The sequence below is a fragment of the Ranitomeya variabilis genome, chromosome 6 (assembly GCF_051348905.1).
Source record: "Ranitomeya variabilis isolate aRanVar5 chromosome 6, aRanVar5.hap1, whole genome shotgun sequence".
NCBI lineage: Eukaryota > Metazoa > Chordata > Amphibia > Anura > Dendrobatidae > Ranitomeya > Ranitomeya variabilis.
Genome location: NC_135237.1, coordinates 7,794,298 through 8,045,960, shown reverse-complemented (window position 1 = coordinate 8,045,960; position 251,663 = coordinate 7,794,298). Strand labels below are relative to the sequence as shown.

Sequence of the window (251,663 nt, the reverse complement as noted above, 5' to 3'; positions counted from 1 at the left end):
ACATATCCAAGCCCTTTCCACTTCCTGCTGCCTTCAACTCAAAAATATTTCACAGATCCATACATTCCTAAACCAAGAATCTGCAAAAACCCTAGTCCATGCCCTCATCATCTCCCGCCTCGACTACTGCAACCTCCTGCTCTGTGGCCTCCCCTCGAACACTCTCGCACCCCTCCAATCTATTCTAATCTCTGCTGCCCGACTAATCCACCTGTCCCCCCGCTATTCTCCGGCCTCTCCCCTCTGTCAATCCCTGCACTGGCTCCCCATTACCCAGAGACTCCAGTACAAAACCCTAACCATGACATACAAAGCCATCCACAACCTGTCTCCTCCATACATCTGTGACCTCGTCTCCCGGTACTTTCCTGCACGCAACCTCCGATCCTCACAAGATCTCCTTCTCTACTCACCTGTTATCTCCTCTTCCCACAATCGTATACAAGATTTCTCTCGCGTATCACCCCTACTCTGGAACCCTCTACCACAACACATCAGACTCTCACCTACCATCGAAACCTTCAAAAAGAGCCTGAAGACCCACCTCTTCCGACAAGCCTACAACCTGCAGTAACCACCGATCAACCAACCGCTGCACGACCAGCTCTATCCTCACCTACTGTATCCTCACCCATCCCTTGTAGATTGTGAGCCCTCGCGGGCAGGGTCCTCTCTCCTCCTGTACCAGTTATGACTTGTATTGTTTAAGATTATTGTACTTGTTTTTATTATGTATACCCCTCCTCATATGTAAAGCGCCATGGAATAAATGGAGCTATAATAATAAATAATAATAATAATATACATGAGATACCCAGGTTATAGCAGCTGTACATATATAATTATATACAGGAGATGCCCAGGTTATACCGGCTGTACATATATAATTATATACAGGAGATGCCCAGGTTATACCGGCTGTACATATATAATTATATACATGAGATGCCCAGGTTATACCAGCTGTACATATATAATTATATACATGAGATGCCCAGGTTATACGGGCTGTACATATATAATTATATACATGAGATACCCGGGTTATAGCAGCTGTACATATATAATTATATACATGAGATGCCCAGGTTATACCGGCTGTACATATATAATTATATACATGAGATACCCAAGTTATAGTAGCTGTACATATATAATAATATACATGAGATGCCCAGGTTATACCGGCTGTACATATATAATTATATATAGGAGATGCCCAGGTTATACGGGCTGTACATATATAATTATATACAGGAGATGCCCAGGTTATACCGGCTGTACATATATAATTATATATAGGAGATGCCCAGGTTATACCAGCTGTACATATATAATTATATATAGGAGATGTCCAGGTTATACCAGCTGTACATATATAATTATATACAGGAGATGCCCAGGTTATACCGGCTGTACATACATAATTATATACAGGAGATGCCCAGGTTATACCAGCTGTACATATTTAATTATATACTGGAGATGCCCAGGGTATACCAGCTGTACATATATAACTATATACAGGAGATGCCCAGGTTATACCAGCTGTACATATATAACTATATACTGGAGATGCCCAGGGTATACCGGCTGTACATATATAATTATATACAGGAGATGCCCAGGTTATACCAGCTGTACATATATAATTATATACAGGAGATGTCCGGGTTATACCAGCTGTACATATATAATTATATACATGAGATACCCAAGTTATAGTAGCTGTACATATATAATAATATACATGAGATGCCCAGGTTATACGGGCTGTACATATATAATTATATATAGGCGATGCCCAGGTTATACCAGCTGTACATATATAATTATATATAGGAGATGTCCAGGTTATACCAGCTGTACATATATAATCATATACAGGAGATACCCAGGTTATAACGGCTGTACATATATAATTATATACAGGAGATGCCCAGGTTATACCGGCTGTACACATATAATTATATATAGGAGATGCCCAGGTTATACCAGCTGTACATATATAATTAAATACAGGAGATGCCCAGGTTATACTGGCTGTACATATATAATTATATACAGGAGATGCCCAGGTTATACCAGTTGTATATATATATAATTTTATACAGGAGATACCCAGGTTATACCGGCTGTACATATATAACTAGAGCAGTTCTGCTTGTCGAGCAGAGCCCCATTACTGCGGGGTACATTAGGGCACTTGCTTCTGGGTGATTATAGCCTCACCCCCAGTAATACTTGGTGGTCAGACCCGGCTGCACTTTTATGCCTCTCCAGCCTCTTCCTGCAGGGGGCACTGTGAGCACACACATATTTTATCACATGGGTGGCTGGAAAGAGAACATGAGGTTATAATGATGGCACCGCCACTGGTTCCTCTGCATCAACAGGTGTATGGGAATACCTATCTTCCAGCACCTCTGTACCATCGGCACTGTGCATGCAGTAAGGACTGTACATTACAGCAGCTCAGCTGCCACCTGGCATTGTGCACACTGAGGTGTATGAGCTGCTGCTGCCCATGAAGACGTATTGGATGAAACTCACAGCTCCTGTGCTGACATCACTGCTAGCTCAGATCTCTCCGGGGATGTATCGCACAGAACGGGGGGGATGTGCCGCACAGAACGGGGGGGATGTGCCGCACAGAACGGGGGGGATGTGCCGCACAGGACGGTGGGGTTGTGTCATGTTGGACGCTGTTCAGACCAGGTCGTCCGACAGACAGCGGTAATTCTGCTTTTGACCACTATTTGCTCATTGGCGTCTGCTAGATTTTATCTAGCTGTTCTGGGGTTAATTTACCTAATCCTTGGATTGGAAGCTGGGCCATGCCCATTGCCTTTAAATAGTTCTCCTGATCTTTGGGCGTCGCCGATTATAGCTTCTCTCTTGTGCGTTGTTATCTCGGTCTGGTGAGGAGAGCTGGTGGTTGGAGATTCGTTGCTGGTGGTGTATTTTCCTCTGTCTTATTTACTCCTTCCTATATTTGTATTTATTCTGCCCTGCGCATTTATAGTGTATTCCTGAGTGACTGCGGCGTGGTGTATATTTTCCTTTATCCTTGTCTGTGCTGTGGGTATTGGGGAATAACATCTTCACTGGGTGGTGGGCGGAGGTTTCAGCCTAGGGCTGAGCTCAGGAGACAGGGTGAGGTTCAAGGCCTGGACATGCACACCTTCAGTGTAAACTCCAGGTAGAGGGTCAGTCAGCATTTCCCTAGTCTGAGGGAAACTGCAGGGGCCCGGGTTATTAGCTCTCACTCACCTAGTCTCTCCCTGACATTATAATCGGCCCAACAACACAAAAAAAAAAGAAAAAAGGGGTTTTTTTGTTTTGTTTTGTCATGGATCCCATGACTTCCATAACCCGCCAGTTGGAGGCGCTGTCCCTACAGGTCACGGAGTTGAGGGGGGCAGTACAGCAACAGGGACTAGCAGTGTCTAATGTGCAAGCTGGAGCGACAGGAAGAGTTGCTGAGCCTAAATTTCCTTTGCTTGAAAAATTTGCTGGGGAACGCAGTAAATTTGTTTCTTTTTGTGAAGCGTGCAAACTATATTTCCGTATGCGCCCGATATCTTCAGGTAATGAGGATCAGCGTGTGGGCCTGGTGTTATCATTGTTGAGTAAGGATCCCCAAGCATGGGCGTTTTCTTTGCCATCTGATTCTGCTGCATTTGACTCTGTGGAGAGTTTTTCTTCCTGTCTTGGGAAAATCTACGATGGCTCTAGCAGAATCTAAGATATGCTCTGTTCGCCAGGGGGAGCGAGTTGCAGAGGATTACTGTTCTGAATTTCGTCGCTGGGCGATCGATACACAATGGAATGATCCAGCATTGCGGAGTCAGTTTATACATGGAATTTCTGGAAGGGTTAAAAAAGCCCTTCTGATGTACGAAACTCCTGCTTCTCTAGATTCCGCCATGAGTCTGGTTGTCTGCATTGATCGCCGTTTGCGTCAGGGGGAGCAGGTGACACCACCTACGGGAGGAGGTTTAGGTTCATGTGAGGTTGCTGCAGGTGAGCCCACGGAGCCTATGCAAATCGCAGGGGTGTCACATGTGAAGCATCCAGTCCCTGAGCTCAGGAAGCAGGGAGCCTGTTTTTCTGTGGTAAAACGGGTCATTTTATTAACATCTGTCCTCTGCTGCCTAAGAAAAACGCAACGGCGGAAAACTTTTATGCTCAGAGGGTGTGGAGGAGACCAGTCTGAGCTTATGTATATCCTCCATGGTGGTTTCTCAATGCATGCTCCCTGCTAAGGTTTTTATCGCTGGCAGTGAGCTGCCAATTACTGTTTTTGTGGATAGTGGTTCAGCCACAAATCTCATTGATGAGGAGTTTGCGCGCACAGCAGGTTTTAGGATTGAAAAACTGTCTCATCCTATCCGCGTGGTCACCATCAATCCGGCTCCTCTCTCTCAGGGGGAGATTACTGAATTTGTGGCTGAGGTGAAACTCCACATTGGGGTTCTACATTCAGAGCGGGTTACATGTAAGGTGCTCAGGAATCTTCCTGCTCAGGTGGTTTTGGGTTTTCCTTGGTTGTCTATGCACAACCCGGTAATTGACTGGAAAACTCAGGACATAATTCGGTGGAGCGAGTTCTGCCAGGAGAATTGCCTGGCCACATGTGTGGCTGCGGTGACTTCAAGCGTTCCGGAGTCACTTCAGGATTTTGTGGATGTGTTTTCTGAGAAGGGTTGTTCAGAGTTGCCGCCACATCGTCCTTATGACTGTTCTATCAGGTTTAAACCAGGGGCCAAATTGCCTAAAGCAAGGATGTTTAACATCTCCGGTCCGGAGAGACAAGCGTTAAAAGATTACATTGCTGAAAGCTTGAGCAAAGGGCACATCAGGCCGTCATCCTCGCCGGTGGCAGCAGGGTTCTTCTTCGTGAAGAAAGATGGCGGATTACGCCCGTGTTTGGATTTCAGGGAATTGAACCAGATTACGGTTCGTGATCCATACCCTATGCCACTGATACCAGATTTGTTCAACCAGGTGGCAGGTGCTAAGTGGTTTACCAAGCTTGACCTCAGGGGTGCGTACAACCTTATAAGAGTCCGTCAAGGTGATGAATGGAAGACGGCTTTTAATACCCCTGAGGGCCATTTTGAAAATTTGGTGATGCCATTTAGGTTGACTAACGCACCTGCAGTGTACCAACATTTCATCAATGATGTGTTCTCGCATGTTTTGGGGAAATTCGTTATCGTGTATCTAGATGACATCCTCATATATTCTTGCGACCGTGAAACTCATTTAGATCATGTCAGGCAGGTGTTACAGCTTCTCAGAGAGAATAAGCTGTATGCTAAACTGGAGAAATGTGTATTTTCTGTTCAGGAGTTGCCTTTCTTGGGTTATATTGTGTCTGCTTCTGGTTTTAAAATGGACGCCGCTAAGGTGCAAGCGGTGCTGCATTGGGAACGTCCTGATAACCTGAAAGCACTTCAGCGGTTCCTTGGGTTTTCTAACTGCTATAGGAAATTTATCAAGGATTTTTCCATCATTGCTAAACCGCTAACTGACATGACTAAAAAGGGTACCAATTTCTCCATTTGGCCTGAGGCTGCTGTGCGCGCATTTGAATTTCTTAAGAACAGTTTTGTTTCAGCCCCCATTCTTGTGCAGCCAGACGTATCTAAACCCTTTGTTGTGGAAGTCGATGCGTCTGAGGTAGGTGTGGGGGTGGTACTATCTCAAGGCTCATCTTTGAGTGGTTTACGTCCGTGCGCCTATTTCTCCAAGAAACTGTCGTCCGCCGAACGTAACTACGATATCGGCAACAGGGAGTTGTTGGCAATTAAGTTGGCCTTTGAGGAATGGCGACACTTCTTGGAGGGGTCGGTACATCAGGTAACTGTTATTACCGATCATAAGAATCTGCTGTATTTGGAGTCTGCCAAGCGTCTGTCCCCCAGGCAGGCTCGCTGGGCATTTGTTTTTCACGCGGTTCAATTTTGTGGTCACTTACAGACCGGGGTCTAAAACACTAAGGCGGATGCTCTGTCCAGGTGTTTTCCGGGGGGAGAACCTCGGGAAGATCTAGTACCCATCCTCCACTGGGGTCGTGGCACCATCTTCTGAGTGTGTGGGTAAGGTACTTTTATTATTGTCTGGTCTATATTAGTGTTTAACTGCCGCCAATTTGTGGGCTGGTACTTAGTGATCCGTGTTACAGCGGCTCCTATTTATTACAATTGATGCTAGGTTGATTTGTTTTTACCTACTACCTGCATCCTAGTACTGTTGGTTTGGCCATTACTATTTATATTTAAGATATGGTTTTCTAGTTCCAGGCTTTTGTTTTTTCGATATTGATACACACTCAGAAGGGTGCCACTTATCTTTTTGTTGGCTCACCATTGACACACATATATGGCTACCAGGCGTGTGTTTTTTTCTGTTTTCTGTATTATGTATGTTATGGGGATTATATCCCTTGTTTTTTATTGATAATAAAGATTATTTCATTAATTGTTCAAAATACGCATTTTTCTTTTTATGAGTTCAAATCTTTTGTACCGCTTTGTCGGGACCACACTCAGTCGGAGCAGCCTTTGGAAGTGGGGAATCACCAGAAATAATACACAAGACACGTCTCGTATAGTATATCACTGGGAAGCCTCTGAAGCACGCCTGCTTTCAAGGTGCTATCCCCTCTTTATATAGTTGTACAGGTAGTTTCAGTGGTTATACAAGTTTTGCTTGTTTAAACAAAGAGAGAAAAGAGAAGACAAAAAAACAGTTTCGGCTATGTGATAGTTTCACAACAAACAAAACAGTACAGTTTCGCCTAAGTGGCAGTTTCACAAACAAAAAATAGGATTTCACACTATAGCTAAAATGTCCTTGAATGGACAGGTCAATATTGATCACAAATTCTTTTTGGTTCATTGAGGTAACCATTTTTGTTCCGCTCTTCACAGCTTCATCTCCGCCTAAAGGTTTTGGCGGAGCATCATGATGCTGTCCTGGCTGGTCACCCAGGGGTTAGAGGTACCTTGGAGTTGGTGTCACGTCGGTTTTGGTGGCCCAAGATCCGACAGGACGTGGTCTCATACGTGTCAGCTTGTACCACGTGCGCTAGGGCTAAGACGCCCCGCTCCCGTCCTGTTGGCACACTACTTCCTCTCGAGGTACCTAGTAAGCCATGGCCGGAAATCTCCATGGATTTCATCACTGATTTGCCCTCATCAGCTGGAAACACGGTCATCTTGGTGATTGTTGATCGGTTTTCTAAAATGTCGCACTTTGTGTCTTTGCCTGCGTTGCCTAACGCTAAGACTCTGGCCCAAGTATTTGTGCAGGAGGTGGTCAGACTTCATGGGGTTCTGTCTGACATCGTGTCTGATAGGGGGTCTCAGTTTGTGGCAAAATTTTGGAGAGCGTTTTGCTCATGGCTGGGAATCAAGTTATCTCATTCTTCGGCGTTTCATCCTCAGTCAAATGGTCAGACTGAGCGTATGAACCAAAATTTGGAACAGTACTTACGCTGCTTTGTCTCTGATAACCAGGAGGAGTGGTCTACCTTTCTTCCTTTGGCTGAGTTTGCCATCAATAATCACCGCCAGGAGTCGTCTGGGGAGTCTCCGTTTTTTTGTGTTTACGGGCTACATCCTCAATTTTGTACCTTGAGTCAGAGGGGCTCTTCCGGCGTTCCGGAGGACCAGTTAGGAACACAATTGTCATCAGTCTGGAGGAGAGTTAAACAGCGCCTGTTGAGTGTGGGTGCTAGGTACAAACGTGTGGCTGACAGTAGGCGTGTGCCAGGTCCGGACCTGAGTGTGGATGACTGGGTGTGGTTATCCACAAAAAACATAAGACTCAAGATACCATCCCTTAAATTGGGTCTACGGTTTATTGGTCCATTTAGGGTCACCGCCGTCATTAACCCAGAAGCATACCGATTGGAGCTCCCTACGTTGTATAAGATACACAACGTGTTCCACAGATCTCTTCTAAAGAAGGTGGTGGGTTCTGTGGACGCGGCGCCTATGCCACCTCCAGTCTTGGTGGATGGTAATTTGGAGTTTGAAGTCTCCAAGGTGGTTGACTCTTGTGTAGTGCGTCGCACTTTACAGTACTTGGTACATTGGCGTGGTTATGGGCCTGAGGAGAGGTCCTGGGTACCAGCCTCGGACGTTCATGCTGACCGGCTGGTCAGGTTGTTTCACCGCCGTCATCCGGACAAACCGGGTCCTATTAGCCGTGAGGGCCCTGGGGTCCCTCGTAGGAGGCGGGGTACTGTCATGTCGGACGCTGTTCAGACCAGGTCGTCCGACAGACAGCGGTAATTCCGCTTTTGACCACTATTTGCTCATTGGCGTCTGCTAGATTTTATCTAGCTGTTCCGGGGTTAATTTACCTGATCCTCGGATTGGAAGCTGGGCCATGCCCACTGCCTTTAAATAGTTCTCCTGATCTTTGGGCGTCGCCGATTATAGCTTCTGTCTTGTGCGTTGTTATCTCGGTCTGGTGAGGAGAGCTGGTGGTTGCAGATTCGTTGCTGGTGTATTTTCCTTTGTCTTATTTACTCCTTCCTATATTTGTATTTATTTTGCCCTGCGCATTTATAGTGTATTCCTGAGTGACTGCGGCGTGGTGTATATTTTCCTTTATCCTTGTCTGTGCTGTGGGTATTGGGGAATAACATCTTCACTGGGTGGTGGGCGGAGGTTTCAGCCTAGGACTGAGCTCAGGAGACTGGGTAAGGTTCGAGGCCTGGACATGCACACCTTCACTGTAAACTACAGGTAGAGGGTCAGTCAGGATTTCCCTAGTCTGAGGGAAACTGCAGGGGCCCGGGTTATTAGCTCTCGCTCACCTAGTCTCTCCCTGACAGGTTGTACGACATGGGGGGGGGGGGGGGGGTGTTTGTGCTGCACAGGATGGGAGGATGTACCGCACAGGACAAGGGGGTTGTACCACACAGGACGGGGGGATGTACCGCACAGGACGGGAGGGGGATGTACCGCACAGGACCGGGGGGGGGGGGATGTGCCGCACAGGACCGGGGGGGGGATGTGCCGCACAGGACAGGGGGGGGATGTACAGCACAGGACGGGAGGGGGGATGTACCGCACAGAACAGGGGGGGATATACCGCACAGGACAGGGGGGGATGTACCGCACAGGACAGGGGGGGGGGGATGTACCGCACAGGACAGGGGGGGGGATGTACAGCACTGGATGGGAGGGGGATGTACCGCACAGGACATGGGGAGGGATGTACCGCACAGGACGGGGGGGAAGATGTACCGCACAGGACAGGGGGAATGTACAGCACAGCACAGGACGGAGATGTACTGCACAGGACGGGGGGACGTACTGCACAGGACGGGGGGACGTACCGCACAGGACGGGGGGACGTACCGCACAGGACGGGGGGACGTACCGCACAGGACAGGGGGGGGGGGGATGTACAGCACCGGTCAGGGGGGGATGTACGGCACAGGTCGGGAGGGGGATGTACTGCACAGGACGGGAGGGGGATGTACTGCACAGGACGGGGGGGAAGTACAGGACGGGAGGGGGATGTACCGCACAGGACGGGGGGGGGGGGGGGGGTTTGAACAGCACAGGACGCTGGATATTAATACTCCACATACATCATTTGGTGGCGCGGCTCTGACGACGTCCCGGAGTCATCACTCACTCAGACCTGCGTGACTCCAGGAACTGTCAGGGCTGGCACAGGCGGCCTCCACACTATGACTGTGGCCTGTGTACAGCCGCTCAGGAGGTCCCAGATAGGACCCCGGGCCATGCAGAGTATACGCCTGTGTGCGGGACTGCAGACTCCTGATACTCTGAGACTCAATATTCAGGAGGGGTTCACATACTTTCAGCCACATCTACAGCTTAATAATCATGTCTTAGGCTATGTGCACACGTTGCAGATTTTTCCGCACTGAATCTGCACCTCGGCCAAAAACGCGGGTGCTTTTTTTATGCGGTTTTGAAAGCTTAATAAAGATCTCTTATTGAACAACAAGATTTGTGATGTAATTTCTTGTAAAACCTCCTCTTTTACATTTGTCCAACCCACACTCCATTACACACACCGATAGACAGACAGATATATGGATAGATGTAGATACATATATAATAGCAAGGCCAATGTTCATTAACCCCTTAAGCCCCGAGGGTGGTTTGCACGTTAATGACCCGGCCAATTTTTACAATTCTGACCACTGTCCCTTTATGAGGTTATAACTCTGGAACGCTTCAACGGATCTTGGCGATTCTGACATTGTTTTCTCGTGAGATATTGTACTTCATGTTAGTGGTAAAATTTATTCGATATAACTTGCGTTTATTTGGGAAAAAAAATGGAAATTTGGCGAAAATTGCGCAATTTTCCAACTTTGAATTTTTATGCCCTTAAATCACAGAGATGTCACGCAAAATACTTAAGAAGTAACATTTCCCACATGTCTACTTTACATCAGCACAATTTTGGAACCAAAATTTTTTTTTTTTAAGGGAGTTATAAGGGTTAAAAGTTGACCAGAAATTTCTCATTTTTACAACATTTTTTTTAAGGGACCACATCTCATTTGAAGTCATTTTGAGGGGTCTATATGACAGAAAATACCCAAGTGTGACACTATTCTAAAAACTGCACCCCTCAAGGTGCTCAAAACCACATTCAAGAATTTTATTAACCCTTCAGATGTTTCACAGGAATTTTTGGAATGTTTAAATAAAAATGAACATTTAACTTTTTTTCACACATTTTATTTCAGCTCCAATTTGTTTTATTTTACCAAGGGTAACAGGAGAAAATGGACCCCAAAAGTTGTTGTACAATTTGTCCTGAGTACGCGGATACCCCATATGTGGGGGTAAACCACTGTTTGGGCGCATGGCAGAGCTCGGAAGGAAAGGAGCGCCCTTTGACTTTTCAATGCAAAATTGACTGGAATTGAGATGGGACGCCATGTTGCGTTTGGAGAGCCCCTGATGTGCCTAAACATTGAAACCCCCCACAAGTGACACCATTTTGGAAAGTAGACCCCTTAAGGAACTTATCTAGATGTGTGGTCAGCACTTTGACCCAACAAGTGCTTCACAGAAGTTTATAATGCAGAGCCGTAAAAATAAAAAATCATATTTTTTCACAAAAATGATCTTTTTCGCCCCCAATTTTTTATTTTCCCAAGGGTAAGAGAAGAAATTGGACCCCAAAAGTTGTTGTGCAATTTGTCCTGAATACGCTGATACCCCATATGTGGGGGTAAACGACTGTTTGGGCGCATGACAGAGCTCGGAAGGGAAGGAGCGCCGTTTGACTTTTCAATGCAAAATTGACTGGAATTGAGATGGAACACCATGTCGCGTTTGGAGAGCCCCTGATGTGCCTAAACATTAAAACCCCCCACAAGTGACACCATTTTGGAAAGTAGACCCCCTAAGGAACTTATCTAGATGTGTTTTGAGAGCTTTGAACACCCAAGTGTTTCACTACAGTTTATAACGCAGAGCCGTGAAAATAAAAAAATTTTTTTTTTTCACAAAAATGATTTTTTTAGCCTCCAGTTTTGTATTTTCACAAGGGTAACAGGATAAATTGGACCCTAAAAGTTGTTGTCCAATTTGTCCTGAGTACGCTGATACCCCATATGTGGGGGGGGAACCACTGTTTGGGCGCATGGCAGAGCTCGGAAGGGAAGGAGCGCCATTTGGAATGCAGACTTAGATGGATTGGTCTGCAGGCGTCACATTGCATTTGCAGAGCCCCTGATGTACCCAAACAGTAGAAACCCCCCACAAGTGACCCCATATTGGAAGCTAGACCCCGCAAGGAACTTATCTAGATGTGTTGTGAGAACTTTGAACCCCCAAGTGTTTCACTACAGTTTATAACGCAGAGCCGTGAAAATAATTTTTTTTTTTCAGAAAAATGATTTTTTAGCCCCCAGTTTTTTATTTTCCCAAGGGTAACAGGAGAAATTGGACCCCAAAAGTTGTTGTCCAATTTGTCCTGAGTACACCGATACCCCATATGTGAGAGGGAACCACTGTTTGGGCGCATGGCAGAGCTCGGAAGGGAAGGAGCACTGTTTTACTTTTTCAACGCAGAATTGCCTGGAATTGAGATCGGACGTCATGACGCATTTGGAGAGCCCCTGATGTGCCTGGACAGTGGAAACTCCCCAATTCTACCTGAAACCCTAATCCAAACACACCCCTAACCACACCCCTAACCCTGACACACCCCTAACTCTAATCCCAACCCTAAATGTAATCCAAACCTTAACCCTAACTTTAGCCCCAACCCTAACCCTATCTTTAGCCCCAACCCTAACCCTAACCCTAGCCCTAACCCTAGCCCTAACCCTAGCCCTAGTCCCAACCCTAGCCCTAACCCTAGCCCTAACCCTAACCCTAATGGGAAAATGGAAATAAATACATTTTTTTAATTTTATTATTTTTCCCTAACTAAGGGGGTGATGAAGGGGGGTTTGATTTACCTTTATAGCGTTTTTTATATCGGATTTTTATGATTGGCAGCTGTCACACACTAAAAGACACTTTTTATAGCAAAAAAGTTTTTGCGTCTCCACATTTTGAGACCTATAATTTTTCCGTATTTTGGTCCACAGAGTCATGTGAGGTCTTGTTTTTTGCGGGACGAGTTGACGTTTTTATTGGTAACATTTTCGGACATGTGACAGTTTTTGATCACTTTTTATTCCGATTTTTGTGAGGCAGAATGACCAAAAACCAGCTATTCATGAATTTCTTTTGGGGGAGGCGTTTATACCGTTCCACATTTGGTAAAATTGATAAAGCAGTTTTATTCTTCGGGTCAGTACGATTACAGCGATATCTCATTTTTTAATGTTTTGGCGCTTTTATACTATAAAAAGCTATTTTATAGAAAAAATAATTATTTTGGCATCGCTTTATTCTGAGGACTATAACTTTTTAATTTTTTGGCTTATGATGCTGTATGGTGGCTCGTTTTTTGCGGGACAAGATGACGTTTTCAGCGGTACCATGGTTATTTATATCCGTCTTTTTGATCGCGTGTTATTCCACTTTTTGTTCGGCGGTATGATAATAAAGCGGTTTTTTGGCTTTTTTTTTTTTTCTTACGGTGTTCATTGAAAGGGTTAACTAGTGGGACAGTTTTATAGGTTGGGTCGTTACGGACGCGGCGATACTATATATGTGTACTTTTGTTTTTGGGGGGTTTTTTTTAGATAAAGAAATTTATTTATGGGAATAATATATATATATTTTTTTTTCTTTATTTAAGATTTTTTTTTTTTTTTTAAAACACGTGGAATTTTTTTTTTTTTACTTTGTCCTGGGGGGGACATCACAGATCACTGGTCTGACTTACAGCCGTGCAGGCTTACCAGCGCCTGCTGTGGACCCGGAAGTACTCCCTGCAGGACCCGGATGCAGCCCCGCGGCCATTTTGGATCCGGGGACTGCAGGGAGGAGATGCTCGGTATAAGGTGAGTACATCGCCTTGTACCGATCGTCTCAGGGAAGCACGCAGGGAGCCCCCTCCCTGCGCGATGCTTCCCTGTACCGCAGGTACACTGCGATCATGTTTGATCGCAGTGTGCCGAGCGTTAAAGTGCCGGGGGCGGTCCGTGACCGCTCCTGGCACATAGTGCCAGATGTCAGCTGCGATAGTCAGCTGACACACGGCCGCGCTCCCCCCGTGAGCGCGGCCGATCGCTATGACATACTATCCAGTCGGTGGGAATTAAGGCCCACCCCACCTCGACGGGATAGTATGTCATATGGGATTAAGGGGTTAATGAACAATGTTTAATTTTTGGAAAAAAAAATGGCGTGGGCTCCCGCACAATTTTCTGCCCCAGAGGGGGAAAGCCGACGGCCCGGCGCATTTTATTTGTAGCCTGGGAAGGGGGTAATACTGATGACCCCTTCCAAGACTATGAATATCAGCCCGCAGCTGTCTGCGTAGCCTTAATTGGCTATTAAAATAGGGGGACCCCCAAAAAAAATATGGGGTCCCCCTATATTTTATATCCAGGAAGGCTGATATTCATAGCCTAGAGAGGGGCCATGGATATTGCCCCCCCCACCCCCGGCTACAAATACCAGCTCCCAGCCACCCCACAAATGGCGCATCTGTAGGATGCGCCATTTCCGGCACTTAGCCCCTCTCTTCCCACTCCCGTGTAGCGGTGGGATATGGGGTAATAAGGGGTTAATGTCACCTTGCTATTGTAAGGTGACATTAAGCTGGGTTAATAATGGGAGGCGTCAATAAGACGCCTATCCATTATTATCCTATAGTAGTGAAAGAGTTAAAGAAAAAAAAAAAAGACACAGCCAGATTAAAGTATTTTAATATTCTTAATTTCACCATACTTACCATACTCGATCGGCTGCAAAAAATAAAAATAAACCAACCGTATACTACCTGTCCAATTAATAACGAGTGTCCCACGACGATCTCCCCTATAGAACAGTGACATCGGGTGATGTCACTGCTCTTTAGGACCTCCAGTGACACACTGACAGGAGACAATGGCTCCTGCAGTGCATCACTGAGAGGTTACTGTAGTTCACTGGTCTCACTTTATGGCAAAGCTGCGTGGGAATTGTCCCACACAGCAGTGCCGCAAGTGAGACTAGGAACTATTTGTCACAGAGGCAGAGGGATACAGTGTGGAAGGATACCTTCCTCCCGTCATTGTATTCCTGGAGCCCCTAGAGAGCGGTCGCATCAGCTGATGTGGCTCCTCTCCACGGGACATCGTCGTCGGACTGTTATGATCCTTAGTGGTTGAGGATCACAAATTACTCCAGCAAGATGACGAAACATAGGACAAACTCTAGGGAGGTGGAAAACTGGACTGACCGCAAAACTGAACCTATCCAACCACACTAGAGGTAGCCGGTGAACGTGCCTAAAATCCTAGACGTCTCGAGCCAGCCTGAGGAACTAACTACCCCTAGAGAGAAAGAAAGACCTCTCTTGCCTCCAGAGAAATAATCCCCAAAGATATAGAAGCCCCCAACAGATAATAACGGTGAGGTAAGAGGAAGGCACATACATAGGGGTGAAAGCAGATTCAGCAAAAGAGGCCCACTAATTCTAGATAGCAGAAAATAGATAAAGGGTCTATGCGGTCAGTAAAAAACCCTTACAAAATATCCACACTGAGATTTCAAGAACCCCCGCACCAACTAACGGTGTGGGGGGAGAAATTCAGTCCCCTAGAGCAACCAGCAAGCAAGAAATCACATTTTAGCAAGCTGGACAAAAAAACATGATGAACGCTGATAATTAGAAAATAAACAAACAAGAACTTAGCTTGTCTTGGAGAGACTGAGAGCAAGGTAATCACAAGGACTCTGAAGAGCACTGAATACATTGATAGCAGGCAAGGAACTGAGTATCCAGGTGAGCTAAATAGGAAACCAACCAAGGATAACGAACCAGCTGATGGAGCCAACCTGCAGAAAGACAACACTACACAGTACCGCTTGTGACCACTAGAGGGAGCCCAAAAATAGAGTTCACAACAGTACCCCCCCTTGAGGAGGGGTCACCGAACCCTCATCAAGACCCCCAGGGCAATCAGGATGAGCCGCGTGGAAGGCGCGAACCAAATCGGCCGCATGAACATCAGAGGCGACAACCCAGGAATTATCCCCCTGACCATAGCCCTTCCACTTAACCAGATACTGAAGTCTCTGTCTAGAGATACGAGAATCCAAAATCTTCTCCACCACGTACTCCAATTCGCCCTCGACCAGCACCGGAGCAGGAGGCTCAACAGAAGGAACCACAGGTACCACATACCTCCGCAACAAAGACCTATGGAACACATTATGGATGGCAAACGATGCCGGGAGATCCAAACGAAAAGACACCGGGTTAAGGATTTCCAAGATCTTATAAGGACCGATGAAGCGAGGCTTAAATTTAGGAGATGAGACCTTCATAGGAACATACCGAGAAGACAGCCACACCAAATCCCCAACACGAAGTCGGGACCCACACCGCGGCGGCGGTTGGCAAAGCGCTGAGCCTTCTCCTGTGACAATTTCAGATTGTCCACCACATGGCTCCAAATCTGCTGCAACCTATCCACCACAGAATCCACCCCAGGACAGTCAGAAGACTCAACCTGACCCGAGGAAAAACGAGGATGGAAACCAGAATTGCAGAAAAAAGGCGAAACCAAGGTAGCAGAACTAGCCCGATTATTAAGGGCAAACTCGGCCAATGGCAAAAAAGTCACCCAATCATCCTGATCAGCAGAAACAAAACATCTCAAATAAGTCTCCAACGTCTGATTAGTTCGCTCGGTTTGGCCATTAGTCTGAAGATGGAAGGCCGACGAAAAAGACAAATCAATGCCCATCTTAGCACAAAAAGTTCACCAAAACCTGGACACAAACTGAGATCCTCTATCAGACACAATATTTTCAGGAATGCCGTGCAAGCGAACCACATTCTGAAAAAATAGAGGAACCAAATCGGAGGAGGAAGGCAACTTAGGCAAGGGCACCAAATGGACCATCTTGGAAAAACGATCACACACCACCCAGATGACAGACATTTTCTGAGATACTGGAAGATCCGAAATAAAATCCATGGAAATGTGCGTCCAAGGCCTTTTCGGGACAGGCAAAGGCAAAAGCAAACCGCTGGCATGAGAACAGCAAGGCTTAGCCCGAGCACAAATCCCACAAGACTGCACAAAGGAACGCACATCCCGCGACAAGGAAGGCCACCAGAAGGACCTAGCCACCAAATCTCTGGTACCAAAAATCCCAGGATGACCCGCCAACACCGAAGAATGAACCTCGGAAATAACTCTGCTGGTCCATCTATCCGGGACAAACAGTCTCTCTGGTGGACAACGGTCAGGTCTATCCGCCTGAAATTTCTGCAGCACTCGTCGCAAATCTGGAGAAATGGCAGACAAAATCACTCCCTCTCTGAGAATACCAGCCGGCTCAGAAACTCCTGGAGAGTCAGGCACAAAGCTCCTAGAAAGTGCATCAGCTTTCAAGTTCTTCGAACCCGGCAGGTATGAGACCATGAAGTTGAAACGGGAGAAAAACAACGACCAACGAGCCTGTCTAGGATTCAGGCGCTTGGCAGACTCGAGGTAAATCAGATTTTTGTGATCAGTCAGGGCCACCACACGATGTTTAGCTCCTTCGAGCCAATGTCGCCACTCCTCAAATGCCCACTTCATAGCCAACAACTCCCGATTACCATCATCATAATTTCGCTCGGCAGGCGAAAACTTTCTTGAAAAGAAAGCACACGGCTTCATCACAGAGCCCTCAGAGCTTCTCTGCGACAAAACAGCCCCTGCTCCAATCTCGGAAGCATCAACCTCGACCTGGAAGGGGAGAGAGACATCTGGCTGACATAAGACTGGAGCTGAAGAAAACCGGTGCTTCAGCTCCCGAAAGGCCTCCACGGCCGCAGGAGACCAATTAGTCACATCAGAGCCCTTCTTGGTCAAATCCGTCAAAGGTTTAACCACGCTAGAAAAATTAGCGATGAAACGACGGTAAAAATTAGCAAAACCCAAGAACTTCTGAAGACTTAACAGACGTGGGCTGAGTCCAGTCATGAATAGCCTGGACCTTGACTGGGTCCATCTCCACAGTAGAAGAAGAAAAAATAAAACCCAAAAAGGAGACCTTCTGTACTCCGAAGAGGCATTTTGAGCCCTTCACAAATAAAGCATTAGCACGCAGGACCTGAAACACCATCCTGACCTGCTTCACATGGGACTCCCAATCATCAGAAAAGACCAAAATGTCATCCAGATAAACAATCATAAATTTATCCAGATATTCTCGGAAAATGTCATGCATGAAGGACTGAAACACAGAAGGCGCATTAGAGAGTCCAAAAGGCATCACCAAGTACTCAAAATGGCCTTCGGGCGTATTAAATGCTGTTTTCCATTCATCTCCCTGCTTAATGCGCACAAGATTATACGCACCACGGAGATCTATCTTGGTGAACCAACTGGCACCCTTAATCCGAGCAAACAAATCAGACAATAGTGGCAAAGGATACTGAAATCTGACTGTGATTTTATTCAGAAGACGATAATCTATACAAGGTCTCAAAGAACCGTCCTTCTTGGCCACAAAAAAGAATCCTGCACCAAGAGGGGAAGAGGATGGGCGAATATGTCCCTTCTCCAAAGACTCCTTTATATAACTCCGCATCGCGGCATGCTCTGGTATAGACAAATTAAAAAGTCGTCCCTTGGGGAATTTACTACCAGGAATTAAATTTATAGCACAGTCACAATCCCTATGAGGGGGCAGGGCACCGGACCTGGGCTCATCAAATACATCCTGGTAGTCAGACAAAAACTCAGGGACCTCAGAAGGAGTGGAAGAAGCAATAGACACCAACGGAGTATCGCCATGAATTCCCTGACAACCCCAACTTGACACAGACATAGCTTTCCAATCTAAAACTGGATTATGAGCTTGCAGCCATGGCAGACCCAAAACGACAACATCATGCAAATTATGCAGAACAAGAAAGCGAATCACCTCCTGATGTACGGGAGTCATGCACATGGTCATTTGCGTCCAATACTGAGGCTTATTCTCAGCCAATGGCGTAGCATCAATTCCCCTCAGAGGAATAGGAAATTCCAAAGGCTCCAGGACAAAACCACAGCGCCTGGCAAACGACAAATCCATCAGATTCAGGGCAGCACCCGAATCCACAAAAGCCATAACCGGGTAGGACGACAAAGAACAAATCGAAGTAACAGACAAAATGAATTTAGGCTGTATAGTACCAATGGTGACAGGTTTAGCGACCTTTTTTAAGCGTTTAGAGCATGCTGAGATAACATGAGTAGAATCACCACAGTAAAAGCACAACCCATTTTGACGTCTATGACTTTGTCGCTCAATTCTGGTCAGAGTTCGATCACATTGCATAGACTCAGGTCTCTGTTCAGAAAATACCGCCAAAGGATGAGCAGATTTGCGCTCCCGCAAACGCCGATCAACCTGAATGGCTAAAGCCATAGAATCACTCAGACTTGTAGGGGTGGGAAACCCCACCATAACATTCTTAATGGCTTCAGAAAGACCTTCTCTGAAATTTGCAGCCAGGGCACACTCATTCCATTGAGTAAGCACCGACCATTTCCGAAATTTTTGACAATACACCTCTGCTTCATCCTGCCCTTGAGAGAGGACCATCAACGCTTTTTCTGCCTGATTCTCAAGATTAGGCTCCTCATAAAGCAGTCCAAGAGCCAGAAAAAAACGCATCCACATTAAGCAATGCAGGATCTCCTGGCGCCAGAGAGAAAGCCCAATCCTGAGGGTCGCCACGCAACAAGGAGATAACAATTTTAACTTGCTTAGCGGAATCACCAGAGGAACGAGGTCTCAGAGATAGAAATAACTTACAATTATTCTTAAAATTCTGAAACCTAGATCTATCTCCAGAAAACAACTCAGGAATGGGTATCTTTGGTTCTGACATAGGGCTATGAATAACAAAATCCTGAATACTTTGCACCCGTGCAGTAAGATGATCCACACTAGAATCTGAACATTCATGTCTGCAGCTGAGCTCAAAACCACTCAGAGTTCAAGGGGATGACAGAAGCTAGACAGACTGCAGCAAGGAAAAGCGGGAGGGGAAGGGAAAAAAAAAAATGTACTCAGGTCTTCTTTTAATCCCACTTCTGCGATGCATTAAACACTTTTGTGGCCTGCTATACTGTTATGATCCTTAGTGGTTGAGGATCACAAATTACTCCAGCAAGATGACGAAACATAGGACAAGCTCTAGGGAGGTGGAAAACTGGACTGACCGCAAAACTGAACCTATCCAACCACACTAGAGGTAGCCGGTGAACGTGCCTAAAATCCTAGACGTCTCGAGCCAGCCTGAGGAACTAACTACCCCTAGAGAGAAAGAAAGACCTCTCTTGCCTCCAGAGAAATAATCCCCAAAGATATAGAAGCCCCCAACAGATAATAACGGTGAGGTAAGAGGAAGGCACATACATAGGGGTGAAAGCAGATTCAGCAAATGAGGCCCACTAATTCTAGATAGCAGAAAATAGAAAAGGGATCTATGCGGTCAGTAAAAAACCCTTACAAAATATCCACACAGATTTCAAGAACCCCCGCACCAACTAACGGTGTGGGGGGAGAAATTCAGTCCCCTAGAGCAACCAGCAAGCAAGAAATCACATTTTAGCAAGCTGGACAAAAAAACATGATGAACGCTGATAATCAGAAAATAAACAAACAAGAACTTAGCTTGTCTTGGAGAGACTGAGAGCAAGGTAATCACAAGGACTCTGAAGAGCACTGAATACATTGATAGCAGGCAAGGAACTGAGTATCCAGGTGAGCTAAATAGGAAACCAACCAAGGATAACGAACCAGCTGATGAAGCCAACCTGCAGAAAGACAACACTACACAGTACCGCTTGTGACCACTAGAGGGAGCCCAAAAATAGAGTTCACAACACGGACACTCGTATTAATTGGATTTCTGCGGATCAGGGAGTATATTGTTGGTTTATTATTTTGATGTTTTTTGCAGGTGAGCAATAGCTTTGGGGGTTCAAGGTGATGGTGAATATGTACTGTATGTGTATGTGCATGTTCTGTATATACTGTATGTTGTATGTGTATACTGTCCCATCATCCAGCTACCTGTCACTGTAGCAGGTATTAGTCCATGAGCCAAGAACCAAATTTGACGATATCGGTACCAAGCAGAGTGACTAATTCTCTTTGGTATTTTTAGGTAGATGCATGTCTGTAGTTTATTTTTTGATATGATAGCCCTTACATATACGTAGCTTATTAACCCCTTCAGCCCTAGGCCTATTTGTACCCAAGTGCCTAAGCCAATCTGACCTGTGCCACTTCATGGGCTAATAACTTTGGAACGCTTTCACCTATCCAAGCCATTCTGAGATTGTTTTCTCGTGACATATTGTACTTCACGTCAGTGCTAAATGGGAGTCAATATATTTTACCTTTCTATATAAAAAAATGCTAAATATTCGGAAATTTTGGAAAAATCGGCAATTTTTTAACTTTGAAATTCTCTGCTTTTTACAAAAATACTGATACCCCCCATAATAGTTATTAATTTACACTCCCCACATGTTTACTTCATATTGGCATCATTTTGAAAATGAAACCTTATTGTTTTACGACGTAATAGGGCTTATAGTTTTATGCGCAATTTTTCACATTTACAGCAAAACCCACTTTTCAAAGGACCAAGTCACTTCTGAAGTCACTTTAAGGGGCTTACATAACAGAAACCACCCATAAATTACCCCATTTTGCAAACTACACCCCTCAAGCTGTTCAAAACTCATTTTTAAAAACTGTTAACCCTTTAGGTGTTCCACAGGAATTTTAGCATGAGCCAAGAACCAAATATGACGATATCGGTACCACCCGGAGTGACTAGATGTAGTATTTGTAACAAAATTTAATCCAAGTTATGTAAATACACACTGAACATGTCATGTGCATATATATATATATATATATATATATATATATATATATATATATATATATATATATATATATATATATATATATATATATATATATATATATATATATATATGTTACTCCATAATATCTTCAACATCGGACTCTGAATCTGACTGTTGTTCTACTGGCTCGTCTTCAGTACCCTTGTTCTGGCATGTCTGTAATCTGCACATGTCTGTGCACTTCAGGCCATTGCTGAGGCAAGTACACTGAGGAAGTTCACATGACCGCACACACTTGCAGGACAGTAGCTGTATAATAGCTTCTGGTGCTGGTGCCCCTTGCATCCACTTGACAACAAGCTTTCCGTCGTTATCTATCATCCAACCGCAGTCTGTTGGGTTTGCAACCCATGGCTGGCTCTGCAGACTTCTCCTCCAGATCGCAGCCTGGTAGTTTGCACGCAGTGCATGCATGAAAAGGCAGTCCTGGCAAGGAGGGAGTTGACTTGACTCTACCACTCCACGTCTGGCACAGAACAGCTGATAACGGAGCCTGTTTACCTCAGTTGTTTGGGTAGTTGGCAGGTACATGTGGCAGGTGATTTCCTGTAACTTCTCAAAAAGTTCGGTAGACACTTCCCATGAACGACCAACTTCCTGAAAGGCATCCTGGTATGTCTTGTTCATCTTCAACTGCTTGAGTGTCGTCATCTTCCCACGGCCAGCGAATGCACTGACGGTGTCACAGCCTGTAAATGCATGCATACCAATCAATGAATCACATACGCTGCCTCCCAATGTTCGGCTCAGAGTGGTGATATCCAGGAATCTTGTCCGGTTCTGTGTACCGCATTTCTGGAACAGGTGGGATGGGATTTTGTGGCACATGCCCAGACACAGGACCATGACATCAGTATCCTCCGAAGTGATGATGACCGACTTGTAACCAGATTCTGCTGCATGAAGAGCATGGAGAAGGAGGCGTGTGTCTGCTTCTTCTTGATTTGACTTAAGGTCAGCAGCCTCTTCCCACTGTTCTTTGGTGATCTTAAAGCAGAGCTGCTCACATGTGACATACAGCTCCTTCTCCTCAAGCTTCTCCCTGTGGTGTTTCGCCTTCCATTCTTCTACCAGAAACTTTATGAGACTTGCCTTGTTGGAGGAACTACTTAGAAGCTTTTTCCACTGCTGGATGTTGTGCCCATGTTGAATGTTCTTGAAATGGATCCCTGTGCCTTCATATCTGTTGACTCTTTCTGTATCTTTGATGGATGTCTCCTTGTAGACGTCAAAGACAATATCAATGCGCTTGCTCTTAGCACCCTCATGGATAGCGCGACTCATTGCTGTGCCTGCTAGCTGGCCAAATGTTGCATTGTTTCCCTTCAGTTTCTGAACCAGGCTCATCCCATCAATGATGGTTGCAGAGGGCTCGGGGATCACTTCTGCAGGACGAGCATTCCTCTCCAACTCCCTTGCGAGGGCAGCCTTGTTGGTCTTGCGGATAGACCCATCACCATTGGCAAGTGCCCATGGCAATGGACCCAGGGGATGAGTCAAGACATCACTCATTTGTAGCTTTCTGTTCTCAGCTACAAGTATCATCTGGCCAAATAGGTTTCTGTCAGCCTTCAAAATTACCTCCTTGCCAAGACCTTGTCTGCGTGTCTTCATTTGGATGTTAGAGAACGTTTTAAGTTTGTTCTTCGTCATCTTGTCATGAAACAATGTAGTTGGCTTATCGGTACCCAAACGCTCATCCTTGAATGTTTGATATGCATCCTCTCCTATACTGTATGCCCCTTGAAGGTCTTTGGCTACATCTGGTGGTGCTACAGTCGCTGTTGACAAACTGATAAGTTCACCATTATGCTCTTTGTTGAAGGGGTTCACCCAACCTGTCTCCAGCAGTTGAACGAAAGATTGGACATCGGCTTCATCTCTTCTAATCCTAGACACCTGTAGGTCTGAATGGCTGAAGTCAGTATATTGTTGGCCTACCAGGGCCCTCAGCTGCCTCAAGTACATACTGCGGTACTCTGATGTCAGGTAGAACCTGGAAACAGCTCCAACTTTGAGGCTGAAGCCTTTTGTGCCCCCTGGTGTCTGGGTGTCTTTGTTGATTGTCTCTTCAATGGTCTGGTCCACAGGAATTCGTCCAAAAGGATTCTTGCTACCGATCTGGACCGAAAAGCCACCTTGCATGAAGTATTCATGGACCTCTGGGTGTTCTATGGGCAGCCGAGACATTGTGGCATAGTAATAGGTTAGGTATCGGGCATAGTTGACCTTGTCATAGGCAAAACACCATGGTATCATCTGTCGGATTGCTCCTAGGTGAAGCATCCAGTTGCCTTCTCTTGAAGCTCGAACCAGGGCCAGCATGGTCTCGACCATGTCCAAGTATGACATCCAGAATGCTGAGAGTTGTTCATTTCTGAGGGTCTCAAGATAAACTTGAAAGAGCTTCAGGGTAAGTGTGCAAGATTCATTATCCAAGAGCTTTTCGAAGGATCCCTGCGACACACTGATGCGAAAGTTTGTGATGTTCTTCAGTGTTTCATCCAGATGGTGAAGGTCCCTTGCATGGTTTTCTTCTAGCCATGGAAGGAAGTTTTTCCATGCAAGCCTCATAAGTGCTTCATAGACCAGCTTGTGTAGTCTCACTGCTCTGTTGTACCTCCGGCCGTCCATCACTCCAGACACTGATCCTTCAGCGATTACACCGGATTCAACACACAGATCTCTAAGGCCTGCATCCTGAAATCTGTTCCCTATGATAGAGAGGAGATTACAGATTGTGTGGAAGACACCCATTCTAATTATAATGTTCTTGAACTTCTCCTGTTTCCAGATAACCTCGGCAGCTTTGGCATAGAGTGCTTGATCAAACACACACACAATTCTGTTAAGCTTCAGGGTCTGCATGATGGCATGTGTTTGCTCCAAGACTTCATTCACAGTGGACATGGCTGTTGCAGGAGCATTGATAGTGGGCAGGTAGCTTACAGTGTCCTGGGCCACTACAATGTCGCTGCGGATTTTTATGTTGAACCCAGTCCAACTGCTGGTGGTCTGATCCTCATGGTCTGACATTCTAGCCAGAAGCCAGATATGGTTTTTGGTTTTTGAATCCTGGACCTCCTTGGTAGTGTTAACATTCGAAGTCTCAATCCTGGGTGGCTCTCCCCGCTGCCCAACATTGTATATCGGTAGCATTAATTCTGTCAGAGTTATGCTTCTTTTCTTCGACTTGGTTACATCTGGCAGGACTTTCTTTGTCACAGAGCATGCAACATTGGACTGAACAGCAATGCCATTGACTCTATGAGATGTACCTGCTCCACTTAGTGTCTCCTCAAGTCTGTCAATGTTATCCCAGGCCAGGGTTGTGAACACACCTGGGTAGATACTTGCTGGCATTGGGATGTCATCCTTTGAACATTCCAACTTCTGGATACAAAGGGCTGTATCGATCTCCTCAGCCATTGAATATGACACACAGTGGCCAAGACGATTCAGAGTTCGAATCAGTTCTGTATTGCCGGTCAAAGACTTAACTGCAAAGGATAGCAGTACGTGCTTTGGTGGCTTTGTCTTTCCATTGGTAACAGCAAAAACCAAGTCACTGCCGAAGGATGTGGCAAGACGTTGAGCTCTTTCACAGGTAGTTTGGCACTCACAATCTCCTGTAAGCAGGGTTTGCAGGAATTGAGTGACTAATGCAGGAACGACATTCTGATCTGTATTGGGAGGCCATGGCTGACTCACATCTTGCTTCTTGATCTCATTCCTTAGCTGCATTGCTGCTTTGGTTACGATATCTCCAGAGTTAGCAGCTCTTGCTTCTTGCAGATCTTTTGTCATGCTGTGTACTTGCCGGACAAGGTCGTCCATTGATAGGCTACATGGATAGACTAGAAGCTTACCTTTCTCATCTGAGAGAAAGCGGAGTGATTCCCCAATCTCTGTTTCAAGTTTTCGTCGAACATGTTTCTTTGTCGATGGTTTCAGTTGGATGATACCACGGGATATCATTAATCTCTCAAGCCTAGATGTGAGGTTTATCATAGGCAGTACTTCTGGGTTTGGGAACAATTTAGTCCTTATATACAAGAAGAGTTCTTCAAGGGCCTCTTTCTCTGCCTCTTCGTAGCGTACTTCCTCGCTTTCGACCTGATTTTCAGCTGCACTAGACCTACAGGCCACTTGGGAATCATCTTTTGTGAATAGTTTGTAGCACGACTTGTGGTAGTGCCCCTCTGCAGCAACAAGGTCTCTGCTAAGTAAACCAAGTATTCTCTGTGTGCCTTTCCTTATCGCTGCTCTGCGGATCGTCTCATCTGCTCGTAGCTCAACACACTGGACAATTGGCTCCCTTGTTTGTTTTCCTTTTAGGTACTTGCTTGACTTCTCACAGAAGATACATACTTTGGCATACACCCTGCTATCACTGGGGGCACCCCTCGGTAGCTTCCTCATGGAGATTTTGCTTGCTGTTTCGACATTGACACCCTTGCCAAGGATAGAATCCAGTGACTTCTTCATTGTAAAGATACTACGACATTTACGGTGATATTGTATGTGTGGTATTTCTCCTTCTTCAAGGCCCTTAGCTGCTACCAGGACTGATTCATGCTGCCTGATCTCTGCAGCCCTAAGCAATGTTTTCCAGGAGTCCAAATCCTTAAGGGACGCCAGATCATCGCTGTCATCATTAGAGCAGTGTATGATACAGTCGATCCGTGATTTCTTCCTTGCTGGTACTTCCATCATGCCGTTAGATAGTCAGTAAACACCTGCAAACACAAAGAAAAACATTAAAATTTTATTTACCGTATTTCCTGGCGTATAAGACGACTTTTTAGCCATGAAAAACATGGCTCCAAGAGGGCGGTTGTCTTATACGCCGAATACAGCCGCCGGGGGGAAAGGCCGCCGCGCAGGGAAGGAGGAGGCAGGGGCCCACCTTCATGAGGCGCTCGTTCTTAGAGCTGGGAGCGCTGGTGCTAGGTGACTGTTCCCCCTCTCTCCACAAGTTCCTTACCAGAAGCAGCACACAGTACAGGACTACAGGACCTGTGGTGATGTCACGGCCATGTGATCAGTCACAAGCCTGGGAGGTGTCAGCCTCTACAGAGGGAGATAGGAGCTCTGCAGAGAAGACCGGAGAGTCCTGTTCAGCACAGAACGTGTATGTGTCAGTGTGTGTGCGTGTGTTGGGGCACCTCAGGGTGTCTTCAAATGTGACATAGCCCCCTAGATTTCTTCCAGTAAAATTTGCACTCCAAAAGTCATTTGGCGCTCCTTCCCTTCCGAGGCCTGCCGTTCCCCAATACTGCAGTGTACGACAACATATCGGGTGTTGTTGTGTTCGGGAGAGATTGGTGAACAAATAGTGGGGTGCATTTTTTGCTGGTACACCTCTTAAAAATAAAAAAATGAGCCTAAAATGACACCTTCATGTAAAAAATGCACTTTTTCCATTTTCTCAACCAAGTGTTTCCAACTACTGTGAAACACTGGTTGGGTCAAAGTGGTCACTATACCCCCTAAAAGATTCCTTGGGGGTGTAGTTTCCAAAATAGGGTCACTTTTTGGGGTTTCCACTGTGGGGGTACCTCAGGCAGCCTTCAAATGTGACATGGCCCCCTAGATTTCTTCCAGTGAATCCGCCACCCAAAAACCACATAGCGCTCCTTCCGTGTTGAGCTGTGCTGTGTGCCCATACTTTAGTTTACGAGTACATGTGGGGTGTTTCTATAAACTGCAGAATTAGGGTAACCAAGTTTGGGTTTGCCGTTAACCCTTGCTAGGTTGCAGGTAAAATTGGATTACAATGTAATATCTGGAAAAAAAATGAAATTTTGAAATTTCGCCTTCATTCTGCTAAAATTCCTGTGGAACACCTAAAGGGTTAACAGTTTTTAAAAATGAGTTTTGAACAGCTTGAGGGGTGTAGTTTGCAAAATGGGGTAATTTATGGGTGGTTTCTGTTATGTAAGCCCCTTAAAGTGACTTCAGAAGTGACTTGGTCCTTTGAAAAGTGGGTTTTGCTGTAAATGTGAAAAATTGCGCATAAAACTATAAGCCCTATTACGTCGTAAAACAATAAGGTTTCATTTTCAAAATGATGCCAATATGAAGTAAACATGTGGGGAGTGTAAATTAATAACTATTATGGGGGGTATCAGTATTTTTGTAAAAAGCAGAGAATTTCAAAGTTAAAAAATTGCCGATTTTTCCAAAATTTCCGAATATTTAGCATTTTTTTATATAGAAAGGTAAAATATATTGACTCCCATTTAGCACTGACGTGAAGTACAATATGTCACGAGAAAACAATCTCAGAATGGCTTGGATAGGTGAAAGCGTTCCAAAGTTATTAGCCCATGAAGTGGCACAGGTCAGATTGGCTTAGGCACTTGGGTACAAATAGGCCTAGGGCTGAAGGGGTTAATAAGCTACGTATATGTAAGGGCTATCATATCAAAAAATAAACTACAGACATGCATCTACCTAAAAATACCAAAGAAAATTAGTCACTCCGGGTGGTACCGATATCTGGCCCGGCTCATGGACTATATAGCTGGATGGGACAAGTAGTCCCATTGGACGATCCCTGCCTACATACAGACCTGCACACACACACTGACCCGCAGATGCCCGCACAGCCACGCGACCCCCGCACAGCCACGCGACCCCCGCACAGCCACGCGACCGCCGCACAGCCACGCGACCGCCGCACAGCCACGCGACCGCCGCACAGCCCCGCGATCGCCGCATAGCCCCACACAATCCCTGCACACACACAGCCCCACACAAACACCCGCACATCTTCTCCGCCCACACACTCCTCCCCCTCCCGATCTGCAGCGTTTCTCCCACCTAACTCCGCAGCAAAACCGCAGATCTTTTTTAAACCTGCGGTTTTGCTGCGGATTGGCCTTATACAATGGAAGTCAATGGGTGCAGAAATGCTGCAGATCTGCACAATGAATTGATATGCTGTGGAAAAAATACCGCTACGTTTCTGTGCGTTTTTTTCCGCAGCATGTGCACAGTGGATTTGATTTTCCATAGGTTTACATTGTACTGTACAACGCATGGGAAACTGCTGCAGAGATCCGCGGGCAAATCTGCAACGTGTGCACATGTAGCCTTACTCTGTAGATAATCTGACACATAACCTCTCGCATTTCATGTGCAGAATGACCCTTACACCCCTCTGGAGCTAATCTGCATATGAAGGGTCAGACCCGACAACTGTAAATAAGTCTGACAACTGTCAGATGTGGGAAAGGCTGCATGATGGGAGAACAGGAGCGAACTTTAATGTGGAAACCTCCTGACAGTAATTGAAACTACACAGCGCAGAGGAAGGGCAGAGATATGCTGCTTGGGGGAGGGGAATAAATGCACTGCACAGGGGAGGGGCCTATACACTATAGGGGAGATCGGAGAACATGCATGGGAGGAGCATAGATACACTGAGCGGGGGAGGGGCTTGTACACTATAGGTGAGATCAGGGCATGCATATACTGTGCGGGGGAGGAGCATAGATACACTGAGCGGGGGAGGGGCTTGTACACTATAGGTGAGATCAGGGCATGCATATACTGTGCGGGGGAGGAGCATAGATACACTGAGCGGGGGAGGGGCTTGTACACTATAGATGAGATCGGGGCATGCATATACTGTGCAGGGGAGGCGCATAGATACACTGTGGGGGAGGGGCTTCAACACTATATGTAAGATTGTAAGATCAGGGGGCATACATATACTGTGTGGGAGGAGCATAGACACTGAGCAGGGGAGGGGCTTGTACACTATAGGTGAGATTGGGGCATGCATATACTGTGTGTGGGAGGAGCATAGATACACTGAGCGGGGGAGGGGCTTGTACACTATATGTAAGATTATAAGATCAGGGGGCATACATATACTGTGCGTGGGAGGAGCATAGATACACTATGTGGGGGATGGTCTCACATATTATTGAGAGGGGTCAGGGAAGACGAGATTTATTGATATAAAACAGTATTTACAGTGAAATCAAGAAAAATAAAGCAATATATAGAAAATCCCCACCAATGTCTGCAGGCAGGCTGCGCTCCCAGACGATAGCTGTGGAGCCACTGACCCCACCAGCACATCAGCGATGAGGCCGCGCTGCCCTGAGAGGCACAGAAGGCTCCCCGCAGATCGCCCTGCCACATCAAGCCTCTGAATCTGTGTCATGTCTTCGTTTGGACCCTCGTGGAGACGGTGACCTCCCCCTTCTCGTCTTGGTGGGGGTCCGGGCCAGGCGGCGAGGGGAGCTGTCACTGGAAGAATGGCCTTTGTGGCGATGTGTGCGGCGCCTCTGTTCTGAAGAATGGCTGTCAGCTCTGCCGGCACCAGGGGGAAGAGACGATGATGGACAATGCTTGGAGGGGCCCATTCTCTTCCGCCTACAATAGAGGAGAACAGTCACACAACAGGCACAAAGAGGGGAAAAGGGCCGGGCCGACACCCCGAGAAGGGGCCTAGTGTATACGGCACCATACGCAATACATTGCAGAGCCTTAGGTCAGATTACAGCATGGCATACTAGACAGCAACTTGCAAAAATATTCACCCCCTTAGCTGTTTACCTATTTTGTTACAACATGTGTGTAAATGTTTTTGTAATCAGCAGTAGTCTAAGCTGGTGAAGTGGAGAAAAATATAGGCATAAATTAAATTTATGGGCTCAAATAACTAAAAATTGTCATGTGCATATGTATTCACCCTTTTTGCTATGAAGCCCTAAACATTTCTCGTGCAAGCAATTCCCTTCATAAGTCCCATACTTAGTGACAGAACGTCCCCCACGCGCAATCTAAGTGTCACATGTCTGTCAGTATATATACTTTACCTTTTCTGAAAGACCACAGAAGCTGCAACACAATTAACAAGAGGCTCCACTAACCCAACACCACCATGAAGACCAAGGAGGTCTCCAAACACCACCACGAAGAACAAGGAGGTCTCCAAACACCACCACGAAGGCCAAGGAGGTCTCCAAACACCACCACAAAGGCCAAGGAGGTCTCCAAACACCACCAAAAAGAAAGACCAAGGAGGTCTCCAAACACCACCACGAAGACCAAGGAGGTCTCCAAACCACCACGAAGGCCAAGGAGGTCTCCAAACACCACCACGAAGGCCAAGGAGGTCTCCAAACAACACCACGAAGACCAAGGAGGTCTCCAAACAACGCCACGAAGGCCAAGGAGGTCTCCAAACACCACCACAAAGACCAAGGAGGTCTCCAAACACCACCACGAAGACCAAGGAGGTCTCCAAACACCACCACGAAGGCCAAGGAGGTCTCCAAACACCACCAAAAAGACCAAGGAGGTCTCCAAACACCACCACGAAGGCCAAGGAGGTCTCCAAACACCACCACGAAGGCCAAGGAGGTCTCCAAACAACACCACGAAGACCAAGGAGGTCTCCAAACACCACGAAGGCCAAGGAGGTCTCCAAACAAGTTAGGGACAAAGTTGTTGAGAAACATATTAAACAATATTAAACAGGTACGTCTCATCCATGGTCATTAATGACCTGCCTGTTCCTGGGATCATTCAACAAGGCAAAAATCAAAGTTCACCACCTGTTATAACTCGTATAACACAAGAATTATGCCTGGGTCTGAGCAAATTAAACATGGACAAATCCCCCAGCCCAGATGGCATTCATCCATGGATACTAAGGGAGCTGAGCTCAGTAATTGTCAGACCGCTGTATCTCATATTCTTAGACTCTCTGGTAACAGGATTGGTGCCACAGGATTGGAGGAGGCTCACATGGTATCGATATATAAGGAGGTGGTTCCAGGCAACTACTGTCCGGTAAGTCTGACATCAGTGGTGACATACATGAGGGCGTTATAAGAGATGACCGCAGAGAATAATATAATAACTGACAACCAGACTCATGAAGGATACATCGTGACTGACAACACGTTGGGTTCCTATGAGGAGGTTCGTTCAGATGTGGACATAGGTCATGTGGCTGATGTGATTTATCTGGTCTTTGATCCTATACCACATAACAGCCTTATACTGAAGCTCCAGAAGCCGGGACTGGGGGCAACTATATGCAGATAGGTAAGGAACTGGCAGGAAACAAAGAGTCATCATAAATGGTACGTTCTCTACATGGGATATAGTCAGCAGTGGGGACCGCAGGGATCTGTCACTGGGAGCAGTGGGGACCGCAGGGATCTGTCACCGGGAGCAGTGGGGACCGCAGGGATCTGTCACCGGGAGCAGTGGGGACCGCAGGGATCTGTACTGGGAGCAGTGGGGACCGCAGGGATCTGTACTGGGAGCAGTGGGAACCGCAGGGATCTGTCACCGGGAGCAGTGGGGACCGCAGAGATCTGTGCCGGGAGCAGTGGGGACCGCAGGGATCTGTGCTGGGAGCAGTGGGAACCGCAAGGATCTGTCACCGGGAGCAGTGGGGACCGCAGGGATCTGTCACCGGGAGCAGTGGGGACCGCAGGGATCTGTCACCGGGAGCAGTGGGGACCGCAGGGATCTGTACTGGGAGCAGTGGGGACCGCAGGGATCTGTACTGGGAGCAGTGGGAACCGCAGGGATCTGTCACCGGGAGCAGTGGGGACCGCAGAGATCTGTGCCGGGAGCAGTGGGGACCGCAGGGATCTGTGCTGGGAGCAGTGGGGACCGCAGGGATCTGTACTGGGAGCAGTGGGGACCGCAGGGATCTGTCACCGGGAGCAGTGGGGACCGCAGGGATCTGTGCTGGGAGCAGTGGGGACTGCTGGGATCCGTCACCAGGAATAGTGGGGACCGCAGGGATCTGTGCTGGGACCAAATCTTTTTAACCTCTTTATTAATGACATTGTGGATGGATTGAGAGTAAAGTGTCCGTCTGATTCTTATTCTTTGCTGACAACACCAAACTATGTAGGATATAAAATCTGACCCCGACATTACAAGATTAATGTAATGCTGTAGATAAGCCCCCGATGTATCCTGAAAGATGAGAAAAAGAGGTTAGATTCTACTCACCCAGGGGCGGTCCGGTCCGGGGCCTCCCATCTTCTTACGATGACGTCCTCTTCTGGTCTTCATGCTGCGGCTCCGGCGCAGGTGTACTGATCTGTCCTGTTGAGGACAGTGTAAAGTTCTGCAGTGCGCAGGGAAAGGTCAGAGAGGCCCAGCACCTGCACAATACAGTACTTTGCTCTGCCCTCATCAGGACAGATCAGTACGCCTGCGCCGGAGCCGCAGTGTGAAGACAAGAAGAGGACGTCACCGTAAGAAGATGGGAGGCCCCGGACCGGACTGCCCCTGGGTGAGTAGAATCTGACCTCTTTTTCTCCTCTTTCAGGATACATCAGGGATTATCTTCAGCATTACAGAATGCATTACAGAACGCTGGAGATAAGCCCCTGATGCCGGTGGGCTTAGCTCACCTCCGATTTTGGGGGTGACAGGTTCCCTTTAAAGGCCAATTGCCATTGTTCTGGTGTGACTGTAATATTTAAGTCCTTTTCCCAACTAGACATAAATGAAGTTTTTTCAAATTCTGAGTTGTAGTTTATTAGGTCATAAATATTTTTTTGACATCCAATAAATTTTATTATTGGGATTACATAATAATAAACTAATTCTATTATACAGGATTTGGTTTTTATAAGAGTTTTTTTATTAACGCTAACCAGGTAAAATCTTGACTGCTAGAAGAGTATGACTTAAAACATAACTTTTACTAAATTGTTAAAAATGGACAAACAATGTGTAACATATAAAGGTGCTCACGCCGAAAACTGTGCACAATAAAAAACTGGTTGGATCTCACCGATTGTAGACTCCCTTCCTACATTAGGGATACCATGGATCTTTTGCGTAGACTTGAGGGGATCTCTCTGGAACCAGGGTCATTTTTAGCAAGCATTGATGTTGAATCACTGTATTCCTCGATACCGCACAACTGTGGGATTCAGGGGATACAGTACTTCTTGAGGACAAGAGGTCAACAATTTGTCCCTCATAATGAATTTTTGCTGACCCTCTTGGATTTTGTTCTCAATAATAACTATTTTTTCTTTGACAAAAGGATCCTCCACCAGCTCAGGGGCACAGCAATGGGCAGCCCTTGTGCGCCCAGCTATGCAAACTTGTTCCTGGGCTGGTGGGAGGATAGCACCGTCTTTACTGAGGCCAATGAAGAGTTCACCATCTATATTGACCTTTGGGTCCGTTATATAGACGATGTATTCGTCTTGTGGAAGGGTACCAAAGAAATCTTTTTGAGGTTTATGTCATCATTGAACCAAAACAATCTAGGATTGAGGTTTACCTTCGAAATGGAGGAAAATAGCCTTCCCTTCCTTGACATATTGATCTCCAAAAATGGCCGAGGTGACGGCCTGGACACTACAATCTTCAGAAAACCAACTTCTACCAATTCTGTATTGAGGTGGGATAGTAACCATCCGTATTCCCTCAAAAAAGGTATTCCTAAGGGCCAATACCTTCGTCTCAGAAGAAACTGCTCTGATGATGCAGATTTCAAAATTAAAGCAAGGGACCTTAGATCCAGGTTTTTGGAGAGGGGGTACCCTGATCAGGTGCTGAGGGAGGCGTACCAGCATGCCATTACCCGGGTGAGGAACGACCTTTTGATACCACATAATAGGGAGAGAAATAATTCTAACATCATCCGAATGGTCTGTGCATTTCACAATGGAGCCCCATGGGTTAGAGCTATTTTAAAAAAACATTGGGGCATCCTTGCTATGGATGATGATCTCAAGGAAGTGGTGGGTACTTTGCCCCAAGTCACCTACAGAAAATGTAAAACATTAGGAGAGCGACTGGTGCACAGCCATCTCACTACACCTGCTAACCCCACCTGGCTGCCAAATAGGCCCAGGGGCTGCTACAAGTGCGGTAAATGTGTTGCATGTGAATCAATACAGGTGGGTAAGGAATTCTACTACACCCACACACAAAAGACGTACACCATAAAGGAATTTATTAATTGTAAATCAAAAGGAGTGGTGTATCGAGCGGTATGTACCTGTGGTATCTCTTATATTGGCAAGACTACCCGGGAACTCAGGAGACGGGTAGGGGAACATCTGGGGGACATCCGTAATCGGAGAGATACCCCCATTGCCAGGCATGTTAATACGGACCATGGTGGAGACGTCAGGGCCATGAGTTTCATGGGGATTGACAAGATTACCCCGCCAATTAGGGGAGGTGATTTTGATAAAATCTTGCTACAAAGGGAAGCAAGGTGGATATTTATGCTGGATACCTGTCATCCCCATGGACTCAACGAGCAGCTTAATTTTGGGTGTTTTCTCTAGGTCGTGTTGTACTCTATCTCTCCGCTGCCCCTCCGAGTGGTCTCTCCTCTGATTGTTTAGCCCTCTCCTCGGAGGGCCTCTGTATCTTCCTAATTATTGGCCGTACTGGGTGCAAATATGTATGGCGATGTCTCTACCTGCTGTCCTTTGAATCAGTCATAATAAACAAAACGTTTGCAATACGTGGGCGCAGGATCATTATCTTGTTCTAACATGTCCCTCTTTAGAACAAAACTGGTACCGATGGTTTAAAGTTTTTTGTAACATCGGGTGATTCTCCAGTAATGAGGGACATTTATGTTAATAAGGACATTTTATTATGTACGACAAGTAATAGATTATTCTTGCTGCTGAGTGTTAACTGTTTTCCGCTTAGAAGTAATGGCCGTCCGGTTCTCTAACTGCCCTATGCTAATCATCTTTATTTATCTATGACTTCTACATCTGTATTTACACGTGTATCATGTATATTGGCACCTATTGAAACGTTTGACTCTGGGGACTCCCTATCATATATTTAATGTCTGGACACTTCCAGTTTCATAGATCTTAATTTCTCTGCTGTGTAGCGGGGTAGAAGTTTGTATATTCTTTAGTCTGGACACTTCCAGCTAGATATATCTTGTGCTATATAATGAAAATATCCCTGTAGACTTCCATTTGATCCGTGTCTATATATTTATATTTTCAAAAAGATATGTCTGTATATCTCCGGTTATGGGTGTCGTGATGCCTGTTGCTATATAATAATTAATATTTTTGCTGGTATATTTCTTATCGGTCTGCGTTTGTATATCTATGCAGACAATAAGCTTTTCTGGCTATAGCGATTGTTATTATCGATAATTGGTACACTTAGGACAGAAAGCAGGGTCAACATTTTTTGAGTGAGTACCCTATAATGCCGTCCAGTAATGCCGTTCAATAGTGCCCATGATTGGAGCGTATTATCGCAGTGGTACACTTAAAACCGGCCATTTACTGTGACGCATACATATCCCCTGGTGCCCGGACTAAGCTTGCGGTCCACCTTTGGAGCGCATTATTACAGCGGCGCACCGGAAGTGAGTCTTCCAAGATGGCGCCTTGACTTCCGGTCTTTGCGACACGCTGAGATTGGGCGGTCTCCGGATGGCTGACACGCAGGAGAGCCGGCGTGCGTTCCACGGCAATGGCGCGGTCTGGTAAGACTGAACAGTAATTATGATGGGGGTGGTTATTGATTACCTGACCCCTTTTGGGGCGGGACGGCTTATGTTATAAGCAGGCAGCGGGTGCCACACTCGGCTTTACTCACTGATTGGGGCGGACTGCCACATTGGAGCGTCTATCTTTCTGTATGGTATACAGCCACTGCCTATACCTGGAATGGACATTTGAGCATACTATGTTCATTAATTTTTTGGAACTCCCCTGATGAATCTCTATGACTGGAGAAGAAAGGCGTTGGGAGGCGTTTTACTATTTGACATTTGGTGGGGGTGTCCCTAATAGGGCGCATTCGGGCCTGTCCTCGTAAGGACAGGAGTCATTGCTGGGGCACGACAGGGGAAGTAGTGAACAGATCCCCGTCCCTTACTTACATTGCCCTATCACTATTGGACCCTCCCAGGGACCCCGTTTCACCTACGTGGGTGCCTTCTGTCTACAATCGGTGAGATCCAACCAGTTTTTTATTGTGCACAGTTTTCGGCGTGAGCACCTTTATATGTTACACATTGTTTGTCCATTTTTAACAATTTAGTAAAAGTTATGTTTTAATTCATGGGTCATACTCTTCTAGCTGATAACTACTGTCTACCCTAAGAGTTGTGCAACAGTCTGGTATATCCAAGCTGCAGCTGTCTATTTAAAATCTTGACTGCAAAAATTATTTTTAATTGTTAGAATTTCGTTTGTTGTGAAATCCTTACCATCGTGCATATCATTTATTTTAGTTATTTTCTTATGTTTTCAAGAATCTGGAACGTTCTGATGAGAAATCAGGTTGACAATGTTTATGGATATAGTGTTAACTTGGTCATACCCAAATTCCTTTTTTTTTTTTTGAGTATGTTGAATAGCTAAATGCTTCCAGGCCAATGAAGTAGCTGATAGGGTTCGAAAACAGAAGTTTCTGTTTTAGGAGATATCAAATGATTCATAAATAGGTTTAATAATGAAGTATTATTGTTTACATTGTGTTCGATAACTGTCCAAGCTGGATGATTTCAGTCTTTATCCAATAGTAATAGCCAATTAAATTAGGAAGGGCCAGGCTTCCTTCCAATGTATTTGTTGTCAGAGCTTTACATGTTACCCAGCTCTATTTTGTTCCAAATAAAATTATCTAAGATTTTGCAATTTCCTCACACAATTCAGTGGGTAGATCAAAGGCATAGCCATAAAGATATATAGAATTTTTGGAAGAGAGAAAAGTTTAAAGGTGATAATTCTACCGACCCAAGAAATTTTGTATTTTGAAAAATGATTCAATTCTACTTGTATGTCCTTGATAATCTTGGTTACATTTAGATTGACCGCTTTATTAGAATTTCTAGTAAGTTGAATACCTTAATATGATATAGCCTCTTTTTCCCATTCAAATGAAGAGAAACTCATATTTATATCAGTTATTATCGTGTCGCTTATGGAATAAGTCCTGTGCCGTCCTCTGCACTGACCACACATATATTATACTTGTAAATGAGATCTCCTCTGAGGCGTCTTTTCTAAACAAAACAATTTGTAATTGTCAGTGATGACAGGTTTGGATGAGTGTGGCCCCCAAACTACTGGCCCCTGTATAGTACTATGGGTTCAACACAAGAACATCAGCTTGAAATCCTTCTTTCCAGTTACTTTTTGCTTCATTTTCACAAAAGCCATGACTTTTCTTTTCAAGGGGGATTGATTCATGTGGGGAAAAGACATTTATATTAAAAGGACTGAGGTTCATAACACTAACATTGGAAATCAGCGGCTCTGCCATCACAGCCCCCTCTAGTGGAGAACAGCTGCAATGACAGCCCTCCTTGTATCGGATATCTGGGGTCGACACTGGCCTCTTCTCTCTGTATCTGATATCGAGGGTCGGCACTGGCCTCTCCTCCTCTCGGTATCCGATATCTGGGGTCGGCACTGGCCTCTCCTCCTCTCTGTATCTGATATCGGGGGTCAGCGCTGGCCTCTCCTCCTCTCTGTATCTATTATCAGGGGTCGGCATTGGCAGCTCTTCCTTTCTGTATCTGATATTTGGGGTCAGCGCTGGCCTATTCTGCTCTCTGTATTTGATATCACCTCTCATGATTTCCATCATCTGATGAAGAGTCCGCCCACCGACACTTTTCTTTTTTCAGTTTCTTTTCTTTCTTCCTTTTCTTCTTTTTCTCCTTTTTGGCTTTTTTCCTGCCCTCTGATCTGTAACACAGAAATTTCCAGACAGTTTAAGGGTCACTCCAGTCACGGGGTCTGCACCCATCATTATGTAGTCACTGTGATCATGGTAGCCCTGCTCCACCCAGATCACCTCGCAGGTGTCTCATCTTGGCTTTTGTCCGCTGTCTGTTTCTTGGTTGGAAGGTTCTCCCGCTCTGCGGTTTTCTGATGCTACAGATGGAAGGGAGAGGTTAGCGCGGGGTGATTACCCCCTCTGTATCTGTATAACCGTACACCGTGCTGTATGTCCAACGTATAGAATTGATAAACCAAAACGTCAGCCAACAGGACCGATCACAGCCACAATGACATTTCCAGTCATGTGGCAGACAGAAAGTAAAGGCCCCCCACACCACGGAGCCGTACAGGTCACTGCCCCCAGACATGACCAGGCTCGTGCCGCCAACCCTCACATCACACTTACGGTGAAGATGGAGAAACCCATTTTTGCTGCCTCCTTATCTTCTTTAGAAAGGGTCACCCGGGTGGCGGAGACGCTGCAGGCGACAATCACAACATGGCAAATACAACATGGCGGTGAGTGCATGATGATATGCGCCCCTGTACCCCCAGAAATCCACTACATGACATCTCACCTGGAGGTCCCAAGGCCCAGCACACGGTCCACGCCACGCTCATCCCGCTCCGATCCCTCCCGCTTACAGGCCTCTGCAAATTCCTAATCACACAGGAAGGAACCATCAGCTATGACTGTGTGGGGCTCCGGGGGCTCGTGTGTGGCAGAGACGGAGGAGGGGCTCGTGTGTGGCAGAGACGGAGGAGGGGCTTGTGTGTGGCAGAGACGGGGGAGGGGGATCGTGTGTGGCAGAGACGGGGAGGGGGATCGTGTGTGTGGCAGAGACGGGGGAGGGGCTCGTGTGTGGCAGAGATCGGGGAGGGGCTCGTGTGTGGCAGAGACGGGGGAGGGGCTTGAGAGTCTGGGCCTTGATTCTCGTCAGCGACAAAACTGGTGGAATGTGCAAAGCCGGAATGCAGACCCCCGACCTTCACCCCTGAAATAAGCATCACCTTTCCTGCAGACAGAGGGCGCCCCCATTAGTCAGAGGCGACGGCCCCTACACCAAGCAGCTCACACTGCACTGGGGCAGATAATTCATCATATGACGGAGTATTGGGGGACAGTAACTGGGATCCCGAACATCAACTCAATAGAAAGATCCAACCAATAACTACGTGCAGCCACACAACGTACACAGTGCTACAGAGGATGTAAGGAATGGACGCTGTGATGCTGGGAGCAGTATCGGGGCTGTGATGCTGGGAGCAGCAGTGATCGGGGCTGTGATGATGGGAGCAGTAGTGATCGAGGCTGTGATGCAGGGAGCAGTAGTGATTGAGGCTGTGATGTTGGGAGCAGTAGTGATTGAGGCTGTGATGTTGGGAGCAGTAGTGATTGAGGCTGTGATGTTGGGAGCAGTAGTGATCGGGGCTGTGATGCAGGGAGCAGTAGTGATTGAGGCTGTGATGTTGGGAGCAGTAGTGATTGAGGCTGTGATGTTGGGAGCAGTAGTGATCGGGGCTGTGATGCTGAGAGTAGTAGTGATCGAGGCTGTGATGTTGGGAGCAGTAGTGATCGGGGCTGTGATGCTGGGAGCAGTAGTGATCGGGGCTGTGATGTTGGGAGCAGTAGTGATCAGGGCTGTGATGCTGAGAGTAGTATCGGGGCTGTGATGCTGGGAGTAGTAGTGATCGGGGCTGTGATGCTGGGAGTAGTAGTGATCGGGGCTGTGATGCTGGGAACAGTAGTGATCGGGGCTGTGATGCTGGGAGCAGTAGTGATCGAGGCTGTGATGTTGGGAGCAGTAGTGATTGGGGCTGTGATGCTGGGAGTAGTAGTGATCGGGGCTGTGATGCTGGGAGCAGTGGTGATCGGGGCTGTGATGTTGGGAGCAGTAGTGATCGAGGCTGTGATGTTGGGAGCAGTAGTGATTGGGGCTGTGATGCTGGGAGTAGTATCGGGGCTGTGATGATGGGAGCAGTAGTGATCGGGGTTGTGATGATGAGAGCAGTAGTGATCGAGGCTGTGATGTTGGGAGCAGTAGTGATTGGGGCTGTGATGCTGGGAGTAGTATCGGGGCTGTGATGCTGGGAGCAGTAGTGATCGGGGTTGTGATGATGGGAGCAGTAGTGATCGAGGCTGTGATGTTGGGAGCAGTAGTGATCGGGGCTGTGATGCTGGGAGCAGTAGTGATCGGGGCTGTGATGCTGGGAGTAGTATCGGGGCTGTGATGATGGGAGCAGTAGTGATCGGGGTTGTGATGATGGGAGCAGTAGTGATCGGGGTTGTGATGATGGGAGCAGTAGTGATCGGGGCTGTGATGCTGGGAGCAGTAGTGATCGGGGCTGTGATGATGGGAGCAGTAGTGATCGGGGCTGTGATGATGGGCACAGTAGTTTTGGTATGGGGAGGGGGGACATATTTTGGGGTCTCACCTCTTTGCTGAGCCCTTTGGGTTGTCGCTTCACCGTCTTGTAACCTCTGGAAGAGAGAGAACAGAGTGGTCACTGATCCCGTGTACACGGCTCTGAACAATGTCAGTGATCCCGTGTACACGGCTCTGATCGCCATCAGTGATCCCGTGTACACGGCTCTGATTGCCGTTGGTGTGTGGAGACATTTGGGCTAAAGGTCTGACCTGGTACGGCTGAGGGTTTGTTACAATGTATCAGCCCACGCTGGACACCACTGTGGCAGACCCTCAGCTGTGAGACACGCTAGGTCTGGAGCAGATAAGGAGGTTCTCCGTGCCATAGTCAACACATACAAAAAGGACAGGAGTGGGTACATTTATATAAATACCACCAACATAGGTGGAGACCGTATATAATGCATATCAATGGATCAGTACAACATCATTCTCACCGACTAAAGCACTAAATGAACAAATAACTCCAATACACAATAAAACGTAACATTTACTAATATTAAAGATAAAAATTATAACACGACCTAAAAAAGACTACTGTTTGGCTGAAAAAAGATACAAGGTGCACTCAGTCCCTAATACGTAGGCTGTCTGTGCCCTACCTTGCTGCGGGGGTTGGCACCCTATGAGACCTGCGCAATGGCGCCCCCGCTCAACGTAGGCTAGCCCTGACTCACCCTAAAGTGTAGAATGGGATAGACAGACAGACAAATAGACTTAACCAATAAAGCACATAGAAATGATGCGCACGTGTGCACTTATAGATCAGCAGTAACGCACACTCAGCACATGATTGCACATATCCCCATCTAGCCTATAGCCTTCCTGTGGGATTTCCTCTGTACCTAAATTCGCTCTGCCTGCTTGCGGGGGTTGGCACCCTAAAAATCCTGCGCAGTTGGCGCCCCCGCTCTCGTCGTCTGGCCCTGATATGCCCTAACGCTGCCAGATAGTAACCACTGACAAATTGCAAAAAAGTTGTAATAAACAGGCAGAGCGTACAGAGACTAATAAGTATAAGAATGAACCATAGCACCTAGCCAACAACGTGTTAATTAGAAAACACAAAAAATGTGTAAATCCCCAATATATTACATAGAAATATGTTCATCTCAGTACGCTCATCTCGACGCGTTTCTCCGAGGTCGGTTCATCAGGAGACGTACTAGAAAAATATCACTTATCTGAATGAAGGGTAAGAAGATAAATCGCTTGGAAGCCAACTGCGCAGGATTTTTAGGGTGCCAACCCCCGCAAGCAGGCAGAGCGAATTTAGGTACAGAGGAAATCCCACAGGAAGGCTATAGGCTAGATGGGGATATGTGCAATCATGTGCTGAGTGTGCGTTACTGCTGATCTAGAAGTGCACACGTGCGCATCATTTCTATGTGCTTTATTGGTGAAGTCTATTTGTCTGTCTGTTTGTCTGTCCCATTCTACACTTTAGGGTGAGTCAGGGCTAGCCTACGTTGAGCGGGGGCGCCATTGCGCAGGTCTCATAGGGTGCCAACCTCCGCAGCAAGGTAGGGCACAGACAGCCTACGTATTAGGGACTGAGTGCACCTTGTATCTTTTTTCAGCCAAACAGTAGTCTTTTTTAGGTCGTGTTATAATTTTTATCTTTAATATTAGTAAATGTTACGTTTTATTGTGTATTGGAGTTATTTGTTCATTTAGTGCTTTAGTCGGTGAATTAATTTGTTTTTCTGGGCACTTACATTTTTTGTTTCTGTGATACAACAGGATTCTCAATAATAAGAACAAATAAATCCGATATACATACCGGTCGCTGTGAAGGCACAAGTGTGCAGCCACCCCACACCCGTCCACCCCGACGCGCGTTTCGGCGAATGCCTATCTCAAGGAGTGTGCAGACGTAATCCCGAGTCAGATATATATATAAAAAAGGCCGGAAATAATTGCACATACCTTCCACAACGTCATAATCCGTGATCGGCGATGCGCATGGTCGCACAACACCGGAAATACAGGGGCCCATGTAGTCCAGGGGTGGCAGCACCGCGAAAACCGGAAATGACATATGGAGGGCACGGCGCGGTCAGCATAAAACATCTAGGCATGCACAGATCGTTCTTCGCAGCCATCTTAGTGAAGACCATGCACAGATTAAACCGCGCGGCCATCATATTAGAGACCATATCTGAATGGTATGTATGTATATAGGACAGCGGCCATTTTGGTGGAGACAATCTAATGATTCCGCATAGCATACCACACGAACATCTAACAAGGGGCGTAAGTGCAAAATATAATGAGATGTTGTAAAGTATCCATGCAGAATCCTAACAGAAGAATAAATATGGCTCGCCTCACTGACACCGCGCCCAGATAGGCCCGAACATGACCCAACTGATCTAGAGACTCAGGCCTAATACAGCCGGTGACACGCTCAGAGGTAGGCCCAAAACAATCTATAGCAACCTCTGTCTAAGGGGACATCACAAAGATCCCACAGATCCCAGATTACTGATAATGCGATACCACACAGCCCATACACCGCGATTATACAGAGATGTAACCCTAGAAATAATGTACGAGAGGGGCAAACAACTACCCACATGGCAGCGGATATCACAAGTATACACATAGTTACAGGTATAATCAGTGATGAGAACATATACACAGCCACATATACGCATATATCTATACATCTATGTCTATACACATGCACACATATACATACACAGACATACACATCCCCCACAATAACGCACAATACCCACAGACCAAAGAACGGGGAGCCCAGGTCACATATCCACCATACGTCATCACATATAGCAATGTAGAATCCCATATGCCGACATAGACCTACAGATATATAGCTGCACATCCCCGGAGAGGCAGATATGGCATACAGCACAATGCACATAGTCCGGAGGAATCGCACACAACTTGTGTATCCTCCTATTGAGAACAGTATCATCTTCTGTGGAACTTGACCATAGTCCACAGCAGCTGTGTCTTCTCAGAATTTTCACCAGACAAATCGCCCACCTTCACGTGCCACAAACAATAGGACTAAAAAAAGATTAAAACCCATGAAAATCAAATCAAATCAAAAGCATGCGCAAGTCTGTCCAGAGAACAGTGGACTCCAGATATGGAGCCAAAGATGGATGTTCCTTCAAGCCATCAGGCTGAAGAGTGTGAAGGCGCCATATCCACTGCGTGTCAAGTCTCCCAAGCCTCTTGGACAATTGACCACCCCTAATATTAACCCCTCCACCCCCAGAGCTGTTTTCGTTTTTCACTCCCCTCCTTCCCAGAGCCATAACTTTTTTATTTTCCGTCAATTTGGCCATGTGAGGGCTTATTCTTTGCGGGACGAGTTGTACTTTTGAACGACATCATTGGTTCTACCATGTCGTGTAACAGAAAACAGGAAAAAAAAATCCAAGTGCGAAGAAATTGCAAAAAAAGTGCAATCTCACACGTTTTTTGTTTGGCTTTTTTGCTAGGTTCACTAAATGCTAAAACTGACCTGCCATTATGATTCTCCAGGTCAGTACGAGTTCATAGACACCTAACATGTCTAGGTTCTCTTTTATCTAAGTGGTGAAAAAAAATTCCAAAATTTGCCAAAAATAAAAAAAATTGCGCCATTTTCCGATACCCGTAGCGTCTCCAATTTTCGTAATCTGGGGTTAGGTGAGGGCTTATTTTTTGCGTGCCGAGCTGGCGTTTTTGATGATAGCATTTTGGTGCAGAGACGATCTTTTGATCGCCCGTTATTGCATTTTAATCCAATGTCGCGGTGACCAAAAAAACGTAATTTTGGCGTTTTGAATTTTTTCCTCGCTACGCTGTTTAGCGATCAGGTTAATCCTTTGTTTTTATTGATCGATCGGGCGATTCTGAACGCGGCGATACCAAATATGTGTAGGTTTCATTTTTTTTAATTGTTTTATTTTGATTAAGGCATAAGGGGGGTGATATAAACTTTTATATATTTTTAATTTTTTTTAGATTTTTAAACACTTTTTTTATTTTTTATTTTGGCATGCTTCAATAGCCTCCATAGGAGCATGCACTACACGATCGGCTCTGCTACATAGAGGTGAAGCACAGATCACCTCTATGTAGCAGAAATGCAGGTGTATTTTGAACGCCGACCACAGGGTGGCGCTCAAAACAATCAGCCATCAACAACCATAGAGGTCTCAAGGAGACCTCTGGTTGTTATGGCAATGCACCACTGACCCCCAATCATGTGACGGGGGTCAGCGATGCGAGCACTTCCGGCAGCGTGGCCGGGAGCGCTAGTTAAATGCCGCTGTCAGCGCTTGACGGCGGCATTTAACTAGTTAATGGGCGCGGGCGGATCGCGATTCCGCTCGCGCTCATTGCGCGCACATGTCAGCTGTACAAAACAGCTGACATGTCGCAGCTTTGAGGTGGGCTCACCGCCGGAGTCCTACATCAAAGCGGTGGTTCTGCCAGCTGACGTACTATTCCGTCAGCTGGCAGAAAGGGGTTAATCTTCAAGGCATCTATCCCCCTGACCCTCAGAAGTGCCGCATTGCATCCATGAAAATCCCTGAAATGCCTGGGCAGAGTTTTAAGCATGGATATTGTGCGTTAATGGATGGGGGATGTGTATGTCTATGTATGTATACGTGTGCATGTGTATAGACATATATGTATATATATATACACTGTGTTCCAAATTATTATGCAAATTGGATTTAAGTGTGATAAAGATTTAATTGTTTTGTTTTTCAAATAAACTCGTGGATGGTATTGTGTCTCGGGGCTCAATGTATCACTGAAATCAATCTTAAGGTACCGTCACACTAGGCGAGGTTGCAGCGATATCGCCAGCGATCCGTGACGTTGCAGCATCCTGCATAGCGATATCGCTATGTTTGGCACGCAGCAGCGATCTGGATCCTGCTGGGATATCGCTGGTTGCAGGGAGAGTGGACGAACTTTCTTTCGTCGCAACTCTCCCGCTGACACCGCTGGATCGCCGTGTGTGACGCCGATCCAACGATGTCTTCACTGGTATCCATGGTAAACATCGGGTTACTAAGCGCAGGGCCGCGCTTAGTAACCCGATATTTACCATGGATACCATGGTAAAAGTAAAAAAAAAAACACTACATACTCACCGTCTGTTGTCCGTCACGTCCCTCGGCGCTTGCCGTACTGACTGTCTCAGCGCCGTCCGGCCGTAAAGCAGAGCCCAGCGGTGAACCTGCAGTAACAGCGGTTCACCGCTGGGCACCGCTGTTACGGCCGGCCGGCGCTGAGACACAGTCAGTGCGGCAAGCGCCGAGGGACATGAAGGACGACAGAAGGTGCATATGTAGAGTGTTTTTTTTTTTTGTTTTTTTTACATGGGGACTTCGGCATCGCTGAAGACAGTTTCAGCAATGCCGAAGTCGCTTGGTCGCTGGAGAGAGCTGTCTGTGTGACAGCTCCCCAGCGACCACACAGCAACTTACCAGCGATCACGTCGCTGGTCGCGATCGCTGGTAAGTTGCTTAGTGTAACGGCACCTTTAAACACATGTGAGAATTGGTTTTCCAGGTGATTCTAATTAAAGGAAAACTACTTAAAAATGATGTTCCACATTATTAAACAGGTCACAGTTTTCAAGTAACATGGGAAATAAAAAGGATCTCTCTGCTGCTGAAAAGCATCAAATAGTGCAATGCCTTGGACAAGGGATGAAAACATTAGATGTTTCTTGAAAATTTAAGCGTGATCATCATACTGTTAAGAGATTTGTGGCTGATTCTGAGCACAGATGTGTTTGTGCAGATAAAGGCATAATGAGGAAGGTTTCTGCCAGGTAAGTTCATCGGATTAAGAGAGCAGCTGCTAAAAAGCCATTACAAAGCAGCAAACAGATATGTGAAGCTGCTGGTGCCTCTGAAGTCCCTCGAACCTCAAGGTGTAGGATCCTTCAAAGGCTTGCTGTGGTGCATAAACCTACTATTCGGCCACCCCTAAACAGTGTTCACAAGCAGAAATGGTTGTATTGGGCCCACACATACATGAAGACTAATTTCCAAACAGTCTTGTTTACTGATAAGTGTTGATCAACCCTGGATGGTCCAAATGGATGGAGTAGTGGATGGTTGGTGGATGGCCACCATGTCCCAACAAGGCTGCAACGTCAGCAAGGAGGTGGAGGAGTCATGTTTTGGGCCGGAGTCATGGAGAAACAGCTGGTGGGGCCCTTTAAGGTTCCTGAAGGTGTGAAAATGACCTCTGCAAAGTATATAGAGTTTCTGACTGACAACTTTCCTCCATGGTATAAAAAGCAGAAACGTGCCTTCAGGAACAAAATCATCTTCATGCTGACAATGCCCCATCTCATGCTGCAAAGAAAACCTCTGAGTCATTGGCTGCTATGGGCATAAAAGGAGAAACTCATGGTGTGGCCACCATCTTCCCCTGACCTCAACCCTATAGAGAACCTTTGGAGGATCATCAAGCAAAAGATCTATGAGGGTGGGAGGCCGTTCACATCAAAACAGCAGCTCTGGGAGGGAAAAAATACAAGCAGAAACTCTCCAAAACTCACAAGTTCAATGGATGCAAGAATTGTGAAGGTGACATCAAAGAAGGCTCCTATGTTACATGTAACTTGGCCTGTTAGGAGGTTCTGGAGGTAAATAGCTTTTCTGTTCAGTGAATGTGACCTCCTAATGCTGCAAATTTGCTATGCGGAATCATTAGATTGTCTCCACCAAAATGGCCGCTGTCCTATATACATACATACCATTCAGATATGGTCTCTAATATGATGGCCGCGCGGTTTAATCTGTGCATGGTCTTCACTAAGATGGCTGCGCAGAACGATTTGCGCATGCCTAGATGTTTTATGCTGACCGCGCCGTGCCCTCCATATGTCATTTCCAGTTTTCGCGGTGCTACCGCCCCTGGACTACATGGGCCCCTGTATTTCCGGTGTTGTGCGACCATGCGCATCGCCGATCACGGATTATGACGTTGTGGAGGGTATGTGCAATTATTTCCGGCCTTTTTTATATATATATCTGACCCGGGATTACGTCAGCACACTCCTTGAGATAGGCATTCGCCGAAACGCGCGTCGGGGTGGACGGGTGTGGGGTGGCTGCACACTTGTGCCCTCACAGCGACCGGTATGTATATTGGATTTATTTGTTCTTATTGTTGCGAATGATGTTGTACTGACCCATTGATATGCATTATATACGGTCTCCACCTATGTTGTTGGTATTTATATAAATGTACCCACCCACTCATGACCTTTTTGTATGTGTTGACTATGGCGCGGAGAACCTCCTTGTCTGCTGTGTTTTACCTGTTGTAATTAATAAAGATTTTCTTTCATTTGTACTTATCCGGACTTATGACTGCGTTTTAGGAGTAGGTTGTTCTCAATAAATATAAAGTGTAGACATGAGGTGCAGGACATCTGCCATGTAATGTGACCCCTGAATCACCAGAATGAAGAAGCAGGCAGTGGTCCAGGCTCCGCCCATGCACATGGCTAGCCCTGCCCACGAGGAGACTCACAGTGCAGCCAGCATGGCTTCTTCTTCCGCCTGCCTCACTGCTGCCAGCTCCTGCTCTCGGCTCGGCGCCTCTCCGGACATCTTATTCTTGGCGTACCATGTCAGGTCCCGACCCTTCTGCCAGCGACCAACCGGCGCCATCAGCGAGTTCCCTGTAAAGACGGTCGCCATTATAATGATGTCACCGCACTGCAGCAGGGGGCCCTGGATGAACTCCTCTCTGCACCTCCCCCCAGTGACCCCTCATTACCCAGATAGTTCTCCCGCTGTTTGTCCGTCTTCACATCATCCCAGTTGAACTGGTCCTGGCCCCCGCGGACGCCTCCCCTGGACGAGCCAAACATGGCGGCAGGTTAAGCTGCAAGAGATAAGATGGAGGTGAACGAAGCGGCCGGTCACAGCAACAGGGGAGACGTAAGGACAGAACGCAGCTCAGTCACATGACTGTGGGCAGCCAATAAGAAAAGCTGATGATCAAGAGGAACTGATCAGTGACCCCAGCACAGCGCACTGCACCCCGAGTCTGACTCCCCTCTGGTCTCATCAGAAGCTTCTCCTCCATGCTTTACACTGAAGCTACACTCCAGCAGGACACAGCAGTGATCAGTGACCCCAGCACAGCGCACTGCACCCAGAGTCTGACTCCCCTCTGGTCTCATCAGAAGCTTCTCCTCCATGCTTTACACTGAAGCTACACTCCAGCAGGACACAGCAGTGTCCTGGCTTCTCCCCTTGGTTCCTGGATCACTTTGATACCTGACCCGTCACTTCCAGTCCTGCGATATTCTCACTCCCCATCGATGATACTCTCACTCCCCATCGGCCGCTCATCTTCGGTCTCCAAGCTTCTCTCTCGCCTTTCTCAGTCACTGACTCTCCTACATGAGGACGGGAATGTGCTGGACCTGCTCCTCTCCCAGCTCTGCGCAGTCTACGACGGTGCGGACTCCCCTCTCCGAGCACAACCGTCTCTCCTCCTCGGTCAGTGACTGCCGCCTGCTCAGGACGCCCCACTGATCGCACACAAGAGATCCAGCCATTAATACCCAGCACTGATGAAGCAGCAAAAAGGGCAAATACAATTCTGGGCTGTAGTAACAGAAGCATGCGGTCCAGATCACGTGAAGTCATTATTGCCCTCTGCTCCTCCTCGGTCAGACCTCACCTGGACACTGGGTCCAGTTTTGGGCACATTTTAAAAAAGACATCAACAAACTGGAGCAAGTTCAAAGAGAGACCAGAATGGTGATTGGTCTGCAAACCATGTCCTATGGGGAACGGTTACAGGATCTGGGAATGTTTAGCTGCAAAAAAGAAGACTGAGAGGAGACTTAATAGCCGTCTATAAATATCTGAAGGGCTGTCACAGTGTAGAAGGATCATCTTTATTCTCATTGGCACAAGGAAAGACTAGAAGCAATGGGATGAAACTGAATGGGAGGAGACACAGATTAGATATTAGAAAAAAATATTTGACAGTGAGGATGATCAATGAGTAGAACAGGCGGCCACGAGAGGTGGTGAGTTCTCCTCCAATGGAAGTCTTCAAACAGAGGCTGGACAGACATCTGTCTGGGATGATTTAGAGGATCCTGCATTGAGCATTAAGTTGGACCAGATGACCCAGGAGGTCCCTTCCAACTCTACCATTCTAGAAATCTATGGACAATCTCCTCTCTACGGTCCGGACTCAGCATCGTCACATTATAATAATACATTCCAGAGCGCCCTGGATGAAGACAGACCGGCTACACGGAGAACGAACGACACAGACAACGTCCCTGGACCCTGGCACACACTGCATTCACATCCTCTGCAGAGTGCTGCACCACCCTACATCTCCTCCTCATCTCTATCGACCACCTTATCCTTCCTCTCCACAGTGCTGCACCACCCTACATCTCCTCTACATCTCTATGTACCACCCTATACGTCCTCTCCACAGTGCTGCACCGCCCTACATCTCCTTCTCATCTGTCTTCCACCCTACCCATCCTCTCCAGAGTGCTGCACTGCCCTACATCTCCTCCTCATCTCTGTCTACCACCTATCTGTCCTCTCCAGAGTGCTGCACTGCCCTACATCTCCTCTACATCTCTATGTACCACCCTATACGTCCTCTCCACAGTGCTACACCACCTTACATCTCCTCATCTGTCTACCACCTTACCCGTCCTCTCCACAGTGCTGCACCGCTCTACATGTCCTCCTCATCTGTCTATCACCCTACTAGTCCTCTCCACAGTGCTGCACCGCCCTACATCTACCCCTCATCTATGTCTACCACCTACCTGTCCTCTCCACAGTGCTGCACCGCCCTACATCTCCTTATCTCTGTCAACCACCTACCCGTCCTCTCCACAGTGCTGCTCCACCCTACATCTCCTCCTCATCTGTCTACCACCTTACCCGTCCTCTCCACAGTGCTGCACCGCCCTACATCTCCTTATCTCTGTCAACCACCTACCCGTCCTCTCCACAGTGCTGCACCGCCCTACATCTCCTCCTCATCTGTCTACCACCTTACCCGTCCTCTCCACAGTGCTGCACCGCCCTACATCTCCTCCTCATCTGTCTACCACCCTACCCGTCCTCTCCACAGTGCTGCACCGCCCTACATCTCCTCCTCATCTGTCTACCACCCTACCTGTTCTCTCCACAGTGCTGCACCGCCCTACATCTCCTCCTCATCTGTCTACCGCCCTACCCGTCCTCTCCACAGTGCTGCACCGCCCTACATCTCCTCCTCATCTGTTTACCACCCTACCCGTCCAGATATCTGTAAGGCTATGTTCACACGATCAGGGAAGTAGCACCACTTTGGATGCAGTGTATGTTTTGCTGCATCCAAAACGCTGCATTCTAATCATGCAGGAAAATCTGCATGTATTCACTTTACAATTCGGATTTATCACATCTAATACATTTCTATTGTGGAAATTGACAAGCTGCAGATCGTAATCCCATGTGGTGGACGAGGTTACGCAGCTCCAAACAGAATTCTATAAATCCCATCCACTGTGCTTGTACTGCACAATGTAGAGTTTTGAACACAGAGCAAGTGTGCTGCATCCAAAACGCTGCTAGTCCTGACGGTGGGCACATACCCTTTTGGACTGTAAGTTCTTGTGAGCAGCAGGACCCCTCGCTCCTCCTGCAATTGGTGATCTGTGTGACCTCTATTGCCTGTACATGTCCTCACTTATTGTACAGCGCTGTGAGATATGTCAGCGATATAGAAATAACATTATTCCCTTACCCCCATGATCCTCTGAACCCCCTCCTGTCCTCATCAAAGGCTCACAATGCTCCTCTATCCACCTGCTTTACACTGCAGGTACACTCCATCAGAACACAACAGAGATCAGGGACTCCAGCTCAGCTGGACCGTGCCCCAGAGTCTGATCTGCTGTCTCAAAGGCTCAGACTGCGGTTTTCTCCGCCATTCTTTACACTGCAGCTGAATTACAAAATCCTAGAATGTTAGAGTTGGACGGGATCTCGAGGGTTATAGTGTCCAATGATGTTCAATGCAGGAATCACTAAATCATCCCAGATAAATGTCTATCCAGCCTTTGTTTGAAGACTTCCATTGGAGGAGAACTCACCACCTCTCATGGCCGCCTGTTCCACTCATTGATCACCCTCACTGTCAAAGAGATTTTTCTAATATCTAATCTTTATCTTCTCCCATTCAGTTTCATCCCATTGCTTCTCCTGTTTCCATGTGTAGATGAGAATAATGATGATCCTTCTACACTGTGACAGCCCTTCAGATATTTATAGACAGCTATTAAGTCTCCTCTCAGTCTTTTTGCTAACTAAACAATCCCAAATCCTGTAACCGTTCCTCAGAGGACATGGTTTGCAGACCGGTCACCATTCTGGTCGCTCTTCTCTGAACTTGCTCCAGTTTTTCAATGTCTTTTCTACAATGTGGTGCCCAGAACTGGACCCAGTATTCAAGATGAGGCCTGACCAAGGAGGAGTAGAGGGATATACTTTCAAGACCACACTCGCCACAGCAAAACAAACCTACTTCTCATCTCTCATATCCTCCCTGTCTCACAACCCTAAACAGTTATTCAACACCTTCAACTCTCTCCTACGTCCCCCAGCACCTCCTCCCTCCCCACTTATCTCTGCTGAAGACTTTGCCTCATTTTTCAAGCAGAAGATTGAGAACATCAGAGACAGTTTTAGTCGACTTCTCCACCTTTACAGAAGATCGACTCTCCACTCTACTCTCAAGATCGCATCTCACCACCTGTGCACTTGACCCGATCCCTTCCCACTTCATCCCAAACCTCACCACAGTCTTCATCCCAACCCTAACCCATCTTTTCAACCTGTCACTATCAACTGGTGTTTTCCCCTCAAGCTTTAAACATGCCTCCATCACACCTATCCTCGAAAAGCCCTCTCTTGACCCATCCTCTGTATCTAGCTATCGCTCTATATCACTTCTCCCCTATGCCTCAAAACTACTGGAACAACACGTCTACCTTGAACTGTCCTCCCATCTCTCTTCTTGCTCCCTCTTTGACCACTTACAATCTGGCTTCCGGTCACACCACTCCACTGAAAATGCCCTAAGGTCACCAATGACCTATTAACCGCCAAGAGCAAGCGACACTACTCTGTCCTCCTCCTCGACCTGTCGGCTGCCTTTGACACAGTGGACCATTCCCTATTATTACAGACCCTCTCATCCCTTGGCATCACAGACTTGGCCCTATCCTGGATCTCATCATACCTAACAGACCGGACATTCAGCGTCTCCCACTCACACACCACCTCCTCACCTCGCCCCCTATCTGTCGGAGTCCCACAAGGTTCAGTCCTAGGGCCCCTGCTCTTCTCCATTAACACCTTTGGCCTGGGACAGCTCATAGAATCTCACGGCTTTCAGTATCACCTCTATGCTGATGACACACAGATCTACATCTCTGGACCAGATATCACCACCCTACTAACCAGAATCCCTCAATGTCTGTCCGCTATTTCATCTTTCTTCTCCACTAGATTTCTAAAACTTAACATGGATAAAACAGAATTCATCATCTTTCCCCCATCTCACGTGACCCCCCCAACGAACCTATCCATTACAGTACATGGCTGCCCACTCTCCCCAGTCCCACAAGCTCGCTGCCTCAGGGTAATTCTTGACACTGATCTCTCCTTCAAACCACATATCCAAGCCCTTTCCACTTCCTGCCGACTTCAACTCAAAAACATTTCATGAATCCGTACATTCCTCAACCAAGAATTTGCAAAAACCCTAGTCCATGCCCTCATCATCTCTCGCCTTGACTACTGCAACCTCCTGCTCTGTGGCCTCCCCTCGAACACTCTCGCACCCCTCCAATCTATTCTAAACTCAGCTGCCCGACTAATCCACCTGTCCCCTTGCTATTCCCCGGCCTCTCCCCTCTGTCAATCCCTTCACTGGCTCCCCATTACCCAGAGACTCCAGTACAAAACCCTAACGATGACGTGCAAAGCCATCCACAACTTGTCTCCTCCATACATCTGTGACTTCGTCTCCCGGTACTTACCTACACGCAACCTCCGATCCTCACAAGATCTCCTTCTCTACTCCTTATCTCCTCTTCCCACATTCGCATACAAGATTTCTCTCGCTCATCACCCCTACTCTGGAACCCTCTACCACAACACATCAGACTCTCGCCTACCATCGAAACCTTCAAAAAGAACCTGAAGACCCACCTCTTCCAACAAGCCTACAACCTGCAGTAACCACCAATCCACCAAACCACTGCATGACCAGCTCTATCCTCACCTACTGTATTCTCACCCATCCCTTGTAGATTGTGAGCCTTCGCGGACAGGGTCCTCTCTCCTCCTGTACCAGCTGTGACTTGTATTGTTCAAGATTATTGTACTTGTTTTTATTATGTATACCCCTCCTCACATGTAAAGCGCCATGGAATAAATGGCGCTATAATAATAATAATAAATACTTCATGTGACTATGCTTCTCTTCAGTAGAGTTGCTACCCAGGAGTGGGGCAGAGGGGGCGGTCGCTCTGGGCCCCATGCTCTGAGGGGGCCAACCCGGATCTACACTGCTGTAACTGTATCGGCATGCACAGAGCGCCCATACAGTTGCATTCTGCAGCAGAACAGGGAGAGTCCATCTTTCTGCTCTGCCACCAGACCGCTATGGGGCCCCTGAGCAGGAGGGACATCATGCACTGGGTCACCCCCTGATAATAATCGCAAGCTCAACTCTATTGGCTAGATGCCGATACAGTTGACCGCACTGATGGGGGTGGGAGTGTCACGCTCCCTCTCAGCGCCTGACGTCACACGCAGACACTGACAGCTGGCGCAATAGCATCATTACCTGGTGCCAGCTGTCCATTAAACTATATAGTAGTTGCTTATGGGCCGTCCATTATACTATAGAGTCTGCCTATGGGGGGCGCATTATACTATATAATCTGCCGGGGGGGGGGGGGGGGGGGTGCATTATACTATGGATTCTGCCTATGGGGAGTGCATTATACTACAGAGTCTGGCTATGGGGGGCGCATTATACTATATAGTCTGCCGGGGGGTGCATTATACTATGGATTCTGCCTATGGGGAGTGCATTATACTATAGAGGCATCCTATGGGGGGTGCATTATACTATATAGAGTCTGCCTATGAGGGGTGCATTATACTATTGATTCTGCCTATGGGGAATGCATTATACTATAGAGTCTGCCTATGGGGGGGTGCATTATACTATATAGAGTCTGCCTATAGGGGGTACATTATACTATATAGTCTGCCTATGGGGGGTGCATTATACTGTAGATTCTGCCTATGGGGAGTGAATTATACTATAGTCTGCCTATGGGGAGTGCATTATACTATATAAAGTCTGCCTATGGGGGGGTGCATTATACTATAGATTCTGCCTATGGGGAGTGCATTATACTATAGTCTGCCTATGGGGGGTGCATTATACTATATAGAGTCTGCCTATGGGGGATGCACCATACTACAGATTCTGCCTATGGGGAGTGCATTATACTATAGAGTCTGCCTATGGGGGTGCATTATACTATACAGAGTCTGCCTATAGGGGATGCATTATACTATTTAGAGTCTGCCTATGGGGGGCGCATTATACTATAGATTCTGCCTATGGGGGTGCATTATACTATAGAGGCTGCCTATGGGGGGTGCATTATACTATAGATTCTGCCTATGGGGGGTGCATTATACTTTACAGTCTGCCTATGGGGGTGCATTATACTATAGAGTCTGCCTACGGGGGGTGCATTATACTTTACAGTCTGCCTATGGGGGTGCATTATACTATAGAGTCTGCCTATGGGGGGTGCATTATACTATAGATTCTGCCTATGGGGGGTGCACTATATTATATAGAGCAGAGATGGCGAACCTATGACACGCGGCCACATACAGAGGAGGACGTTTCATCCTCGGCTCCTGCACGGCCAGAAGCAGTAGCCGAGGATAGAGATGGGCGAAACCGAACCTACTGTTCGGCATGGACACTGAACATGGTGTTACTGTTCCAGTTCGGCTGCCGCAACACTGGGTGTTTGTCGCGCTGTCATGTGCAGGGCAGAGTGGCTGTTATGAACCGGTGACTTTGGAGCCGCATGAGACTCTCTCAGGAGAAGTGAAATCTGTACTGACCGCAAACCCTGAACTTAACACCGCAACTAGAAGTAGCCGTGGGGTGTGCCTAACAAACCCTAGACACCTCGACACAGCCGGAGGACTAAATACCCCTATAGATAGAAATACTAACTTGCCTCAGAGCAGAACCCCAAAGGATAGGCAGCCCCCCACAAATATTGACTGAGAATAGGAGAGGAAAGACACACACAGGCAGAAAACAGATTCCAGCAAAAGAGGCCACTCTAGCTAAACAGGGAAAGATAGAACAGAATACTAAGCGGTCAGTATTAAAACTCTAAAAATATCCACAGCAGAAAATACAAAAAGTTCCACAATCTAACTAAAGACATGGAATGTATATATGCAACTCCTGAGAATCCAACAAGACTGAGAAATTACTGATACAATCTAAGCTGGACAAAAAAACACTGAATAGCACTAAATCATAAGCACACGGCATGTGTGCCAAGAAAACCAGGCACTTATCTTTGCAGATTTGGCAGCAAGGCAGAGGAACCAGGCAAGGACAAAACCTCCAAAAACAATAGACAACTGGCAAGGACTAATGAATCCTACTAACCTAAATACCCCAGTCAGAACTGCAATCAGCAGAAACACATGATCAGGGCTGCAGCCCAGAGACAACTGCATTACCACCTACAACCACCGGAGGGAGCCCAAAAGCAGAATTCACAACAGTGGCAAACACTGCTTCTAATCGGCGATTAAATCATCCCCGCCGGTCAGAGAGCCGCAGTTCCCAGGCGGTCAAAAGAGCGCTCAGGTGTGATCGGAGGTATAAAGTTTTCCTCTGGTCACTGGTGTCAGCGGATGGGACTACAGTTCCCATCATCCGACACCTGCTGCCACTAATAGCAGTGAGAGCAGGAGAAGATGGAAGTATTCATCATCCGCTCCTGCGCTGTAAGTAAATAATGAAAAAAAAACCTGCGTGAGTTCCCCTGTATTATTGATAACCAGACAGGCAAAACTCACAGCTGGGGGCTGGTATTCTCAGGCTGGTAAGGGGCCATGGGTATTGACCCCCAGCCTAAAAATAGCAGCTTGCAGCTGCAAAGAAAAGGCACATCTACTAGATGCACCAATTCTGGCATGACGGTAGGTGGAGCCACAGTACACACAAAGAGAGCTGCAGGGTAAAGCACAGTGAGACATGACGGTAGGTGGGGCCACAGTACACACAGGGAGAGCTGCAGGGTAAAGCATGGTGAGACATGACGGTAGGTGGGGACCACAGTACACACAGGGAGAGCTGCAGGGTAAAGCATGGTGAGACATGACGGTAGGTGGGGTCACAGTACACTCATGGAGAGCTGCAGGGTAAAGCATGGTGAGACATGACGGTAGGTGGGGTCACAGAACACACATGGAGAGCTGCAGGGTAAAGCATGGTGAGACATGATGGTAGGTGGGGTCACAGTACACACATGGAGAGCTGTAGGGTAAAGCATGGTGAGACATGACGGTAGGTGGGGCCACAGTACACACATGGAGAGCTGCAGGGTAAAGTATGGTGAGACATGACGGTAGGTGGGGCCACAGTACACACAGGGAGAGCTGCAGGGTAAAGCATGGTGAGATATGACGGTAGGTGGGGCCACAGTATACACAGGGAGAGCTGCAGGGTAAAGCATGGTGAGACATGACGGTAGGTGGGGCCACAGTACACACAAGGAGAGCTGCAGGGTAAAGCATGGTGAGACATGACAGTAGGTGGGGCCACAGTACACACAGGGAAAGCTGCAGTGTAAAGCATGGTGAGACATGATGGTAGGTGGGGTCACAGTGCACACATGGAGAGCTGCAGGGTAAAGCATGGTGAGATATGACGGTAGGTGAGGCCACAGTACAAACAGGGAGAGCTGCAGGGTAAAGCATGGTGAGATATGACGGTAGGTGGGGCCACAGTATACACAGGGAGAGCTCCAGGGTAAAGCATGGTGAGACATGACGGTAGGTGGGGTCACAGTATACACAGGGAGAGCTCCAGGGTAAAGCATGGTGAGACATGACGGTAGGTGGGGTCACAGTACACACAGGGAGAGCTGCATGGTAAAGCATGGTGAGACATGACGGTAGGTGGGGTCACAGTACACACAGGGAGAGCTGCACTGTAAAGCATGGTGAGACATGACGGTAGGTGGGGCCACAGAACACACAAGGAGAGCTGGAGGGTAAAGCATGGTGAGAAAAGACAGTAGGTGGGGCCTCAGTACACACAGGGAGAGTTGCAGTGTAAAGCATGGTGAGACATGACGGTAGGTGGGGCCACAGAACACACAAGGAGAGCTGGAGGGTAAAGCATGGTGAGAAAAGACAGTAGGTGGGGCCACAGTACACACAGGGAGAGCTGCAGTGTAAAGCATGGTGAGACATGACGGTAGGTGGGGTCACAGTACACACAGGGAGAGCTGCACTGTAAAGCATGGTGAGACATGACGGTAGGTGGGGCCACAGAACACACAAGGAGAGCTGGAGGGTAAAGCATGGTGAGAAAAGACAGTAGGTGGGGCCTCAGTACACACAGGGAGAGTTGCAGTGTAAAGCATGGTGAGACATGACGGTAGGTGGGGCCACAGAACACACAAGGAGAGCTGGAGGGTAAAGCATGGTGAGAAAAGACAGTAGGTGGGGCCACAGTACACACAGGGAGAGCTGCAGTGTAAAGCATGGTGAGACATGACGGTAGGGGGGCCACAGTACAAACAAGGAGAGCTGCAGGGTAAAGCATGGTTAGACATGAAGGTAGGTGAGGTCACAGTACACACATGGAGAGCTGCAGGGTAAAGCATGGTGAGACATGACGGTAGGTGAGGTCACAGTACACACATGGAGAGCTGCAGTGTAAAGCAAGGTGAGACATGACGGTAGGTGAGGTCACAGTACACACATGGAGAGCTGCAGGGTAAAGCATGGTGAGACATGACGGTAGGTGGGGCCACAGTACACAGGGAGAACTGCAGGGTAAAGCATGGTGAGACATGACGGTAGGGGAGGCCACAATACAAACAGGGAGAGCTGCAGGGTAAAGCATGGTGAGATATGACGGTAGGTGGGGCCACAGTATACACAGGGAGAGCTGCAGGGTAAAGCATGGTGAGACATGACGGTAGGTGGGGCCACAGTACACACAAGGAGAGCTGCAGGGTAAAGCATGGTGAGACATGACGGTAGGTGGGGCCACAGAACACACAAGGAGAGCTGGAGGGTAAAGCATGGTGAGAAAAGACAGTAGGTGGGGCCACAGTACACACAGGGAGAGCTGCAGTGTAAAGCATGGTGAGACATGACGGTAGGGGGGCCACAGTACACACAGGGAGAGCTGCAGGGTAAAGCATGGTGAGACATGAGAGTAGGTGGGGACCACAGTACACACAGGGAGAGCTGCAGGGTAAAGTATGGTGAGACATGACGGTAGGTGGGGTCACAGAACACACATGGAGAGCTGCAGGGTAAAGCATGGTGAGACATGATGGTAGGTGGGGTCACAGTACACACATGGAGAGCTGCAGGGTAAAGCATGGTGAGACATGACGGTAGGTGGGGCCACAGTACACACATGGAGAGCTGCAGGGTAAAGCATGGTGAGACATGACGGTAGGTGGGGCCACAGTACACACAGGGAGAGCTGCAGGGTAAAGCATGGTGAGACATGACGGTAGGTGGGGCCACAGTACACACAGGGAGAGCTGCAGGGTACAGTATGGTGAGACAGGCAAAACTCACAGCTGGGGGCTGGTATTCTCAGGCTGGTAAGGGGCCATGGGTATTGACCCCCAGCCTAAAAATAGCAGCTTGCAGCTGCAAAGAAAAGGCACATCTACTAGATGCACCAATTCTGGCATGACGGTAGGTGGAGCCACAGTACACACAAAGAGAGCTGCAGGGTAAAGCATGGTGAGACATGACGGTAGGTGGGGACCACAGTACACACAGGGAGAGCTGCATGGTAAAGCATGGTGAGACATGACGGTAGGTGGGGCCACAGTACACACAATGAGAGCTGGAGGGTAAAGCATGGTGAGACATGACGGTAGGTGGGGTCAAATTACACACAGGGAGAGCTGCACTGTAAAGCATGGTGAGACATGACGGTAGGGGGGGCCACAGAACACACAGGGAGAGTTGCAGTGTAAAGCATGGTGAGACATGACGGTAGGTGGGGCCACAGAACACACAAGGAAAGCTGGAGGGTAAAGCATGGTGAGAAAAGACAGTAGGTGGGGCCACAGTACACACAGGGAGAGCTGCAGTGTAAAGCATGGTGAGACATGACGGTAGGTGGGGCCACAGTACACACATGGAGAGCTGCAGTGTAAAGCCTGGTTAGACATGAAGGTAGGTGAGGTCACAGTACACACATGGAGAGCTGCAGGGTAAAGCATGGTGAGACATGACGGTAGGTGAGGTCACAGTACACACATGGAGAGCTGCAGTGTAAAGCAAGGTGAGACATGACGGTAGGTGAGGTCACAGTACACACATGGAGAGCTGCAGGGTAAAGCATGGTGAGACATGACAGTAGGTGGGGCCACAGTACACACTGGAAGAGCTGCAGGGTAAAGCATGGTGAGACATGACGGTAGGTGGGGTCACAGTACACACAAGGAGAGCGGCAGGGTAAAGCATGGTGAGACATGATGGTAGGTGGGGCCACAGAACACACAAGGAGAGCTGGAGGGTAAAGCATGGTGAGAAAAGACAGTAGGTGGGGCCACAGTACACACAGGGAGAGCTGCAGTGTAACGCATGGTGAGACATGACAGTAGGTGGTGTCACAGTACACACAAGGAGAGCTGCAGGGTAAAGCATGGTGAGACATGACGGTAGGTGGGGCCACAGAACACACAAGGAGAGCTGGAGGGTAAAGCATGGTGAGAAAAGACAGTAGGTTGGGGCCACAGTACACACAGGGAGAGCTGCAGGGTAAAGCATGGTGAGACATGACGGTAGGTGGGGCCACAATACACACTGGAAGAGCTGCAATGTAAAGCATGGTGAGACATGACGGTAGGTGGGGTCACAGTACACACATGCAGAGCAGCAGGGTAAAGCATGGTGAGACATGACGGTAGGTGAGGTCACAGTACAAACAAGGAGAGCTGCAGGGTAAAGCATGGTGAGACATGACGGTAGGTGAGGTCACAGTACACACATGGAGAGCTGCAGTGTAAAGGATGGTGAAACATGACAGTAGGAGGGGCCACAGCAAACAGAGGGAGAGCTGCAGTGTAAAGCATGGTAAGACATGACGGTAGGTGAGGTCACAGTACACACATGGAGAGCTGCAGTGTAAAGCAAGGTGAGACATGACGGTAGGTGAGGTCACAGTACACACATGGAGAGCTGCAGGGTAAAGCATGGTGAGACATGAAGGTAGGTGAGGTCACAGTACACACATGGAGAGCTGCAGGGTAAAGCATGGTGAGACATGATGGTAGGTGAGGTCACAGTACACACATGGAGAGCTGCAGTGTAAAGCAAGGTGAGACATGACAGTAGGTGAGGTCACAGTACACACATGGAGAGCTGCAGGGTAAAGCATGGTGAGACATGACGGTGGGGTGGCCACAATACACACATAGAGAGCTGCAGGGTAAAGCATGGTGAGACATGACGGTAGGTGAGGTCACAGTACACACATGGAGAGCTGCAGCGTAAAGCATGGTGAGACATGAAGGTAGGTGAGGTCACAGTAGACACAGGGAGAGCTGCAGTGTAAAGCATGGTGAGACATGACGGTAGGTGGAGGCCACAGTACAAACATGGAGAGCTGCAGTGTAAATCATGGTGAGACATGTCAGTAGGTGGGACCGAAGTACACACATGGAGAGCTGCAGGGTAAAGCATGGTGAGACATGACGGTAGGTGGGGGCCACAGTACACACATTGAGAGCTTCAGGGTAAAGCATGGTGAGACATGACGGTAGGTGGGGCCACAGTACACAGAAGGAGAGCTGCAGGGTAAAGCATGGTGAGGCATGACGGTAGGTGGGGTCACAGGACACACAAGGACAGCTGCAGGGTAAAGCATGGTGAGAAAAGACAGTAGGTGGGGCCACAGTACACACAGGGAGAGCTGCACTGTAAAGCATGGTGAGACATGACAGTAGGTGGGGGCACAGTACACACAAGGAGAGCTGCACTGTAAAGCATGGTGAGACATGACAGTAGGTGGGGGCACAGTACACAGAAGTAGAGCTGCAGGGTAAAGCATGGTGAGACATGACAGTAGGTGGGGCACAGTACACACAAGGAGAGCTGCAGGGTAAAGCATGGTGAGGCATGACGGTAGGTGGGGGCACAGTACACACATGAAGAGCTGCAGGGTAAAGCATGGTGAGACATGACAGTAGGTGGGGGTACAGTACACACATGGAGAGCTGCAGGGTAAAGCATGGTGAGACATGACGGTAGGTGGGGCCACAGTACACACAAGGAGAACTGCAGGGTAAAGCATGGTGAGACATGATGGTAGTTGGGGCCACAGAACACACAAGGAGAGCTGGAGGGTAAAGCATGGTGAGAAAAGACAGTAGGTGGGGCCACAGTACACACAGGGAGAGCTGCAGGGTAAAGCATGGTGAGACATGACAGTAGGTGGGGCCACAGTACACACTGGAAGAGCTGCAATATAAAGCATGGTGAGACATGACGGTAGGTGGGGCCACAGTACACACATGGAGAGCAGCAGGGTAAAGCATGGTGAGACATGACGGGAGGTGAGGTCACAGTACAAACAAGGAGAGCTGCAGGGTAAAGCATGGTGAGACATGACCGTAGGTGAGGTCACAGTACACACATGGAGAGCTGCAGTGTAAAGGATGGTGAAACATGACAGTAGGAGGGGCCACAGCAAACAGAGGGAGAGCTGCAGTGTAAAGCCTGGTGAGACATGAAGGTAGGTGAGGTCACAGTACACACATGGAGAGCTGCAGGGTAAAGCATGGTGAGACATGATGGTAGGTGAGGTCACAGTACACACATGGAGAGCTGCAGTGTAAAGCAAGGTGAGACATGACAGTAGGTGAGGTCACAGTACACACATGGAGAGCTGCAGGGTAAAGCATGGTGAGACATGAAGGTAGGTGAGGTCACAGTACACACATGGAGAGCTGCAGGGTAAAGCATGGTGAGACATGATGGTAGGTGAGGTCACAGTACACACATGGAGAGCTGCAGTGTAAAGCAAGGTGAGACATGACAGTAGGTGAGGTCACAGTACACACATGGAGAGCTGCAGGGTAAAGCATGGTGAGACATGACGGTGGGGTGGCCACAATACACACATAGAGAGCTGCAGGGTAAAGCATGGTGAGACATGACGGTAGGTGAGGTCACAGTACACACATGGAGAGCTGCAGCGTAAAGCATGGTGAGACATGAAGGTAGGTGAGGTCACAGTAGACACAGGGAGAGCGGCAGGGTAAAGCATGGTGAGACATGATGGTAGGTGGGGCCACAGAACACACAAGGAGAGCTGGAGGGTAAAGCATGGTGAGACATGTCAGTAGGTGGGACCGAAGTACACACATGGAGAGCTGCAGGGTAAAGCATGGTGAGACATGACGGTAGGTGGGGGCCACAGTACACACATTGAGAGCTTCAGGGTAAAGCATGGTGAAACATGACGGTAGGTGGGGCCACAGTACACAGAAGGAGAGCTGCAGGGTAAAGCATGGTGAGGCATGACGGTAGGTGGGGTCACAGGACACACAAAGACAGCTGCAGGGTAAAGCATGGTGAGACATGACAGTAGGTGGGGGCACAGTACACACAAGGAGAGCTGCACTGTAAAGCATGGTGAGACATGACAGTAGGTGGGGGCACAGTACACAGAAGTAGAGCTGCAGGGTAAAGCATGGTGAGACATGACAGTAGGTGGGGCACAGTACACACAAGGAAAGCTGCACTGTAAAGCATGGTGAGACATGACAGGAGGTGGGGGCACAGTACACAGAAGTAGAGCTGCAGGGTAAAGCATGGTGAGACATGACAGTAGGTGGGGGCACAGTACACAGAAGTAGAGCTGCAGGGTAAAGCATGGTGAGACATGACAGTAGGTGGGGGCACAGTACACAGAAGGAGAGCTGTAGGGTAAAGCATGGTGAGACATGACAGGTGGGGCACAGTACACACAAAGAGAGCTGCACTGTAAAGCATGGTGAGACATGACAGTAGGTGGGGGCACAGTACACAGGAGAGCTGCAGGGTAAAGCATGGTGAGGCATGACAGTAGGTGGGGGCACAGTACACAGAAGTAGAGCTGCAGGGTAAAGCATGGTGAGGCATGACGGTAGGTGGGGGCACAGTACACACAAGGAGAGCTGCAGGGTAAAGCATAGTGAGGCATGACGGTAGGTGGGGCCACAGTACACACATGAAGAGCTGCAGGGTAAAGCATGGTGAGACATGACAGTAGGTGGGGGTACAGTACACACATGGAGAGCTGCAGGGTAAAGCATGGTGAGACATGACGGTAGGTGGGGCCACAGTACACACAAGGAGAACTGCAGGGTAAAGCATGGTGAGACATGACAGTAGGTGGGGCCACAGTACACACAAGGAGAGCTGCAGGGTAAAGCATGGTGAGGCATGACGGTAGGTGGGGCCACAGTACACACAAGGAGAACTGCAGTGTAAAGCATGGTGAGACATGACGGTAGGTGGAGGCACAGTACACACATGAAGAGCTGCAGGGTAAAGCATGGTGAGACATGATGGTAGGTGGGGCCACAGTACACACATGGAGAGCTGCAGGGTAAAGCATGGTGAGACATGACGGTAGGTGGGGCCACAGTACACACAAGGAGAGCTGCAGGGTAAAGCATGGTGAGACATGATGGTAGGTGGGGGCCACAGTACACACAAGGAGAGCTGCAGGGTAAAGCATGGTGAGGCATGACGGTAGGTGGGGCCACAGTACACACAAGGAGAGCTGCAGGGTAAAGCATGGTGAGACATGACGGTAGGTGGGGGCCACAGTACACACATGAAGAGCTGCAGGGTAAAGCATGGTGAGACATGATGGTAGGTGGGGCCACAGTACACACAAGGAGAGCTGCAGGGTAAAGCATGGTGAGACATGACGGTAGGTGGGGGCCACAGTACACACATGAAGAGCTGCAGGGTAAAGCATGGTGAGACATGATGGTAGGTGGGGCCACAGTACATACATGAAGAGCTGCAGGGTAAAGCATGGTGAGACATGACGGTAGGTGGGGGCCACAGTACACACATGGAGAGCTGCAGGGTAAAGCATGGTGAGACATGACGGTAGGTGGAGGCACAGTACACACATGAAGAGCTGCAGGGTAAAGCATGGTGAGACATGACAGTAGGTGGGGGCCACAGTACACACAAGGAGAGCTGCAGGGTAAAGCATGGTGAGACATGACGGTAGGTGGAGGCACAGTACACACATGAAGAGCTGCAGGGTAAAGCATGGTGAGACATGACAGTAGGTGGGGGCCACAGTACACACATGGAGAGCTGCAGGGTAAAGCACAGTGAGACATGACGGTAGGTGGGGGCACAGTACACACAGGGAGAGCTGCAGGGTAAAGCATGGTGAGACATGACGGTAGGTGGGGGCCACAGTACACACATGGAGAGCTGCAGGGTAAAGCATGGTGGGACATGATGGTAGGTGGAGGCACAGTACACACATGAAGAGCTGCAGGGTAAAGTATAGCGAGACATGACAGTAGGTGGGGGCCACAGTACACACATGGAGAGCTGCAGGGTAAAGCACGGTGAGATATGACGGTAGGTGGGGGCACAGTACACACATGGAGAGCTGCAGGGTAAAGCATAGCGAGACATGACAGTAGGTGGGGGCCACAGTACACACATGGAGAGCTGCAGGGTAAAGCATGGTGAGACATGATGGTAGGTGGAGGCACAGTACACACATGAAGAGCTGCAGGGTAAAGCATGGTGAGACATGACGGTAGGTGGGGCCACAGTACACACATGGAGAGCTGCAGGGTAAAGCATGGTGAGACATGACAGTAGGTGGGGGTACAGTACACACATGGAGAGCTGCAGGGTAAAGCATGGTGAGACATGACAGTAGGTGGGGCCTCAGTACACACATGAAGAGCTGCAGGGTAAAGCATAGCGAGACATGACAGTAGGTGAGGTCACAGTACACACATGGAGAGCTGCAGGGTAAAGCACGGTGAGATATGACGGTAGGTGGGGGCACAGTACACACATGGAGAGCTGCAGGGTAAAGCATGGTGAGACATGACAGTAGGTGGGGCCTCAGTACACACATGAAGAGCTGCAGGGTAAAGCATAGCGAGACATGACAGTAGGTGAGGTCACAGTACACACATGGAGAGCTGCAGGGTAAAGCATGGTGAGACATGACAGTAGGTGAGGTCACAGTACACACATGGAGAGCTGCAGGGTAAAGCATGGTGAGACATGACAGTAGGTGAGGTCACAGTACACACATGGAGAGCTGCAGGGTAAAGCATGGTGAGACATGACGGTAGGTGGGGGCACAGTACGGGAGACCCCGCATCATGTGACTAACAGGCCCCCAGTCACGGTCCGGGGCATTGTGGGTCAGTAGTGACATCAGGGGCCGCTCGCTACAGACTCAGCTGTGACGTGATAAACAGGAAGTGGCGCCCGGCAGAGGGAGGAGCCAGGCCCACCGCGGCATACAACAACCAATAAGACTCAGGCTTACACGTAACCCACGCAGAGCAGAAAATGAAAGAAGCGCGCTGATTGGTTACTATGGGTGACAGCTCGTCCTTCTCCCTGCTCCCGAGGAAACTAACACCCGATGAGAACATGACCGGAAGCTCGGAGGATCCGCCACACACAGACACTGCTCCCAGTCTACTCACTCAGATTTCCCGGGTCCGGCCCAAAGCAATGCAATGCACCCTCACTTCCGGCAGCGGCCAGGAAAAGGAGGAGCTGTCTGATCACATGACAGGTAATGTAGAGGATGAGCGACGCCATGTTTATTGTGGGCAAGTTTATTGTGACTGAACTGAGGAGATCATGACTGATATGTGACCTTACAGCGGTTATATGTCCGGTATGTGGGGAGAGAGCGGTTATATGTCCGGTATGTGAGGAGAGAGCGGTTATATGTCCGGTATGTGAGGGGAGAGCGGTTATATGTCCGGTATGTGAGGAGAGAGCGGTTATATGTCCGGTATGTGAGGGGAGAGCGGTTATATGTCCGGTATGTGAGGAGAGAGCGGTTATATGTCCGGTATGTGGGGAGAGAGCGGTTATATGTCCGGTGTGTGAGGAGAGAGCGGTTATATGTCCGGTATGTGAGGAGAGAGCGGTTATATGCCCGGTGTGTGAGGAGAGAGCGGTTATATGTCCGGTATGTGAGGAGAGAGCGGTTATATGTCCGGTATGTGAGGAGAGAGCGGTTATATGTCCGGTATGTGAGGAGAGAGCGGATATATGTCCGGTATGTGAGGGGAGAGCGGTTATATGTCCGGTATGTGAGGAGAGAGCGGTTATATGTCCGGTATGTGAGGGGAGAGCGGTTATATGTCCGGTATGTGAGGAGAGAGCGGTTATATGTCCGGTATGTGAGGAGAGAGCGGTTATATGTCCCGTATGTGAGGAGAGAGCGGTTATATGTCCGGTATGTGAGGGGAGAGCGGTTATATGTCCGGTATGTGAGGAGAGAGCGGTTATATGTCCGGTATGTGAGGAGAGAGCGGTTATATGTCCGGTATGTGAGGGGAGAGCGGTTATATGTCCGGTATGTGAGGAGAGAGCGGTTATATGTCCGGTATGTGAGGAGAGAGCGGTTATATGTCCGGTATGTGAGGAGAGAGCGGTTATATGTCCGGTATGTGAGGAGAGAGCGGTTATATGTCCGGTATGTGAGGAGAGAGCGGTTATATGTCCGGTATGTGAGGAGAGAGCGGTTATATGTCCGGTATGTGAGGAGAGAGCGGTTATATGTCCCGTATGTGAGGAGAGAGCGGTTATATGTCCGGTATGTGAGGAGAGAGCGGTTATATGTCCGGTATGTGAGGAGAGAGCGGTTATATGTCCCGTATGTGAGGGGAGGGCGGTTATATGTCCGGTATGTGAGGGGAGAGCGGTTATATGTCCGGTATGTGGGGAGAGAGCGGTTATATGTCCGGTATGTGGGGAGAGAGCGGTTATATGTCCGGTATGTGAGGAGAGAGCGGTTATATGTCCGGTATGTGAGGAGAGAGCGGTTATATGTCCGGTATGTGAGGGGAGAGCGGTTATATGTCCGGTATGTGGGGAGAGAGCGGTTATATGTCCGGTATGTGAGGAGAGAGCGGTTATATGTCCGGTATGTGAGGGGAGAGCGGTTATATGTCCGGTATGTGAGGAGAGAGCGGTTATATGTCCGGTATGTGAGGGGAGGGCGGTTATATGCCCGGTATGTGGGGAGAGAGCGGTTATATGTCCGGTATGTGAGGGGAGAGCGGTTATATGTCCGGTATGTGAGGGGAGAGCGGTTATATGTCCCGTATGTGAGGGGAGAGCGGTTATATGCCCGGTATGTGAGGAGAGAGCGGTTATATGTCCCGTATGTGAGGGGAGAGCGGTTATATGTCCCGTATGTGAGGAGAGAGCGGTTATATGTCCGGTATGTGAGGAGAGAGCGGTTATATGTCCGGTATGTGAGGAGAGAGCGGTTATATGTCCCGTATGTGGGGAGAGAGCGGTTATATGTCCGGTATGTGAGGAGAGAGCGGTTATATGTCCGGTATGTGAGGGGAGAGCGGTTATATGTCCGGTATGTGAGGAGAGAGCGGTTATATGTCCGGTATGTGAGGAGAGAGCGGTTATATGTCCGGTATGTGAGGAGAGAGCGGTTATATGTCCGGTATGTGAGGAGAGAGCGGTTATATGTCCGGTATGTGAGGAGAGAGCGGTTATATGTCCGGTATGTGAGGAGAGAGCGGTTATATGTCCGGTATGTGGGGAGAGAGCGGTTATATGTCCGGTATGTGAGGAGAGAGCGGTTATATGTCCGGTATGTGAGGAGAGAGCGGTTATATGTCCCGTATGTGGGGAGAGAGCGGTTATATGTCCGGTATGTGAGGAGAGAGCGGTTATATGTCCGGTATGTGAGGAGAGAGCGGTTATATGTCCGGTATGTGAGGAGAGAGCGGTTATATGTCCGGTATGTGAGGAGAGAGCGGTTATATGTCCGGTATGTGAGGAGAGAGCGGTTATATGTCCGGTATGTGAGGAGAGAGCGGTTATATGTCCGGTATGTGAGGGGAGAGCGGTTATATGTCCGGTATGTGAGGGGAGAGCGGTTATATGTCCCGTATGTGAGGGGAGAGCGGTTATATGTCCGGTATGTGAGGGGAGAGCGGTTATATGTCCGGTATGTGAGGGGAGAGCGGTTATATGTCCGGTATGTGAGGGGAGAGCGGTTATATGTCCCGTATGTGAGGGGAGAGCGGTTATATGTCCCGTATGTGAGGGGAGAGCGGTTATATGTCCGGTATGTGAGGAGAGAGCGGTTATATGTCCGGTATGTGAGGAGAGAGCGGTTATATGTCCGGTATGTGAGGAGAGAGCGGTTATATGTCCGGTATGTGAGGAGAGAGCGGTTATATGTCCCGTATGTGAGGAGAGAGCGGTTATATGTCCGGTATGTGAGGGGAGAGCGGTTATATGTCCGGTATGTGAGGAGAGAGCGGTTATATGTCCGGTATGTGAGGGGAGAGCGGTTATATGTCCCGTATGTGAGGGGAGAGCGGTTATATGTCCCGTATGTGAGGGGAGAGCGGTTATATGTCCGGTATGTGAGGGGAGAGCGGTTATATGTCCGGTATGTGAGGGTGTTGAGGAGAGCCATAAGATCAAATACTTAATTAACCTCAACACATAAGGTAATTGAGAGAAGCAACCTATAACATGTATTGTTTAACCTTACATAAGTTTTCCTCAGACAAAGTAAGACACTTAAGATGGCTGCCATCTCCTATACCAGAGCCATGCGGTCTGATGAACAATGAAGACACTGAAGATGGCTGCCATTTCCTGTTTTAGCAGACCATGCGGTCTGGTATCCAAGACGACGCCCACACTGATGACCTCATGCATCCACCCACAGCGACGCCCACTCTGATGACCTCACGGACCAACCCACCTTGATGACCTCATGGATCCGCCCATGGACTTGCTCATGCCCAACCCACTAACCAATGGAATACATCCGATCACTCCCATTTTAGAGCTAACCGAGCCCCCTTACAGGAGATATATAACATTGTGTTTTCACTAATAAAAGCCCTTCTTGGAGCTGAGCCATACATTGATCAAGGAGAGTTACAGCTGACTGTGTCTGGTGTATTTCTTTAGTGCACATGATCAATATCCATTAGGCCAGGAGTAGGCAACTAGAGAATTGAACTCTTATATTAATTGTTCAACCCTAATATTTGGCCGCCCAACCTGGGGCCAGCAGAGGAAGAGCCCTGAACCCTGTAAAACCGGCGAGTGGAACGGCTGGATGCACTGAGTACCCCGAATCTGGAGACTGATCAACTCCTTAACAGAACACGGTAAGTCTGCTGATTTTTATAATCTGTAGTCTTTACCTGTGTCTTTCGGGGTATCCTGTGCAGATTGCCTGACCGTGTCCGGTTTTCTTGGTATCTGTAAGACGGCAGAAAGGGTATCTCCGCTGCTGGTCATTTAATTGCAAGAACCGTCACACGTTTTAGTTGCCTACTGCCTGTTACATGTTGTGAAGAGGGGAGATGACAAATAGAAGTGTTTACAGAGGGCTACAGGCAAGTGATAAAACAGGGTATGTACTGGTAGTTAAAGAAAAGCATTGTGTTTGGAACAAAGCAGGTTACTAGGAAAGAATAAACAGGTTTGTTTACAGAAAGAAAAGCATGTGGTAGGACGAGAAAAACAGGTTTTGTTTTTAAAGAAGGAAAGAAAGCAAGTGTAGAAAAAAAATAAAATAATTTTTGTCTGTGGTATACGGTTGTCGCCTGTGATAAGATTTTCAGTTCTGTACATGAGGACTAGGACCTTGAGTGAATTGACTCGGCCTAGGGGGACCCGGTAAATCTTGGAGCGAGTTGGCTCAGTTCGGGCATAATAAATTGTGTAGCGGCTCATTGAAACTTGGAGCGAATTGGCTCAGTTTGGGCCAATTAAATTTATAGTTTTTCTTTTTTTTGCCCCGTGACATCGAGTGAGTTGACTCTGCACGGGGACCGGTAAGTTAGGGAGCAATTTGACAAAGTAGGGAATAATTGGTTTGTAAAGTACGGAGCACGGAAGTCAGACAGGGACCACGTGACAAGAAGCAATAGGAACTGGGTACTGCAGACTCAGTTCCCTTTAGAATCTCAGGTTTGAGTCATCTCCCCCGTCTTATTGTTTGTTTGGTGTTTGTTATCTTGATAGATAGATATATATATACTGTATATCTATAGAAAGATGGAGAAATTAATGCAGTTCTGCCGTATGGGCACTAAGCCAAATTCAGATGGCAAGTTAGACTCATGCACATTAGTAGCGACTCGTGAAGGGAAGAGTCATATTAAGCAATGTAAAAAGCTTATGAAGTTGTGTGGAATGCCAGAAGGGGGAAGGTTGCAGCCCCTGGACTGGAAGCTTGTCTTGAGATAAAAGAAAAGGTATCCTAGAAGATAATGGATTGTTGTCTATTGCTAGGGCAGGAGAAAGAGTCTCTGAAAGTCTGTATAAAAAAAAAAAAAAAATTGGAAATTGGGTAGAAGAGAAAAGGAATAGAAAGAATAGAGTTTTGAGTTGTGTATTACAAAAATATATCCTGTGAGCGGCCACCACCGTAAAATGGTGGCTCAGAGCCATGTGGTAAATGTAATGGTGGCCATTTTGTTAATGGCCAATGTGTTAAATGTGATAGCAGCCAAAATGGTGGCCCAGAGCCAGGTGCTAAATGTAATGGCGGCCATCTTGGTGGTGGTAAATATAATTCTGACGGCGGCCATCTTGGTGGTGGTAAATATAATTCTGATGGCAGCCATCTTGTTGGTGGTAAATATAATTCTGACGGCAGCCATCTTGTTGGTGGTAAATATAATTCTGACGGCAGCCATCTTGTTGGTGGTAAATATAATTCTGACGGCAGCCATCTTGTTGGTGGTAAATATAATTCTGACGGCAGCCATCTTGTTGGTGGTAAATATAATTCTGACGGCAGCCATGTTGTGGATGGCGAATGTGCTGCTCCTGGTGGTGAACATATCAGATTAAGGCTACACGCCACATCACCAAATCCTTGTTACCCAGTAATGACCACTAACGGCCAATACTATATTCCTTCGGGAAGTGAACAGGCTTTACCCATGTTTCCTATCTCTGTTGTTTCCAATGGGGCACCAACCCTTTCCTCTATCACTCCTGTTGTGAATCCAGCAGTCCTCCCACCTGGATCGTCCCCAGCACCTACCCTTTCTACTGTCACTTCCACTGCCAATTTAGCCGCACACCCACACGAGATGCTCCAAGCAATGGCCTCTCCTCCCAACGCTTCCACAACAGCACTCTCACGCAGCCTACATAACCCTATGCCCAGTACCTCACAGGCTGTCTCGCAGCCAAGCGCACACCTGTATGGGACGGTGGCGACTGTATCAAGGGGGGGCTCAATGTGGGAGGGGGATACCAATAGCACAGGAAGCACAAAGGGGAGGGAATGTTGGCAACCTATTTTTGAAAAAGAACTTCCTGAGGGACCCTTGTTAGTGGTGGGAAAGGGTGATATAACAACAATGGAGACAGACGCTATTGTTAATGCTGCCAATTCTCGGTTAGAGCACAATGGAGGTGTGGAAGCAGGAGGGGCGACTATTCAAGCTGACAGTCAAATCATTGTTGAGTCACGTGGTCAGATAGCTGTTGGGGACATAGCGGTGACTAAAGCTGGCAATCTTCCTGTGTAGAATGATCATACATGCTGTGACCCCTACTTATGACCCTATTCATCCAGACGTTAGTGCTCAACAACTTCGTGCAGCAATAACTCGCATTAATGAGGACAGGACTGTTAAAAGCTTTTAAGACTGCCTGCGTCACCTGGAGCCCATACCATGATACTGGAGCTGCCCAAATAGAGCCCCTCATTCCAGGACTGTTACCTCCTCCGGCTCCTCATACACAAGGGACTACATCTGCACTCCCGGTGCCATCTCTACTCCCGCCTCAGGTGCCACCGCCAACAGTGCCAATGCTCATGTCTGAGGAGCCCACCATCTATGTCAAGTTTACACCCCAGCAAGCTGCTACTCTGTTGAACCAAGTTCTAGATCCAGAAAAAAAAAAAAACAGCCGATGCCTTTCTACAGGAGCATGACGAGACATGGGACTCTGGTGTTGAGTTCTGCCAAGAACCTAAGACAAGGGCCTCGGATGAGTTGGCTGACCTATCAATTATTATTGTTGCCAAAGGTTTCCAGATGCCTCAAAGCTGATGCAGCCATTGTACGATGACCTCAAGACGTCAGCGTTTCCACTATGTACTAAATCCGTGGAAGCTTTCTACGCTCTTAAACAGGCCATACAGTCTGCACTAGGGTTGAGCGAAACGGGTCGTTCATTTTCATAAGTCGCCGACTTTTGGCAAAGTCGGCGTCTCATGAAACCCGATCCGATCCCAGTGTGGGTCGGCCACGTGGAACGCGAACTTGGCGCCAAAGTCGCGTTTCGAATGACGCCTTCCCCGCCATTTTTTTGAGCCAATTAATTGTGGGCAGCGTGATGACATAGGTTCCGGCTCCTGCGGCATCATAGTGCTATGTTACGTTTTCGGACGTAGTAATTTCCGGAGTCAAAAAATAACATATGCCTTGCACGGAGGAGAGAGAGAGAGAGAGAGAATAAAAAAAATAATTTCATTGACATACATTGGGTTTCGTGTTCCGGGTCCGGAACCCGACTTTACAGTAGAATCGGCCGATTCCATACGATCCGACATCCGAGAAGGTCGGGTTTCACAAAACCCACCTCGATCCTAAAAAAGCTAAGGTCGCTCAACCCTAGTCTGCACCAGCTCTTGGAATCCCAAATTATCAACTACCTTTTTACTTGTTTGTCAGTGAAGTAGCAGGACATGCTTCCGGAGTCCTAGCACAAAAACATGGGGGAAGAACAAGACCAATCGGCTACTACTCTGCCCGCCTGGACTCTGTGTCTCAAGCTTCCCCGACTTGCCTCAGAGCTGTTCATGCTGCACATATGCTTCTGGACAAAAATCCTGATATCATCTGAGGACATCCAGTTCTCTTAATGGCTCCACACGACATAATTGCTATTGTTGGAACCTAAACATCTGTTGGTACAGCATCATATGAGACTCCAACGTTGGCTCTTGGTTCCGGATAATGTCACTCTTGTCCGCTGCAGCATCTTCAAACTGTCCACGCTGCTTCCTCTTTCCAGGGGGGATGTGGATGATACTGATGCTCTCGGAGAAGATGCCTCTACACACTCAGAGGATTATGACTGTCTTGAACAAATGCATGAAGAAGTAGCCTCCCAGAAAAAACGTGTCTGAAGACCCACTCCCACATGCTGACGTGACGTTCTTCACTGATGGTTCCAGATTTGCAGATAAAACAGGAAGGTTCCATACGGGATATGTCGTGGTTACACATGACCTAAAAACACACCAAACACATGACGAAAAATACTTTATCTAAAAAACTAATTAAAGCTGCCAAAAAGGAAACAGAGAAGCACATTGCTAAGGAGAGTAAAACTAATCCCAAACTGTTCTTCAACTATATCAATAGTAAAAGAATAAAAACTGAAAATGTAGGCCCCTTAAAAAATAGTGAGGAAAGAATGGTTGTAGATGACGAGGAAAAGGCTAACATATTAAACACCTTCTTCTCCACGGTATTCACGGTGGAAAATGAAATGCTAGGTGAAATCCCAAGAAACAATGAAAACCCTATATTAAGGGTCACCAATCTAACCCAAGAAGAGGTGCGAAACCGGCTAAATAAGATTAAAATAGATAAATCTCCGGGTCCGGATGGCATACACCCACGAGTACTAAGAGAACTAAGTAATGTAATAGATAAACCATTATTTCTTATTTTTAGGGACTCTATAGCGACGGGGTCTGTTCCGCAGGACTGGCGCATAGCAAATGTGGTGCCAATATTCAAAAAGGGCTCTAAAAGTGAACCTGGAAATTATAGGCCAGTAAGTCTAACCTCTACTGTTGGTAAAATATTTGAAGGGTTTCTGAAGGATGTTATTCTGGATTATCTCAATGAGAATAACTGTTTAACTCCATATCAGCATGGGTTTATGAGAAATCGCTCCTGTCAAACCAATCTAATCAGTTTTTATGAAGAGGTAAGCTATAGGCTGGACCACGGTGAGTCATTGGACGTGGTATATCTCGATTTTTCCAAAGCGTTTGATACCGTACCGCACAAGAGGTTGGTACACAAAATGAGAATGCTTGGTCTGGGGGAAAATGTGTGTAAATGGGTTAGTAACTGGCTTAGTGATAGAAAGCAGAGGGTGGTTATAAATGGTATAGTCTCTAACTGGGTCGCTGTGACCAGTGGGGTACCGCAGGGGTCGGTATTGGGACCTGTTCTCTTCAACATATTCATTAATGATCTGGTAGAAGGTTTACACAGTAAAATATTGATATTTGCAGATGATACAAAACTATGTAAAGCAGTTAATACAAGAGAAGATAGTATTCTGCTACAGATGGATCTGGATAAGTTGGAAACTTGGGCTGAAAGGTGGCAGATGAGGTTTAACAATGATAAATGTAAGGTTATACACATGGGAAGAAGGAATCAATATCACCATTACACACTGAACGGGAAACCACTGGGTAAATCTCACATGGAGAAGGACTTGGGGATCCTAGTTAATGATAAACTTACCTGGAGCAGCCAGTGCCAGGCAGCAGCTGCCAAGGCAAACAGGATCATGGGGTGCATTAAAAGAGGTCTGGATACACATGATGAGAGCATTATACTGCCTCTGTACCAATCCCTAGTTAGACCGCACATGGAGTACTGTGTCCAGTTTTGGGCACCGGTGCTCAGGAAGGATATAATGGAACTAGAGAGAGTACAAAGGAGGGCAACAAAATTAATAAAGGGGATGGGAGAACTACAATACCCAGATAGATTAGCGAAATTAGGATTATTTAGTCTAGAAAAAAGACGACTGAGGGGCGATCTAATAACCATGTATAAGTATATAAGGGGACAATACAAATATCTCGCTGAGGATCTGTTTATACCAAGGAAGGTGACGGGCACAAGGGGGCATTCTTTGCGTCTGGAGGAGAGAAGGTTTTTCCACCAACATAGAAGAGGATTCTTTACTGTTAGGGCAGTGAGAATCTGGAATTGCTTGCCTGAGGAGGTGGTGATGGCGAACTCAGTCGAGGGGTTCAAGAGAGGCCTGGATGACTTCCTGGAGCAGAACAATATTGTATCATACAATTATTAGGTTCTATAGAAGGACGTAGATCTGGGGATTTATTATGATGGAATATAGGCTGAACTGGATGGACAAATGTCTTTTTTCGGCCTTACTAACTATGTTACTATGTTACTATGTTACCTGATCATCTCAGCTGGATCGCTACCACCGCACATGTCTGCACAAGAAGCGGAACTTAAAGCTTTGACGCTGGCTTGTCAGGAAGCGACGGAGAAGGTGGTCAACATCTACACGGATTCAAGATACGCTTTTCAAGTGGCTCATGACTTCGGCAGTATCTGGGCAGCCAGAGGATACCTAACGTCCAGTGGAACTCCTGTAAAACATGCTGCTACCATGCAAGAACTTGTGGTCGCTCTGAATCTACCTTCAGAGGTTGCAGTAATCAAGATCAAAGCTCACGGGAGACTGGATTCTCCAGAAGCAAGGGGGAACTTCTTTGCTGACAAAACAGAAAAAAAACCTATGCTGTGGATCCATTTAGGAAAGAGAAAGCAGCGGTGTACGTGTCACAAGACACTGAAGAAGGGACTAAAGCCTCTCTTATGAGGATTATCCATCTACATCAAGACAAGACATCAGATGATGAAAAGAAGTCATGGCAAGAAGGAGGAGCTAAAAAAGGATGAAGATGGAGTCTGGAGGGTGAACACAAAGGTCTACCCCGTAATCTGTACCCCTCAGTGACAGAATGGGCACACGTTATCACCCACAGAGGCAAGAATCAGATGAATGACCTAATTTGGAAGATTTATATGGCACCTGGGATCTCTACTGTCACCCAAAATTATTTCAAGTCCTGCCTTTTGTGTGCAGCATGCAATCCAGCACCACCTCAGAAAGTTACTCAGAAACATTTGGCTAAACCACTTTATCCCTTTCAGAGAATTCAGATTGACCACATTCGAATGCCAAAAGTAGGGAAGTACGAGTATGTACTGGTAGTGACTGACATGTTTTCAGGATGGCCCGAAGCCTATCCAGTAACCAACATGACCGCCAGAGTGACTGTTAAGAGACTAGTGACTGAAGTAGTCTGCAGATATGGGGTCCCAGAGGTAATTGAGAGTGACCAAGGACCTGCGTTTACTGCAGCACTGACTAAGGAACTATGGACACTGGTGGGAGCTGATTTGGGTTTACATACTCCATATCACCTACATAGCAGTGGGAAAGTAGAAACACTGAATGGCACCTTCAAAAATAAAATACTGAAAGCCAGTTAGGAGGTCAGACTTGGGCAGACATTTTGCACGTTGCCTTATACTCAGTCAGAAACACTCCAAGGGGTCCCACTAAACTCACACCATACGAGATTCTTTTTGGGGTGGCCTCCAAGATTGGGTCAATATTTTCCACAACAGCTAGCCTTGGGAAGTGATACTCTTGTAAATTCTGTAATTGTTGTTAATTGTTGTTACTAAAGAACTGTCAGTAACACATGTACAAGTTTTATCATCCATTCCAGGTCCAGATTCCAGTGACGGTACCCATACTTTCTAACCTGGTGACTACATGCTGGTAAAGACGTTCATCAGAAAGACATTCCTGGAGTCGAGATTTGAGGGTCCCTACCAAGTGCTCCTGACTACTCCTACTTCAGTCAGGGTTGCTGAGCGCCTCCTGGATCCATCTCTCACATTGTAAAATTCTTAGACATTTAGGGACAGAGTAGGATCTGACCTGCTTGTCAAAGTCCAGCTACAAAGGGAGGTTTTCCACAAGGGAAAACTTGTCTCAAACTGGTGAAAACTCCAATTCCCCCTCCCGGGCAAGACGGTCAGATCTAGGATGTGTACAACAGGGTTAGTCACATGTGTATTTTACTCTAAGTAACCATGGAGATGGGAGATTGGAGAGTAATAGATCCAGCAGGTAGGGAAGTCCCGAGGACATGGGTAACACGCTTCGATATACCTCCTCAGTATACCCATAATCGGTCACACATTCTCTGGTGGCTATAGCATCCATATTGTCATGAAGCTTCTGATGTCATAATAACACTTAACATCGGTGGGTTAGGGAACCACGGTGGGATCAAGATAAAAGAAAAGGTTAATAAAGTATTTAGGGGGGACTGTTGAGGAGAGCCATAAGATCAAATACTTAATTAACCTCAACACATAAGGTAATTGAGAGAAGCAACCTATAACATGTATTGTTTAACCTTACATAAGTTTTCCTCAGACAAAGTAAGACACTTAAGATGGCTGCCATCTCCTATACCAGAGCCATGCGGTCTGATGAACAATGAAGACACTGAAGATGGCTGCCATTTCCTGTTTTAGCAGACCATGCGGTCTGGTATCCAAGACGACGCCCACACTGATGACCTCATGGATCCACCCACAGCGACGCCCACTCTGATGACCTCACGGACCAACCCACCTTGATGACCTCATGGATCCGCCCATGGACTTGCTCATGCCCAACCCACTAACCAATGGAATACATCCGATCACTCCCATTTTAGAGCTAACCGAGCCCCCTTACAGGAGATATATAACATTGTGTTTTCACTAATAAAAGCCCTTCTTGGAGCTGAGCCATACATTGATCAAGGAGAGTTACAGCTGACTGTGTCTGGTGTATTTCTTTAGTGCACATGATCAATATCCATTAGGCCAGGAGTAGGCAACTAGAGAATTGAACTCTTATATTAATTGTTCAACCCTAATAAGGGGAGAGCGGTTATATGTCCCGTATGTGAGGAGAGAGCGGTTATATGTCCGGTATGTGAGGAGAGAGCGGTTATATGTCCGGTATGTGAGGAGAGAGCGGTTATATGTCCGGTATGTGAGGAGAGAGCGGTTATATGTCCGGTATGTGAGGAGAGAGCGGTTATATGTCCGGTATGTGAGGAGAGAGCGGTTATATGTCCGGTATGTGAGGGGAGAGCGGTTATATGTCCCGTATGTGAGGGGAGAGCGGTTATATGTCCGGTATGTGAGGGGAGAGCGGTTATATGTCCGGTATGTGAGGGGAGAGCGGTTATATGTCCCGTATGTGAGGAGAGAGCGGTTATATGTCCGGTATGTGAGGAGAGAGCGGTTATATGTCCGGTATGTGAGGAGAGAGCGGTTATATGTCCGGTATGTGAGGAGAGAGCGGTTATATGTCCGGTATGTGAGGAGAGAGCGGTTATATGTCCGGTATGTGAGGAGAGAGCGGTTATATGTCCGGTATGTGGGGAGAGAGCGGTTATATGTCCGGTATGTGAGGAGAGAGCGGTTATATGTCCCGTATGTGAGGAGAGAGCGGTTATATGTCCGGTATGTGAGGAGAGAGCGGTTATATGTCCGGTATGTGAGGAGAGAGCGGTTATATGTCCGGTATGTGAGGAGAGAGCGGTTATATGTCCGGTATGTGAGGGGAGAGCGGTTATATGTCCGGTATGTGAGGGGAGAGCAGTTATATGTCCGGTATGTGGGGAGAGAGCGGTTATATGTCCCGTATGTGAGGACAGCGGTTATATGTCCCGTATGTGAGGAGAGAGCGGTTATATGTCCCGTATGTGAGGAGAGAGCGGTTATATGTCCGGTATGTGAGGAGAGAGCGGTTATATGTCCGGTATGTGAGGAGAGAGCGGTTATATGTCCGGTATGTGGGGAGAGAGCGGTTATATGTCCGGTATGTGAGGAGAGAGCGGTTATATGTCCGGTATGTGAGGAGAGAGCGGTTATATGTCCGGTATGTGAGGAGAGAGCGGTTATATGTCCGGTATGTGAGGGGAGAGCGGTTATATGTCCGGTATGTGAGGAGAGAGCGGTTATATGTCCGGTATGTGAGGAGAGAGCGGTTATATGTCCGGTATGTGAGGAGAGAGCGGTTATATGTCCGGTATGTGTGGAGAGAGCGGTTATATGTCCGGTATGTGAGGGGAGAGCGGATATATGTCCGGTATGTGAGGGGAGAGCGGTTATATGTCCGGTATGTGGGGAGAGAGCGGTTATATGTCCGGTATGTGAGGGGAGAGCGGTTATATGTCCGGTATGTGGGGAGAGAGCGGTTATATGTCCCGTATGTGAGGAGAGAGCGGTTATATGTCCGGTATGTGAGGAGAGAGCGGTTATATGTCCGGTATGTGAGGAGAGAGCGGTTATATGTCCGGTATGTGAGGAGAGAGCGGTTATATGTCCGGTATGTGGGGAGAGAGCGGTTATATGTCCGGTATGTGGGGAGAGAGCGGTTATATGTCCGGTATGTGAGGGGAGAGCGGTTATATGTCCGGTATGTGGGGAGAGAGCGGTTATATGTCCGGTATGTGAGGAGAGAGCGGTTATATGTCCGGTATGTGAGGAGAGAGCGGTTATATGTCCCGTATGTGAGGAGAGAGCGGTTATATGTCCCGTATGTGAGGGGAGAGCGGTTATATGTCCGGTATGTGAGGAGAGAGCGGTTATATGTCCGGTATGTGAGGGGAGAGCGGTTATATGTCCGGTGTGTGAGGAGAGAGCGGTTATATGTCCGGTATGTGAGGAGAGAGCGGTTATATGTCCGGTATGTGAGGAGAGAGCGGTTATATGTCCGGCATGTGAGGAGAGAGCGGTTATATGTCCGGTATGTGAGGAGAGAGCGGTTATATGTCCCGTATGTGAGGAGAGAGCGGTTATATGTCCGGTATGTGAGGAGAGAGCGGATATATGTCCGGTATGTGAGGGGAGAGCGGTTATATGTCCGGTATGTGAGGGGAGAGCGGTTATATGTCCGGTATGTGGGGAGAGAGCGGTTATATGTCCGGTATGTGAGGAGAGAGCGGTTATATGTCCGGTATGTGAGGAGAGAGCGGTTATATGTCCGGTATGTGAGGAGAGAGCGGTTATATGTCCGGTATGTGAGGAGAGAGCGGTTATATGTCCGGTATGTGAGGAGAGAGCGGTTATATGTCCCGTATGTGGGGAGAGAGCGGTTATATGTCCGGTATGTGGGGAGAGGGCGGTTATATGTCCGGTATGTGAGGAGAGAGCGGTTATATGTCCGGTATGTGAGGAGAGAGCGGTTATATGTCCGGTATGTGAGGAGAGAGCGGTTATATGTCCGGTATGTGAGGAGAGAGCGGTTATATGTCCGGTATGTGAGGAGAGAGCGGTTATATGTCCCGTATGTGGGGAGAGAGCGGTTATATGTCCGGTATGTGGGGAGAGGGCGGTTATATGTCCGGTATGTGAGGAGAGAGCGGTTATATGTCCGGTATGTGAGGAGAGAGCGGTTATATGTCCGGTATGTGGGGAGAGGGCGGTTATATGTCCGGTATGTGAGGAGAGAGCGGTTATATGTCCGGTATGTGAGGAGAGAGCGGTTATATGTCCGGTATGTGAGGGGAGAGCGGTTATATGTCCGGTGTGTGAGGAGAGAGCGGTTATATGTCCGGTATGTGAGGAGAGAGCGGTTATATGTCCGGTATGTGAGGAGAGAGCGGTTATATGTCCGGCATGTGAGGAGAGAGCGGTTATATGTCCGGTATGTGAGGAGAGAGCGGTTATATGTCCCGTATGTGAGGAGAGAGCGGTTATATGTCCGGTATGTGAGGAGAGAGCGGATATATGTCCGGTATGTGAGGAGAGAGCGGTTATATCTCCGGTATGTGAGGGGAGAGCGGTTATATGTCCGGTATGTGGGGAGAGAGCGGTTATATGTCCGGTATGTGAGGAGAGAGCGGTTATATGTCCGGTATGTGAGGAGAGAGCGGTTATATGTCCGGTATGTGAGGAGAGAGCGGTTATATGTCCGGTATGTGAGGAGAGAGCGGTTATATGTCCGGTATGTGAGGAGAGAGCGGTTATATGTCCCGTATGTGGGGAGAGAGCGGTTATATGTCCGGTATGTGGGGAGAGGGCGGTTATATGTCCGGTATGTGAGGAGAGAGCGGTTATATGTCCGGTATGTGAGGAGAGAGCGGTTATATGTCCGGTATGTGAGGAGAGAGCGGTTATATGTCCGGTATGTGAGGAGAGAGCGGTTATATGTCCGGTATGTGAGGAGAGAGCGGTTATATGTCCCGTATGTGGGGAGAGAGCGGTTATATGTCCGGTATGTGGGGAGAGGGCGGTTATATGTCCGGTATGTGAGGAGAGAGCGGTTATATGTCCGGTATGTGAGGAGAGAGCGGTTATATGTCCGGTATGTGGGGAGAGGGCGGTTATATGTCCGGTATGTGAGGAGAGAGCGGTTATATGTCCGGTATGTGAGGAGAGAGCGGTTATATGTCCGGTATGTGAGGAGAGAGCGGTTATATGTCCCGTATGTGAGGAGAGAGCGGTTATATGTCCCGTATGTGAGGAGAGAGCGGTTATATGTCCGGTATGTGAGGAGAGAGCGGTTATATGTCCGGTATGTGAGGAGAGAGCGGTTATATGTCCGGTATGTGAGGAGAGAGCGGTTATATGTCCGGTATGTGAGGAGAGAGCGGTTATATGTCCGGTATGTGAGGAGAGAGCGGTTATATGTCCGGTATGTGAGGAGAGAGCGGTTATATGTCCGGTATGTGAGGGGAGAGCGGTTATATGTCCGGTATGTGAGGAGAGAGCGGTTATATGTCCGGTATGTGAGGGGAGGGCGGTTATATGTCCCGTATGTGAGGAGAGAGCGGTTATATGTCCGGTATGTGAGGGGAGAGCGGTTATATGTCCGGTATGTGAGGAGAGAGCGGTTATATGTCCGGTATGTGAGGAGAGAGCGGTTATATGTCCGGTATGTGAGGGGAGAGCGGTTATATGTCCGGTATGTGAGGGGAGAGCGGTTATATGTCCGGTATGTGAGGAGAGAGCGGTTATATGTCCGGTATGTGAGGAGAGAGCGGTTATATGTCCGGTATGTGAGGGGAGAGCGGTTATATGTCCGGTATGTGAGGAGAGAGCGGTTATATGTCCGGTATGTGAGGAGAGAGCGGTTATATGTCCGGTATGTGAGGGGAGAGCGGTTATATGTCCGGTATGTGAGGAGAGAGCGGTTATATGTCCGGTATGTGAGGGGAGAGCGGTTATATGTCCGGTATGTGAGGAGAGAGCGGTTATATGTCCGGTATGTGAGGAGAGAGCGGTTATATGTCCGGTGTGTGAGGAGAGAGCGGTTATATGTCCGGTATGTGAGGAGAGAGCGGTTATATGTCCGGTATGTGAGGAGAGAGCGGTTATATGTCCGGTATGTGAGGGGAGAGCGGTTATATGTCCGGTATGTGAGGAGAGAGCGGTTATATGTCCGGTATGTGAGGAGAGAGCGGTTATATGTCCGGTATGTGAGGAGAGAGCGGTTATATGTCCGGTATGTGAGGAGAGAGCGGTTATATGTCCGGTATGTGAGGAGAGAGCGGTTATATGTCCGGTATGTGAGGAGAGAGCGGTTATATGTCCGGTATGTGAGGGGAGAGCGGTTATATGTCCGGTATGTGAGGAGAGAGCGGTTATATGTCCGGTATGTGAGGGGAGGGCGGTTATATGTCCCGTATGTGAGGAGAGAGCGGTTATATGTCTGGTATGTGAGGGGAGAGCGGTTATATGTCCGGTATGTGAGGAGAGAGCGGTTATATGTCCGGTATGTGAGGAGAGAGCGGTTATATGTCCGGTATGTGAGGGGAGAGCGGTTATATGTCCGGTATGTGAGGGGAGAGCGGTTATATGTCCGGTATGTGAGGAGAGAGCGGTTATATGTCCGGTATGTGAGGAGAGAGCGGTTATATGTCCGGTATGTGAGGAGAGAGCGGTTATATGTCCGGTATGTGAGGAGAGAGCGGTTATATGTCCGGTATGTGAGGGGAGAGCGGTTATATGTCCGGTATGTGAGGAGAGAGCGGTTATATGTCCGGTATGTGAGGAGAGAGCGGTTATATGTCCGGTATGTGAGGGGAGAGCGGTTATATGTCCGGTATGTGAGGAGAGAGCGGTTATATGTCCGGTATGTGAGGGGAGGGCGGTTATATGTCCCGTATGTGAGGAGAGAGCGGTTATATGTCCGGTATGTGAGGGGAGGGCGGTTATATGTCCCGTATGTGAGGAGAGAGCGGTTATATGTCCGGTATGTGAGGAGAGAGCGGTTATATGTCCGGTATGTGAGGAGAGAGCGGTTATATGTCCGGTATGTGAGGGGAGAGCGGTTATATGTCCGGTATGTGAGGAGAGAGCGGTTATATGTCCGGTATGTGAGGAGAGAGCGGTTATATGTCCGGTATGTGAGGGGAGAGCGGTTATATGTCCGGTATGTGAGGAGAGAGCGGTTATATGTCCGGTATGTGAGGGGAGGGCGGTTATATGTCCCGTATGTGAGGAGAGAGCGGTTATATGTCCGGTATGTGAGGGGAGAGCAGTTATATGTCCGGTATGTGAGGAGAGAGCGGTTATATGTCCGGTATGTGAGGGGAGAGCGGTTATATGTCCGGTATGTGAGGAGAGAGCGGTTATATGTCCGGTATGTGAGGAGAGAGCGGTTATATGTCCCGTATGTGAGGAGAGAGCGGTTATATGTCCCGTATGTGGGGAGAGAGCGGTTATATGTCCGGTATGTGGGGAGAGAGCGGTTATATGTCCGGTATGTGAGGAGAGAGCGGTTATATGTCCGGTATGTGGGGAGAGAGCGGTTATATGTCCGGTATGTGAGGAGAGAGCGGTTATATGTCCGGTATGTGAGGAGAGAGCGGTTATATGTCCGGTATGTGGGGAGAGAGCGGTTATATGTCCGGTATGTGAGGAGAGAGCGGTTATATGTCCGGTATGTGGGGAGAGAGCGGTTATATGTCCGGTATGTGAGGAGAGAGCGGTTATATGTCCGGTATGTGAGGAGAGAGCGGTTATATGTCCGGTATGTGAGGGGAGAGCGGTTATATGTCCGGTATGTGGGGAGAGAGCGGTTATATGTCCGGTATGTGAGGAGAGAGCGGTTATATGTCCGGTATGTGAGGAGAGAGCGGTTATATGTCCGGTATGTGAGGAGAGAGCGGTTATATGTCCGGTATGTGAGGAGAGAGCGGTTATATGTCCGGTATGTGAGGAGAGAGCGGTTATATGTCCCGTATGTGGGGAGAGAGCGGTTATATGTCCGGTATGTGGGGAGAGGGCGGTTATATGTCCGGTATGTGAGGAGAGAGCGGTTATATGTCCGGTATGTGAGGAGAGAGCGGTTATATGTCCGGTATGTGAGGAGAGAGCGGTTATATGTCCGGTATGTGGGGAGAGGGCGGTTATATGTCCGGTATGTGAGGAGAGAGCGGTTATATGTCCGGTATGTGAGGAGAGAGCGGTTATATGTCCGGTATGTGAGGAGAGAGCGGTTATATGTCCGGTATGTGAGGAGAGAGCGGTTATATGTCCCGTATGTGGGGAGAGAGCGGTTATATGTCCGGTATGTGGGGAGAGGGCGGTTATATGTCCGGTATGTGAGGAGAGAGCGGTTATATGTCCGGTATGTGAGGAGAGAGCGGTTATATGTCCGGTATGTGAGGAGAGAGCGGTTATATGTCCGGTATGTGGGGAGAGGGCGGTTATATGTCCGGTATGTGAGGAGAGAGCGGTTATATGTCCGGTATGTGAGGAGAGAGCGGTTATATGTCCGGTATGTGAGGAGAGAGCGGTTATATGTCCCGTATGTGAGGGGAGAGCGGTTATATGTCCGGTATGTGAGGAGAGAGCGGTTATATGTCCGGTATGTGAGGAGAGAGCGGTTATATGTCCGGTATGTGAGGGGAGGGCGGTTATATGTCCCGTATGTGAGGAGAGAGCGGTTATATGTCCGGTATGTGAGGGGAGAGCGGTTATATGTCCGGTATGTGAGGAGAGAGCGGTTATATGTCCGGTATGTGAGGGGAGAGCGGTTATATGTCCGGTATGTGAGGAGAGAGCGGTTATATGTCCGGTATGTGAGGAGAGAGCGGTTATATGTCCCGTATGTGAGGAGAGAGCGGTTATATGTCCCGTATGTGGGGAGAGAGCGGTTATATGTCCGGTATGTGGGGAGAGAGCGGTTATACGTCCGGTATGTGAGGAGAGAGCGGTTATATGTCCGGTATGTGGGGAGAGAGCGGTTATATGTCCGGTATGTGAGGAGAGAGCGGTTATATGTCCGGTATGTGAGGAGAGAGCGGTTATATGTCCGGTATGTGGGGAGAGAGCGGTTATATGTCCGGTATGTGAGGAGAGAGCGGTTATATGTCCGGTATGTGGGGAGAGAGCGGTTATATGTCCGGTATGTGAGGAGAGAGCGGTTATATGTCCGGTATGTGAGGAGAGAGCGGTTATATGTCCGGTATGTGAGAGGAGAGCGGTTATATGTCCGGTATGTGGGGAGAGAGCGGTTATATGTCCGGTATGTGAGGAGAGAGCGGTTATATGTCCGGTATGTGAGGAGAGAGCGGTTATATGTCCGGTATGTGAGGAGAGAGCGGTTATATGTCCGGTATGTGAGGAGAGAGCGGTTATATGTCCCGTATGTGGGGAGAGAGCGGTTATATGTCCGGTATGTGGGGAGAGGGCGGTTATATGTCCGGTATGTGAGGAGAGAGCGGTTATATGTCCGGTATGTGAGGAGAGAGCGGTTATATGTCCGGTATGTGAGGAGAGAGCGGTTATATGTCCGGTATGTGAGGAGAGAGCGGTTATATGTCCGGTATGTGAGGAGAGAGCGGTTATATGTCCGGTATGTGAGGAGAGAGCGGTTATATGTCCCGTATGTGAGGGGAGAGCGGTTATATGTCCGGTATGTGAGGAGAGAGCGGTTATATGTCCGGTATGTGAGGAGAGAGCGGTTATATGTCCGGTATGTGAGGAGAGAGCGGTTATATGTCCGGTATGTGAGGAGAGAGCGGTTATATGTCCGGTATGTGAGGAGAGAGCGGTTATATGTCCGGTATGTGGGAAGAGAGCGGTTATATGTCCGGTATGTGAGGAGAGAGCGGTTATATGTCCGGTATGTGAGGGGAGAGCGGTTATATGTCCGGTATGTGAGGAGAGAGCGGTTATATGTCCGGTATGTGAGGAGAGAGCGGTTATATGTCCGGTATGTGAGGGGAGAGCGGTTATATGTCCGGTATGTGAGGAGAGAGCGGTTATATGTCCGGTATGTGAGGAGAGAGCGGTTATATGTCCGGTATGTGAGGGGAGAGCGGTTATATGTCCGGTATGTGAGGAGAGAGCGGTTATATGTCCGGTATGTGAGGGGAGAGCGGTTATATGTCCGGTATGTGAGGAGAGAGCGGTTATATGTCCGGTATGTGAGGAGAGAGCGGTTATATGTCCGGTGTGTGAGGAGAGAGCGGTTATATGTCCGGTGTGTGTGGAGAGAGCGGTTATATGTCCGGTATGTGAGGAGAGAGCGGTTATATGTCCGGTATGTGAGGGGAGAGCGGTTATATGTCCGGTATGTGAGGAGAGAGCGGTTATATGTCCGGTATGTGAGGAGAGAGCGGTTATATGTCCGGTATTTGAGGGGAGAGCGGTTATATGTCCGGTATGTGAGGAGAGAGCGGTTATATGTCCGGTATGTGAGGGGAGGGCGGTTATATGTCCCGTATGTGAGGAGAGAGCGGTTATATGTCCGGTATGTGAGGGGAGAGCGGTTATATGTCCGGTATGTGAGGAGAGAGCGGTTATATGTCCGGTATGTGAGGGGAGAGCGGTTATATGTCCGGTATGTGAGGGGAGAGCGGTTATATGTCCGGTATGTGAGGAGAGAGCGGTTATATGTCCCGTATGTGAGGAGAGAGCGGTTATATGTCCCGTATGTGGGGAGAGAGCGGTTATATGTCCGGTATGTGGGGAGAGAGCGGTTATATGTCCGGTATGTGAGGAGAGAGCGGTTATATGTCCGGTATGTGGGGAGAGAGCGGTTATATGTCCGGTATGTGAGGAGAGAGCGGTTATATGTCCGGTATGTGAGGAGAGAGCGGTTATATGTCCGGTATGTGGGGAGAGAGCGGTTATATGTCCGGTATGTGAGGAGAGAGCGGTTATATGTCCGGTATGTGGGGAGAGAGCGGTTATATGTCCGGTATGTGAGGAGAGAGCGGTTATATGTCCGGTATGTGAGGAGAGAGCGGTTATATGTCCGGTATGTGAGGGGAGAGCGGTTATATGTCCGGTATGTGGGGAGAGAGCGGTTATATGTCCGGTATGTGAGGAGAGAGCGGTTATATGTCCGGTATGTGAGGAGAGAGCGGTTATATGTCCGGTATGTGAGGAGATAGCGGTTATATGTCCGGTATGTGAGGAGAGAGCGGTTATATGTCCCGTATGTGGGGAGAGAGCGGTTATATGTCCGGTATGTGGGGAGAGGGCGGTTATATGTCCGGTATGTGAGGAGAGAGCGGTTATATGTCCGGTATGTGAGGAGAGAGCGCTTATATGTCCGGTATGTGAGGAGAGAGCGGTTATATGTCCGGTATGTGGGGAGAGGGCGGTTATATGTCCGGTATGTGAGGAGAGAGCGGTTATATGTCCGGTATGTGAGGAGAGAGCGGTTATATGTCCGGTATGTGAGGAGAGAGCGGTTATATGTCCCGTATGTGAGGGGAGAGCGGTTATATGTCCGGTATGTGAGGAGAGAGCGGTTATATGTCCGGTATGTGAGGAGAGAGCGGTTATATGTCCGGTATGTGAGGGGAGGGCGGTTATATGTCCCGTATGTGAGGAGAGAGCGGTTATATGTCCGGTATGTGAGGGGAGAGCGGTTATATGTCCGGTATGTGAGGAGAGAGCGGTTATATGTCCGGTATGTGAGGGGAGAGCGGTTATATGTCCGGTATGTGAGGAGAGAGCGGTTATATGTCCCGTATGTGGGGAGAGAGCGGTTATATGTCCGGTATGTGAGGAGAGAGCGGTTATATGTCCGGTATGTGAGGAGAGAGCGGTTATATGTCCCGTATGTGGGGAGAGAGCGGTTATATGTCCGGTATGTGGGGAGAGAGCGGTTATATGTCCGGTATGTGAGGAGAGAGCGGTTATATGTCCGGTATGTGGGGAGAGAGCGGTTATATGTCCGGTATGTGAGGAGAGAGCGGTTATATGTCCGGTATGTGAGGAGAGAGCGGTTATATGTCCGGTATGTGGGGAGAGAGCGGTTATATGTCCGGTATGTGAGGAGAGAGCGGTTATATGTCCGGTATGTGGGGAGAGAGCGGTTATATGTCCGGTATGTGAGGAGAGAGCGGTTATATGTCCGGTATGTGAGGAGAGAGCGGTTATATGTCCGGTATGTGAGGGGAGAGCGGTTATATGTCCGGTATGTGGGGAGAGAGCGGTTATATGTCCGGTATGTGAGGAGAGAGCGGTTATATGTCCGGTATGTGAGGAGAGAGCGGTTATATGTCCGGTATGTGAGGAGAGAGCGGTTATATGTCCGGTATGTGAGGAGAGAGCGGTTATATGTCCGGTATGTGAGGAGAGAGCGGTTATATGTCCCGTATGTGGGGAGAGAGCGGTTATATGTCCGGTATGTGGGGAGAGGGCGGTTATATGTCCGGTATGTGAGGAGAGAGCGGTTATATGTCCGGTATGTGAGGAGAGAGCGGTTATATGTCCGGTATGTGAGGAGAGAGCGGTTATATGTCCGGTATGTGGGGAGAGGGCGGTTATATGTCCGGTATGTGAGGAGAGAGCGGTTATATGTCCGGTATGTGAGGAGAGAGCGGTTATATGTCCGGTATGTGAGGAGAGAGCGGTTATATGTCCCGTATGTGAGGGGAGAGCGGTTATATGTCCGGTATGTGAGGAGAGAGCGGTTATATGTCCGGTATGTGAGGAGAGAGCGGTTATATGTCCGGTATGTGAGGAGAGAGCGGTTATATGTCCGGTATGTGAGGAGAGAGCGGTTATATGTCCGGTATGTGAGGAGAGAGCGGTTATATGTCCGGTATGTGGGGAGAGAGCGGTTATATGTCCGGTATGTGAGGAGAGAGCGGTTATATGTCCCGTATGTGGGGAGAGAGCGGTTATATGTCCGGTATGTGGGGAGAGAGCGGTTATATGTCCGGTATGTGAGGAGAGAGCGGTTATATGTCCGGTATGTGGGGAGAGAGCGGTTATATGTCCGGTATGTGAGGAGAGAGCGGTTATATGTCCGGTATGTGAGGAGAGAGCGGTTATATGTCCGGTATGTGGGGAGAGAGCGGTTATATGTCCGGTATGTGAGGAGAGAGCGGTTATATGTCCGGTATGTGGGGAGAGAGCGGTTATATGTCCGGTATGTGAGGAGAGAGCGGTTATATGTCCGGTATGTGAGGAGAGAGCGGTTATATGTCCGGTATGTGAGGGGAGAGCGGTTATATGTCCGGTATGTGGGGAGAGAGCGGTTATATGTCCGGTATGTGAGGAGAGAGCGGTTATATGTCCCGTATGTGAGGAGAGAGCGGTTATATGTCCGGTATGTGAGGAGAGAGCGGTTATATGTCCGGTATGTGAGGAGAGAGCGGTTATATGTCCGGTATGTGAGGAGAGAGCGGTTATATGTCCGGTATGTGAGGAGAGAGCGGTTATATGTCCCGTATGTGGGGAGAGAGCGGTTATATGTCCGGTATGTGGGGAGAGGGCGGTTATATGTCCGGTATGTGAGGAGAGAGCGGTTATATGTCCGGTATGTGAGGAGAGAGCGGTTATATGTCCGGTATGTGAGGAGAGAGCGGTTATATGTCCGGTATGTGGGGAGAGGGCGGTTATATGTCCGGTATGTGAGGAGAGAGCGGTTATATGTCCGGTATGTGAGGAGAGAGCGGTTATATGTCCGGTATGTGAGGAGAGAGCGGTTATATGTCCCGTATGTGAGGGGAGAGCGGTTATATGTCCGGTATGTGAGGAGAGAGCGGTTATATGTCCGGTATGTGAGGAGAGAGCGGTTATATGTCCGGTATGTGAGGAGAGAGCGGTTATATGTCCGGTATGTGAGGAGAGAGCGGTTATATGTCCGGTATGTGAGGAGAGAGCGGTTATATGTCCGGTATGTGAGGAGAGAGCGGTTATATGTCCGGTATGTGAGGAGAGAGCGGTTATATGTCCGGTATGTGAGGGGAGAGCGGTTATATGTCCGGTATGTGAGGAGAGAGCGGTTATATGTCCGGTATGTGAGGGGAGGGCGGTTATATGTCCCGTATGTGAGGAGAGAGCGGTTATATGTCCGGTATGTGAGGGGAGAGCGGTTATATGTCCGGTATGTGAGGAGAGAGCGGTTATATGTCCGGTATGTGAGGAGAGAGCGGTTATATGTCCGGTATGTGAGGAGAGAGCGGTTATATGTCCGGTATGTGAGGGGAGAGCGGTTATATGTCCGGTATGTGAGGGGAGAGCGGTTATATGTCCGGTATGTGAGGAGAGAGCGGTTATATGTCCGGTATGTGAGGAGAGAGCGGTTATATGTCCCGTATGTGGGGAGAGAGCGGTTATATGTCCCGTATGTGAGGAGAGAGCGGTTATATGTCCGGTATGTGAGGAGAGAGCGGTTATATGTCCGGTATGTGAGGGGAGAGCGGTTATATGTCCGGTATGTGAGGAGAGAGCGGTTATATGTCCGGTATGTGAGGAGAGAGCGGTTATATGTCCGGTATGTGAGGGGAGAGCGGTTATATGTCCGGTATGTGAGGAGAGAGCGGTTATATGTCCGGTATGTGAGGGGAGAGCGGTTATATGTCCGGTATGTGAGGAGAGAGCGGTTATATGTCCGGTATGTGAGGAGAGAGCGGTTATATGTCCGGTGTGTGAGGAGAGAGCGGTTATATGTCCGGTATGTGAGGAGAGAGCGGTTATATGTCCGGTATGTGAGGAGAGAGCGGTTATATGTCCGGTATGTGAGGGGAGAGCGGTTATATGTCCGGTATGTGAGGAGAGAGCGGTTATATGTCCGGTATGTGAGGAGAGAGCGGTTATATGTCCGGTATGTGAGGGGAGAGCGGTTATATGTCCGGTATGTGAGGAGAGAGCGGTTATATGTCCAGTATGTGAGGGGAGGGCGGTTATATGTCCCGTATGTGAGGAGAGAGCGGTTATATGTCCGGTATGTGAGGGGAGAGCGGTTATATGTCCGGTATGTGAGGAGAGAGCGGTTATATGTCCGGTATGTGAGGGGAGAGCGGTTATATGTCCGGTATGTGAGGAGAGAGCGGTTATATGTCCGGTATGTGAGGAGAGAGCGGTTATATGTCCCGTATGTGAGGAGAGAGCGGTTATATGTCCCGTATGTGGGGAGAGAGCGGTTATATGTCCGGTATGTGGGGAGAGAGCGGTTATATGTCCGGTATGTGAGGAGAGAGCGGTTATATGTCCGGTATGTGGGGAGAGAGCGGTTATATGTCCGGTATGTGAGGAGAGAGCGGTTATATGTCCGGTATGTGAGGAGAGAGCGGTTATATGTCCGGTATGTGGGGAGAGAGCGGTTATATGTCCGGTATGTGAGGAGAGAGCGGTTATATGTCCGGTATGTGGGGAGAGAGCGGTTATATGTCCGGTATGTGAGGAGAGAGCGGTTATATGTCCGGTATGTGAGGAGAGAGCGGTTATATGTCCGGTATGTGAGGGGAGAGCGGTTATATGTCCGGTATGTGGGGAGAGAGCGGTTATATGTCCGGTATGTGAGGAGAGAGCGGTTATATGTCCGGTATGTGAGGAGAGAGCGGTTATATGTCCGGTATGTGAGGAGAGAGCGGTTATATGTCCGGTATGTGAGGAGAGAGCGGTTATATGTCCGGTATGTGAGGAGAGAGCGGTTATATGTCCGGTATGTGAGGAGAGAGCGGTTATATGTCCGGTATGTGAGGAGAGAGCGGTTATATGTCCGGTATGTGAGGAGAGAGCGGTTATATGTCCGGTATGTGAGGAGAGAGCGGTTATATGTCCCGTATGTGGGGAGAGAGCGGTTATATGTCCGGTATGTGGGGAGAGGGCGGTTATATGTCCGGTATGTGAGGGGAGAGCGGTTATATGTCCGGTATGTGGGGAGAGAGCGGTTATATGTCCCGTATGTGAGGAGAGAGCGGTTATATGTCCGGTATGTGAGGAGAGAGCGGTTATATGCCCGGTATGTGAGGAGAGAGCGGTTATATGTCCGGTATGTGAGGGGAGAGCGGTTATATGTCCGGTATGTGAGGAGAGAGCGGTTATATGTCCCGTATGTGGGGAGAGAGCGGTTATATGTCCGGTATGTGGGGAGAGGGCGGTTATATGTCCGGTATGTGAGGAGAGAGCGGTTATATGTCCGGTATGTGAGGAGAGAGCGGTTATATGTCCGGTATGTGAGGAGAGAGCGGTTATATGTCCGGTATGTGAGGACAGAGCGGTTATATGTCCGGTATGTGGGGAGAGGGCGGTTATATGTCCGGTATGTGAGGAGAGAGCGGTTATATGTCCGGTATGTGAGGAGAGAGCGGTTATATGTCCGGTATGTGAGGAGAGAGCGGTTATATGTCCCGTATGTGAGGGGAGAGCGGTTATATGTCCGGTATGTGAGGAGAGAGCGGTTATATGTCCGGTATGTGAGGAGAGAGCGGTTATATGTCCGGTATGTGAGGAGAGAGCGGTTATATGTCCGGTATGTGGGGAGAGAGCGGTTATATGTCCGGTATGTGAGGAGAGAGCGGTTATATGTCCGGTATGTGAGGGGAGAGTGGTTATATGTCCGGTATGTGAGGAGAGAGCGGTTATATGTCCGGTATGTGAGGAGAGAGCGGTTATATGTCCGGTATGTGAGGAGAGAGCGGTTATATGTCCGGTATGTGAGGAGAGAGCGGTTATATGTCCGGTATGTGAGGGGAGAGCGGTTATATGTCCGGTATGTGAGGAGAGAGCGGTTATATGTCCGGTATGTGAGGGGAGGGCGGTTATATGTCCCGTATGTGAGGAGAGAGCGGTTATATGTCCGGTATGTGAGGGGAGAGCGGTTATATGTCCGGTATGTGAGGAGAGAGCGGTTATATGTCCGGTATGTGAGGAGAGAGCGGTTATATGTCCGGTATGTGAGGGGAGAGCGGTTATATGTCCGGTATGTGAGGGGAGAGCGGTTATATGTCCGGTATGTGGGGAGAGAGCGGTTATATGTCCGGTATGTGAGGAGAGAGCGGTTATATGTCCGGTATGTGAGGAGAGAGCGGTTATATGTCCGGTATGTGGGGAGAGAGCGGTTATATGTCCGGTATGTGAGGAGAGAGCGGTTATATGTCCGGTATGTGGGGAGAGAGCGGTTATATGTCCGGTATGTGAGGAGAGAGCGGTTATATGTCCGGTATGTGAGGAGAGAGCGGTTATATGTCCGGTATGTGGGGAGAGAGCGGTTATATGTCCGGTATGTGGGGAGAGAGCGGTTATATGTCCGGTATGTGAGGAGAGAGCGGTTATATGTCCGGTATGTGAGGAGAGAGCGGTTATATGCCCGGTATGTGAGGAGAGAGCGGTTATATGTCCGGTATGTGAGGAGAGAGCGGTTATATGTCCGGTATGTGGGGAGAGAGCGGTTATATGTCCCGTATGTGAGGAGAGCGGTTATATGTCCCGTATGTGAGGAGAGAGCGGTTATATGTCCCGTATGTGAGGAGAGAGCGGTTATATGTCCCGTATGTGAGGAGAGAGCGGTTATATGTCCGGTATGTGAGGAGAGAGCGGTTATATGTCCCGTATGTGGGGAGAGAGACGTTATACACTATGTTCCAAATTATTATGCAAATTACGTTTTTCTCGGATTTTCCTAAATGGTCGGTGCAAATGACAGTCAGTCTAATAAAAGTCATCACCCGTTAGATTATACATCGAATTTTATTGAAGAAACCTCCCAATAATAACAGTATAATCTCCAAAATGAATAAAACCCCACAATGCACTGTTCCAAACTATTAGGCCCAGTAGAATTTCTAAACATTTGATATAAAGAACTGAAAAGTCTCATTTGTGGAATTTGCAGCATTAGGAGGTCACATTCACTGTACAAAAAAGCTATTTACCTCCAGAACCTCCTAACAGGCCAAGTTACATGTAACATAGGACCCTTCTTTGTTGTCACCTTCACAATTCTTGCATCCATTGAACTTGTGAGTTTTGGAGAGTTTCTGCTTGTATTTCTTCCCTCCCAGAGCTGCTGTTTTGATGTGAACGGCCTCCCACCCTCATAGATCATTTGTTTGATGATCCTCCAAAGGTTCTCTATAGGGTTCAGGTCAGGGGACGATGGTGGCCACACCATGAGTTTATCTCCTTTTATGCCCATAGCAGCCAATTACTCAGAGGTATTCATTGACATGCATGAAGATGATTTTGCTCCTGAAGGCCCGTTTCTGCTTTTTAGACCATGGAAGAAAGTGGTCAGTCAGAAACTCTATATACTTTGCAGAGGTCATTTTCACACCTTCAGGAACCTTAACCCCTTCACCACCAAGGGTGGTTTGCACGTTAATGACCGGGCCAATTTTTACAATTCTGACCACTGTCCCTTTATGAGGTTATAACTCTGGAACGCTTCAACGGATCTTGGCGATTCTGACATTGTTTTCTCGTGACATATTGTACTTCATGTTAGTGGTAAAATTTCTTCGATATAACTTGCGTTTATTTGTGAAAAAAACGAATATTTGGCGAAAATTTTGAAAATTTCGCAATTTTCCAACTTTGAATTTTTATGCCCTTAAATCACAGACATATGTCACACAAAATACTTAATAAATAACATTTCCCACATGTCTACTTTACATCAGCACAATTTTGGAACCAAAATTTTTTTTTGTGACGGAGTTATAAGGGTTAAAAGTTGACCAGCAATTTCTCATTTTTACAACACCATTTTTTTTTAGGGACCACATCTCATTTGAAGTCATTTTGACGGGTCTATATGATAGAAAATACCCAAGTGTGACACCATTCTAAAAACTGCACCCCTCAAGGTACTCAAAACCACTTTCAAGAAGTTTATTAACCCTTCAGGTGTTTCACAGGAATTTTTGGAATGTTTAAATAAAAATGAACATTTAACTTTTTTTCACACAAAATTTATTTCAGCTCCAATTTGTTTTATTTTACCAAGGGTAACAGGAGAAAATAGACCCCAAAAGTTGTTGTGCAATTTGTCCTGAGTACGCTGATACCCCATATGTGGGGGTAAACCACAGTTTGGGCGCATGGCAGAGCTTGGAAGCAAAGGAGCGCCATTTGACTTTTCAATGCAAAATTGACTGGAATTGAGATGGGACGCCATGTTGCATTTGGAGAGCCCCTGATGTGCCTAAACATTGAAACCCCTAACAAGTGACACCATTTTGGAAAGTAGACCCCCTAAGGAACTTATCTAGATGTGTGGTGAGCACTTTGACCCAACAAGTGCTTTACAGAAGTTTATAATGCAGAGCCGTAAAAATAAAAAATCATATTTTTTCACAAAAATGATCTTTTCACCCCCAATTTTTTATTTTCCCAAGGGTGAGAGAAGAAATTGGACCCCAAAAATTGTTGTGCAATTTGTCCTGAGTACGCTGATACCCCATATGTGGGTGTAAACCATTGTTTGGGCGCAGGGCAGAGCTCGGAAGGGAAGGAGCGCCATTTGACTTTTCAATGCAAAATTGACTGGAATTGAGATGGGACGCCATGTTGCATTTAGAGAGCCCTTGATGTGCCTAAACATTGAAACCCCTAACAAGTGACACCATTTTGGAAAGTAGACCCCCTAAGGAACTTATCTAGATGTGTGGTGAGCACTTTGACCCAACAAGTGCTTTACAGACGTTTATAATGCAGAGCCGTAAAAATAAAAAATCATATTTTTTCACAAAAATGATCTTTTCACCCCCAATTTTTTATTTTCCCAAGGGTAAGAGAAGAAATTGGACCCCAAAAATTGTTGTGCAATTTGTCCTGAGTACACTGATACCCCATATGTGGGTGTAAACCATTGTTTGGGCGCAGGGCAGAGCTCAGAAGGGAAGGAGCGCCATTTGACTTTTCAATGCAAAATTGACTGGAATTGAGATGGGACGCCATGTTGCGTTTGGAGAGCCCCTAATGTGCCTAAACATTGAAACCCCCCACGAGTGACACCATTTTGGAAAGTAGACCCCTTAAGGAACTTATCTAGATGTGTGTTGAGCACTTTGACCCAACAAGTGCTTCACAGAAGTTTATAATGCAGAGCCGTAAAAATAAAAAATCATATTTTTTCACAAAAATGATCTTTTCACCCCCATTTTTTTATTTCCCCAAGGGTAAGAGAAAAAATTAGACCACAAAAGTTGTTGTGCAATTTGTCCTGAGTATGACGATACCCCATATGTGGGTGTAAACCATTGTTTGGGCGCATAGCAGAGCTCAGAAGGGAAGAAGCGCTATTTTACTTTTCAATGCAAAATTGACTGGAATTAAGATGGGATGCCATGTTGCGTTTGGAGAGCCCCTGATGTGCCTAAACATTAAACCCCCCCACAAGTGACACCATTTTGGAAAGTAGACCCCCTAAGGAACTTATCTAGATGTGTTTTGAGAGCTTTGAACCCCCAAGTGTTTCACTACAGTTTATAACGCAGAGCCGTGAAAATAAAAATTATTTTTTTTTTCACAAAAATGATTTTTTTAGCCCCCAGTTTTGTATTTTCACAAGGGTATCAGGATAAATTGGACCCCAAAAGTTGTTGTCCAATTTGTCTGGAGTACGCTGATACCCCATTTGTGGGGGGGGACCACTGTTTGGGCGCATGACAGAGCTCGGAAGGGAAGGAGCGCCATTTGGAATGCAGACTTAGGCTACTTTCAGACATAGCGCATTTTTGAGCGCTATTTTGCGGGCGCTTTTCAAAAATGCGCAATGTCATTTTCGTCTGCCGGCAAAGTGAATGAGAAATTCACTTTGCCGTTCAGACACACCGCAAAAAAACGCGGCGCTTTTGTCTGCAAACACGCCGGCGTAAAAAGAATTGACATGTCAATTCTTTACGCAGCGGCGTGTCTGCGTATCCCCCTAGGGCCCCATATTACCGTCCACACACAGCGCCTTTGTCCTGGGTGTCGGCGTCTTTGTACGGAGGGGTTGACACCCAGGACCGGACGTGACGTCGGACAGGAAGAGGGAAGCCCCCGCCCCCCAGTGAAGCAGCATGGAGTCCTGTGTGTGTGCGTGTGTGCGTGTGTGTGCGTGTCCCCATGCGACGCTAGTGCCACCATTGTGCTAAGTCGCCGTATGGGACTACTACTCCCATCCGGTATTAGGATGGGAGAGTTGTCCCTGTGTCCGGCGACTTAGCACAATTGTAAAGTTACACAAAACACCTACACACAATACACATACATGACACACAGTACATACAACACATAACATAGAGTATATACTCACCAACAGCACACTGGTAGGCGAAGCCCTCGATCCTCCAGGAAAAAATCCAAAAATAATAAACCAAATTCATACTCCCTGTCCGCAGAATCCATAAACCGAGTGTCCCACGCCGATCGGCTGCTCTCCAGCGATACACTGCCAGGAGCGAAGCTACTAGCAGTGTATCGCGTACTGTCCCGGAGTTCAATGGCTCCGGCGTCTCGGTTAACGGCAGTACAGCTGCGTTGAACTTTCCCACGCAGCACTGCCGTTAAGCGAGAGTGCCGGGGTCAATGACCACCGGTAAACTCGCTCGCGCATGCGCAGTGACACACCGACAGGAACTATGGCTCCTGTCAGTGTGTTGCTGCAGCCGTGGAGAGCAGACATATCTCTGGATGTGTCTGTTCTCCATGGAAAATCTTGATACGTGGCACTTAAATATGTGGCAATTAAATACGTGACACGTGGCACTTATACGTGATACGTGTCACTTAAATACGTGGCACTTAAATACGTGATACGTGGCACGTGTCATTTAAATACGTGGCACGTGTCACTTAAATACGTGGCACTGAAATATGTGGCACGTGGCACTTTGATTCATGGCACGTGTCTCTTAAATACGTGGCACTGAAATATGTGGCACGTGGCACTTTGATACGTGGCACTTTGATACGTGGCACGTGGCACTTTGATACGTGGCACGTGGCACTTTGATACGTGGCACGTGGCACTTTGATACGTGGCATGTGGCACTGAAATATGTGGCACGTGGCACTTTGATACGTGGCACTGAAATATGTGGCACTTTGATACGTGGCACTTTGATACGTGGCACGTGGCACTGAAATATGTGGCACGTGGCACTTTGATACGTGGCACGTGGCACTGAAATATGTGGCACGTGGCACTTTGATACATGGCACTGAAATATGTGGCACTTTGATACGTGGCACTTTGATACGTGGCACGTGGCACTGAAATATGTGGCACGTGGCACTTTGATACGTGGCACTGAAATATGTGGCACATGGCACTTTGATACGTGGCACTGAAATATGTGGCACGCGGCACTTTGATACGTGGCACTGAAATATGTGGCACTTTGATACGTGGCACTTTGATACGTGGCACGTGGCACTGAAATATGTGGCACGTGGCACTTTGATACGTGGCACTGAAATATGTGGCACGTGGCACTGAAATATGTGGCACTTTGATACGTGGCACTTTGATACGTGGCACGTGGCACTGAAATATGTGGCACGTGGCACTTTGATACGTGGCACTGAAATATGTGGCACATGGCACTTTGATACGTGGCACTGAAATACGTGATACGTGGCACTGAAATACGTGGCACTGAAATACGTGATACGTGGCACTTAAATACGTGGCACTTAAATACGTGGCACTTAAATACGTGGCACTGAAATATGTGGCACTGAAATACGTGGCACTGAAATACGTGATACGTGGCAAAGAAATACATGGCACTTAAATACGTGGCACTTAAATACGTGGCACTTAGGCTATGTTCACATTTGCGTTGTGCGCCGCATGCGTCCTTTTTTTGATTGATTTTGGACGCAGCAAAAATGCAACTTGCTGCGTCCTCTGCGGCCGGATGCATGCGCTGCAGTGACGCATGCGGCGCAAAACGCAAGTGCGACGCATGTCCATGCGCCCCCATGTTAAATATAGGGGCGCATGACGCATGCGGCGCCCGACGCTGCGGCGCAGACCGCAAATGTGAACGTAGACTTAAATAGCTGGATAGAGCTGGATCCGCGGGCTGTGATCTGGCCTACGCTCAACACTCTGCGGAGCGCTGTCATTCAAAACACGTCCACTCATTTTGGTGTTTAGTCCCAAAATGGAGGATGGAAGAAGAAAAGGGTTGGACAAGGAAATGACATCATTTCTTTTTTTTTTTCCCCCACTGCAGTTAAAGCTTTATTTGTGTCAAACACAATCTGCAGAGAAAACTGCATCAAAAACCGCACTAAAAACCGCATCAAAAACCGCATCAAAAACGCACCTGCGTTTTCTGCCAAGAGCTGCGGTTTTTGTCCTGAAAAAAAAGGATTGAAATCAGGATCGTGTGAACATGCCCTTACCGTACAGGGTTACGAGGGGGGGCGTCTGACTGACGCCTGCCCTAGTAACCTGGGGTTAGTGACAGTGGGGTTAGTAAACCCCAGCTGATGTCTGTTCCGCTTGCTGAGGCGTCTTTGGCTCAAGGCCATTGCAGCTGGCAGAATCGACATGATGTTAACTCCAGTGTGTATTGTATTCTGAGTCATAAAGACAGGAAATGACCTCAATGACTCTTTTTTTTTTTCCCCTTTTTTTTTTTTTTCAAACAAACTTTATTTTCAGTACACAATGCTGAAAAAAACGCAGCTGCAAAAAACGCAGCAAAAAACGCTGTGTGTGAAAGCAGCTGCGTTTTTTGCCTGCGTAAAAAAACGCAGGTAAAGCAGCAGCAAAATACGCGCGCGTAAAAATACGCAGCAAATATGCTGTGTGTGAAAGTAGCCTTAAATGGATTGGTCTGCAGGCGTCACGTTGCATTTGCAGAGCCCCTGATGTACCCAAACAGCACAAACCCCCCACAAGTGACCCCATATTGGAAACTAGACCCCCCAAGGAACTTATCTAGATGTGTTGTGAGAACTTTGAACCCCCAAGTGTTTCACTACAGTTTATAACGCAGAGCCGTGAAAATAATTTTTTTTTTTTTTTTTTCACAAAAATGAAATTTAGCCCCCAGTTTTGTATTTTCACAAGGGTATCAGGATAAATTGGACCCTAAAAGTTGTTGTCCAATTTGTGTTGTTGTCCAATTTGTCCTGAGTACGCTGATACCCCATATGTGGGGGGGAACCACTGTTTGGGCGCATGACAGAGCTCGGAAGGGAAGGAGCGCCATTTGGAATGCAGACTTAAATGGATTGGTCTGCAGGCGTCACGTTGCATTTGCAGAGCCCCTGATGTACCCATACAGTACAAACCCCCCACAAGTGACCCCATATTGGAAACTAGACCCCCCAAGGAACTTATCTAGATGTGTTGTGAGAACTTTGAACCCCCAAGTGTTTCACTACAGTTTATAACGCAGAGCCGTGAAAATAAAAATTATTTTTTTTTTTTCACAAAAATGATTTTTTAGCCCCCAGTTTTGTATTTTCACAAGGGTATCAGGATAAATTGGACCCTAAAAGTTGTTGTCCAATTTGTCCTGAGTATGCTGATACCCCCTATGTGGGGGGGAACCACTGTTTGGGCGCATGACAGAGCTCGGAAGGGAAGGAGCGCCATTTGGAATGCAGACTTAAATGGATTGGTCTGCAGGCGTCACGTTGCATTTGCAGAGCCCCTGATGTACCCAAACAGTACAAACCCCCCACAAGTGACCCCATATTGGAAACTAGACCCCCCAAGGAACTTATCTAGATGTGTTGTGAGAACTTTGAACCCCCAAGTGTTTCACTACAGTTTACAACGCAGAGCCGTGAAAATAAAACATATTTTTTTTCCCACAAAAATTATTTTTAGCCCCCCAAATTTTTATTTTCCCAAGGATAACAAGAGAACTTGGACCCCAGAAGTTGTTGTTCAATTTGTCCCTAGTGCGCTGATGCCCCATATGTTGGGGTAAACCCCTTTTTGGACGCACGGGAGAGCTCGGAAGGGAAGGAGCACTGTTTTACTTTTTCAACGCAGAATTGGCTGGAATTGAGATTGGACGCCATGTCGCGTTTGGAGAGCCCCTGATGTGCCTGAACAGTGGAAACTCCCCAATTCTACCTGAAACCCTACCCCTAACCTCACCCCTGTTTACTGAACATTTTCTGACAGTCATAAGTGCCACGTATATAAGTGCCACGTATATAAGTGCCACGTATTTAAGAGCCACGTATTTAAGTGCCACGTATTTAAGTGCCACGTATTTCAGTGCCACGTATTTCAGTGCCACGATATTTTAGTGCCACGTATTTTAGTGCCACGTATTTTAGTGCCACGTATTTTAGTGCCACGTATTTCAGTGCCACGTATTTCAGGCACTGAAAAATACGTGGCACGTAAATACTTCAGTGCCACGATATTTCAGTGCCACGATATTTCAGTGCCACGTATTTCAGTGCCACGTATTTCAGGCACTGAAAAATACGTGGCACTGAAATACGTGGCACTGAAATACGTGGCACTGAAATACGTGGCACTGAAATACGTGGCACTTAAATACGTGGCACTTAAATACGTGGCAATTAAATACGTGGCACTTAAATACGTGGCACTTAAATACGTGGCCACTGAAATATCGTGGCACTTATATACGTATATAAACGTATATTTCAGTGCCACGTATTTCAGTGCCACATATTTCAGGTTAGGGGTAGGGTTAGGGTTTTTTGTTTTTTTCTTGTTTTCTTGTGTTTTTCTATAAAAACGCATGCGTTTTACCGCGTTTACATGCATTTTTTCACACATGTGGTTTTTTTAAAAAACGCATGCAGATAAAAACGCAAGTGTGAAACCAGACTAAAAGACGCTTTTTATAGCAAAAAAGTTTTTGCGTCTCCACATTTTGAGAGCTATAATTTTTCCATATTTTGGTCCACAGAGTCATGTGAGGTCTTGTTTTTTGCGGGACGAGTTGACGTTTTTATTGGTAACATTTTCGGACACGTGACCATTTTTTATCACTTTTTATTCCGATTTTTGTGAGGCAGAATAACCAAAAACCAGCTATTCATGAATTTCTTTTGGGTGAGGCGTTTATACCGTTCTGCGCTTGGTAAAATTGATAAAGCAGTTTTATTCGTCGGGTCAGTACGATTACAGCGATACCTCATTTATATCATTGTTTTATGTTTTGACGCTTTTATACGATAAAAACTATTTTATAGAAAAAATAATTATTTTGGCATCGCTTTATTCTGAGGACTATAACTTTTTTATTTTTTTGCTGATGATGCTGTATGGCGGCTCGTTTTTTGCGGGACAAGATGACGCTTTCAGCGGTAACATGGTTATTTATATCCGTCTTTTTGATCGCGTGTTATTCCACTTTTTGTTCGGCGGTATGGTAATAAAGCGTTGTTTTTTGCCTCGTTTTTTTTTTTTTTTTCTTACGGTGTTTACTGAAGGGGTTAACTAGTGGGCCAGTTTTATAGGTTGGGTCGTTACGGACGCGGCAATACTAAATATGTGTACTTTTATTGTTTTTGTTTGTTTTTTTTAGATAAAGAAATGTATTTATGGGAATAATATTTTTTTTTTTATTATTATTTATTTAGGAATTTTTTTTATTTTTTTTTACACATGTGGAAATTTTTTTTTTTACTTTTTTACTTTGTCCCAGGAGGGGACATCACAGATCGCAGATCTGATAGTGTGCACAGCACTCTATCAGATCCGCGATCATACTTTCATCGGAGCAGGCTGCAGCTTTCATCTGCAGCCTGCTCCGACCCGGAAGTGCTCCCTGCAGGACCCGGATACAGCCCCTCGGCCATTTTGGATCCGGGGCCTGCAGGGAGAAGACGTTCGGTACGAGGTGAGTACATCACCTTGTACCGATCGTCTCAGGGAAGCCCGCAGGGAGCCCCCTCCCTGCGCGATGCTTCCCTGTACCGCCGGTACACCGCGATCATGTTTGATCGCGGTGTGCCGGGGGTTAATGTGCCGGGGGCGGTCCGTGACCGCTCCTGGCACATAGTGCCGGATGTCAGCTGCGATATGCAGCCGGCGATCGGCCGCGCTCCCCCCGTGAGCGCGGCCGATCGCGTATGACGTACTATCCCGTCGGCGGTCATGGGGGCCCACCCCACCTCGACGGGATAGTACGTCAAATGTCGGGAAGGGGTTAAAGGGCCCTACCAGCTGTTTCCCCATGACTCCGGCCCAAAACATGACTCCACCTCCTTGCTGACGTTGCAGCCTTGTTGGGACATGGTGGCCCTCCACCAATCATCCACTACTCCATCCATCTGGACCATCCCGGGTGCTCGACACTTATCAGTAAACAAGACTGTTTGAAAATTAGTCTTCATGTATGTCTGGTCCCACTGCAACCATTTCTGCTTGTGATCACTGTTTAGGGGGTTGTCCAAATAGCAGGTTTATGCACCACACCAAGCCTGTGAAGGATAATAATAATAATAATTTCTCTGACGCCCACGACGGCACCACGGAGAGAGGGGATTCGCCCACCAAGGACAGGAAACCTACAGATAAAAAGGCGGTACCTCTCTCCTGCATCAGTTGATTTCCTGTCCTTGATGGGAGACCTACAGATCCACCTCCGTCAGAGGAAAAATTCTTCGTGGGATTCCGGGGCCAATCATCCGATCCATGCAGTGTGGGCCACCCTGCCTCGGCTAGATGTGGTGACCCGAAGCGCCACCGCTAGGGGCTGGTAGGCCTTTTTAGGGTGCGCGGAGAGAGGTGGCAGGACCAGGCTGCCTCTCTAGGAAGACTCACCAGCAGCAGCCGTGTCCAAGGGTCCCTCTATGGATAGGAGCGATGTGGCTCCCTGGCGTCAGTCTGCAGCCTGAGCTCCCGTGAGTTCCGTGGAGTCAGCGTGTAGTAAGTGCGCGGCGCCATCTTGCCCCGTCTGCGCATGCGCGAGAAGAGATGAGATTTCACGCGGCAGGGGCTTGCGTGCGCACGAGAGCTGCGATCCCCGCCTAGTGCGCCTGCGCAGGCGCGGGATTTCGTGCTCGGGCCCGATCTGCGCAGGCGCGGGATTCCAGGCACAAGGCGAATGCGCATGCGCAAAAAAAAAATGGCGCCTTCCACCGCTATTTTAGCAGGTGCATCTGGGGGCAAAAACGCTTCCAAAATGGAGACTGGCCAGTGCTCACCAGTGAGCGATGTGGAGCAGGTATCTCCCCTGCCCAGGGCATCTCCACAACCGACGCCGCAGCAGAAGCGACGGACCCAGAAGGGGCACCAGGACTCTACCGGAGGGCGTTCTGGATCACTGCGCAGCAAAGAGTCCAGCATAGTGTCCGGCTCAAGAGATAAAGCGAACATGGATCGTGCCCAACCGGTATTTATGGGTCCATAAGATGGTGAGTGATCTTCGTGAATGTTAGCGATAGTGAGAGTCTATCTTTGTGTCTTTTACCGTAGGGGAAGAAAAGCACAAGTAAAACTAAACATAACATATGTGCCCTATGCAAAGAAGATCTTCCATCTTCATGGGACAAAAGACTTTGCAGTACTTGTATTCAGCAGACAGTGTCAGAAGGCCTTCCCGGGTTTGCAGCAGATCTCAAAAACCTGATAAAAGTCCAGGTAGAGGAAACCTTTAAATCCCTCAAAGGAGGAAAAAAGAGAAGGAAGACTAAGCACAGATCTCCATCTCCTGAATCGGGTGATTCAGGGGAAGATATGGATTCAGACTCATCTAATTCTTCCTCCTCCTCATCATCTTCATCTTCCTCGGGGGGCCGTAGTTGCTTCCCTATAGAAGAAACTGATAGTCTAGTTAAAGCCGTTAGGAACACTATGGGGCTCGCAGATCCTCACCCCAAAAGATCCGTTCAGGACATAATATTCGGGGGGCTTGACCAGAAAAAGAGAAGGGCCTTTCCCCTTAATGAAAAAATCCAATTTTTGATTAAAAATGAGTGGAAAAAGCCTGTAAGAAAGTCGCTACTCACTCCAAAAAAGAAGTATCTGTTCGATGACCAATCCTGTTCCTTCTAGGATAAGGCACCTAAACTGGATGTGGCAATTGCTAAGGCATCCAAAAAATATGCCCTTCCGTTTGAGGACATGGGGGTCTTAAAAGACCCAATGGACAAGAAAGCAGATGGCTTCCTCAGAGGTTCATAGGAAGCGGCTGGTGGAGGCCTTAAACCAGCAGTCACTGCCGCTTGTACATCCCGGTCCCTGATGGTATGGCTAGACCAATTGGAAAGCCAGCTCAAAAACAGGTCATCCCGAGACTCAATTCTAAATATGTTGCCCCTTATGCGTGGAGCTGCCGCCTTCTTGGCAGACGCCTCGGCGGACTCAATCAAACTATCCGCTAGGTCAGCAGTGTTTTCTAATGCCGCAAGACGGGCCCTCTGGCTAAAATGTTGGCCAGGAGACCTCCAGACCAAGTCTAAATTATGTACAATCCCCTGTGAAGGAGATTTCCTATTCGGGCCCACTCTAGATGATATACTAGAGAAAGCGGGGGATAAAAAGAAATCTTTTCCCTCCCTGGGTTTCCCTTCATACAGAAGGCCCTTTCGGAGCAAAAGGTTCTTCCGAAGGAAGCCGGGAAAAAACCAGGATAGGTGGGAGGACAAGCGAAACAAAAACAAGGGTTTCATCTTCAACAAAAACCCTAACGACAACAAACAACCCGCACAATGAATGCTTGCCCCAGGTGGAGGGGAAGACTGGCCCTCTTCGTCTCAGCCTGGGAAAAAATTACCAACAGTCCTTGGGTATTGAACATAATAAGATCCGGACTGAAACTGAAATTTCAAAAACCCCCTCACCCCTCGTTCAGGACGACTTCACTAAGATCTTCGGAGGAAGAGCAGCTAGCATTAGAAAAAGAAGTCATGGGACTTCATGGGAGAAAGGGGTTCTCATGGAAGTTCCCCTACAAGAAAGAGGTCAAGGGTGTTACTCCCCTCTGTTCCTGAGGAAGAAGCCGGACGGTTCATTCAGGACTATCGTAAATCTGAAAGAGTTAAACAAATTCCTAGAAATCCAGCCATTCAAGATGGAAACAATAAAAACCTCGATAAAAATGTTGTTTCCACTGTGTTTCATGGTAGTCCTGGATCTAAGGGACGCCTACTACCACGTCCCCATCCACAAAGATCACCAGAAATTTCTCAGAATAGCAGTCTATATAAGGGGGGTGGTATACCATTTTCAATTCTTAGCCCTACCCTTCGGGCTGGCTATAGCTCCGCGGGTCTTCACGAAAATAGTTGCGGAGGTAATGGCTCACCTGAGGGAGAAAGATACCCTGATAGTACCATTCCTCGACGACTTTTTGTAATAGGTTCCTCTCCACAACACTGTGAGGAACAGCTGATAACAATCAGACATTCTCTGGAAAAACTGGGCTGGTTAGTGAACTTAAAGAAATCCAGATTGTTACCATGCCAGATCCAGGAGTACCTGGGTCTCACTCTGGACTCTATAAAACAAGAATGTCGCCTTCCAGGGGAAAAAATCCAAAACATCATAAGTCTGGTATCCAGAAGGCGAGACAACCCCTCCATAACACTGCGCCAAGCGATGTCCCTCCTGGGATCCATGACGGCCTGCATCCCGGCAGTCCAATGGGCTCAATTACACTCAAGGGAACTTCAATGGCAAATCTTGTCAGAAGAAGTCTCTCTAAAAGGGAATTTAGAAGGTCAGCTCATTTTATCTCCAAACACAATTCGGTCTCTAGGCTGGTGGACATCGCTAGGCAATCTTTCTCAAGGAATCCCGTGGGTGACTCCAGTATCTCGGGTAGTAACAACAGACGCGAGTCCCAGCGGGTGGGGGGCTCACCTGAACGACCTGTTAGCTCAGGGGAATTGGGCTCCATATCTGAAGAAAGCGTCCTCCAATATGAAGGAACTATTGGCAGTCAAATTTGCACTTTTAGAGTTCCTGGGGCCCCTTCGGTCTCACCATGTCAGAATTATGTCAGACAACAAAGTGGTGATAGCATATCTGAATCACCAAGGGGGTACCCGTTCTCGGAGTCTAATGGAGATAACCAGCTCAATCTTCCACATAGCCGAAAGCAACCTACAATCTCTATCGGGCCTGCATATAAAGGGGGTGGACAATTTAAGAGCAGACTACCTAAGTCGCTCTCGCTTGAGGCAGGGGGAATGGGAGCTGAATCAGTCGGTGTTCAGTCAAATCTCGGTAAAATGGGGCACACCAAACATAGACCTCTTCGCAAACCATCTAAACAAAAAGGTGAACACCTTTTGCTCAATAACACCGTGGGGGAACCCTGTTTCCCTAGATGCGTTCCTGATACCCTGGAACCATCAACTAGCATATGCGTTTCCCCCTATTGCTCTGATTCCAGCAGTGCTGAGGAAGATTCGGGAGGACGGGGCTCACATGATCTTGATTGCCCCTTTCTGGCCGAAAAGGCCTTGGTTTTCCTGGATGATGAGAATGTCCATCTCCGATCCATGGGTTCTGCCAGATCTCCCGAACCTTCTCTCCCAAGGCCCAGTTCATCATCCTCGGTGGCAAGTTTGCACTTGACAGCTTGGCATTTGAAAGGGAGCTACTAGAAAGCAGGGGGTTTTCTCCGGGGCTGGTATCTACACTGTTACAAAGTAGGAAACCCGTTACAACCAGACAATACGGGAAAGTATGGAAAAAATTCCTTTCATCTTCAGGCTCCAAAATGGGGGAGGGTGTCCCTCTTAATGCCATTCTGGAGTTTCTGCAGAATGGATTAGAGTTGGGTCTGGCCACAAACACCTTAAAGGTTCATGTAGCGGCTCTAGGAGCTCTGTTCAACTATGATTTAGCAGGGAATCGATAGATATCTAGATTCATCAAAGCAGCCGGTAGATCAAGGCCTCTACCCGTGAAATCTACCTCTCAGTGGGATTTAAATTTAGTTCTTAGAGCATTATCTAAACCTCCCTTTGAACCCTTAGCGGATGCTTCAGTCAAAATCTTATCCCTAAAAACGTCCCTGCTAGTTGCACTCACTTCCGCACGTAGGGTCAGTGATATCCAGGCCCTATCCGCCAACCCCCCTTTCACGCAAATCCTGGATGATCGGGTCATCCTAAAAACTGACCCTGCGTATCTCCCAAAGGTGGCATCCCGTTTTCATAGGACACAGGAAATATCTCTGCCCTCCTTCTGTCCTAACCCCAAAAACAAAGAGGAAGAGGCGTTACATACATTAGATGTAAGGAGATGCCTGACACATTACATAGAAGCCACTAGGGAGAGTAGGGAGGATTCCTCTCTCTTTGTGTGTTTCCAGGGTCCCCGGAAGGGGAAGAAAGCATCTAAAGGCACCCTGGCAAGATGGATTACAGAAGCCATCAGCCTGTCATACTCGGCGAGTGGCGTACCCGTTCCGGGAAATATCAAGGCACACTCAACAAGAGCAGTGGCAACCTCTTGGGCGGAGAAGGCCGGAGCTTCTATTGAGCAGATATGTAAAGCTGCTACCTGGTCTTCACCGTCCAGCTTCTATAGGCACTATAGATTGGACCTTACTTCCTCTTCAGACCTTACCTTCGGTAAAAGGGTTCTGGAAGCGGTGGTCCCTCCCTAATGTACAAATCTCTGCAAATCTCTCCGTGGTGCCGTTGTGGGCGTCAGAGAAAAATATAGTTCTTACCGATAACGGTATTTCTCTGAGCCCACGACGGCACCCGTACATTCCCTCCCTTCACTTCCTGGGTGTGCACATTAATATAGTGCCTTATGCTAATAGTATAATAGTCACGCGGTATCTCATGTTAAGTATTTAGGTAATGTTAAAAGCAAGTCTCTGTTCAGTCTCCCATCGTTCTCTAGTAAACAACTGATGCGGGAGAGAGGTACCGCCTTTTTATCTGTAGGTTTCCTGTCCTTGGTGGGTGGATCCCCTCTCTCCGTGGTGCCATCGTGGGCTCAGAGAAATACCGTTATCGGTAAGAACTATATTTTTTATTTCTATAGCGCCAACATATTCCGCAGCGCTTTACAAATTATAGAGGGGACTTGTACAGACAATAGACATTACAGCATAACAGAAATCACAGTTCAAAACAGATACCAGGAGGAATGAGGGCCCTGCTGCTCCCAAGCTTACAAACTATGAGGGAAAGGGGAGACACAAGAGGTGGATGGTAATAATTGCTTTAGTTATTTGGACCAGCCATAGTGTAAGGCTCGAGTGTTCATGTAAAGCTGCATGATCCAGTTAACAGCCTAAGTATGTAGCAGTACAGACACAGAGTGCTATTAACTGCATAAAGTGTATGAGAACATGATGCGAGGAACCCAATCATGTTTTTTTTTTTTAATGGAATCATACACCTTGAGGTTCAAGGGACTCCAGAGGCACCAGCAGCTTCAAATATCTGCTGCTTTGTAATGGTATTTTGGCAGCTGCTCTCTTAATCCAATGAATTTGTCTGGCAGAAACCTTCCTCATTATGCGTTTATCTGCATGAACTCTGTCTGTGCTCTGTTTCAGTCACAAATCTCTTCACAGTATGATGATCACAAAGTTTTTGTGAAGTATCTACCGTATATACTCGAGTATAAGCCGAGATTTTCAGACCAAATTTTTGGGCTGAAAGTGCCCCTCTCAGCTTATACTCGAGTCACGGTCGGCGGGTGAGGGGGAGAGAGGTCTGTCATATACTCTCCTGCTTCCGGCGCTCCTGGCGCTGTCCCTGCAGTCCCACGGTCTTCGGGTGCCACAGCTCTTCCCCCGCCTCCTGCTCTTGACTCCGCTTCCTGCATTTCTGCACTTGGCTCCGCCTCCTCTTGGCTCCGCCTCTTGCGTTTCTGCTCTTGGTTCCGCCTCCTGCTCTTGACTCCGCTTCCTGCATCTCTGCACTTGGCTCCGCCTCCTTCTCTTGGCTCCGCCTCCTGCGTCTCTGCTCTTGGTTCCGCCTCCTGCTCTTGACTCCGCTTCCTGCGTTTCTGCACTTGGCTCCGCCTCCTTCTCTTGGCTCCGCCTCCTGTTTCTGCACTTGGCTCCGCCTCCTGCTCTTGGCTCTGCCTCCTGCGTTTCTGTGCTTGGTTCTAGCTCCTCTGCTTCAGCTTTGCATCCGCTCTTGCGGTCTTTCTCTACCTATTCATACGTCCTCCTGTCTGAACAGGTTCTTAACTGTTTTACATACCAGCCTGCAGACCGGTCCCTACCGGTTCTTCCAGTGTACCAGCCTTGTCTGCCAGTCCTGCTAGAGCCAGCCGTACCCGCCTGCTAACCAGAGAGCCAGCCGTGCCCGCCTGCCTCTCAGTGTCTCTGTTGCACCCGTCTGCCTGCCTGTTTCCCAGCCGTGCCCACCTGTCTGCCAGTCGTGCCCACCTGCCTATGTTCCGTTCCCCAGTGGGATCAGCAGCCACAGCCAGACACCACCCTGGAGTGGTACCTGGTAGCTTCCTGCCGTACAAGTCTGACCTCACCATCAGAGGCTCCAGCGAATACCAAGGAAGCTACTTAGTTACGCCCCTTCCAGGGTAGTCTGGTCTGTGGCACAGTGGGGCCACACCCCCGCACGCCCGCGCCAACCAGTCTGGGCACGAGCGTGAGAGTTTGCACAGGCCATGGTACCTGCTGAGTCCCATGTGCCTTCACTCTCAGAGTAAGATGAACTCTCTTGCCAGTATTGGCCTCCGAGGAAAATGTTTACCCAGTCTGAAATCCAGTCCTTCACTGCTCCATCCCCAATTGTCATCTCCAATGAGCTGTTTGATCGACTTCAAGCCTGCGCTCCTAATGACAAATCCATCCCAGCAGATCCTCCATGCTACTATGGGGATCCAAAGCAATGTCGTGTTTTCTTGAAGCGGTGCTTGCGTTATTTCAAGTGGCATGCTCCCCAATTCCCCACAGACTGGTTGAAAGTAGGTTTCTTAATGACCTACCTAAGAGGAGATGCTTTGATGTGGCTCGACCCCCTCTGGGAAGCAGGGGACCCCATCATCTCGAATCTGGTGGCCTTCTGTAAATCTTTCGATAAGCCTAGTACTGCATCTCCTGAAAAGTCTTCTGCTCCAAGCTCACAGAAACGGTCCAGATGAAAGAAACCTGTGGGTAAACCGTCACTTCCGTCCTTGACTGTCCAAGACTCTCCTGTTCCACAACCTGCCGAAGCCGCCACCCGAGCAAGATCCAAGGGGGCTGGCAAATCTTCAGCCTGAATCTGGTGCTGAGATTGATATACGGTATCCCTGTGGTTGTAAAGAACATTCAGTTGGTCTCTGCCCTGTGAAGCCTGTACTCCAAAACCCTGGGCCAGTAGGAGAGGCTGCCCCTGGCGAGAGTACTTCCTCTCCATCTAAGTTAATGACTGTTTATTCAGTCGCCATGACAGCACCACGAGAGAGGGGATCCGCCCTTCAGGGACAGGAAACCTACAGACATAAAAGGGCGGCACCTCTCTCCCGCATCAGTTGGTTTCCTGTTCCTGACAGGAGAACCTCTTCAGGCAGGCCTTGTGAAGAAGGTCGAAGAAAAGAAGATAGCCCAGTCCTGGCAGGCCGATTTAGGTAGCAGCGGTCCCCTACCTCGGGCTGTCCAGGACGCCAGAAAGCACCACACGGCAGGGGAACTGCTAGTGTCGGTGTCTGCAGAGAGGAATTCTTTGTACAGAGAGAAGCAACCTTCAGAGGGGCTTGCTTCTTAGTGACCCATCGCCGCAGGTACCTGGTGAGTATGTGGTGCCAGCTTCTGAGGCCGTGCCTGGCGGGTCCTTCTGGGGGGCTGGTCACGTCCTTGCGGGGTGTGCGCGTCGGTCTGGGCGGCGGCCGACATGTTCGGTGGTGCGTCTGCTCGCAGGCCGCGACCAGAAGGGGCGTTCCCTGTTGACGCAGCCAGCAGCACGGCCTGTTGACACAGCCGGCATGCGCGGTAGAGCCGTGCCGGCTGATGGCGTCTCCCTGAGCATCCGAGGCCGGACGATATGTGCGGTGAGAGCGGATGTGCGGCCGAACCTTGGGGGGTCCCTATTGTCAGCCGGGGGCGCGGTCTTGGGAGAGGGAGACCAGAATTTAACATGGTGCCGGGCAGGTCACATGGAAAACCTGCTGACCCCCATCCGGGGGCGGTACCTTGGGGGTATATTTAAGTAGAGTACGGTGGCTGCTTGATGCTTCCGACCCATTTTCAAGATGGAGTCACCAGAGCAAGAAGCACCACAGCCTGAGAAGCGGCAGCAGCCTCAGCCCACAGAGCAGCCCCATGCTATCTCCCAGCGACGATCTAGTGGCAGTAGTCGCGCTGGTGGAATTAAGAGTACTCAGAAATCGAGACCAAACAGGAAGGACCCTCCACTAACTACTGTACCACTCACTACACGCCCTGGGTAAGTGTGAGATTTCAGATTTCAGAAATCTCCTGCACACACATTGGTTTTTTGTTTGATCAGTATTTTGTGCTTTGCTGCATTTTTTTGACATAGAGCATGTCACTTCTTTCAGCGTTTTTGCTTTGTTTTTTCAAACATGGACTTGCATGGGTGTTGAAAAAAATGCAGCAAAAAGCAGGTGTTTGCTGTGTTTTTGCTGTTGAAAATCCAAGGACATTAGCCTGGACAAAGAGAAAAAAAAAATGCAACAAAAAACGCACCTAAACTTGCATTTTTGACGCAGCTTCTTTCTTGCCAAGATGATCAGGTTTTGCTACAGAAAAAAAAGCAGCAAAAACTCCATGTGTGAACTTACCCTTAGGGGAGAAAATGTTCCACCAAAGCCAAACACAGGGAGTGTGCCGAGTGTGGGGAACCGCTCCCAGATGGTTATGTAAACATTGCATACAATACTTAATAGAGGAGGAGGCCCCTGACCTTACTTCCACCTTAAGGGATATGGTTAGACAAGAAATCAGGGGTTCTATTAAATCCATATAGAGAAGGTACTGGAAACCAAATCTACTGATTGTCCAATTGGGGCGGTATACTAAGAGAAGAGGAGGGGGCCTAGGACTGATCCTTGAGGAACCCCAACAGTAAGGGGAAGGTGAGAGGAGGAGGAACCAGCAAAACATACAGTGAAGGATCGGTCAGAGAGATAGGAGGAGAACCAGGAGAGAATGGTGTCCTTAAGGCTAAGTGCACACATTGCAGAATTGCCGCGGAAATTTCTGCGGCAATTCTGCAACTCCTGCCGTGGGTATATCGCATGCGGAATTAGCATGTGTTTTCCCGATAAACACTAGTGTTTTGCAAGCGTAATTAGCTTGCAGAATGCTAGCGTTTACCAAGCGATCTGTAGCATTGCTTGGAAAACTGATGGACAGGTTGGTCACACTTGTCAGACATAGTGTTTGACAAGTGTGACCAACTTTTTACTATTGATGTGGTCTATGCAGCATCAATAGTAAAAAGATCTAATGTTAAAAATGGTTTAAAAAAAATGGTTATTCTCACCTTCCGATGGCCCCCGATCTCCTCAGCGGTGCACGCGGTGGCTTCTGTTCCCATGATGCTTTGCGTTAAGGACCTGGGATGACGTCACGGTCATGTGACCGCGACGTCATCCCAGGTGCTTCGCACAAAGCATCCATGGGAACAGAAGCCGCCACGTGCACCGCTGAGAGGCGGGAGGACTCCGGGGGCCATCAGAAGGTGAGTATATCACTATTTTTTATTTTAATTATTTTTTTTAACAATTATATGGTGCCCAGTCTGTGAAGGAGAGTCTCCTCTCCTCCACCCTGGGTACCATCCGCACATGATCTGCTAACTTCCCGCATGGTGGGCATAGCTCCATGCGGGAAGTAAGTGGATCAATGCATTCCTATGTGTGCTGAATCCCAGCGATTCCACAAATTAATGAACATGCTGCGTTTTTTTCCAGAATGCGTTTCCGCTCCGGAAAAAAATGCAGCATGTGCATACAAAATGCGGATTGCATTCTATTAATAGGATGCTTAATGTGAGCAATTTTTTTCGCAGTTTTATCGCATTTTTATAGCGAAAAACGCGGAAAAAACCCACAAAATCCGGAACATGTGCACACAGCCTAAGGCCGGTGGAGTGTAACATAGTGAGGAGGAGCTGATAATCCACAGTGTGGAATACTGCAGAGAGGTCAAGGAGAATTAGCATGGAGTAGTGACCATTAGATTTAGCTGTTAGCAGATCATTAGAGACTTTAGTGAGGGCAGTTTCAATAGTGTAAAGAGCAGAATGGCAGGCACGGTACTGATTAAGGAATGTGCCTCTGACTGCGGAGCACATAGGGTTAAAGCTAGAAGTAAACTCTGTGCAGTGCCCAATTCCCCCATAGCCGGAATAACGCCCCCCCTACTCCCAAATGAAATGCCCCCAACACAACCCTTAGCCATGGCGATCGCAGGCTTAGATTCCGTTGACCGTCTTCACCCTCATCTGAAGATTCCCGCCACCATCCTCGCTATCCATCTAACTGTGGGTATTCCCACTACCGATGCAGACACGGCTCATATAGGAGCCGCCATAGATCCCGTTCCTCCAGATCCATTCCAACCTCCTAGGGCTTCTGGCCAATTCAAACACCCAACCGGAATCAACGAAACAGTGGGAGCCAGAGTTTCTTCATCATTCGGAGTCACTCGGTCTCCAGTCAGATATTGGTGAGCGCTTTCAGTGGATGGTGGGAACGTGCTACACAGGAGTCGGAGTTCCTCCATCATCGGATGTCACTCCTCCTCCGACACCCAATGGTGTGCGTTGTAAAATCAATAATGAATTAATAGTTACTATGAACGAGCTACACAGGAGTGGGAGTTCCTCCATCATCGGATGTCACTCCTCCTCCGACACCCAATGGTGTGCGTTGTAAAATCAATAATGAATTAATAGTTACTATGAACGAGCTACACAGGAGTGGGAGTTCCTCCATCATCGGATGTCACTCCTCCTCCGACACCCAATGGTGTGCGTTGTAAAATCAATAATGAATTAATAGTTACTATGAACGAGCTACACAGGAGTGGGAGTTCCTCCATCATCGGATGTCACTCTTCCTGCGACACACAACGGTGTGCGTTGTAAAATCAATAATGAATTAATGCCAAATGAGGCAGTTACTTGAATCAATGCCGAAAGAGGCTTTTACTACAAAGGAGAACGAGCTACACAGGAGCCAGAGTTCCTCCATCAACTGGAGTCACTCTGCCAAAAATCAGATAACTGTGAGTGTTTTCATTCTATCGAACTCAATGGTCCTGGGCTCATCAGACGGTGGAACAAGGTCCCTGAGGTGGACTCAGGAGACGGTGGAATATGGGTTCCCGAAGCGGACAGTGAATACAGGTACCTGGGGAAGAGCTCAGAGGACAGGAAAATTAGATTATTAATGGCCTTGACATATCTCTAACCAGAATATAGCAGTCATCAATTAAACTCCGGCTTTACATACGTTTTTTTCATCCCCTGCAAAATCATTCAAATACTAGAAATATCCAGTAACCTAAAATCTGCAGGTGATTTCCCCTAAATTTTAAGATCTTACAATAGGCCGAACTAGGTAGAACGTGAGCCCCCCCCCCACACACTTTTTAATAATTGCCGTTCAAAAATATTAAGAATCTCGCCATTATGCATAATTAAAAAGAAAAAAATCCCTTAAAATATCAACTAACCCCTTAGGGCGAATCTGCTAATGGTGCAGTTTGCGTCTTTCAGCAAGGCGGTGGAATTAGTACACAAAGCTGGGCTCGGTGCCCCACTGGCAAAGTCTGACTGTCAGCATTCCACCTACTACCCGTGCACCCCTAATGCTGCTACCTGTTAGATTGCAAGGTGGACCAGCGCTATTATTTTGATATCTGCGTTCTGAGTTCCATTTCATGTCACTACTTCGAACTATCCAGTACTTGCCTGAACGGGGTAGTCCGTTATGAAACATGCGGACCCAAAAAATTCTAAACTCTGCTCCTTCCTCCTTGAAAAATTTAAATGTATGGTACTTCTCTGTACTTCAAAGTGCTGCTATCACCCAAAAAGACAGTCGGCCCATGTAACTTACTGTAACCAATTTTGCATACCATCGGAAAAATACAGAAACACTGCTAGTAGTAGAAGGCGTCATTGAAGTTAAAAAAGTCACCCTCCAACAGATGCAGTCCTTACTGGGTTTGCTGACATTTGCTGCGTAATGCTGGTCGCCAGAGCCTTCTCTCACTGATTATCCACTGGTAACAAAGAGCATTGCCGAGACGGGCCATATAATTAGAATCACTCCCTCCTTGAAAGCAGACTTACTAGTCTGAAAAACATTCCTACAACCCTACAATGGTTTCCTTCAATCCTACAATGTCCATTCCTGCGTCATTGCACAAGAGACTTCAAGCAAGGACCTAGGGCTCGTGGTAGGGGGAAGCAATCTACAAAAAACAATGGCACAAACGCAGCTAGACATAATTATGGACCACAGCAAGCTGGGACCGTGATCCAGCCCTCTTAGAAACTTTGCAATAGTATCTTCAGTGAAGCCTTTGGGGTACTCTGTCAAAAAACACAAACATCCGATTTTACGAAAGGTCCGGGAACCTAAAACACATTACACAATATGTCTTCTGCATCTTCACCATTATTCGCTCTTTGACGCCGGCTAGCTCTACTACGCGTCAATAACAACTTCTGGTGTCGAGCCACAGTAACGTCGAACATAGACAATAAGGACAACAAGACAAAGTGTATACATACAAATTGGGATCACCACATCAATTTAGAAAATGTACAAAAACATCTTTATTGAGGGAACACCACATTCAAAAACAAAAAAAACCTAAAAACATTTAAAATGCCACTTGGGGTAACGGGTCCATACAAATTACAGGTAAATACTATAACATAGCAAACAACACTGCACAGCCAAAATATATAAGAAATACATCACAATGCCAGTATTAATCATATACAAAGATGATATAGTATAATATAGCCCGCACACCTATACCCAGATACAAGACTCCTTTAGATTACCAGGCACTCAATATTACGTCCCATAAATGAGGCTCCAGAGAGTGGTATGCCCAAAAGATAACAAGCACCCCCTATGTCCCAGAAATCACCTGCCCCAGTCCTGGGTTCTTACCCTACCTAGCGTATAGGCATGCCAAGGTGCTTCTGGCCAAGGTAATTTTTGTGGGTTATTGAAGGGCTGTGCGGTTGTAGAGACCCACGCGTATCAACGCCTAAAGCGTCTTCCTCAAGGTCGATACTGAGCAAGCGGCACGTTCCCTGCCTTAAATATAGCAATAATTCCTTAGTACACCTACCAGGTGTGAGCAGCAATGGCGATCCAGGCACACCATTCCCGGCGTCTCACCAGGGCTATTGCGCAACTGCAATGACTCCTGTCGTCATCACGCAGCATCTGTAGTCAGCGCATGCGTGATGAGTGTATCGATACACTCGGTCTCCATGTAGATGCAAGCCGCTATTCGTCGTCAAGGCACGTGATAAGAGGCCCCCGCATATGTGCAGAGTAAGCCAGCGCTCTAAGTATCCATAACGGCACATAGAGATCTAGCGTAATCGCGCAGTGGTCAGTGCGCCTGCACGGCTGCATATGCCAGGTTGGGGGCACATAAGCTCCTCTGCGCCTGCATATTACCTCCTGCTGATAGTGATGTAGATCCTGCAGGAAGGTAGGAGGCCAAAAGCCCAACAAAACAAGCATTCAGTGCTGGTGCTACAAACCTGGCACACATAGCGCTAATACACGCGGGAATAACCTTATTCATATTAGTAATAAACAAAATAGCGGCACAAACAAAAATCACATTCAGATGGCACAAAGTGCATACGCCGGTTAACAGTATGGATTAAAGTATGCACTCGGTCAAAAAAAAAAAAAAAAAGCCCTATATTGGCACCAGTTTCAAAAAGGCCAATACCATGTATATAGCGTGCAGACCACAAGAAAAAAGGATGACCTCATAGGGAGGCGCAACAGTGTGGATATAAAATATGTATGCGCATACATTATAGGGTGCAGTAAAGCTACTGCACCCTTGTGAAAAGATTTTTAGAGAAGACCTATGGGGCTTAACGCCAGTAGCCAGAGAGGTACCGTATATCCCTGGTATGGTGCCCACACAAGCGGTTGACCGACATAATTAGATTTAGAGGGTATAGTAGGTATTCTTGAACCTGATGAGAAGTCCTAAAGATTATATATATAACCAGGAACCACCCCCTACAGGGGTGAGCCTCTGATATGGCGCACATACAAATAGTTAGATTACGTCATTAATCTTTAACGAGAAAAAGATGGTAATATTACTATGGACGAAGATAACAATCTCTTTGTCAGAATGTTAGATCATGGTAAAATACAGAACCCCAAAAAGGAGTCAATCCGATTTTTGCAAATAAAAGGACATTGGAACCATAGATCTAAATACAGATTGTTAAAAGATACGAGAATGGGATAACTCCGAAAAAGCATCACAATCGATGTCCTATATATGTTGAGGAGAAAAAAGATGTTCCAACATTGATACATGCCAGCGCTATTGCCAGAACCAATCTTGTTCGAGCACGTCCATAACTCTACCTAATATTTAAGTAGCCATAAGAGAACATGGGTAAAAAAAAAACTAAAAAAAACACCCGCTATCTGGTAAATATACATCTACTTTGTGGGTCTCTGGTCACCCCCAAGTGATCAATTGCCATTTCATTAGTTGGAGAGTCCATACCCTCAGGTATCCATAGGCTTCTTTCACAGTAGCGTCGGGCTCGGCCCGTCGCCGTGCGTCGGGCCGAGGTCCCCGACGCTAGCGTTGTCCCCGCCGCACAACGGGGGCAGCGGATGCATTTTATCAGCGCATCCGCTGCCCCATTGTGAGGTGCGGGGAGGTGGGGGTGGAGTTCCGGCCGCGCATGCGCGGTCGGAAAAAGCAGACCGTCGGGAGCAAAAAACGTTACATGTAACGTTTTTTGCTCCCGACGGTCCGCAACAGCACGGCGCAACCGTCGCACGATGGTTGCGACGTGTGTCATTGCGTCGCAAATGCGTCGCTAATGTTAGTCAATGCAGAAAAAATGCATCCTGCAAGCACTTTGGCAGGATGCGTTTTTTCGGCAAAACGACGCATTTGCGACGTAATGCAGTTAACGCTAGTGTGAAAGTACCCTTAGAGTAAATGATAAACCAGGGAGGAATAAATGTCTTACCCCATTGATCTGAAATGAAAGAAAAAAAAAAAAAAGAGAAAACACACATGTCCAAATATAGGCAAGGACATGAACATTCTCCGCTACACAGTACCCATAACATTCCACAAAGAACACATAGGCAAAATCCCTATGTTTTTTTGTAGAAGCCTGTATATAAGAGTTCCTCGTTCAGGCCACCTGGTACTAGACTCTTAAGTTCGTAAATCCAGCGGGATTCTCTCCTCAGCAGTTCATCTGTTAGTCTACCCCCCTAATGTTAGGGGTGACCCCTTCCAGTCCCATAACACGGAGAGTCCTAGGGCTGCCATTATGGTGCTCCAAAAAGTGGGTAGCCACAGAGGTAATCTGTTTTCTTTTTTCTTTGTCACTTCTGGCTGTAGATATGTTCGAGACGTGCTGTTGCACTCTACAGCGCAATTGTTGAGTCGTTTGTCCAACATAAATTTTGTGACAACCACAAATTAGGGCATAAACCAGGTTGCGTGTACGGCAGTTAAAATATGATCTTGATTTCACCTGAAAGGGCAAAGAGGGAACAGTAATACCTAATTCGGCCAACATCAATGGGCATATAGAACAGCTCCCACACGGGTAGGAGCCGATAATGGCGTTACCTGACTGGGTTCTGGATGTTGATCTCCTAAAGTGGCTCCTAGACAAACAATCCTTCAGATTCCTTGCTCTCCTAGCCACAACCCTCGGTCTGCTTGGAACAAGTGCCTTCAATCTCGTGTCGCTCAATAAAATCTCCCAATTCGCCTCCATTAAGCAACGTACATCACCCCACTGGTTGTTAAAATTTTGTTAAAAGACTAAGTTGGTCCTTGTTGGCTCTCTGCTGTACCCTGAGAACTTCCTCTCTTGGTCTCTACCGTGACAATTCATATGCCCTTGAAATAACTCTCCGTAGATATCCGCGTTCGTGTAAATGATTCGTGAGCTGTCTCGATTCATTCTGGAAATCTGTTATGGTGCTGCAATTCCTTCTCACCCGAAGGAATTGTCCCTTCGGGATACTGTTACGTAGGTGGTTTGGATGAAAACTAGAGTAGTGTAAAACACTGTTTGTGGCGGTTTTCTTCCGGAAGAGGGTGGTGTTGACCGGTTGTCCTTGACCATAATCTTCAAGGCTAAGAAGTCAACCGAACTCCTGGAATGGTACAATGTCAGCCGGATGTTATATTGGTTGGTATTGAGCTCCTCAACGAAAGTCTGTAGTGCCTCGGCTGTACCTGTCCACAAAATAATGATATCATCGATGAATCGGTACCATTTTAGTACATTTTCAATGAAATACCGATTCTTAGATACTTGAGTCTCCTCCCACCACCCCATAAAAAGATTCACATATGGGGGCGCGCACCTAGCCCCCATGGCTGTTCCCGTCACCTGCTTGTAGAACACCCTATCGAAGATGAAATAACTCTTTTCTAGAACCATTCTGAGAAGGTCCAGAATGAATGAGTCATGCCCCCTATTCCCTGTTGAAAACTTATCCAAGAAGTATCCCACAGCTGAAATACCTAGGTCATGCTTGATGTTAGTGTATAACGCTTCCACGTCCATTGTGGCAAGGATGATGTCATCCGGTAGTACCAAATTGTCCAATTCCTGGATCAGGAACGATGAGTCTCGTATGTATGAATCCAATTTCAGGACGATGGGCTGTAGATAAAAGTCGAGATAAATACAGGACTTCTCATACATCCCCGAGACTATGGGTCTACCCGGTGGTTCTGGAGCGCCCCCACACCGCCGCAGGGCCGAGGGGTACCCGGAGCCGGGCCTCTGAGTCTCTGCTCTGGGATTGTCACGGTGGCTAGACCCGGTCCGTGGCCCTGTCTGTCAGTGGGGGATGTCCGGTGCAATAAGTGGTGTTGTAACGGTGCAGTTGTGGGGTGCAGGTCGCGGTAAATAACGAGGACACCAGGTTGCAGTCTCTTTACCTCTTTACTGAAGATCTCTGAGTCCTCAGTCCAGAATACGGCTCACCAGGCTGCGCAAGTCCGGCCGGTCCAATGACACTTCCAGAGTTCTCTTCACAGGAGGAAATCTGTGCCTTCCCCCTAGCGCTATGTGTTGTAGCCCTTCCCTGCTGCGCTTACGGAAAGTACCCCACAACTGTTGTGTCTGTTTCTTAAGTTCCCTCACAACTCGACTAGATGATGTTCTGCTAATCCTCCGTCCCTCCCTGAGGTTCGGGTAGGAATGGCACCCGTTTGACGGGTAGGCCTGGAGTTCTTCCGGGACCCTAGAGACGCCCCTCTCCCACAATTGCCTCCCAAGACTTCATAGGTGATTTGAGTTAGACAGCCCGCCTGAGACTGACTGTCCTGCCGCTGTTTAGAGTATTGCTTGAAGCTGAATGTTATTCTACTCCCTCGGCGTTCCGGCCACCGGTAGTGCGCCTCAGTAGGATGTTGCTTCGGTCTTACAGCACGACTCCTACTGGTATTTCTCCTTTTGCGTGATCCCGTTTCTCACTCAGCACAATCTATCTCTCTTCTAATCCTTTCTTGGGCACCGCCGCTACCCGGAGCAGGCACGGTCCCGTTACGTTCGTTCTCGTTGCCAAGCCTCTGTCAGGATCCCACCCCTGACAGAGACCCTACTGTCTCTTCCTCCACAACACCCTCTGCCACTAGGTGTTGCTTCGTCCGATCCAGTCAGCTTTCTGATCTAACTTCCTGCCTGACCCCCAGTTTACCCACTATGGTGGGGAGTGGCCTAATGAATAGCACCCTTAGCTCCCCCCGGAGGCCCGGCTGTGAAATGTATTGGTGTCTGTGATACCTGATCAGATGAACTCCTTCAGTGCCATCGGACGCACCATAGCTCCCCATAGTGGCGGAGCCACAGTACTGCAATGACCAGAACTCTGGGGCGCTGCACTCCCCCCTGGTTAAACACAGTACTCCGGGACTGGGAAGAAAACAACAATACAAGTTTGTGAAACTAGAAATTAGGTCACCGCGCTACCTATCTCCTGAATAATGAATATTAGAAGCTGCAAAGTACCCACCAAAGGGTTAAAATGAGGCACTTACCAATTGTTTGAAGTGCCAGAAGACTTTGAACTGTGGACGTTTAGTGGAGCGCTGCAGAGATGAAAATGCTTGCTCCTTCCGTGAGTCCAAGATAAGGAAGTCCGGGCGGCAGCGTGAGGTGGCAGACCCGGGGGGGAGCGTCCTCCCTGTGGGCGCCAAGCTGCTGCGTGCACGCCAAGATTGTGGACAAGCGGCGTCCTGGCCAGGGGCGCCGTTACACTGCAGCAGGGAATAGGGGGGGGGCGTGGTCTGGGTGACGTCACCTGGAGCTACAAAAAAATGGAGCAGAAGACGGATGCCGAACAGGGCCTCTATTGCCTACGCGTACACGTACAGAATCCAAGTGGATTTTTTTGCTGGATAGCCTGGCCCCTAAGGGTCTTAATCATGAATTGGAGCTTTTTGCTTTTAAATAGTTATATGTTTTTATTAGTACTGGTGTTCTTTCCCCTCCCCCCCCTCCCCTTTTTTAATATATTCATATATTTTTATATATTTATATATATTTTTATATGCATTAATTATAAATAAAAATCCCCTTCTTTCTATTTTTCATATATATAGTTGTATATTTCTTTCTGTTTTGTTCAAAGATAAAATTTTTTAATGTACCTTTTAATGTATTTATTAAATAAAAATTCTTTTAAATATCAATACATAGCAACATAGACTACCTATATCTATTTTTTATTTTATTGGACCTATGGACTTACAAATTCACAGCCTTTTTCCTGCAGCTTAGCTACATTTTCTTAACACACATGTATATATTTAATTTTTTTCTTTGTTCTTTTGAATAGTGGGCGGCGCTTTCTATCCTATATAGAGCAGTAGACAGCCAGGGACCTCTAGCCCTGACGAAGAAGGTCCGGTGACCTTCGAAACGCGTAGGCAATAGAGGCCCTGTTCGGCATCCGTCTTCTGCTCCATTTTTTTGTAGCTCCGGGTGACGTCACCCAGACCACGCCCCCCCCCTATTCCCTGCTGCAGTGTAACGGCGCCCCTGGCCAGGACGCCGCTTGTCCACACTCTTGGCGTGCACGCAGCAGCTTGGCGCCCACAGGGAGGACGCTCCCCCCCGGGTCTGCCACCTCACGCTGCCGCCAGCCCGGACTTCCTTATCTTGGACTCACGGAAGGAGCAAGCATTTTCATCTCTGCAGCGCTCCACTAAACGTCCACAGTTCAAAGTCTTCTGGCACTTCAAACAATTGGTAAGTGCCTCATTTTAACCCTTTGGTGGGTACTTTGCAGCTTCTAATATTCATTATTCAGGAGATAGGTAGCGCGGTGACCTAATTTCTAGTTTCACTTCCTTTTGCACATATATGACAGGCTTGACGCAGTAGCTGTCTAGGCACCAGCAGCTTCCCCCACTCCTATATTCATTAACACTTGGAGCGCCGGTGTATTTACTATTTTATTCTAACAATACAAGTTTAGCAAAAAGACATACAATTTTGTTGAGTGCAATAACAATAAGTATACTTGAACAGGCTTCCCTTTATGGGAGGTAAGGACACTTGAACGTTACAAACATGGTTAAATATCATAGCAACATGCTATAAATAACTCTTCTTACCCAACCGGGTATTCTACTAAGTGCAAAAATTGCTGAACAATACTTTAACGTTGCCTTTAAGGACATACACTCCGTATCCACTAAAGACCTTCCTATAATCACATTATAAGATAATTTAACTTTTTCATTCTCCTTCTTTAAATCTGCAGGACCGCCTGTCCTATCGGCACCAGACCTACTGCCTCTCCTTTCTGTTACAGGACCGCCCCGTTCAGCCAGGGCCTACCGCCTTTTCAACTTCTATACACAGTATAGATCATAACATTACTTTCAGTTTTAGAAGCACTGAGCCATCTACGTATGGCTCCTAGGAGGACTCACTAACTAACCCCTACGGGTTCACTTTCTGTCCTCTGTAACACATTATTAACTCTTTCTTTACAATAAACTAACTTTCTATGGAGGACTCAGGGTTTACCTTCTATCCCCACTTTCTATCAACATTATCAATCATTCCCCCTTCTTTCGAGAAACATCATCATTTCTTCACAATTAACTGGTTGGATACATATAACTTTCTCATTTACACATTATCATCACTTGCTTTCATCAAACATTATTGCTACCTGTCTTAAAGCAATATCACCGTTTGAGTGCAACAATTGAACATCCCCTTTAAGAAGGGACCAAGTCTCTATGAGGTAGCATTTCTTCTCAAGCTACCAGTCCTTGCTCAGCAACGGTTCCAGTGTGGTATCTTCACAAAGAGTTCTTCTTTAAGTAAAACCAGTAGGGAGCACCTTTAATAAGGTGCTAACTATATACAAAAAGTTCGCATCATGCACTGTTCATGATTACAGCAGTTCTTTTCAACTAAAAACTTGTGCAAAAACTTTAGAAAAACAACCAAAAACAAACAATAGGGATCCCGGGTCAACAAAGGGATCCCTTTAAAAAGTTAACCCTGAACGGGTTTAGCAGCAAACAGTAAACAAAGGGAGAACTATTTACATTGTCAAAGCATTCATGCTTACTCATTTTGGCGCAGCAGGTGGTTTCCTTCCGGGCCTCACCAGACCAACGGGCCGCGCTGCCGATCCAAGGAGCGGTTCCTGCCCCAGCAATGACAGGATCCCTCGCCGTGATGCTCTTTTCACTGATGGGCCGGCACGCCCCCAAGGTACGTGGTGGGTCCGGGTTCCCCGCTGCTCCGCAGGGACAGGTTCCGTTGCCTTTTCGGCGGGAGGTTCATCTTCGGATGTTTCGGCAGCGGCCTGGAGTGCGACGCACTGCTGGACGCCCCGAGCTATCCAGCCAGCTTCACCTGTCTCTCCTCCACCTGGTGTAGGTCACAGCGTCACCTGGCTCCAGGTCGCGAGTGAACCTTCCCCCGCTGGGCTCTATTTCTTCCCGGTCAACACGGACCTGTAGTGGCTCCCCGATCTCCTGGATAACTCCCCTTCCCTTCCGGGAGTTGAAGGACACCACAACACCCCAGTGTGACGGTGGGGTCTCCGCGACGCTTGTCAGATCTACCTGGGCTGCAGGTTGGGGTCTGTTCCGCCATGCTGTCATCAGGCGCCGCAGGTGTTCTGCCTCCGGCAGGATCCTCAGGCCCTGTGCCTGCAGCGTACCTTCATCTGCGGCCGGGTTGGGAGGAGCAGGGGACACCGGAGAGAGGCGGACCTCCGTGGGCTGGCCCAGCCGAGCGAGCACGCGGGCATCAGCCTCCAAGCGGCGTGCTATCTGTCGGGCCTCGGCTGCGGCCACACACTCCTCGGACATCTGCCAGTTGGGTCGACCCATCGGTAGTTCCGTGAGGGCCAGTCCCTGCAACGCTGGTGCATCTGGGGCTGTGTCAGGCGGTGCAGCCTCAGGCTGGATCGGGTCAGTCCCCCGCGGGATTCTCGGTGTCGCCATCTTTGCTCCGTCTTCGGTGTCTTCTTCCCACGGTCTCTTTCGTGGGCGGCCCCGTCTCCATGGTCTCCACCCTCCAAACAGGATGAGGAGGCGGACCTCGGCTGTTGACGGACACGTCCTCAGGACCAAGAAATGTTTAGACTGGGCGGCCATTGTTCTTCGCGCTCTCTAGCTTGTCTACGCCTACTCCACGCCCCTCTTCCTCTCCTGCGCCTCTCCTCAGCGCTGCAATGGCGGCGGTTTTGGCGGTTAATGGCACAGCACAGTCTTTCAATAAAGTACAGTCCAAGCACAATAAGTCACAGTTCCAAGGCACACATGACCTGATTCTTCAGGCTTAAGTAGATCCTGTTCGTGACGCCAAATTGGAGCGCCCCCACACCGCCGCAGGGCCGAGGGGTACCCGGAGCCGGGCCTCTGAGTCTCTGCTCTGGGATTGTCACGGTGGCTAGACCCGGTCCGTGGCTCTGTCTGTCAGTGGGGGACGTCCGGTGCAATAAGTGGTGTTGTAACGGTGCAGTTGTGGGGTGCAGGTCGCGGTAAATAACGAGGACACCAGGTTGCAGTCTCTTTACCTCTTTACTGAAGATCTCTGAGTCCTCAGTCCAGAATACGGCTCACCAGGCTGCGCAAGTCCGGCCGATCCAATGACACTTCCAGAGTTCTCTTCACAGGAGGAAATCTGTGCCTTCCCCCTAGCGCTATGTGTTGTAGCCCTTCCCTGCTGCGCTTACGGAAAGTACCCCGCAACTGTTGTGTCTGTTTCTTAAGTTCCCTCACAACTCGACTAGATGATGTTCTGCTAATCCTCCGTCCCTCCCTGAGGTTCGGGTAGGAACGGCACCCGTTTGACGGGTAGGCCTGGAGTTCTTCCGGGACCCTAGAGACGCCCCTCTCCCACAATTGCCTCCCAAGACTTCATAGGTGATTTGAGTTAGACAGCCCGCCTGAGACTGACTGTCCTGCCGCTGTTTGGAGTATTGCTTGAAGCTGAATGTTATTCTACTCCCTCGGCGTTCCGGCCACCGGTAGTGCGCCTCAGTAGGATGTTGCTTCGGTCTTACAGCACGACTCCTACTGGTATTTATCCTTTTGCGTGATCCCGTTTCTCACTCAGCACAATCTATCTCTCTTCTAATCCTTTCTTGGGCACCGCCGCTACCCGGAGCAGGCACGGTCCCGTTACGTTCGTTCTCGTTGCCAAGCCTCTTTCAGGATCCCACCCCTGACAGAGACCCTACTGTATCTTCCCCTACAACACCCTCTGCCACAAGGTGTTGCCTGGTTCCAACCCAGTCAGCTTTCTGATCTAACTTCCTGCCTGACCCCCAGTTTACCCACTATGGTGGGGAGTGGCCTAATGAATAGCACCCTTAGCTCCCCCCGGAGGCCCGGCTGTGAAATGTATTGGTGTCTTTGATACCTGATCAGATGAACTCCTTCAGTGCCATCGGACGCACCATAGCTCCCCATAGTGGCGGAGCCACAGTACTGCAACGACCAGGACTCTGGGGCGCTGCAGTTCCACCACAGATTTATGTACCTTAGGTAACATATAAAACGTGGGAACCACCGGGTGCTTGACTGTGAGAAAATCAAATTCCCTCTTATTGATAATATTCTGGGTATAGGCATTGCTCAATAGTCTATCCAGGCTCGACTTGAAAACCAATGTAGGGTCCGAGGGTAGGGCAACATAGTGTTGTGGATTGCCCAATTGCTTTTTGGCTTCTTTGCAATACATGTCTTTGGGCCACAACACTATGTTGCCCCCCTTGTCTGCCTCCTTGATCTCAAATTATTCGTTAGATTTTAACTCCTTAAGAGCCTGTTTTTCTTCCCTGGACAAATTGTTGTGACCAATTTTGTCCGGTTTCAGATTCTGAATATCCCTACTCATCCTCTCAAAAAAGATTTGTATAGCGGGAAAGAGGGTGAATGACGGGGTAGCCTGTGATGGCAGTCTGCCACTAAATCTGCGCTTACCTTGATAATTCTCACTCTCCTCCAATAACTCCTTTAGGTCCCGCAGTAGTAGCCTATCCGCCTCCGTCATATCATTCAACATTGTGGGATTCTGGTATAACAGTCTGAAAGTCAATTGTCTACAAAACAGGTATAAGTCCTTCGTTAGTTCGAATTTATCAAGGGTACTCATTGGGGAAAAGGAAAGGCCACGGGACAACAATTTTCTTTCAGTACAAGAGAGACTATAAGTGGACAGGTTAATGATGTTAAGCTCACAAACAAGGGAGACTATAAGTGGACAGGTTAATGATGTTAAGCTCACAAACATAGACAATAATCTCGTAAAATTACAAATATTACCTTCCGATTCGCAGGCCTTCAAAGTCCTCCCCAAGAAGCAACCATCGGGTGTCCGGTTTCCTCCATCACTATGGGACGCAGTGGCCAATCCCCTGTGCCCTTAATCCGTGGTTCGGTTACACTGGCTACCTGGCATGTCTACGGTAAGGAGTGAAAGACTGATGCTCTCTAATTCAAGGTAGGCCAGTCGATAAGTGCGATCGATCGAGATACGAGGCGTAGAATATTTGAATCAGCTCAGGGAAACAGGTGGATCGGGTACATCGGCGCAGCGGCATTTATCGGGAATAGCCTTTTTATTTCAATTAATGGGGTGGGGGATGTTACTAAATTCCCTTTTAACAAACAAGCCGTTAAAGGCTGGAGAAGGCTTTAACCAAGTCAGGAATGCCGTCGCTCTATATCATTGAGACTATTGCATGATATCACAATCTCCTTATCAGTAGCAAGTCGCAACATCAGTCGACCCTCATATCAGCAGCCCTCACTATAGTTTTTCCTTTCAGCACACTGCGTATTAGTGATTTATTACAGCGATCTAAAAACGGCGTCGGAAGGTGGGATATTCAACGAGGACTTAGTCATTTGCAGCAACGCTTCGCGCATTTGCGTTCGCAAACCCAAATGCGATCCCGCCTGTAGAGGCACATGGTTCATTGTTAACTCATCCGATGGACCAATATGCCCGCTAAAAAATAGTCAAATGCTACGTGGTAATAATAAATACAAGCAGATTTTTTCTCTCACATACAGGCAGGTTCCCTCTTACCAAGTGTCAATTTCAAGCAAACTTATAAACAGTGCCAAAAAAAAAAACGTTGCTAATCCAAAAGGAATACGTCACACATTATTTCCTAATAAAAGGAGCCACCAAAGCTATCGGAGACTGAAATGCAGACAATGTGCCGACGTAAATCCACATGTTTCGCCAGATATATCACCTGATTTGCTCGAGTAACGCATCTTGTCTCTTACAGGCGTCTGTAAAGCCCGCAGTTTGGGTATTAAGCCATTCTTATGTCTACTGGGCTTGCAAAAGAGCCAAACTTCAGCCGGGTGGAATACATTTAGGCTGCCCGGGATGAATGTTCAACTAGAGAGGTATTAGAGGTCTCCAATGGCAACATGTGTTCCCAGAAATAGTCAACATTGCTAAGAGGGCAGAACGGCCGGTGATATTAGTTTTACATGCCGGAGGTAATGATCTAGGCAAGCGAAAAAGTGCTGAGCTTTGTACAGTGATGTCAACAGACATAGAGCGTTTTATCTGTTTATTACCGGATATGGTATTGGCAAAAGCCATTGAGAAATCAAGAAGAAGGATCAATGCGAGGATGGCAAAATTTGTAAAAGGAAAAGATAGCATCTTTGACACCACAAGTCGGAAAGAGACAACTCAGCTCTACTGAGACCGGGCGGTATAAATCTCACAGACATTGGTCTCGACATATTTCTGTCAGGTTTGCAGATGGAGTTGAACAGGCCCTAATGCTGATGGGTGGGGATCGGAGTTCTGTGTAGGTGATACACATGATCCTCCATGGCAGTAGGGTAGAGGGGGCAAAGGTTTGTAACCGCTCATCGGCTTTCTCGCCGGGCGGTCACTGACAGAGCCTTCAGCGATGAGTCTGTTATAACATGTAAATGTCCTCTGCTTATCAAATTAATAAACTGACCAACCTGTTCAACCCATCCAGGCCTGTCTGTGTTTCATTACAGGATTGGTGGGAGGGGGGAAGGCACTGTTTACGACACATGGGTCTCTGCAGTCACCAGATTGAAGAGGGTCGAGAAGAGAGTTATCTGAGAGATAGCGGATAAGACGGGAGTGGACCAGGCATTCAAGGAGTTTAGAGATGAAGGGAAGGAAGATTAGAGACAGGTCTATAGTTAGCGGCACAATTTTGGTTGAGGGATTTTTTAAAGGGCCACTGTCACCCCCCTCCAGCCGTTATAAACTAAAAGAGCCACCTTGTGCAGCAGTAATGCTGCATTCTAACAAGGTGGCTCTTTTAGTTTTAGGTTCACGTATACCCCAAATAAAGCGTTTTTATACTTAGCCACAATTCCTGTCTCTAGCCAGGTAGGCGGGTCCTCACTCTTGACCAGCTCCTCTGCCGTCACTCTAATCTTCCTGCACTTTCTGCGCCGCCCCCTCTGCGCTGTTATCGTTTCAAAACCGGCGCCTGCGCTGTTCACTGGTGTCCTGCGCCGACGCAGTAAGTTCTGGCCGTCTGACATCCCAGCCAGGCTTGCACACTGCGCCTGCGTGGGCATTGCGGCCAGCCACCTTTGGAATCCCCGCACTGTACATAATGCATAACACAGTGCGGGGCGGGGATTCCAAAGGTGGCTGGCCGCAATGCCCGCGCAAGCGCAGTGTGCAAGCCTGGCTGGGACGTCAGACGGCCAGAGCTTACTGCGTCTGCGCAGGACACCAGTACACAGCGCAGGCGCCGGTTTTGAAACGATAACAGCGCAGAGGGGGCGGCGCCGAAAGCGCAGGAAGATTGGAGTGACGGCAGAGGAGCTGGCCAAGCTGGGGAGTGAGGATCCGCCTCATTGGCTAGAGACAGGAATTGTGGCTAAGTATAAAAACGCTTTATTTGGGGTATACTTGAACCTAAAACTAAAACAGCCACCTTGTTAGAATGCAGCATTACTGCTGCACAAGGTGGCTCTTTTAGTTTATAACGGCTGGAGGGGGGTGACAGTGGCCCTTTAAGTAATTGATGTATGATGGTATGCTTAAATGAAGAGGGAAAGATACCGGAAGAGAAAGGTTGAATATTTTTGTTAGGTGAGAGGTGACAGCAGGGGAAAGGGACTGGAGGAGATGTGACGGAATGGGGTCACTAGTGCAAGTGGTGGGGCCGAGCAGATGCAAGGAGCCTGATTACTTCTTCTGTGACTGGTTCAAAGTTAGAGTAAGGTAGATGCAGTGGGGGAGGGAGGACAGTGCATGGGATTGGGAGATAATTTCCTGTAAGATATAGTCAATTTTTTTCTTTGAAGTAATTGGCTAGATCGTCAGCGCGGAGATTCATGGTTGGGGCCTGCACTCTTGGGTTGAGTAGGGAATGAAAAGTGTCAGATGTTTAGGGTTATTGTACAGCAAGGTAATGAGAGTGTTGAAATACCGTAGGTTTGTTTGGAGAGGTGAAGGGCAGTGTGGTATGTTTTAAGCATCTATATATATAATCGTCTGATTCTGTCTGTAATGGAAATCCCGCATCGCTGATTGGTCGCGCCAGCCTACCGTGACCAATCAGGCGCAGTCCGGCCACAAATTGGCGCGGGATTTGAACCATGCTTTGCTAATTGGTCGCGCCCGGCCAGCCGCGACCAATCAGCGATATTGGCGCAGGATTTAAACACCGTTTCGCTAATTGGTCCCGGCTGGCCGCGACTAATCAGCCATATTGGCGCGGAATTTAACCCCCACTCACAGCGTGACGTAGTTCACTCACGTTTCCTGAACAAGTTCTGTTAGTCACAGTGTCACGTAGTATCTTCATAAATAAACTACATACATATTCTAGAATACCCGATACATTAGAAACGGGCCACCATCTAGTAAACTTATAATGGATGAAATCTTCGGGTAGATTAGATTTTCTCCATAGACGTTCAGCGCACCTGGAGCACCACTGTAGGAAACGTGTTTGCAGCGTGTGCCACGGTTGTCGCCATCTGTGCTGAGTTCTATGTATAGGAGGTGCAATTTAATCGAGGGCACTTTGCAGGGTTTCATTGTAATGCTTCAGTGCAGAATCCAGACATGAGAGGGACGAGATTGGGGCCAATGATGACTGCAAGTTTTTCATAAGTTTCTGGGTGTTAATGACCTGTATGTTTCTATAAGTGTGGAAAGTGGGGTTGACCTGAGCGGGATGGCAGTTTGTTATAGAGAATGAAAGAAGGTTGTAGTCAGAGAGCGGGAGAAAGGGAAGTTTGTGAAATCATCCACTGAGCAAAGCCGGAAGAAGACTAAGTCGAGGGAGTTTCCGTCTTCATGCGTTGGAGAGTTAGTATGCTTCGAGAGGCTGAAAGAGGAGGCTAGAGATAAAAGGTGAGAAGCAGATGAGAGAGGGGAAAAGCAATGGGGATGTTGAAATCGCCCATGATGAGGGTGGGGATGTCACAGGAGAGAAAGTGTGGAAGCCAGGTGGCAAAGTGATCCAGGAACTGATGAGAGGGGCCGGGAGGACGATACACCACTGCCACTCGCATGGAGACAGGGATGTAGAGTCTGACAACATGGACTTCAAAAGAAGGTAAGAAAAATGAGGGTACTTCAGGGATAACTTGGAAGGTACATTTGGGTGAAAGGAGCAGACCAACGCCTCCACCTACTCTGTTGTCCGATCTTAGGGTATGAGAGAAGTGTAGTCCACCATATGAAAGAGCAGCAGCAGCGGTGGTGTCTGCTAAATCCTGGTTTTGGTAAGAGACAGAAAGTTAAGAGAATTAGAAAGGAAGAACTCATGAATGAAGGAGAGTTTATTACACACTGAGCGAGACTTCCAAAGGGCACAATTGAAAGAGACAGAAGGCATGCAGGGAATATTATTAAGGTTAGAGGGGTTTCTGAGTGTAGCAGTTGGGGAGTTTGACTTGCTATAACATGGGGGGCCGGGGTTGGGAGAGATGTCTCCAGCGACTAGGAGAAGGAGGATAGAAAGAGTGAGCAGATGGTTAAGTGATTTGTGAGAGCGTCTCTTGTGTTGGATGGTGGGACTGAACGGATCTGCGCTGTTTAGCAATGTGAACAGAGCATGAGTGCTATACATAGAAGAGGAAAGGACAGAGGGGCCGATATGGATGGAATGTAAAGAGTTAATGCAAGGGCGGTGAATGTGAGTGAATGAAGCAGCCAGGATATAGATTATACAAAAACATATGGTGAGTATTTGTTGTGTTCCAAATGTGCAGGGAATAGAATTATTTAATTGTCTTACCTGTCTCCTGCCCTGTCTAACTGCCATGCTACAACTGCCAGTACTTTGATAAATTTACTTAGATTAAATGTACATAAATACTATTGAGTCGCCCGCCAGGGCCATGGGGTACTTGGTACCGGGTCCGGTACTCACAGGGGGATGTCACGGTGGCGGCGACCCGGTCCATGGCCCTGGGCGCCCATGTTAAAGGGAAAGTTCTTTAAGGGGTTTGGAATAAAGTTTGTGTTCGTGACACCACCTGTGGTATATGAGGTCAGTAGGGACTGATGCTGCTTAAAGGGGTCTTCTGGGGTGATGGTATGGCAGCTAGATGGTATAACTTCCCACAGGTGAAGTAGGTCCCCAGGGCTCCTGTGTGTAGATGGAGATGGTGACTGGTGCAGTGGAGAACGAGGACACAGGTGTGCAGTCTCTTTAACTGGTTTACTGTAGCTTCAGGCAACCGCAGTCCAGGGCACCAGATCACAGGTACAGGCAGGGTCCGGTCGGCCTGAAAGCAGGACCCTGGGGTGTTACACTGTCCCCCTGCATAAATGCTTTCCCCAGGCTATTTCTCAATATATAGGAGGCTAGTTCTAAAATCTTGGTTTTTTTTCCCTCTTTAGCAATAAAACTAAATTGAGACAGCAGGACACAAGAAATGTAGATAAAAATGTAGAGAAAGTGTCCAGGCCTACATGGATCATAAACCACTTGGAAAAGTGAACACATGATATACATAATATACATATACATATAATATACATATAATATACATATAATATACATAATATCACCGGTGGTTATTATTATTATTATTATTATATGTGAATACCGACTCTGATAAAAATCAAAGAGATCGTTGAAATTGTGGGAATAGAAATGTTACAGCCTGGAATAATAACACAATGCTGTATCACACTAACACTGAACATTATCTGTACAGGTTGGGGACGTCTCTGGGCCTGCTTCATTCTAAAATAATTATACATAATATGTCCGTAAATCAGTCTGATGTGTTATAAAACTCATAAAATGAGAATCACAGTATGAAATAATGATGCATAAACACAGAATATACATAATATCCCCGCAAACTCGCACAGATCAAGCTAAAATCTTTCTGTGATACGTATGGGAAAAAAGTGATAAATGACTGCCCAACACCTGACATTATCGCTGAACTAGGACTATTCTATAAAGCACAAATAAATGAGAACAGAAACATGGCTTCTAAAAAATTGGTAATGAATCACATCTTACAGAATAATCCCAAGCCAGTAACGAAAACTAGTATAAAATAAGACCCAATGACCTTATTCTCACAGCAGTTACATATAAACATCAATATAAAAACAATTACTGGGATAATATTCACTGTATTAACAAATTAAACTATATCAAAAAGGGAGGGGGAGCAGGCACACAGCTGCTGACAGCAGCCAGGGAGGGGTGGGGTTACACACTTTGATACACTTTGATAGGGGCGTGTCCACCTGTCAAATTGAGTTTGACGAAACCACCCGACGCTCTACTACTGAGGATGACGAGCTGCAGTCAGGTGAAGATCCTGATGAGAATGAGCTGCATTCAGGTGGAGAACCTGTATAGTACTGGGCTGCTGGTGACCTCTCTTTATATTACGGGGCACTGGTGACCTCTCTATAGTACTTGGGGGGATATTGACCTCTCTCTATAGTACTGGGGGACTGGTGACCTCTCTGTAGTACTTGGGGGGATATTGACCTCTCTATAGTACTGGGGGGGTGACCTCTCTCTGTAGTACTGTAGAACTGGGGAGCTGGTGACCTCTCTCTGTAGTAATGGGGGGCCGGTAACCTCTCTATGCCTATGATAGTGGGGGGCTGGCGACCTCTGGTCGGGGATGGTCTCCATGCCACTGGGGATCCTTCTCTCCTAATTTCTCCCTTCCTCCACAGAGCTAACAATAACCCTCCCCACCCCCACCCCTGGGTCCCACCTGACAACTCCAGACAGCTGCACTCTCGCCCTCATCATCCTCAATGGCCGGCAGGAAACTCCGTATGTCCCCAGTCCTGTGCAGCTGTCAGGAGTCAATCAAGAAGAGGAGCGTCTCCCCAATCTTCAGGAGGTTTCTCTGGACTCTGGAGCAGTCAGTGCCGCTGTCTGCCGTCCTCCAGCACTAATCAGCCTCTCCAGGACCCCGCTGTCTGCCGTCCTCCAGCTCTAAGCAGCCTCTCCAGGACCCCGCTGTCTGCCGTCCTCCAGCTCTAAGCAGCCTCTCCAGGACCCCGCTGTCTGCCGTCCTCCAGCACTAATCAGCCTCTCCAGGACCCCGCTGTCTGCCGTCCTCCTGCTCTAAGCAGCCTCTCCAGGATCCTGTCTCTCCACCAGGGCGTCCGATTGTCTCTGGCATAGGGGGTCTTTGCGATATGACATGCAAATTCATTGAACACTATCTTCGTCCACAGGTTGAGACGTTGCCCTCCTATGTCAGGGATACTACGGACGTCCTAACACGGGTCGATGGCCTTGTCGTGGAGGGAGATATGCTGTTGGTTACAGCGGACGTAGAATCTTTATATACTAGTATTCGACATGTGGATGGCATGAGGGCGACCAGGTTTTTCCTTGAGGCAAGCAATTTGGAGCCGGACTTGCGTGAGCTGATATTGGAACTGTTGGATTTCATTTTAACCCACAACTTTTTTGTTTTTAAAGATCGTTTTTTCCTTCAGAGACAGGGCATTGCGATGGGGGCGGCCTGTGCGCCTTCTTATGCTAATTTGTTTTTGGGTTTTTGGGAGAGAGATGTTTTGTGTGGCGGGGCACAGGCCTCCCCCCAAATCCTTGGTTGGTATCGTTATATCGACGATGTCCTGTTTATCTGGCATGGCCCTGTCTCTGAGTTGCAAGATTTTATGGTGGGCTTGAACCACAATGATTCCAATATCAGACTCACATATTTGTATCATCAAAATGAAATTTCCTTTCTTGACATTACGTTAAGAGTGCAAGAAAACGGCCTCATTTATACAGATATGTACAGAAAGGAAACCGCGGTCAATGCCCTCCTGCACTCCACATCGTCGCATCCACCCTCCACGATAAGAGCCATCCCCATTGGGCAGTTCCTTCGTGCCCGGAGGATTTGCACCTCAGATCTATCATTTGAGAGGCAGGCGGTGGACCTTGGGGAGCGATTTAGACAAAGAGGGTATAGTGGTCGCTCCATTAGGAAGGGCTATGTAAGAGCCAAAAAAACTAAAAGAGATGCATTATTGGCTGGTGGAAAAAATGGGAACAAAAAGAGAAAAGAATGGGACGGTCAACCCAGATTTGTATCCACATACAATCACAAATGGGATATTATGAGATCTATCATGAACAAACATTGGCCGGTTTTATTAACTGACCCAGCATTACGGAAATGCCTATCAGAGCAGCCTCTAATGACAGCACGGAGAAGTACCAATATACGGGACATTTTGGTGCACAGTCACTATGTGGCCAAGACTCCTAGTATTTTTGGAGTTGGACAACAAAAAAATGGATTTTTCCCGTGCGGGAGCTGCATGGCATGTAGGAATTTGGTTAGATCCACATCTTTCACTTCGTCAGACGGAAAAACCTTTGAAATAAGGAAACATATTACTTGCAGTACGTCCGGTGTGGTATACTACGCGGTATGTACATGTAAGCTAATATATGTTGGATTAACGTCCCGTGAATTACGGGTGCGTGTACGAGAACACGTACGGGATATCATGGGTGCTCGGGGGGTGGAAGATGTGGAGAATTTAAAACCAATACCTAGGCATTTCCGTTTATATCATGACTGTAACCCTAAACATCTAAAAATCTGGGGGATTGATAGGATACATACAGGTATCAGAGGAGGAGATCTGAAACGCCGTCTTGCACAATGTGAGTGTAGATGGATTACGTTGTTGAACACCATTGCTCCATTAGGGCTCAATGAGAGTCTGAGCTTTAGTTCCTTTTTATAATAATTTTATGTCTCCTGCATTTTGTATATGTTCTTCTTTTTTAATTGTGTGTTGTGTATTGTGTTATTTACTCTTTGTCTTTTATCTTTGTCATGTAGCTATGATCTTGTCTCCCATCACATTTATGCAAATAATTTGCCGTGTCCGGAGTGAATATGTTGGATCCAGATATGATGCCGATTGCAGTTAGGGGCCGTCTTATTAGGCCTTGGACATTATGGGCTGTGCGATCGATGGAGAACTGAAATCCCTATGTTTGGCAATATATATATAAATCGCACTTTTTTATTAACGAATATGGTGTATAATATTGATTTAGTTGGATTTTTGTCACATTTATATAATAGAATGGGATATATATTTATTATATATGCTTTTATATATGTTTTTTCATTTGCTTATTTCACTTTGTATTATTGTGGTTGTTTTCTCTGCTTTCACTTTTTTTTTTTTTTTTTTTTTTTTTTTTTTTCATTTTCTTTTCTTTTTTATTTATACATTCACGTATATTTAGATTATCACATGCCAATCGATTGGGGGATTGCATACTATGTATTATTAGTATGCATACAACATATAGTCGCACAGCAGTAAAACATGATGAATAAGATACCTTTGCGATACGGTTGCTGGATGCATCTGGCAGCTTGTTCCCTAGTGCGCATGTCTGTTGTGGTCCGTACCTCGGGGCATCATGGGCGGCGCCTCCTAATGACGTCTGCGGCTCAGTGGCGTCACATGTACGCGGCTGTGGGCCGCGGCGCCATGCTGGGTGCCTAACATGATGCAGTTCCCGGCGTGATCAACATGCGACATGCGCCGCAATTAGGGACATATGGATCCGGTGTCCGGACACGATAAAAACCAGCATAATTCAATACACTGCACCGCCCCCTGACGAAGCCGACGCGAAACGCGCGTTGGGGCTCCGGTGGTGTCCCCTGTGTCTCCGCTACAATGGGTAAGAGGGATTTAGCCAGGCTCAACATGGTACCATTTTGAAATAGACTTTATAAGGGGATCCCTGTAAAACTAATATAGTGGCCAGTCTGAGTCTCCTCCCTCCTCCGATACAATGCACTACTAGCACTTTACTAATTAAAATTAGCAGAGAAAATTTGGGGATACTATCGCAGTGATTTTTTCAGTGTTCTTTCCTAGCTCTCCTCACTGTCCAGTTTATATATTGTATTCAATGTGATTTTACTGTACATCAGATGTTGTTTTGATTAATAAAAAGTAATTTATATATTTTCTCAAGTGGACTTGTACTCCGTTTCTCTTTGAGTTTATATGATATGCAGGTGGAGTGTCCCTATATATGTCAGGTAATCTCCTTATACGCCTTGGTATAAAACACATGAGTATGAGCATGTGTGGGAGACCCTTTATAGTAGTATCCATTGTGGGATGTGTTTATTATTCTCTCCAGGACCCCGCTGTCTGCCGTCCTCCAGCACTAAGCAGCCTCTTCAGGACCTCGCTGTCTGCCGTCCTCCAGCACTAAGCAGCCTCTCCAGGACTCCGCTGTCTGCCGTCCTCCAGCACTAAGCAGCCTCTCCAGGACCCCGCTGTCTGCCGTCCTCCAGCACTAATCAGCCTCTCCAGGACCCCGCTGTCTGCCGTCCTCCAGCACTAAGCAGCCTCTCCAGGACCCCGCTGTCTGCCGTCCTCCAGCACTAAGCAGCCTCTCCAGGACCCCGCTGTCTGCCGTCCTCCAGCACTAAGCAACCTCTCCAGGACCCCGCTGTCTGCCGTCCTCCAGCACTAAGCAGCCTCTCCAGGACCCCGCTGTCTGCCGTCCTCCAGCACTAAGCAACCTCTCCAGGACCCCGCTGTCTGCCGTCCTCCAGCACTAAGCAGCCTCTCCAGGACCCCGCTGTCTGCCGTCCTCCAGCACTAAGCAGCCTCTCCAGGACCCCGCTGTCTGCCGTCCTCCAGCACTAAGCAACCTCTCCAGGACCCCGCTGTCTGCCGTCCTCCAGCACTAAGCAGCCTCTCCAGGACCCCGCTGTCTGCCGTCCTCCAGCACTAAGCAGCCTCTCCAGGACCCCGCTGTCTGCCATCCTCCAGCACTAAGCAGCCTCTCCAGGACCCCGCTGTCTGCCGTCCTCCAGCACTAAGCAGCCTCTCCAGGACCCCGCTGTCTGCCGTCCTCCAGCACTAAGCAGCCTGTCCAGGACCCCGCTGTCTGCCGTCCTCCAGCACTAAGCAGCCTCTCCAGGACCCCTCTGTCTGCCGTCCTCCAGCACTAAGCAGCCTCTCCAGGACCCCGCTGTCTGCCGTCCTCCAGCACTAAGCAGCCTCTCCAGGACCCCGCTGTCTGCCGTCCTCCAGCACTAAGCAGCCTCTCCAGGACCCCGCTGTCTGCCGTCCTCCAGCACTAAGCAGCCTCTCCAGGACCCCGCTGTCTGCCGTCCTCCAGCACTAAGCAGCCTCTCCAGGACCCCGCTGTCTGCCGTCCTCCAGCACTAAGCAGCCTCTCCAGGACCCCGCTGTCTGCCGTCCTCCAGCACTAAGCAGCCTCTCCAGGACCTCGCTGTCTGCCATCCTCCAGCACTAAGCAGCCTCTCCAGGACCCCGCTGTCTGCCGTCCTCCAGCACTAAGCAGCCTCTCCAGGACCCCGCTGTCTGCCATCCTCCAGCACTAAGCAGCCTCTCCAGGACCCCGCTGTCTGCCGTCCTCAGCACTAAGCAGCCTCTCCAGGACCCCGCTGTCTGCCGTCCTCAGCACTAAGCAGCCTCTCCAGGACCCCGCTGTCTGCCATCCTCCAGCACTAAGCAGCCTCTCCAGGACCCCGCTGTCTGCCGTCCTCCAGCACTAAGTGTAAAATCCAATAATAATATATATAATCACTTACATATGGATAATTACATGAAATCAAATAAAGAACCAAGGGTATAGGGAAAGTGTATGATACAGTTTCTGAAGGTCTTGTCATTGATCATCTGTCCTCTGCATGTCAAAAGCTAGAGGTGTTTGTGAAGCCCAACCTATATTTGGATGTCTAGCGTTATTTATAGCCGATAAACAAGTGTAACTAAGATAAGGAATATTCTGGAATCTACTTTTATGGTATAGACCATTGGCATGGAACTGGGTTACCTTATATGGATATTATGTAGGAGAAAATAGAAACCCATGAAAGTCTATGGGACGGATTTGTATATAAACCGTCTCTTCTCAGCATATGTTAGAGTCCTCATACCTTGAGCCTCTCTACATGGACGAACACATCATCACACAAGACCATATGTAAGATCAATGCTTGCTTTCATTTTCTTTTAAATCTAATACTTAAGATTTGTGTGCAATGAACTTATAATTTACTTTTTCTTCATTTTTGTAATCACTCTTTTTGAATGGACATTAAATGAGTTCTGTTTTATCCAAACAATTCTATTTTTGCTTTTCTTCCCAATCCTCACTAAGATACATTTTTTCTAACACTAAGCAGCCTCTCCAGGACCCCGCTGTCTGCCGTCCTCCAGCACTAAGCAGCCTCTCCAGGACCCCGCTGTCTGCCGTCCTCCAGCACTAAGCAGCCTCTCCAGGACCCCGCTGTCTGCCGTCCTCCAGCACTAAGCAGCCTCTCCAGGACCCCGCTGTCTGCCGTCCTCCAGCACTAAGCAGCCTCTCCAGGACCCCGCTGTCTGCCGTCCTCCAGCACTAAGCAGCCTCTCCAGGACCCCGCTGTCTGCCGTCCTCCAGCTCTAAGCAGCCTGTCCAGGACCCCGCTGTCTGCCGTCCTCCAGCACTAAGCAGCCTCTCCAGGACCCCGCTGTCTGCCGTCCTCCAGCACTAAGCAGCCTCTCCAGGACCCCGCTGTCTGCCGTCCTCCAGCACTAAGCAGCCTCTACAGGACCCCGCTGTCTGCCGTCCTCCAGCACTAAGCAGCCTCTCCAGGACCCCGCTGTCTGCCGTCCTCCAGCACTAAGCAGACTCTCCAGGACCCCGCTGTCTGCCGTCCTCCAGCACTGAGCAGACTCTCCAGGACCCCGCTGTCTGCCGTCCTCCAGCACTAAGCAGCCTCTCCAGGACCCCGCTGTCTGCCGTCCTCAGCACTAAGCAGCCTCTCCAGGACCCCGCTGTCTGCCGTCCTCAGCACTAAGCAGCCTCTCCAGGACCCCGCTGTCTGCCGTCCTCAGCACTAAGCAGCCTCTCCAGGACCCCGCTGTCTGCCGTCCTCCAGCACTGAGCAGCCTCTCCAGGACCTCGCTGTCTGCTGTCCTCCAGCACTAAGCAGCCTCTCCAGGACCCCGCTGTCTGCCGTCCTCCAGCACTAAGCAGCCTCTCCAGGACCCCGCTGTCTGCCGTCCTCCAGCACTAAGCAGCCTCTCCAGGACCCCGCTGTCTGCCGTCCTCCAGCACTAAGCAGCCTCTCCAGGACCCCGCTGTCTGCCATCCTCCAGCACTAAGCAGCCTCTCCAGGACCCCGCTGTCTGCCGTCCAGGTAACTCTCCTTCTTCCACCTCCAGAGTTGTCGGCTCCTGGGAATATGTGATGAGGGGGGTGAGGAATTATTCATTTTGCAGTCGTGGAGCCCCTCTTTATAATGTGCCCTCTTTATAATCTTTATATAGCGCCAACATATTCCGCAGCGTTTTACAATGCAGCACTTCATATACAATAGTCACAAGTTACAACATTATTATTATTTATATAGCACCGTTAATTCCATGGTGCTGTACATGAGAAGGATTTTACATACAGAGTTATAGATATCGTTTACAGTAAACAGGTTTTCGATGACAGACTGGTACAGAGGGGAGAGGACCCTGTCCTTGCGGACTTACAATCTATGGGATAATTCATTAATTAAAGCCGATAATGACGCCCCTGCCATAAGAGCTTACACTCTACAATGAGGTGGGGTCAGTGTCGGACCGGGGCACCGGGACACCGGAGAATCCTCCGGTGGGCCCCGCCCCCAGGCCCTGCCTGCCTCCTTCATTTGTTCCTGCCCAGGCTGCATCATCCGGGGCCCGGCGCACAGGCTGTATGGAAGAATTGATGTGAATGTGATCATGTGAAGAAGTGCAGCCGCGCGGCAGCTCCTTCTTCACATGACATCACATGATTCATCACCTCACTCAGTGCCTGCGCTGGCTCCTGTCTGCTCTGCTGCCGACTGTGCTGGCGCTGCTATCTATGCTACTGATCATTCATAAGAGCGGCCCGTGCGCAGCGTGCGAGTGTGTGCAGCGTGCGGGTGTGTGCATGCCGACCTCTCAGCCAGCACAGAGGAACAGCTGACTGACTGTGTGAGGCTGAGCTGAGAGGAGACAGACAGACTGACACACACGGACGCACCGCACGCGCTGCGCAGCACACAACAGGCTCAGGCTCGCCGCTCAGCAGACAACAGGCTCAGGCTCGCCGCTCAGCAGACAACAGGCTCAGGCTCGCCGCTCAGCAGACAACAGGCTCAGGCTCGCCGCTCAGCAGACAACAGGCTCAGGCTCGCCGCTCAGCAGACAACAGGCTCAGGCTCGCCGCTCAGCAGACAACAGGCTCAGGCTCGCCGCTCAGCAGACAACAGGCTCAGGCTCGCCGCTCAGCAGACAACAGGCTCAGGCTCGCCGCTCAGCAGACAACAGGCTCAGGCTCGCCGCTCAGCACACACCAGGCTCAGGCTCGCCGCTCAGCAGACAACAGGCTCAGGCTCGCCGCTCAGCAGACAACAGGCTCAGGCTCGCCGCTCAGCAGACCCACCACCACCACCAGTCACATTCCACACCATGCATTGCAGCATTATGATCTAGACTCCGCCTCCTCTTCATCATCCAAACTGTGTGTGGACTGCGGTTTTCTAATGCTGATTGGCTGACATGCAGCCAATCAGCATTAGTTTTCTTTGTGTGACCTCACAGCACACCTCAGACAATGAGCTGTGCTGTGATTGGTCGGCTCGGCTGTCCTGCCCAAGCAGCACAGGCGCACTGTCTGCAATATCTTACAGTCGGAGTCGGAGAGGCTGGAGCTGAGGGTCCGGTCAGTATTAATGTAATGCAGTACACTAATGTGTAACTTACAGTAAAATATGCCTGCAGGCAGCCTGCACCCTGCAGCATAGTTCTACACAGCCACTGAGACAGTTATGGCAATCTAAAGGTGACACAAGGTGGGGGTCCGGCCCCCCATACAAAATTTCTAATTTCTTGTGGGCCCCCTTCCCCACTGTCTCCTAATTTACTGTGGGGTCACCTCTCCCACCATTTCACCTCTGGGGAACGGCCTCAAAGGGGCACACAGGGGGCCCTCAAGAAATTAGGTGACACAGTGGGGAAGGGGTCCTCAGGAAATCAGGTGACGTGACAGTGAGGAAGGCAATATACCACGTAGCTGGGCAATATACTACGTGACTGGGCAATATACTACTTGGCTGGGCAATATACTATGTCACTGGGCAATATACCACGTGGCTGGGCAATATACTACGTGACTGGGCAATATACTACGGAACTGGGCAATATACTACTTGGCTGGGCAATATACTACGTCACTGGGCAATATACTACTTGGCTGGGCAATATACTATGTCACTGGGCAATATACCACGTGGCTGGGCAATATACTACGTGACTGGGCAATATACTACGGAACTGGGCAATATACTACTTGGCTGGGCAATATACTATGTGGCTCTGTGCTGTATACTACGTCACTGTGCAATATACTACGTCACTGTGCAATATACTACGTCACTGTGCAATATACTACGGAACTGGGCTATATACTACGTCACTGGGCAATATACTACGTGACTGTGCAATATACTACGTCACTGTGCAATATACTACGTCACTGTGCAATATACTACGTCACTGTGCAATATACTACGTCACTGTGCAATATACTACGTCACTGTGCAATATACTACGGAACTGGGCTATATACTACGTCACTGGGCTATATACTACGTGACTGGGCAATATACTACGTCACTGTGCAATATACCATGTGGCTGGGCAATATACTACGTGACTGGGCAATATACTACGGAACTGGGCAATATACTACTTGGCTGGGCAATATACTATGTCACTGGGCAATATACTACGTGGCTGCGCAATATACTATGTGGCTCTGTGCTGTATACTACGTCACTGTGCAATATACTACGTCACTGTGCAATATACTACGTCACTGTGCAATATACTACGTCACTGTGCAATATACTACGGAACTGGGCTATATACTACGTCACTGGGCAATATACTACGTGACTGGGCAATATACTACGTCACTGTGCAATATACTACGTCACTGTGCAATATACTACGTCACTGTGCAATATACTACGTCACTGTGCAATATACTACGTCACTGTGCAATATACTACGGAACTGGGCTATATACTACGTCACTGGGCTATATACTACGTGACTGGGCAATATACTACGTCACTGTGCAATATACTACGTCACTGTGCAATATACTACGTCACTGTGCAATATACTACGGAACTGGGCTATATACTACGTCACTGGGCTATATACTACGTGACTGGGCAATATACTACGTGACTGGGCAATATACTACGTGACTGGGCAATATACTACGTCACTGGGCAATATACTACGTGACTGGGCAATATACTACGTCACTGTGCAATATACTACGTCACTGTGCAATATACTACGTCACTGGGCTATATACTACGTGACTGGGCAATATACTACGTGACTGGGCAATATACTACGTGACTGGGCAATATACTACGTCACTGGGCAATATACTACGTGACTGGGCAATATACTACGTCACTGTGCAATATAGTACGTCACTGGGCTATATACTACGTCACTGGGCAATATACTACGTCACTGTGCAATATACTACGTGACTGGGCAATATACTACGTGACTGGGCAATATACTACGTCACTGTGCAATATACTACGTCACTGGGCTATATACTACGTCACTGGGCAATATACTACGTCACTGTGCAATATACTACGTGACTGGGCAATATACTACGTGACTGGGCAATATACTACGTCACTGTGCAATATACTACGTGACTGGGCTATATACTACGTGACTGGGCAATATACTACGTCACTGGGCAATATACTACGTGGCTGGGCAATATACTATGTCACTGGGCAATATACTACGTCACTGGGCAATATACTAGGTGACTGGGCAATATACTACGTGACTGGGCAATATACTACGTCACTGTGCAATATACTACGTCACTGTGCAATATACTACGTCACTGTGCAATATACTACGTCACTGTGCAATATACTACGGAACTGGGCTATATACTACGTCACTGGGCAATATACTACGTCACTGTGCAATATACTACGTGACTGGGCAATATACTACGTGACTGGGCAATATACTACGTCACTGGGCTATATACTACGTGACTGGGCAATATACTACGTCACTGGGCAATATACTACGTGGCTGGGCAATATACTATGTCACTGGGCAATATACTACGTCACTGGGCAATATACTAGGTGACTGGGCAATATACTACGTGACTGGGCAATATACTACGTCACTGTGCAATATACTACGTCACTGTGCAATATACTACGTCACTGTGCAATATACTACGGAACTGGGCAATATACTACGTCACTGGGCAATATACTATGTCACTGGGCAATATACTACGTGGCTGCGCAATATACTATGTGGCTCTGTGCTGTATACTACGTCACTGTGCAATATACTACGTAACTGGGCAATATACTACGTCACTGTGCAATATACTACGTCACTGTGCAATATACTACGGAACTGGGCAATATACTACGTGGCTGCGCAATATACTATGTGGCTCTGTGCTGTATACTACGTCACTGTGCAATATACTACGTCACTGGGCAATATACTACGTCACTGGGCAATATACTACATCACTGTGCAATATACTACGTCACTGTGCAATATACTACGGAACTGGGCAATATACTACGTGGCTGCGCAATATACTATGTGGCTCTGTGCTGTATACTACGTCACTGTGCAATATACTACGTCACTGTGCAATATACTACGTCACTGTGCAATATACTACGTCACTGTGCAATATACTACGTCACTGTGCAATATACTACGTGGCTGGGCAATATACTATGTCACTGGGCAATATACTACGTCACTGGGCAATATACTACGTCACTGGGCAATATACTACGTCACTGGGCAATATACTACGTCACTGGGCAATATACTACGTCACTGGACAATATACCACGTGACTGGGCAATATACTATGGAACTGGGCTATATACTTCGTGACTAGGCAATATACCACGTGGCTGGGCAATATACTACGTCACTGTGCAATATACTACGGAACTGGGCTATATACTACGTGACTGGGCAATATACTACGTGGCTGCGCAATATACTACGTGGCTGCGCAATATACTACGTGACTGGGCAATATACTACGTGACTGGGCAATATACTACGTGGCTGGGCAATATACTACGTGACTGGGCAATATACTACGTGACTGGGCAATATACTACGTGGCTGGGCAATATACTACGTGACTGGGCAATATACTACGTGACTGGGCAATATACTACGTGACTGGGCAATATACTACGTGGCTGGGCAATATACTACGTGGCTTGGCAATATACTACGTGGCTGGGCAATATACTACGTGGCTGGGCAATATACTACGTGGCTGCGCAATATACTACGTAGCTGGGCAATATACTTCGTGGCTGTGCAATATACTACTTAGCTGGGCAATATACTACGTGGCTGCGCAATATACTACATAGCTGGGCAATATACTTCATGGCTGTGCAATATACTACTTAGCTGGGCAATATACTTCGTGGCTGGGCAATATACTACGTGACTGGGCAATATACTACGTGGCTGCGCAATATACTACGTAGCTGGGCAATATACTACGTGACTGGGCAATATACTACGTGACTGGGCAATATACTACGTGACTGGGCAATATACTACGTGACTGGGCAATATACTACGTGGCTGGGCTATATACTACGTGGCTGGGCAGTATACTACGTGGCTGGGCAATATACTACGTGGCTGGGCAATATACTACGTGGGTGTTAAAGGAGCCCATGAACGAGCCGACCCTGGCGACAACGCACATCAAGATGAATACCGGCTGCTACTGTGACTGGGCGCTCTGCTCTGTGACAGGCCATGTGTTGAAGTCACATAGCAGTTTTGATAAGCCTCCTGCAGCCTTTGATAGGCCGGCGACCTTTCAATGTTACTGCTATGTGACGTCAGCGCGCGGTGTTGTGAACTATAGTTCTTGGCTCCCTCTTGTGGTCATTAGCGGTATGGCACCTGGAGTGTCATTCCCCAGGCTGGCACTCACCTGGTTCGTTTGGCCTGGGTGTGCCTATATAAACTTCCTGGATACTCTGTATTGTGCCTGGATTCGTTGTTATCAGACCATGTCTGTTTTCTCCTGTCTCCTGGTCTCCTGATTTTGCAAGGTAAGCTAAGTCCTGCTTTCTTATTTTTGTGCATTTGAATTTTCCTTATTTTGTTCCAGCTTTGTTTAAAATGTGATTCCTGATTTTGCTGGAAGCTCTAGGGGGGCTGTTATTCTCCCCCCACACCGTTAGTCGGTGCGGGGGTTCTTGGATATTCAGCGTGGATATTTTGTAGGGTTTTTTGCTGACCGTATAAGTCATCTTTCTATTTTCTGCTATTAGTCAGTGGGCCTCTCTTTGCTAAATCTAGTTCATTCTTACGTTTGTCATTTCTTCTTACCTCACCGTTATTATTTGTGGGGGGCTTGTATTTAACTTTGGGGTCTTTTCTCTTGAGGCAAGAGAGGTCTTATTTTCTCTGAAAGGGTTAGTTAGTTCTCCGGCTGGCGCGAGACGTCTAGAATCAACGTAGGTACGTTCCCCGGCTGCTGCTAGTTGTGTCTGCTAGGATCAGGTATACGATCAGCCTAGTTACCACTTCCCTATGAGCTGGTTTTTTGTGTTTGCAGACTTAGCTGGTACTCCTGAGATCCTCTGCCATTAGGATCATAACAGCGCGGCCTGTCACAGAGCAGAGCGCCCTGTCACAGCTGCAGTCAGCAGCCATTGTAACGACCACGCTGAATATGAAGCCAAAAGAGGATGCTGGGGAGCGCAAGAAGGTGAGAAGAATCCCCCCTCTGTAGTTGGGCAAGGTAGTGACCATAGGGATGGACATAGGGGCCCAGGGAGGGTACATTAAATAAAGGGGCCCAGGATGAGGACATTATTACTGGAAGTGCTAACCTCTGAACCGTGCTGCTCTAATATGTCATATTATTCGGTCACTATGTGGTGGTAATATGTGATCTGGTCATGGTGTGGCGGTATTTGTCCCTTGTATGTGGTATTATTCAGTCACTATGTGGTCTGGTCATGGTGTGGTGGTATTTCTTCCTGTATGTGGTATTATTGGTCTTGGTATAGTGGATTGTGTTGTGTATGGTGGTCATTTGTTCTCTCTGATATTAACTAGGAGAAGATTCTTTATTTCCATTAGGGTACCGTTACACAAAATGATTTACCAACGATCACGACCAGCGATACGACCTGGCCGTGATCGTTGGTAAATCGTTGTGTGGTTGCTGGAGAGCTGTCACACAGACAGCTCTCCAGCGACCAACGAACGCGAGGTCCCCGGGTAACCAGGGTAAACATCGGGTTACTAAGCGGCGGCCCTGCGCTTAGTAACCCGATGTTTACCCTGGTTACAAGCGAACGCATCGTTGGATCGGTGTCACACACACCGATCCAGCGATGACAGCGGGAGATCCAGCGACGAAAGAAAGTTCCAAACGATCTGCTACGACGTACGATTCTCAGCAGGGTCCCTGATCGCTGCTGCGTGTCAGACACAGCAATATCGTATGGATATCGCTGGAACGTCATGGATCGTGCCGTCGTAGCGACCAAAGTGCCACTGTGAGACGGTACCCTTAGAGTTTTAATGCTTTGTACACAGTGGCGGAGATGCACTTAGAGGGGTTTCCTGTGGAAAAAAGTAATCACCTCTCCACAGGATAAGTGATAACATATTGATTGGTGGGGGTCTGACTGCTTGGACCCATTCAGCAAAATGTGTAACTTTTTATCTCCATTAGACTGGAGTGACATGTCCGACTAGATCACTTATCCATTCATTCCCTCAGTGGCTGCACTTGTTTTTTTCTGGAAGCCCCAAAGAGAATGAATGGAGCTGTGGTCAGAAATCCCACCTGCCGCTGCATTTTAAAATAGGGATAAAAGTGTCCTGTCAGGGATAAAACTTCCCCATTCTTCCGATCGGTGCAGTTTCTAATGGTCGGACCTAAGCGATCACCTATCCTGTGGAGCCCATGGATCAGTGATAACTTGTTTTAACCAAGAACCCCATTAATGTAAACTACCGTAATTATACATCCCAGTTATTGGGGTACACGGTAGATGTGCAGCAGCCGCCGGTGTTTTACAGCCGATGCTCCACTATAATGACAGATATATGCATATAGCTGTAGGGTGGGCCCCTAGAGTCCATTCCCCTGGTGGGCCCCAGACACCCCAGTCCGACGCTGGGTGGGGTACACACAGTACAGGGGCGTATATACAATGAGGGTCCGGCCATCTTGAGGGAGAGGGGATGGATAAAGGCCGCATGAGCTGCTCTCCAGCCAGTACTTGTGGTGATGTTGAGAGTGGTGGAGTTTGATGGAGAATTATGATCAGAGAGATAGTGAATGGCTCCATCTTAGGGACTGTGATAGGCCGCTCTAAACAGGTGTGATTTTAGGAAGCACCGTAAGATGTGGAGAGGGAGATGTCAGGTTTAGGGAGGATGGTAGACGGCGGGAGCAGAAGAAGTTCAGTTTTGGAGAGGTTGAGTTTCAGATAGAGAGCGGACATGATGTTGGAGACTGCGGACAGACAGTCAGTGGTGTTCTGTAGTACAGCGGGGGTAAGGTCAGGGGATGAAGTGTATAGTTGTGTGTCATCAGCATAAAGATGGTACTGAAAGCAGCGTCGGACTGGAGCACCTTGGGCCCACCAGAGAAAATCATTCTTGGGGCCCACTATGTAGCTACATAGAAATAGATACAAGACCACCAATTGTGCGGTAAAAAGCGCTAATATCAGGGTATAATATAAGGTAGTACATGTCTTAATTATGGAGCAAGGGTTGGGGTAGCTCCCTCTCAGAATATAATTTAGCCCCCTCACAGAATATAACTTAGCCCCCTCATAAAATATAACACAGTCCCCTCTCATAGAATATAATGCAGCACCCCACAAAATATAATGCAACCCCCTCAGGTATAACGCAGTCCCCACCATAGGATATAATGTAGCACCCTCATAGGGTATAATGCAGCCCCCACCATAGGATATAATGTAGCACCCTCATAGGGTATAATGCAGCCCCCTCATATAGTATAATGCAGCCACCACAGAATATAATGTAGTCAACTGAGATAATGCAGCCCCACCACAGAATATAATGCAGCCCCCCATAGAGTATACTGTAGCCCCCTCACATAGTATGATGTAGCCCCCCATAATATAATGTAGTCCCTAAGAATAATGCAGTCCCCCCACAGAATATAATGTAGCCCCCTCATAAAGTATAATGCAGCCCCCTCATATAGTATAATGCAGCCACCACAGAATATAATGTAGTCAACTGAGATAATGCAGCCCCACCACAGAATATAATGCAGCCCCCCATAGAGTATACTGTATACTGTAGCCCCCTCACATAGTATGATGTAGCCCCCCATAATATAATGTAGTCCCTAAGAATAATGCAGTCCCCCCACAGAATATAATGTAGCCCCCTCATAAAGTATAATGCAGCCCCTCTCCACCCCCATCATTGTCCTCATCACCACCTCCATCATTGCCTCCCCCCACCACCATCATTGCCCATTTCATCACCTCCATCACTGCCTCCCACCACCACCATTGCCCATCACCTCCATCATTGCCTTCCCCTACCACCATCATTGCCTCCCCACCACCATCCTTGCCCATCACCTCCATCATTGCCCATCACCTCCATCATTGCCCATGTCATCACCTCCATCACTGACTCCCACCACCACCATTGCCCATCACCTCCATCATTGCCCATTTCATCACCTCCATCACTGCCTTCCACCATTGCCCATCACCTCCATCATTGCCTCTCCCCCACCACCATCATTGCCTCCCACCACCACTGCCCATTTCATCACCTCCATCATTGCCTCCCCCACCACTATCATTGCCCATCACCTCCATCATTGCCTCCCCTCTCCCTCATTGCCCATCACCTCCATCATTCCCTCCCTCGCCATGATTGCCCATCACCTCCATCATTCTCCCCCACCATCACTGCCCATCACCTCTATCATTACCTCCCCACCATCATTGCCTCCCCTCACCCTCATTGACCATCACCTCCATCATTCCCTCACTCACCATGATTGCCCATCACCTCCATCATTGTCTCCCCCACCATCACTGCCCATCACTCCCATCATTGCCTCCCCTCACCTCCATCATTGCCTCCCCACCACCACCATCATTGCCCATCACCTCCATCATTGTGTCCCCCCACCAATATCATTGTCCTTCACCACACACACACACACAGCTCACCGCAGCTCATCACACACACACACACACACACACACACACACACACACTCTCTCTCTCGCTCTCTCTCTCTCGCACTCTCGCTCTCACGCACTCTCTCACTCACACACACACAGGCACGCAGCACAGCTCACCTCCCCGCAGCAGCAGCTCATTCCAGCAGCCTCTTCCTCGCTGGATTCCTGGAAGCTTTCTGACTGAGACAGCAGCACGCTGGATGATGACGTCATCCAGCTGGGCTGTCTCAGACAGGAAGCAGGACGCCGGGAGGTGAGCTGCTCTGGGAGTCTGTGTGCCTGCGTGGGTGCGGTGTGTGTGTGTGCGGTACTTTGTGAGTGTGTGTGTGTGCGGTGCGGTGGTGCGGCTTTACATGCGGGCAGTGTTAGCTGCACCCTGCGGCTAACGCTGCCCGCTATTAAAGAGAAATGGTATTCATGCTTCTACACGCCCATAGGGGCATGGGGAAGCGTGAATATTCATTTGGCTTTAGCAGCGGGGACAGGATTCTGTCTCCAGCTGCTGCTACTGGCACAGGGCGGGCCCCCTTGACTCAGGGGCCCTATAGCCACTGGCAAGGGGCCCCTGGAGCAGTGGGGGCCCTAGGCAGCTGCTGGCCAGTATGCCAGCAGGTGTCAGTGCCTGGGCCCACCGGAGAATCCTCCGGTTCTCCGGTGGCCAGTCCGAGCCTGACTGAAAGCCAAATCTGCTGATGGTCTGTCCAATTAAGGCCGTGTAGAGCGAGAAGAGAAGGGGCCAAGAACTGAACCCTGACCCCTATGGACCCCCAAACACATAGGCACATGTTCTATATGGGGAGAGAAGTGGTGGGAAGCCTTCTCTAGTGCCGCTTATCTCCGGGGAAAGCAGGAGATGGAGAGTTGTGTCCGGAGACGTCAGACGAAGAAGCCAGATTATAAAGAGGAAAATCACGCCAGGAATTGTCCCCGAGACCCCGACAGATGTCCCCTCACCGATGTATGGGGGCAACACATATCAAGATCCTTATAAATAGCCGCACCTGTCACTGCCAGAGCCTATATATATATATATATATATATATATATATATATATATATATATATATATATATATATATATATATATATATATATACACACACACACACACACACACACACACACACACACACACACACACACACACACACACACACAGTACATGACTTATTTATTCAGGACTTCTTACATGTAGCAGATTATTGAATTGTCCACCAAAAGGAATCATTGCAAAATCCAGAACATGTGAAGTAGATGTACAATGATCATTCATTAGTCCCTGGTCAGGTCATTAGGTTATTTGAGGTTTTACCACCGTTTCCCTTCATGGAAGCTTCGTGTCAGCTGCTTTCTTCATGCATGTCAGTGTCCATGACTCAACAAGGCAGGAGCACAGGTCAGCTCCTGAATGTAGACCCCCCTGGGTGGCGACAGATGAGAGCCCCCTCTGTCTGTCACATGGTATATGTACAGTGTATTGCGAAAGTTTTCGGCCCCCTGGAACTTTTCAACCTTTTCCCACATATCATGCTTCAAACATAAAGATACCAAATGGAAATTTTTGGTGAAGTTGTGAAGTTGAACGAAATTTGTTTATTTTAAATTTTTGGGAAATTAACTTATTAACTTAATACTTTGTTGCACCGCCTTTTGCTGAGATTACAAGTCCCTTGGGGTATGTCGCTATCATTTTTGTACATCGAGAGACTGAAATTCTCGCCCGTTCTTCCTTGGCAAACAGCTCGAGCTCAGTGAGGTTTGATGGAGATCGTTTGTGAACAGCAGTTTTCAGCTCTTTCCACAGATTCTCGATTGGATTGAGGTCAGGACTCTGACTTGGCCATTCTAACACCTGGATACGTTTATTTGTGAACCATTCCATTGTAGATTTTGCTTTATGTTTGGGATAATTGTCTTGTTGGAAAACAAATCTCCATCCCAGTCTCAGGTCTTTTGCAGACTCCAACAGGTTTTCTTCAAGAATGGTCCTGTATTTGGCTCCATCCATCTTCCCATCAATTTTAACCATCGTCCCTGTCCCTGCTGAAGAAAAGCAGGCCCAAACCATGATGCTGCCACCACCATGTTTGACTGTGGGGATGGTGTGTTCAGGGTGATGAGCTGTGTTGCCTTTACGCCAAACATATCGTTTGGCATTGTTGCCAAAAAGTTCTATTTTGGTTTCATCTGACCAGAGCACCTTCTTCCACATGTTTGGTGTCTCCCAGGTGGCTTGTTGCAAAGTTTAAAGGACACTTTTTATGGATATCGTTGAGAAATGGCTTTCTTCTTGCCACTCTTCCATAAAGGCCAGATTTGTGCAGTGTACGACTGATTGTTGTCCTATGGACAGACTGTCCCACCTCAGCTGTAGATCTCTGCAGTTCATCCAGAGTGATCATGGGCCTCTTGGCTGCATCTCTGATCAGTCTTCTCCATGTGTGAGATGAAAGTTTAGAGGGACGGCCGGGTCTTGGTAGATTCGCAGTGGTATGATGCTCCTTCCATTTCAATATGATCACTTGGACAGTGCTCCTTGGGATGTTTAAAGTTTTGGAAATCATTTTGTATCCTAATCCGGCTTTAAACTTCTCCACAACAGTATCACGGACCTGCCTGTTGTGTTCCTTGGTCTTCATGATGCTCTCTGTGCTTCACACAGAACCCTGAGACTATCACAGAGCAGGTGCATTTATACGGAGACTTGATTACACACCGGTGGATTATATTTATCATCATTAGGCATTTAGGACAACATTGGATCATTCAGAGATCCACAATGAACTTCTGCACTGAAAGGAAAGGGGTTGAATAATATTGCACGCCCCACTTTTCAGTTTTTGAATTGCCACAAAAATTTAAAATAACCAATAAATTTTGTTCAACTTCACAATTGTGTTCTACTTGTTGATTCTTCACAAAAAAATTACATTTGGTATCTTTATGTTTGAAGCATGAAATGTGGGAAAAGGTTGAAAAGTCCAGGGAGCTGAATACTTTCGCAAGGCACTGTATAGATATATAAGTCTATAGCACCTGTTTCTATACATGGCGCTACCATCCTCCCTGAGTTTACAGAAATAGCACATGTAATGTCAGCAAACCTCCCATTATGGTGATGCAATGTCCCAGTACTGAGCTGGGATTGGATATTAATCATTTGATTTCACTAATGTTTCGCTCACACGGCCATAAATTCTGTCCTGCCAGAGAATCGGACTGATTGTGCAGATGTCACTCAGATCAGACTCTGATCCGAGCGTCTCCTCAGTGTGATCCGAGCGTCTCCTCAGTGTGATCCGAGCGTCTCCTCGGTGTGATCCGAGCGTCTCCTCGGTGTGATCCGAGCGTCTCCTCGGTGTGATCCGAGCGTCTCCTCGGTGTGATCCGAGCGTCGCCTTAGGATAAACAGGTGCGTCTGGCAAAATTAAAATATCATCAAAAAGTTAATTTATTTCAGTTCTTCAATACAAAAAGTGAAAAAGCATATATTCTGTAGAGTTATTACAACTATAGCGATCTATTTTATGAGTGAGGTGACACTATACTACATGTGATGTCAGTGTCCTACATGTGAGGTGACACTATACTACATGTGATGTCAGTGTCCTACATGTGAGGTGACACTATACTACATGTGATGTCGGTGTCCTACATGTGAGGTGACACTATACTACATGTGATGTCAGCGTCCTACATGTGAGGTGACATTATACTACATGTGATGTCAGTGTCCTACATGTGAGGTGACACTATACTACATGTGATGTCAGCGTCCTACATGTGAGGTGACACTATACTACATGTGATGTCAGTGTCCTACATGTGAGGTGACATTATACTACATGTGATGTCAGTGTCCTACATGTGAGGTGACACTATACTACATGTGATGTCAGCGTCCTACATGTGAGGTGACACTATACTACATGTGATGTCGGTGTCCTACATGTGAGGTGACATTATACTACATGTGATGTCTGTGTCCTACATGTGAGGTGACACTATACTACATGTGATGTCGGTGTCCTACATGTGAGGTGACACTATACTACATGTGATGTCAGCGTCCTACATGTGAGGTGACATTATACTACATGTGATGTCAGCGTCCTACATGTGAGGTGACACTATACTACATGTGATGTCAGTGTCCTACATGTGAGGTGACATTATACTACATGTGATGTCAGTGTCCTACATTGTGAGGTGACACTATACTACATGTGATGTCAGTGTCCTACATGTGAGGTGACACTATACTACATGTGATGTCAGTGTCCTACATGTGAGGTGACATTATACTACATGTGATGTCAGTGTCCTACATGTGAGGTGACACTATACTACATGTGATGTCAGCGTCCTACATGTGAGGTGACACTATACTACATGTGATGTCAGCGTCCTACATGTGAGGTGACACTATACTACATGTGATGTCGGTGTCCTACATGTGAGGTGACATTATACTACATGTGATGTCTGTGTCCTACATGTGAGGTGACACTATACTACATGTGATGTCAGTGTCCTACATGTGAGGTGACACTATACTACATGTGATGTCAGTGTCCTACATGTGAGGTGACACTATACTACATGTGATGTCAGTGTCCTACATGTGAGGTGACATTATACTACATGTGATGTCAGTGTCCTACATGTGAGGTGACACTATACTACATGTGATGTCAGCGTCCTACATGTGAGGTGACACTATACTACATGTGATGTCAGTGTCCTACATGTGAGGTGACACTATACTACATGTGATGTCAGTGTCCTACATGTGAGGTGACACTATACTACATGTGATGTCAGTGTCCTACATGTGAGGTGACACTATACTACATGTGATGTCAGTGTCCTACATGTGAGGTGACATTATACTACATGTGATGTCAGTGTCCTACATGTGAGGTGATACTATACTACATGTGATGTCAGTGTCCTACATGTGAGGTGACACTATACTACATGTGATGTGTCCTACATGTGAGGTGACATTATACTACATGTGATGTCAGTGTCCTACATGTGAGGTGACACTATACTACATGTGATGTCTGTGTCCTACATGTGAGGTGACACTATACTACATGTGATGTCGGTGTCCTACATGTGAGGTGATACTATACTACATGTGATGTCGGTGTCCTACATGTGAGGTGACATTATACTACATGTGATGTCAGTGTCCTACATGTGAGGTGACATTATACTACATGTGATGTCAGTGTCCTACATGTGAGGTGACACTATACTACATGTGATGTCAGTGTCCTACATGTGAGGTGACACTATACTACATGTGATGTCAGTGTCCTACATGTGAGGTGACATTATACTACATGTGATGCCAGTGTCCTACATGTGAGGTGACATTATACTACATGTGATGTCAGTGTCCTACATGTGAGGTGACACTATACTACATGTGATGTCAGTGTCCTACATGTGAGGTGACACTATACTACATGTGATGTCAGTGTCCTACATGTGAGGTGACACTATACTACATGTGATGTCAGTGTCCTACATGTGAGGTGACATTATACTACATGTGATGTCAGTGTCCTACATGTGAGGTGACATTATACTACATGTGATGTCAGTGTCCTACATGTGAGGTGACATTATACTACATGTGATGTCAGTGTCCTACATGTGAGGTGACACTATACTACATGTGATGTCAGTGTCCTACATGTGAGGTGACACTATACTACATGTGATGTCAGTGTCCTACATGTGAGGTGACATTATACTACATGTGATGTCAGTGTCCTACATGTGAGGTGACACTATACTACATGTGATGTCAGTGTCCTACATGTGAGGTGACATTATACTACATGTGATGTCAGTGTCCTACATGTGAGGTGACATTATACTACATGTGATGTCAGTGTCCTACATGTGAGGTGACATTATACTACATGTGATGTCAGTGTCCTACATGTGAGGTGACACTATACTACATGTGATGTCAGTGTCCTACATGTGAGGTGACATTATACTACATGTGATGTCAGTGTCCTACATGTGAGGTGACACTATACTACATGTGATGTCAGTGTCCTACATGTGAGGTGACACTATACTACATGTGATGTCAGTGTCCTACATGTGAGGTGACACTATACTACATGTGATGTCAGTGTCCTACATGTGAGGTGACATTATACTACATGTGATGTCAGTGTCCTACATGTGAGGTGACACTATACTACATGTGATGTCAGTGTCCTACATGTGAGGTGATACTATACTACATGTGATGTCAGTGTCCTACATGTGAGGTGACATTATACTACATGTGATGTCAGTGTCCTACATGTGAGGTGACACTATACTACATGTGATGTCAGTGTCCTACATGTGAGGTGACACTATACTACATGTGATGTCAGTGTCCTACATGTGAGGTGACACTATACTACATGTGATGTCAGTGTCCTACATGTGAGGTGACACTATACTACATGTGATGTCAGTGTCCTACATGTGAGGTGACACTATACTACATGTGATGTCAGTGTCCTACATGTGAGGTGACACTATACTACATGTGATGTCAGTGTCCTACATGTGAGGTGACATTATACTACATGTGATGTCAGTGTCCTACATGTGAGGTGACACTATACTACATGTGATGTCAGTGTCCTACATGTGAGGTGACATTATACTACATGTGATGTCAGTGTCCTACATGTGAGGTGACACTATACTACATGTGATGTCTGTGTCCTACATGTGAGGTGACACTATACTACATGTGATGTCAGCGTCCTACATGTGAGGTGACACTATACTACATGTGATGTCAGTGTCCTACATGTGAGGTGACACTATACTACATGTGATGTCAGTGTCCTACATGTGAGGTGACATTATACTACATGTGATGTCAGTGTCCTACATGTGAGGTGACATTATACTACATGTGATGTCGGTGTCCTACATGTGAGGTGACATTATACTACATGTGATGTCGGTGTCCTACATGTGAGGTGACATTATACTACATGTGATGTCGGTGTCCTACATGTGAGGTGACATTATACTACATGTGATGTCAGTGTCCTACATGTGAGGTGACACTATACTACATGTGATGTCAGTGTCCTACATGTGAGGTGACATTATACTACATGTGATGTCAGCGTCCTACATGTGAGGTGACATTATACTACATGTGATGTCAGTGTTCTACATGTGAGGTGACATTATACTACATGTGATGTCGGTGTCCTACATGTGAGGTGACACTATACTACATGTGATGTCAGTGTCCTACATGTGAGGTAACACTATACTACATGTGATGTCAGTGTCCTACATGTGAGGTGACATTATACTACATGTGATGTCAGTGTCCTACATGTGAGGTGACACTATACTACATGTGAGGTGACATTATACTACATGTGATGTCAGTGTCCTACATGTGAGGTGACATTATACTACATGTGATGTCAGTGTCCTACATGTGAGGTGACATTATACTACATGTGATGTCAGTGTCCTACATGTGAGGTGACATTATACTACATGTGATGCCAGTGTCCTACATGTGAGGTGACATTATACTACATGTGGTGTGTCCTACATGTGAGGTGACACTATACTACATGTGATGTCAGTGTCCTACATGTGAGGTGACACTATACTACATGTGATGTCAGTGTCCTACATGTGAGGTGACACTATACTACATCTGATGTCAGTGTCCTACATGTGAGGTGACACTATACTACATGTGATGTCAGTGTCCTACATGTGAGGTGACACTATACTACATGTGATGTCAGTGTCCTACATGTGAGGTGACACTATACTACATGTGATGTCAGTGTCCTACATGTGAGGTGACACTATACTACATGTGATGTCGGTGTCCTACATGTGAGGTGACACTATACTACATGTGATGTCAGTGTTCTACATGTGAGGTGACATTATACTACATGTGATGTCAGTGTCCTACATGTGAGGTGACATTATACTACATGTGGTGTGTCCTACATGTGAGGTGACACTATACTACATGTGATGTCAGTGTCCTACATGTGAGGTGACACTATACTACATGTGATGTCAGTGTCCTACATGTGAGGTGACACTATACTACATCTGATGTCAGTGTCCTACATGTGAGGTGACACTATACTACATGTGATGTCAGTGTCCTACATGTGAGGTGACACTATACTACATGTGATGTCAGTGTCCTACATGTGAGGTGACACTATACTACATGTGATGTCAGTGTCCTACATGTGAGGTGACACTATACTACATGTGATGTCGGTGTCCTACATGTGAGGTGACACTATACTACATGTGATGTCAGTGTCCTACATGTGAGGTGACATTATACTACATGTGATGTCAGTGTCCTACATGTGAGGTGACACTATACTACATGTGATGTCAGTGTCCTACATGTGAGGTGACATTATACTACATGTGATGTCAGTGTCCTACATGTGAGGTGACATTATACTACATGTGATGTCTGTGTCCTACATGTGAGGTGACACTATACTACATGTGATGTCAGTGTCCTACATGTGAGGTGACACTATACTACATGTGATGTCAGTGTCCTACATGTGAGGTGACACTATACTACATGTGATGTCAGTGTCCTACATGTGAGGTGACATTATACTACATGTGATGTCTGTGTCCTACATGTGAGGTGACATTATACTACATGTGATGTCAGTGTCCTACATGTGAGGTGACACTATACTACATGTGATGTCAGTGTCCTACATGTGAGGTGACATTATACTACATGTGATGTCAGTGTCCTACATGTGAGGTGACACTATACTACATGTGATGTCAGTGTCCTACATGTGAGGTGACACTATACTACATGTGATGTCAGTGTCCTACATGTGAGGTGACATTATACTACATGTGATGTCAGTGTCCTACATGTGAGGTGACATTATACTACATGTGATGTCTGTGTCCTACATGTGAGGTGACACTATACTACATGTGATGTCAGTGTCCTACATGTGAGGTGACACTATACTACATGGGATGTCAGTGTCCTACATGTGAGGTGACACTATACTACATGTGATGTCAGTGTCCTACATGTGAGGTGACACTATACTACATGGGATGTCAGTGTCCTACATGTGAGGTGACACTATACTACATGTGATGTCAGTGTCCTACATGTGAGGTGACATTATACTACATGTGATGTCAGTGTCCTACATGTGAGGTGACATTATACTACATGTGATGTCAGTGTCCTACATGTGAGGTGACATTATACTACATGTGATGTCAGTGTCCTACATGTGAGGTGACATTATACTACATGTGATGTCAGTGTCCTACATGTGAGGTGACACTATACTACATGTGATGTCTGTGTCCTACATGTGAGGTGACACTATACTACATGTGATGTCTGTGTCCTACATGTGAGGTGACACTATACTACATGTGATGTCAGCGTCCTACATGTGAGGTGACACTATACTACATGTGATGTCAGTGTCCTACATGTGAGGTGACACTATACTACATGTGATGTCAGTGTCCTACATGTGAGGTGACACTATACTACATGTGAGGTGACATTATCCTACAAGTGAGGTGACACTATACTACATGTGATGTCAGTGTCCTACATGTGAGGTGACACTATACTACATGTGATGTCGGTGTCCTACATGTGAGGTGACACTATACTACATGTGATGTCAGTGTCCTACATGTGAGGTGACATTATACTACATGTGATGTCAGTGTCCTACATGTGAGGTGACATTATACTACATGTGATGTCGGTGTCCTACATGTGAGGTGACACTATACTACATGTGATGTCAGTGTCCTACATGTGAGGTGACATTATACTACATGTGATGTCAGTGTCCTACATGTGAGGTGACACTATACTACATGTGATGTCAGTGTCCTACATGTGAGGTGACATTATACTACATGTGATGTCGGTGTCCTACATGTGAGGTGACACTATACTACATGTGATGTCAGTGTCCTACATGTGAGGTGACACTATACTACATGTGATGTCAGTGTCCTACATGTGAGGTGACATTATACTACATGTGATGTCAGTGTCCTACATGTGAGGTGACACTATACTACATGTGATGTCAGTGTCCTACATGTGAGGTGACACTATACTACATGTGATGTCAGTGTCCTACATGTGAGGTGACATTATACTACATGTGATGTCAGTGTCCTACATGTGAGGTGACACTATACTACATGTGATGTCAGTGTCCTACATGTGAGGTGACACTATACTACATGTGATGTCAGTGTCCTACATGTGAGGTGACACTATACTACATGTGATGTCAGTGTCCTACATGTGAGGTGACATTATACTACATGTGATGTCAGCGTCCTACATGTGAGGTGACACTATACTACATGTGATGTCGGTGTCCTACATGTGAGGTGACACTATACTACATGTGATGTCAGTGTCCTACATGTGAGGTGACATTATACTACATGTGATGTCAGTGTCCTACATGTGAGGTGACACTATACTACATGTGATGTCAGTGTCCTACATGTGAGGTGACACTATACTACATGTGATGTCAGTGTCCTACATGTGAGGTGACACTATACTACATGTGATGTCAGCGTCCTACATGTGAGGTGACACTATACTACATGTGATGTCGGTGTCCTACATGTGAGGTGACATTATACTACATGTGATGTCAGTGTCCTACATGTGAGGTGACATTATACTACATGTGATGTCAGTGTCCTACATGTGAGGTGACATTATACTACATGTGATGTCAGTGTCCTACATGTGAGGTGACATTATACTACATGTGATGTCAGTGTCCTACATGTGAGGTGACACTATACTACATGTGATGTCCGTGTCCTACATGTGAGGTGACATTATACTACATGTGATGTCAGTGTCCTACATGTGACGTGACACTATACTACATGTGATGTCAGTGTCCTACATGTGAGGTGACACTATACTACATGTGATGTCAGCGTCCTACATGTGAGGTGACACTATACTACAGTACATGTGCTGTCAGTGTCCTACATGTGAGGTGACACTATACTACATGTGATGTCAGTGTCCTACATGTGAGGTGACACTATACTACATGTGATGTCAGTGTCCTACATGTGAGGTGACACTATACTACATGTGATGTCAGTGTCCTACATGTGAGGTGACATTATACTACATGTGATGTCAGTGTCCTACATGTGAGGTGACATTATACTACATGTGATGTCAGTGTCCTACATGTGAGGTGACATTATACTACATGTGATGTCCGTGTCCTACATGTGAGGTGACATTATACTACATGTGATGTCAGTGTCCTACATGTGAGGTGACATTATACTACATGTGATGTCCGTGTCCTACATGTGAGGTGACACTATACTACATGTGATGTCGGTGTCTTACATGTGAGGTGACATTATACTACATGTGATGTCGGTGTCCTACATGTGAGTTGACACTATACTACATGTGATGTCCGTGTCCTACATGTGAGGTGACATTATACTACATGTGATGTCAGTGTCCTACATGTGAGGTGACACTATACTACATGTGATGTGTCCTACATGTGGTGACATTATACTACATGTGATGTCAGTGTCCTACATGTGAGGTGACACTATACTACATGTGATGTCCGTGTCCTACATGTGAGGTGACATTATACTACATGTGATGTCAGTGTCCTACATGTGAGGTGACACTATACTACATGTGATGTCAGTGTCCTACATGTGAGGTGACATTATACTACATGTGATGTCAGTGTCCTACATGTGAGGTGACACTATACTACATGTGATGTCAGTGTCCTACATGTGAGGTGACACTATACTACATGTGATGTCAGTGTCCTACATGTGAGGTGACATTATACTACATGTGATGTCAGTGTCCTACATGTGAGGTGATACTATACTACATGTGATGTGTCCTACATGTGAGGTGACACTATACTACATGTGATGTCAGTGTCCTACATGTGAGGTGACACTATACTTCATGTGATGTCAGTGTCCTACATGTGAGGTGACACTATACTACATGTGATGTCAGTGTCCTACATGTGAGGTGACACTATACTACATGTGATGTCAGTGTCCTACATGTGAGGTGACATTATACTACATGTGATGTCAGTGTCCTACATGTGAGGTGACATTATACTACATGTGATGTCAGTGTCCTACATGTGAGGTGACACTATACTACATGTGATGTCAGTGTCCTACATGTGAGGTGACATTATACTACATGTGATGTCAGTGTCCTACATGTGAGGTGACACTATACTACATGTGATGTCAGTGTCCTACATGTGAGGTGACACTATACTACATGTGATGTCAGTGTCCTACATGTGGTGACATTATACTACATGTGATGTCAGTGTCCTACATGTGAGGTGACACTATACTACATGTGATGTGTCCTACATGTGAGGTGACACTATACTACATGTGATGTCAGTGTCCTACATGTGAGGTGACACTATACTACATGTGATGTCAGTGTCCTACATGTGAGGTGACATTATACTACATGTGATGTCAGTGTCCTACATGTGAGGTGACACTATACTACATGTGATGTCAGTGTCCTGCATGTGAGGTGACACTATACTACATGTGATGTCAGTGTCCTACATGTGAGGTGACACTATACTACATGTGATGTCAGTGTCCTACATGTGAGGTGACACTATACTACATGTGATGTCAGCGTCCTACATGTGAGGTGACACTATACTACATGTGATGTCGGTGTCCTACATGTGAGGTGACATTATACTACATGTGATGTCAGTGTCCTACATGTGAGGTGACATTATACTACATGTGATGTCAGTGTCCTACATGTGAGGTGACATTATACTACATGTGATGTCGGTGTCTTACATGTGAGGTGACATTATACTACATGTGATGTCGGTGTCCTACATGTGAGTTGACACTATACTACATGTGATGTCCGTGTCCTACATGTGAGGTGACATTATACTACATGTGATGTCAGTGTCCTACATGTGAGGTGACACTATACTACATGTGATGTGTCCTACATGTGGTGACATTATACTACATGTGATGTCAGTGTCCTACATGTGAGGTGACACTATACTACATGTGATGTCCGTGTCCTACATGTGAGGTGACATTATACTACATGTGATGTCAGTGTCCTACATGTGAGGTGACACTATACTACATGTGATGTCAGTGTCCTACATGTGAGGTGACATTATACTACATGTGATGTCAGTGTCCTACATGTGAGGTGACACTATACTACATGTGATGTCAGTGTCCTACATGTGAGGTGACATTATACTACATGTGATGTCGGTGTCCTACATGTGAGGTGACATTATACTACATGTGATGTCTGTGTCCTACATGTGAGGTGACATTATACTACATGTGATGTCTGTGTCCTACATGTGAGGTGACATTATACTACATGTGATATGTCCTACATGTGGTGACATTATACTACATGTGATGTCAGTGTCCTACATGTGAGGTGACATTATACTACATGTGATGTCAGTGTCCTACATGTGAGGTGACATTATACTACATGTGATGTCAGTGTCCTACATGTGAGGTGACACTATACTACATGTGATGTCAGTGTCCTACATGTGAGGTGACATTATACTACATGTGATGTCAGTGTCCTACATGTGAGGTGACATTATACTACATGTGATGTCGGTGTCCTACATGTGAGGTGACATTATACTACATGTGATGTCTGTGTCCTACATGTGAGGTGACATTATACTACATGTGATGTCAGCGTCCTACATGTGAGGTGACATTATACTTCATGTGATGTCAGTGTCCTACATGTGAGGTGACACTATACTACATGTGATGTCAGTGTCCTACATGTGAGGTGACACTATACTACATGTGATGTTGGTGTCCTACATGTGAGGTGACATTATACTACATGTGATGTCAGTGTCCTACATGTGAGGTGACATTATACTACATGTGATGTCAGTGTCCTACATGTGAGGTGACACTATACTACATGTGATGTCAGTGTCCTACATGTGAGGTGACATTATACTACATCTGATGTCAGTGTCCTACATGTGAGGTGACACTATACTACATCTGATGTCAGTGTCCTACATGTGAGGTGACACTATACTACATGTGATGTCTGTGTCCTACATGTGAGGTGACATTATACTACATGTGATGTCAGTGTCCTACATGTGAGGTGACACTATACTACATGTGATGTCAGTGTCCTACATGTGAGGTGACACTATACTACATGTGATGTCAGTGTCCTACATGTGAGGTGACATTATACTACATGTGATGTCAGTGTCCTTTATGTGAGGTGACATTATACTACATGTGATGTCAGTGTCCTACATGTGAGGTGACACTATACTACATGTGATGTCGGTGTCCTACATGTGAGGTGACACTATACTACATGTGATGTCAGTGTCCTACATGTGAGGTGACATTATACTACATGTGATGTCAGTGTCCTACATGTGAGGTGACATTATACTACATGTGATGTCAGTGTCCTACATGTGAGGTGACATTATACTACATGTGATGTGTCCTACATGTGAGGTGACACTATACTACATGTGATGTCAGTGTCCTACATGTGAGGTGACATTATACTACATGTGATGTCAGTGTCCTACATGTGAGGTGACACTATACTACATGTGATGTCAGTGTCCTACATGTGAGGTGACACTATACTACATGTGATGTCTGTGTCCTACATGTGAGGTGACACTATACTACATGTGATGTCAGTGTCCTACATGTGAGGTGACACTATACTACATGTGATGTCAGTGTCCTACATGTGAGGTGACATTATACTACATGTGATGTCAGTGTCCTACATGTGAGGTGACACTATACTACATGTGATGTCAGTGTCCTACATGTGAGGTGACATTATACTACATGTGATGTCCGTGTCCTACATGTGAGGTGACACTATACTACATGTGATGTCTGTGTCCTACATGTGAGGTGACACTATACTACATGTGATGTCAGCGTCCTACATGTGAGGTGACACTATACTACATGTGATGTCAGTGTCCTACATGTGAGGTGACATTATACTACATGTGATGTCGGTGTCCTACATGTGAGGTGACACTATACTACATGTGATGTCAGTGTCCTACATGTGAGGTGACATTATACTACATGTGATGTCAGTGTCCTACATGTGAGGTGACACTATACTACATGTGATGTCAGTGTCCTACATGTGAGGTGACACTATACTACATGTGATGTCAGTGTCCTACATGTGAGGTGACATTATACTACATGTGATGTCAGTGTCCTACATGTGAGGTGACATTATACTACATGTGATGTCTGTGTCCTACATGTGAGGTGACACTATACTACATGTGATGTCAGTGTCCTACATGTGAGGTGACATTATACTACATGTGATGTCTGTGTCCTACATGTGAGGTGACATTATACTACATGTGATGTCAGTGTCCTACATGTGAGGTGACACTATACTACATGTGATGTCAGTGTCCTACATGTGAGGTGACACTATACTACATGTGATGTCAGTGTCCTACATGTGAGGTGACACTATACTACATGTGATGTCTGTGTCCTACATGTGAGGTGACACTATACTACATGTGATGTCAGTGTCCTACATGTGAGGTGACACTATACTACATGTGATGTCAGTGTCCTACATGTGAGGTGACACTATACTACATGTGATGTCAGTGTCCTACATGTGAGGTGACATTATACTACATGTGATGTCAGTGTCCTACATGTGAGGTGACATTATACTACATGTGATGTCAGTGTCCTACATGTGAGGTGACACTATACTTCATGTGATGTCAGTGTCCTACATGTGAGGTGACACTATACTTCATGTGATGTCAGTGTCCTACATGTGAGGTGACATTATACTACATGTGATGTCAGCGTCCTACATGTGAGGTGACACTATACTTCATGTGATGTCAGTGTCCTACATGTGAGGTGACATTATACTACATGTGATGTCAGCGTCCTACATGTGAGGTGACACTATACTTCATGTGATGTCAGTGTCCTACATGTGAGGTGACACTATACTACATGTGATGTCAGTGTCCTACATGTGAGGTGACATTATACTACATGTGATGTCAGTGTCCTACATGTGACGTGACACTATACTACATGTGATGTCAGTGTCCTACATGTGAGGTGACACTATACTACATGTGATGTCGGTGTCCTACATGTGAGGTGACACTATACTACATGTGATGTCGGTGTCCTACATGTGAGGTGACACTATACTACATGTGATGTCAGTGTCCTACATGTGAGGTGACACTATACTACATGTGATGTCAGTGTCCTACATGTGAGGTGACACTATACTACATGTGATGTCAGTGTCCTACATGTGAGGTGACATTATACTACATGTGATGTCAGTGTCCTACATGTGAGGTGACACTATACTACATGTGATGTCAGTGTCCTACATGTGAGGTGACATTATACTACATGTGATGTCGGTGTCCTACATGTGAGGTGACATTATACTACATGTGATATGTCCTACATGTGGTGACATTATACTACATGTGATGTCAGTGTCCTACATGTGAGGTGACATTATACTACATGTGATGTCAGTGTCCTACATGTGAGGTGACACTATACTACATGTGATGTCGGTGTCCTACATGTGAGGTGACACTATACTACATGCGATGTCAGTGTCCTACATGTGAGGTGACATTATACTACATGTGATGTCGGTGTCCTACATGTGAGGTGACATTATACTACATGTGATGTCTGTGTCCTACATGTGAGGTGACATTATACTACATGTGATGTCAGTGTCCTACATGTGAGGTGACACTATACTACATGTGATGTCAGTGTCCTACATGTGAGGTGACACTATACTACATGTGATGTCAGTGTCCTACATGTGAGGTGACACTATACTACATGTGATGTTGGTGTCCTACATGTGAGGTGACATTATACTACATGTGATGTCAGTGTCCTACATGTGAGGTGACATTATACTACATGTGATGTCAGTGTCCTACATGTGAGGTGACACTATACTACATGTGGTGTCAGTGTCCTACATGTGAGGTGACACTATACTACATGTGATGTCTGTGTCCTACATGTGAGGTGACATTATACTACATGTGATGTCAGTGTCCTACATGTGAGGTGACACTATACTTCATGTGATGTCAGTGTCCTACATGTGAGGTGACACTATACTACATGTGATGTCAGTGTCCTACATGTGAGGTGACACTATACTACATGTGGTGTCAGTGTCCTACATGTGAGGTGACACTATACTACATGTGATGTCTGTGTCCTACATGTGAGGTGACACTATACTACATGTGATGTCAGTGTCCTACATGTGAGGTGACACTATACTACATGTGATGTCAGTGTCCTACATGTGAGGTGACACTATACTACATGTGATGTCAGTGTCCTACATGTGAGGTGACACTATACTACATGTGATGTCAGTGTCCTTTATGTGAGGTGACATTATACTACATGTGATGTCAGTGTCCTACATGTGAGGTGACACTATACTACATGTGATGTCGGTGTCCTACATGTGAGGTGACACTATACTACATGTGATGTCAGTGTCCTACATGTGAGGTGACATTATACTACATGTGATGTCGGTGTCCTACATGTGAGGTGACACTATACTACATGTGATGTCAGTGTCCTACATGTGAGGTGACACTATACTACATGTGATGTCAGTGTCCTACATGTGAGGTGACATTATACTACATGTGATGTCAGTGTCATGCAGTATGCAGTATGCAGCATCAATAGTAAAAAGATCTAATGATAAAAAAAAATAGTTACCGTATATACTCACCGTCCGTCGGCCCCTCGGATCCAGAACAGGCCTTTCCCGCTCCTCGCGATGCACCGCTGACCGCTCCATGCATTGCGATCTTGCGAGATGATGACATAGCGGTCTCGCGAGATCGCTATGTCATCATCTCGCGAGACCGCAATGTACTATTGGGACCAGAGCGCGCGAGGAGCATCGGTAAACGCTTCGCCTGGATCCGGGGGCCAATGGAAGGTGAGTATATAACTATTTTTTATTTTAATTCTTTTTTTTAACAGGGATATGATGCCCACATTGCTGTATACTACGTGGGCTGTGGAGTGTACTACGTGGCCGGCCGCGAACAATCAGCGACAGGCGCAGTCCGGCTGCGGTTTGGCGCAAGGTTTGAACCACGCTTCGCTAATTGGTCACGGCCGGCCGAATCCTGTGTATTCAATGTATTATTCTAAAGTCTTCATGAATAAACTACATACATATTCTAGAATACCCGATGCATTAGAATAGGGCCACCATCTAATATAAATATAAATAAATAAATAAATAAATAAATATATATATATATATATATATATATATATATATATATATGTATATATATATATATATGTGTATATATATATATATTTTTTTTTACATCTCTGGGGTGTAAATCTATTTGTCAGCCATAAATCCTGATGAGCACCGTCCTGGTGACCCCCTGCCCCTCTCTAGAGAAGGATAACCCTGCTGTGCCCCATCTGCCCCCTAACAGGTCACCGCAAACTGAAGACTGAAGTTTTTCAGAGCAGTTTGGAGAGTAAATGACACCTGAGCGAAACCTGAGATGGGGGTTGCGGTGTCCCGAGAGGGGGCTACTACTGCTGCTCAGACACTCACCCGGCGGGGGCTGCTCCTGCTGCCCAGACACTCACCCGGCGGGGGCTGCTCCTGCTGCTCAGACACTCACCCGGCGGGGGCTGCTCCTGCTGCTCAGACACTCACCCGGCGGGGGCTGCTCCTGCTGCTCAGACACTCACCCGGCGGGGGCTGCTCCTGCTGCTCAGACACTCACCCGGCGGGGGCTGCTCCTGGTGCTCAGACACTCACCCGGCGGGGGCTGCTTCTGCTGCTCAGACACTCATCCGTCGGGGGCTGCTCCTGCTGCTCAGACACCAGTAAGGGTACTAATGCCCTGATGGCAGATAACTGTTATTCAAGTGTAACTCTGGAGCGCCCCCATGAGGTACTCGGTACCGGGTCCTTCGGTTCACAGGGGGATGTCACGGTGGCTGACCCTGTCCATGGCCCTGGGACGTCCGTATTAAAGGGAAAGGTCTTTAAGGGGAATGTTCATGATGTTACCTGTGGTAATCGGTCAGGGTGACCTACGCTGCTTTAAGGGGTCCGCTGGGGTGATGTTATGGCAGCTAGATGGTATACCGTCCCACAGGTGAAGTGTGTCCCCAGGGCTTCCCAGTGTGTAGATGGTAGAATGGCGCAGTGAAGAACGAGGACACAAGGCTGCAGTCTCTTTACCTTTACTGAAGACTTCAGCATCCACAGTCCAGAGCACCAGATCACAGGGCAGGCAGAGTCCGGCCGGTTTGGAGGCAAATCCAGAGTCCCCTTGTCCAGGTGGAAATCAGTAACCTTCCTCTAGCTCCGTGGTGTTGTAGTCCCTTACTGCTGAGCTTCTCATAAAGTCCTCACAACTGTTGCAGATGTTCTGTCTCCCTCTGTCCCCCGGATAGAACAAACCCGTATGACTGGTGGCTTGAGGCAGTTTATAGGGACTCTAGCAAGCCCCGGCCTCTCGTGGGTGCCAGCTTGCCTCCTGGGTATGGGGCGGACAGGTAACATGGAATTAGCTGTCCTGCCGGTCTCTGGAGCAAGGCATAAAGGGTCATTGCTGCCTCGGTGTTCTGGCTACTGGAATCTTGCGCCTCAGAAGGAGGCAGCCTGTGTAGGGCTGGTCCCCTTCTGGTATCCACTACTTTCCTACGACTTTTCACCCTCTCTGCAATACAGTTCTCCTTCTGTGTCTTTTTGGGAGCTGCAGCTCTTAGGGCATGCACAGCTCCGTGTCCTTCTTCGATCTCTAACAGGATCCCACCCCTGTCAGGGACCAACTACCTGAGCAGAGCTCAGACAGCAACTAACTCACTTTCCCTACAGGTCACCAGATTTACCAGTGTGGGGAGTGACCCAATAAATAGGAGCAGAGCTCCCCCTGGTGGCCTGGAGTGTGAAATATTACATGTTTGTGATACCTGGATGCAGTTGTCCTTCTTTGCCTCCAAACGTAACATCATTCTCCCCTAGAGGAAAATGACATTACTGCAACGACCAGGACCCTGGGGCGCTGCAACTCCACCATCAGAAGCTCTAGTAAAAACAAGGTAGCCGCTTAGCCATGCTCCTCCTAGGTGAGCCTGGCCCCGTGGCACAGCGGGTCTATGATCCACCGGCGATGCAATAATAAAGAACACCCCGCCTGGTAACACCCAGCTGTCCATATATTCATGCACTATCAGTAAGAAAAATTGAGGAATGATATAAAGAGAGAAGCTCCAGAATCATATTATGGGAAGTGCAAATCAAGCATTTTTTTCTTTATTTAAGTCACAGTGCAAAGTTTCAACCAACCCCACGGGTTTATTTTATTCAGCTCCAGAACAATCTATCAACCCCCACGGGCTCACTGCATCTTCTTCTCAGACTATCTAACTAACTGAATAATGTTCTTTCCTTCTCAGTTTCCTTTTTGTACCAGGAGCTACAGACTCCCTCGTCTGCTCAGCTATTCCCCCATCATACCAGCTCAGCCTCAGCTGATGTTCCGTGACATGCTCCCTTTTGGCATCTCTTTAATGCATTAACTCACTAGTATACCAACTGACTAGCATAACAACTCAACTCTAAACACGCGTTTATCAAAGTGCGACGATTCACCATTCCCTTTTAAGGGTTCAGACAATATTCAAGTCTTTTGTAATGAGGTAGTGCAAAGTGTCAATCACATCAATATTCAAGTCAGTTTAGCAACAAAAGTGACGTGAAGCAAGGGACCGGTTACGAACCCCCAACGTTGGTCCTGGGAGGGCTACAAGGCGTGTATCCAGACCCGTTTGTGTGGCAGAATTCCGGGTTTTTCTTCAGGTCTCTGTAAGACAAAACACTTTCTTACACCATTAGAAACAGTCTCTTTCAGAAGCAGTCTCTGTAAAAGCCTCTTTTGTAAAACAAGTAGGAAGCACCCTTAAGAAGGTGCCAACTATTTGCAAGTAAGTTTTTGAATCATTCACCGTCCATGGTTCCAATGTTCTTTAATGGAAGGTAACTGTGCAAAACACAAGATCCCTTTAACATGGGACCCCTTTAAGAATTAACCCTGGCCGGGTGTAGCAAACTTTAGCAGCAGAAATGATTAACATACCTATGTACAGTCATGGTTCCAGTTTTGTGGGCCTTATTGCAGCTCTGGAGGTAGCACTGGTGGAGGTAGTCCTTTAGGGTACTGGCGGCTACCAGGTGCTACATATGGGGCTCCCTCACTCCAGACATGGGTCTGAGTGCCCACTGAGTTCTGTTCCAGGACTACAGCTTTGGTGCAGGCGACAGTTGGTCCTGTGGTTACCGCAGTCTCTGTGGTAGTGATTGTGCACCCTGTGGTCTTTGTAAGGGTGCAGGCAGGAGTGACTGTATGGGTAGTGTCAGCTATTTTAGCACTAAGTGGCGCTATTGCTACATGAGGAGGCATGGCTGGTGTCTTGGAATTGGGTGGCTCGTTCATAGAGTCTCTATACTAGTGAATGTTCAGAGCAAACCAACCCCTTTCACCAAAGTGTCTGCTGTAACTGACACGGTCTCCTGGATACAGGTCCCTATCCGGGTGTCCTTCCCACAAATGAGACTCCACTTCCCTCCGATTGACGAAAATCTCCGCGTACAGTCCCTGCTCCTTTATAAAGCTCCATCCTCCTTTTAATTTGAAGGTGACCACTATGCCCTGCTTACGCGGGGCCTGGTTAGCGGAACGGTCCTTGCGGGCCTGGGCTTTGACCTGCAGATCTCGCTTGTCAAAGGCTCTCCGCTGGGCCTGGTGTTTCTCCTCCTTTTCCTCCCATTTATGGGCAAGCTGGGACTGGTAGTCCTCCCAACTTAAGACCTCCACAGTCTCTCCTTTCTGCTTCTCCGTCCCGGGGGAACCCCATAAAGTTTGAACCTGGATTCACCCAGCGGTGCACGACTCTCTCCGCATGGATTTCACTAGGCAGGCTGGCAGGTTGGATCAGGGTCTCTGAAAACTGCTCCATCCCTGTGGCCTGGTCCCAGGGTTCAAGATTTTGGAGCCGGCTGGACCCGCGGGGAGGTGGCGCTGCTACAGGGCCTATCAACAGTTCCTCGGTCGCCGGGGACAGGGTCGGCGTTCTTGCCTGCCGCAGCGGTGTCTTCGGTGCCGGTCGGTTCTGTTGGTGGCTGAGTCTGCAGCGGTGCTGGCAACGGTTCTGGAAGTGGTACTGGTGGATCCTCTCCAGGTGTCTGGGGGAGTTCTCTGCTTCCACCCCACGCTCGGGTTCGGGGCGGCTGGCCATGGCGTCCTCCTCGTGGCTTGCTCCTTCCTGGTCTTTTTCCCGCTCTCTCCTCCGGGGGCGGTTTCTTCTTTTTGGTCTCCGCCCGCCATTTAGGATCAGGAGGCAGATCTTGGCTGCTGACAGACACGTCCTCAAGGTACAGAGGTATTTGGACTGGGCGGCCATTATTTTTCACGCTCTCAGTCAGTTCACGCCCACGATGGCACGTCCTTCTCCAGCGCTCCTCATGGCAGCGGTTTTGGCAGGAATTTTTGGCGGCAAATTACAGTTTCTTAGTCACACAGTGTTCAAGCACAAATCACGATTAGGCACAATTCTGGCAGAGTCCTTAGGTGCACATGACCTGATTTTAAGGCTTTAGTAGATCCTGTTCGTGACACCAAAGTTTGGAGCGCCCCCATGGGGCCGTGGGGTACTCTGTACCGGGTCCTTCGGTTCACAGGGGGATGTCACGGTGGCTGACCTGGTCCGTGGCCCTGGGACGTCCGTATTAAAGGGAAAGGTCTTTAAGGGGAATGTTCGTGACGCCACCTGTGGTATTCGGTCAGGGTGACCTATGCTGCTTTAAGGTGTCCGCTGGGGTGATATTATGGCAGCTGGATGGTATACCTTCCCACAGGTGAAGTGTATCCCCAGGACTTCCCGGTGTGTAGATGGTGAATGGCACAGTGAACGGGGACACAAGGTTTGCAGTCTCTTTACCTTTACTGAAGACTTCATCCACAGTCCAAAGCACAGACCACAGGGTAGGCAGAGTCCGGCCGGTTTGGAGGCAAGTCCAGAGTCCCCTTGTCCAGGTGGAAATCAGTAGCCTTCCTCTAGCGCCGTGGTGTTGTAGTCCCTTACTGCTAAGCTTCTCATAAAGTCCTCACAACTCACCCTCTCTGCAATACAGTTCTCCTTCTGTGTCTCTTTCTGGGAGCTGCAGCTCTTAGGGCATGCACAGCTCCGTGTCCTTCTCCTTCGATCTCTAACAGGATCCCACCCCTGTCAGGGACCAACTACCTGAGCAGAGCCCAGACAGCAACTAACTCACTTTCCCTACAGGTCGCTAGTTTTACCAATGTGGGGGCTGACCTAATAAATAGGAGCAGAGCTCCCCCTGTTGGCCTGGAGTGTGAAATGTGCTGCATGTTTGTGATACCTGGATGCAGATGTCCTTCTTTGCCTCCAAATGTAACATCACTCTCCCCTAGAGGAAAATGACTTTACTGCAACGACCAGGACCCTGGGGCGCTGCAACTCCACCATCAGAAGCTCTAGTAAAAACAAGGTAGCCGCTTAGCCATGCTCCTCCTAGGTGAGCCTGGCCCCGTGGCACAGCGGGTCTATGATCCACCGGCGATGCAATAATAAAGAACACCCCGCCTGGTAACACCCAGCTGTCCATATATTCATGCACTATCAGTAAGAAAAATAGAGGAATGATATAAAGAGAGAAGCTCCAGAATCATATTATGGGAAATGTAAGGATTTACTTAAGTCGTTGTGTCCGGAGAATTGACAGCTCCTCTTTACTGATTGTAACGGAGAAACGGGGTCAGTGGGTGCTCTCGTCCGCTGGCCCGCTCTATCTCCCAGTGGCCAATACACTACACAGACAACACAGGGTTAAGGTAAAACAGTGTGGCAATACTTTATTGAACCACAGCACACAATAGCAAACAGAACAATCCCAACATGGCTGCAATTGCTTGATTACATGGGCGCATATAAAATATCACTGCGTCTCCACGTATTTCCAGTATGACATGATGTCAGACATCCCAGGGTCGCTACTCCATCTGTGGATGAACACACAGAGAAGGGGTAAGGACAAGCATAGGGAGATGACCAAGAACTGTGCGTAGAGTCCATACAACGTCCAAAGCCAGTTGACACGAGAGTCACCACTTGGCTTATCTGACCATCTCCATGGAACCAGGCGACCAGCGGGTCCCAAACCTGGCTTTCTCCAAACATATCCATGGTTCAGAGATGGTCACTGGATCAGATCTGTACCCTTCCAACCGGAGCCGAGAACCCCTAGGTTGTTTCCTATAGAATCATAGATCAGTGTCCCTCGTAATGGTGCCATGATGAATTGGCTGCAGTCCTTTCTCTTGTCAGTTGGGTGGTTTGTAGAATGTCTGGCTGGTATTATAATAATAATAATAATAATTTTTATTTATATAGCGCCAACATATTCCGCAGCGCTTTACAACTTATAGAGGGGACTTGTACAGACAATAGACATTACAGCATAACAAAAATGCAGGTAGCTCTGTGTACTTCAGTCTTCTCCAGGATGTGATCTCTGAGTCTTTTTATACCCAAGGCATGTAAGCTATTTTTAGAATTACCCAGTGTCCTTTAGTTCAACATCAAGATATGGCAAACAATGGTGATGAGATTACGTAGTACTACTTGACCATTCAATCTATTTGCACAGTCTTTCCTTCTCTGCTTTAGAAGTCACCAAGCTGGTTCTGGAATTCAATGCACAATTAGCATATCAGCACACATCAATAAACAAAGATAAACACACACTATGTACAAGTCACTATTACAGACTTAAGGCCCCCTCTCACATAGCGATTTACCAACGATCACGACCAGCGATACGACCTGGCCGTGATCGTTGGTAAGTCGTTGTGTGGTCGCTGGGGAGCTGTCACACAGACAGCTCTCTCCAGCGACCAACGATCAGGGGAACGACTTCGGCATCGTTGAAACTGTCTTCAACGATGCCGAAGTCCCCCTGCAGCACCCGGGTAACCGGGGTAAACATCGGGTTACTAAGCGCAGGGCCGCGCTTAGTAACCCGATGTTTACCCTGGTTACCAAAAAATACAAACAGTACATACTCGCCTTTCGGTGTCCGTCAGGTCCCTTGCCGTCTGCTTCCTGCTCTGACTGAGTGCCGCCGTATAGTGAGAGCAGAGCACAGCGGTGACGTCACTGCTGTGCTCTCACTGTACGGCGGCACTCAGTCAGAGCAGGAAGCGGATGGCAAGGGACCTGACGGACACCGGAATGTGAGTATGTACTGTTTGGTTTTTTTTACATTTACGCTGGTAACCAGGGTAAACATCGGGTTACTAAGTGCGGCCCTGCGCTTAGTAACCCGATGTTTACCCTGGTTACCAGTGAAGACATCACTGGATCGGTGTCACACACACCGATTCAGCGATTTCAGCGGGACCTCCACGACCAAAAAAAGGTCCAGGCCATTCCGACACGACCAGCGATCTCGCAGCAGGGGCCTGATCGCTGGTACGTGTCACACATAGCGAGATCGCTACTGAGGTCGCTGTTGCGTCACAAAACTTGTGACTCAGCAGCGATCTCGCTAGCGATCTCGCTATGTGAGACGGGGCCTTTAAGGTACCTTCAGGGTATGTGCACACGTCCGGATTTCTTGCAGAAATTTCCTGAAGAAAACCGGAAATTTTCTGCATGAAATCTGCATTTTTTTTTTTGCGTTTTTTTTTTCGTTTTTTTAGCATTCTGCAAGCGTAATTAGCTTGCAGAATGCTAAAGTTTTCCAAGCGATCTGTAGCATTGCTTGGAAAACTGACTGACCGGTTGGTCACACTTGTCAAACATACTGTTTGACAAGTGTGACCAACTTGTTACTATAGATGCTGCCTATGCAGCATCTATAGTAAAAGATAGAATGTTTAAAAATAATAAAAAAAATAAAAAAAAATGTTTATACTCACCTGCAGGCGTCTGTTCCTATAGATGCCGGTGTGGTTCAGGACCTTCCATGACGTCGTGGTCACGTGAGCGGTCACATGACCGGTCTCGACCAATCACAAGACCGTGACGTCATCGCAGGTCCTTCACCGCACACCAGCTATAGAAACCGAAGCAGCAGCATGCAGCGGTGAGGCGGGAAGACATCGAAGGTGAGTATAGGACTATTTTTTATTTTAATTCTTTTTTTTTTTACCAATTATATGGTGCCCAGTCCGTGGAGGAGAGTCTCCACTCCTCCACCCTTGGTACCAACCGCACATTATCTGCTTACTTCCCGCATGGTGTGCACAGCCCCGTGCGGGAAGTAAGCAGATCAATGCACTCCTAGGTGTGCGGAATCCCGTGCAATTCCGCATTTTAATGAACATGTTGCTTTTTTTTCCGCGATGCGATTTTTTCGCGGAAAAAAAGGCTACATTTGCACAAAAAATGCGGAATACACTGAAAATAATGGGAGGCATATGTTAGCGTTTTTATCACGTTTTTATAGCAAAAAAACGCGAAAAATACTGAACGTGTGCACATGGCCTCACACTAAACAACTTACCAACGATCACGACCAGCGATACATAGTTACATAGTTACATAGTTATTAAGGTTGAAGGAAGACTTTAAGTCCATCTAGTTCAACCCATAGCCTAACCTAACATGCCCTAACATGTTGATCCAGGGGAAGGCAAAAAAAACCCATGTGGTAAGGGTATGTGCACACGTCCGGATTTCTTGCAGAAATTTCCTGAAGAAAACCGGAAATTTTCTGCAAGAAATCCGCATTTGTTTTTTTGCGTTTTTTTCCCGTTTTTTTTCGCGTTTTTTTTTAGCATTCTGCAAGCGTAATTAGCTTGCAGAATGCTAAAGTTTTCCAAGCGATCTGTAGCATCGCTTGGAAAACTGACTGACAAGTTGGTCACACTTGTCAAACATACTGTTTGACAAGTGTGACCAACTTGTTACTATAGATGCAGCTTATGCAGCATCTATAGTAATAGATAGAATGTTTAAAAATAATTTAAAAAAGATAAAAAAATGGTTATACTCACCCTCTGCAGCCTCCGTTCCTGTAGATGCCGTTGTGGTTCAGGACCTTCGGTGACGTCACAGCTTGTGATTGGTCGCGAGCGGTCACATGAGCGGTCACGCGACCAATCACAAGACAGTGACGTCATCACAGGTCCTGAACCACACCATCTATAGAAACAGAAGCAGCAGCATGCAGCGGTGAGAGGCGGGAACACTCCGGGGACATCGAAGGTGAGTATATGACTTATTTTTTATTTTAATTCTTTTTTTTGGACCAATTACGGTATATGGTGCCCAGTCCGTGGAGGAGAGTCTCCTCTCCTCCACCCTGGGTACCAACCGCACATAATCTGCTTACTTCCCGCATGGTGTGCACAGCCCCGTGCGGGAAGTAAGCAGATCAATGGACTCCTAGGTGTGCGGAATCCCCACAATTCAGCATTTTTAATGAACATGTTGCTTTTTTTTCCGCGATGCGATTTTTTCGCGGAAAAAATCGCAACATTTGCACAAAAAATGTGGAATACACTGTAAATAATAGGAGGCATAGGTTAGCGTTTTTTTTGCGTTTTTATCACGTTTTTATAGCGAAAAAACGCGAAAAAAACGCGAAAAATCCTGAAAGTGTGCACATGGCCTAAAGGTACCGTTACACTAAGTGACGCTGCAGCAATACAGACAACGATGCCGATCGCTGCAGCGTCGCTGTTTGGTCGCTGGAGAGCTGTCATACAGACCGCTCTCCAGCGACCAACCATGCCGAAGTCCCCGGGTAACCAGGGTAAACATCAGGTTGCTAAGCGCAGGGCCGCGCTTAGTAACCCGATGCTTACCCTGGTTACCAGTGTAAAATGTAAAAAAACAAACAGTACATACTCACCTTCGCGTCCCCCGGCGTCCGCTTCCTGCACTGACTGAGTGCCGGCCCTAACAGCAGAGCGGTGACGTCACCGCTGTGCTGTACTTTCACTTACGGCCGGCAGTCAGTCAGTGTGGGAAGCGGACGGCGGGGGACGTGTGACAGACAGCAGAAGGTGAGTATGTACTGTTTGTTTTTTTACATTTTACACTGGTAACCAGGGTAAACATCGGGTTACTAAGCGCGGCCCTGCGCTTAGTAACCCGATATTTACCCTGGTTACCACTGTAAAACATCGCTGGTATCGTTGCTTTTGCTGTCAAACACAACGATACACGGCGATCTGACGACCAAATAAAGTTCTGAACTTTAACCAACGACCAGCGATATCACAGCAGGATCCTGATCGCTGCTGCGTGTCAAACACAACGTTATCGCTAGCGATGTCGTTTCGTGTGACGGTACCTTAAGAGTAAGCTCCACCATGGGGAAAAAAATTCCTTCCCGACTCCACATACGGCAATCAGACTAGTTCCCTGGATCAACGCCTTATCAAGGAATCTAGTGTATATACCCTGTAACATTATACTTTTCCAGAAAGGTATCCAGTCCCCTCTTAAATTTAATTAATGAATCACTCATTACAACATCATACGGCAGAGAGTTCCATAGTCTCACTGCTCTTACAGTAAAGAATCCGCGTCTGTTATTATGCTTAAACCTTCTTTCCTCCAGACGTAGAGGATGCCCCCTTGTCCCTGTCTCAGGTCTATGATTATAAAGATCATCAGAAAGGTCTTTGTACTGTCCCCTCATATATTTATACATTAACATAAGATCACCCCTTAGCCTTCGTTTTTCCAAACTAAATAGCCCCAAGTGTAATAACCTATCTTGGTATTGCAGACCCCCCAGTCCTCTAATAACCTTGGTCGCTCTTCTCTGCACCCGCTCCAGTTCAGCTATGTCTTTCTTATACACCGGAGACCAGAACTGTGCACAGTATTCTAAGTGTGGTCACACTAGTGACTTGTATAAGGGTAACATTATGTTCTCCTCATGAGCATCTATGCCTCTTTTAATGCATCCCATTATTTTATTTGCCTTTGTAGCAGCTGCCTGACACTGGCCACTGAATATGAGTTTGTCATCCACCCATACACCCAGGTCCTTTTCATTGACAGTTTTACCCAGAGTAAACCCTTTAAGGTACCTTCACACTAAGCGACTTTGCAGTGAGAACGACAACGATCCGTGACGTTGCAGCGTCCTGGCTAGCGATATCGTTGTGTTTTACATGCAGCAGCGATCTGGATCCTGCTGTGATATCGCTGGTCGTTGATTAAAGTTCAGAACTTTATTTGGTCGTCAGATCGGCGTGTATCGTCGTGTTTGACAGCAAAAGCAACGATGCCAGCGATGTTTTACACTTGTAACCCGATATTTACCCTGGTTACTAAGCGCAGGGCCGCGCTTAGTAACCAGATATTTACCCTGGTTACAAGTGTAAAAGTTAAAAAAAAAACACTACATACTCACATTCTGATGTCTGTCACGTCCCCCGCCGGCGTCCATAGGGTTAAACTGCTTTTGGCAGGAGCGCTGCTAATGCACGCTGCTGCCGAGAGCTTCCCTGCACTAAATGTGTCAGTGCCGGCCGTAAAGCAGAGCACAGCGGTGACGTCACCGCTGTCTGCCGGCGCTGAGACATTTAGTGCAGGGAAGCTCTCGGCAGCAGCGTGCATTAGCATCGCTCCTGCCGAAAGCAGTTTTAACCCTGTGGACGCCGGCGGGGGACGTGACAGACATCAGAATGTAAGTATGTAGTGTTTTTTTTTTTTTTTTTTTTTACTTTTACAATGGTAACCAGGGTAAATATCGGGTTACTAAGCGCGGCCCTGCACTTAGTAACCCGATGTTTACCCTGGTTACCCGGGTGCTGCAGGGGGACTTCGGCATCGTTGAAGACAGTTTCAACGATGCCGAAGTCGTTCCCCTGATCGTTGGTCGCTGGAGAGAGCGGTCTGTGTGACAGCTCCCCAGCGACCACACAGCGACTTACCAACGATCACGGCCAGGTCGTATCGCTGGTCGTGATCATTGGTAAGTCGTTTAGTGTGAAGGTACCTTTAATGTACCTTCACACTGACCAACTTAACGATATCGCTAGCGATCCGTGACGTTGCAGCGTCCTGGCTAGCGATATCGCTGTGTTTGACACGCAGCAGCGATCTGGATCCTGCTGTGACATCGTTGGTCGGAGCAGAAAATCCAGAACTTTATTTCGTCACTGGATCTCCCGCAAACATCGCTGAATCGGGCGCGCATAGTAACCCGATGTTTACCCTGGTTACCAGTGTAAATGTAAAAAAAAAAAAAACACTACATACTTACATTCCGGTGTCTGTCGCGTCCCTCGGCGTTCTGCTTCCCTGCACTGACTGAGCGCCGGCTGGCCGTAAAGCAGAGCACAGCGGTGACGTCACCGCTCTGCTTTACGGCCGGCACTTACAGTGCAGGGAAGCAGAACGACGGGGGACGCGACAGACACCGGAATGTAAGTATGTAGTGTTTGGTTTTTTTTACATTTACACTGGTAACCAGGGTAAACGTCGGGTTACTAAGCGCGGCTCTGCGCTTAGTAACCTGATATTTACCCTGGTTACCAGTGAAGACATCGCTGAATCGGTGTCACACACGCCGATTCAGCGATGTCTGCGGGAGATCCAGTGACGAAATAAAGTTCTGGACTTCTAGCTCCGACCAACGATGTCACAGCAGGATCCTGATCGCTGCTGCGTGTCAAACACAACGATATCGCTATCCAGGACGCTGCAACGTCACGGATCGCTATCGTTATCGTTGTTAAGTTGTTCAGTGTGAAGGTACCTTTACACTGTATGTTAAATGGTATCAGTTTGCAAGTCTGTCTTCTTGAACCACCAGACATAAACACTTAAATGCACAAGCCAATATACAAATGAAAAGTCAGTTCTTATTGGTTTGCAAAAAGGTAGCTGTCTGGGTAATTAAGATACAATCTGGTTTCTTCACACTGATCTTCTCTGGTCATCTAGAACTTTCCATGTGACATTTCCTTTAGTCTTTTTCTTGTGTTACTTTTCCTTATGTCTGTGATTTTTCATTTATTTCTTTCGCAGCTTTGAAATTGTGGTTAAAATTGGAAAAATCTTACTGCTACAGCCATAATGGAGAAAGAAGAGCGTGGTGAGCGGAGCGCAGAGGACGATCCCACAGGTAACCACCCCGGTGAGGAGCCACCATTAAAAAAAATAAAAAGCAGAGAAGAGTCACGTTCTCCTCATTCTCTGGAATGGACAGCTCTGAGCCGGAGGTTTTCTTTTGTGTTTTCTCAGTTTCTTCAGCCGTAGATTCCCCCATTCAGATAAATAGAGGTGATATCTGGTGATAATGTGATAGCGCTATATGTGATAACACCACTGTGCATCTATAACATTGGGTGTAAGATATAGCGGGATCATGGAGGTGACATAGGAGTGTGACCAGAGCCGATACCTTCATCATCTGCTGTCACTAGAGCTGAGGGGAGGATTTGCCCAATTTTGGGCCCACGGAGCCATTAGTTGCTCAGACACCACACAGACATAAATGTTGTGATTGGAAATGAGCGGATCTGACAAAATGTGAATTTTCCAAATTGTCTGCAAATTGAAAATCCCTTATTATGTTCTGGGGTCTCTGGACCCTACAGCTTAATAAATGAAAGATAGGAAAAAAAAATCCTTCTATTGACTCCCTGCTCACCTCTGTGACCCCTCCGCTCCTCACCGTCACCCGTCCGGTTCTCTGCGCATCTTCTTATCACCGTTGAGCACAGGCTCATCGGGCCAGGACTTGTGGCTCTGGTGAGGCCTGAGGTGTTTCCAGAAAAGTATGAGTAAGGTCACGACATCATGCCTGGAAACTGCTTTCACCAGAGCCGTAACTTCTGACTTGGCGTGAAGAGGTCGAGGATTCGTGCTCAATGGTGATGAGAAGATGCGCAGAGGACCAGACGGGTAACGGTGAGGAGCTGAGGGGCCGGAGAGGTGAAAAGTGAGGTGAGCATAAATATTAACTTATTTTTAACCTTTTGATGGACTGTTTCAGTCCAGTAAAATGGCGACCAGCAGTTGTCATATTACTCAATCTGCGCAGAAGTGAATTACAAAAAAATCCACATTTTGCCAAATGCTCATTGTAAGCCCAAGGTCCTGGTGGGCACACGGGCCACAGGCATTGGTGCTCCAAACGTGTGACGCACATAGGATATGGATAGCAGACAGGAGACTGTTAACAGAGGTACTAGAAGACACAGACCTGCAAATCATGAACTGGAAGCCTCAGGCAGCCAGTAGATGTCTTGAAGACTGTAGGCAGTTACTAGTGGTACTGAAAGCCGCAGACAGATAGCAGAGTTACTAGAAGCTATAGGCAGACAAGAAACATCCTGGAGACCGCAGACAGGTAGCAGAATTACTGGAAGCTGCCTGCAGTCAGGTAACAAAGTTATTGGAAGCCAGTGGCAGACCGGTAACAGAGTTACTGGAAGACTGGTGACATCCTGGAGTCTTTAGACAGTTAGCAGCAGTAATGAAAGCTGCAGGCCGGCCGAAGACGTCCGGGAGACCACAGATGTGTAGCAGAGTTGCTGGAAGACACTGGCTAATAGGTACCATAGTTACTGAAAGCCACTGGCAAACAGTTACTAGAAGCCACAGGAAAACAGATTTCCTGGAGACTGTAGATAGCTAGCAGTGGTACTGAAAGCTGCAGAGAGTCAGTTAGCAGAGTTAGTGAAAGCTGTAGGCAGAAAGGAAACATCCTGGAGACTGCATACAGGTAGTAGGGTTACTGAAAGCCGTAGGCAGACTGGAGACATCTGTGAGACCGCAGACAGGTAGCAGAGTTACTAAATACCACAGGTAGCAGAGTTATTGAATGCCACTGACAGGTTACAGGCTTACTGGAAGCCGTAAGCAGACAATAGGCATCCTGGAGACTGTATGTTACGGTTCACGGCGAGGATAACTTTATCATCCCCACGGCTGACACCAATTTGTCATGAACTGGGGTTGTTTGGTTGCCCCTGGTTCCTTTCTGAAGGGGATTTATCTATATCCCACTTCCCAGTTCCGGTTTGCAACTTGCAGCTCTCTGGCGCCTCCTTACCATCAGGTCAGACCGGGTACTGCACATAGGATAATTAGTTGCCAGAAAGGCTGCCTTACTTTGTACTGGCTAATGGGCACGCTGGATCGAGGGCGATATCACTACTCCCACTCAGGCGAGAACAATAATTATCAACGCCGTCCGTCGCTACCAAGCCTCCCAAACGCACAAGACAAATCGGGTGCCACCAAATCCGATTTCTTAATAACAGGTCCGGAGCCCACCCAGATTAGTAACGTAATTTATTTCAGAGGACGTGACAGTACGTTATAGAGCAAGGAGAAACAAGGCTAGTAATTTTATATTTTACTCCAAAAAGCTAGGCAGTGTTTACAGAAGTATAAAAAGATATTATAAAAATAGACACGTATCGTATGTACAGTACAATTACAAATAAAATGGGATTCAAGTTGAAAAACACTTACAGTTCGTTATGTTATTTCATCTCATGGCTGACCATGGGCTGTGGCGGATGGGCGAGCATATATCCAGATGCATTGCAGATCTGTCTTGCAGCTAGACCCAGGACAAAAGACTCGTGAAGACTGATGTCTCATTCATTTATCTCCCAGCCCAAAACCAAGGCACTCTCACTATGGTGACTTTACTCAGAGGCTGAATCCTCCCCTTTCTTAGAGTTATGACAAACCATTTCTATACATACCTCGCTGTATGAACCTCGTATAAGAACGACACAATGGTCAGGATGTTCACCACGTCAGGGGGGTTCTTTTAAGTATAAACATGTCACAGATATATGTCCCGCTTATGGAGAAATCCGCTCCTTGCAACTCATTGGGTTTATCTTATATATACAGTATATATACAGTGTGTGTATGTGTGTGTATATATATATATATATATATTTATTTATTTATTTTTTTTTTTTTTTTCCTTATATCTGTAGCCCTGTTCGGTGCCAGTATACATAACTTTAAAAGAACAAAAGAATCCCATGCAGTTTGGAAAGTGGCTGTACCAGTTTTGGCTGGTATTAGGCGGGAGGGGGAATGAAGGGTTTTGACAGAGACTGGCTGTGCCACACAGAGCCATAAAAATTCCTCAGTGAATGTGCTGGCTGGTCTCACATTACAGCGAGAGGAAACTGCAGCTGAGGGCTATGTATGTGTAATTGACATAATAAGAAATTCTTCCTATTTCCTGACACTGTACATAGTTTACAATGGTACTGAAAGCCGCAGACAGCCAGGTAGCAGAGTTCCTGGAAGCTGCAGGCAGACAGGAGACATCCCAGAGACTGCATACAGGTAGTAGGGTTACTATAAGCCGCAGGTAGTCCGGAGACATCTGGAAGACCACAGACAGGTGACAGTTACTGAATGCTGCTGACAGGTTTCAGGGTTTCTGTAAGCCGCAGGCAGACAAAAGACTTCCTGAAGACTGTACATAGTAGGCAGTGGTTACTGGAGGCTGTAGGTAGACAGGGACCATCCTGGAGAATGCAGACAGGTAGTAGGTTTCCTAGAAGCCTCAGGCAGACTGGAGACGTCCAGGAGATAGCAGACGGATAGCGGACTTACCGAATGCCACAAATAGACAGGTAGCAGAGTTATTGGATGCGGATGACAGATATGTTGCAGAGTTACTGGAAGCCACAGGCAGACAGGAGGCATCCTGGAGTCTGCAGTTAGCAGTTTTACTGAAAACCATAGGCAGACTGGAAACTCAGAGTGGAAGCCACAGGCACACAAGTGGCATCAAGGAGACCGCACACAGGTTGCAGAGTTACCGAAGACCGCAGGCAGATTGCAGAGTTACTGTAGACTGCAGACAAATTGGAGACTTGAGGACTGGAAGCCGCAGACAGACAGGAGGCGTCATGGAGACCACAGACAGGTAGTAGGCTAAACTCTGGAGTAATAAGAAAGTGTAAATACCACGGAAGCTGTGGCAGTTAGGAGATGCTCTGGAAACCGCAGGCGGACACATAGTAAAGGTCCTAGAGAACCGGGAACAGGTAAAAGACAGAGCTCTGGAGTAACTATAAAGTCTGAAAGCCATGGAAGCCGCAGGCAGATAGGAGCCGTCCTGAAGACTGTGGACAGGAACTGTGCACGGAAAAAACTAAAAGTGTTATTAGAAAGCCTTTATACAAAGATGTCTTGGGAGGTCTTATAGGGTCATAGGAAGTTCAAAAGATGGGAGCCTGCTGGGCTACTTGCAAAGCCTGATGTGGACCACAAGAAAATTTAGCAGATTGGGGTATAGTAAGCAGAGCCTAGACTCAGGACAGGCGCCTAACAAGAACTCCACCGTCAGACTCCTGGCAGCGCTGTAATATCCCAGAGAACCAATGGGTTCAGTGTTTCACTTTACACTGTCTGCGGAGCATTAGGAGGGCCACACACACATTAGATGGGCATCCGATTATTCTGACTAATGTGAATGGGACTGTAACTGGTCTCCTGGTCCCTGCTGTGAGGTCATAGTTCACACCTCTGAACACATTAGACTCCGCTGACAATTTAGACATCTGTTGGGCAGAGTGAATTTAATCTCCTAACCCTTCTGTTCTCCAGGGGAGTCTGGAGGCCGCTTTCTCTGTTGTCTGAAATGTCGTTTTGGCAAAATATCTGTCATCACCTAATGCCATTGATGTTGTAGGGCCAGGAGTGCGGCTGTATTGTTCAGTATTAATCACAATATGTCAGGCCATGTCATATAGGCTCACACATTCAGGTGAATTCGTTAAGCCCAATACAAAACTCACAAAAATTAATACATATGCGTGGCCGAGAGACAAGGATTGTTATATCTCTCCCAATATTTCTGTCCGAAACAATAGGACAGTCTAGGAAACTCCCCAATAAATACAAAACAACAGAACGGAGTATACAAGTCCCAATACGCATTTTATTTAAAAATTGTATAATTTTATTTATATTATCAAAATATATAATTCAAACTGAGTAATCAAATATAAATACAATACATATAAATAACAGGATTAGTGGAGGAGGAAACACTATAATAGTGGCGGAGCGGATGACAACACCTATCACATCATATCACAAGGACTGCTATTGTGGGAGCCATAGTATGAAAACAGTCTGTGGCAATAGCCCTAATCATCATAGCTATATTGCTCAAAAAGAAAAGAAAAAAAAAAAAAAAAAAAAAGTTGCAACAGTGCAGGTTATATCACTAGCTAAAGTGCCATAGTGCCTACAGGACTCATCACCTCATATCATATAAAGCAGCTTACCCATTAGGTCTGAGATGTCTCACCACGCTCCACACACCACCCCCTTGACGCACGTTTCGCGGTCGCTTTCTCAAAAAACCCCTTTTTGAGAAAGCGACCGCGAAACGTGCGTCAAGGGGGTGGTGTGTGGAGCGTGGTGAGACATCTCAGACCTAATGGGTAAGCTGCTTTATATGATATGAGGTGATGAGTCCTGTAGGCACTATGGCACTTTAGCTAGTGATATAACCTGCACTGTTGCAACTTTTTTTTTTTTTTTTTTTTCTTTTCTTTTTGAGCAATATAGCTATGATGATTAGGGCTATTGCCACAGACTGTTTTCATACTATGGCTCCCACAATAGCAGTCCTTGTGATATGATGTGATAGGTGTTGTCATCCGCTCCGCCACTATTATAGTGTTTCCTCCTCCACTAATCCTGTTATTTATATGTATTGTATTTATATTTGATTACTCAGTTTGAATTATATATTTTGATAATATAAATAAAATTATACAATTTTTAAATAAAATGCGTATTGGAATTCGTTAAGCCGTATAGTAGATATAAAAAGTCTGCACACCCCTATTAATATTCCAGGTATTTGTCATGTACAAAACATCCCACCATCAATTCAGCGCTTTTCCATCTTTATCTCTGGTGACAGGTTCCATTTAATGCTATTAACCTGGTGATATGGGGTTAATCTGCAGGATAATAGCATTATTATGGTGCCCGGCATCTGCACACAGCCGAACAGTGTGGGGAGAAAATGTACTTTTTTCTTGCCGCCAGCATTCAGTGTCAGTTACCGTGCGGCCCTGGCTCAGTCATCACTTTGAGAATACATGGCGGTAACTATAACCGCCCCCGGCCCTAACTGACAGCCGGCCCCAAAGTAGGGGGAGTGCTAGTCACGGGGCGGCCCTGGTTCAGTCATAGCTTTGAGAATACATGGCGGTAACTATAACTGCCCCCGGCCCTAACTGACAGCCAGCCCCAAAGTAGGGGGAGTGTCAGTCACGGGGCGGCCCTGGCTCAGTCATCACTTTGAGAATACATGGCGGTAACTATAACTGCCCCCGGCCCTAACTGACAGCCAGCCCCAAAGTAGGGGGAGTGTCAGTCACGGGGCGGCCCTGGCTCAGTCATCACTTTGAGAATACATGGCGGTAACTATAACTGCCCCCGGCCCTAACTGACAGCCGGCCCCAAAGTAGGGGGAGTGCTAGTCACGGGGCGGCCCTGGTTCAGTCATAGCTTTGAGAATACATGACGGTAACTATAACTGTCCCTGCCCTGACTGTAGAGGGAGTGTCAGGCCCGGGGAGCAGTTACAGCGGCTCTTCTGTATTCTCAGAGTGGTGACTGTCAGGTTAGTGACGCCATTATCCTGCAGATTAACTTCGTATCACCAGGCTAATCGCGTTATCTCAGGTGACAGGTTCCGTCTAATGTCGTCCATAATCTGTGCAATTCAATAGAAAAATAAGTTGAAAACTTGTCAGGTGGAAACATAAGAATCCAGAGGTAATATCTGCACACCCTACACTGGTACTTTGCTGCAGTCCCCTGAGCATTCCTGGCAGCATTCAGTGTTTTTGGGTCGGGGTCTCAGCGCGGCTCATCCAGGTGGTGTTTGCCTGCTCCTCCCTGCTCAACATCTGGCAGTGCGACATCTCCTTCGTGCAGCGCCTTCTTCAGGTCACCACAGATTGTCACTTGGTAAAAGCAATTCCAGGGAACTGAACTTCTGAAAAACAGTTGTAATAGAATCCATTTAAAAAATGAAAGTTTACAACGTTCAAGAGGCAAAGAAAATGTGAATGACTGAGGAGGAGGGGAGCGAAGAGCAAACGCGTTTCCAAAAGAGTTCCTCATTCATTGCCTGCACACGTGCTGCCCGGCGTTTTATGTCAGGTCCTGGCTAAACGCGTGAGGAAGCACAACCAATCCTAAGGAAGAAAGTTATTAAAAAACACAATAATAAAACAATGCAATGCAGTAGAAAAGATTGATTCGTAATGGTGAAATCAAATCATATTTTAGATTTATTCCTAATGGGAACCTCGTGCTTCGCTCATACATCCTCCGAGGTTCACGGCTCAGTCATTTTCTTTGGTGGTCTCCTCTCTGAGGTTTGTTAATTCTTTCTATTCCTGTCACAATGCACAATGACGTGTCCCCATTATTGGTCATGGCTGAACATTTGGTGGTGAGCTTGTATGTGGCCTCCGACAGACTCCTTCTAACCTTAGCGGTCAGTAGGACTTCTGACATAGCGGACATCACAGAAGTTACAGGTAATAATCACATACATTTATATGGATGAATCGCAGTTAATAACATTTTTTATATAATATGTTTTTTGGGAACAGACGATGTGAAGCTAGTTGTGTCCTGTATAAATGTGCAGATATTGTGTCCGCACTGAATGCGGCCTGTAGGGTGTAACCGGGCGTTTAGCGGAGGGAGATGCTCCATACTGTATAATTGCCCCAACTGATGCTCCATACTATAATGGCCCCACATGCTGCTCAATTCTGTATTATGACCCCACATGATGCTCCATTCTGTAAAATGGCCCCACATGATGCTCCATTCTGTAGAATAGTCCCACATGATGCTCCAAACTGTATAATGGCGCCACATGATGCTCCATACCGTATAATGGCCCCAGATAATGCTCCATACTGTATAATGACCACACGTGATGATGCATGCTGTATAATGGCCTCATATAATGCTCCATACTGTATAATGGCTCCATATGATGTTCCTTAATGTATAATGGCCACACATGATGCTCCATACTGTATAATGGCCCCAGATAATGCTCCATACTGTATAATGACCACACGTGATGATGCATGCTGTATAATGGCCTCATATAATGCTCCATACTGTATAATGGCTCCATATGATGTTCCTTAATGTATAATGGCCACACATGATGCTCCATACTGTATAATGGCCTCACATGATGCTCCATACTGTGTAATGGCCCCACATGATGCTCCATACTGTATAATCGCCCCACAAGATGCTTCATACTGTATAATGGCCCCACATGATGCTCCTTACTGTATAATGGTCCCTCATTATGCTCCATACTGTATATTGGCCCCGGATAATGCTCCATACTGTATAATGGCCCCACATGATGTTTCATATAGTATAATGGCCCCAAATGATGCTCCATACAGTATAATAGCCATACATGATGCCTCATAAAGTATAATGGCCCCACATGATACTGCATACATTATAATGGCCCCACATGATGCTCTATCCTGTATAAATGCCCCACTTGATGCCCATACTATATAATGGCTCCACATGATTCTCCATACTGTATAATTGCCCCAGATGATACTCCATACTATATAATGGCTCTGTCATGATCCTTTCCAGAGTTTGGTCCTGTCTGCTCTTTCTCTGGGTGGAGCATGTCAAGGGTTAACTTTGCTCTGCCTCATTCTGGACTCGGATTTGCTATTTAGCTCCCAGGTATCCTGAGGGTTGTGTCAGCTATAGCTCTGTCTTTGGCGTGTGAACCTGACTCTGGAAGCCCTTGATTTGTCCTACTGTGAACCCTGACTTGTCCTGTGTCTGTTATCTCCCCCTGCCTGCCCTTTCCCAGTGTCTCTTTGTTTGTCTGTAGATCTGCTTGACTCTCTTGTTCTGACCTCCTGGCTTGGCTTTTTGACTCCGTTTCAGTTTGTCCCTATTGTACCGTGTTTTGCCCGTACTGGTTTACTGATCCCTTGCTACGTTCTGACTATCCATTCTGTCTAAATCTTTTTGTACTGTTGTGCTGTCTTGTGCTCTGACTTGGCTTTCCTGACCTCGCTCTCACCACTAGGTGGCGTCTGTTCAGTTGCTCTGTGAGTGCAGTCTCGCTTCTCTACCAAGCTCCCCCTGGTGGAGGTTGCGCTGTACTGCACTGCAGTTGCATGACATTATAGCTGACCTACACATTTAAAGGGATTTCTGCATGTTTTTCTCTCTGCTCTGTTTGCTATGGATCCACTCCATACGTTGGCAGATCAAATGGATAGTTTGACAGTTATGATACAAGACCTGTTTGTGGAACAGAGGGCCTTGTCCTCATCTCATAACCACCTGCAAAGGTAGTTTTCTGACACAGTCAAATCATTGCAGACTGACTGTAAGCGCTCTGACACTGTTGATGTCTCTTTGCACTCTCCTGAACCTACAGTCAAGCTCCCAGATACCTTCTCTGGGGAGAGGGAGAGATTTTTTACTTTTAGGCTGTGTGCACACGTAGCAGATTTTTTGCGTTTTTTTTGCGGTTTTTCGCTATAAAAATGCTATAAAACCGCGAAAAAAACGCTAACATTAAGCATCCTATGTAACAGAATGCAATCCGCATTTTTTGTGGACATGCTGCATTTTTTTCCTGAGCGGAATCGCATTCCAGAAAAAAATGCAGCATGTTCATTAAAATTGCGGAATCGCGGCGATTCTGCACACATAGGAGTGCATTGATCTGCTTACTTTCCACACGGGGCTGTGCACACCATGCGGGAAGTAAGCAGATCAAGTGCGGTCGGTACCCAGGGTGGAGGAGAGGAGACTCTTCTCCACGGACTGGGCACCATGTATTTGGTAAAAAAAAAAAAAGAATTAAAATAAAAAATAGCGATATACTCACCCTCTGGCGGCCCGACCTTCTCAGCGGCTTCCGTGGTGTGTGTGAAGGACCTGCGATGACGTCGCGGTCACTTGACCGCAGTCACGTGACCGCTACGTCAATGGAAGGTCCTGAACACACAGCATTAGGAACGGAAGCCGCTGAGGTGAGTATAACCTTTTTTTTTTTTTTTTTTTTTTAAACATTCTATCTTTTACTATAGATGCTGCATAGGCTGCATCTATAGTAAAAAGTTGGTCACACCTGTCAAACAGTATGTTTGACAAGTGTGACCAACCTGTCAGTCAGTTTTCCAAGTGATGCTACAGATCGTTTGGAAAACTCTAGCATTCTGCAAGCTAATTTCGCTTGCAAAACGCTAGTTTTCTGCGGGTATATGCATGCAAATTCTGCATGCGATATACCCGCGGCAGGAGGCGCAGAATTGCCGCTGAAATTTCCGCGGCAATTCTGCTACGTGTGCACTTAGCCTGAAGGAGAGTTGCAAGCTTTTTTTTTTCTCTTAGACCCAGATCTTCTGGAGATGAGTCAGCGGGTGGGGATAATCATTTTCTTACTGCGGGAGGGACCTCATTCTCTTTACCTGCTTCTGCCCATGAACGTGTGTCTGTAGACAAATTCTTTGAGGCTTTGGGACTGATTTATGACGAACCAGACCGGGTCAGGGTAGCAGAGGACATGATCATTAGTCTCTCCCAGAATGAACTCACTGCTGATCAGTATTGTTCTGAGTTTAGGCGGTGGTCTGTTGAGGTGTTTTGAGGTGACTCTGCTCTGAGATGCCTGTTTGAGAGAGGACTTTCAGATCATCTCAAGGACGCGCTGGCCCTTCATATGCCACCCAGTTCCCTGGTAGAGGCCATGACTCAGGCCATTCGTATGGACCGGAGGTTACGGGAGAGAAGAATTATCCAGTGTGAGATTCCTGTTTTGCCTGCCAAGTCTGAGGCTATGTCATTCAAGGAGACAATGGAAGTTGGTGCAACAAATTTCAAGGAGAAGGAAAGGAAACGGCGACGTGATGGGAAATTATATTTTTACTGTGGAGATCTGGGACATTGGAAGAAGGACTGCCCCTCTTGTCCATTGAGTAACAAGCTGCCGAGTCTGGGTGATGGTCTAGGAGGCCATCCAGACTCTCAGGTACCATTTTCTTCATTTCAAAAAGTTTTGTTAGAGGTGGAACTGTGTTCTGGAGGTGGTTACGTATCCACTTCAGCATTTGTGGACTGTGGATCTTCCATGAACTTCATTGACTCTAGTCTGGTGTCCAAGTTAAAGTTAGGGACAGTTAGGCTAGAGACTCCCATTCATATCGTTGCCATTGATAAGACACCGTTGGCTCAAAATGTCCTCAAATTTGTCTCTGAGGAGTTCCTCCTCAAGGTGGGGTCCTTGCACCAGGAATGAATTTCATGTTATGTTATGAATAATCTTCCTGCGGGACTGGTGTTGGGGTTCCCCTGGTTGCAGAGGCATAATTCTGTTATAGACTGGGTATCTCGTGATATTTTTAAATGGGGTCCTAATTGTTCCAATGGTTGTCTTTCTGCTGTGTTTGTGTCCACCATTAGTCCGGAGGGTATTCCGGAGCACCTAAAGGACTTTGGGGACGTGTTCTCCGAAAAAGAGGCTGATGTCTTACCACCCCATCGTTCTTATGATTGTACCATCAATCCTATTCCAGGTGCTAAATTGCCCAAAGCCCGTTTGTACAATCTTTCTGGCCCGGAACGTATTGCCATAAAAAACTATATCTCTGAAAGTCTTCGCAAAGGTCACATCCGTCCCTCTGTCTCACCTGTTGTCGCAGGATTTTTTTTTGTCAAGAAGAAAGATGGTGGTTTACGTCCATGCCTCGATTTCCGGGAACTAAATAAAATTACGGTGAGAAATACCTACCCTCTCCCACTCATTCCTGATCTCTATAACCAATTGTCTGGGGCTAAGTGGTTTTCCAAACTGGATCTTAGGCCTGTCGCACACGTCCAGATAATTCCGGTAGCGGAAAAATCGCTACCGGAGTTATCCGTGTCCGTGTGCTCACGTGGCACATCAGTGTGGCATACGTGAGGCAGCCGTGTGCCGCCCGTGTTCCCACTGATGACCACACGGACCATGCAGGAGACAGCGCTAGAGATAAGCGCTGTCCCCTGCATCTGGTGCTGAAGCCGGAATTCATTCCTTCTTCCCAGCAGCGTTCGCTGGAGAGAAGGAATGAAAAATCATTGTTTTTTTTTGTTTAAAATAAAGATCCTTGTCACCACCCCCCTCCCACCCCCTGTGCGCCCATCCGCTGTAAATAAAATACTCACTCAGCTCCCTCGATGCTTCCTCTCAGTGCCGCAGCTTCATCCTGTATGAGCGGTCACGTGGTATCGCTCATTTCAGTGATGAATATGTGGCTCCACCTCTATGGGAGGTGGAGCCGCATATTCATCACTGTAATGAGCGGCACCACGTGACCACTCATACAGGACAAGCTGCGGTGCTGAGAGGAAGCATCGAGGTTGCTGGGTGAGTATTTTATTTCCAGCGGGCGGGCGCACAGGGGGTGAGAGGGGGGTGGTGACAAGGATCTTTATTTTAAACACCCCAAAAAAAACCAATGATTTTTCATTCCTTCTCTCTAGCGAACGCTGCTGGAGAGAAGAAATGAATCGCGGCTTCAGCACCACAAGCTGGGGGGACAGCGCTTACTGTAGCGCTGTCTCCTGCACGGCACACGGACAGCATCCGTGTGTGGTACGTGTTTTACACGGACCCATTGACTTTAATGGGTCCGTGTGATCCGTGCGCTCCCACGAACACTGACATGTCTCCGTGTTTTTCAAACGGACACACGGTCCGTGAAAACATGCTGACGTGCAGAGTCACATTGATTTTAATGTGTCTACGTGAGTCAGTGTCTCCGGTACGTGAAGAAACTGTCACCACACGTACTGGAGCCACTGACGTGTGAAACAGGCCTTAGGGGAGCATATAACCTTATCCGTATTCAGGAGGGGGATGAGTGGAAAACGGCATTTCTCACCTCCGAGGGTCTGTTTGAGAACTTGGTCATGCCCTTCGGTCTCACTAACGCGCCTGCGGTGTTTCAAAATTTCATGAATGATGTATTTTTTTATTTTATCGGGCGCTTTATGGTTGTATACCTGGATGATATCCTTGTTTTCTCGCCGGACAAGGAATCCCACATTGGTCATTTACATGCTGTTCTTCACAGGTTACGGGGAAATTCTCTGTTCGCTAAACCCGAGAAATGTTTGTTTTGTGTCCAGGAGCATTCTTTTCTGGGGATCATCCTTTCTGCCAATGGGTTTCGGATGGATCCCGGAAAGGTACAGGCCATTGTTGATTGGGTGCAACCCAGAGACCTCAAGGGGTTGCAGCGTTTTCTGGGTTTTGCCAATTATTATCGGAAATTCATTAAGGGGGTTTTCTCAGGTGGTCAAGCCACTCACCGATCTCACTCGCAAAGGGGCTGATCTCAAAGTTTGGTCATCCTTGGCAGTTGAAGCATTTATTACATTAAAAAAGTGTTTTATGACTGCTCCTGTATTAGTTCAGCCCGATCCATCTGAATCATTCATTGTAGAGGTGGACGCATCAGAGGTGGGAGTAGGGGCGGTGTTGTCTCAGGGACCCGTTACTTTGACCAATTTAAGACCATGTGCTTTTTTCTCCCGGACGTTTTCTTCTGCAGAGAGGAACTATGATGTTGGGAACCGGGAGTTATTGGCCTTAAAATTGGCTTTTGAAGAATGGAGGCATTTTTTTGGAGGGGGCAGTTCATCGGATCACGGTTATTACTGATCACAAGAACTAGTCTTATATTGAAGCTGCCAAACGGTTAACTCCTAGACAGGCTAGGTGGTCACTTTTTTTCTCTCGTTTTCATTTTTCTATCACTTTTCGGCCTGGTTCCAAGAATGTCAAGGCTGATGCCTTATCTCGCAGTTTTGATCCGATATCACCCCCCAAACCTCCTTCCTCCATTCTTCAGGACGGAGTGGTTGTTGCGGGGGTATCCTCTGAATTGGAGCTGGAGATTCGAAAGTCTCAGTCTCTTGCTCCTCCCTCTCTGCCTGACAATAAGCTTTTTTTCCCAGTTCAGTACCGATTGAGGGTTCTCCAGGAGTTCCACAATTCTGCTCTCAGTGGACACCCGGGGATCTCTGCCACCCGGAAAGCCATTGCTAGGCTGTTTGGTGGTCCTCCATGACCTCTGATGTCGCTGTGTTTGTGTCTGCTTGTGATACATGTGCCCGTGCTAACAGCTCCCATAACCGGCCGGCCGGCGAATTGGTGCCATTGCCAATTCCAGATAGACCTTGGACTCATTTGTCCATAGATTTTATCACTGACCTCCCTTTTTCTATGACCTCCCTTTTTCTAATGGCAAAACTGTAATCTGGGTAGTGGTTGACACATTCAGTAAACAGGTGCATTTTGTACCTCTGGCAGGATTGCCTAATGCTGAAACATTATCCAAGCTGTTTATTGAGCATGTTGTACTGTTGCATGGTGTGCCTTTGAATGTGGTTTCTGATAGAGGGGTACAATTTGTGTCCAAATTTTGGAGGGCCTTTTGTAAAAAATTGGGTGTTTGACGTTCTCCTCTGCTTACCATCCTGAGACTAACGGTCAGACAGAGAGGACCAATCAGTCTCTTGAACATATTTTGAGGTGTCTTGCTACGTCTCGGCAGGATGATTAGTGTTCTTTGTTGCCCCTGGCTGAGTTTGCATTTAACAATCGGATTAACCAGTCCATGGGCACCTCCCCATTCTTCTGTGACTACGGTTTTCACCCTCATTTTGGTGAATTTTCTAGGTTGGGTTCAGGATGTCCAGGGGCTGATACGGCAGTGCAACGTTTGGGGGAGGTGTGGAGGGAGGTCCAGAAGAACATCGGAGAGGCTCAGGGCAAACATAAACTTTGTGCGGATAAGCGACGGTCTGTGGGACCTATATTCCTGGTAGGAGATAAAGTGTGGTTGTCTACCAGGAACATTCGTCTCAAGGTTCCTTCGGCTAAGCTAGGTCCCAGGTATATTGGTCCTTACGAGATCATTGAGGTGATCAATCCAGTTGCCTTTCGCATACGACTTCCTCCGTTGCTTTGGATTCCCGATGCGTTCCATAAGTCCCTTCTTAAGTCATTTTTACCATCCTCTGCTGGGCCTCCATCCCCTCCACCTCCGGTCTCTGTGGATGGTCAGACCGAGTATGAAGTGGAACAGATTGTAGATTCTCGCATGGTTCGTAATTCACTTCAGTATTTGGTCCATTGGAGGGGTTACGGTTCTGAGGATCGATCTTGGGTCCCGGCACAATCTGTACATGTTAATCGACTGGTCCGGGCATTTCATGCATGTTATCCTGGAAAACCTGGGGGTCGGGTGGCCCCCCTTGAGAGGAGGGTATTGTCATGATCCGTTCCGGAGTTTAGTCCTGTCTGCTCTTTCTCTGGGTGGATCATGTCAAGGGTTAACTTTGCTCTGCTTCATTCTGGGCTTGGGTTTGCTATTTAGCTCCCAGGTATCCTGAGGGTAGTGTCAGCTATAGCTCTGTCTTTGGCGTGTGAACCTGACTCTGGAAGCCCTTGATTTGTCCTACTGTGAACCCTGACTTGTCCTGTGTCTGTTATCTCCCCCTGCCTGCCCTTTCCCAGTGTCTCTTTGTTTGTCTGTAGATCTGCTTGACTCTCTTGTTCTGACCTTCTGGCTTGGCTTTTTGACACTGTTTCAGTTTGTCCCTATTGTACCGTATTTTGCCCGTTCTGGTTTACTCATTCCTTGCTATGTCCTGACTATCCATTCTGTCTAAATCCTTTTGTACTGTTGTGCTGTCTTGTGCTCTGACTTGGCTTTCCTGACCTCGCTCTCGCCACTAAGTGGCATCTGTTCAGTTGCTCTGTGTGTGCAGTCTGGCTTCCCTACCAAGCTCCCCCTGGTGGAGGTTGTGCTGTACTACACTGCAGCTGCATGACAAGCTCCACATGATGCTCCATACCGTATAATGGCCCCAGATAATGCTCCATACTGTATAATGGCCCCACAAGATGTTCCATACAGTATAATGGCCCCCATGATGCTCCATACTATATAATGGCTCCACATGATGCTCCATACCGTATAATGACCCCAGATAATGCTCCATACTGTATAATGGCCACATGTGATTATGCATGCTGTATAATGGCCCCACATGATGCTCCATACTGTGTAATAGCCCCACATGATGCTCTATTCTGTATAATTGCCCCAAATGATGCTCCATACTGTTTAATTACCAAACATGATGCTCCATACTGTATAATGGCCACACATTATGCTCCATACTGTATAATCGCCCGACATGATGCTCCATACTGTTAATGGACCCACATGATGCTCCATTCTTTATTATGGTCCCACATGATGCTCCATACTGTATAATGGCCCCACATGATGCTCCATACTATATAATGACCCCACATGATTCTCCATACTGTATAAATGCCCCACATGATGCCCATACTATATATTGGCTCCACATGATGCTCCATACTGTATAATGGCCCCAGATAATGCTCAATACTGTATAATGGCCCCACATTATGTTTCATACAGTATAATGGCCCCCCATGATCTTCCATACTGTATAATGGTTCCACATGATGCTCCATACTGAATAATTGCCTCACATGATGCCCATACTATATAAGGACTCCACATGATACTCCATACCATATAATGGCCCCAGATAATTCTCCATACTGTATAATGGCCCCACATGATGTTCCATACAGTATAATGGCCCCCATGATGCTCCATACTGTATAATGGCCCCACATGATGCTCCATACTGAATAATTGCCCCACATGATGCCCATACTATATGTCTCCACATGATGCTCCATACCGTATAATGGCCCCAGATAATGCTCCATACTGTATAATAGCCCCACCTGATGATCCATACAGTATAATGGCCCCAGATAATGCTCCATACTGTATAATGGCCACACGTGATGATGCATACTGTATAATGGTCCCAGTAATGCTCCATACTGTATAAGGGCCTCACGTGATGCTCCTTACTGTATAATGGCCACACATGATGCTCCATTCTGTATAATCAAATAAATAAGGTAGCGCTCTGTAGCACCAAAAGTTGCACACATGAAAATTGAATTGCATTACTGTCCTAGAAATATGAAAAATTTAGAAAGTTTTGCGCATAAATTGGCCAATTCATGTGTACCTGGTAGCCACGATAAGGAATTTCTCATTTACCAGGACCTAACAATGCCAATACTTGCTTAGAATAAAGTCTTCATCTGTATGGGAACGTGTGAATCCTCTCTTAGACTAAAATCTATATCTCTGTGGAGGGGTAGGGTCCTGCCTTGATTAATAATGCCTGTAGCTAAGAGGCAGAGTCCTCAGTCAGAAGGCTAATGAATACAAATTTTTTTAAAAACTGACCGTCACATCCAAACATAGACTAGGTGTGAACAGGTGCTAACCTAGAGTCACCAACTCATATACAATTAAATAAATAAAGCAACACTCATGGATCAGTCGTCTTGGTCCCTTTGCAGAGAAACAGCCCCAAAGATTGATGTAGCCACCCCCATGCTTCACAGTAGGTATGGTGTTCTTTGGATGCAAATCAGTATTCTGTCTCCTCCAAACTCGACGAGTTTTGTTTCTACCAAACAGTTCTACTTTGGTTTCATCAGCGCATATGACATTCTCTCAATACCTTTCTGGTTAATCCAAATGCTCTCTAGCAAACTTCAGATGGGCCCGGACATGTACTGGCTTAAGCAGGGGGACACGTCTGGCACTTCAGGATCTGAGTTCCTGGCGGCGTAGTGTGTTAGTGATGGTAGTCTTGTTACGGTGGTCCCAGCTCTATGCAGGTCATTCACTAGGTCGCCCGTGTGGTTCTGGGATTTTTGCTCACCTTTCTTGTGATCATTTTGACCCTACAGGGTGAGCTCTTACGTGGAGCCCCAGATCGAGGGAGATTATCAGTGGTCTTGTATGTCTTCCATTTTCTTATTATTGCTCCCACAGTTGATTTCATCACACCAAGCTGCTTCCCTATTGCAGATTCAGTCTTCTCAGCCTGGTGCAGGGCTACAATTTTGTTTCTGGTGTCCTTTGACAGCTCCTAGGTCTTCACCATAGTGGAGTTTGGAGTGTGACTGTTTCAGGTTGTGGATAGGTGTCCTTTATACTGATAACAAGTTCAAACAGGTGCTATTACTACAGGTAATGAGTGGAGGACAGAGGAGCCTCTTAAAGAAGAACTTACAGGTCTGTGAGAGCCAGAAATCTTGCATGTTTTAGGTGACCAAATTCTCATCTTCCACCATAATTTGCAAAATAAGTCTTGCCAAATCAGACAAGGTCATTTTCTGAATTTGTTTTCTCATTTTGACTCTCGCAGTTGTGGTCTACCTATGATGTCAATTAGAGGCCTCTCATCTTTTTAAGTGGGAGAACTTGCACAATTGGTGGCTGACTAAATACTTTTTTCCCCAATGTACATGAGCAAAATACTGCCAATCAGTGCTGTGGGCTGGGTTTTACAGAGCTCAGCATTTAGAGCACTGCTAGATCTCCAGCAGGTAAAACTGAGATTTTATTAAAATGACAGCAAGCAGCCCTGTACGGTATACATCACTGGAATCAGGATTTCTGCCCCTATATCATGCTAGCAAAAACCTGGTGACAGATTTGCTTTACTGGCTGACAGATTTGCTTTACTGCTGCTTTGATATGTTGCAGTTTTTTGCTGCAGTCGTGAGATTTTGTTGCGGTTGCAGTACAGAAACGCCGCCCTGTTGCAGCATGTGAGTGCCGCCTCAGGATCCTCTTACATGGACAGATAATGGCCTCTAGCGAGCACTGAGTGAAGATGGAGGGAGCTGATTATCCACTTTCATGTTCCTGTATCAGTGATGATTTGTTCCCGCCTCTCATGTATTTTTTATTATTGTTGGCAGCACATCCTGTATTTACACCGGGGAAATGCTGCCTACAACGATCATTTTTATGCTTGTATAAAATCGATCACAAATTTATTTTTTTTACGATTACGCTGAACAATGATCCGGAATGAACGTTAGAAGAATTTATCATTTATTCTGTGTTCACCCAAAGTAGATGACACTTTAGTCCATTAATAATAGAGTTTTCTACATACCTTGCAATTTTACAAAAAAGACAAAACAAAACAAACTGGACTAAAAATTGGTAGCCATGCAAAAAAGGAGCATGTTCACACAGGCTATTAACCCTCCGTCAGGAACAATATTCGCACTAACTCGTAATAGAACAATGTGCCTGTCAAGCGCCGCCTAGAAAAATGCCTAGAATATCTAATTTTCTCAATTTCAGTGATGTAAAAGTGATCAGAGACCTTCATAGGGATGTAATAAAAGAGACTACACATTATCAGGTGCAAAACAAACCCATTTACTCAACATAAAAGTAATAACTTTGATATACACAAATTTCAAAACTCCCACCAAATAGCCCCCAATGATATCAAGTAACGGTTATTAAAAAGAGAAAATTTTGGCACAAAACCATTTTCTAGGCACCTAGAATAATATTACACACAGAATTAATCTGAATTAGATCCTGAAGTTTCCCCAGAAAAAACACATTTGCAAAGCAAAGAGCAAGAATTGCAATCCATTTTTGCATGTGTCGGGCAGATTGCATGATGACATTTGAGACCTTCATAATTAGAAAGCCTTCTGTTCCCGCTTTCCATGGTGTAGGTGGTGCATCTCCTTCTTTTGGGAGGTGGTGCAGGTGTCGGATTTTCAGTATCAATATCTGGGCGGAATCTTTTGAGCCTAACTTGAAGGCCGGAGGGGATACCGATGGTTTTCTTACTTCTCCTGCGTAGCTCTCCAAGCATTAGTTCATGGGCCAATTTTTTCAGGTACAATCGTCTACGGAGTGGTTCAAGCTGGTTTTCAAGGTAAATGATTTGTGAATTTATACCACCCAAATTTAGCATAGCGAAAAATGTGACCATTGGCCAGCGCTTGGTGTTTCTGCTGACACTGAAAGTTGGGCACATCTGATCAGCTGTACCAACACCCCCTTTGGTTTCATTATAAAATGTAATAATCTCTGGTTTTTGTTGTGCTTCAGATTTAGGATCGATGGCATCATCATTATGAAGCGTTGAGAGGAGAAGTACTTTTTTTTTTTTTCGCGTGGTACATAGGAAACCAAACCCTTTCCATCATGGAATGCAAACATACTGCTGTACTGTTTTCTCCCTGTCACAGTAACAAGCTGTAGCGGCAATTCTTTTTTATTTTTTCTTACAGTTCCGACATATGAAAGCCTCTGCGTTTTTAGATAATCAATAAGATCACAATTTGAAAACCAATTATCAGCAGTTATATTGCGACCTGATCCAAATAAGGGCTCAGACATTCTTTTCACAACATCAGTGGGTTTGTTGCTGACACAGTAAGGACCATCTGGCTGTTTTCCAGCACAAATTCCAATGTTGTATGTGTAGGTCTTACTGGCATCAACAAGGGCATACATTTTTATTCCGTATTTGCTAGGTTTTGATGGTATGTATTGACAAAATGCGCATCTGCCAATAAAACCAGGGAGCATTTCGTCAATTGTGACATTTGCCCCAGGGCGATAGTTTATCTTACAGTTTTCCACAAATTTTTGGAATACATCGCAAATTGGAGCAAGCCGGTCATATGTTTTACGTTCGGTTCGGGTAGTTCTGTCATCAAACCGAAGGCAACGAATTAGAATCTTGAATCTTTTTAGAGACATAACAAGGCTACATTTTTCAATTCCATCACTTTCTATACCCCAAAGTTCCTCCAAACTTTGCCGATTTGCCCTATAAGCTCCTGCAAGGTATAATAAACCAAAAAATGCATGCAGTTCGATTTCATCCGTGGGCTTCAGGATTCTGTCCCAGATGAACTTGTGCTTTATATTGTCTATATATTGATTAGTGTATATGACAATAGAGTCCAGAATGTCATCTGTGAAAAAAGTATTCCAGCGTTCAGCTGCAGTTTTTGCATTACGTGCTCTTCCCATAACTGCAGGAAGGTGAGTGATAATGTTATGAGGTTCCATACGTTTTTTATGGGTGGATTCTTGTTCCATTTGGTTTTTTATCTTTTCCCATATAATAAGATTCTATATCTTCTTCCTCCTCATCACTGTCACCATCTTGCTCTGTTTCAGAGTTTAGTTCACAGACTTCCACCTCGTCATGAGAATCAATCTCACTTTCTTCAAAATCCTCATTCATTGTGGGGGTCTGCATCATCATCATCTAACAGCATGTTTCTCACTTCCTCAATATGATGGGGTTTTGAAAGATCATACATTTTCTTCTCTATTTCAGAAGATAATCTGAAGCAAGAGAGAGAATATGCATTAGGGAACAATGTGCCTGAGAAGCACACTTTCATTTGTAAGAAAATCTGCCTTATTTATATGAAATATCCACAAACCTTCCTCTATCCATTCATAAAACAAGCTAAAGAAACAATAGTAATGACTAAAAACATTTCATACCAACCTTATAAAGTGTGATGTGTTCGGGGGGACCAATGAGCCTGAGAAGCCAGCACAGCTTTATCTTCCTTCCTGAAGCTCTGCAGACCAACTGTGGTATCACACAGCAGCTAGAGCCAGGAGACTGTCTAGAGGGAGGGGGTTTCCTGAAAATCTGGTGAGAAGAGAGAAATGAAAGTAGAAGAGCTGCGCCTGTCAGATCCATTGTTCCTAACGGACGGTTAAACAGACAAAACCTAAGACAGACACAAAATGCTCACACACCCTGCTGTAAGTCAGTAAGTAAAAGCCATAGTGCATAGAAATAACACAGGGTCCTTAGTAATCACCGTTTTTAATAAAACATGTGAACATGCTCCTATTTTGCATTGAAACCAACTTAAACTCCAGGTCTTTTTTTGTTAAGTTTCAGTCTTCAGCACTTAGTGCAGGTCCAGATGTGGCTTTCCTTTCTTTGACCTGGACATCACGTTTATATAACTTCACATTTTTCTGGGTAGTCGTATTGCTCAGCCCTTATTCACATTGATGTCGTTTTGAGACATGATAAGGTTTTAGTACTAGAGGTTAGGACCATCCCTATTTGGGTACACCTTGATGCTGGAGGAATGAATTTTACGCTTTTTTTTTAAATAAAAAACAAACGGTATTTATTAAGTGCCCTGTGTCATTTCTATGCACTATTGCTTTTACTTATTAACTTACCGCAGGGTATACACTTATTTTGTTTCTGCCATTTGTATGGGATTTCATTTTTTTATAATATTCAGATAAATGTAACATTTTAGGTTTTATTAATCAAAAATAACAACATGCATTTTATTCTTCACAGATCGCTGTACCAAGAGCTCTGAGGGACGAATGATCTTTTTAGAATTTAAAGCAGATGATTATAATATCTCACAAGATACATATACACAGCATGCCGACATCTCAGATATACCCCCAGTCGTTCACAGCAGAGATCAATCATCTGATGATTTTAATGAATTATTATCTCCTAATTCATCACAGACTGTTAAGCAAAATAAAAGTCGCAGAATAAATGCTGAAGATGAAAGAGCTCCTAGAAGAGGGAAGCCATATTCATGTTCAGAATGTGGGAAATGTTTTCCTTATACATCATATCTTGTTTCACATGAGAGAATTCACACAGGAGAGAAGCCATATTCATGTTCAGAATGTGGGAAATGTTTTACTTATAAATCAAGTCTTGTTTTACATGAGAGAATTCACACAGGAGAGAAGCATTTTTCATGTTCAGAATGTGGGAAATGTTTTATAAATAAATCAGAACTTGTTACACATAACAGAATTCACACAGGAGAGAAGCCATATTCATGTTCAGAATGTGGGAAATGTTTTACTCAGAAATCACATCTTGTTGCACATGAGAAAATTCACACAGGAGAGAAGCCTTTTTCGTGTTCAGAATGTGGGAAATGTTTTATAAATAAATCAGAACTTGTTACACATAACAGAATTCACACAGGAGAGAAGCCATATTCATGTTCAGAATGTGGGAAATGTTTTAAAACTCAATCAAATCTTGTTACACATAAGAGATTTCACACAGGAGAGAAGCCATATTCATGTTCAGAATGTGGGAAATGTTTTACACAGATATCACATCTTATTTCGCATGAGAGATATCACACAAGAGTGAAGCCATTTTCATGTTCAGAATGTGGGAAATGTTTTGCATGTAAAAGGAATCTTGTTTTACATGAGAGAAGTCACACAGGAGAAAAGCCATTTTCATGTTCAGAATGTGGGAAATGTTTTGCATGCAAAATGAGTCTTGTTTTACATGAGAGAATTCACACGGATGAGAAGCCATATTCATGTTCAGAATGTGGGAAACGTTTTATAGAAAAATCAACCCTTGATAAACATAAGAGATTTCACACAGGGGAGAAGCCATATTCATGTTCAGAGTGTGAGAAATGTTTTACAAATAAATCAAATCTTGTTGCACATGAGAGAACTCACAGTGGAGAGAAGCCGTTTTCATGTTTAGAATGTGAGAAATGTTTTACACACAAATCGCATCTTATTAAACACGAGAGATATCACACAGGGGAGAAGCCATTTTCATGTTCAGAATGTGAGAAGAGTTTTAGACAGAAAGCACATCTTATTAAACATGAGAAAATTCACACAGGAGAGAAGCCATTTTCATGCTCACAATGTGGAAAATGTTTTAAAAGCAAATCAAATCTTATTGCACACAAGAGAATTCACACAGGAGAGAAGCCATATTCATGTTCAGAATGTGGAAAATGCTTTACAGATAAATCAAATCTTATTAAACATGAAAGGTTTCACACAGGAGAGAAGCCATATTCATGTTCAGAATGTGGAAAATCCTTTACAAGTAAATCATATCTTCCTATACATGAGAGAATTCATACAGGAGAGAAGCCATATTCATGTTTAGAATGTGAGAAATGTTTTGCATATAAATCACAGCTTAAAAATCATGAGAAAATTCATACAGGAGAGAAGCCATATTCATGTTTAGAATGTGAAAAATGTTTTTCTCATAAATCCACGCTTATTCATCATCAGCTTCTTCACACAGGAGATAAGCAGTATTCATGTCATAAAACATGAGAGACATCACATAGGAGATAAGCCATATTTATGTTCACAATGTGGGGAATGTTTTGCTAATAAATCAACGCTTGGTTTCTATGGTCCTATTACCTTCCTGGAGAGAAGCTCCTGCTCTTAAACCCTTTGGTGACAAGCTGCTCATTATAGTTACACAAGCAGTGGTCACTGTAACATACAATATGACGAACGTGTCTATATTTTCATTATACCAATATGGGGGATGTACGAAGAAGAATTTACATATAAAAATATAGAGAGGTATAATATGGGTACTTTGCATCCTAGACATGGAATACAGTTGTGTGAAAAAGTGTTCACCCACTTCCTGATTTCTTATTCTTTTGCTTGTTTGTCACACCGTATTTTTCGGACCATAAGACGCACCCCAAATTTTGGGGTGAAAAATGTGGGAAATGTTTTGCACATAAATCACTTCTTAGCAGACACAAGAGAATTCATCCAGGAGAGAAGCCATATTCATGTTTAGAATGTGGGAAATGTTTTTCTCATAAATCCACTCTTATTCATCATCAGCGTCATCACAGAAGATGAGCAGCATTCATGTCATAAAACATGAGAGATGTCACATAGGAGATAAGCCATATTTATTTTCATATGTGGGGAATTTTTTGCTAAGAAATCAATGCTTGGTTTCTATGCTCCTATTACCTTCCTGGAGTGATGCTCTCGCTCTTAAGCCCTTTGAATACAAGCTTCCAATCATAGTTACACAAGCAGTGGTCACTATGATAACATACAATTTTGCGAACGTGTCTATATTTTCATTATTGTTTTCCTCTCGTAGTTTGAATATCTCTTTGGTCGCGGCTCCACACTGGTAGTAATCCACCATAAGCAGGAGAGTGATGGCTCCTCATGTACAGAAGTCCCGTCCATCTCATGTAACCCTCCAGGCAGCAGATACATTGCTCACATTTCACTTTCTCACAATTGATAATTGTTCTTGTGAAATCTCGTTCCTGTGACTGAGAACTTACAATTTGTGTTTGCTTTTCTGTGTTCTGCTCTTCTGCCTTCATTACTATTGATTGTGTGCACATTCGATTAAAGGTTTTCTCCTCCCAATGCACTTTTCTCGATTTGTTTGTTACTCTGGATGGATACCAATATGGGGGATGTACGAAGAAGAATTTAGAGGTATAATACGGGTACTTTGCATCCTAGACATGGAATACATGGAATACATGGAAGACATGGAAAATAAGTAAGCCAGCCGGTCTCCGGAACCTCCTCTATCACAGGGTCTCGTGACGTTGTTGAAATCCCCTCTAAAGACCACCTGCCGACTCGAAAATAAGTAAGGTTTGATCTTCATGAAGAGACACTTGTGGTCCCACTTGGACTGGGGACCGTAGATGTGCTGGGTTTTCCATGGTTACAGGTACATAATCCGGTGTTAGATTGGAAATCTATGTCTGTGACTAGTTGGGGTTGTCAGGGGGTTCATAATGACGTTCCTTTGATGTCAATTTCCTCTTCCCCCTCTTCTGAAATTCCTGAGTTTTTGTCAGATTTCCAGGATGTATTTGATGAGCCCAAGTCCAGTTCCCTTCCACCGCATAGGGACTGTGATTGCGCTATTGACTTGATTCCAGGCTGTAAGTTCCCTAAGTGCCGACTCTTCAACCTGTCGGTGCCAGAACATGCCGCCATGCGGAGTTATGTTAAAGGGACACTGTCACCTGAATTTGGAGGGAACAATCTTTAGACCTAGGGGCGGGGTTTTTGGGTGTTTGATGCACCCTTTCCTTACCCGCCGGCTGCATGCTGGCTGCAATATTGGATTGAAGTTCATTCTCTGTCCTCCGTAGTACATGCCTGCACAAGGCAATCTGCCTTGTGCAGGCATGTACTACGGAGGACAGAGAATGAACTTCAATCCAATATTGCAGCCAGCATGCAGCCGGCGGGTAAGGAAAGGGTGCATCAAACACCCGAAAACCCCGCCCCTAGGTCTAAAGATTGTTCCCTCCAAATTCAGGTGACAGTGTCCCTTTAAGGAGTCTTTGGAGAAAGGGCATATTCGGCCATCTTCTTCACCATTGGGAGCGGGTTTTTTTTTTGTTGCCAAGAAGGATGGCTCCTTGAGACCCTGTATTGATTATCGCCTCTTGAATAAGATCACGGTCAAATTTCAATACCCTTTGCCTTTGCTTTCTGATTTGTTTGCTAGGATTAAGGGGGCTAGTTGGTTTGCTAAGATTGACCTTCGAGGGGCGTATAATCTTGTTCGTATTAAGCAGGGTGACGAATGGAAAACTGCGTTTAATACGCCCGAAGGCCATTTTGAATACCTTGTGATGCCATTCGGGCTCTCTAATGATCCATCTGTGTTTCAGTCTTTCATGCATGATATCTTCCGGAATTATCTTGATAAATTCATGATTATATATTTGGATGATATTTTGATTTTTTTCTGATGATTGGGAGTCTCATGTGAAACAGGTCAGGATGGTATTTCAGATCCTTCGTGATAATGCTTTATTTGTGAAGGGGTCTAAGTGCCTCTTTGGAGTGCAGAAGGTTTCTTTTTTGGGCTTCATTTTTTCTCCCTCATCTATAGAAATGGATCCGGTTAAGGTTCAGGCCATTCATGATTGGGATCAGCCCACGTCTGTGAAGGGCCTTCAGAAATTTTTGGGCTTTGCTAATTTTTATCGCCGTTTCATTGCCAACTTCTCCAGTGTGGTTAAACCCCTGACCAATTTGACAAAGAAAGGCGCTGATGTGACGAATTGGTCCTCTGCGGCTGTTTCTGCCTTTCAGGAGCTTAAACGCCGATTTACTTCTGCTCCTGTGTTGCGTCAGCTGGATGTTTCTCTTCCATTTCAGGTTGAGGTTGACGCTTCTGAGATTGGGGTAGGGGCCGTTTTGTCTCAGAAGAATTCTGATGGTTCCTTGATGAAACTGTGTGCATTCTTTTCTCGAAAGTTTTCGCCCACGGAACGCAATTATGATGTCGGCAATCGGGAGTTGTTGGCTATGAAGTGGGCATTTGAGGAGTGGCGACATTGGCTTGAGGGGGCCAAGCACCGTATTGTGGTCTTGACCGATCATAAGAATCTGATTTACCTCGAGTCTGCCAAGCGGCTGAATCCTAGACAGGCTCGATGGTCCCTGTTTTTCTCCCGTTTTGATTTTGTGGTCTCTTATCTTCCGGGTTCTAAGAATGTTAAGGCTGATGCCCTCTCTAGGAGCTTTTTGCCTGATTCTCCTGGGGTCCCTGAGCCGGTCGGCATTCTGAAGGAAGGGGTGATTCTTTCTGCCATCTCCCCTGATTTACGACGGGTTCTTCAGGAATTTCAGGCTGATAAACCTGACCGCTGTCCAGTGGGGAAACTGTTTGTTACTGATAGATGGACTAGTATGGTGATTTCTGAGGTTCATTGTTCTGTGTTGGCTGGCCATCCTGGGATTTTTGGTACCAGAGATTTGGTTGGTAGGTCCTTTTGGTGGCCTTCTTTGTCACGGGATGTGCGTTCTTTTGTGCAGTCCTGTGGGACTTGTGCGCGGGCCAAGCCTTGCTGTTCCCGCGCTAGTGGGTTGCTTTTGCCTTTGCCGGTCCCTGAGAGGCCTTGGATGCATATTTCTATGGATTTTATTTCAGATCTTCCGGTTTCCCAGAGGATGTCTGTTATCTGGGTGGTTTGTGACCGGTTTTCTAAGATGGTTCATTTGGTACCTTTGCCTAAATTGCCTTCTTCCTCTGATTTGGTTCCGTTGTTTTTTCAGCATGTGGTTCGTTTGCATGGCATTCCGGAGAATATTGTGTCCGACAGAGGTTCCCAGTCTGTTTCTAGGTTTTGGCGGGCCTTTGGTGCTAGGCTGGGCATTGATTTATCTTTTTCTTCCGTATTTCATCCTCAGACAAATGGGCAAACTGAGCAAACTAATCAGACGTTGGAAACTTATTTGAGATGCTTTGTGTCTGCTGATCAGGATGATTGGGTGGCTTTCTTGCCATTGGCCGAGTTTGCCCTTAATAATCGGGCTAGTTCTGCTACTTTGGTTTCGCCCTTCTTTTATAATTTTGGTTTTCATCCTCGTTTTTCTTCAGCGCAAGTTGAGCCTTCTGATTTTCCTGGTGTGGATTCTGTGGTTGACAGGTTGCAGCAAATTTGGGCTCATGTGGTGGACAATTTGGTGTTGTCTCAGGAGGAGGCTCAGCGTTTTGCTAACCGTCGTCGGTGTGTTGGTTCCCGGCTTCGGGTTGGGGATTTGGTCTGGTTGTCTTCCCGTCATGTTCCTATGAAGGTTTCTTCCCCTAAGTTCAAGCCTCGGTTTATTGGTCCTTATAGGATTTCTGAGATTATCAATCCAGGGTCTTTTCGTTTGGCCCTTCCAGCCTCTTTTTCCATCCATAATGTTTTCCATAGATCTTTGTTGCGGAAATATATATATAATATGTGGAGCCCGTTGTTCCCTCTGTTGATCCTCCTGCCCCGGTGTTGGTTGGTGGGGAGTTGGAGTATGTGGTTGAGAAGATTTTGGATTCTCATTTTTCGAGGCGGAAGCTTCAGTATCTTGTAAAATGGAAGGGTTATGGCCAGGAGGATAATTCTTGGGTTGTTTCCTCCGATGTTCATGCTGACGATTTGGTTCGTGCTTTTCATTTGGCTCGTCCTGATCGGCCTGGGGGCCCTGGTGAGGGTTCGGTGACCCCTCCTCAAGGGGGGAGTACTGTTGTGAATTCTGCTCTTGGGCTCCCTCCGGTGGTTGTAAGTGGTACTGCTGCTGTCTTTGGATTGCAGCATTCATCAGGTGTTTCCATTTAGTGCAATTTTGACTGGGCTATTTAGTCTTGCTGCATCCTTTAGTGAGTGCCAGTTGTCCATTGTCTTTGGAGGATTAACATCTCTGCCTGGTTTCTCCTGCTATGCTGTCCAAACCTACCAAGATAAGTTCTGGCTTTGTTTTTGCAGTCCACATGCTGTGGGCTTTATAGTTCAATACATTGCTATGTTTTTTCTTGTCCAGCTTGGTCTGTGTAAGGATTTATTTTGCCAAGCTGGGATCTCTGAGAGATGCAGATTTACCCCTCCATATCTTTAGTTAGAGGTGGAGATTTTGGTATTTTCTGTGGTGGATTTTCTAGTGTTTTAATACTGACCGCACAGTACTCTGTCCTGTCCTTTCTATTTAGCTAGAAGTGGCCTCCTTTGCTAATCCTGTTTTCAGTCTGCGTATGTTATTTCCCTCTCCTCTCACAGTCAATATTTGTGGGGGGCTGTCTATCCTTTGGGGATTTTCTCTGAGGCAAGATAGTTTTCCCGTTTCTATCTTTAGGGGTATTTAGTCCTCCGGCTGTGACGAGGTGTCTAGGCCATGATAGGTACATCCCACGGCTACTTCTAGTTGCGGTGTTAAGTTCAGGGGTCTGCGGTCAGTACAGGTACCACCTTCTCCAGAGTACGTCTCATGCTGCTCCTAGGCCACCAGATCATAACAGAGATCCCACCAATATGTCACGGTTCACGAGGAAGATACCTTTATCACCCCACCACTCACACCAATTTGTCATGAATCAAGGTTCTTTGGTTGCCCCTGGTTCCTTCTGAAGGGGATTTATCTATATCACACTTCCCAGTTTCGGTTTGGAACTTACAGCTCTCTGGCGCCCCCCTCACCCTCAGGTCAGTCAGGGTACTCCACCTAGGGTAATTGGTTGCCAGAAAGGCTGCCTGCTATGTACTGGCTAAAGACAATACACACGGCACTCAAGGTTCTTATGTGGTGCACAAGTCAGGTTTCCAGCCCGTCAATTAGGTAATAACAAAACACTTGGCACTCAGAGAGTCTTTTTGCAAGATGAAATTGAATATTCCATTTATTTGTGCATCCAGTTCAAAGATTTAAACGTTTTCGGTCAAATCACAAGACCTTCATCAGAAATATCTTTAACAAAACTGAAATACATGTAAAGATCGTATACAGATTAGTGACAATATCTAAATGATGCACCAAAGAGAAAAAATCAAACAATGGAATCATGATAATTCTATCCCAAATTAAATTAATTATGTGATATGAGAGGAGAGTACAACCGTGGCGGTCAGAACAAATCCGGGTTGGTGTTCAGTGAGTCGTGAAGGTTCCAGTCAGAGGAGGCTAAACGCTGTGAGTGTTTGATAAGGAAAAGAAGAACATACTGAAATGAAAGGAAACATTATGACAAAGAGCTTGAGCCCTATAGAAGGACTCTACATGTGACTGAGGTCAATATGGCCTGAAGGATACTCAGTAGACCAAATTCCAGGGTGCTCGGTCATAGTACTGGGAGAATAAAGTGCACCGTGACAACCTATAATAAACAGTAATAACATAAGTTAATTATATAATCTCCCGTGTTGATCATAGGTCTAAGGCTGCAAGGAATTGTGTCAGCACCATGAAATATCCGCTGTTATGATCCCAATGGCAGAGGATCTCAGAGGTTTCAGCAAAGTCTGCAAACACAAAAAAACAGCTCATAGGGAAGTGGTAACTAGGCTGACCGTATACCTGATCCTAGCACAAACAACTAGCAGTAGCCGGGGAACGTACCTACGTTGATTCTAGACGTCTCGCGCCAGCCGGAGAACTAACTAACCCTATAAGGGAAAATAAGACCTCTCTTGCCTCCAGAGAAAAGACCCCAAAGTTAAATACAAGCCCCCAACAAATAATAACGGTGAGGTAAGAAGAAAAGACAAACATAAGAATGAACTAGATTTTAGCAAAGAGAGGCCCACTGACTAATAGCAGAAAATAGGAAGATAACTTATACGGTCAGCAAAAAACCCTATCAAAATATCCACGCTGAATATTCAAGAACCCCCGAACCGACTAACGGTGTGGGGGGAGAATATCAGCCCCCTAGAGCTTCCAGCAATATCAGGAATCACATTTTGTACAAGCTGGACAAAAATTAGAACAATGCAAATAAACAAAAATAAGGAAGCAGGACTTAGCTTATCTTGCAAAGAATCAGAACCAGCAGACAGGAGCAAACAGAAATGAACTGATTACAATGATGCCAGGCACCAGACTAAGAATCCAGGAAGTTTAAATAGCAACACCCCTGGCTTAACGAACCAGGTGAGTACCAACCTGGGGAAAGACAATCCAAGTGCCATACCGCTAGTGACCACAAGAGGGAGCCAAGAAGTATAGTTCACAACAGTACCCCCCCTTTAAGGAGGGGTCACCGAACCCTCACCAAGACCACCAGGGCGATCAGGATGAGCAGCGTGAAAGGCACGAACCAAATCGGCCGCATGAACATCAGAGGCAACCACCCAGGAATTATCCTCCTGACCATAGCCCTTCCATTTGACCAGATACTGAAGCCTCCGTCTAGAGAGACGAGAATCCAAGATCTTCTCCACCACGTACTCCAACTCGCCCTCAACCAACACCGGAGCAGGAGGCTCAACAGAAGGAACCACAGGCACAACGTACCGCCGCAACAAAGACCTATGGAACACGTTGTGAATGGCAAACGACACCGGAAGATCCAAACGAAAGGACACTGGATTAAGGATTTCCAAAATCTTATAAGGACCGATTAAGCGAGGCTTGAATTTAGGAGAGGAGACCTTCATAGGAACAAACCGAGAAGACAGCCATACCAAATCCCCAACACGAAGTCGGGGACCCACACCGCGGCGGCGGTTGGCAAAACGCTGAGCCTTCTCCTGTGACAACTTTAAGTTGTCAACCACATGATTCCAAATCCACTGCAACCTATCCACCACGGAATCCACCCCAGGACAGTCAGAAGGCTCAACATGCCCCGAGGAAAAACGAGGATGAAAATCAGAGTTGCAGAAAAATGGCGAAACCAAAGTAGTGTACTAGCCCGATTATTAAGGGCAAACTCAGCCAATGGCAAGAAGGTCACCCAATCATCCTGATCCGCAGAAACAAAACATCTCAAATAAGCCTCCAGTGTCTGATTAGTTCGCTCCGTTTGGCCATTAGTCTGAGGATGAAAGGCAGACGAAAACGACAAATCAATGCCCATCTTAGCACAAAAGGATCGCCAGAACCTGGACACAAACTGGGATCCTCTGTCAGACACGATATTCTCAGGAATGCCGTGTAAATGAACCACATTCTGAAAGAACAAAGGAACCAGATCGGAAGAGGAAGGCAACTTAGGCAAGGGCACCAAATGGACCTTCTTGGAAAAACGATCACACACCACCCAGATGACAGACATTCCTTGAGACACCGGAAGATCTGAAATGAAATCCATGGAAATGTGTGTCCAAGGCCTCTTCGGGACGGGCAAGGGCAAAAGCAACCCGCTGGCACGAGAACAGCAAGGCTTAGCCCGAGCACAAGTCCCACAGGACTGCACAAATGACCGCACATACCGTGACAAGGAAGGCCACCAAAAGGACCTAGCTACCAAATCTCTGGTGCCAAAAATCCCCGGATGCCCTGCCAACACCGAGGAATGAACCTCGGAAATAACTCTGCTGGTCCATTTATCAGGAACAAACAGTCTGTCCGGTGGACAAGAGTCAGGTCTACCAGCCTGAAATCTCTGCAACACACGTCGCAAATCAGGAGAAATGGCCGACAAGATCACTCCCTCTTTAAGAATACCAGCTGGCTCTGAGACTCCAGGAGAGTCAGGCACAAAGCTCCTAGAAAGAGCATCAGCCTTCACATTCTTCGAACCAGGCAGGTATGAGACCACAAAGTCAAAACGGGAGAAAAACAATGACCAACGAGCCTGTCTAGGATTCAGGCGCTTAGCAGACTCGAGATACATCAGATTTTTGTGATCAGTCAAGACCACCACACGATGCTTAGCACCCTCGAGCCAATGACGCCACTCCTCAAATGCCCACTTCATGGCCAACAACTCCCGATTACCAACATCATAGTTCCGCTCAGCAGGCGAAAACTTCCTAGAAAAAAAGGCACATGGTCTCATTACAGAGCAACCAGAGCCTCTCTGCGACAAAACAGCCCCAGCACCGATCTCAGAAGCATCCACTTCAACCTGAAAGGGAATTGAGACATCAGGCTGACACAAAACAGGCGCCGAAGTAAACCGGCGCTTCAGCTCCTGGAAGGCCTCCACGGCTGCAGGAGCCCAATTAGCAACATCAGAACCTTTCTTGGTCATATCCGTCAAAGGTTTAACAACGCTAGAAAAGTTAGCGATAAAATGACGGTAGAAATTAGCAAAACCCAAGAACTTCTGAAGACTCTTAACAGACGTGGGTTGAGTCCAATCATGAATAGCTCGGACCTTGACTGGGTCCATCTCCACAGCAGAAGGGGAGAAAATAAAACCCAAAAAGGAAACCTTCTGCACTCCAAAGAGACACTTTGAGCCCTTCACAAACAAAGCATTATCCCGCAAAACCTGAAACACCATCCTGACCTGCTTTACATGAGAGTCCCAATCATCAGAAAAAAACAGAATATCATCCAGATAAACAATCATAAATTTATCCAGATACTTCCGGAAGATGTCATGCATAAAGGACTGAAACACTGAAGGAGCATTAGAGAGCCCAAAAGGCATCACCAAGTACTCAAAATGACCTTCGGGCGTTTTAAATGCAGTTTTCCATTCATCTCCCTGCTTAATGCGCACAAGGTTGTACGCACCACGAAGATCTATCTTGGTGAACCACCTGGCACCCTTAATCCGGGCAAACAAGTCCGACAATAGAGGCAAAGGATACTGAAATTTAACAGTGATTTTATTCAGAAGCCGATAGTCTATACAAGGTCTCAAAGATCCGTCTTTCTTGGCCACAAAAAAGAATCCCACTCCAAGAGGGGAAGAGGATAGACGAATATGCCCCTTCTCCAAAGGCTCCTTGATATAAGAACACATTGCGGCATGCTCAGGTACAGACAGATTAAATAATCGTCCCTTAGGAAATTTACTACCCGGAATCAAATCTATAGCGCAGTCACAGTCCCTATGAGGAGGAAGAGCACTGGACCTGGACTCACTGAATACATCCTGATAGTCAAACAAATACTCAGGAACTTCTGAAGGAGTAGAGGAAGCAATAGACACTGGCGGGGAATCGCAATGAATTCCCTGACAGCCCCAACTTGACACAGACATAGCCCTCCAATCCAAAACTGGATTATGGGTCTGTAACCATGGCAGACCTAAAACGACCAAATCATGCATTTTATGCAGAACAAGAAAACGAATCACCTCCCGATGTTCAGGAGTCGTGCACATGGTCACTTGTGTCCAAAACTGTGGTTTATTTTCCGCCAATGGCGTAGCATCAATTCCTCTAAGAGGGATAGGATTTTCTAAAGGCTCCAGAACAAAACCACAGTGCTTTGCAAACGACAAGTCCATAAGACTCAGGGCAGCACCTGAATCCACAAACGCCATAACAGGGTAGGAAGACAATGAGCAAATTAAAGTCACAGACAAAATAAATTTAGGTTGCAAATTACCAATGGCGACAGGACTAACAACCTTTGTTAGGCGTTTAGAGCATGCTGATATAACGTGTAGAATCACCACAGTAAAAACACAACCCATTCTGACGTCTATGATTTTGCCGTTCGGTTCTAGTCAGGATTCTATCACATTGCATTGAGACAGGTGTCCGTTCAGACAACACCACCAGAGGATTAGCGGATTTGCGCTCCCGCAAACGCCGGTCAATCTGAATGGCCAGCGCCATAGAATCATCCAGACTTGTAGGAATGGAGAAACCCACCATCACATTCTTAATGGCTTCAGAAAGGCCATTTCTGAAATTTGCGGCCAGAGCACACTCATTCCACTGAGTAAGCACGGACCATTTCCGAAATTTTTGGCAATACACTTCAGCTTCATCCTGGCCCTGAGAGATAGCCAGCAAAGCTTTTTCTGCCTGAATTTCAAGATTGGGCTCCTCATAAAGCAATCCGAGCGCCAGAAAAAACGCATCAATATTTGCCAATGCCGGATCTCCTGGCGCCAACGAGAAAGCCCAATCCTGAGGGTCGCCACGCAAGAAGGAGATAACAATTTTAACTTGCTGAGCTGAATCTCCAGACGAACGAGGTCTCAAAGATAGAAACAATTTACAATTATTCCTAAAATTCCTAAATTTAAATCGATCTCCAGAGAACAGCTCAGGAATAGGTATTTTAGGCTCTGACATAGGACTGCTAACAACAAAATCCTGAATGCCCTGTACTCGTGCAGCAAGCTGATCCACACTAGTAATCAGAGTCTGGATATTCATGTCTGCAGCAGAGCTTCAAGCCACTCAGAGATAAAGGGGAAGGAAGAAAAAAAAAAAAAAACTCAGAATTTCTTTTATTTTAATCCCGCTTCTGCAATGCATTAACTATTCACTTTTGGCCTGGCATACTGTTATGATCCCAATGGCAGAGGATCTCAGAGGTTTCAGCAAAGTCTGCAAACACAAAAAAACAGCTCATAGGGAAGTGGTAACTAGGCTGACCGTATACCTGATCCTAGCACAAACAACTAGCAGTAGCCGGGGAACGTACCTACGTTGATTCTAGACGTCTCGCGCCAGCCGGAGAACTAACTAACCCTATAAGGGAAAATAAGACCTCTCTTGCCTCCAGAGAAAAGACCCCAAAGTTAAATACAAGCCCCCAACAAATAATAACGGTGAGGTAAGAAGAAAAGACAAACGTAAGAATGAACTAGATTTTAGCAAAGAGAGGCCCACTGACTAATAGCAGAAAATAGGAAGATGGCTTATACGGTCAGCAAAAAACCCTATCAAAATATCCACGCTGAATATCCTAGAACCCCCGAACCGACTAACGGTGTGGGGGGAGAATATCAGCCCCCTAGAGCTTCCAGCAATATCAGGAATCACATTTTGTACAAGCTGGACAAAAATTAGAACAATGCAAATAAAGAAAAATAAGGAAGCAGGACTTAGCTTATCTTGCAAAGAACCAGGACCAGCAGACAGGAGCAAACAGAAATGAACTGATTACTACGATGCCAGGCACCAGACTAAGAATCCAGGAAGTTTAAATAGCAACACCCCTGGCTTAACGAACCAGGTGAGTACCAACCTGGGGAAAGAATATCCAAGTGCCATACCACTAGTGACCACAAGAGGGAGCCAAGAAGTATAGTTCACAACAATCCGCTGCAATAGACCCCTAGTCAAAGCGCAACACTAAACGGTATTGAATAGGTGTAAAATGAATGAGATAATGGTATACCGGAAAAAGAAAAGATATATTGGTAAACCAGAAGGTACGGAAAAAAGAAGAAAGAAAAAACCATCCAGTAACCTGCAGGACGTAATGCTACCAGATGTGAATTGATGCACTACTACTGGGAGGTGGGTCAGAATATGTGATCGAGATACAATACCTGGAAGCAATAAACCCGGTATAAAGGCCAAAAAGCCTGCACGTGGGTGACCCGGGGTAAGGGTTACACCTGGAGCATCTAGGGGAGATAATGCATATACATATATAATATTAGAGGAACCAGAGGCAGTGTGGGACTGGCTACAGGGAGTGGTGAGGCAATAGGTATTTTCTTAGTTACCTCAGGGATCCTGGAGAGATTCCCGGAGGAAAGGCAACATGGGAGGGTGAGAACTTGCCACAAAAAACGGCGCTGCAGAAAAAAATGCACAGGGGGGCGGCGCCGCTTAGTAACGTGCAAGTAGTATGCAGATAAAGATATGGCCTGTCATAAATCCTTCCTGTAGTTACCTTATTAATTCCAGGTCCGTAGCGCTGAGAAGTGGGTGAGACAGGTGATCCCGGGGCCGCTGTGCCGTAACGGTGCTTCCGGGTATAAATGCGCTCTGGGAATGGGTCATGTGACCGCGGCACCCAAAGCCGCGCCTGCGTACTCAGAGCTCAAATAGAGCTCAATGGAATAGAAAAAACATGGGAAGTTTTTGTGCGACTGGAGCGCACTAAGAGAGCCGCGCATGCGCAAAATGGGAGCTCACACAGAGCTAATTGAGCTAGAATCCAGGGTAACCATTATATACCAGGCGCATGCGTTGTGACTCAATAGAAAGTGCAGCGCCCCAGAGTCCTTGTCGTTGCAGTACTGTCACTCCGCCGCTAAGGGGAGCTATGGTACGTCTGATGGCACCAAAGGAGTTCACCTGACCAGGTATCACAGTCACACATTACATTTCACAACCTGGCCACCAGGGGGAGCAAAGGGTTCTATGTATTAGGCCACTCCTCACACTTTGGTAAAACTGGGGGTCGGGGAGGAAGTTAGAAAGAAGCTGACTGGGTTTTGCCCGGGCAACATCTAGTGAGAGGAGAGCGTTACTTGGGAAGATCCAGGGAGGTCCCTGTCAGGGGTGGGATCCTGGCAGTGGCCTAGCACGGGTCAGATCGTTAAGGAACCGCGCCTGCACTTGATTGCGGCGGTATTTTAAGAAAGGACAGGAAGCGAAGTATATTGTGGAGAAGTGAGAAACCAGATCACAGACATAGCACTAAGGAGATAACCGGGAGGAGTCGTGCCCCTAAGATGGTGGCAACATCCTTCTGAGGCGCGTTAAACAGATGTAGGATAGGGAAATGCTGACACGTCATAATCCCTATTTAGTCCCTTTGGCTCTAGGGTCTGTACGGTAAAGATCCAGAATGCTTCCCTTCTTTTAAGTGTTTTTATGCGGTACTGGCCTCTCCTTAGGGGGTCTACCTGCTCGAGTACCTGGAATCTAAGTTGGGAGATATTGTGATTTTTCTCTATGAAGTGGTAAGGAAGGGGAAGATAAGTTTTCTTACACCGTATAGTAGACTTATGATGGGACACTCTGTCCCGAACAGCTTGCGTAGTTTCCCCCACATAGGTGAGGCCGCAGGGGCACTTGATAACATAGATCACAAACGTGGACTCGCATGTATAAAAGCCCCTGATAGGTAAGGCCTTGCCTGTCTGGGGGTGAAACACTGAGGGGCCCTTTTGTACATTACTGCACTGCAGGCAGTTTAAGCACGGGAAGGTACCCTGTCTCTGAGTCTGCAGAAAAGTTTGCCTTGCCAGGGTTGTTTCTGGGCCCACATCCGCTTTTACCAACCTGTCTTTTAAATTTTTTGCTCGTCTGAAACATGAGAGAAATGGTGATTTAAACTCCGGGATTAGTGGGTAGCTTTTTGTCAAAATGTTCCAATGTCTCCTGATGGTAGATTGTACCAGACCAGAGAACGGGTGAAAGGTGGTAACAAAAGAGATTCTCTTGATGCCCTCACTGGATTCCCTTGAAGAAGAATTCTGTTTGGCCTTAGTGAGTACCCCGTGTGGGTAGCCCCTACTTGAGAACTTGCCTTCCATCTCTGATAGTTTTACTTTCTTGATGTTTTCATCCGAGACAATCCTATCTACCCTCTGAAATTGAGACTTAGGGATGGAGTTTTTGGTGGAAGGGGGGTGACAACTACTGAAATGAAGGAGACCATTCCGGTCTGTGGGTTTGGTGAACAAATCAATGGCAAGTGAACCATGATATGTACTGGCTATTAGACACGCTGCAGCGAGGGCGATATAACTATTCCCACACAGGCGGGAACAATGTCACGCTCACGCCCTGACTGGTGGGAGTGAGCCAGGGGGTTTGTGGCCCCACTGTGCCTCGAACCAGACTACCCTGGAAGGGGCGTGACTATGACAGCTGCCTTGGTCTTCTCTGGAGCCTCTGATGGTGAGGTTAGACTTTTGCGGCAGGCAGCTGCCAGGTGCTACTCCAGGGTGGTGTCTGGCTGTGGCTGCTGATCCCACTTGGGAGACAGGAACACTCGGACAGGTGCGGGCGACAGGCAGGACTGGCAGATGAGCACGGCTGAAACTCAGACGAGTAGGCTGGCATGGCAGAGACACAGGGCTGGCAGGAACGGCAGAGACACAGGGCTGGCAGGAACGGCAGAGACACAGGGCTGGCAGGCATGGCAAACACAAAGCTGGCAGGCACGGCAGAGACAGGGCAGGTTGGTGTGGTGTATGAAGGAACAGGTAGAGACCTGTTCACACAGCAGATGCTAGTACCGGAACAGACAGGAAAGAGTGGTGTATGACGAAACAGGTTTGAGCCTGTTCACACAAGAGGTGCAGGTAAGGAAACAAGCAGGAAGGAAGGATGAAGGAACAGGTTGGGACCTGTTCACACAGGAGATGCAGGTACAGAAACAAGCAGGAAGGAAGGAAGTATGAAGGAACAGGTTGGGACCTGTTCACACCGGAAGAGAACTGCAAGGCTGTGGATAGGAGCGGTAGAGCAGCAAGAAATAGAGCAGCAACAGAAGCTAAGCAGAGCGTAACTGCAAGGAATGCGAAGAGGAGCTGCAGCAAGAGATTTCTACAGAAGCTAAGCAGAGCGGAACCGCAAGGAATGCGAAGATGAGCTGCAGCAAGAGATTTCTGCAGCAGAAGCGGAGCAGAATAGAACGGAGCAGAACTGCAGGAGTGCGGAGCAGAGATAAAGATGCAAGAGAGCGGAGCACAGGCAAAGTCACAAGAGCCACAAGAGTGCGGAGTATAAGCAAACAGGGAGTACACAAGGAAAGAAACAGCAGGGAAAGAAGCCACAGACAAGGAGACAGAGGTAGGACAAAGTTCAGACAATGTAATGGGACAAGACAATGTACCAGAACAAAGACACAGGAACCAGGATATTCTGCCTCCTGGAGGGCGGACGACAAGATCAAGGCAAGGCTTGAACAGAAACACTGAGACCAGGAAATACAGCCTCCTGGAGGCGCAGACAGACAAGATCAAGGCAAAGCTAGGAGTAGAACCTCCAGAGAAGGAGGAACACAGAGCAAGACCTGGCAGTTCAGAAGCAAAACACTAACTGAGTTAACACATTGATGAACATATAACCCAGGCCCATTCTCCTACCCATAGGGTGAGCTACACTCCATTAAATACTCAAACATACTGACCATTTGGCTGTTAAGCCAAATAAAATCAAGAAGTGTCTCTTATTTTTTCTTTAAAAAAGGATCAACTTTTATTTTTAGAAATGTATTAAAAGATTTACACAAACAATAAAATAGTGCCTCCAAATCAATAACTGCAGCTAATTTAAGGTCAGCTGAACCATATGCACATCAAAACAGGAAAAAAGTTGGGACAAAAAAATCTCTTATACCGCTCTTAATCATAGGGAGCAGAGAACCAGAAAAATCTCAAGAGATATATTCAATGTACTAGATGGTGGCCCGATTCTAACACATCGGGTATTCTAGAATATGCATGTCCACGTAGTATATTGCCCAGCCCACGTAGTATATTGCCCAGCCACATAGTATATTGCTCAGCCATGTAGTATTTTGCCCAGCCCACGTAGTATATTGCCCAGCCCACATAGTATATTGCCCAGCCACGTAGTATATTGCCCAGTCACGTAGTATATTGCCCAGCCACGTAGTATATTGCCCAGCCCACGTAGTATATTGCCCAGCCCACGTAGTATATTGCCCAGTGACGTAGTATATTGCCCAGTGACGTAGTATATTGCCCAGTGACGTAGTATATTGCCCAGCCACGTAGTATATTGGCCAGCCACATAGTATATTGCCCAGTCATGTAGTATATTGCCCAGCCACGTAGTATATTGCCCAGCCACGTAGTATATTGCCCAGTCACGTAGTATATTGCCCAGCCACATAGTATACAGCACAGCGATGGAGTATACAGCACAGAGTCACGTAGTATACAGAGTTAAAATAAAAAATAAATATATACTCACCCTCCGAAGGCCCATTGAAGTCATGGCCCTGTGCGCGGTGCAGGCGTCAGCTTCCAGTCCCAGGGTGTGATGACGTCGCGGTCACATGACCGTGACGACCGCAGGCGGCAGCTTCTGGTCCCAGGATGGTATGCCAGAAAGACCTTCCATGACGTCACGGTCATGTGACAGCGACGTCATGGAAAGTCCTTCTGGCATACCATCCTGGGACCGGAACCTGCCGCTTGCATGGAGCGGTCACCGTAACGTCGCTAGGAGCGCGAAAGGCGGCGGATAGTGAGTATAGCAGTTTTTTTTATTATTATTATTTTTAACATGACATATTTTTACTATTGATTCTGCATAGGCAGCGTCAATAGTAAATAGTTGGGGACACACAGGGTTAATAGCAGCGGTAATGGAGTGGGTTACACCGCAGCCCGTTACTGCTGCCATTAACCCTGTGTGAGCGGTGACCAGAGGAGAAGGGGATTATGGAGCGGGCGCCGGGCAGTGACTGCAGGGAAGTAGGGGAGGGACTAATCGGACTGTGCCCGTCGCTGATTGGTCGTGGCAGCCATGACAGGCAGCTGCTGAGACCAATCAGCGACTTGGATTCCATGGCAGAGGCCGCGACCAATGAATATCCACGACAGAAAGACAGACAGACAGAAGGACAGACAGACGGAAGTGACCCTTAGACAATTATATAGTAGATGACACAGATGTAAATTAATTATGATAGAATCCCATGTAATTATAGCACAATTGCTACGCAGTTGGTTACACTCCAAAGAACTTTAAATGCATTGTGACCGCGCCGCTCCTGAGCTATGTCAGACGGCTCGCTTAGGTAAAATTATCCCAATCAGTCTATTATTAAGTTGTCACAGTGCATGGCATAATCACACATATTCAAATGCTGCTTAAAACAGCTTGTAGAAAAGTAGGAGTCCCAAACAACACATATTACCTGAATGGCTGCACGAGTTCACAGATAGGGTGCCGAGTGACACGCTAGACCTTCCGATGCCCGAAGCGCGTTTTGCATTATGCTTCTTCCTAGGGGTGCGAGTTAACGCATTGCACAGGCAAGCTTCATAGGGTGGAGCTGCCCTAAATACTAGGTAATTGGTCAGGGACATATTAGACAGGTGCACCCTGATTCCATAAGATAGTGTGTGAGGGATGGGAGGCTATGTAGTGATGCCAGAGGAGTTGTTACAAACAATAATCAACGCTGCAGATCATTACAGTACAAATTCTGCAGCCACTAGCTCCGATTTTCCACGTATTAATGCTTCTGGAGCTAACCCAAATCAGTAGCGTAATTCACTTCAGAGGATGCGACAGTGCATTATAAAACAAGGAGAGACAAGCTAGTACTTTTATATTTTACTCCAAAAATCATAGGCAGTGTTTACAAAGTAATAAAAAGATATTATAAAGGAGACCAATCATATGTACAATACAATTACAAATAAAATGGGACTAAGATAGAAAAGAACACTTACAGGTCATTATGTCATTGCATCATCATGGCTGGCTGTGTGCTCAGGAGACACCTCAAGATGCATATCACATCTGTATAGCAGCTAGACCCCAGACAAAAGACACTGAAGACTTCTGCATCACACAGTTATTTCCTAGCCTAAAACCAAAGTCATCCCCTTGTGGTGACCTCACTGAGAGGCTGAAACCTCCCCTTTACTTAGAATTATGAAGACTATTTTTATGCCTAGCTCGCTGTATGAATCTCGTATATGAAAGACACGATCAGAATGTGCCCCACTTCATGAGGATTCTTTCAAGTGTAAACACGGAGTATTTAGCTGAACCACTTACAGAGAAATCCACGCTTTGCACTTGTTGCGTTCAGGTGCTAGTGGTTTCAGTAAGTTATAGATCTATCGAGGGACATGTGGAATATATAATTCTTATATCTCTAGCCTGGATCAGTGCAGCTATATATCACTTTAATAAAACAATAGAAGCTCATGGTTTCTGTACAAGTTTTGGCCAGTACCAGGTGGGAGGGAGGAATGAGTAGGGTAGGGAGACTTGTCTGCTTGCAGCTAAAAGCCATAAACTGCTCAGGGAGGGCTGTGTTATGGACCTGGTGGTTAGGAGCACCCAGAATGACCTGATGTGTAACCTAGAAATTTAGGACAAGCTCTGGGGAAGTGGGAACTCTACTGACCGCAACCCTGATCCTATCACACACACTAGAAATAGCCGTGGAGCGTACCTAACTCTCCCTAGATGCCTCTACACAGCCTAAGAGCTAACTACCCCTAAAGATAGAAATAAAAGCCTTACCTTGCCTCAGAGAAATTCCCCAAAGGAAAAGGCAGCCCCCCACAAATATTGACTGTGAGTTAAGAGGAAAGTCACAAACACAGAAATGAAACAGGTTTTAGCAAAGGAGGCCAGTCTTCACTAAATAGTCAGAGGATAGTAAAGGGAACTGTGCGGTCAGTATAAAAACCTACAAAAACCACGCAGAGTGTGCAAAAAGACCTCCACACCGACTCACGGTGTGAAGGTGCAACTCTGCACCCCCAGAGCTTCCAGCTAGCAAGGAAATATCATGATAGCAAGCTGGACTAGAACTTAGAATGTACTAAGAAATATATTCAAAAAGCAATGAACAACAAATGAACTAGCAGGGACTTAGCTTCTGCTGAAGTAGACAGGTAATCAGAGAAATCCCAGAGAGATCTGAACCAGTGCTGAGACATTGACAGCTGGCATGAAGTAACGATCTGAGTGGAGTTAAATAAGAAAGCCAGCATAGCAATAAACGAGGGCAGCTGAGAAAGCCAAGCTCAAAGACCAGCAGTTCCACTCAAAGCCACCAGAGGGAGTCCAAGGACAGAACTCACCAAAGTACCATTCATGACCACAGGAGGGAGCCCGAGAACGGAATTCACAACAGTACCCCCCCTTATGGAGGGGTCACCGAACCCTCACCAGAGCCCCCAGGCTGAGCCAAATGAAAGGCACAAACTAAATCGGCAGCATGGACATCGGAGGCAACAACCCAGGAATTATCCTCCTGACCATAGCCTTTCCATTTAACCAGGTACTGAAGCTTCCGTCTCGAAATACGAGAATCCAAAATCTTCTCCACCACATACTCCAACTCTCCCTCGACCAACACCGGAGCAGGAGGATCAACGGAAGGAAACATAGGCGCCACATACCTCCGCAACAACGACCTATGGAACACATTATGGATGGCAAAAGAAGCTGGAAGGTCCAAACGAAATGACACAGGATTGAGAATTTCAGAAATCTTATAAGGACCAATGAAACGAGGTTTAAACTTAGGAGAAGAAACCTTCATAGGAACATAACGAGAAGACAACCAAACCAAATCCCCAACACGAAGTCGGGGACCAACACAGCGACGTCGGTTAGCGAAACGTTGAGCCTTCTCCTGGGACAACGTCAAATTGTCCACTACGTGGGTCCAAATCTGCTGCAACCTGTCCACCACAGAATCCACACCAGGACAGTAAGAAGGCTCAACCTGCCCTGAAGAAAAACGAGGATGAACACCAGAATTACAAAAAAAAGGCGAAACCAAAGTAGCCAAACTAGCCCGATTATTGAGGGCGAACTCAGCCAATGGCAAGAAGGTCACCCAATCATCCTGATCAGCAGAAACAAAACATCTCAGATAGGTTTCCAAGGTCTGATTGGTTCGTTCGGTTTGGCCATTTGTCTGAGGATGGAAAGCCGAAGAAAAAGACAAATCAATGCCCATCTTAGCACAAAAGGACTGCCAAAACCTGGAAACAAACTAGGAACCTCTGTCTGACACAATGTTCTCCGGAATGCCATGCAAACGAACCACATTCTGAAAAAATAATGAAACCAAATCAGAGGAGGAAGGTAATTTAGGCAAGGGTACCAAATGGACCATCTTAGAAAAGCGATCACAAACCACCCAGATGACAGACATCCTCTGAGAGCACGGAAGATCCGAAATAAAATCCGTGGAAATATGCGTCCAGGGCCTCTTCGGGACCGGCAAAGGCAAGAGCAACCCACTGGCACGAGAACAGCAAGGCTTGGCCCGAGCACAAGTCCCACAGGACTGCACAAAAGAACGCACATCCCGTGACAAGGAAGGCCACCAAAAGGACCTAGCCACCAAATCTCTGGTACAAAAAATCCCAGGATGACCAGCCAACACCGAACAATGAACCTCGGAAATAACTCTACTGGTCCATCTATCAGGGACAAACAGTTTCTCCACTGGACAGCGGTCAGGTCTATCAGCCTGAAACTCCTGCAGCACCCGCCGCAAATCAGGGGAGATGGCAGACAGAATCACCCTCTCTTTGAGAATACCAGCCGGCTCAGGGACTCCCGGAGAATCAGGCACAAAACTCCTAGAAAGGGCATCAGCCTTCACATTCTTAGAGCCCGGAAGGTATGAGACCACAAAATCGAAACGGGAGAAAAACAGCGACCATCGAGCCTGTCTAGGATTCAACCGCTTGGCAGACTCGAGATAAGTCAGATTCTTGTGATCCGTCAAGACCACCACGCGATGTTTGGCTCCCTCAAGCCAATGTCGCCACTCCTCGAATGCCCACTTCATAGCCAACAACTCCCGATTGCCAACATCATAATTACGCTCAGCAGGCGAAAACTTTCTAGAAAAGAAGGCACATGGCTTCATCACAGAGCCATCAGAACTTCTTTGAGACAAAACAGCCCCTGCTCCAATCTCAGAAGCATCAACCTCGACCTGAAAAGGGAGCGAAACATCTGGCTAACGCAACACAGGGGCCGAAGAAAAACAACGTTTCAGCTCCTGAAAAGCCTCAACGGCCGCAGAGGACCAATTCTCCACATCAGCACCTTTTTTTGTCAAATCAGTCAAAGGCTTAACCACACTAGAAAAATTAGCGATGAAGCGACGGTAAAAATTAGCAAAGCCCAGGAATTTCTGAAGACTCTTCACAGATGTAGGTTGAGTCCAATCATAAATGGCCTGAACTTTAACAGGGTCCATCTCGATAGTAGAAGGGGAAAAAATGAAGCCCAAAAAGGAAACCTTCTGAACTCCGAAGAGACATTTAAACCCGTTCACAAACAAGGCATTAGCATGAAGGACCTGGAATACCATCCTGACCTGCTTCACATGAGACTCCCAATCATCCGAAAAGACCAAAATATCATCTAAATATACAATCATGAATCTATCCAGATACTCTCAGAAGATGTCGTGCATAAAGGACTGAAACACAGATGGAGCATTAGAAAGCCCGAATGGCATCACCAGGTACTCAAAATGGCCCTCGGGCGTATTAAATGCTGTTTTCCATTCATCGCCCTGTTTAATACGCACAAGATTATACGCCCCTCGAAGATCTATCTTGGTGAACCAACTAGCCCCCTTAATCCGAGCAAACAGATCAGACAGTAGAGGCAAAGGGTACTGAAATTTAACCGTGATTTTATTGAGAAGGCGGTAATCTATACAGGGTCTCAGAGAACCATCCTTCTTGGCCACAAAAAAGAACCCTGCTCCCAACGGTGAAGAAGACGGACGAATATGCCCTTTCTCCAAGGACTCCTTTATATAACTCCGCATAGCGGCATGTTCTGGCACAGATAAATTGAAAAGTCGACCCTTAGGGAACTTACTACCAGGAATCAAATTTATAGCACAATCACAATCCCTATGAGGAGGTAGGGCACTGGATTTGGGCTCATCAAATACATCCCGATAATCCGACAAAAACTCAGGGACTTCAGAAGGAGTAGAAGAAGAAATTGACATCAAAGGAACATCGCCATGTACCCCTTGACAACCCCAACTAGACACAGACATTGATTTCCAATCCAATACTGGATTATGAACTTGCAGCCATGGCAAACCCAACACGACAACATCATGCAAATTATGCAACACCAGAAAGCGAATATCCTCCCGATGTGCATGAGCCATGCACATGGTCAATTGAGTCCAGTACTGAGGTTTATTCTTGGCCAATGGCGTAGCATCAATTCCCCTTAATGGAATAGGGAACTGCAAAGGCTCCAAGAAAAAACCACAGCGCCTGGCAAACTCCAAGTCCATCAAGTTCAGGGCAGTGCCCGAATCTACAAATGCCATAACAGAGTAGGATGACAAAGAGCAAATCAAAGTAACAGACAAGAGAAATTTAGGCTGTACAGTACTAATGGTGACAGACCTAGCGAACCACTTAGGACAATCAGAGATAGCATGAGTAGAGTCACCACAGTAAAAACACAACCCATTCTGACATCTGAGATTTTGCCGTTCAGTTCTGGTCAAAGTCCTATCACATTGCATAAGCTCAGGCCTCTGCTCAGAGGACACCGCCAAATGGTGTACAAGTTTGCGCTAACGCAAACGCCGATCAATCTGAATGGCCAAGGACATTGATTCATTCAGACCAGCAGGCGTGGGGAACCCCACCATAACATCCTTAAGGGCTTCAGAAAGACCCTTTCTGAAAATTGCTGCCAGGGCACACTCATTCCATTGAGTGAGCACAGACCACTTTCTAAACTTCTGGCAGTATACCTCCGCTTCATCCTGACCCTGACACAGAGCCAGCAAGATTTTCTCTGCCTGATCCACTGAATTAGGTTCGTCATAAAGCAATCCAAGCGCCAGAAAAAACGCATCTACATTAAGCAATGCAGGATCTCCTGGCGCAAGGGAGAATGCCCAGTCTTGAGGGTCGCCACGTAACAAAGAAATAATAATTTTAACTTGCTGAATGGGGTCACCAGAGGAGCGGGGTTTCAGAGCAAGAAACAGTCTGCAATTATTTTTGAAATTCAGAAACTTAGATCTATCCCCAGAAAACAAATCAGGAATTGGAATTCTAGGCTCTAACATAGGATTCTGAACTATATAATCTTGAATGCTTTGTACCCTTGCAGTAAGTTGATCCACACAAGAGGACAGACCTTGAATATCCTTATCTGCACCTGAATCCTGAACCACCCAGAGGTTAAGGGGAAAAGAAAGACAAAACACACTGCAAAGAAAAAAAAATGGGCTCAGAACTTCTCTTATCCCTTTTTTGAGATGCATTAACACTTTGTTGGCCAGCTGTACTGTTATGGACCTGGTGGTTAGGAGCACCCGGAATGACCTGATGGGTAACCTAGAAATTTAGGACAAGCTCTGGGGAAGTGGGAACTCTACTGACCGCAACCCTGATCCTATCACACACACTAGAAATAGCCGTGGAGCGTACCTAACTCTCCCTAGACGCCTCTTCACAGCCTAAGAGCTAACTACCCCTAAAGATAGAAATAACAGCCTTACCTTGCCTCAGAGAAATTCCCCAAAGGAAAAGGCAGCCCCCCACAAATATTGACTGTGAGTTAAGAGGAAAGTCACAAACACAGAAATGAAACAGGTTTTAGCAAAGGAGGCCAGTCTTCACTAAATAGTCAGAGGATAGTAAAGGGAACTGTGCGGTCAGTACAAAAACCTACAAAAATCACGCAGAGTGTGCAAAAAGACCTCCACACCAACTCACGGTGTGAAGGTGCAACTCTGCACCCCCAGAGCTTCCAGCTAGCAAGGAAATATCATGATAGCAAGCTGGACTAGAACTTAGAATGTACTAAGAAATATATTCAAAAAGCAATGAACAACAAATGAACTAGCAGGGACTTAGCTTCTGCTGAAGTAGACAGGTCATCAGAGAAATCCCAGAGAGATCTGAACCAGTGCTGAGACATTGACAGCTGGCATGAAGTAACGATCTGAGTGGAGTTAAATAGGGAAGCCAGCATAGCAATAAATGAGGGCAGCTGAGAAAGCCAAGCTCAAAGACCAGCAGGTCCACTCAAAGCCACCAGAGGGAGTCCAAGGACAGAACTCACCAAAGTACCATTCATGACCACAGGAGGGAGCCCGAGAACGGAATTCACAACAGGGCTGCTACACATTGGTATCAAGTTGCACAGAGTGTGTCTGCCATAGGGCTTTATTTTTGTATCATGGAATGCAGTGGGGGAGAAAGGGGGTTGAATCTCCTACTCTCCTCCACACTTATTTGTTCCTCACACAACCGCGTCCAAGATTTCTCCTGAATATCCCCATCCTCTGGAATTCCATGCCTCAACACGTCCGATTATCCACCACCCTCGGAACCTTCAGATGGAGCCTGAAAACCAATCTCTTCAGGAAAGCCTTACAGCCTGCAATAACCATTCTGCCACCTCATAATCTACCCGCGTTGCCGTCTCACAAACCACACGAGCTGCCGTCTCACCACCACCTGAGCTGCCGCCTCACAACCACCAAAGCTGCCTCACCCCCTGCCTTCTGTCTCTTCTCCATTATCCCATAGAATGTAAGTCCGCAACGACAGGGTCATCTCCCCTCTGTACCAGTCTGTCATTGTAAATTTGTTTACTGTAAATTATATCTATAACTCTGTACATAACCCCTTTCTCATGTACAGCACCATGGAATTAATGGTGCTATAAAAATAAAATAACTAATAATAATAATTTGCAGCATGTGTCTGTGCCATGGAACCTTCTAGAACTAAACTCTCAATATGGCATTTTTACAGTATCATGACATAAGGTCATGCCAAAGCATCTCAATCAGATTAAGGTCAGGACTTTGACTAGGCAACTCCAAAGTCTTAATTTTGTTTTTCTTTAGCTATTCAGGTAAACATGCTGGTGTCTTTTGTATCAGTGTCCAGCTGCATAACCCAAGTGTATTTCAACTTGAGATCACAAACAGATGCCCAGACATTCTCCTTCAGGATTTTTTGGCAAACAGTGAAATTCTTGGTTTCATTTACCACAGCAAGTTTTCCAGGTCCTGAAGCAGCAAAACAGACCCAGACCATCACACTGCCACCACCATATTTTACTGTTGGTACGATGCTCATTTTCTGAAATGCTATGCTACTTCTATGCCAGATGTAATGGGACATACACCTTCCAAAAAGTTAAACTTTTCTCTCATCAGTCCACAGATTATTCTCCCAAAAGTCTTTGGGATCATCAAGATGTTATCTGGCAAAACTGAGACAAACCTTTATGTTCTTATTGCTCAGCAGTTGTTTTGTCTTGGAACTCTGCCATGCAGGCTATTTTTTGCCCAGTCTCTTTCTTACTGTGGAGTCATGAACACCAGGTACGGACTGGGGATGAAATTGAGCCCTGGCATTTGAAATCACACAGGCCCATGTTGTCCCCGTTCCCAAGTACCAGATGGGGATATATTACTACTATTACCCTGATTTTTTTCTGAACTTCACTCCACGGTCTCCTGGCTGAGAGATCCGTTGCATCCAGACTATAGCTGCATATCAGGGAGACAAGGCATCTCATTCAGACCACAAAGGTCGATACGCCATGATACAAGCCACACCAAAGGTGAGCAATTTAGCCTTTGAAAATTTAGTTGAACGAAATAATCGGCACTTAGATCTGCACCCTGTTTCTTGTCTTTTTCCCCTCTTCAAGACCCTGTAGCCTCGGAGTCATATATTTCTGATTACCCTGGATGGAGGAAAGGAAGATTTACTACAACACCAATATTTCTAATTATACCCACGGCCTGCTGGGGTAAGTGATGGAGTGACCGGCTTTGTGCTCCGTCACAACTGTTAACAGTATGGGTGTCTTGAGAACTTTGATTCTGTTAACAATGTAGCACACAAGGCAGCCCACAACCAGAACGGCCCTTCTGGCATTTGCCAGAATTGACAAATGGCCAGTCCGGCCCTGATGAACACTGACCTTATCTAAGGCAAGTGAAACCTGCAGTTCTTTGGATTTTGTTGGGGGGCCCTATTGGATGAGCCATCGCTGCACTCTTGGGATAATTATGGTCATCCAGCCACTCCTGGGAAGGTTCACCACTGCTCCATGTTTTTGCCACTTGTAGATAATGGCTCTCACTCTGATTCCCTGGCGTCAAAAAGCTTTAGAAATAGCTTTATAGCCTTTTCCAGACTGACAGATCTCAATTACTTTGTTTCTTATTTGTCAAAAAAATTCTTTGGATTGCGGCATGATGTCTAGCTTTTAAGGATTCTTTGGTCTATTTCACTTTGTCAGGCAGGTTCTTTTTAAGTGATTTCTTGATTGAGAACAGGTATGGCAGTAATCAGTCCTGGGTGTGGCTAGGGAATTTGAACTCAGATTTGCTAAAAATCACAATTAATTTATGTTTTTAGGAGGGGAGCAATCACTTTCTCACACGGGGTCCTGGAGGTTTGGATTTCTTTTTCCCTTCATAATAAAAACCTTCATTTATAAACTGCATTTTGTGATTACTTGTGTTATCTATGTCTAAAATTTACATTTGTTTCGTGATCTGAAACAGTTAAGTGTGACAAACATGCAAAAGATTAGGAAATCAGGAAGGGGCAAACACTTTTTCACATGACTGTATATGCAGGTTACAGGGGAATTAACAAATATCACATACAGTAGTGTCAAAATTTTGCACACACCAATTTATGTTTTTTTATTTTTATTGTAATTTGCACATTGTAGATTGAGACTGAGGGCAGAAAAAACACAAATTAACCGATATGGAAACACGAAGTAAAGAGACGTGTGAAACAAACCAGAATATGTGTTGTACCTTAGATCAGACATGGACAACGTGCGGCCCGTGGACCACATCTGGCCCTCTTCGTGTTCCAGTCTGGTCCAAGGACCGAAACAGCTGAACGGATGAAACAGCGGCCCAAAGGTTGCACAGTGCCCTCCCCCACCTGGCCGCCACCACCGTCTCTGTCACTGTTATCCGCATCCTCAGTATGCAGACAGCGAGGAATATATCGGTGGAGGAGGGGCTGCCAGCCACTTCTTTCATCAACCAGCGTGAGACATCTTACGCAGTGATGTCATTTCATTGTATCAGCTGTGCACTGCGGAGAGTCCGTGCATCAGAGACAGGAGCAGAGGCGTGGTGCCGGGGGAAAAGGAGAGAGGTATGTGTTTTTTTTTGTTTTCATGTACACTGGATGTTTGCATGTATATAGGGGGCTGTGTGGGGCTCACGCTGTATATAGGGGAACTGTATGGGACCCTGTGTGGGGCTTATACTGTATATATAGAGACTATGTGGGGTTCATACTGTATATATTGGAGACTATGGGGTTCATACTGTATATATGAGAGGCTATGTGGGCCTCAAACTTTATATAATGGAGGCTATGATCGGCTCATACTGTAAATATTGGAGACTGTGGGGCTCACACTCTATACATGGGAGGCTAAGAGAGGCTCATGCTGTATATACAGTGGCTATGTGGGGGTCTATATTGGAGACTATGTAGATGTCATACTGTATACAGTGGGTACAGAAAGTATTCAGACCCCTTTAAATTTTTCATTTTGTTTCATTGCAGCCATTTGGTAAACTCTAAAAAGTTCATTTTTCCTCATTAATGTGCACTCTGCTCCCCATCATGACTGAAGAAAAACAGAAATGTAGAAATTTTTGCAAATTTATTAAAAAAGAAAAACTGAAATCTCCCATGGTCATAAGTCTTCAGCCCCTTTGCTCAGTATTGAGTAGAAGTACCTTTTGAGCTAGTACAGCCATGAGTCTTCTTGGGAGTGATGCAACACATTTTTCACACCTGGATTTGGGGATCCTCAGCCATTCTTCCTTGCAGATCCTCTCCAGTTCCGTCAGGTTGGATGGTGAACGTTGGTGGACGCCATTTTCAAGTCTCCCCAGAGATGCTCCATTGGGTTTAGGTCAGGGCTCTGGCTGGGCCGGTCAGGAATGGTCACAGAGTTGTTCTGAAGCCGCTCCTTTGTTTTTTTTAGCTGTGTGCTTAGGGTCATTGTCTTGTTGGAAGGTGAACCTTCGGCCAAGTCTGAGGTCCAGAGCACTCTGGAAGAGGTTTTCATCCAGGATATCTCTGTACTTGGCCGCATTCATGTTTTCTTCAATGACAACCAGTCATCCTGTCCCTGCAGCTGAAAAACACCCCCATAGCATGATGCTGCCACCACCATGTTTCACTGCTGGGATTGTATTGGGCAGGTGATGAGCAGTGCCTGGTTTTCTCCACACATACCGCTTAGAATTATCACCAAGAAGGTCTATCTTCATCTCATCAGATCAGAGAATCTTATTTATCATAGTCTGGGAGTCCTTCATGTGTTTTTAGAAAACTCTATGTTAGGGTTAGCGGATTGCACTAAATAAACCGCAATCGCAACCCAGGGTCCACCATGCAGAGATGGAAAACTGTTGCTTGTAATGACGGAATATACGGCGAGCGATTACCCGTACAGATTGGGTTGAACGCAACTCAGTGTGAACAGCACATGAACTGAACTCGCACACAGAAGCAAAACAGATACTCTGCAACTGAGCTGTTTCACTCGCACACAGAAACTAAAGAGATGCTTTTCAACTGAGCTGTCACTCGCACACAGAAACTAAAGCGATGCTCTGCAACTGAGCTGTGTTACTTGCACACAAACAAAAGAGATGCTCTGCAACTGAGCTGTCACTCGCACACAGAGATAAAAGAGATAAAAGAGATGCTCTGCAACTGAGCTGTCACTTGCACACAGAAATGAATGAGATGCTGTGAGCCTGAGCAAGACGTTGGGACCGACGTCTATGCTCAGCAGCACCTGCAGCAGCCGAGTCCGAATGGGAGACCTCAGAGGCAGATAAGGCTTGGGATCTATCCCTTCCAGAGGAAAGATCCTGTTGTTTATGGGCGCACCAAGTATTATTCATTTGTTTTCCGCTTATACCAAATGTACATTTACCCCTTTCTTTCCTTAGTATTTTACCCATAGATGCTTTACAGCCTTCAACACCTGCTTGGTACACTGTCTCGTTAACCTGTGTTTGATGATGAGTGTATATATGGAAACAACTATTGTCCTCACCTCAGGTATTTGCTCCAGTGTGTTGAAGACTGAACCATAGTCCATCATTGGGAATGGGGTCCAAATGAGGGATTTCAGTCCTCCTTCTGGCGACCACATTTCCGACGTCTGAATCATACTCCCGCCACATTTGTACCTTAGGCCACGTTATATTAAACTGAAACCAGGGATTAGCGACCCATCCGATTAAAGCCAATGAGGCAGATATATCATGGGGCACATCTTTTTCCCAAAACCTAGATTGAGTCCAGGCCTCATTGTGTATGCAGTGTGGGGTTAGTCACAAGGAAAAAAAAACAGTGTTTCAGCTCACCCTTAACCCCTTAATCCCGTATGACGTACTATCCCGTCAAGGTGACCTGGGACTTAATTCCCGGTGACGGGATAGTACGTCATACGCGATCGGCCGCGCTCACGGGGGGAGCGCGGCCGATCGCGGCCGGGTGTCAGCTGCCTATCGCAGCTGACATCCGGCACTATGTGCCAGGAGCGGTCACGGACCGCCCCCGGCACATTAACCCCCGGCACACCGCGATCAAACATGATCGCAGTGTACCGGCGGTATAGGGAAGCATCGCGCAGGGAGGGGGCTCCCTGCGGGCTTCCCTGAGACCCCCGGAGCAACGCGATGTGATCGCGTTGCTCCGAGGGTCTCCTACCTCCTTCCTGGCTGCAGGTCCCGGATCCAAGATGGCCGCGGCATCCGGGTCCTGCAGGGAAGGAGGTGGCTTACCGAGTGTCTGCTCAGAGCAGGCGCTGGTAAGCCTGCAGCCCTGTCAGTGAGATCGGTGATCTGATAGAGTGCTGTGCACACTATCAGATCATCGATCTGTGATGTCCCCCTCTGGGACAAAGTAAAAAAGTAAAAAAAAAAAATTTCCACATGTGTAAAAAAAAATAAAAAAAAATTCCTAAATAAATAATAAAAAAAAATATATATTATTCCCATAAATACATTTCTTTATCTAAATAAAAAAAACGAAACAATAAAAGTACACATATTTAGTATCGCCGCGTCCGTAACGACCCAACCTATAAAACTGCCCCACTAGTTAACCCCTTCAGTAAACACCGTAAGGGAAAAAAAAAAAAAACGAGGCAAAAAACAACGCTTTATTACCATACCGCCGAACAAAAAGTGGAATAACACGCGATCAAAAAGACTGATATAAATATCCATGGTACAGCTGAAAACGTCATCTTGTCCCGCAAAAAACAAGCCGCCATACAGCATCATCAGCAAAAAAATAAAAAAGTTATAGTCCTGAGAATAAAGCGATGCAAAAATAATTATTTTTTCTATAAAATAGTTTTTATCGTATAAAAGCGCCAAAACATAAAAAAATGATATAAATGAGATATCACTGTAATCGTACTGACCCGTCGAATAAAACTGCTTTATCAATTTTACCAAACGTGGAACGGTATAAACGCCTCCCCCAAAAGAAATTAATGAATAGTAGGTTTTTGGTCATTCTGCCTCACAAAAATCGGAATAAAAAGTGATCAAAAACGGTCACGTGTCCGAAAATGTTACCAATAAAAACGTCAACTCGTCCCGCAAAAAACAAGACCTCACATGACTCTGTGGAGCAAAATGTGGAAAAATTATAGCTCTCAAAATGTGGAGACGCAAAAACTTTTTTGCTATAAAAAGCGTCGCTGGTTTCACACTTGCGTTTTTGTCTGCAGCGTTTTTTTGCACAAAAAAACGCATGCGTTTTTTCCCTATATTTAACATTGAAAACGCATGCGTTTTTTGTACGCGTTTGGTCGCGTTTTCAAACGCATGCGTTTTTTTCTGCATGCGTTCATTTTCAGAAATACAACCTGCAATATTTTCTTGCGTTTTTAAGCACATGCGTTTGCGTTAAAAACGCATGCGTTTTTATCGAAAAAAAACAGAAAACACACTGAAAAGCCACCCACCACCATCAAGGTGATAAAGGGATCCAAACCCTAACCCTAACTCTACCCCTAACCTCACCCCTAACCGTTTAATGAACATTTTCTGACAGTCATAGTGCCACGTATTTCAGTGCCACGTATTTCAGTGCCACGTATTTCAGTGCCACGTATTTCAGTGCCACGTATTTCAGTGCCACGTATCACGTATTTCAGTGCCACGTGTTTCAGTGCCACGTATTTAAGTGCCACGTATCACGTATTTCAGTGCCACGTATCACGTATTTCAGTGCCACGTATTTCAGTGCCACATATTTCAGTGCCACGTATTTCAGTGCCACGTATCACGTATTTCAGTGCCACGTATTTAAGTGCCACGTATCACGTATTCCAGTGCCACGTATTTAAGTGCCACGTATTTAAGTGCCACGTATTTCAGTGCCACGTATTTCAGTGTCACGTATTTCAGTGCCACGTATTTCAGTGCCACGTATTTCAGTGCCACGTATTTCAGTGCCACGTATTTCAGTCACGTTTAGGGTTAGGGGTAGGGTTAGGGTTAGGGTTGGAGGTAAAGTTAGGGTTAGGGTTGGGGCTAAAGTTAGGGTTGGGGCTAAAGTTAGGGTTAGGGTTTGGATTACATTTACGGTTTGGATTAGGGTTGGGATTAGAATTATGGGTGTGTCAGGGCTAGGGGTGTGGTTAGGGTTACCGTTGGGATTAGGGTTAGGGGTGTGTTTGGGTTAGGGTTTCAGGTAGAATTGGGGAGTTTCCACTGTCCAGGCACATCAGGGGCTCTCCAAGCGCGACATGGCATCCAATCTCAATTCCAGCCAATTCTGCGTTGAAAAAGTAAAACAGTGCTCCTTCCCTTCCGAGCTCTCCCGTGCGCCCAAAAAGGGGTTTACCCCAACATATGTGTTATCAGCGTACTCGGGACAAATTGAACAACAACTTCTGGGGTCCAAGTTCTCTTGTTATCCTTAGGAAAATAAAAATTTGGGGGGTTAAAAATCATTTTTGTGGGAAAAAAAAGATGTTTTATTTTCACGGCTCTGCGTTATAAACTGTAGTGAAACACTTGGGGGTTCAAAGTTCTCACAACACATCTAGATAAGTTCCTTGGGAGGTCTAGTTTCCAATATGGGGTCACTTGTGGGGGGTTTGTACTGTTTGGGTACATCAGGGGCTCTGCAAATGCAACGTGACGCCTGCAGACCAATCCATTTAAGGCTGCATTCCAAATGGCGCTCCTTCCCTTCTGAGCTCTGTCATGCGCCCAAACAGTGGTTCTTCCCCACATATCGGGTATCAGCGTACTCAGGACAAATTGGACAACAACTTTTGGGGTCTAATTTATCCTGTTACTCTTGTGAAAATACAAAACTGGGGGCTAAAAAATCATTTTTGTGAAAAAAAAAAAGAATTTTTATTTTCACGGCTTTGCGCTATAAACTTTAGTGAAACACTTGGGGGTTCAAAGTTCTCAAAACACATCTAGATAAGTTCCTTGGGAGGTCTAGTTTCCAATATGGGGTCACTTGTGGGGGGTTTGTACTGTTTGGGTACATCAGGGGCTCTGCAAATGCAACGTGACGGCTGCTGACCAATCCATTTAAGTCTGCATTCCAAATGGCGCTCCTTCCCTTCCGAGCTCTGTCATGCGCCCAAACAGTGGTTCCCCCCCACATATGGGGTATCAGCGTACTCAGGACAAATTGGAAAACAAATTTTGGGGTCCACTTTATTCTGTTACCCTTGTAAAAATACAAAGCTGGGGGCTAAAAAATCATTTTTGAGAAAAAAAAAAAAAATTATTTTCACGGCTCTGCGTTATAATCTGCAGTGAAACACTTGGGGGTTCAAAGCTCTCAAAACACATCTAGATAAGTTCCTTAGGGGGTCTACTTTCCAAAATGGTGTCACTTGTGGGGGGTTTCAATGTTTAGGCACATCAGGGGCTCTCCAAACGCAACATGGCGTCCCATCTCAATTCCAGTCAATTTTGCATTGAAAAGTCAAATGGCTCTCCTTCCATTCCAAGCTCTGCCATGCGCCCAAACAATGGTTTACACCCAGATATGGGGTATCAGCGTACTCAGGACAAATTGCACAACATTTTTTGGGGTCCAATTTCTTCTCCTACCCTTGGGAAAATAAAAAATTGGGGGCGAAAAGATCATTTTTGTGAAAAAATATGATTTTTTATTTTTACGGCTCTGCATTATAAACTTCTGTGAAGCACTTGGTGGGTCAAAGTGCTCACCACACATCAAGATAAGTTCCTTAGGGGGTCTACTTTCCAAAATGGTGTCACTTGTAGGGAGTTTCAATGTTTAGGCACATCAGGGGCTCTCCAAACGCAACATGGCGTCCCATCTCAATTCCAGTCAATTTTGCATTGAAAAGTCAAATGGCGCTCCTTCCCTTCCAAGCTCTGCCATGCGCCCAAACAATGGTTTACACCCACATATGGGGTATCAGCGTACTCAGGACAAATTGAACAACATTTTTTGGGGTCCAATTTCTTCTCTTACCCTTGGGAAAATAAAAAATTGGGGGCGAAAAGATCATTTTTGTGAAAAAATATGATTTTTTATTTTTACGGCTCTGCATTATAAACTTCTGTGAAGCACTTGGTGGGTCAAAGTGCTCACCACACATCTAGATAAGTTCCTTAGGGGGTCTACTTTCCAAAATGGTGTCACTTGTAGGGGGTTTCAGTGTTTAGGCACATCAGGGGCTCTCCAAACGCAACATGGCGTCCCATCTCAATTCCAGTCAATTTTGCATTGAAAAGTCAAATGGCGCTCCTTCCCTTCCAAACTCTGCCATGCGCCCAAACAATGGTTTACACCCACATTTGGGGTATCAGCGTACTCAGGACAAATTGCACAACATTTTTTGGGGTCCAATTTCTTCTCTTACCCTTGGGAAAATAAAAAATTGGGGGCAAAAAGATCATTTTTGTGAAAAAATAAGATTTTTTTTTTTACGGCTCTGCATTATAAACTTCTGAGAAGCACTTGGTGGGTCAAAGTGCTCACCACACATCAAGATAAGTTCCTTAGGGGGTCTACTTTCCAAAATGGTGTCACTTGTAGGGGGTTTCAGTGTTTAGGCACATCAGGGGCTCTCCAAACGCAACATGGCGTCCCATCTCAATTCCAGTCAATTTTGCATTGAAAAGTCAAATGGCGCTCCTTTCCTTCCGAGCTCTGCCATGCGCCCAAACAGTGGTTTATCCCCACATATGGGGTATCAGCGTACTCAGGACAAATTGTACAACAACTTTGGGGGTCCATTTTCTCCTGTTACCCTTGGTAAAATAAAACAAATTGGAGCTGAAATAAATTTTGTGTGAAAAAAAGTTAAATGTTCATTTTTATTTAAACATTCCAAAAATTCCTGTGAAACACCTGAAGGGTTAATAAACTTCTTGAATGTGGTTTTGAGCACCTTGAGGGGTTCAGTTTTTAGAATGGTGTCACACTTGGGTATTTTCTATCATATAGACCCCTGAAAATGACTTCAAATGAGATGTGGTCCCTAAAAAAAAAATGGTGTTGTAAAAATGAGAAATTGCTGGTCAACTTTTAACCCTTATAACTCCGTCACAAAAAAAAAATTTTGGTTCCAAAATTGTACTGATGTAAAGTAGACATGTGGGAAATGTTACTTATTAAGTATTTTGCGTGACATATGTCTGTGATTTAAGGGCATAAAAATTCAAAGTTGGAATATTGCGAAATTTTCAAAATTTTTGCCAAATTTCCATTTTTTTCACAAATAAACGCAAGTTATATCGAATAAATTTTACCACTAACATGAAGTACAATATGTCACGAGAAAACAGTGTCAGAATCGCCAAGATCCGTCAAAGCGTTCCAGAGTTATAGCCTCATAAAGGGACAGTGGTCAGAATTGTAAAAATTGGCCCGGTCATTAACGTGCAAACCACCCTCGGGGCTTAAGGGGTTAATTCAGACGAGATGGTGAAGATCAGTCCGAGCACGGAGACAAAGTGTTGCTGCCACAACACTGATAGGCATATGGAAGAAAACGGTGTGAATCCAGCTCCAGGATAAAATACAACAATTTTTTATTTCAACATTTTAAAAACGCTGCTAGAACATGACCAGCATGTCACTGAGGACTAAGGGCACATCCGCTGCCCGAAACGCGTCCAGTCAGGTGCTGGTCGCTCTCCGTTACCTTTCATGCTGGTCATGTTCTAGCAGCGTTTTTAAAATGTTGAAATTAAAAATTTTTGTATTTTATCCTGGAGCTGGATTCACACCATTTTCTTCCTGTGTGGGGTTAGTACCTGTCATGGCTCCAGAGGTAAGGCTAGGTATGGCATAGTCCTTGCAGATACTGGGCTGTGTGTACAGATCCAACAGTCTTTTGGTTTCTGTCCTTCCATGTCCTTTATAAGAAAAGCATGATGTCAAATAAGCTTGTTGTCCGTAGTCAGCATTTAAGAGTTTATCCAGTGTCTCTGTAGAGTGCAATATTTAGAATTGAGAGTCCAAGTACCAAGTCCGAGTCCGAGTCCGAGTACCAAGATATATTTCTTTTCTGTAGAGTGCAGTAATCCTACCACTGCCCAGCAAGGTGATTAGGAGAACAGTCATTCTGCTGGTGACAGGACCTTCTTGCAGTGACTGGCATGGATCCAGGTGGGCTTTCCCTCAAGTTTCCCTCAATCTTGCCTTGCGCAGGCGTGTATTATGGAGGACACAGCATGAACTTCAATCCAATATTGCGGCCAGCATGCAGCCAGCGGGTAAGGAAAGGGTAAATCAAACACCCGAAAACCCCGCCCATATGATCGCAAACCTGTCCCGCCAAATTCAGGTGACAGGTTCCCTTTAAGGGTATGTGTCCATGTTCAGACTTGCTTCAGGCTTTGGTCAGGATTTTATGCAGGTAAAATCCTGACCAAAACTGCACGTGAGGTCACTGACAGGTCACCTGCGGTGTTCCTGCGTGTTTTGCTCATTGTAGCAACATGCTGCGTTCTCAAAAAACGCACCGCATGTGCGTTTTTGCGGGAATTCCGCATGCGTTTTTTAATGCATAGTGGAGAAGGGATTTCATGAAATCCCCTCCACTATGCTGTAACATCTGGACGCTGCGTTTTTGATGCTGCGGCACAATGCTGCATCAAAAACGCAGCGTTTCCTGAAAGTGGACACATACCCTTAGTGTCCTATTTAGTCTCTCCACTTTCCCACTACTTTGTGGTCTATATAGTGTATGAAATGATTGCTGTACTCCCAGGGCCTGCATGACTTCCCTCATTATTTCTCCCGTGAAATGTGCCCCTATCGCTCTCTGTGGTCTCTGGACACCATACCTGCAGATCAGTTTGTCTGCAGTCACTTTAGCATTTGCACATTTTACCGGATAGGCTTCCAGCCAACCAGAGAAGAGATCTACACATACTAGGACATTTTTCACACACTCCTACCTTGGGTAGCTGTATGTAGTCAGTCTGCAGTCTCTGAAATGGGTAGAGAGGCCTGGGTGTCGCTTTCTTAGGGATTTTTACTGTTTTACCAGGGTTGTGCTGTGCACAGATGAGACATGATTGTACGAGCTTTGCGGCTGCATAACTGAAACCAGGAGCGATCCAGAAGGCATCTACCATGGACACATGTGACATTTTGAGGTGTGAGTGGGGCCAAGTGTTGCTTGCGCCATAATTAGGAACAGGGACCTTGGTATATACAATTTATCCTTATTCTCCCATACTCCTTCTGAGTTCAGCTCAGCTCCCATTCTCCCCGTGTTCCTTCTCTGTTTGGGCAGCTGGAGGGATTTCAGGACATCTAGGCTCAGTGTGGCTGGAATACGCTGACTCTCCGCCACCGTCCTCTGCTCCCTAGGCCGCCTTGCTGCTACTTTAGCAGCCTCGTCCGCCCTTCTGTTGCCCTCTACCTCCACAGAGTCACCGTCCGTGTGTGCTGTTACCTTGACGATGCCAACCTGGACTGGTAACATCTATGCCTCCACTAATTGTTTCATCAGCTCTGCATTTTTAATGGGCTTACCAGCTGATGTAAGAAACGTTCTGCTTCTCCAGATAAGGCAATAATCATGGGATATTCCCCATGCATAATTCGAATCTGTGTAAATATTAGCGACTTTACCTGCAGCAGCTCTACACGCCTCAGTGAGTGCCTTCAACTCTGCCTCCTGCACCGACATGTGAGGAGGGAGTGGTTCAGCTCGGATTACCTCATGTGAGGATACTACTGCATGTCCAGTGTAGAATCGCCCACCCTGGTGGTATCTGGAGCCATCTACAAAAAAATCTAAATCTGCATTCGAAACAGGTTTTTCATGAACGTGTGCAAAGCCCACTGTCTCCTGACTCATCAGTTCTATGCAGTCATGTTCATGCGTCATGTCAAAGTACTCTTCTTCACTTGCTAAAGCTGTCACCAATTCCCCCTTTTCTGAATCCACAGACAGGAGGGTGGCTGGATTCAGAACATTACATCTTTTGAGGGTGATGTATTCAGGAATTAGTAGAGCACATTAAAGTCTGAGCTGTCTAGTCATAGACAGATGTTTTGGTTGAACTTGTAGAAGTATGGCATGGATGTCATGTGGGGAACAAATTGTCAAAAGAGAAGTCAGCGTGATCTCACATGCCTTTCCTAGTAGTAGTGCAGCTGCTCCTACCACACGGACACACGTAGGAGACCCTCTCTGATCACTGGGTCTAATTGTGCTGAGTAGTAAGCTATTGGTCTCTGTTTCTCTCCATGTTGTTGTGTCAGTACTGCGGTAGCATGTCCTCCCTGCTATGTGCAAAATAAGAAAAATGGCTGATCATAGTTTGGAATGCCTAGGGCCGGGGCTGACACAATGAGCAGCTTCAGAGAGTGGAAGGAATCAATTGCTTCTTGAGTGAAATTGTAGGGGTCTGATGACAAGCAGTCATAGAGAGGATGCATCATTTGTGAAGCAGACCTTATCCAAGGCCTACAGTAGGTCACCGGAATTTACCCGGATCAGAGGTCCCAGAGCGGAGGGCAGGGCATGGTCCCACGTGTATCGCCTCCAAAGTGACGCTTCGTCAGGGGAAGTGAACCTCTAAACCGGGTTAACTCTCATGCGACCAGATCCTACTGGGTAATATCCCTTCACTCTTTATTCTGATTACAACATGGACCCTCCTCCTATATTATTTTGAGGGGGGTTGGTTCATCAGCTATTTAGCTGGACATTTGGGCCCTCTTCTGCCTTGGATAGGACATTAATTAGGCTATTTTTGACAAGTCATTCTGATTGATTCTTCTTTTTGATATTTCCATATGGATAGGAGCTTTCTTAGGTGCCCCATGAGCCATTGAGTGAGGAACATATATTATATCTTACATTTGTGCATGTATATATATTACTGTATACCAGGTTATGTATTGAGGTATTATACTATGTACCCAGAGTGGGGACAGTTGTGTAGGTATTTTTAATTATGTTTTAATGGTTGTGTACTAATAAAGTGGATATTTTTCTATATTAGAACTATTGCGGTGGTTGCCTAATTTCAGTAGTGTCTTGTTTCTTCTTATTTTCATTGTTGTTTTTCTACTGATTGCACCCCTGCTTTCGTATCTTTTATATGGCAGTGCGCCCAGCTTTTTCATGCTACCATGCTTGATCCTTTGCCACGCTTGTATGCGTCTTAATTATGTGTCCTAGTACGTCACCTGCCTTTGAACTCATCAAGCTCTCTAGGTCTGCCCAGGTGCACTTATATTCCCGCTGTATTTCCTTAATTTGTCTGTAAAATGGGAAAGGTTGGTTTTCAGGGTTAGGCAACTGCTTTAGCATAGCCAGCTAGTCAGAGGGACTCCAGGGATAATACTCCTGTATCTGTCGTACTCTAGTCACCCTTCTTGCTCTTGATGTGGATGATTCTCTGGTGTTGGGTCTGGTGGTGGAGGTGACTGGATGATCTATGGGGGTGTCATGCTGTTCTACATTTCCCTCCCCCTCAGGAATACTGCCAGCTTCCTCCCCAAAGGTCAATGCTCCCGCTACTGAGTCAGCTTCCTCTGTGACTACATGTGATCTTGTCAGGACAGGATTTAATGCAATTGGCTTAGGTCGGGTGGCAGTACAGGTCATACAAGTGTTTCTCCAGTCTGGATTTGTCTGTCCACAGTGTTTACAAGTCCATCTGTCTTGTCTCGGTCTCTGGTTATACAGAGGCAGGGCGCTAGCAGTCATAGATTTTTGTGCATCAAAACAGTCATAATACACCTTACGTCCCACTGTAGTCTCTCTACTTCCATACTGTTGTATTTCCTCCACCACACGATACCATTTATTCACTTGTTGCTCTCTCCCCTTGTCTTTTATCCAACCTCTATTCTCCTTTCTGAAACTGTGCCATTTCTGTACATCCAAGCATCCACACTCTGCCATTGTTGCCTTTTTCAATATTGGTCCCACATCTTTCACTGCTTCCTTTTACAATCTGTATAGCTGTTCTGGATCCCATTGGGGCCCTGACTGCACACAGAACAAGTTGGCCATGGCATCAACTTATTCTTCAGACAGCTCACCTTTATTCTGCAAATGCCCTTTTTAGTGTGCCTGAACCTTATCTACGGGTGGCCACACGTAGCAAGTCAGAGCGAGTGTCAAGGTTTAGCGGGAAGGCTCTCTGCCTCTCACCCGGTAGATCTATAGGATGTAACGGGAAGGCTTTCCACCTCTCACTCGTTAGATTAGCTGACTGGAAAAAGAAGGCTCTGATGTGTTAGGCCTTTAACCCTCCAGCTCAGCTCCATGGAACGGGAAGGCTTTCCACCTCTCACCCACAACAAAAACCAGCTGACTGAAGCAAGAAGGCCCGGATGTGTTAGGCCTCTCACCTACTACATCAGCAGAGCAGTCGGCTACCTCCTCTGTTGATCCTCAATTTGCTAAATATTAATCACTCAACTTGAAGCAGGTGAATCTTTTACCAATCTTTCAATCACACTGATAACCAATCTTTCACAAATTTCCTCTAAAATAGGCAGTAGTTTCCCCGTTTAGCACAGTAATGTTGCTTTAAACAAACACAGATCTCTCAGCGCGCAGCACATGAAGGACAGAAATATCTCGAGCGCAGCTACATGCCCCCTCCCATCCGAAACTCAGCGGAGATAAGAACAGAGAGAATAAAATCACAAGCAATTGCACAGTGGCTTAATTCCCCCTCCCATCAGAATTTCAGAATTTAGTGTCCTTCACACAGTAACAGAATGCAGCAGTTCTTAGACTTAATCAGAATCAGAATCTATTTCTTCAAAACCCTCGTCCTCCTCTGGAAACCATGGGACTTCACTGTAAGGGCAATGCTTGATACCATTTACAACAATGAAACTCAATGTAACTCATGTAGCCCCACCATCACCCAGGGTCATACTTTATTTACCACGCACCCAGAACATGTTGTGGCTGACTATTGAGAACATACATGATAAGAAGTATAGTCTCCTTGAAGAGGAGACCACCAGGCTACTGTGTCAACAGATTCTAGCAATTAAAGGCAAAAGACACTTAAAGGCAAACTATTAACCCTTCTACATCAATCCCGATGCCTAACACTCTATGCGGCTTTCATATGTCTTGCACTGAGGAGAGGCTTACGTCGGGCCACTCTGTCACAAAGGCCTGACTGGTGGAGGGCTGCAGTGATACTTGACTTTGTGGAACTTTCTCCCATCTCCCTTCTTTATCTCTGGAGCTCAGCCACATACATATACACAGTGTTGGGGGCTCCGCACACAGCTTGACTCCAATGAAGGAGTAGGACCATCTCAAGGAGGATCACAAGGAAATGGACAGCATGGGACTTACATATGAGTGTCTGAGCAAAGGATCTGAATACTTATGATAATGTGATGTTTCAGTTCTTTTTTAATAAATATGCAAAAATTTCTACATTTCTGATTTTTTCAGTCAAGATGGGGTGCAGAGTGTACATTAATGAGAAAAAAAATGAACTTTCTTGAATTTGCCAAATGGCTGCAATGAAACAAAGAGTGAAAAATGTAAAGGGGTCTGAATACTTTCCATGCCCACTGTATATGGGGCTCATAACGTATATATGGGAGGTTATGTGGGGCTCACGCTGCATATGGGAGGCTATGTGGGTTCTCAAGCTGTACATATGAGAGGCTTTTATAGGAGGCTGTGTGGGGGCTCATACTGTGTATAGGAGGCTATTTGGTGCTTATACTGTATATTGGAGGCTATGTGGGGCTTTTACTGTATATAGAAGGCTATGTGGGTACTCACACTATGTATAGGAGGCTATGTGGGGGCTCATACTGTATACAGGAGGCTATGTGGGGGCTCATACTTTATATAGAAGGCTAAGTGGGAGCTCATACTGTATATAGGAGCCTTTGTGGAAGCTTAACCTATATATAGGAGGCTATGTGGGGCTCATACTGTATATAAGAGGCTATGTGGGGGCTCATACTGTATATAGGAGGGTATGTGGAGGCTTATACTGTATATAAGAGGCTACGTGGTGCTCATACTGTATATAGGAGGCTATGTGGGGGCTTATACTGTATATAAGAGGCTACGTGATGCTCATACTGTATATAGGAGGCTATGTGGGACTTATACTGTATATAGGAGGCTATTTAGGGGTTATACTGTATATAGGAGGCTATATGGGGCTTTTACTGTATATAGGAGGCTATGTGAGTACTCACACTGTATATAGGAGGCTATATGGGGCTTATACTGTATATAGGAGGCTATGTGAGTACTCACAGTGTATAGGAGGCTATGTGGGGGATCATACTGTATATAAGAGGCTACGTGATGCTCATACTGTATATAGGAGGCTATGTGGGACTTATACTGTATATAGGAGGCTATTTAGGGCTTATACTGTATATAGGAGGCTATGTGAGTACTCACAGTGTATAGGAGGCTATGTGGGACTTATACTGTATATAGGAGGCTATTTAGGGCTTATACTGTACGTGAGAGCTCATACAGTATATATGGGGGGTCAGCATACTTAATTCTGCACAATATTAAGTGATACATTTAATATTAACCCCTTTTCCATTTTTGTATTATCATTTTTCTCTCCTTCTTCCAAGAGTCATAACTTTTTTATTTTTTGGTCAGTATGGCCATGTGAGGGCTTGTATTTTACAGGACGAGTTGTACTTTTGAACAACACCATTGGTATTACCATATAATGTACTAGAAAAAGGGAAAAAAATTCCAAGTGCGGTGAAATGTGCAATGAAGTACAATTCCACTATTGTTTTTTTTTACCATGTTGATTCAATGCTAAAGCTGACCTGCCATTATGATTCTCCAGGTCATTACGAGTTCGCAGATAACAAACATGTCTAGGTTCATTTTAATTTAAGTGGTGAAAAAATATCCAAAGTTTAAAAAAAAATAAAAAATGGCGCCATATTGTGAGATCCGTAACGTCTCCATTTTTTGTGATCTTGGGTCAGGTGAGGGCTTATTTTTTGGCATGTCAAGCTGATGATTTTATCAATACCATTGTGGGACAGATATGATATTTTCCCCTCCTGTTATTGCATTTTTTTAAAGCAGATTTCCTGCGCAGTGAGTCCGGATTATATCAGCAAAATTCTGCTTACTTTCTGCACGTGGGCACATAGCCTC

General features: G+C 46.8%; 2 protein-coding genes across 14 annotated transcripts; one reads left to right on the top strand and one right to left on the bottom strand.

The window, feature by feature from the left end:
* Positions 1–29,523: 29,523 nt before the first annotated feature.
* Positions 29,524–123,805, bottom strand: C6H1orf35 (chromosome 6 C1orf35 homolog). Of its 4 annotated transcripts, none has more exons than XM_077267808.1 (9): positions 123,612–123,805; positions 48,540–48,647; positions 48,291–48,441; positions 40,762–40,807; positions 38,904–38,986; positions 38,732–38,804; positions 38,399–38,478; positions 38,170–38,289; positions 29,524–29,968 (listed from the first exon to the last, which is right to left on the bottom strand). In XM_077267808.1, exons 2-9 carry the CDS (start codon positions 48,631–48,633, stop codon positions 29,734–29,736), a joined length of 882 nt encoding a protein of 293 aa, XP_077123923.1. In that variant the 5' UTR covers positions 48,634–48,647; positions 123,612–123,805; the 3' UTR covers positions 29,524–29,733. The 4 variants fall into 4 exon arrangements, with proteins under 4 accessions (XP_077123923.1, XP_077123920.1, XP_077123921.1 ...); XM_077267805.1 differs by lacking the exon at positions 123,612–123,805 and adding an exon at positions 66,847–66,983; XM_077267806.1 differs by lacking the exon at positions 123,612–123,805 and adding an exon at positions 66,684–66,820.
* Positions 66,805–209,536, top strand: LOC143781284 (uncharacterized). 10 transcript variants are annotated; one of them, XM_077267796.1, is made up of 4 exons: positions 66,805–66,938; positions 129,395–129,523; positions 184,328–184,436; positions 206,666–209,530. In XM_077267796.1, exons 3-4 carry the CDS (start codon positions 184,376–184,378, stop codon positions 208,447–208,449), a joined length of 1,845 nt encoding a protein of 614 aa, XP_077123911.1. In that variant the 5' UTR covers positions 66,805–66,938; positions 129,395–129,523; positions 184,328–184,375; the 3' UTR covers positions 208,450–209,530. The 10 variants fall into 10 exon arrangements, with proteins under 10 accessions (XP_077123911.1, XP_077123910.1, XP_077123915.1 ...); XM_077267795.1 differs by lacking the exon at positions 66,805–66,938 and adding an exon at positions 124,566–124,824 and having other exon boundaries at positions 206,666–209,536; XM_077267800.1 differs by lacking the exon at positions 66,805–66,938 and adding an exon at positions 124,567–124,824 and having other exon boundaries at positions 184,328–184,424; positions 206,666–209,536.
* The last annotated feature ends 42,127 nt before the right edge of the window (positions 209,537–251,663 follow it).

Excerpts from the sequence above, each read along its gene's own strand:
- C6H1orf35 (XM_077267808.1), bottom strand. The coding sequence starts at position 48,633 with ATGTTTGGCTCGTCCAGGGGAGGCGTCCGCGGGGGCCAGGACCAGTTC. Across the intron at positions 38,805-38,903 it reads CTGGGCCTTGGGACCTCCAG|CGTCTCCGCCACCCGGGTGA; the intron begins GTGAGATGTCAT and ends TGTCGCCTGCAG. Across the intron at positions 38,479-38,731 it reads TGGGTTTCTCCATCTTCACC|CATCAGAAAACCGCAGAGCG; the intron begins GTAAGTGTGATG and ends TTCCATCTGTAG.
- LOC143781284 (XM_077267795.1), top strand. The coding sequence starts at position 184,376 with ATGGAGAAAGAAGAGCGTGGTGAGCGGAGCGCAGAGGACGATCCCACA. Across the intron at positions 184,437-206,665 it reads TCCCACAGGTAACCACCCCG|ATCGCTGTACCAAGAGCTCT; the intron begins GTGAGGAGCCAC and ends TATTCTTCACAG.